At 45.4% G+C, this 259,710-nt stretch overlaps 5 protein-coding genes across 7 annotated transcripts; all 5 read right to left on the bottom strand.

The window, feature by feature from the left end:
- Positions 1 to 50,174: 50,174 nt before the first annotated feature.
- On the bottom strand, positions 50,175 to 63,019 carry LOC143817460 (gastrula zinc finger protein XlCGF66.1-like). Of its 3 annotated transcripts, none has more exons than XM_077298891.1 (7): positions 62,887 to 63,019; positions 56,648 to 56,781; positions 56,373 to 56,540; positions 56,166 to 56,289; positions 55,950 to 56,047; positions 55,330 to 55,387; positions 50,175 to 51,174 (listed from the first exon to the last, which is right to left on the bottom strand). In XM_077298891.1, exons 2-7 carry the CDS (start codon positions 56,723 to 56,725, stop codon positions 50,405 to 50,407), a joined length of 1,296 nt encoding a protein of 431 aa, XP_077155006.1. In that variant the 5' UTR covers positions 56,726 to 56,781; positions 62,887 to 63,019; the 3' UTR covers positions 50,175 to 50,404. The 3 variants fall into 3 exon arrangements, with proteins under 3 accessions (XP_077155006.1, XP_077155007.1, XP_077155005.1); XM_077298892.1 differs by having other exon boundaries at positions 62,856 to 63,013; XM_077298890.1 differs by having other exon boundaries at positions 62,867 to 63,013.
- A 22,856-nt stretch (positions 63,020 to 85,875) lies between these two features.
- Positions 85,876 to 200,714, bottom strand: LOC143817845 (uncharacterized). The gene is made up of 16 exons (XM_077299309.1): positions 200,569 to 200,714; positions 183,289 to 183,354; positions 182,110 to 182,220; positions 181,835 to 182,002; positions 181,630 to 181,753; positions 181,413 to 181,510; positions 119,605 to 119,662; positions 113,023 to 114,121; positions 109,186 to 109,307; positions 101,822 to 102,003; positions 91,648 to 91,758; positions 91,377 to 91,544; positions 91,170 to 91,293; positions 90,952 to 91,049; positions 90,503 to 90,560; positions 85,876 to 87,766 (listed from the first exon to the last, which is right to left on the bottom strand). Exons 3-16 carry the CDS (start codon positions 182,218 to 182,220, stop codon positions 86,742 to 86,744), a joined length of 3,546 nt encoding a protein of 1,181 aa, XP_077155424.1. The 5' UTR covers positions 183,289 to 183,354; positions 200,569 to 200,714; the 3' UTR covers positions 85,876 to 86,741.
- LOC143817589 (gastrula zinc finger protein XlCGF66.1-like) lies at positions 120,002 to 134,294 on the bottom strand. The gene is made up of 5 exons (XM_077299081.1): positions 134,118 to 134,294; positions 120,710 to 120,820; positions 120,451 to 120,618; positions 120,246 to 120,369; positions 120,002 to 120,126 (listed from the first exon to the last, which is right to left on the bottom strand). Exons 2-5 carry the CDS (start codon positions 120,785 to 120,787, stop codon positions 120,002 to 120,004), a joined length of 495 nt encoding a protein of 164 aa, XP_077155196.1. The 5' UTR covers positions 120,788 to 120,820; positions 134,118 to 134,294.
- Positions 200,715 to 209,133: 8,419 nt separating the features above from the next.
- LOC143817465 (uncharacterized) lies at positions 209,134 to 259,472 on the bottom strand. Its single transcript, XM_077298897.1, has 7 exons — positions 259,093 to 259,472; positions 258,818 to 258,985; positions 258,611 to 258,734; positions 258,396 to 258,493; positions 257,882 to 257,942; positions 255,527 to 256,964; positions 209,134 to 210,776 (listed from the first exon to the last, which is right to left on the bottom strand). The coding sequence occupies exons 1-7, from the start codon at positions 259,168 to 259,170 to the stop codon at positions 209,897 to 209,899; spliced, it is 2,847 nt and encodes a 948-aa protein (XP_077155012.1). The 5' UTR covers positions 259,171 to 259,472; the 3' UTR covers positions 209,134 to 209,896.
- LOC143817464 (uncharacterized) lies at positions 234,953 to 250,550 on the bottom strand. The gene is made up of 5 exons (XM_077298896.1): positions 250,415 to 250,550; positions 238,215 to 238,325; positions 237,940 to 238,107; positions 235,366 to 235,463; positions 234,953 to 234,982 (listed from the first exon to the last, which is right to left on the bottom strand). The coding sequence occupies exons 2-5, from the start codon at positions 238,302 to 238,304 to the stop codon at positions 234,964 to 234,966; spliced, it is 375 nt and encodes a 124-aa protein (XP_077155011.1). The 5' UTR covers positions 238,305 to 238,325; positions 250,415 to 250,550; the 3' UTR covers positions 234,953 to 234,963.
- Positions 259,473 to 259,710: the final 238 nt, after the last annotated feature.

The following is a 259,710-nucleotide window of genomic DNA, read 5'->3' as shown; positions in this document are numbered from 1 at the left end:
CATTCTTAGGAACGGAAGATGCCAATTACTACCAGGGCGCGTCAGAGGGTGAGTATATCAATATTTTTTATTTTAATTCTTTATTTTACACTTAAATATGGATCCCAGGGCCTGAAGGAGAGTTTCCTCTCCTTCAGACCCTGGGAACCATAGTATCCCATTGCACTGCATTGGGTTTCGTGTTTCGGCCGACCCCGACCCCAACTTTTTTATAGGATCGGCCGATTTCACTCGACCCGACTTCTGAGAAAGTCGGGTTTCGTGAAACCCGACCCGATCCTATAAAAATAAAAGTCGCTCAACCCTAGCGAATACATTGGGCACTATCAGTTACTAGCACAAATAATACGCTCTTCAGGCTATTCGTTACTCAGCGAGTAATTTGGTATTCGCCTCGGTATATTCCAGTGACCCGCTCAGCATGTTTGGCGCTTTATTTGCAGCCAATGAGCATGCTGGGCTTGCTTGCCGATAACCGTTATGCTGGCGCCATCTTTGGTGTGGCATTACTGTGATTGGCTGCCCGAACACCAGGTGTTTGTCGTGCTGTCATGTGCCTGACAGCGCGGCAAACACCGCTTCTGATCAGCAGTAAAATAATCCCCGCAGGTCAGAGAGACGCGGTTCCCACGCTGTCAAAAACATCATGAGCGTGCACCTGTGATCAGAGGTATAAAGTTTACCTCCGGTCACTAGCGTCAGCGGGTGGGACTACAGCTCCCATCAGCTGCCGCTGCTGCCGCTAATATCAGGGAGAGCAGGAGCGGTGGATGGGAGTATTCATCAGCCGCTCCTGTGCTGTAAATAGTTAAAAAAAAACCTGCGTGGGTTCCGCTGTATTTTTGATAACCAGCCAGGCAAGACTCACAGCTGGGAACTGCAACTCACAGCTGTCAGCTTCAGCAAGGCTGGTTATCAAGAATAGAGGGGTCCCTGTTATGGACCTGGTGGTTAGGAGCACCCGGAAAGACCTGATGGTTAAACTATAACACAGAATAAGCTCTGGGAAGTGGGAGCTCTGCTGACCACAACCCCTAATCCTATCAACACACACTAGAAATAGCCGTGGAGCGTACCTAACTCTGCCTAGACGCCTCTTCACAGCCTAAGAGCTAACTACCCCTAAAGATAGGAAATAAAGCCTACCTTGCCTCAGAGAAATTCCCCAAAGGAAAAGGCAGCCCCCCACAAATATTGACTGTGAGTTAAGATGAAAGTCACAAACACAGGAATGAAACAGGTTTCAGCAAAGGAGGCCAGACTTCACTAAACAGACTGAGGATAGAAAAGGTATCTTTGCGGTCAGCACAAAAAACTACAAAAAAACACGCAGAGTGTGCAAAAGAGACCCCCGCACCGACTCACGGTGCGGAGGTGCCACTCTGCATCCCAGAGCTTCCAGCTAGCAAGGCAATATCATGATAGCAAGCTGGACAAGAAAACAATGATAAACAAATAAACTAGCAGGGACTTAGCTTCTGCTGGAGTAGACAGGTCGTCAGAAAGATCCAAGAGAGATCTGAACCAGTACTAGGACATTGACAGCTGGCATGAAGTAACGATCTGAGTGGAGTTAAATAGAGGAGCCAGCCTAGGACTAAACGAGGTCAGCTGAGGAAGGAACCTCAGAACCAGCAGCTCCACTCACAGCCACCAGAGGGAGTCCATGGACAGAACTCGCCGAAGTACCATTCATGACCACAGGAGGGAGTTCGAAAACAGAATTCACAACAGTACCCCCCCTTGAGGAGGGGTCACCAAACCCTCACCAGAGCCCCCAGGCTGATCAGGACGAGCCAAATGAAAGGCACGAACTAGATCGGCAGCATGAACATCAGAGGCAACAACCCAGGAATTATCTTCCTGACCATAACCCTTCCACTTGACCAGGTACTGAAGTTTCCATCTCGAAATATGAGAATCTAAAATCTTCTCCACCAAATACTCCAACTCCCCCTCGACCAACACCGGGGCAGGAGGGTCAACGGAGGGAACCATAGGCGCCACATATCTCCGCAATAACGACCTATGGAACACATTATGGATGGCAAAAGAAGCTGGAAGGGCCAAACGAAATGACACAGGATTGAGAATTTCAGAAATCTTATAAGGACCAATGAAACGAGGCTTAAACTTAGGAGAAGAAACCTTCATAGGAACATAACGAGACGACAACCAAACCAAATCCCCAACACGAAGTCGGGGACCAACACAGCGACGGCGGTTAGCGAAACGTTGAGCCTTCTCCTGGGACAATGTCAAATTGTCCACTACGTGAGTCCAAATTTGCTGCAACCTGTCCACCACAGAATCTACACCAGGACAGTCCGAAGGCTCAACCTGCCCTGAAGAAAAACGAGGATGGAAACCAGAATTACAGAAAAAAGGCGAAACCAAAGTAGCCGAGCTGGCCCGATTATTAAGGGCGAACTCAGCCAAAGGCAAGGAGGACACCCAATCATCCTGATCAGCAGAAACAAAGCATCTCAGATATGTTTCCAAAGTCTGATTGGTTCGTTCGGTTTGGCCATTTGTCTGAGGATGGAAAGCTGAAGAAAAAGACAAATCAATGCCCATCTTAGCCCAAAATGACCACCAAAACCTTGAAACAAACTGGGAACCTCTGTCCGACACGATGTTCTCCGGAATGCCATGCAAACGAACCACATGCTGGAAAAATAATGGAACCAAATCGGAGGAGGAAGGCAATTTAGGCAAGGTGTTGTGAATTCCGTCTGGGCTCCCTCTGGTGGCCTTTAGCGATACTGCGGGTCTGGAGCTGGGCTCAGCTGCCTCATTTCCTGCTATGCTGGTTCCTATTTATCTCCACCTGGACCTTTACTTGTTGCCTGCTGTCGTTGTATTCAGTACTGGTTCTGACCTCTCCTGGATTTCCTTGGTGACCTGTCTCTTTCTGAGAAGCTAAGTCTTGCTAGTTCTTTTTGCTCATTGTTTCCTTGAAAATGTTTCTCAGTATATGGTTTGTTCAGTCCAGCTTGCTTATATGTGATTTTTCGCTTGCTGGTAGCTCTGGGGTGCAGAGTGCGCCCCTCACATCGTGAGTCGGTGTGGGGGTTCTTGTACTTTCTGCGTGGATAGTTTTTGATAGTTTTTGTACCGACCGCACAGATCCCTTGCTATTTTCTGTCTATTTAGTGTTAGCGGGCCTCATTTGCTTAAACCTGTTTTTCATTCCTACGTTTGTATTTTCCCCTTAACTCACCGTTATTATTTGTGGGGGGCTGTCTAAACTTTGGGGTTATTTCTCTGAGGCAATTGAGGCTTTGCTTTCTCTCTAGGGGTAGCCAGTTTCTCGGGCTGTGAAGAGGCGTCTAGGTTTTTAGGTAACGCTCCACGGCTGCCTTTAGTGTGTGTGGATAGGATCAGGATTGCGGTCGGTATAGTTCCCACATCCCCGGAGCTTGTCCTACTATTCAGGTTTACCTATCAGGTCAGTTTGGTGATCCTACCACCGGATCATAACAGTACAGCAGGCCAATAAAGAGTTAATGCATCGCAAAAGAGGGATAAGAGAAATCCTGAGTTCTTTTTTTTTTTCCTCTGCAGTGTGTCTAGCCTCTCTCCTCCCCTTAATCTCTGGTGGTTCAGAATTCAGCTGCAGCTATGGACCTTCAGAGTCTGTCTTCTAGTGTGGATCATCTCACTGCTAGGGTACAAGGCATTCAGGATTATGTAGTTCACAGTCCTATGTCAGAGCCTAAGATACCTATTCCTGAGCTGTTCTCCGGAGAAAGATCTAGGTTTTTGAACTTTAAACATAATTGCAAATTATTCCTTTCTCTGAGACCTCGTTCCTCTGGTGATCCGGTTCAGCAAGTTAAAATTATTATTTCTTTGTTGCGTGGTGACCCTCAAGATTGGGCATTCTCTCTGGCGCCAGGAGATCCTGCATTGCAAAATGTGGATGCGTTTTTTCTGGCGCTTGGAGTGCTTTATGAGGAACCTAATCTGGTAGACCAAGCAGAAAAGGTTTTGCTGGCTCTCTCCCAGGGTCGGGATGAAGCAGAGGTTTACTGTCAGAAGTTTAGGAAATGGTCTGTGCTCACTCAATGGAATGTGTGCCCTGGCAGCGATTTTCAGAAAGGGTCTTTCTGAAGCCATTAAGGATGTTATGGTGGGGTTCCCCATGCCTGCGGGTCTGAATGAGTCAATGTCTTTGGCCATTCAGATTGATCGGCGTTTGCAATGTGACAGGATTCTGACCAGAATTGAACGGCAAAATCACAGATGTCAGAATGGGTTGTGCTTTTACCGTGGTGATTCTGCTCATGTTATCTCAGATTGTTCTAAGCGCACAAAAAACTTCGCTAAGTCTGTCACCATTGGTACTGTACAGCCTAAATTCATTTTGTCTGTTACTTTGATTTGCTCTGTCATCCTACTCAGTTATGGCTTTTGTGGATTCAGGTGCTGATGGATTTGTCTTTTGCCAGGCGCTGTGGTTTTATCTTGGAGCCTTTGCAATTCCCTATTCCACTAAAGGGAATTGATGCCACGCCATTGGCCAAGAATAAACCTCAGTACTGGGCTCAAATTACCATGTGCATGACTCCTGCACATCAGGAGGTGATTCGCTTTCTGGTGTTACATAATTTGCATGATGTTGTCGTGTTGGGTCTGCCATGGCTGCAGGTTCATAATCCAGTCCTGGATTGGAAAGCAATGTCTGTGTCAAGTTGGGGTTGCCAGGGGATTCATGGCGATGCTCCTTTGGTGTCAATTGCTTCTTCTACTCCTTCTGAAGTCCCTGAATTTTTGTCGGACTACCAGGATGTATTTGATGAGCCCAAGTCCAGTGCCCTACCTCCTCATAGGGATTGTGATTGCGCCATAAATTTGATTCCTGGTAGTAAGTTCCCTAAGGGACGACTTTTTAATTTGTCTGTACCAGAACATGCCGCTATGCGGAGTTATATCAAGGAGTCTTTGGAGAAGGGGCATATTCGCCCGTCCTTGTCCCCTTTGGGTGCGGGGTTCTTTTTTGTGGCCAAGGAGGATGGTTCTCTGAGACCCTGTATAGATTATCGCCTTCTAAATAACATCACGGTCAAATTTCAGAATCCTTTGCCACTGTTGTCCGATCTGTTTGCTCGGATTAGGGGGGCCAGTTGGTTCACCAAGATAGATCTTCGTGGAGCGTATAATCTTGTGCGTATAAAGCAGGGCGATGAATGGAAAACAGCATTTAATACGCCCGAAGGCCATTTTGAGTACTTGGTGATGCCTTTTGGGCTTTCTAATGCCCCTTCTGTGTTCCAGTCCTTCATGCACGACATCTTCCGAGAGTATCTGGATAGGTTTAGGATTGTGTACCTGGATGATATTTTGGTCTTTTCTGATGATTGGGAATCTCATGTGAAGCAGGTCAGGATGGTATTTCAGGTCCTGCGAGCCAATGCCTTGTTTGTGAAGGGCTCTAAATGTCTCTTCGGAGTCCAGAAGGTTTCCTTTTTGGGCTTTATTTTTTCTCCTTCTACCATTGAGATGGATCCAGTCAAGGTCCAGGCTATTCATGACTGGACTCAACCTACATCGGTAAAGAGTCTTCAGAAGTTCTTGGGTTTTGCTAATTTTTACCATCGCTTCATCACTAATTTTTCCAGTGTGGTTAAGCCTTTGACGGATTTGACCAAGAAGGGTTCTGATGTGACGAATTGGTCTCCTGCGGCCGTGGAGGCCTTTCAGGAGCTCAAACGTCGGTTCTCTTCGGCTCCTGTCTTGTGTCAGCCGGATGTCTCTCTGCCCTTCCAGGTCGAGGTTGATGCTTCTGAGATTGGAGCAGGGGCTGTCTTGTCACAGAGAAGCTCTGATGGCTCTGTGATGAGGCCATGTGCTTTCTTTTCAAGAAAGTTTTCGCCTGCCGAGCAGAATTATGATGTTGGTAATCGGGAGTTGTTGGCAATGAAGTGGGCATTTGAGGAGTGGCGACATTGGCTTGAGGGAGCCAAACATCGTGTGGTGGTCTTGACGGATCACAAGAATTTGACTTATCTCGAGTCTGCTAAACGGCTAAATCCTAGACAGGCTCGATGGTCGCTGTTTTTCTCCCGTTTCGATTTCATGGTTTCATACCTTCCGGGTTCGAAGAACGTGAAGGCTGATGCTCTTTCTAGGAGCTTTGTGCCTGACTCTCCGGGAGTTTCTGAACTGGCTGGTGTCCTCAGAGAAGGGGTGATTATGTCTGCCATCTCCCCTGATTTACGACGGGTACTGCAGGAATTTCAGGCCAATAGACCTGATCGTTGTCCACCGGAGAGACTGTTTGTCCCGGATAGATGGACCAGTAGAGTCATTTCCGAGGTTCATTCTTCGGTGTTGGCGGGTCACCCTGGGATTTTTGGTACCAGGGATTTGGTGGCTAGGTCCTTTTGGTGGCCTTCCTTGTCACGGGATGTGCGTTCCTTTGTGCAGTCCTGTGGGATTTGTGCTCGGGCCAAGCCTTGCTGTTCTCGTGCCAGTGGTTTGCTTTTGCCTTTGCCTGTCCCGAAGAGGCCCTGGATGCATATTTCCATGGATTTTATTTCGGATCTTCCAGTCTCTCAGAAGATGTCTGTTATCTGGGTGGTTTGTGATCGTTTTTCTAAAATGGTCCATTTGGTGCCCTTGCCTAAGCTGCCTTCCTCCTCCGATTTGGTTCCACTGTTTTTTCAGAATGTGGTTCGTTTGCATGGTATTCCTGAGAATATTGTGTCTGACAGAGGATCCCAGTTTGTGTCCAGATTTTGGCGGTCCTTTTGTGCTAAGATGGGCATGGAATTATCTTTTTCATCGGCCTTCCATCCTCAGACGAATGGCCAAACCGAACGAACTAATCAGACCTTGGAGACTTATCTGAGATGTTTTGTTTCTGCTGATCAGGATGATTGGGTGACTTTTTTGCCATTGGCTGAGTTCGCCCTCAATAATCGGGCTAGTTCTGCTACTTTGGTTTCGCCTTTTTTTTGCAATTCTGGTTTTCATCCTCGTTTTTCCTCAGGTCAGGTTGAGCCTTCTGACTGTCCTGGGGTGGATTCTGTGGTGGATAGGTTGCAGCAGATTTGGAACCACGTGGTGGACAATTTGACATTGTCACAAGAGAAGGCTCAGAGCTTTGCTAACCGCCGTCGCTGTGTGGGTCCCCGACTTCGTGTGGGGGATTTGGTATGGTTGTCTTCTCGCTATGTTCCGATGCAGGTTTCCTCTCCTAAGTTCAAGCCTCGTTTCATCGGTCCTTATAAGATTTTGGAAATCCTCAACCCTGTGTCATTTCGTTTGGACCTCCCAGCATCATTTGCCATTCACAATGTGTTCCATAGGTCATTGTTGCGGAGATATGTGGTGCCTGTGGTTCCTTCTGTTGATCCTCCTGCTCCGGTCTTGGTCGAGGGAGAATTGGAGTATGTGGTGGAGAAGATCTTGGATTCTCGTGTTTCGAGACGAAAGCTTCAGTACTTAGTTAAATGGAAGGGCTATGGTCAGGAGGATAATTCCTGGGTTGTCGCCTCTGATGTCCATGCGGCCGATTTGGTTTGTGCCTTTCATTCGGCTCGTCCTGATCGGCCTGGGGGCTCTGGTGAGGGTTCGGTGACCCCTCCTCAAGGGGGGGGTACTGTTGTGAATTCCGTCTGGGCTCCCTCTGGTGGCCTTTAGCGATACTGCGGGTCTGGAGCTGGGCTCAGCTGCCTCATTTCCTGCTATGCTGGTTCCTATTTATCTCCACCTGGACCTTTACTTGTTGCCTGCTGTCGTTGTATTCAGTACTGGTTCTGACCTCTCCTGGATTTCCTTGGTGACCTGTCTCTTTCTGAGAAGCTAAGTCTTGCTAGTTCTTTTTGCTCATTGTTTCCTTGAAAATGTTTCTCAGTATATGATTTGTTCAGTCCAGCTTGCTTATATGTGATTTTTCGCTTGCTGGTAGCTCTGGGGTGCAGAGTGCGCCCCTCACATCATGAGTCTTTGTGGGGGTTCTTGTACTTTCTGCGTGGATAGTTTTTGATAGTTTTTGTACCGACCACACAGATCCCTTGCTATTTTCTGTCTATTTAGTGTTAGCGGGCCTCATTTGCTTAAACCTGTTTTTCATTCCTACGTTTGTATTTTCCCCTTAACTCACCGTTATTATTTGTGGGGGGCTGTCTAAACTTTGGGGTTATTTCTCTGAGGCAAGTGAGGCTTTGCTTTCTCTCTAGGGGTAGCCAGTTTCTCAGGCTGTGAAGAGGCGTCTAGGTTTTTACGTAACGCTCCACGGCTGCCTTTAGTGTGTGTGGATAGGATCAGGATTGCGGTCGGTATAGTTCCCACATCCCCGGAGCTTGTCCTACTATTCAGGTTTACCTATCAGGTCAGTTTGGTGATCCTACCACCGGATCATAACAGCAAGGGTACCAAATGGACCATCTTAGAGAAGCGATCACAAACCACCCAGATGACCGACATCCTTTGAGAGACAGGGAGATCTGAAATAAAATCCATGGAAATATGCATCCAGGGCCTTTTCGGGACCGGCAAGGGCAAAAGCAACCCACTGGCACGAGAACAGCAGAGCTTAGCCCGAGCACAAGTCCCACAGGACTGCACAAAAGAACGCACATCCCGTGACAAGGAAGGCCACCAAAAGGATCTAGCCACCAAATCTCTGGTACCAAAAATTCCAGGATGACCAGCCAACACCGAACAATGAACCTCAGAGATAACTCTACTAGTCCATCTATCAGGGACAAACAGTTTCTCTGCTGGACAACGGTCAGGTCTATCAGCCTGAAACTCCTGCAGCACCCGCCGCAAATCAGGGGAGATGGCAGACAAAATTGCCCCCTCTTTGAGAATACCAGCCGGCTCAGGAACTCCTGGAGAATCAGGCACAAAACTCATTGAAAGGGCATCAGCCTTCACATTCTTAGAACCCGGAAGGTATGAAACCACAAAATCGAAACGGGAGAAAAACAGCGACCATCGAGCCTGTCTAGGATTCAACCGCTTGGCAGACTCGAGATAAGTCAGATTCTTGTGATCCGTCAAGACGACCACGCGATGCTTGGCTCCTTCAAGCCAATGTCGCCACTCCTCGAATGCCCACTTCATAGCCAACAACTCTTGATTGCCCACATCATAATTGCGCTCAGCAGGTGAAAACTTTCTAGAAAAGAAAGCACATGGTTTCATCACCGAGCCATCAGAACTTCTTTGAGATAAAACAGCCCCTGCTCCAATCTCAGAAGCATCCACCTCGACCTGAAACGGGAGCGAAACATCTGGCTGACACAACACAGGGGCAGAAGAAAAACGACGCTTCAACTCCTGAAAAGCCTCAACGGCCGCAGAGGACCAATTAACCACATCCGCACCTTTCTTGGTCAAATCAGTCAATGGTTTAACAACACTAGAAAAATTAGCGATGAAGCGACGGTAAAAATTAGCAAAGCCCAGGAATTTCTGAAGGCTCTTCACAGAAGTAGGCTGAGTCCAATCATAAATGGCCTGAACTTTAACAGGGTCCATCTCGATAGTAGAAGGGGAAAAAATGAAGCCCAAAAATGAAACCTTCTGAACTCCAAAGACACATTTAGACCCCTTCACAAACAAGGAATTAGCACGAAGGACCTGGAACACCATTCTGACCTGCTTCACATGAGACTCCCAATCATCCGAAAAGACCAAAATATCATCCAAATATACAATCATGAATCTATCCAGGTACTTTCGGAAGATGTCATGCATAAAGGACTGAAACACAGATGGAGCATTAGAAAGCCCGAATGGCATCACCAGGTACTCAAAATGGCCCTCGGGCGTATTAAATGCTGTTTTCCATTCATCGCCCTGTTTAATACGCACAAGATTATACGCCCCTCGAAGATCTATCTTGGTGAACCAACTAGCCCCCTTAATCCGAGCAAACAAATCAGACAGTAGCGGCAAAGGGTACTGAAATTTGACCGTGATTTTATTGAGAAGGCGGTAATCTATACAAGGTCTCAGAGAACCATCCTTCTTGGCCACAAAAAAGAACCCTGCTCCCAACGGTGACGACGACGGGCGAATATGCCCTTTCTCCAAGGACTCCTTTATATAACTCCGCATAGCGGCATGTTCTGGCACAAATTGAACAGTCGGCCCTTAGGAAACTTACTACCAGGAATCAAATTAATAGCACAATCGCAATCCCTATGAGGAGGTAGGGCACTGGACTTGGGCTCATCAAATACATCCCGGTAATCCGACAAAAACTCAGGGACTTCAGAAGGATTGGAAGACGAAATTGACAACAATGGAACATCACCATGTACCCCTTGACAACCCCAACTGGACACAGACATTGATTTCCAATCCAATACTGGATTATGGACCTGTTGCCATGGCAAACCCAAAACGACCACATCATGCAGATTATGCAACACCAAAAAGCGAATATCCTCCTGATGTGCAGGAGCCATGCACATGGTCAATTGAGTCCAGTACTGAGGCTTATTCTTGGCCAAAGCCGTAGCATCAATTCCTCTCAATGGAATAGGATACTGCAAGGGCTCCAAGAAAAAACCACAGCGCCTGGCAAACTCCAAGTCCATCAAATTCAGGGCAGCGCCTGAATCCACAAATGCCATAACAGAATAGGACGACAAAGAGCAAATCAGAGTAACAGACAAAAGAAATTTAGGCTGTACCGTACCAATGGTGGCAAACCTAGCGAACCGCTTAGTGCACTTAGGACAATCAGAGACAGCATGAGTGGAGTCACCACAGTAAAAACACAGCCCATTCTGACGTCTGTGTTCTTGCCGTTCAGCTCTGGTCAAGGTCCTATCACATTGCATAGGCTCAGGCCTCTGCTCAGAAGATACCGCCAAATGGTGCACATTTTTACGCTCACGCAAGCGTCGATCGATCTGAATGGCCAAGGACATAGACTCATTCAGACCAGCAGGCGTGGGGAATCCCACCATAACATCCTTAAGGCTTCAGAAAGACCCTTTCTGAAAATTGCCGCCAGGGCACACTCATTCCACTGAGTAAGCACAGACCATTTTCTAAACTTCTGACAATATATCTCCGCTTCATCCTGACCCTGACACAAAGCCAGCAAGATTTTCTCTGCCTGATCCACTGAATTTGGTTCATCATAAAGCAATCCAAGCGCCAGAAAAAACGCATCTACATTACGCAATGCAGGATCTCCTGGCGCAAGGGAAAATGCCCAGTCTTGAGGGTCGCCGCGTAACGAAGAAATAACGATTTTTACTTGCTGAATGGGGTCACCAGAGGAGCGGGGTTTCAAAGCAAGAAACAGTCTACAATTATTTTTGAAATTCAGGAACTTAGATCTATCCCCAGAAAACAAATCAGGAATTGGAATTCTAGGTTCTAGCATCGGATTCTGAACTACATAATCTTGAATGCCTTGTACCCTTGCAGTGAGTTGATCCACACAAGAGGACAGACCTTGAATGTCCATATCTACACCTGTGTCCTGAACCACCCAGAGATTTAGGGGAAAAGAAAGACAAAACACACTGCAGAGAAAAAAAATGGTCTCAGAACTTCTCTTATACCTCTATTGAGATGCATTAACACTTTATGGGCCAGCTGTACTGTTATGGACCTGGTGGTTAGGAGCACCCGGAAAGACCTGATGGTTAAACTATAACACAGAACAAGCTCTGGGAAGTGGGAGCTCTGCTGACCACAACCCCTAATCCTATCAACACACACTAGAAATAGCCGTGGAGCGTACCTAACTCTGCCTAGACGCCTCTTCACAGCCTAAGAGCTAACTACCCCTAAAGATAGGAAATAAAGCCTACCTTGCCTCAGAGAAATTCCCCAAAGGAAAAGGCAGCCCCCCACAAATATTGACTGTGAGTTAAGATGAAAGTCACAAACACAGGAATGAAACAGGTTTCAGCAAAGGAGGCCAGACTTCACTAAACAGACTGAGGATAGAAAAGGTATTTTTGCGGTCAGCACAAAAAACTACAAAAAAACCACACAGAGTGTGCAAAAGAGACCCCCGCAGCGACTCACGGTGCGGAGGTGCCACTCTGCATCCCAGAGCTTCCAGCTAGCAAGGCAATATCATGATAGCAAGCTGGACAAGAAAACAATGATAAATAAACTAGCAGGGACTTAGCTTCTGCTGGAGTAGACAGGTCGTCAGAAAGATCCAAAAGAGATCTGAACCAGTACTAGGACATTGACAGCTGGCATGAAGTAACGATCTGAGTGGAGTTAAATAGAGGAGCCAGCCTAGGACTAAACGAGGTCAGCTGAGGAAGGAACCTCAGAACCAGCAGCTCCACTCACAGCCACCAGAGGGAGTCCATGGACAGAACTCGCCGAAGTACCATTCATGACCACAGGAGGGAGTTCGAAAACGGAATTCACAACATGTCCCCATGCTGTATTTTTAAAATAAATAATTTAAAAAAACTTTTTGGGGTCCCCCCCATTTTTGACAAAGCAGACAACTGGGGGCTGGTATTCTCAGACTGGTAAGGGGCCATTGATATTGCCCTCAGCCTAAAAATAGCAGCCCGCAGCCGCCCAGAAAAGGCAGATCTATTAGATGCACCAATTCTGGGGCTTTGCCGGCCTCTTCCCACTTGCCCTGTAGCTGTGGCAAGTGGGGTTCATATTTGTGGGGTTGATGTCACTTTTGTATTGTCTGTCAACATCAAGCCCACAGCTTAGTAATGGAGAGGCGTCTATAAGTCACCTATCCTTTACTAATCCTATAGTTACATGGCAAATAAAGACACGGCCAGAATAAAGTCTTTTATTAGAAATAAAACATAACACAGTTTTCCAGTTTTATTTAAAAATAACAAACACCTATACTCACCTAACGCCTAATTCCACTGAATCCCTCGTCTCCTGTAAGAAAACAACAACAAAAAACAACCATATCCCACACCTGTCCGATGTTCTGTCCCATGCCGTAATCCATGTCTGGAGGATAACCAGTTTTCAAACTGGAAGGTGTCAAGATGCGACCGTCCCGGCTGAGAACCCCTGGTGAATGAGCTGCTGCGAGCGCAGCGTCAGTGACCGGCGGTGACGTCATCGAGGTTACCTCCGGTCAGCCAATCACAGTAATGCCACACCAAAGATGGTGCCGGCAATACTGTGATTGGCAAACAAGCCCAGTATGTTCATTGACTGCAAATAAAGCGCCAAACATGCTGAGCCGGTCACTCGAATATACAGTTGCGTATACCAAATTACTCGCCGAGTAATGAATAGCCCGAATACCGTACTATTTGTACTATTTGTGAGAGTAACGAATAGTGCTGAATATATTTGGAGCGCCCCCAGACGCAGGGCAGCGGGGTACTCGGTACCGGGCCTCTCTGTCTCGGTCCTGGGTTTGTCACGGTGGCTAGACCCGGTCTGTGACCCTGCTAAGGGGTGTCCAATGAAAGGTGTGATGATGGTGCATGGTGCAAGGCGCGATGAATAACGAGGACACATTGTTGCAGTCTCTTTACCTTTTACTGAAGGCTTCGGCATCCGCAATCCAGAGCACTGTTAACAGGGCTGGCTGAGGCCGGTCCGAAGGCATATCCAGAGTTCCCTTTGCAGGTGGAAATCAGTGCCTACCTACTAGCGCCTGTGTGTTGTAGTACCTCCCTGCTGAGCACCACAGGATAGTCCTCACAACTGTTGTGTCTGTTTCTGATGTTCTTTCTCCGTCCCCCAGATGATTTGGCTAGGACGCACCCGTATGATGGGGTAGGCCTGGAGTTATTTTATAGGGACCCTAGAGACGCCCCTCTCCCACAATTGCCTCCTATGTCTGCTTAGGTGAGACAGCCAACCTAAAGTCAACTGCCCTGCCGCTGTTTGAAGTAATGTGTGGAGCCCAATATTTCCTCGGCGTTCCGGCCACCGGCTACGCGCCTCAGAAGGATGTTGCCGATCTCGGGGCACGACTCCTACTGGCTCTATTCTCCTTTGTGCTGTGATCTCGTTTCTCACTTCTCCACAATAAACCTCGCTTCTTATCCTTTCTTAAGATACCGCCACAATGAAGTGCAGGCGCGGTTCCGTAACGATCTGTCCCTTTCGGTAGGCCTCTGTCAGGATCCCACCCCTGACAGGGACCCCCCTGAATCTTCCCAAGCAACCTCTTCTCTCACTAGGTGTTGCCTGGGCAAAACCCAGTCAGCTTCTCTCTAACTTCCTATCCAGCCCCCAGTTTTACCAGAGTGTGAGGAGTGGCCTAATACATAGAACCCTTTGCTCCCCCTGGTGGCTGGAGTGTGAAGTGTAATGTGTGACTGTGAAACCTGGTCAGGTGAACTCCTTAAGTGCCATCAGACGTACCATCACTCGCCTTAGCGGCGGAGCGTCAGTACTGCAATGACCAGGACTCTGGGGCGCTGCACTTTTGTTCATCACTAGCATGGATGTCTGACATTTGAGTGGTTCTCCAAGATTTTGAGGTCTCCAAAGATGGAGAGCGGCAATGACACCATAGTTAGTGCAACTATCCCGCTTCTGTGCCTACTTAGACAGTTGCTGCTCACAATTAAATATGAAGCATTGCATGCAGTGCAGGTGGGGATGCAGGAAGTCATGACACAGAGAGATTGTAGCCAGTCCAGCCAGTCTCATTTGCTCAGTGCGGATTGGGTATCAATAAGGAGGTGGACACTGAGGAGAAAGAAGAGGAGGGACAGGAGCTGGTGGCTAGCACAACCAAGGCTAATAGCCACACAACGTTCAGCCTGTCTCTCCTATGTGGATGGGCTGAGGATGGGAATAAGGAGGACGAGAGGGAGTAGGAGGAGATGGAGAGTCGTCATGATGGTGGAGACAGGGAAGTGTTGACTGTATGGAGCTTGGCACATATGGCCAACTTTATGTACGGCTACCTTTCCCTTGAACCTTGCGTTACATTCAACTTGGCCAAAAAAAAGAGTACTGGTTGTTCATCCTGCTAGACCCATGCTACAAGATTGAGAGGTCCTCTACAATGGTGCTATACCAGAAGGCCATTGTGGAAAATATGTTGAAAAAATTCCCATCAGCCAATGCTAGCGCAGGTGGCGAGCTTCCTTGCCCAACCAAGGAGGAGAGGTTATGAAAACACACATCAGAGGCAGGTGTACACTGTCAAAGGCGTGGGCCAATTTCATTTCACCAGCCCAGTGCCATGGGCCTGTTGACCGGGTATTTTTGACAAGAAGGGAAACATTTTTAAAGATGGTCAAGAAATTCCTGGCCGACCATACCAGCGTGCTCCCTAATTATTTTGTGACTTTAAACTATCGGGTCTCAAAGCTGGACACCTGGCATAAGCTGTCCTTCTATGCCTTGGAGGTGTTGTGCTGCCTGTTGTGATCCGCTTTTTGGCTCCCCTGGTGGTGGCTGGTGGTACTGGAGACTTGTGTGTGCTTTTCTGCCTCAGCTCACCTGCTTCTATCAGTTTTGGGAGTTCCCTATTTAGCCTTGCTCTCCAGTCACTTCCTTGCCGGTCATCATTGTAACCTGAGTCTTTCAGTTGCATGTTCCTGCTACTAGTCTGCTGATCAGCTAAGTGGACTCTTGTCCTTATTGTTTTGTTTTTCTTGTCCAGTTTACAGTTTTGTCATTTCCTGTTACTGGAAGCTCTTGTGGACTGAAATTGCCACTCCTGTGTCATGAGTTGACACAGGAGTCTTAAAGTAATTTCAGGATGGGTTTTTGAAAGGGTTTTTCAGCTGACCGTGAATTCCTCTTTTGTATCCTTCCTCTATCTAGTAAGTGGACCTCGCTTTGCTAAATCTACCTTCATACTGTGTATGTCTTTTCCTCTGAACTCACCGTCAATATACGTGGGGGCTACTATCATCTTTGGGGATTTCTCTAGAGGTAAGCCAGGCCTGTTCCTTCCTCTTCCAGGCGTAGTTAGTTCTCCGGCTGGCGCATGGCATCTAGGCAGCCGTAGGAATGCTTCCTGGCTACTGTTAGTTGTGTGGTAGATTTAGGTCACGGTCAGCTTGAGTTTCCATCACCCGAGAGCTAGTCTGTTATTTTTGTGTTTCTGATGTTCCCATGCCATTGGGGAATCATGACAGTATGACCGGCCAACAAAGTGTTAATTGTTTGGGCTGAAGCTGGAGAAAAAGAAGTGTTGAAGGAAATTTTTTTTTTTTTTTTTTTCCTTTCCCTCAGAGTTTTGCTGCCTAGCCCTTAATTGCTGTCTAGCTGCTTCTTACCTCCTCTTAACCCTTGAATGGCTCTGACCTTAGCTGTTTAACATGGATGTCCAGAGTTTGGCTGCAGGTTTAAATAATCTTGCTACGAAGGTTCAGAATTTACAAGATTATGTTATACGTACTCCTATTTCTGAACCTAAGATTCCTACACCAGAGGTATTTTCCGGAGATAGATCTCGGTTTCTGAATTTCAAATGTAATTGTAAATTATTCCTGTCTCTCAGACCTCACTCCTCTGGAGATCCTGTTCAGCAGGTTAAGATTGTGATTTCTTTGCTGCGAGGTGACCCTCAAAATTGGGCATTTTCATTGACACCAGGGGATCCTGTGTTGCTCAATGTGGATGCGTTTTTTCTGGCTTTAGGGTTGCTGTATGAGGAACCTAATTTGGAGATTCAAGCTGAAAAAGCTTTAATAGCCCTGGCTCAAGGGCAAGATGAAGCTGAGATATACTGCCAAAAATTTCGTAAATGGTCTGTGCTTACTCAGTGGAATGAGTGTGCCCTAGCGGCAAATTTCAGAGAGGGCCTTTCTGATGCCGTTAAGGATGTCATGGTGGGGTTTCCTACGCCCACAGGTCTGAATGAGTCCATGACAATGGCGATTCAGATTGATCGGCGTTTGCGGGAGCGCAAACCCGTGCACCATTTGGCGGTATCTTCTGAAGGGACGCCAGAGAAAATGCAATGTGACAGAATTCTGTCAAGAAGCGAGCGGCAGAATTATAGGCACAAAAATGGCTTGTGCTTCTACTGTGGTGATTCCGCGCATGTTATATCAGCATGCTCTAAACGTACTAGGAAGGTTGACAAGTCTGTTTCTATCGGCACTTTACAGTCTAAATTTCTTCTGTCTGTAACTCTGATTTGTTCATTATCAGTTATTACCGTGGATGCCTATGTGGACTCTGGCGCCGCTCTGAGTCTCATGGATTGGTCCTTCGCCAGGCGCTGTGGGTTTGATTTGGAGCCTCTGGAAGTCCCTATACCTCTGAAGGGTATTGATTCTACACCTCTGGCTTGTAATAGACCACAGTTCTGGACGCAAGTGACTATGCGTATGACTCCAGACCATCAGGAGATGATTCGCTTCCTCGTGTTGTATAATTTACATGATGTTTTAGTGCTTGGATTACCATGGTTACAATCTCATAACCCAGTACTGGACTGGAAAACTATGTCTGTGTTAAGCTGGGGATGTCGGGGGGCTTATGGGGACATACCTTTGGTTCCTATCTCGTCATCTATTCCCTCTGAGATTCCTGCATTTTTGTCGGATTTTGGGGATATTTTTGTAGAGCCTAAAATTGGTTCTCTCCCTCCCCACAGAGAGTGTGATTGCGCCATAGATCTGATTCCAGGCAGTAAATTTCCAAAGGGTCGTTTGTTTAACCTATCTGTACCTGAGCATGCTGCCATGCGAGAGTATGTTAAGGAGTCCTGTTGTGAAATTGGATTCTGGGCTCCCCCGGTGGCCACTGGTGGAATTGAACTTGTGTGCATCATCCTCTCTGTTCACCTGTTCCCATCAGGATGTGGGAGTCTCTATATAACCTTGCTCCTCTGTCAGTTTCATGCCGGTCAACAATGTAATCAGAAGCCTTTCTTTGCATGTTCCTGCTACTAGACAACTCCCAGCTAAGTTGGACTTTCGTCCTTGTTTGTTTTTGCATTTTGTTCCAGTTCACAGCTGCTGTTTCGTTACTGTGTCTGGAAAGCTCTTGTGATCTGAAATTGCCACTCTGGTGTTATGAGTTAATACTAGAGTCTTAAAGTAATTTCTGGATGGTGTTTTGATAGGGTTTTCAGCTGACCATGAAAGTGCCCTTTCTGTCTTCCTGCTATCTAGTAAGCGGACCTCGATTTTGCTAAACCTGTTTTCATACTACGTTTGTCATTTCATCTAAAATCACCGCCAATATATGTGGGGGCCTCTGTCTGCCTTTTGGGGAAATTTCTCTAGAGGTGAGCCAGGACTGTATTTTCCTCTGCTAGGATTAGTTAGTCCTCCGGCTGGCGCTGGGCGTCTAGGGATAAAACGTAGGCACGCTACCCGGCCACTGTTAATTGTGCGGCAGGTTTAGTTCATGGTCAGTTTAGATTCCATCTTCCAAGAGCTAGTTCTTATATATGCTGGGCTATGTTCTCTCGCCATTGAGAATCATGACAGTTTGACCGGACCAAAAGGGTTAAATTATTGGCTGAGAAAGGAGAGAAAAAAGAAGTCTGCTGAAAATTTTTTTTTTTTTTTTTCTCTAGTTCTGAGTGTGCTCATAATTGAATCACTTGCTAGTCTGCCTATACTGCAGCCTTCCTCTCTTTCTCTCCTTCTAATCCTTGAATGGCTCTGTGTTCACCTGTTTGAAATGGATCTTCAGAGTGTAGCTACAGGTTTGAATAATCTCGCCACGAAGGTACAAAATTTGCAAGATTTTGTTGTTCATGCACCTATGTCTGAACCTAGAATTCCTTTGCCTGAATTTTTTTCAGGGAATAGATCTTGCTTTCAAAATTTTAAAAATAATTGCAAATTGTTTTTGTCCCTGAAGTCTCGCTCTGCCGGAGATCCTGCACAGCAGGTCAGGATTGTAATTTCCTTGCTCCGGGGCGACCCTCAAGATTGGGCTTTTGCATTGACACCAGGGGATCCTGCGTTGCTCAATGTGGATGCGTTTTTTCTGGCCTTGGGGTTGCTTTATGAGGAACCTCATTTAGAGCTTCAGGCGGAAAAAGCTTTGATGTCCCTATCTCAGGGGCAAGATGAAGCTGAAATATACTGCCAAAAATTCCGTAAATGGTCTGTGCTTACTCAGTGGAATGAGTGCGCCCTGGCGGCGATTTTCAGAGAAGGTCTCTCTGATGCCATTAAGGATGTTATGGTGGGGTTCCCTGTGCCTGCGGGTCTGAATGAGTCCATGACAATGGCTATTCAGATCGATAGGCGTCTGCGGGAGCGCAAACCTGTGCACCATTTGGCGGTGTCTACTGAGAAGATGCCAGAAAATATGCAATGTGATAGAATTCTGTCCAGAAGCGAGCGGCAGAATTTTAGACGAAAAAATGGGTTGTGCTTCTATTGTGGTGATTCAACTCATGTTATATCAGCATGCTCTAAGCGTACTAAGAAGCTTGACAAGTCTGTTTCAATTAGCACTTTACAGTCTAAGTTTATTCTATCTGTGACCCTGATTTGTTCTTTATCGTCTATTACCGCGGACGCCTATGTCGACTCTGGCGCCGCTTTGAGTCTTATGGATTGGTCCTTTGCCAAACGCTGTGGGTATGATTTGGAGCCTTTGGAAGCTCCTATACCTCTGAAGGGGATTGACTCCACCCCATTGGCTAGTAATAAACCACAATACTGGACACAAGTAACTATGCGTATTAATCCGGATCACCAGGAGATTATTCGCTTTCTGGTGCTGTATAATCTACATGATGTTTTGGTGCTAGGATTGCCATGGCTGCAATCTCATAACCCAGTCCTCGACTGGAAAGCTATGTCTGTGTTAAGCTGGGGATGTAAAGGGACTCATGGGGACGTACCTTTGGTTTCCATTTCATCATCTATTCCCTCTGAGATTCCTGAATTCTTGTCTGACTATCGTGACGTTTTTGAAGAACCCAAGCTTGGTTCACTACCTCCGCACCGGGAGTGCGATTGTGCCATAGATTTGATCCCGGGTAGTAAATACCCTAAGGGTCGTTTATTTAATCTGTCTGTGCCTGAACACGCTGCTATGCGAGAATATATAAAGGAGTCCTTGGAAAAGGGACATATTCGTCCTTCGTCATCTCCCTTAGGAGCCGGTTTTTTCTTTGTGTCTAAGAAAGATGGCTCTTTGAGGCCGTGTATTGATTATCGGCTTTTGAATAAAATCACGGTTAAATATCAATATCCGTTACCACTGCTGACTGATTTGTTTGCTCGTATAAAGGGGGCCAAGTGGTTCTCTAAGATTGATCTCCGTGGGGCGTATAATTTGGTGCGAATCAAGCAGGGGGATGAGTGGAAAACCGCATTTAATACGCCCGAGGGCCACTTTGAGTATTTGGTGATGCCTTTTGGTCTTTCAAATGCCCCTTCAGTCTTCCAGTCCTTTATGCATGACATTTTCCGCGATTATTTGGATAAATTTATGATTGTGTATCTGGATGATATTCTGATTTTTTCTGATGACTGTGACTCTCATGTCCAGCAGGTCAGGAGGGTTTTTCAGGTTTTGCGGTCTAATTCCTTGTGTGTGAAGGGTTCTAAGTGCGTTTTTGGGGTTCAAAAGATTTCCTTCTTGGGATACATTTTTTCCCCCTCTTCCATCGAGATGGATCCTGTCAAGGTTCAGGCTATTTGTGATTGGACGCAACCCTCTTCTCTTAAGAGTCTTCAGAAATTTTTGGGCTTTGCTAACTTTTATCGTCGATTTATTGCTGGTTTTTCTGATGTTGTTAAACCATTGAGTGATTTGACTAAGAAGGGTGCTGATGTTGCTGATTGGTCCCCTGATGCTGTGGAGGCCTTTCGGGAGCTTAAGCGCCGCTTTTCTTCCGCCCCTGTGTTGCGTCAGCCTGATGTTGCTCTTCCTTTTCAGGTTGAGGTCGACGCTTCTGAAATCGGAGCTGGGGCGGTGTTGTCGCAGAGAAGTTCCGACTGCCCCGTGATGAGACCTTGTGCCTTTTTTTCCCGTAAATTTTCGCCCGCCGAGCGGAATTATGATATTGGGAATCGGGAGCTTTTGGCCATGAAGTGGGCTTTTGAGGAGTGGCGTCACTGGCTTGAGGGGGCCAGACATCAGGTGGTGGTATTGACTGACCACAAAAATTTAATTTACCTTGAGTCTGCCAGGCGCCTGAATCCTAGACAGGCGCGCTGGTCGTTGTTTTTCTCTCGGTTTAATTTTGTGGTGTCATACCTACCGGGTTCTAAGAATGTTAAGGCGGATGCCCTTTCTAGGAGTTTTGAGCCTGACTCCCCTGGTAATTCTGAGCCCACAGGTATCCTTAAGGATGGAGTGATATTGTCTGCCGTTTCTCCAGACCTGCGGCGGGCCTTGCAGGAGTTTCAGGCGGATAGACCGGATCGTTGCCCACCTGGTAGACTGTTTGTTCCTGATGATTGGACCAGTAGAGTCATCTCTGAGGTTCATTCTTCTGCGTTGGCAGGTCATCCTGGAATCTTTGGTACCAGGGATTTGGTGGCAAGGTCCTTCTGGTGGCCTTCCCTGTCACGAGATGTGCGAGGCTTTGTGCAGTCTTGTGACGTTTGTGCTCGGGCCAAGCCTTGTTGTTCTCGGGCTAGTGGATTGTTGTTGCCCTTGCCTATTCCGAAGAGGCCTTGGACGCACATCTCGATGGATTTTATTTCGGATCTGCCTGTTTCTCAGAAGATGTCTGTCATCTGGGTGGTGTGTGACCGTTTCTCTAAGATGGTCCATTTGGTTCCCTTGCCTAAGTTGCCTTCTTCTTCCGAGTTGGTTCCTCTGTTTTTTCAAAATGTTTTTCAAAATGTTGTTCGTTTGCATGGTATTCCGGAGAATATCGTTTCTGACAGAGGGACCCAATTCGTGTCTAGATTTTGGCGGGCATTCTGTGCTAGGATGGGCATAGATTTGTCTTTTTCGTCTGCTTTCCATCCTCAGACTAATGGCCAGACCGAGCGGACTAATCAGACCTTGGAGACATATTTGAGGTGTTTTGTGTCTGCGGATCAGGATGATTGGGTTGCTTTTTTGCCATTGGCGGAGTTCGCCCTCAATAATCGGGCCAGCTCTGCCACCCGTTTTTCTGTAATTCGGGGTTTCATCCTCGATTTTCCTCCGGTCAGGTGGAATCTTCGGATTGTCCTGGAGTGGATGCTGTGGTGGAGAGGTTGCATCAGATTTGGGGGCAGGTAGTGGACAATTTGAAGTTGTCCCAGGAGAAGACTCAGCTTTTTGCCAACCGCCGTCGTCGTGTTGGTCCTCGGCTTTGTGTTGGGGACTTGGTGTGGTTGTCTTCTCGTTTTGTCCCTATGAGGGTTTCTTCTCCTAAGTTTAAGCCTCGGTTCATCGGCCCGTACAAGATATTGGAGATTCTTAACCCTGTGTCCTTCCGTTTGGACCTCCCTGCATCTTTTTCTATTCATAATGTTTTTCATCGGTCATTATTGCGCAGGTATGAGGTACCGGTTGTGCCTTCCGTTGAGCCTCCTGCTCCGGTGTTGGTTGAGGGTGAGTTGGTGTACGTTGTGGAAAAGATCTTAGACTCCCGTGTTTCCAGACGGAAACTCCAGTATCTGGTCAAATGGAAGGGATACGGTCAGGAGGATAATTCTTGGGTGACTGCCTCTGATGTTCATGCCTCCGATCTTGTCCGTGCCTTTCATAGGGCTCATCCTGATCGCCCTGGTGGTTCTGGTGAGGGTTCGGTGCCCCCTCCTTGAGGGGGGGGTACTGTTGTGAAATTGGATTCTGGGCTCCCCCGGTGGCCACTGGTGGAATTGAACTTGTGTGCATCATCCTCTCTGTTCACCTGTTCCCATCAGGATGTGGGAGTCTCTATATAACCTTGCTCCTCTGTCAGTTTCATGCCGGTCAACAATGTAATCAGAAGCCTTTCTTTGCATGTTCCTGCTACTAGACAACTCCCAGCTAAGTTGGACTCCTTGTTTGTTTTTGCATTTTGTTCCAGTTCACAGCTGCTGTTTCGTTACTGTGTCTGGAAAGCTCTTGTGATCTGAAATTGCCACTCTGGTGTTATGAGTTAATACTAGAGTCTTAAAGTAATTTCTGGATGGTGTTTTGATAGGGTTTTCAGCTGACCATGAAAGTGCCCTTTCTGTCTTCCTGCTATCTAGTAAGCGGACCTCGATTTTGCTAAACCTGTTTTCATACTACGTTTGTCATTTCATCTAAAATCACCGCCAATATATGTGGGGGCCTCTGTCTGCCTTTTGGGGAAATTTCTCTAGAGGTGAGCCAGGACTGTATTTTCCTCTGCTAGGATTAGTTAGTCCTCCGGCTGGCGCTGGGCGTCTAGGGATAAAACGTAGGCACGCTACCCAGCCACTGTTAATTGTGCGGCAGGTTTAGTTCATGGTCAGTTTAGATTCCATCTTCCAAGAGCTAGTTCTTATATATGCTGGGCTATGTTCTCTCGCCATTGAGAATCATGACAGTCCCTGGAAAAGGGACATATTCGTCCTTCTTCATCACCTTTAGGAGCTGGGTTTTTCTTTGTCTCTAAAAAGGATGGCTCGCTGAGACCTTGTATTGATTATCGACTCCTGAATAAAATTACTGTCAAATATCAGTATCCGTTGCCGCTGCTTACTGATTTGTTTGCTCGCATAAGGGGGGCTAAGTGGTTCTCCAAGATTGATCTCCGTGGGGCGTATAATTTGGTGCGAATTAAGCAGGGGGATGAGTGGAAAACCGCATTTAATACGCCTGAGGGCCACTTTGAGTATTTAGTAATGCCTTTCGGCCTTTCTAATGCGCCTTCAGTTTTTCAGTCCTTTATGCATGATGTTTTCCGTGAATATCTGGATAAATTTATGATTGTGTATTTGGACGATATTTTGATTTTTTCTGAGGACTGGGAGTCTCATGTTCAGCAGGTCAGGAGGGTTTTTCAGGTCTTGCGGGAGAATTCTCTGTGTGTAAAGGGTTCTAAGTGTGTTTTTGGGGTTCAAAAGATTTCCTTTTTGGGGTACATTTTTTCCCCTTCTTCTGTTGAGATGGACCCTGCCAAGGTTCGGGCTATTTGTGACTGGACGCAGCCTACTTCTCTAAAGGGTCTTCAGAAGTTCTTGGGCTTTGCTAATTTTTATCGTCGATTTATAACAGGTTTTTCTGGTGTTGCTAAGCCTCTTACGGATTTGACTAAGAAGGGTGCTGATGTTGCCAATTGGTCCTCTGTCGCTGTGGAGGCCTTTCGGGAACTTAAGCGCCGCTTTTCGTCTGCCCCTGTGTTGCGCCAGCCCGATGTCTCTCTCCCCTTTTAGGTTGAGGTCGATGCTTCCGAGATCGGAGCGGGGGCGGTTTTGTCGCAGAAAAGTTCCGATTGCTCAGTGATGAGACCTTGTGCGTTCTTTTCTCGAAAATTTTCTGCCGCCGAAAGAAATTATGATGTCGGTAATCGGGAGCTTTTGGCCATGAAGTGGGCATTTGAGGAGTGGCGTCATTGGCTTGAGGGTGCTAGACATCAGGTGGTGGTTTTGACTGATCACAAGAATCTGATTTATCTTGAGTCTGCCAGGCGCCTGAATCCTAGACAGGCGCGCTGGTCGTTGTTTTTCTCTCGGTTTAATTTTGTGGTCTCATATCTACCAGGTTCTAAGAATGTGAAGGCGGATGCCCTTTCTAGGAGTTTTGAGCCTGATTCCCCTGGTGATTCGGAACCTACAGGTATCCTTAAGGATGGGGTGATATTGTCCGCTATTTCCCCAGATCTGCGACGTGCTTTGCAAGAGTTTCAGGCGGATAGACCTGATCGCTGTCCACCTGGTAGACTGTTTGTTCCTGATGATTGGACCAGTAGAGTCATCTCGGAGGTTCATTCTTCTACGCTGGCGGGTCATCCTGGAATTTTTGGTACCAGGGATTTGGTGGCTAGATCCTTCTGGTGGCCATCTCTGTCTCGTGATGTGCGTGTTTTTGTGCAGTCTTGTGATGTGTGTGCTCGGGCCAAGCCTTGTTGTTCTAGGGCTAGCGGGTTGTTGTTGCTCTTGCCTATTCCGAAGAGGCCTTGGACGCACATCTCGATGGACTTTATTTCTGATCTTCCTGTCTCTCAGAGGATGTCTGTTAACTGGGTGGTGTGTGACCGTTTTTCTAAGATGGTTCATTTGGTGCCATTGCCGAAGTTGCCTTCCTCGTCTGAGTTGGTTCCTTTGTTTTTTCAAAATGTGGTTCGCTTGCATGGTATTCCTGAAAATATCGTTTCTGATAGGGGTACCCAGTTCGTTTCTAGATTTTGGCGGGCATTCTGTGCCAGGTTGGGCATTGATTTGTCTTTTTCGTCTGCCTTCCATCCTCAGACTAATGGCCAGACGGAGCGAACTAATCAAACTTTGGAGACGTATTTGAGGTGTTTTGTGTCTGCGGATCAGGATGATTGGGTTGCCTTTTTGCCGTTGGCGGAGTTTGCTCTTAATAATCGGGCCAGTTCTGCCACTTTGGTTTCCCCTTTCTTTTGCAATTCGGGGTTTCTTCCCCGTTTTTCTTCTGGTCAGGTGGAGTCTTCGGACTGTCCTGGAGTAGATGCTGTGGTGGATCGGTTGTATCGGATTTGGGAACAAGTGGTGGACAATTTGAATTTGTCCCAGGAGAGGACTCAGCGGTTTGCTAACCGCCAGCGTCGGGTTGGTCCTCGCCTTCGTGTTGGGGACTTGGTGTGGTTGTCTTCCCATTTTGTCCCAATGAGGGTTTCTTCTCCTAAATTTAAGCCTCGGTTCATCGGTCCCTATAGGATTTTGGAGATTATTAACCCTGTTTCCTTTCGTTTGGACCTTCCGGCATCTTTCGCTATCCATAATGTGTTCCATCGGTCGTTGTTGCGGAGATACGAGGTGCCGGTGGTTCCTTCTGCTGGGCCTCCTGCTCCTGTGCTGGTTGAGGGTGAATTGGAGTAAGTTATAGAGAAGATCTTGGACTCCCGTATTTCCAGGCGGAGACTCCAGTACCTGGTTAAATGGAAGGGCTATGGTCAGGAAGATAATTCTTGGGTAACTGCCTCTGATGTTCATGCCTCGGATTTGGTTCGTGCCTTTCATAGGGCTCATCCAGGTCGCCCTGGCGGTTCTTGTGAGGGTTCGGTGCCCCCTCCTTAAGGGGGGGTACTGTTGTGATCCGCTTTTTGGCTCCCCTGGTGGTGGCTGGTGGTACTGGAGACTTGTGTGTGCTTTTCTGCCTCAGCTCACCTGCTTCTATCAGTTTTGGGAGTTCCCTATTTATCCTTGCTCTCCAGTCACTTCCTTGCCGGTCATCATTGTAACCTGAGTCTTTCAGTTGCATGTTCCTGCTACTAGTCTGCTGATCAGCTAAGTGGACTCTTGTCCTTATTGTTTTGTTTTTCTTGTCCAGTTTACAGTTTTGTCATTTCCTGTTACTGGAAGCTCTTGTGGACTGAAATTGCCACTCCTGCGTCATGAGTTGACACAGGAGTCTTAAAGTAATTTCAGGATGGGTTTTTGAAAGGGTTTTTCAGCTGACCGTGAAGTCCTCTTTTGTATCCTTCCTCTATCTAGTAAGTGGACCTCGCTTTGCTAAATCTACCTTCATACTGTGTATGTCTTTTCCTCTGAACTCACCGTCAACATACGTGGGGGCTACTATCATCTTTGGGGATTTCTCTAGAGGTAAGCCAGGCCTGTTCCTTCCTCTTCCAGGCGTAGTTAGTTCTCCGGCTGGCGCATGGCATCTAGGCAGCCGTAGGAATGCTTCCTGGCTACTGTTAGTTGTGTGGTAGATTTAGGTCACGGTCAGCTTGAGTTTCCATCACCCGAGAGCTAGTCTGTTATTTTTGTGTTTCTGATGTTCCCATGCCATTGGGGAATCATGACAGCTGCCCTGCTGCTTGCATCTTGTCTGAGCGGGTTTTTAGTGCTGCTGGGGGGATCATAGCAGACAGGTGCTTTCGCCTGTCAATAGACAGTGCAGACAGGCTAACTCTCCTAAAAATGAACAAAGCCTGGATTAGCCCACACTTTTCCACACATCACATGACAGCAGCACATAAAGTGTTTGTAATGTTCAATATTTTAATGAGGTCCGTCAGTTGTTGCCTTTCAGGGGTCTATGGATGACCCTCCTCATAATTTCTGTCTCGCTTTGCACTTTCTGCAAAGTCTTTATGACTGTATAAGTACATCAACTACACTTTCAAAATATTTTCATTTAAAAAATGTTAATGATTCAATGAGTCATCCATACAGTTTAACATGTTTATTATTGCATTACAGTGGCATGTAAAACTTACAAAAAGCATAGAGAAATAGTTTAGGATTAGATTACTCTTCCATAGAATGAGAGGTGTAGCTAGGGTTGTGGTTCAAGGGGGGAAAAACTGAGTGGGCCGCTAAGCAGGTAACCTTGATTGCAACTCGGTGACATACCCTAATAGTGGAGGAGAACCTCAGCAGATGACCGCACTGTTGCTGAAAATAATCTCTGTACAAAGACCAACATTGATATTACCGCCATATGGTCAGTGGTTGATACCAGCCCTACAGAACATATAAGAGATCACAGCACAGTTACAGATGGTGACTTACCGCTGACGTTCTTTCTGATGGAACCGTTCACTTTTCCTGTCTTTTCCATCTGGCCCAGACCGACACAACTTCTTCCAGCCAGGACTCGGCTGCAGAAATTATAACAAAGACACGTTTCACTTCTCACACTCAGACCATTGTTAATCTATGGGGCAGCTCACATCACCATCTTTTTTCTCAGGCGTATTCTGCACGAGGGAGAAATCGCAGCATGTTGCGATTTTACACGTACATCGGCCGAGTCTCACCAATGCAAGTCTATGGGTGCAAGAAAAATTTTTACACCACACAGACCATCAGTGTAACTTGCGAGAACTACGCACACGTATTCCTCATTTCAGCCTACTGAGCCATTAAATTCAATGGTGAAAATTAGTGAGAAATGTAAAGCCGTATGCATGTTATACGGATACATAGATGCGAGAAAAATCGCATCATCGCATTGCAAACGATGACGGATGACCATACAGAGAACACTCCTGCGACTCTCGGCAGGGAGACTCGGACCGATTTTCCATACGTTAAGTGTGACCCCGGCCGAACAATAAGTGTCCACTTTATATTTAATGGGAACCTGTGACCCCATTTTTTCGATATGAGATAAAAATATGGTTAAATAGTGCCTGAGCTCTGCTTTACAGCAGTACCTTTCATATCCCCCAATTCCCTACCTTTGCTGAGAAAATACATTAGTAATCTCTCCGTTTTTGTATGTAAATTACCTCAGTTGGGTCTGATGGGCGGGGCCTAATCACCGTCTCTGCCCCCGCTCCTCAGCATGCTTGACGTAATGAAATCTGTGAATAGCACAGATCCCGTTTAGTTTCTGCGCGTGCGCATTGAAATGGCCTCTAGCGCCTGCGCAGTATGCACAGAACGTCAAGGAAAATGCCGGTACATGCGCAATAATGAGTTACATGCTTTGCCCACTGTTGGGCAAAACATACTGTGCACGTGCAAGACGCCATTTCAATGCGCAGGCGCAGAAAAACAACGCCAACGCAGGACAGAAGATAAATTAATGTGTAGAGCAAGGTAGGAGGTGGGGAGAAATGGCAAATAGGCCCCACCCATCAGACGAGGTAATTTACATACGAAAACGGAGAGATTACTAAGGTATTGTCTCAGCAAAGGTGGGGAATCGGGGGACATGAAAGGTATTGCTGTAAAGCAGAGCTCAGGCACTATTGAACCATATTTTTATCTCATATCAAAAAAAAGGGGTGACAGGTTCTCTTTAATAATGTCCCGAGTCTTCCCCCTGTACAACTCCCCTATACACAGTATGATGCTCTCTTATATGCAGTATAATGCCCCCTTGCTGTATAGTACCACCCACATGGTATACTGACCCCTTAGTATCCCCCAAACTGTTTGATGGCTTCAACACTATGATGGCCCCCTCACTGTAATCTCCACACTGTATGATGGCCCCCTAGATAGCCTCCATATAGTATAATGCACTCCCCATAGGCAGACTCTATAGTATAAGGCAGCCCCCATAGGCAGACTCTGTATAGTATAAGGCAGCCCCCCATAGGCAAACTCTATATAGTATAATGCACTCCCCATATGCCTCCATATACCATAATGTACTCCACATAGGCAGACTCTATAGTATAATGTACTCTACATAGGCAGACTCTATAGTATAATGTACTCCGCATAGGCAGACTCTATAGTATAATGTAATCCCCATAGGCAGACTCTATAGTATAAGCAGCCCCCATAGGCAGACTCAGTATAGTATAAGGCAGCCCCCCACAGGCAGACTCTGTATAGTATAAGGCAGCCCCCCATAGGCATATTCTATATAGTATAATGCACTCCCCATATGCCTCCATATACCATAATGTACTCCACATAGGCAGACTCTATAGTATAATGTACTCCACATAGGCAGACTCTATAGTATAATGTACTCCGCATAGGCAGACTCTATAGTATAATGTACTCCCCATAGGCAGACTCTATAGTATAATGCACCCCCCATAGGAAGACTCTATAGTATAATGCACCTTCATACCCAGACTCTATAGTATAAGGCAGCCCCCATAGGCAGATGCTATAGTATAATGCTGCCCCCCATAGATATTGCAGGCGGCCACATACTCCCAGACATCCTGATGAACTCCTGGCCACCAAAAATGCTGAGTATGCAGATCAGCAGTGGCTTTACTCCCAGGGTGTCTAGCCAAAAATCTTGATGTTTACTGAGGACTCTAAGATGGAAATTGACTGGATTGAACAGGTTACTAAGTGGACAGGCAGCAGGGGCGTCCCCTTGAGCGTCAACAACCTCTCTTTCCAGATTGGAGCATATAGACGCCACCACTACCCCTCCTTGAAGAATAGGAATTGGTTTGCCCTTATCTCCTTCCCCAGGAAAGCAACTGGACAAGGCATCTGCCTTAATGATTTTGTTCCCGGCCTAAATGTAACAAAAAGGTTAAACCTGGTAAAGAACAATGCCTATCTTGCCTGACGAGGTGTAAGACGTTTCGCCAATTCCAAGTATACCAGATTTTTATGATCCGTGATAACCATCACTGGGTGAACTGCTCCTTCCAAAAATGACAACACTCCTCAAAAGCCCATTTGATGGCTAAGAGTTCCCTGTTACCAATGTCATTATATTTCACAGCTGGTGACAGTTTTTTTTTTAAAATAAGCACACTGTTGCCATTTACAAGGAGACGCATCCTGCGACAATACAGCCCCCACTCCCACCTAAGACACATCGACCTCAACGATAAAATGCTGAGAGACGTCAGGCTGTACAAGGATAGGCACAGAAGTGAAACCTTTTCAGTATGTCAAGTGCCTCCCTGGCAGGACTGGACCACTTGGAGAAGTCCGTCCCCTTCTTGGTCATATCTGTAAGAGGTTTGGCTACTACCGAAAAGTTCTTTATGAATTTATGGTAGTAGTTGGCGAAACTCAAAAATCTTTGTAACACCTTCAAATCTTCAGAACGATCCGACTCCAATACCGCCCGGACTTTCGCTGAATCCATGCAAAAACTGGTGGCAGACAATACATATCAAAGGAAAGGGATCTCCTCAACCGAGATACATACACTTTTCAGGCTTGACATATAATTTATTGTCTTGGAGTATGTGTAAGACCTGCCTGACATGTACCTGGTGTGATGCAAGGTCAGGTGAATAAATTAGTATGCATCCAGATAGGTAACAACAAACCTGCCTACCAGGTGACTAAAGATGTCATTTATAAAGTGTTGAATAGTGTTGAGCGATACCTTCCGATATTCAAAAGTATCGGTATCGGATTGGATCGGCCGATATCCAAAAAATATCGGATATCGCCGATACCGATACCCGATACCAATACAAGTCAATGGGACACAAATATCGGAAGCTATCCTGGATGGTTCCCAGGGTCTGAAGGAGAGGAAACTCTCCTTCAGGCCCTGGGATCCATATTCATGTAAAAAATAAAGAATAAAAATAAAAAATATGGATATACTCACCCCTCCGACGGACCCTGGCTCTCACCGATGCAAGCGTCTGCCTCCGTTCCTAAGAATGCAGTGAGTGAAGGACCTTCGATGATGTTGCAGTCACATGAGCGGTCACGCGACCAATCACAAGACCGCGACGTCATCGTGTGAGGAGCGGCCTAATACATAGAACCTTTTGCTCCCCCTGGTGGCCGGAGTGTGAAGTGTAGTGTGTGACTGTGATACCTGGTCAGGTGAACTCCTTTAGTGCCATCAGACGTACCATCACTCCCCCTGGTGGAAGACAGTACTGCAACGACCAGGACTCTGGGGCGCTGCATATCCACCTCAGCCAACCGGATACCCAAGCAGTGTCTTTAATAATAATCTTTATTTTTATATAGCGCTAACATATTCCGCAGCACTTTACAGTTTGCACACATTGTCGTCGCTGTCCCCGATGGGGCTCACAATCTAGAATCCCTGTCAGTATGTCTTTGGAATGTGGGAGGAAACAGGAGAACCCAGAGAAAACCCACGTAAACACGGAGATAACATATAAACTGTTTGCAGATGTTGTCCTTGGTGGGATTTGAACCCAGGACCCCAGCGCTGCAAGGCTGCAGTGCTAACCACTGAGCCATCGTGCTGCCCTTGTCCTTGACAGTATGTACTCCATTTAACCACTTCCTGTGTCTGCCAATCAATTACTGGATTGTACAGAGTGAGCCAAGGAAGTCCCAGTACCACAGGTGAGGGCAGGCCCTCAAGCACATAACAGTGTAACACCTCCGTGTGTATGGCCTCCACCTGTAGCCGCGCGTCACGGACCACCTGCTTAAAGTGCCCCTGTCTTAGGGGGGCAGAGTCAATAGCAATAATAGGTATGGGTCTGGACAATGTATATGGGATGAGGCCTTGGTCCCGGACGAACCTAGCGTCAACCAAATTAAAACCCACCCCACTGTCCAGGAAGGCATAAATGTCCACCTTCCTTCCACCCATGTGTAATGTAGCTGGTAAGAATAATTGTGTCCTACCCACTGAGGTAATAAGTACACCCGGGTTGCCAACCTCCCCGCAACCCAGGCCCACTAGTTTTCCAGTGGTTTGTTTAAATAGAGGTCAGGAAGGACATGTGTTCACAAAATGGCCCTTTTCACCACAACAGAAGCATACAGACCCCGGACAACAGACAATTTGCCAGAATGAGACACTGCACCCACCTGCATGGGTTCCTCAGTTGGCTCAGCACTGACCACCCTTGACCCCGAGACCTCCCGCCCCCAGAGGTGAATCCCTATGTCTCTGGCGTAGAAGACAATCAACTCGGATCACCAGAGACATGGCTGCGTCAAGGGAGTCAGGAGTCTCATAGAGAGCTAAAGCATATTTTACTCTCACTGTGAGCCCCTCACAGAACTGACTACGGAGTGCGCGGTCATTCCACTTGGTATCTGTGGCCCACCTCCGGAACTCAGAGAAATATTCCTCCGCTAGCCGGCCTCCTTGCTTAAGTTGGAGTAGAGAGGACTAAGCCAAAGAGACACCATCAGGATCATCATACACAAGGCTCAGAGCCTGAAAAAATTCCTTTACTGTCTGGAGTGACTGTGAGTCAGCCGGAAATTGAGTCAGAGAAAACACTTTCCTCTGTACCTGAGGATACCAGACGCAACCTGAAATAAAGTTTACAGGCCTCACGGACCACAACAAACTTGTCACGCCCTCCTGTCCGGTAATGCGACCTTGGGCTCCACAATGGTTTGCCTGAAGGGCGAGATCCCCACCCCAGATGTATTAGGGTGCTGCAAAACCACCGTGCGTAAATCTGCCACCTCCAAACTGCGCTGCTGCAATTGCCCTGTCAGAGCAGAGATTGGATTGATCACGGATCAGAACAAATGATTGCAGTCAGAGACACAGTCATGACACAGCTGTCGAGTGACCTGGGACCAGGGGCTCCTATCCTGGCGCTAACACTAGGGGGCACTCTAGCTCGCCCTGTTCCCCAGGATTCTTCAGATGGCAAAGATGCCGGGGCCTCCACCGTTGCCTTATCTCCTAAGTTAGCGCTTCGTCTGTCCCTTTTCCCCATCCAGGGATGTCGGGGCGCTACTGTGCTCCACAGTACACCAACCAGACAAACAGGGCAACAAAGACAAGGGGAAACTGAAAACTACAGACACACAAAATATTCACTCACATATAACATAGCAATCCACCAGGGTGTGCAGGAATGGGAAGAAAGCAAAACAGGGAAGGATAAGGGATTGATTATCAAGCATACAAACCAAACAACAGTCACTAATATCTGCTCCAGCTCTCCTTCTCATACCAACGTTTCTCCCTCCTTTTGTCATGCAGCAAGAGCTAACTCTCACAAGGATTAGTAATAGAGCCCAGATTATATAGGGAAAAGGAGTGGCTAACCGAGCACAGCTGAACAAAGGGATTTTCAACTTGGCTGATTAACCCCTGTCCTGCTGGAAGAAATAAACACATTTAATAAACCGGAGAAGTGCTTCTACTCAGCGGTGGAGTCGTATGGCTCCTCCCTGCTGTGGCAACCCCGTTACATGGGATTACCATAGCTATTAATATTTGCTAAATGCCAGAATAATGAGAGAGAATGTTTAAGGCATTTTTATTACTTACTGCAAATTAGTAGTAGTATTTGGTACCACTGCCCTTAAACTGAATGACTTGGGTTAGACGTTTGGGATCTCCTTCCACAAGCTTCTCACAATAGTTGGTCGGAATATGGGCCCGTTCCTCCTGACAACACTGGTGTAACAGGTCCCGGTCTGTAGGATGCCTTGCATGCACCGGCCTTGATACTATTTTGGCAGTATACTTCGGGTCTATTTGAAAGACCCATTTTCTGCCTAAGCTGTAACTTCCTGGCTGGTGTCTTGAGATGTTGCTTCAGTATTGCCACATAATCTTCTTTTCTCATGGTGCCATCTATTTTGTGAAATGCTCAAGTCCCTCTTGCAGCAAAACAACCACATAACATGATGCTGCAACCATCGTGTTTCACAGTGGGGATGGTATTCTTTAGCTTCTAAGCTTCTCCCTTTTCCCTCAGAATATAACGATGGCCATTATGCTCAAAAAGTTCAATTTTAGTTTCAATTCAGACCACAGGACGTCTCCAAAAATTAAGGTCTTTGTTCCTGTGTGCATTTACAAACATTAATCTGGCTTTTTTATGTTTCTTTTGGAGTAATGGCTTCTTCCTGGCAGAGTGGCCTTTCAGCCCATGTTGATACAGTGCTCGATTCACTGTGGAAATTGACACAATATTACCAGCTTCCACCATCATCTTCACAAGGTCTTATGCTTTTGTCCTTGGGTTGATGTGCACATGTCAGATCAAAGCATGTTCATCTCTGGGACACAGAACCCATCTCCTTCCTGAGCGGTATGATGGCTGGACATTCCCATATTGTTTGTACTTGCGTATAATTGTTTGTACAGATGAACAAGGCATCCTCAGGTATCTGGAAATTGTACCCAAGGATGAGCCAGACTTGTGCAAGTCCACAATTCTCTTTCTAATATCTTGACTGATTTCTTGAGACTTTCCCATGATGCTACACAAAGAAGCAGTGTGTGTGTTTCAGGTGTGCATTAAAATACATTCCCAAGTGTGTCTCTAATTAACTCAGATGTTGCCAAAAACTATCAGAAGCTCATCATGTGGGCAGTCCAGAATTGTTTAAAGGCAGCGTAATCTTAGTGTAGGTACACTGTTATGGTTCTCAATGGCAAGAGAACATAGCCCAGCAAACATAAGAACTAGCTCTTGGAAGGATGGAAACTAAACTGACCATGAACTAAACCTGCCGCACAACTAACAGTAGCCGGGTAGCGTAGCCTGCGTTTTATCCCTAGACGCCCAGCGCCGGCCGGAGGACTAACTAATCCTGGCAGAGGAAAATATAGTCCTGGCTCACCTCTAGAGAAATTTTCCCGAAAGGCAGACAGAGGCCCCCACAAATATTGGCGGTGATTTTAGATGAAATGACAAACGTAGTATGAAAATAGGTTTAGCAAAATTGAGGTCCGCTTACTAGATAGCAGGAAGACAGAAAGGGCACTTTCATGGTCAGCTGAAAACCCTATCAAAACACCATCCTGAAATTACTTTAAGACTCTAGTATTAACTCATAACATCAGAGTGGCAATTTCAGATCACAAGAGCTTTCCAGACACAGAAACGAAACTACAGCTGTGAACTGGAACAAAATGCAAAAACAAACAAGGACTAAAGTCCAACTTAGCTGGGAGTTGTCTAGCAGCAGGAACATGCACAGAAAGGCTTCTGATTACAATGTTGACCGGCATGGAAGTGACAGAGGAGCAAGGTTAAATAGCGACTCCCACATCCTGATGGAAACAGGTGAACAGAGAGGATGATGCACACCAGTTCAATTCCACCAGTGGCCACAGGGGGAGCCCAAAATCCAATTTCACAACAGTACACTTTTTACTTTGCAGTAAGTAATAAAAATGCCTTAAAACACTCTCTCTCTCTCTCTCTCATTATTCTGGCATTTGACATATATTAATAATTATGGTAATCCTAATTGTCCTAAAACGGGAAAATAATCTGCTGCATGTATTTTTCACCATTGAATTCACTCAAATCAATCAAAAATGCGGCAAAAACTCAGAAAAGACTCACGTTTTTGCAGATGCGTTTTTCCTGCTAAGAGATGCAGAAATAGTGCAGACATTTTCCTCCACGTGTGCACATCCCCTTATCAGTATTATATTGCTCCCCCATAGACTATCCCGGGGTCTGGAGGACATCTCCTCGGTATATGACCCTCCTTGGTGCATGGTGTTTATGAGTCCAGGAGACCAATACGTGATGATGTGACCAGAATGTGTATGAGGCTCCTCTATGTCTAATACAGGGGGTACCCGAGCCCTCCGAGGGCCTAATTTTCAGCAGTTCTTGCTTCCTTCAGAAATTACAGTGACATTGCCTTTTTTTAATTAAATAAATCAGTTTTGGATACTGAAATATATTTTTTAATCATTTTTAAATTTTCCTTATATACAAGTTAGTATACAGGAGGGAATGTTTCCTATCATTTTTTTTCCTGTAAACCAATTTCTCGTGGGTTTGGAAGGTTTTATTGTCAGTCCTTACAGTGGAGTAAACGTGTGACCCCATTGTTCTCAGCAGTGATCTGGCGCTCAGAGATGATTCCAGGGGTCTTCCTCATGCTCATCTCCTTCCATTCAGCACTTTTCTCATCTATTTGACCATTTTGGCTGCCCCCCCAGACCTCTTTCTAGGGTCTGCAAGAAATATACCTCAGCTTTCCTATTGACTCCCATTATACTCGTTACTCCAAACCAGCATGCGAGTATTAGGCATTGTCCGCTCCGAGCACCAGAGCGTTTTACTGCTCGCTCATCTCTATCTGCCATGTTTAACTGAAAACACTTTGACAATTCTGGCGCCTCGATAAATATTGCACAAATGGCTCCCTGGACGAGCATCTTCCTCGGACTATGGTCTAAATTTATAGAGAAGTATCTGCTTAAAACCAGGTCTCATTTAATTTGTGAAATAATTAATCAAATGACTTAAAGGCAATCAGTCCCCCCTTACATGACCTAAGCTATTAGCATGGGCATACAGGTACAAGAATACTTCAGATGGTCCTCCCTGTCTGCCTCATCTCTGCCGTCCTGTTCTTCAGAAATCCTCTTTTGTTTAGTCCTTTATGTTAATCCAGCCTTGAAGGCTCCAGGACGTGCGTTGCCTGGAAGGAAACTCAGCCCCCGGTCTTCATTTTTGTCGGTTGCCTCCTATCAGCGTCACAGGACCCTGTGACATCTCGTGGTTGTCCTGTGCCTGCCCTCCTATGCGCATCGGCTTCTTGTTTCTTCTGCCAGGTTCTGCCTTAAGCTTGAATGGTGGGTCCATACACTGAGATGCTTTATTGTAGAATTACATTATTGGACCATACACCGAGATGCTCTCCCACACACTTACATGATCAGTCTGAACACTGACATGTCCCACCTTAGATTTCCATGATGGTCCCGTTCACTTAGATGGTCCACGTTAGATCTGTACATTGGGGTGCCCCACTGGCGCCTCGAGTCTCAATGTATCCTATGTGGTGTATATACAGCGGTTTCAGTGTCTCCCATATAGTATATATAGTATATATACACCATGTGGTCAATGAATTGGCTTTTTTTTCCTGTCTTGAACTGGGTTTTGCGATTCAGGGTAAAACATCTTTAATTGATAGACTCCGCCCACAATGTGGTATAAAAAAATACAGTCAGGCAATGGTGAATCGGGTCATAGAGCTAAATTTACTACGAAATAAAATAACCAGATCTTGCCAACCGAGGACATCTTGTGGCCAAATGTTATCATTACCTGATCTGGCCAACCGAGGACATCTTGTGGCCAAATGTTGTAATCACCTTATTTGAAGTAAAAAAACCACTGACACAAAAAGGAATAAAATCCTCAAAAATTAAAGAATCACTGAAAAAAGGCAGAGGCGCTTACCTGCCTAGGCCAAGTAATTAAGGCAACAACACAGGTGCAGCAATATCAATATAACAATCACTCTCAGCCTACCAAACCATGGATGGGGTGATTGTTTAGAATACTAGTGCACACTGAAAAATCTCCAATCTGTATGCAGCATCTCTGCCTTTTTTCAGTGATTCTTTCATTTTTCATTTTTGAGGATTTTAGTCCTTTTTGTGTCAGTGAGTTTTTTTTATGTTTAGTGGTAGGACTCGCAAGTGTGAGGACCCGTGATGTTGCTTGCAAGCTTACGTATTGTGGCCATAATATTAACTAATATCTGACATATATTGATTTTTTTTTGCACTTTATCTGTTTTTCAGGGTGCAGTTGGGCCCAGATGGCTCTGTAATTGTGGCCTCTGTTCACACGGGATGCATTTGGGAGGCACATGTTGTTGCCATAATTACTATTATGCACTGCACCCTGACAGTGCCTTTGTTTTGAGCACTAGGCAGGTAAGCATCTCTGCCTTTTTTCAGTGATTCATTACGTGATCTGGCCAACCGAGGACATCTAGTGGCCAAATGTTATCATTACCTGATCTGGCCAACCGAGTACATCTAGTGGCCAAATGTTGTCATTACCTGATGTGGCCAACCGAGGACATCTAGTGGCCAAATGTTGTCATTACCTGATGTGGCCAACCGAGGACATCTAGTGGCCAAATGTTGTCATTACCTGATGTGGCCAACCGAGGACATCTAGTGGCCAAATGTTATCATTACCTGATCTGGCCAACCGAGGACATCTAGTGGTCAAATGTTGTCATTACCTGATGTGGCCAACCGAGGACATCTAGTGGCCAAATGTTGTCATTACCTGATGTGGCCAACCGAAGACATCTAGTGGCCAAATGTTGTCATTACCTGATGTGGCCAACCGAGGACATCTAGTGGCCAAATGTTGTCATTACCTGATGTGGCCAACCGAGGACATCTAGTGGCCAAATGTTATCATTACCTGATCTGGCCAACCGAGTACATCTAGTGGCCAAATGTTGTCATTACCTGATGTGGCCAACCGAGGACATCTAGTGGCCAAATGTTATCATTACCTGATCTGGCCAACCGAGGACATCTAGTGGCCAAATGTTGTCATTACCTGATGTGGCCAACCGAGGACATCTAGTGGCCAAATGTTGCCATTACCTGATCTGGCCAACCGAGGACATCTAGTGGCCAAATGTTGCCATTACCTGATGTGGCCAACCGAGGACATCTAGTGGCCAAATGTTATCATTACCTGATCTGGCCAACCGAGTACATCTAGTGGCCAAATGTTGTCATTACCTGATGTGGCCAACCGAGGACATCTAGTGGCCAAATGTTATCATTACCTGATCTGGCCAACCGAGGACATCTAGTGGCCAAATGTTGTCATTACCTGATGTGGCCAACCGAGGACATCTAGTGGCCAAATGTTGCCATTACCTGATCTGGCCAACCGAGGACATCTAGTGGCCAAATGTTGTCATTACCTGATGTGGCCAACCGAGGACATCTAGTGGCCAAATGCTATCATTACCTGATGTGGCCAACCGAGGACATCTAGTGGCCAAATGTTATCATTACCTGATCTGGCCAACCGAGTACATCTAGTGGCCAAATGTTATCATTACCTGATCTGGCCAACCGAGGACATCTAGTGGCCAAATGTTGTCATTACCTGATGTGGCCAACCGAGGACATCTAGTGGCCAAATGTTATCATTACCTGATCTGGCCAACCGAGTACATCTAGTGGCCAAATGTTATCATTACCTGATCTGGCCAACCGAGGACATCTAGTGGCCAAATGTTGTCATTACCTGATGTGGCCAACCGAGGACATCTAGTGGCCAAATGTTGCCATTACCTGATCTGGCCAACCGAGGACATCTAGTGGTCAAATGTTGTCATTACCTGATGTGGCCAACTGAGGACATCTAGTGGCCAAATGTTATCATTACCTCATCTGGCCAACCGAGGACATCTAGTGGCCAAATGTTGTCATTACCTGATGTGGCCAACTGAGGACATCTAGTGGCCAAATGTTATCATTACCTGATGTGGCCAACCGAGGACATCTAGTGGCCAGATGTTGTCATTGCCTGATGTGGCCAACTGAGGACATCTAGTGGCCAAATGTTGTCATTACCTGATCTGGCCAACCGAGGACATCTAGTGGCCAAATATTGTCATTACCTGATGAGGCCAACCGAGGACATCTAGTGGCCAAATGTTGTCATTACCTGATCTGGCCAACTGAGGACATCTAGTGGCCAAATATTGTCATTACCTGATGTGGCCAACCGAGGACATCTAGTGGCCAAATCTTGTCATTACCTGATGTGGCCAACCGAGGACATCTAGTGGCCAAATGTTATCATTACCTGATCTGGCCAACCGAGTACATCTAGTGGCCAAATCTTGTCATTACCTGATGTGGCCAACCGAGTACATCTAGTGGCCAAATGTTTCATTACCTGATGTGGCCAACCGAGGACATCTAGTGGCCAAATGTTGCCATTACCTGATCTGGCCAACCGAGGACATCTAGTGGCCAAATGCTATCATTACCTGATGTGGCCAACCGAGGACATCTAGTGGCCAAATGTTATCATTACCTGATCTGGCCAACCGAGGACATCTAGTGGCCAAATGTTGTCATTACCTGATCTGGCCAACCGAGGACATCTAGTGGCCAAATGTTGTCATTACCTGATTTGGCCAACCGAGGACATCTAGTGGCCAAATGTTGTCATTACCTGATCTGGCCAACCGAGGACATCTAGTGGCCAAATGTTGTCATTACCTGATGTGGCCAACTGAGGACATCTAGTGGCCAAATGCTATCATTACCTGATGTGGCCAACCGAGGACATCTAGTGGCCAGATGTTGTCATTGCCTGATGTGGCCAACTGAGGACATCTAGTGGCCAAATGTTGTCATTACCTGATCTGGCCAACCGAGGACATCTAGTGGCCAAATGTTGTCATTACCTGATCTGGCCAACTGAGGACATCTAGTGGCCAAATATTGTCATTACCTGATGTGGCCAACCGAGGACATCTAGTGGCCAGATGTTGTCATTGCCTGATGTGGCCAACCGAGGGCATCTAGTGGCCAAATGTTATCATTACCTGATGTGGCCAACCGAGGACATCTAGTAGCCAAATGTTGTCATTATCTGATCTGGCCAACCGAGGACATCTAGTGGCCAAATGTTCAGTATTTGGTCAGTATTTTACATCAGTATTTGTAAGGGAAAACCAGGAGTGGGTGATAAAAACGAGTCACCACTTCTGTATTTATTAGACTTTTCCTCTGATTGTTCCGCTCCTGATTTTGACTACAAATACTGACTGTGTGAGCGTGGCCTAAATATGAGCATTTGCAACTTATTTCTCAACCTATTACTAAAGGACAGTGCGCCCCAACCCTACATATTTTCCATATTTTCCTACCATAGTGCTGTGTGACATAATACTGACATGGCGGTTCTGAATTTTGGGAAGTGAAGCCGGTCGGCCTCGGAAATCTGCCAAAAGCAGTTTTAGATTTGAAGAAGTCACAGAGCGGGATTGGTCCCAACTGCCCTGCAGGATCCGAGGACCTGTGTAAGCCGGTCACCCGCTGGGGCTGGCATCTTGGATAGATCTGTTCCATCCTGCCGGTATTCTAACTCCCAACACGTTCTGTGTGGAATAAATACCTTGGGGCTTGTTAGGATGAAGATTTTCTTCTACAAGTTTAAGACTGTAGAGGATTGAATGAGCCTGAACCACTGGAATACCGGCTGTTCGAGTCCCCAGGATGGAAATCTCCTTTCTTACAGGTATGTGAGGCTTGGAAATGAGGTGTTTTGGATATTATATTCAGCGAGAAAAGATTTAATGAGTTTGGAGTTCAGCAGGAACCCAGGAACATCTGACGATGAAGAGGGGCCAGATGGGATTTCTGGAAGTTTATCATCCAGACAGGATTTCTAACCCGCTCTACTTGGGCTTGATATTTCTCTTCACTTGGAGCCACCATCAATAAATCACTCAAGTAAGGCTTCACATGTCCAGTAGCGATCCATTAGAACAGATCCTGCAGAAAAAGCTTTTTTTTTACCGATCTGTTGGATATAGACAACAACGGATGCTGCATTAACGAATCTGTAGCCCTTTGACGTCAATGTTAAAAAAAAAAAAGGATCCGGCAGCAGAACTGATTTCCTAACATTTCTGCTGGATCCGTTCTAATGGATCATTACTGGACATGTGAACATCTCCTAAGGAATTACATTTCTCCTTTGATTACTGTCGCTACTTTCAGGAAATGTAAGTTTTTGTGAATCAGTCCGTGATACTATCTGTCTTTTAGGTCTAGTATCTCTGAAACGTAAGCTGACTTTGTAATAATATCAATTTTAAATTTTTTAGTAAAATAGGTCTCAGTTCACACGTACAACCATTTTAACTCCCCACTTGGCTTTTTTAGCAAAAATAAGGGGGAACATTAACCCGGTGAGGAACGAGGCACCAAACCTGTTTTTCTAAGAGAACCAATTAACCTTTTTAGAATATGGAGATTGATTCCAACCTGGCAGTTTGGTCCTGAGGAATCTTTTGGAAGAGAAAGGATCTGAACTCCAGTTTTACACCTTCACACAGGGAGTTTAGAATCCAAGACTTTGCCAAGATCTTTTCCCAAGCTTGGAGAGAAAAACCTTCGCCTACCCTGATTGCTCTTTTGACGTCGTCACTGTCCACCCTTATGAGTCTCGCTGCCGATTTCCAAACAAGAGACCCCTATTTCTTCCTTTAGAAAATTTCCATCTCGTTTCCTTCTGTCCTCTTACATCTTCCATGAAAGGACCTATGCGATTTATGGGGGAGAGAGAAGGGAAAGCCTTTCTTTTTATGGGAGGCCTGAGACAGATTATCATGTAGGAAGAAACTGAATAATGTGCTCCTTCACAGCGAATAGATGGACAAGATGAATCATTTCCCCACCAATCTTTTAGCCACAAGGCTCTATGGACTGAATTAACGAGGGATTAGATCTGGCCACCAAACTGATTGCATCCGCAGAGGCCTCAGCTTTCTGGATGACAGGGAGCATGGATAAAATCGAGACGTTCTCACTCTTAACCGGGCATCCAAGTGTTCAAGCCATAAGATCCAGCTGTACATGAATGAGCTACAGCCAAGCTCCAGGCTCTCCTCAGAAAACCCTCAGCGTTCCTATCCATAGAGTCTTGGAGAACATGTCATCAAACAGTTTTTCACAACAGATCAATGTCTTCAGTTGAAAAAAAAAGTTTCAGCCCTTCCCATCATCCAAAGAGCTCTAATTCTGTGTCCCCACTTTCAGCCAACGTTAACTCATTCTCCAAGCTCGGAACGTTAATGGTGCCTCCACCATGGGGAGGGCCTTGGAGAAGATTTTTTTCTTCAGAACAGAACGGACTTTACTCTTTATGAAACGTTTTATATATTTGAACACAGAAGGAGATTCAGGCACCACAGTGAGGGGAACAGAGTAAGACGAGGGCGGCTTAGCTTTATACACCGCACGTTTCTTAGTCTTCATTTTTTCAGTAGCTATGCTGGGTCTATCCTGTAAATTAACGAAAGAATAGAAGGCTAGAATTAACCAGGTGGGAAGAAATTGTCTGGAAGGTATCTCCATCCCTCCTCCTCAGATTAGCAGAGGAGTGAGTGCTTTCTAATAGCGGTAGCATCATGAAACCCAACATGCTCTGGCCACATAACCCACAACTAGTAGCCACTGCCACACTTTCGGTGACGCATATATGCTGCCCATACCGTCACCACTGATTGCGCCACATTTCCTGTGACGTCATTCATCCGCTAAGTGGCATCAGCCCTCGCTATTTTCCTCTTCACAAATGAGGGAAGAATTGAGACATTACTCCCACTCCTCAGTAGGAACTGCAGCCATCAACTCCGGAATATCAACAGGAAAACCATCCATGCCGGCTCCAGGACTCACAGGTTTCTGCCAAATATGACAGTAAACCACCCATAGAAAATGGAAGGATCCACCTTTTTATATTTACAGTATGAGTCTCCAGTTCTGGATAGCGGATCATGTCTCATGGTGACGTCATAAACAATTGGGGAAAAAAAAAAAAATTTTTTCAACAGTTTATTTAGTAAAAGTAGTAAAACTCCATAAACAAATTTAGTGTTGTCATAGAGAAAAATTGTAAAATCCATACAGACATCTCCAGAGAGGAGATTTATCACCCTCACATTGAACATATGAAGTGAGCTGACCCTTTAACCTCCAATGAAGTAGGACCTCCTGCCAAGAACAGGTCATTACAACAGGAGATATACTGAGAACCAGCTACCAAGTGTAGGATTTATATACTCAGAGGCAGAGACGTACAGGGGCTTCATCTGGTCAAAGGAATTATCTCACTGTGGAGCCAGTGATGAACATTGGGGTTTGCATCCATCAAATAATTATGGGAGATATATCTTTGGCATTGTAGCGAAGGGAAGAACATAATAAATTCACTCACATCACCATAAGGCTGGCCGAACACCTCCAACTTAATATTGCTCAGATGGATGATGCTATCCATGCCATGTTTCATCTCTACAGAAAGGTAAATTTGTGATAGGAAACAGAACAATAGTATCTCCAACCTGGGACTTCCAGGGGCGAATATATCCTTAAAATTGAGGATCTTATAATCTTCTAAAGACCTAGCACATCCCACGACCAGCCCCAATAGGAGCTCACCAAGGTGACGTATGTGGGTGTAACCTCGATCTAACAATAATCAGACTTTGGGGTTTTGTCATTTGTCAGTCTTGGAACATACAGCTTGCTGTGGTCCTGTCCATTTCCCTTAAAGGAGTTTAACCCTCCGTTAACCTCTGAGACAGTACCGTGACGCTGGTTTAGGACTTTTCTCTTATTATCCCTTTTATCTCATGCCGTTGCCTATGCCGTATTTTGTTCCCATTCTGTAGCATCTTGTACATTTTTTGGATAAACACTGCCTACTTTTCCAGATTAAATATATAAAATGTAATAGCTCTGTCCGTCTTTCTCTGATAACCGCACCCCTAAAGCCATACGCTACCTGTGACGGGCGTCCAATCGGCCCGTATAGATGACTGGTGGTGGAAGCTAGTTCCTTTAGTTATTGTGACCGTACCCGGGAACATATTCGATGTATTGGAATCGGAGGTGTATATACCATACCCCTCCTTGAGTTCCCCAATATCTGGCCTATCAGTGGAAGCAGCCGCGGCCTCGTCCATCACTCATCAGTCAATTGCGTAATTGTCCTTATGATTGGAGGCAGCAGAGTTGTGTCCCCTAACAAGTGTCAATATAAATGATCAAGAGAATAACGTTAAGGTTCTACCACACAGTAATCACCATATCAATAAAAGAAAAAATATGGCCTTTTTTTCTTACTTTTTTTGCAATAAAAGTATTTTTTTCTGCTTTGCAACACATAGCTAAAGAACTATAATGTATGAAATGTAGGACAGTTGTTAAGGATAGCCCATCAATAGCAGATTGGGGACTGACTCTTAGTAATCCCTCTATACTCTTGGCAGACCCATTTATGCGAATAATATGGAGTAAAAATGGAAACAAATTTTTCAAAACATCTGGAGAACTCCATTCCAGCCTCAGGTCTCCATCTGAAGACAATGTGCCGTAAAGAGACTTTTAAAAGGGAAACTCACACTGGTAACTTTCAGGATTATGGTATAGGGTGACATAAGGTACGGCAGCCATACCGGCAGCGTTACGTGGACTTGGTGGTGGAACCAGTGATGCGGCCATTTCTCCAAACTGTCCCAGGAGCTGTTTTTACACATAACAACACCCGACCACATGTTCCTCATACTACTGTAAGTGTGCATGACCTCAATATGTTCCAATGGCTGCAGCAGATCCAGACTTGTCTCCATACAGCACATTGAGGACGTCATTTGTTTGTGATTACACAGGAGCTGTCAGCAGCGGTTCCTGATGATTTGGACATTCAGCGGCAGAACCTTCATCAGACGATCATTAATAACCTCAGTGACAGCAGTAGAGGCTGGAAATTTCTTGATTTCTGCAAGTGACTCGTACTCCATATTAGAAAAAATGAGAATTTGGAAAATTATGTTTTTGTTTTCTCATCATATGCATATGATTAAAATGTCTCCACTCTATTGTTTCCACCATTTCATGTTGTGAATTCTGCTCTTGGGCTCCCTCCGGTGGTTATAAGTGGTAGCGCTGCTGTCTTTGGATCGCTGCATTCATCAGGTGTGTCCACTTATAGCAATTCTGACTGGGCTATTTAGTCTTGCTTGACCCTTTAGTCAGTGCCAGTTGTCCATTGTTCCTGGAGGATTCACATCCCTGCTTGGTCTCTCCTGCTTTGCTGTTCATTTCAACAAAGATAAGTTCTGGCTTTGTTTTTTGCAGTCCACATGCTGTGGGCCTTATTGTTCAGTTCTTTTCTATGTTTTGTCTTGTCCAGCTTGGTCTGTATAAGGATTTGTTCATCCAAGCTGGTATCTCTGGAGATGCAGATATACCCTCTATATCTTTAGTTAGATGTGGAGATTTTGTATTTTCTGTGGTGGATATTTTCTAGTGTTTTAATACTGACCGCATAGTACTCTGTCTTATCCTTTCTATTTAGCTAGAGCGGCCTCCTTTGCTAAATCCTGATTTCAGTCTGCGTATGTTATTTCCCTCTCCTCTCACAGTCAATATTTGTGGGGGGCTGTCTATCCTTTGGGGATTTTCTCTGAGGCAAGATAGTTTTCCCTTTTCTATCTCTAGGGGTATTTAGTCCTCCGGCTGTGTCGAGATGTCTAGGGAGTGTTAGGTACATTCCACGGCTACTTCTAGTTGCGGTGTTAGGTTCAGGGTCTGCGGTCAGTACAGGTACCACCTTCTCCAGAGTACGTCTCATGCTGCTCCTAGGCCACCAGATCATAACAATTTCACTACTTTTCAATCTTGGTCTTACAATTTCAATGCTGGGGAGAACCAGCTCACAGCAGCATCTGAGCCCGTCAAGTGACTCAGAAGAGAAAATGAGGGATGATGTATGATGAGGAAGAAGGCAATCGTTATGTATTTTAATGCACCTACACTACAACAAATACATATTTATAAAGGATCATGGGATAAAAATTTTGGTAGGAGTACTTAAAGTAATGTAGAGGAAGGCTTTCTGAGACAGTAAATCTTATACTAATATTACTAATTATAATTATAGCGCCATTTATTCCATACTGCTTTACATGTGAGGAGGGGTATACATAATAAAAACAAGTACAATAATCTTAAACAATACAAGTCACAGCTGGTACAGGAGGAGTAAGGACCCTGCCCGTGAGGGCTCACAATCTACAAGGGATGGGTGAGAATACAGTTGGTGAGGATAGAGCTGGTCATGCAGCGGTTTGGTCGATCGGTGGTTACTGCAGGTTGTAGGCTTGTCGGAAGAGGTGGGTCTTCAGGCTCTTTTTGAAGGTTTCGATGGTAGGCGAGAGTCTGATGTGTTGTGGTAGAGGGTTCCAGAGTAGGGGTGATACGCGAGAGAAATCTTGTATGCTGTTGTGGGAAGAGGAGATGAGAGGGGAGTAGAGAAGGAGATCTTGTGAGGATCGGAGGTTGCGTGCAGGAAAGTACCGGGAGATGAGGTCACAGATGTATGGAGGAGACAGGTTGTGGATGGCTTTGTACGTCATGGTTAGGGTTTTGTACTGGAGTTTCAGGGAAATGGGGAGCCAGTGAAGGGATTGACAGAGTGGGGGGGGATTGGGGAATAGCGGGGGGACAGGTGGATTAGTCGGACAGCAGAGTTTAGAATAGATTGGAGGGGTGCGAGAGTGTTAGAGGGGAGGCCACAGAGCAGGAGGTTGCAGTAGTCGAGGCGGGAGATGATGAGAGCATGGACTAGGGTTTTTGCAGATTCTTGGTTGAGGAATGTACGGATCCAGGAAATATTTTAGAGTTGAAGTCGGCAGGAAGTGGAAAGGGCTTGGATATGTGGTTTGAAGGAGAGATCAGCATCAAGGATTACCCCGAGGCAGCGAAGCTTGTGGGACTGGGGAAAGTGGGCAGCCATTTACATTTAGCGTGAGATGGGGGAAAGATGATGAATTCTGTTTGGTCCATGTTAAGTTTCAGAAATCTAGCGGAGAAGAAGGATGAAATAGTGGACAGACATTGAGGGATTCTGGTTAGTAGGGAGGTGATATCTGGTCCAGAGATGTAGATCTGTGTGTCATCAGCATAGAGATGATACTGAAAGCCGTGAGATTCTATGAGCTGTTCCAGGCCAAAAGTGTAAATGGAGAAGAGCAGGGGCCCTAGGACTGAACCTTGCGGGACTCCAACAGATAGGGGGCGAGGTGAGGAGGTGGTGTGTGAGTGGGAGATGCTGAATGTTCGGTCTGTTAGGTACGACAAAATCCAAGATAGGGCCAAGTCTGTGAAGCCAAGGGATCAGAGGGTCTGTAGTAATAGGGAATGGTCCACTGTGTAAAAGGCAGAGGACAGGTCCAGGAGGAGGAGGATAGAGTAGTGTCGCTTACTCTTGGCGGTTAATAGGTAATTGGTGATTTTAGTTAGGGCAGTTTCAGTGGAGTGATGAGGTCGGAAGCCAGATTGAAAGCGGTCAAAGAAAGAGGGAGCAGGAAGAGATGAGGGAGGACAGTTCAAGATGGAGGTGTTGTTCCAGTAGCTTTGAGGCATAGGGAAAAGTGATATGGGGTGACAGCTAGATACAGAGGATGGGTCAAGAGAGGGCTTTTTGAGGATAGGTGTGATTGAGGCATGTTTAAAGCTTGAGGGGAAAACACCAGTTGTTAGTGATAGATTGAAGAGATGGGTTAGGGTTGGGATGAAGATTGTGGCGAGGTTTGGGATGAAATGGGATGGGATCGGGTCAAGTGAACAGGTGTTGAGATGTGATCTTGAGAGTAGAGTGGAGAGTTGATCTTCTGTAATGGTGGAGAAGTTGGTTTTGGAGGAGGAGGGCTGGGCAGTTAGGAGGAAGGGCTCTGGGGGTTGTCTACCAAAACTGTCTCTGATGTTATCAATCTTCTGTTTGAAAAACGAGGTAAAGTCTTCTGCCAAGATGAGTGGAGTGGGAGGAGGTGCTGGGGGACATAGGAGAGAGTTGAAAGTGTTGAATAACTGTTTAGGGTTGAGAGACAAGGGAGGATATGAGAGATGAGAAGTAGGTTTGTTTAGCTGTGGCGAATGTTGTCTTGAAAGTAGTGAGGGACTGTTTGAATGCGATGAAGTGCTCGTTGGAGTGGGATCTTTTCCATCTCCGCTCAGCAACCTTGGTAGCCCATCTCAGTTCTTTAGTCAGGCTGGTGTGCCAGGGGTGTCTGTTGATTTTGCGAGCTTTGGTATGTGTGAGAGGGGCAACTGATTCCAAAGCCACAGCTATTGTGGTGTTATATAGAGCGGCAGCGTCATCCGCATTGTGTAGGAAACTTATGTCTGTAAGAGGGAGGAGGGATTCAGAGAGTGAGTGTAGATCAAGGTGTTTAAGATTTCTGAAAGGTTGCGTGAGTTTGTGGAGTGGGGACTGTGGACAAGGAGTGGAGAGGGAAGAGAATGTGAGTAGGTTGTGGTCAGAAAGAGGAAGAGGTGAGTTAGAGAGGTTAGATAGGGAGCAGAGGTCCAATGTGTGGCCATCTCTGTGAGTGGCTGCAGAATACCATTGAGCGAGGCCGAAGGAGGGAGTGAGAGATAGAAGGTTAGTGGCAGCTGAGAGGGAAGTGTCAATGGGGATGTTGAAGTCGCCAATGATGATAGTGGGGATGTCTGAGGAAAGGAAAAGAAGTAGCCAGGTGGTGAAGTGGTCAAAGAAGGTGGTGGCTGGCCCTGAGGGGGCAGTAAATGACAGCCAGTTGGAGGGGGAATAGATGTGCACAGAGTGCACCTCAAAGGAAGGGAGGGTAACAGTGGGTGGCAGTGGGATTGGGGTGAAGGAGCAGTTATCTGACATGAGAAAACCAACTCCTCCACCATGCTTGCTGCTGTAGCGGGGTGTGTGGGAAAGGTGGAATCCGCCATATGAGAGTGCAGCAGGAGAGGCTGTGTCCGAGAGGGTGAGCCAGGTTTCGGTGATAGCGAGGAGGAAAGTTTGTGAGTAATGAAAAGATCATGGATGTAGGAAAGTTTGTTGCAGACGGAGTGAGCGTTCCATAGTGCTCCTGTTAGTGGGACTGGGGAAGCCGGGGCTGGGCGAATGGGTATAAGGTTGGAAAGGTTACGGAAAGTTGTGATAGATTGTGGATGGGAAGTAGAAATGACTGTGGGAATGTGGTGAGGAGGACCAGGATTTGGAGAAATATCACCGGCAATGAAGAGGAGCAGGGAAAGTGTTAGCAGGTAGGAGCAGGAGAGTGTATGAGGAGACTGTCTGTGTTTGGAGACAGAGGATTGTATGTTGATCAGTTCAGAGGAGGAGGTGAGATGGATAGGGAGGATTGAAGAAAAAATAACCAGTTCATTACTAGGTGTAGGGATAAGGGGTTAAGGGGATAGAAAGTGAAGGATTGTAAGGATGAGAGTGAAAACAAACAGAAACATTGTTTGCAGCAACTTTATCCAGTTACACTGGATCTCTACACCTGCCACACTTCCAAAAATGTGAACAATAAGATGTCTTCTCTCAGGTGTGATTTCTGATGTTTAATAAAATGTGATTTACGGCTAAAATATCTCCCACATTTTGAACATGGAAAAAGCTTCTCCCCAGTGTGAATTGTTCGACATTTGTTAAAGTGTAATTTCTGACCAAAACCTTTAATTCATGAAAATGGCTTCTCCTCTGCATGAGTTCTCTGAGTAACTGTATCTGAAAAGTTTCTTTATGCATGAATCATTTTTCTCATGTCATATGTGAAAATTAATTTTCCCCGGTATGGCTTTTCTGATGTTTGTTAAGCTGACTTTTAGCCATAAAGCCAACCCCACATTCAGAGCATAAGAACGGCTTCTCCCCTGTGTGAGTTCTTAGATGGTATATAAGATTTGACTTCTGCATGAAACCTTTCCCACATTCAGAACATGAATATGGCTTCTCTCCAGTGTGACTTCTTTGATGTTTAAAAAGTTTTGCTTTACAGATGAAGCCTTTTCCACAGTCCGAGCACAAAAACGGCTTCTCCCCTGTGTGAATTTTCAAATGGTCTATAATATTCGATCTGTGAGCAAAACACTTTCCACATTTAGGACAAGAAAACGGTTTCACCCCTGTGTGAATTCTCTGATGCCCAACAAGATCTGATTTCTGGTTAAAACATTTCCCACATTCGGAACAGAAAAATGGCTTCTCCCCTGTGTGAATTCTCTGATGTACAACAAGATCTGATTTCTGCGTGAAGCATTTCTTACATTCTGAGCACGAATACGGCTTCTCTCCTGTGTGACTTCTCTGATGTACAACAAGATTTGATTTATATTTAAAACACCTCCCACACTCTGTGCAAGAATTCGGCCTTTCATCTTTGTGAAGATTACATTTCTTTTTCAAATGTCTTTCATATTCAGAACATGCCAACATTGCATCCAGTCTATGTCCTGTGGTACTTTTCTCAATCTGTGATTGATTATTATCTATGTCATAATTGGGAGATGAAAAGAGAGTTTCATGGCAACTTCTCTTCCAGCATTCACCTGAAAAAAGGAAAAAAAATCTATGTATTAATATTTTACATTTTTCATGTAAAAAACTACAGATTGAGCAAAAGATTTACCAGAATACCAGCAGCCTCCATATACAGTACGCTTTATCACAGCAGTCATTGATTTATATGGTCTGATATATAATATTACAGTCAGTAATGGCATTCAGGGCCGAGAGAGTCGTCTCAATGCTTATACTCCTGCCGCTGTATGTAATTTGTGCTAGTATTAGACTATAGCCAGAAAACATTTGTGCTCATATGCTTGCCTCTATAGTGTTTATACAGTGGGGCACATAAGTATTTGATACACTGCCAATTTTGCAAGTTTTCCCACCTACAAAGAATGGAGAGATCTGTAATTTTTAGCGTAGGTACACTTCACCTGTGAGAGACAGAATCTAAAAAAAAAAAAGACTGAGGAAGATTGACCCTCATCTTGTGCTTCTTCCATTTTCTAACAATTGTGTCAACAGTTGTTGCCTTCTCACCAAGCTGCCTGCCTATTGTCCTGCAGCCCATCCCAGCCTTGTGCAGGTCTACAATTTTGTCCCTGGTATCCTTAGACAACTCTTTGGTCTTGGCTATGGTGGAGAGGTTGGAGTGTGATTGTGTGTGGACAGGTGTCTTTTATACAGGCAATAAGATGAAATAGATGCAATTAATACCGGTAATGAGTGCAGAGTAGGAGGCTTCTTACAGAAACACTGACAGGTCTGTGAGAGCAGAATTCCTGCTGGTTGGTTGGTGATCAAATACTTATTTCATGCAATAAAATGCAAATTAATTATGTAAAAATTATACAATGTGATTTTCTGGTTTTTATTTTTAGATTCTGTCTCTCACAGGTGAACTGTACCTACAATAAGAATTACAGACCTCTCCATTCTTTGTAGGTGGGAAAACTTGCAAAATTGGCAGAGTATCAAATATGTATTTTCCCCCACTGTATTTGCTGCTACTGTTAAAGTATAGTCTGAATCTAAAACACAACAGAGCTGTTAAAATAGCACTCATACTAGGTGACAGATCTGCACGTAGGTCCTACTTCAGTTTTTAGGTGTGTACATTTTGTAGCGTAGCGCCTACTACGTGTCTTGGGGGACACTCGCTTGGCATGGGATTAACGCATTCGGGCATGGTTTTATATCAAAACAGAAGCTTTTAGGTTTATTTCTCACAACATAAACCACATCCACAGGAACTTAGTAACAGTTTGAACACCATCTGGACATATTCAACTTCACCACAGTTCGTCTCTGACCCCGGTCAGCATACGACACGGACCTCGTCCGTTACCTGCTGGGGACGTTCACAGGTTCCTGGACACCTCTTGGCCTCAGAGGTGCCCCATACACAATGTATCTCTCTTCTAACCCCGGTTAGCATAACACAGATCCCTTTCCGTTACCTGTCGGTGCCGCACAGGTTTCTCGGATACCTCTCCTCCACAGAGGTATCCTTCAGACGTTTCTCACTCTGACCCCGGTCAGTACAACACGGATCTCCATCCGTTCCACACATTGGCATGTGCTAGGTCCAGAGCCCTGCCATCTGCTCTTCAGGAATCCTATTTTCCAGAACTTCCAACACAGGCTTCCAGGACCTTCTGGCATAGACCATTCAGGTCCACACTCCAAGACCATGTGACCAGACCTCAGTCACATTATATAGTACTAACCACTCCCACAGGTGGGAGTGTGGATGTGTGGCTAGTCTGTCCCGCCCATCTCACACAACTAGCCTAGTAAGTCTCCCTTACAACTACACCATAGATATACACACTCTTGAGGGACTACAGGTCCCAGAACAACAACATTGCATCAGACTTACCACGCAGACTCCCTCTGCGACACATATCTGCCATTCACAACACTGCCAGTCACTGTTTCACCACGATTATAATGACAAATATGCCTCCATGCACATCCCAAGGAGCACACACAGGGCCCCCTAGCTGCCACAGGGGTCACTACACCACAATTTTAACAAAGGATGGTAGGCTAGGATTAAATACTAGCACTATAGGTCTTTATTAGATGCACCTGCTTGCGTCAACTAAGAACCAGGGCCTGTGTTCACTAGGTGTGGAAGTCTGCTGGATGTTGATCAGAGTCCAGTGTGCTGCTGGTCAGTAACCAGACAAAATGTAAGCTATAGCTGGGAGAAAGACATGCCAGGGTCTCTTTCTGAATGGAGACTGCACGGGTCAGCTAGTAAAGCTGAGCAGTCTGTGTGTTGCAGCTGCAGAGAACCGCGTGGAAGCTGCAGCCTGTTTAGCGTGAACTGAACAGGAGTTGAACACTTCTGCTTGGCACTGGAAGCTGCTGAAATTCGGGCTGAAAGTGACACCGAGACTGGTGAGATTGTGCTTCTTATGTGTATCGTGCCACAATCTGCAGTCAGGATGTAGTTTCCTAAAATGCCACAATTGGTGTCACAATGGATGCTACATTGCTCCCACAGTTATATGTCAGTGGAGCAACTCATGTCAACAATTCATTGCAATTCTGATTCAGTGCTAGGTGGGGCCAAGTATGTTTTTAGTGTAATCCCTGTAGATCGATGTAAACCTTTGAATTTTTACAAATATTTCCCTCTCCAGAACAGTTTGTATTAAATAGTATTGTGAGGTGACTACCGGACACATAGTTAATGGGAGATATGTATTACGGAGGTGGTTGTCCTCTGCTGTAAACCTGAAGTAATGCTCTAGTGCACATAGTACTAAGAGGCTTGCTTAGTGCATCTGGGTCAGGTTTACGGACAGCATGAGAGATGCGCGGGTCTGGCTGCCCACATACACCACCCCAGGTTGTGGCTCACATGATAAAATGGAGTCTGTTTGTTTAACACAATGTCACGTCTCTGTTGTCGGGTGTCTTGGAACGAGGGGCTCCTTCCCCCTGTCCTTTGTCTTTAATGCTAGGGGCACCCTAGCTCGCCCTGTTGCTCATATTACTTCTGATGGTGAAGATGCCAGGGCCACATACCTTCCCTTATCTCCTGAATCTGACCTCAGTCTGTATCCTTCCCCCACACAGGGAAGAGGGAAGTAGCAGTATATCGTAATACACTAACCAGACTAACAAGGTAATATAAACAGGGGTAACGAAAAATACCAAATATACTCAGACATAAGAATGCATCGGGGAGTGGAGGATGGGGTTCAACCAATGTAGGAGAAGAAAAGGAATTATCACACACTCAAAACCTAGCAACAGTAATAGATTAACCCACCAAACGTCGTCTCCAATAACCGCCAACAACCTCCAGCCATGCAGCAAAAGCTAGCTCTGGCAATGACTGCTAGCCAGGGCCCAGATTATATAGGAGATGGGAGTGGCTAACAGTGCACAGCTGAGAGCCTACACCTCCAGGAGCTCTCCACTGAGCAGATTAACCCCTGCACTGCTAAAAGAAACTTGCAACCTTTAATATGAAGGTGAAGTGCTTCTCATCAGTGCAGGAGTAGGAGAAATCAGACACTGCTGTCTTCTGGCTCCTCTCTGTCGCGGTAAACCTGTGACACACATGGTCTGTGTGTGGAGGTGAGAAGACCTCCTGTGTGATGTCTCCAGACTGAGCCGGTATGCTGGATGCTATCCAGCCTGTGTGTACTGGACTGTCTCTAGAGTGACTTTGTTGGAACATTTTACTTAGTTTTGCCTGCCCTGAAAGGCTGTTTATTTTCCTTTGCTTGTGGCATGGTTGTTGACATGGGTTAGCCGTATAAAGTTTTTTTAATTTATATATCTCAAGTTTGACTCTTCCTGATGCTGATCCCTAAAACGAAAATAGTTTTTTTTTCTCCAGATCTTATATATGAAAAAGATACACACATCAATAAGGTCCAGATGTCTCACAAATTCAGATAAACAATTCTCTGGGTCCGAACCACAAAACCAATACGTCATATATATGAGTCACCTATAAGATAATGGAGGAGGTCGAGAATTCAGAACTGTCCGTGATGACGACCCAATTCTCTGACCAGGTCAGATATTAATTTACATAGCCTGGCATACAGGGACTGCCCATGGCAATCACCGAGAGGTGGCGGAAAGTAGTAAAACATTTTAGGAGGTGAATATATGCTGCAATGTATAAAGGTAGAACAAAAACAAGATTAATGAAAGGCTCTTACCATTCACCACCACTGATAAGGGTTTTTCAAGTTCATTAATCTTGTGTCCATGAACTTCCTGCAAGAAGTTAGAAAAAAAAAATATCAATGTATCTTATACAGGTCCTTCTCAAAAAATTAGCATATAGTGTTAAATTTCATTATTTACCATAATGTAATGATTACAATTAAACTTTCTGTATGAGGTAGAGGTGTAAAAAAAAAAGTCATGAATAATTCCTCATGTGACGATCAGACAGAATCAAATTCAACCAAATATTTTACATATCGTCCTGAATGTTTCTCTTATTTTCCTTAGTGATGTGATCTTGTAATAAACAGCTCAGCTCAGTAACATCAGTTCATAGATTATTCAGCTTTTACAGTAAAGAAGCCTTAGAAACAGATGATTGGCATTGTGCAGTCATTTTCTTCGTCAAGGCAGAACCATACATTTATTATCACTGATTTCCAAACTGAAGGAAACTTATCACATGCATCTATGAAAGCAGAAACTATTCATAGTAGTTCCTGACCCCAGCCGAAATGGCGCCTACTCTCCATCACTGCTGGAGAAGGTCAGTAGAAAGCTTCATTACATCAGTCTGTAGATGATTTCCAGATATCTCAGCTCCATCTACCTGATGATCCAGGAGGACATTCTGCTTCTCCTCTGGACGATCCTGGGAATACAGAGGACTGGGACTTCTCTCTGGTGGATTTCTCGGACTGGACCCATCTATAGGAAATATATAAAGTGACTGAATACATCGTCTACATGTGATGATCAGATGATGGGGAGTCTAGGTGACCTCAGACCCGACCTCTCCTCTATAATCAGAATGGTCTCCTCTTACCTGGAGATATGAGGGGCTGGTGATTCTCCATCATGACGTCCTTGTACAGATCCTTGTGTCCTTCTAAATACTCCCACTCATCCATGGAGAAATAGACGGTGACATCCTGACACCTTATAGGAACCTGACACACACAATGACCCGTCATTAGCAGACCCCTCCCCCGGCGTTATTATATAATGTCCCAGCATTCCCGGCAGCGCTCACCTCTCCGCTCAGCAGCTCAGTGATCCTGTGGGTCAGTTCTAGGATCTTCTGCTCATGTATCAGTGGATGAGGTGGAGGCTCGGTGATGTCACTCGGGGTCCTGCTCCGTCCTCCTGACACACGGGAGGTCACACACCCACCAGACGACGTCTTCACTACTTTGTGACCCTGTGTATGAGGAGACGCCGATCACTACATCTATTCTAAGGATCCTTCACCTTTCCCGTCATTTCCCTGCTTTACTCCTAGAGATCAGAGTGATGTGAAGGTCTCACCTCTCCAGTGATCCAGTAGATTATCTCCAGGGTGAGGTCTAATACCCGAGCAGCCATGTGGCTTCTGTCCTTCTCCATCCTCGGAGGGTCATCAATGAATAAGGGTCATTGTATTTTAAAGAAAACTTTCTAAACTGAAGGAATTAAAAGAAAAACAAGAATTTGTGGATGCTAAATGCTATTTGGAAGGAGATCTTAATGATATAATGTGTCTAAAAAATTAGGAGCTATAAGGGCTACCAATAACTAATGATGTAGGAAACTTCAAGTTATAAGATTACTGATCATAAAATAATACAGTATAAAGTGCATCAAATAGTAAATCTGTCCAAACAAAACTCAGACACTCGCAGTTTCCTTGCATTCTCCAGACATAGGATGTGCAGTGAGTTGTCCTACGTCCAGCTTCACTGCTGTTCTTCACATGTAAAAATCTACTTCTTATAATCCCTCAAAAAATGATGTCTGCACAGTACAGAAATGGAAATCTGCACAGTACTTAGTACACTGTACATGTCTTGGGACTGGTAGACATCAGCCAATGCTCAGGATCTGGAAAAGGCAAGTAGTGATGTGTAGTGATCATCTGATATGGAAATCTGCATTAGCAAAGATCTGATCTTCATAGATGATTTGAATACAAAATTGTATTTAGAAGAGTTATATTAAACAGATATTTAAAAACAGGACGACCAACCAAACTTTATCAGTCTTACAAAGTCCTCCCAGATGTCTCCAACTTTCCTCTCCTTTTCCTGATCCATACACAACCCTCTCCAAGATTCCCCCCTTGTTTTCCCAATATTCTGGAACTTGCTACCTCAACTGGTCAGACTCTTACAAACTTCAAAATGAACATGATCAGCCTCCTCTTCAGAAAAGCATATAAGTTACAATAACCCTGTAGCCAACACACAGCCATATGTTCTGATTCCCACATACTGACTCCTATCTCATTCCCTTGTAGATTGTAAGCCATCACCAGGGTAGAGTCCACTGTAGAAGTCTGTCACTCATTTATTTCAGGTTTATTGCAATTGTATATTATTTATATTATTGTAACTCTGTGGGGGGGATGTACCATACCTCCCAACTTTAGGGGAAGGGAAAGAGGGACAAAGTCAGCGGCGCGCGTAGCGCGCCGTGGCAAATTTTAGGCCACACCCATTTCACAACTAGCCACGCCCCAACCACACCCATTTAGCACTTCTGATCACAATGTTTCGTTAACAATAATTATGAACAAAAAAATATGGCCACACACGACGCTCCATACTGTACAATGGCCATTGGCCACATTATGCTCCATACTGTATAATGGCCCCACATGATGCTGCGTACAGTATACTTGCCCCACGTGATGGTCCATACAGTATAATGGCGCCACATGATGCTTTGTACAGTATAATGGCCCCACACGATGCTGGGTATAGTATAATGGCCACACAATGCTGGGTACAGTATAATGGCCCCACACAATGCTGGGTGCAGTATAATGGCCACACATGGTTACCCCACCCCCATCATTGCCTTCTCCATCAGTACACACAAACACCTTTCACCGCGCTCCCTCGCAGCAGCCGGCAGCTTCCACTCCCACGGCGCTGAATGGTGTCATCCAGCTGCGCCGCTGACTGCTGTATCCAGCATTACAGCTCAGTCCCCATAGAATGTAATACAGCACAGCCCCATAGAATATAATGCTGCACAGCCCCCATAGAATGTAACGCAGGCAGGTGGCAGCCCCCATAGAATGTAACGCAGGCAGGTGGCAGCCCCCATAGAATGTAACGCAGGCAGGTGGCAGCCCCCATAGAATGTAACGCAGGCAGGTGGCAGCCCCCATAGAATGTAACGCAGGCAGGTGGCAGCCCCCATAGAATGTAAGGGGTGCTGCACCAGGTTGGTGGAGAATCCGATGGATGGGTACCAGGGGGAGAGTGGGAGCGGGGTGCGCGCACCATGGGGAGACAAAGTTTAGTTTGTCAGTCCTCCTATGCTGTCAGAGTCTCTGCTGTAACCGCAGCAGGGCAGCGCTGCATGGAGAGGGGGAGAGACACATACATTCACTTACAGTCTGGAGATCCGCTCGCTGCTCCCGCGGTCACACAGACACGGAGTGTCTCACAACTCTGCCCCCGTGCCAGAAACCAGTCCGGGTGCTGCCGCTCTGTCCTCAGAGTCCGCCCACGTCTATAGTTGAGGAGGAAGCCGGAGGCGGGCGGTGAGGCAACTCAAGGGGGCGTGGCTACAACGCAGTCCCAGGGAACGGAACGAACAGCGGGTACTAATCGGGCTCTCTCTACGTCCCGGAAGTGGGCGGGGCTTCACCGGCGGCCGCAAATTCGGGATTTTAAATGCCCGAAGCGGGACAGCGGGACCCCGGTGCCAAAGCGGGACTGTCACGCTGAAATCGGGACGGTTGGGAGGTATGGATGTACTGTGGGGACATCATACTGTGTGTGGGGGGGATGTACTGTGGAAACATCATACTGTGTGTAGGGGAATGTACTGTGGGGACATCATACTGTGTGGGGGGAATATACTGTGGGGACATCATACTGTGTGTGGGGGAATGTACTGTGGGGACATCATACTGTGTGTGGGGGAATGTACTGTGGGGACATCATACTGTATGTGGGAGGAATGTACTGTGGAGACATCATACTGTGTGTGAGGAATGTACTGTGGGGACATCATACTGTGTGTGGGGGGAATATACTGTGGGGACATCATACTGTGTGTGGAGGAATGTACTGTGGGGACATCATACTGTGTGTGGGGAATATACTGTGGGGACATCATACTGTGTGTGGGGGAATGTGCTGTGGGGACATCATACTGTGTGTGGGGGAATGTGCTGTGGGGACATCATACTGTGTGTGGGGGAATGTACTGTGGGTGCATCATACTGTGTGTGGGGGGAATATACTGTGGGGACATCATACTGTGTGTGGAGGAATGTACTGTGGGGACATCATACTGTGCGTGAGGAATGTACTGTGGGGACATCATACTGTGTGTGGGGAATGTACTGTGTGGACATCATACTGTGTGGGGGGGAATGTACTGTGGGGACATCATACTGTGTGGGGGGGAATGTACTGTGGAGACATCATAATGTGTGTGGGGGAATGTACTGTGTGGACATCATACTGTGTGTGGGGAAATGTACTGTGGGGAAATCATACTGTGTGTGGAGGAATGTACTGTGGGGACATCATACTGTGTGTGGAGGAATGTACTGTGGGTGCATCATACTGTGTGTGGGGGGAATATACTGTGGGGACATCATACTGTGTGGGGAGAATGTACTGTGGGGACATCATACTGTGTGTGGGGGAATATACAGTAGGGACATCATACTGTGTGTGGGGGGAATATACTGTGGGAACATCATACTGTGTGTGGAGGAATGTACTGTGGGGACATCATGCTGTGTGTGGAGGAATGTACTGTGGGGACATCATACTGTGTGGGGGGAATATACTGTGGGGACATCATACTGTGTGTGGAGGAATGTACTGTGGGGACATCATACTGTGTGTGGGGAATATACTGTGGGGACATCATACTGTGTGTGGGGGAATATACTGTGGGGACATCATACTGTGTGTGGGGGAATGTGCTGTGGGGACATCATACTGTGTGTGGGGAATATACTGTGGGGACATCATACTGTGTGTGGGGGAATATACTGTGGGGACATCATACTGTGTGTGGGGAATATACTGTGGGGACATCATACTGTGTGTGGGGGAATATACTGTGGGGACATCATACTGTGCGTGAGGAATGTACTGTGGGGACATCATACTGTGTGTGGGGAATGTACAGTGTGGACATCATACTGTGTGTGGGGGAATGTACTGTGGGGACATCATACTGTATGTGGGGGAATGTACTGTGGGGACATCATACTGTATGTGGGAGGAATGTACTGTGGGGACATCATACTGTGTGTGGGGGAATGTACTGTGGGGACATCATACTGTGTGGGAGGAATGTACTGTGAAGACATCATAATGTGTGTGGGGGAATGTACTGTGTGGACATCATACTGTGTGGGGGGGAATGTACTGTGGGGACATCGTACTGTGTGGGGAATGTACTGTGTGGACATCATACTGTGTGTGGGGGAATGTACTGAGGACATCATACTGTGTGTGGTGGAATGTACTGTGGGGACATCATACTGTATGTGGGGGAATGTACTGTGGGGACATCATACTGTATGTGGGAGGAATGTACTGTGGGGACATCATACTGTGTGTGGGGGAATGTACTGTGGGGACATCATACTGTGTGGGAGGAATATACTGTGGGGGCATCATACTGTGTGTAGGGGAATGTACTGTGTGGACATCATACTGTGTGTGGGGGAATGTACTGTGGGGACATCATACTGTGTGTGGGGAGAATGTACTGTGGGGACATCATATTGTGTGTGAGGAATGTACTGTGGGGACATCATACTGTGTGGGGGAATGTACTGTGAGGACATCATACTGTGTGTGGGGGAATGTACTGTGGAGACATCATACTGTGTGGAGGATAATGAAGGGAATCATTCTGTTTGTGGTGGACATGTTATGGGGCATAAAAGTGGTTCCATATTGTGTGGGAACACTAATGGGCTTCACTAGAATATTTTTGCATGGACACGTCTGTGTGCTGTTAGGGAAGTTGCTTAACATAAAACAGAAATTTTGCCAGTGCACTATGATGATATACGGTATGTAATAACTATTAATTATAATAATAAATACATTGTGTAGGATGACAAAGGAGAGATCACACAGAATCCCATCGTTGCCACCACATGTGATGAATAGGAACCTCGCCACCCAACCTGACGTCACTATTACGACAGAGGGATCACGCAGTAAGGTCTGCTCATTTGCACCAATGTGACGTGCTGCACCCCCTGGGAACACGTAAGGTCAACTTGGCACATTTTTACACAGACTCCCCCTGTCCACACAGGCCCAGGTAGGAACAGGGAGTGAGAGAAGGTGGCCCATTACCAGCCATTGACGTGGCACCACACTCGCTCACAAACTTGACAGGCTGAGAAGCCCTTTTCACTAGCACCAGTGAAAAAGGTCGCTGCAAGTCCAGTAGGAGTGCCACCAGTGCCGCATTAGATATAAGCCTGCTTTGTTAACGGGAATACATTGGACCAGAAACCAGCTCGGTAGCATGTGAAGTTAAAACCGAGAACATTACTGTGTGAGTTCATGGATCGAGATAAAGAGCGGCCCAAGATTAAATTATATATTTAATCACCTTAAAGGGCACACTAGACAATATGCTATATACACAATGGTTATACATATACATTGCTCAGATATGCAAATACAGGTGAAGTATAAGAGATATAAGCAAAAGAATCAAGTCAACTGCCAGATTTATGTTCAACCATGTGTACTGGGAAGCACGGGGGAATGGGCGGCCAGGTGGTTGCCGTTCCTCCCAACAGGTTACTCAATGTGGCCCCTTAGAAGGTACCTACCCGTTTAGAACTGAACAGCAAGCATGACAAAGAGAGAGCAAGCACATGGCCTTACACAAGCCTTTATCCACTTGGCTGGTCACACCCATTTCTGCCCCTGGAATTGTCCTTACCCCCTCCCCTGGGGTTTGTAGCTAAATCTTCCAAAAACTGAAAGATCATAATTTCCCAACGGAAGGCCATAGGGCAGTCGTTCTGGCTCCATCAGATCAAGCTGGAGCCCCGTTACACTTGTAGACCAAACACTGCTTTGTTACCTGGTCTCTACTAGCTGTTCTGTGTATCTCTCCACCCTGTGGTATTAGAACAGATCGAGACCCTGGAAGGCGTTCAACCTGCTCCAGAGATTTCGAAAATATAACCGGTGCGGGACAAGGATGTACAATAGCTCCATATTTTCCTTGAATCTCTTTATGAAATCCTATCTGTCTGGAGAGAGTTTGAATGAAGCAGTCACACAGCATGGGCTCCACAGCTGGTCATCCTGTATGAGCCTGGATACTAGCTGGTGGGGCTGAACCACCTGCTGAGCCAAGTGTCCCATTACAGCTACATATGCCAAGGGATGATTGTAAGATGCCGCTAAATTCCCCATATTCTGCACACATAGAAATAAAAATTTTCTGAATGAGTACAACCCCAGCAATGCTAAATTGGGCTTCACTATTTCCATAAAACAACATTTTAGAGAACCTTATGTGGACCTGGGCTGCAGGTTGTGCACCTCTTCTCTAGAGGATTGTCCGCTTCTTCCCAACCTCTGCGGACTGTGAGCGGACAGGAGGGCGAGGAGGAAACACAAATCTCCTGGAGCTGTGGCCACCGAGTCTTCTCTGGGGAGGTTTCTTGGTTCTCTGCTCTCCAGCATGAGAGGCAGGAAGTGTAGCAGGAAGGGGCGGGGTTTAGGCTGCAGACTTCCTGTCCCTGCAGTGAGCGCCGCCATCTTGTTGGTGGAGTCTCCTAGTGCCCAGGACTCTCAGTATTACACATGGTGGCAGCAGGCGGCTGCTCCTCCTGAGCTCAGGGCAGAGTAGATGGGGTATTAGTGGTAGATGGGGTATTAGTGGTAGATGGGGTATTAGTGGCAGAAGCATAGGAGTTGGATGTATAGTTAGTGCGTCGTATTCTTATGCTATGTACGAATGATGTAGAATTCTGTGTGTACTGGGCTGCGGCACAGTACACGGTTTGTTATCTTATTTTTGGAATGCATGATAATAAAAGAATTCATTCAATCAAAAAAATTAGTGTCAGAAGCCGTCGTTCTGACGACTCGTACAATATACCACTATCCCAACACTATATAGACACACTTCTCATCGGTTACACAGCACATGGCGGCACCCAGCTTTCCGGAGACTCTGAGAGACATACAGGTAGGTCCAGAAATATTTGGACAGTGACAGAGATTGTGGTAATTTAGCCGTTAACCAAAAACATATACAAAATACAGTTACAATGGCGAAAATAAGTATTTGATACTCTTACAATGGTGAAAATAAGTATTTGACACTCTACCGATTTTGCCAGTTTTCCCACCTACAACGAACCGCACTGCGGATTACCTGCAGAATTACCACGGATTTAATGCATTTTTTTGCGGATTTTGCGGATTCCTATTATGGAGCAGGTGTAAACCGCTGCAGAATCCACACAAAGAATTGACATGCTGCGGAATAAACAACGCTACGTTTCCATGTGTTTTTTTCCGCAGCATGTGCACTGCTGATTTTATTTTCCATAGGTTTACATGGTACTGTAAACGCATGGAAAACTACTGCGAATCCGCAGCGGCCAATCCGCTGTGAATCCGCAGCAAAATCCGCAGTGTGTGCACATACCCTTAGTGTTTCTGTACTCTGCACTCATTACCTGTATTAATTACACCTGTTTGATCTCGTTACCTGTATAAAAGACACCTGTCCAAACACACTCACACTCCAACCTTTCCACCATGGCCAAAACCAAAGAGCTATCTATGGTCACCAGGGACAAAATTGTAAACCTGCACAAGGCTGGGATGGGCTACAGGACAATAGGCAGGCAGCTTGGTGAGAAGTCAACCACTGTTGGCACAATTATTAGACAAAGGAATAAACACAAGATGACTGTCAATCTTCTTCAGTCTGGGCTCCATGCAAGATCTCACCTCGTGGGGTAAGGATGATTCTGAGAAAGGTTAGGAATCAACCCAGAACTACACGGGAGGACCTGGTCAATGACTTGAAGAGAGCTGGGACCACAGTCTCAAACATTACCATTAGTAACACACTACGCCGTCATGGATTAAAATCCTGTAAGGCACGCAGGGTCCCCCTGCTCACACCAGCACATGTCCAGACCTACTTGAAGTTCGCCAATGACCATCTGGATAATCCAGAGGAGACATGGGAAAAGGTCTTGTGGTCAGATGAGACCAAAATAGAACTTTTTGGTATCAGCTCCACTCACTGTGTTTGGAGGAAGAAGGATGAGTAGAACACCATCCCAACCATGAAGCATAGTAGAGGAAACATCATACTTTAGGGGTGCTTTTCTGCAAAGGGGACAGGACAACTGCACTGTTTTGACAGGAAGATGGGTGGGGTCATGTATCACAAGATTTTGGCCAAACAAAGCAAACAACCTCCTCCTCAGTAAGAGCACTGAAGATGGGTCGTGTCTGGGTCTTCCAGCATGACAATGACCCGAAACACACAGCCAAGGCAACTAAGGAGCGGCTCTGTAAGAAGCATTTCAAGGTCCTGAAGTGGCCTAGCCAGTCTCCATACCTGAACCAAATAGAAAATCTTTGAAGGAGCTGAAACTCACTGTTGTCCAGCAACAGCTCTGAAACCTGAGAGACCTGGAGAAGATCTGTATGGAGGAGGGGGCCAAAATCCCTGCTGCAGTGTGTGCAAACCTGGTCAAGAACTACAGGAAATGTTCTGTTTTTCTATTGCATCAAATACTTATTTAATGCAAGAAAATGCTAATTAATTATGAAAAATCATACAATGTGATTTTTCAGATTCTGTCTCTAAAAATTAACCACCGCTCCATTCTTTGTAGAACATCAAAGTAGAGCAACAAAGCTAAATGCCATAAAAAGTACAATTTGTATTGATAAAAGAGTTACTATTTTTTAATATATTATATAAAATCCAATAAAAGGGGGAACAACAGTGCAAAAATAGCAACCATGCAATAAGGTACAGTAATATAGTACAACAAAGTGTCACACACCTCCCCTGGAAAAAGCTAACGCGAAACGCGCGTCGGGGTGTCAGGACCATCCTTGAAGGTACAATACCCACTGACCACTTATGACTATTCTAACATTGCATTATCATACTGTTATGACTTTTTTTTAGGAGTAATCCTCTTACCCTTTAGGATACATCTATATGACACTTCAGCCCTTTACTCAAATTTATGCACTTTTGCACTTTATCACAATCTGAACATGATATAACCATCAAACTTTTATTTAGTGGCATAGCAAAAAAATATTTTGAAGCAGATTTCTGCTCATTACAGTTACGGCTCACTAAGTTTTTGCTCCTTCTTTCTTATAGTGGTCAGGATAACACATTTTTCATTGTGATTACTTTGTGGTACTATATTACTGTACCTTATTGTATGGTTGCTATTTTTGTACTGTTGTTCCCCCTTTTTATTGGATTTTATATAAAAAAAATTACTATTTTTTAATATATTATCAATCAAAATTGTACTTTTTATGGCATTTAGCTTCTTTGTTGCTCTGCTTTGATGTTCTAATTACTTTTGGAAGCGCCAATTAGGCATTATTTATTTTTTTGATGACCATTCTTTGTAGGTGGGAAAACTTGCAAAATTGGCAATTCATCAAATACTTATTTTCCCCACTGTATCTAATCAATAGGGGCTTAAAGGGATCCTGTCAGCAGGATTGTGCACAGTAACCTACAGACAGTATACAGACAGTATCAGGTTGGTGCCGTTATACTGAGTACACTGATACCTGGTGATGAAATCCGTCTTGTGGTTGTTGTGGAATCTTTATGTTCAGTTAATTATATACTCGTGCTCCGGGGCAGCCAGTGGGGGGTCTTCATGTGGTGCTTTGATTAGGTATTCACCAGTATGGATTCTGACAGGTCCCTGATCCCTCACTAACCTTCCCCCTAGTTTACATAATTAATATTATATCTATATACTGAAGAAAAAAAATTCTGCGCTGCAGCATAATCGCATATGTCCTGTGTTTATAAGTAATGTGCTTAAGGTTATCCTGACATTAAAAAAAAAAACATTTGAAAATGGCGCCAGCTGCACCTGCGCAGTAGCAGCTATCGGTGTATATAGTGGTGATTTGATAGCTGCTTTTAGCTGCTTTTGCTCAGGCGCCACCATCTTGGTAGGGGAAATAATACATTTCATCCTTCACGAGGTCGCAGCCGCTAGTGGCAGGCTGTGACGAGAGCAGCTTCTAGTGGCAGGCTGTGACGTGAGCAGCCTCTAGTGGCAGGCCGTGATGTGAGCAGCCTCTAGTGGCAGGCCGTGATGTGAGCAGCCTCTAGTGGCAGGGTGTGACGTGAGCAGCCTCTAGTGGCAGGCCGTGACGTGAGCAGCCTCTAGTGGCAAGCCGTGACGTGAGCATCCTGTAGTGGCAAGCAGTGATGTGAGCAGCTTCTAGTGGCAGGCCGTGACGTGAGCAGCCTGTAGTGGCCTGCCGTGACGTGAGCTGCCTGTAGTGGCAGGCTGTGATGTAAGCAGCCTCTAGTGGCAGGCCGTGACGTGAGCAGCCTCTAGTGGCAGGCCGTGATGTGAGCAGTCTCTAGTGGCTGGCTGTGACGTGAGCAGCCTCTAGTGGCAGGCCGTGAGGTGAGCAGCCCCTAATGACAGGCCGTGATGTGAGCAGCCTCTAGTGGCAGGGTGTGACGTGAGCAGCCTCTAATGGCAGGCCGTGACGTGAGCAGCCTCTAGTGGCAGGCCGTGATGTGAGCAGCCTCTAGGGTTAGGCTGTGACGTGAGTAGCCTCTAATGACATGCCGTGACGTGAGCAGCCTCTAGTGGCAGGGTGTGACGTGAGCAGCCTCTAGTGGCAAGCCGTGACGTGAGCAGCCTCCAGTGGCAGGCCCTGATGTGAGCAGCCTCTAATGGCAGTCCATGATGTGAGCAACCTCTAGTGGCAGGCCGTGACGTGAGCAACCTCTAGTGGCAGGCCGTGATGTGAGCAACCTCTAGTGGCAGGGTGTGACGTGAGCAGCCTCTAGTGGCAGGCCATGATGAGAGCAACCTTTAGTGGCAGGGTGTGACGTGAGCAGCCTCTACTGGCAGGCCGTGACGTAAGCAGCCTCTAGTGGCAGGCTGCGATGTGAGCAGCCTCTAGTGGCAGGGTGTGACGTGAGCAGCCTCTAGTGGCAAGCCGTGACGTGAGCAGCCTCTAGTGGCAGGCCGTGATGTGAGCAGCCTCTAGTGGCAGGCCGTGATGTGAGCAGCCTCTAGTGGCAGGCCGTGACGTGAGCAGCCTCTAGTGGCAGGCTGTGATGTGAGCAGCCTCTAGTGGCAGGCCGTGACGTGAGCAGCCTCTAGTGGCAGGCCGTGACGTGAGCAGCCTCTAATGGCAGGCCGAGACGTGAGCAGCCTCTAATGGCAGGCAGTGTTGTGAGCAGCCTCAAAAGGCAGGCCGTGATGTGAGGAGCCTCTAGTGGCAGGCTGTGATGTGAGCAGCCTCTAATGGAAGGCCGTGATGTGAGCTGCCTCTAGTGGCAGGCCGTGATGTGAGCAGCCTCTAGTGGCAGGCTGTGACATGAGCAGCCTCTAGTGACAGGCCGTGACGTGAGCATCCTCTAGTGGCAGGGTGTAATGTGATCAGCCTCTAATGCCAGACTGTGACATGAGTAGCCTCTAGTGGCAGACCGTGACGTGACCAGCCTCTAATGGCAGGCCGAGACGTGAGCAGCCTCTAATGGCAGGCAGTGTTGTGAGCAGCCTCAAAAGGCAGGCCGCGATGTGAGGAGCCTCTAGTGTCAGGCTGTGACGTGAGCAGCCTCTAATGGCAGTCCATGATGTGAGCAACCTCTAGTGGCAGGCCGTGACATGAGCAACCTCTAGTGGCAGGCCGTGATGTGAGCAACCTCTAGTGGCAGGGTGTGACGTGAGCAGCCTCTAGTGGCAGGCCATGATGAGAGCAACCTTTAGTGGCAGGGTGTGACGTGAGCAGCCTCTACTGGCAGGCCGTGACGTAAGCAGCCTCTAGTGGCAGGCTGCGATGTGAGCAGCCTCTAGTGGCAGGGTGTGACGTGAGCAGCCTCTAGTGGCAAGCCGTGACGTGAGCAGCCTCTAATGGCAGGCAGTGATGTGAGCAGCCTCAAAAGGCAGGCCGTGATGTGAGCAGCCTCTAGTGGCAGGCTGTGATGTGAGCAGCCTCTAGTGGCAGGCCGTGACATGAGCAGCCTCTAGTGGCAGGCAGTGACGTGAGCAGCCTCTAGTGGCAGGGTGTAATGTGATCAGCCTCTAATGCCAGACTGTGACATGAGTAGCCTCTAGTGGCAGACCGTGACGTGACCAGCCTCTAATGGCAGGCCGAGACGTGAGCAGCCTCTAATGGCAGGCAGTGTTGTGAGCAGCCTCAAAAGGCAGGCCGTGATGTGAGGAGCCTCTAGTGGCAGGCTGTGATGTGAGCAGCCTCTAATGGAAGGCCGTGATGTGAGCTGCCTCTAGTGGCAGGCCGTGATGTGAGCAGCCTCTAGTGGCAGGCTGTGACATGAGCAGCCTCTAGTGGCAGGCCGTGACGTGAGCATCCTCTAATGGCAGGCCGTGAGGTGAGCAGCCTCTAGTGGCAGGCAGTGATGTGAGCAGCCTCTAGTGGCAGGCTGTGAAGTGAGCAACCTCTAGTGGCAGGCAGTGACGTGAGCAGCCTCCAGTGGCAGGGTGTGACGTGATAAGCCTCTATTGCCAGGCTGTGATGTGAGTAGCCTCTAGTGGCAGGCCATGACGTGAGCAGCCTCTAGTGGCAGGCCGTGACGTGAGCTGTTATGATCCGGTGACCCTGGAGCCGCATGAGACTATCTCTGGAGTAGGTGGTACCTGTACTGACCGCAATCCTAAACTGACACCGCAACTAGAAGTAGCCGTGGGGTGTTCCTAACACGGCCTAGACACCTCGACACAGCCGGAGGACTAGATACCCCTAAAGATAGAAAAGGGAATTCTATCTTGCCTCAGAGCAGAACCCCAAAGGATAGGCAGCCCCCCACAAATATTGACTGTGAGTTAAGAGGAAATACGTACACAGGCAGAAATACAGGATTTAGCAAAAGAGGCACTTCTAGCTAAATAGAAAAGGATAGGACAGAATTCTAAGCGGTCAGTATTAAAACACTAAAAATATCCACAGCAGGAAATACTAATATTCTACATCTAACTAAAGACATAAAATGTATACCTGCTTCTCCAGAGAAACCAGCAAGACAGAAAAATCCAAACAAAGTCTAAGCTGGACAAAAACACAATAAATTGCACTGAACAGAAAAGCACACTGCATGCGTGCTACAGAGAAAAACCCAGAGACTTATCTGAGCTGAATTGACAGCAGGGCATGAGGTGAGGAGCCAGACAGAGATGTAATCCCTCCATGAACAATGAACAACTGTCAGGGAATGCTGGATCCTACACACCTAAATACCTAATAGAGCTGCAATCAGCAGAAACACCTGCCCTGGACTCCAATCCGGAGACAACTGCACTACCACTAACAACCACCGCAGGGAGCCCAAGAGCAGAATTCACAACAGTACCCCCCCTTGAAGAGGGGTCACCGAACCCTCACCAGAGCCCCCAGGCCGATCAGGACGAGCCAGATGAAAGGCACGGACCAAATCAGCAGCATGGACATCAGAGGCAAAAACCCAAGAATTATCCTCCTGGCCATAACCCTTCCATTTGACAAGGTACTGAAGCTTCCGTCTCGAAAAACAAGAATCCAAAATCTTCTCAACCACATACTCCAACTCCCCATCAACCAACACAGGGGCAGGAGGATCAACAGAGGGAAGAACAGCCGCCACATATTTCCGCAATAAAGATCTATGGAAAACATTATGAATGGCAAAAGAGGTCGGAAGGGCCAAACAGAAAGACACCGGATTGATAATCTCAGAAATCCTATAAGGACCAATAAACCGAGGCTTGAACTTAGGGGAAGAAACCTTCATAGGAACATGACGGGAAGACAACCAGACCAAATCCCCAACCCGAAGCCGGGAACCAACACACCGACGACGGTTAGCAAAACGCTGAGCCTCCTCCTGAGACAACACCAAATTGTCCACCACATGAGCCCAAATTTGCTGCAGCCTGTCAACCACAGAATCCACACCAGGACAATCAGAAGGCACAACCTGCCCTGAAGAAAAACGAGGATGAAAACCAAAATTACAAAAGAAGGGCGAAACCAAGGTAGCCGAACTAGCCCGATTATTAAGGGCAAACTCGGCCAATGGCAAGAAAGCCACCCAATCATCCTGATCAGCAGACACAAAGCATCTCAAATAAGTTTCCAAAGTCTGATTAGTTCACTCGGTTTGGCCATTTGTCTGAGGATGAAATGCGGAAGAAAAAGACAAATCAATGCCCAGCCTAGCACAAAAGGCCCGCCAAAATCTAGAAACAAACTGGGAACCTCTGTCGGACACAATATTCTCCGGAATACCATGCAAAAGAACCACATGCTGAAAAAACAACGGAACCAAATAAGAAGAGGAAGGCAATTTAGGCAAAGGCACCAAATGGACCATCTTAGAAAACCGGTCACAAACGACCCAGATAACTGACATCCTCTGGGAAACCGGAAGATCTGAAATAAAATCCATTAGAAATATGCGTCCAAGGCCTCTCAGGGACCGGCAAAGGCAAAAGCAACCCACTAGCGCTGGAACAACAAGGCTTGGCCTGCGCACAAGTCCCACAGGACTGCACAAAAGAACGCACATCCCGCGACAAAGAAGGCCACCAAAAAGACCTACCAACCAAATCTCTGGTACCAAAAATACCAGGATGGCCAGCCAACACAGAACAATGAACCTCAGAAATCACTCTACTAGTCCATCTATCAGGAACAAACAGTTTCCCCACTGGACAGCGGTCAGGTTTGTCAGCCTGAAATTCTTGAAGAACCCGTCGTAAATCAGGGGAGATGGCAGAAAGAACCACCCCTTCCTTCAGAATGCCGACCGGTTCAAGGACCTCAGGAGAATCAGGCAAAAAGCTCCTAGAGCGGGCATCAGCCTTAATATTCTTAGAACCCGGAAGATACGAGACCACGAAATCAAAACAGGAGAAAAACAGGGACCATCGAGCCTGTCTAGGATTCAGCCATTTGGCAGACTCTGGGTAAATCAGATTTTTATGATCGGTCAAGACCACAATACGGTGCTTGGCTCCCTCAAGCCAATGTCGCCATTCCTCGAACGCCCACTTCATAGCCAACAACTCCCAATTGCTGACATCATAATTGCGTTCAGCAGGCGAAAACTTTCGGGAAAAGAAGGCACATGGTTTCATCAAGGAACCGTCAGAATTCCTCTGAGATAAAACGGCCCCTGCCCCAATCTCAGAAGCGTCAACCTCAACCTGAAATGGAAGAGAAATATCCGGCTGACGCAACACCGGGGCAGAAGTAAATCGGCGTTTAAGCTCCTGAAAGGCAGCGACAGCCGCAGAGGACCAATTCGTCACATCAGCGCCTTTTTTCATCAAATCGGTCAGGGGTTTAACCACACTGGAAAAGTTAGCGATGAAACGGCGATAAAAATTAGCAAAGCCCAAAAATTTCTGAAGGTTCTTCACGGATGTGGGCTGAATCCAATCATGAATGGCCTGAACCTTAACGGGATCCATCTCTATAGATGAGGGAGAAAAAATGAAGCCCAAAAAAGAAACCTTCTGCACTCCAAAGAGACACTTAGACCCCTTCACAAATAAAGGATTATCACGAAGGATCTGAAATACCATCCTGACCTGTTTCACATGAGACTCCCAATCATCAGAAAAAAGCAAAATGTCATCCAAATATACAATCATGAATTTATCAAGATAATTCCGGAAGATATCATGCATGAAGGACTGAAAAACAGATGGAGCATTAGAGAGCCCGAATGGCATCACAAGGTATTCAAAATGGCCTTCGGGCGTATTAAACACAGTTTTCCATTCGTCACCCTACTTAATACGAACAAGATTATATGCCCCTCGAAGGTCATCTTAATAAACCAACTAGCCCCCTTAATCCTAGCAAACAAATCAGAAAGCAAAGGCAAAGGGTATTGAAATTTGACCGTGATCTTATTCAAGAGGCGCTAATCAATACAGGGTCTCAAGGAACCATCCTTCTTGGCAACAAAAAAAAATCCCGCTCCCAATGGTGAAGAAGATGGCCGAATATGCCCTTTCTCCAAAGACTCCTTAACATAACTCCGCATGGCGGTATGTTCAGGCACAGACAGGTTGAAAAGTCAGCCCTTAGGAAACTTACAGCCTGGAATCAAGTCAATAGCACAATCACAGTCCCTATGCGGTGAAAGGGAACTGGACTTGGGCTCATCTAATACATCCTGAAAATCAGACATAAACTCTGGAATTTCAGAAGAGGGGGAAGAGGAGATTGACATCAAAGGAACGTCATTATGAACCCCCTGACAACCCCAACTAGTCACAGACATAGATTTCCAATCCAACACCGGATTATGTACCTGCAACCATGGAAAACCCAGCACAATAGCATCATGCAAATTATGCAACACCAGAAAACGACAATCCTCCTGATGGGCTGGCGCCATGCACATGGTCACCTGTGTCCAAAACTGGGGTTTACTTTTAGCCAAAGGTGTAGCATCAATGCCCCTTAAAGGAATAGGATTCTGCAAAGGCTGCAAGGGAAAACCACAACGCCTGGCAAACTCAAGGTCCATTAAGTTCAAAGCGGCGCCTGAATCCACAAACGCCATGACAGAATATGACGACAGGGAGCAGATCAAGGTCACAGATAACAGAAATTTAGGTTGTACAGTACTGATGGTAACTGAACTAGCGATACTCTTTGTACGCTTAGGGCAAACCGAAATGACATGAGAAGCATCGCCACAGTAAAAACAAAACCCATTCTGACGTCTGAATCCCCGTTGTTCCGCTCTAGACAGAATCCTATCACACTGCATAGGCTCAGGCATCAGCTCTGAAGACAATGCCACGGCGTGCACAGTTCTGCGCTCACGCAAGCGCCGATCAATCTGAATGGCCAGAGACATAGAATCACTCAGACCAACAGGCGTGGGAAACCCCACCATAACATCTTTAACCGATTCAGAAAGACCCTTTCTGAAAATGGCCGCCAAAGCATCCTCATTCCATCTAGTCAGCACAGACCATTTTCTAAATTTCTGACAATACAATTCTGCTGCTTCTTGACCCTGAAACAGGGCCAACAAGGTCTTCTCAGCATGATCCACAGAATTTGGTTCATCATATAATAACCCCAGAGCCTGAAAAAAGGCGTCTACATTAAGCAAGGCCGGATTCCCAGATTCCAGGGAAAATGCCCAATCCTGAGGATCGCCACGCAGCAGGGAGATGACAATTTTAACCTGCTGAATGGGATCACCAGAGGAACGAGGTTTCAGAGCAAAAAACAGTTTACAGTTATTTTTAAAACTCAAAAATTTGGACCTGTCCCCAAAAAACAAATCAGGAGTAGGAATCCAAGGTTCTAAAACCGGAGTCTGAACAATATAATCAGAAATACCCTGTACCCTAGCAGCAAGTTGGTCTACACAAGAAGCTAGTCCCTGAACATCCATGCCTGCACAAAACTCCTCAGTCACCCAGAGGAAAAGAGGGAAGAAAAGACAAAACAGACTACAGAAAAAAAATGGGTCAGCACTTTTCTTCCCTTCTTCTGAGATGCATTTAACTCATTGTTGGCCAGTTGTACTGATATGATCCGGTGACCCTGGAGCCGCATGAGACTATCTCTGGAGTAGGTGGTACCTGTACTGACCGCAATCCTAAACTGACACCGCAACTAGAAGTAGCCGTGGGGTGTTCCTAACACGGCCTAGACACCTCGACACAGCCGGAGGACTAAATACCCCTAAAGATAGAAAAGGGAATTCTATCTTGCCTCAGAGCAGAACCTCAAAGGATAGGCAGCCCCCCACAAATATTGACTGTGAGTTAAAAGGAAATACGTACACAGGCAGAAATACAGGATTTAGCAAAAGAGGCACTTCTAGCTAAATAGAAAAGGATAGGACAGAATTCTAAGCGGTCAGTATTAAAACACTAAAAATATCCACAGCAGGAAATACTAATATTCTACATCTAACTAAAGACATAGAATGTATACCTGCTTCTCCAGAGAAACCAGCAAGACGGAAAAATCCAAAGTCTAAGCTGGACAAAAACACAATAAATTGCACTGAACAGAAAAGCACACTGCATGCGTGCTACAGAGAAAAACCCAGAGACTTATCTTAGCTGAATTGACAGCAGGGCATGAGGAGCCAGACAGAGATGTAATCCCTCCATGAACAATGAACAACTGGCAGGGAATGCTGGATCCTACACACCTAAATACCTAATAGAGCTGCAATCAGCAGAAACACCTGCCCTGGACTCCAATCCAGAGACAACTGCACTACCACTAACAACCACCGGAGGAAGCCCAAGAGCAGAATTCACAACAGTGAGCATCCTGTAGTGGCCAGCAATGACGTGAGCAGCCTCTAGTGGCAGGCCGTGATGTGAGCAGCCTGTAGTGGCAGGCCGTGACGTGAGCAGCCTCTATTGGCAGGCAGTGACGTAAGCAGCCTCTAGTGGCAGGTTGTGACGTGAGCAGCCTCTAGTGGCAGGCCGTGACGTGAGCATCCTGTAGTGGCCAGAAGTGACCTGAGCAGCCTGTAGTGGCAGGCCGTGACGTGAGCAGCCTCTATTGGCAGGGAGTGACGTAAGCAGCCTCTAGTGGCAGGCTGTGACGTGAGCAGCCTCTAGTGGCAGGTTGTGACGTGAGCAGCCTCTAATGGCAGGCCGTGACGTGAGCATCCTCTAGTGGCAGGCAGTGAAATGAGCAGCCTCTTAGTGGCAGGCAGTGACATGAGCAGCCTCTAGTGGCAGGCCGTGACGTGAGCAGCCTCTAGTGGCAGGCAGTGATGTGAGCAGCCTCTTAGTGGCAGGCAGTGATGTGAACAGCCTCTAATGGCAGGCCGTGACGTGAGCAGCCTCTAGTGGCAGGTTGTGATGTGAGCAGCCTCTAGTCGTAGGTTGTGACATGAGTGAAACGCCTGCCAGGGCTGAGGGATACTCAGTACCAGGTCCGATACTTAAAGGGATGTGTCAAGGCGGCGGCAACCAGGTCCATGACCCTGGACACCCATTAAAAGGAGGTTTGAATAAAGTTTGTGTTCGTGACGCCATCTGTGGTATTCGGTCAGAGGGGACCGACGCTGTTTAAAGTGGTCTTCTGGGGTGATGATGTGGCAGCAGGGATGGTTTGGCTTTCCTCAGGTGAAGCTGGGTCCCCAGGGCTCCCGGTGTGTGGATGGAGATGGTGGGTAGTGTAGAAAGAAACGGAGGACACAGGTTTGCAGTCTCTTTACCTGGTTTACTGAAGACTTCAGGCAGCCACAGTCCAGGGCACCAGATCACAGGATAGACAGGGTCCGGCCAGCTTGGAAGAGAGCTCAGAGTCCCCTTTACCAGGTGGAGTTAGAAGCCTTCCTACTAGCAGTGTGGTGTAGTTCCTTGCTGCCTGTGGCTTCTGTCATGGTCCTCATTGTTCTCTCTGTCCTCCTTAAAGGTGGGACACTAACCCCTTATGACAGGTGGCTCGAGTCTTTTTACAGGGTCTCTATCATGACCCGGGCTCTATGCGCCACTGTGTCTCCAGGTGTTAGGGTGGACAGGTGACGTGTAGTCCAGCTGTCCTGCCGGTATCTGCTGTGAGTCTTGGAGTCCCTCACAACCTCGGTCTTCCGGCTACCGGTGTCTGCGCTCTGCAAGAGGTAGCTCAGTCGCAGCTATTCTCCCCAGTTCTTTACTCTACTTTGCTCCACTTCTCTTACACGCTCACTACAATGCATTCATCTTTCTGTTTCGCTTTTCCAGGAGCTGCAGCACCCTCGTGGCTGCGCGGCCTCTTCAGTCCTTCCGACGCTCACTGTCTGACTGCTCTCTCCTCTGTCTCTCTGACAGACTAACTGAACTCACTTTCCCTCCAGACCAGAATATATATATAGGGGAGCCACCCACAAACTGGATCAGGGCTCCTCCTTTTGGCCTGGAGTGTGAACATATTGTATGCTTGTGGTTACCTGATAAAGATCTTCCCTCGCTTCCAAGCGTGACATCACTCTCCCAGTGAGGAAAGCAATGCCAGTGTGACAACCAGGACCCTGGGGTGTCACATGAGCAGCCTCTAGTGGCAGGCTGTGACATGAGCAGCCTCTAGTGACTGGCCATGACGTGAGCAGCCTCCTTTGGCAGACGGCTGGTGTGAGGCCTTCTCTGGATCCCTGTGATCGGTCTATGTCCCAGGAGCTTTAATTTGCTTACCATGATGGTGTTATGGACCTGGTGGTTAGGAGCACCCGGAAAGACCTGATGGTTAAACTACACGACAAGCTCTGGGAAGTGGGAGCTCTGATGACCGCAACCCCTAATCCTATCAACACACACTAGAAATAGCCGTGGAACGTACCTAACTCTGCCTAGACGCCTCTTCACAGACTAAGAGCTAACTACCCCTAAAGATAGAAGATAAGCCTACCTTGCCTCAGAGAAATTCCCCAAAGGAAAAGGCAGCCCCCCACAAATATTGACTGTGAGTTAAGATGAAAAGTCACAAACACAGGAATGAAACAGGTTTCAGCAAAGGAGGCCAGACTTCACTAAACAGACTGAGGATAGAAAAGGAATCTTTGCGGTCAGCACAAAAACCTACAAAAAACCACGCAGAGTGTGCAAAAGAGACCCCCGCACCGACTCACGGTGCGGAGGTGCCACTCTGCATCCCAGAGCTTCCAGCTAGCAAGGCAATATCATGATAGCAAGCTGGACAAGAAAACACTGATAAACAAATAAACTAGCAGGGACTTAGCTTCTGCTGGAGTAGACAGGTCCTCAGAAAGATCCAAGAGAGATCTGAACCAGTACTAGGACATTGACAGCTGGCATCAAGTAACGATCTGAGTGGAGATAAATAGAGCAGCCAGCCTAGGACTAAACGAGGTCAGCTGAGGAAAGAACCTCAGAACCAGCAGCTCCACTCACAGCCACCAGAGGGAGTCCATGGACAGAACTCGCCGAAGTACCATTCATGACCACAGGAGGGAGTTCGAGAACAGAATTCACAACAGTACCCCTGTCGGGGCCGTAATAACGACAATTAATCCTCATTCACCAGTCATTCCAAATTGTAATGTGAGCGCAGAACTTCTGGTACCGGAAAAAGAAATGATTCAGACACGTAGCTGATTCAATCTTTGCTGATGCTCTTGCGATCACCTCAGTGAGGAGCTGAGCAGCAACTGTGCTTTATTCTTCAATACATAGTACTAAAAAGGGAATGCAATGGGTGGGGTTTAAGCAGCATACATCTAGTGCTCAGTCTCTCTGATTCGTCGAACGTCTCCTGGTGAATTCCTCCTCTTCTTATCATTCCTTTAGTTTCGTTTCCAAAGAAATGATTCATCCCTCCAGACACAAACCAGAAACGAAACTGCCTGGCAGCCATTTTAAATCATTAACTAACAGATAGGAAAAACTTATTGTTTCACAGTATAAAAGTATAGCAGTACAAAGAGAGTATAAAGATTTATATAAAAGTACAAAGGTATATAAGAAAATACATTTTCACCTTGACAATCCCCCCTAAACACTAAGTTTTTCCCTTAAAGAAAGATCCTTCGAGACTGTCCATGTGATGGGAAAAGGGGAGGTGGATTTCTTCATCCAGACACCTCAGAAGCTCTCCCCTAGTGAGAGGCCTCCAGGCAGCTGAACCCTTCACTAACCTCACATGGAGTTCTCCCACTGTCCCTAAACTAGATCTCTTGGCATCATCTGAGAATGGGGGATTTTGTCTACTCTCTTGAGAAAAAAATATACTTCGGGATCTCCCCTAGATCAGTACCATTGTACTCTGGTGGGTCTTCTTCTTGATTGAGGAAGGTGCCAGTCGGAGTTGCTTGGGCAATAACCTTTTTGTACAAAGAATAACACAACAGAGAATTATCGATCCAATTATAAGGAGAGCAATTAGTACTAAACAAACTTATTGAAGGAATCCCTTGATCCCACCTAACCAACTGGAGAAGAAAGATGTGTCTACTCCAGCATACATGACACGTCGTCTTATTGTCCTAATTTGTTCAACTTCTTTAGAAACCTTCAGGTCTTTTGGATCTACATTTCGCCATTCAGGTCTGGCTGTCTATATTTCGTCTCGTAAGTCTTTGGTCATACCGTCAATGAATGTATTTACCAATACTTTAACATCAAGTGGGTTTATGGGACTGTACCTCATGTCTTCCCATTTCAGCTGTAACCGTCCAAAGTATAGCTCTACACTCTCTCCTTTTGTCACATCTGCAAAAAATCTTAACTTGCGTCCTAGCACGTCACCTGTTTTTGTGCTCACTAACTACCTAGGCCTGCCCAGGTGCACTTAATACGTCCATCATATTGTCATTATTTGTCTGTAAAATGAGAAAGGTTGGTTCTCAGGGTCAGGCAAATGTTTTTGCGTAGCTAGCTAGTCAGAAGGCCTCCAGGGATAATACTCCTTTATCTGTCTTACCCTACCTGATGTGGTTGGTTCTCTGGTGGTGGGGGCGACATGACATGCTGGTCTACAGCTCCTTCCCAAAAGGATTACTGTCAGCCTACTATGTCCCCACTATCCACCAACCACAATCCTGTGTCAGCTTCTTATATCACTACATGTGATCTTGTCTGGACAGGATTCAGTGTAATTCTCTTAGGTCGGGTTGCAGCACGGGTCATACAAGTGTTAGGGCCCAAATCCTCAACTATATCCTGAAAGGCATCACAGCTATAATTAACAAATCTTTGTTCATTGTAATATATATATTTGATCCATTCAACATTTTTATTAATCTGCATCTGTGGGATTATAGAAGCAATGCCGGCATAAATCTGGTTCTGGGCTTTAAACTGGTCAGGCACCCCCCTTGGCACTCCAATGGCATCAATATATACTAGTGGATCTTCTTCATAACTCATGTGGAGCTGATCAAGGCTTCTCCTCTTTCTGGTAGGTTCATCAGGTATCTTTGGTGTATATATATTGTGTATGTTTAATTAGCAAATCAGTATCTAGAGAACTGTTCTCTTTGCAGAAACTTGTCTTGAAGATCCCTACTGGTGTACCTGTGGTGTCGTGGGAATTATAGCAGGTGTAATTGTCAGCTAATACGGTTACTTCTCCTGGGACCTTTAGTTTGGGTCTCTCATGAATTAGTGGGACATAGTCTGGGCAATCAGTAGGCTTCAAACCTTTCAACAGATTCATAACACAGGCAGTAGTGTTGTCATCAGGAAAAAGCAATGCATATGTGTAGAGATGTGTATTCGCAGCAGAACAAGCAATACATCCTACAGAGATATAATGGACTCTTACATTGTATCTCACCCATTCTAACCACAGGTTTTTCCTTGGGGCTGTTTGTGTTTCTATGGAGAAAACCTCTTGCCAACTGAGAGCTGGAATGGGTATCACTTCATTAACTACATTTTGCAAACGCTCACCTGGGCCTGTTTTAGGTGTACTGGTAACGGGGGCTTTGGTTGGTCTGAAACTAATATCCTGGAGCTGTATATGGCCTAAATACGCATAGGGTCCAGCACTAAATACATAATTATAATTCCTTCCCAGTACAAATGTCTGCAGATCAGCAGATTGGGCGTTTTCAAGATTCAGGAGGAGGGGGTGACAACTTTTACCCCATTTACAGCCCCTAAGTGGTTGCAGAAGGGCTGTTAGATGCATTCTCTCACGAAGACTTCTACCCGTCCCATCCTTGGGAACATGGCTTCACTAGGTTTATATCCCCAATCGTCTCCCGTATTCCAGGCAGCATCTGCCCAATAATAACAATTATTCCCCCCCTCACCAGAGCCCCCAGGCCGATCAGGACAAGCCAAATGAAAGGCACGAACTAGATCGGCAGCATGAACATCAGAGGCAACAACCCAGGAATTATCTTCCTGACCATAACCCTTCCACTTGACCAGGTACTGAAGTTTCCGTCTCGAAATACGAGAATCTAAAATCTTCTCCACCACATACTCCAACTCCCCCTCAACCAACACCGGGGCAGGAGGGTCAACGGAGGGAACCATAGGCGCCACATATCTCCGCAATAACGACCTATGGAACACATTATGGATGGCAAAAGAAGCTGGAAGGGCCAAACGAAATGACACAGGATTGAGAATTTCAGAAATCTTATAAGGACCAATGAAACGAGGCTTAAACTTAGGAGAAGAAACCTTCATAGGAACATAACGAGATGACAACCAAACCAAATCCCCAACAAGAAGTCGGGGACCAACACAGCGACGGCGGTTAGCGAAACGTTGAGCCTTCTCCTGGGACAATGTAAAATTGTCCACCATGTGAGTCCAAATTTGCTGCAACCTGTCCACCACAGAATCTACACCAGGACAGTCCGAAGGCTCAACCTGCCCTGAAGAAAAACAAGGATGGAAACCAGAATTACAGAAAAAAGGCAAAACCAAAGTAGCCGAGCTGGCCCGATTATTAACGGCGAACTCAGCCAAAGGCAAGAAGGACACCCAATCATCCTGATCAGCAGAAACAAAGCATCTCAGATAGGTTTCCAAGGTCTGGTTGGTTCGTTCGGTTTGGCCATTTGTCTGAGGATGGAAAGCTGAAGAAAAAGACAAATCAATGGCCATCTTAGCACAAAAGGACCGCCAAAACCTTGAAACAAACTGGGAACCTCTGTCCGACACGATGTTCTCCGGAATGCCATGCAAACGAACCACATGCTGGAAAAATAATGGAACCAAATCAGAGGAGGAAGGCAATTTAGGCAAGGGTACCAAATGGACCATCTTAGAGAAGCGATCACAAACCACCCAGATGACAGACATCCTTTGAGAGACAGGGAGATCTGAAATAAAATCCATGGAAATATGCGTCCAGGGCCTTTTCGGGACCGGCAAGGGCAAAAGCAACCCACTGGCATGAGAACAGCAGGGCTTAGCCCGAGCACAAGTCCCACAGGACTGCACAAAAGAACGCACATCCCGTGACAAGGAAGGCCACCAAAAGGATCTAGCCACCAAATCTCTGGTACCAAAGATTCCAGGATGACCAGCCAACACCGAACAATGAACCTCAGAGATAACTCTACTAGTCCATCTATCAGGGACAAACAGTTTCTCCACTGGACAACGGTCAGGTCTATCAGTCTGAAACTCCTGCAGCATCCGCCGCAAATCAGGGGAGATGGCGGACAAAATTACCCCCTCTTTGAGAATACCAGCCGGCTCAGGAACTCCCGGAGAATCAGGCACAAAACTCCTTGAAAGGGCATCAGCCTTCACATTCTTAGAACCTGGAAGGTATGCAACCACAAAATCGAAACGGGAGAAAAACAGCGACCATCGAGCCTGTCTAGGATTCAACCGCTTGGCAGACTCGAGATAAGTCAGATTCTTGTGATCCGTCAAGACCACCACGCGATGCTTGGCTCCTTCAAGCCAATGTCGCCACTCCTCGAATGCCCACTTCATAGCCAACAACTCTCGATTGCCCACATCATAGCCAACAACTCTCGATTGCCCACATCATAATTGCGCTCAGCAGGCGAAAACTTTCTAGAAAAGAAAGCACATGGTTTCATCACCGAGCCATCAGAACTTCTTTGAGATAAAACAGCCCCTGCTCCAATCTCAGAAGCATCCACCTCGACCTGAAACGGGAGCGAAACATCTGGCTGACACAACACAGGGGCAGAAGAAAAACGACGCTTCAACTCCTGAAAAGCCTCAACGGCCGCAGAGGACCAATTGACCACATCCGCACCTTTCTTGGTCAAATCAGTCAATGGTTTAACAACACTAGAAAAATTAGCGATGAAGCGACGGTAAAAATTAGCAAAGTCCAGGAATTTCTGAAGGCTCTTCACAGAAGTAGGCTGAGTCCAATCATAAATGGCCTGAACTTTAACAGGGTCCATCTCGATAGTAGAAGGGGAAAAAATGAAGCCCAAAAAAGAAACCTTCTGAACTCCAAAGAGACATTTAGACCCCTTCACAAACAAGGAATTAGCACGAAGGACCTGGAACACCATTCTGACCTGCTTCACATGAGACTCCCAATCGTCCGAAAAGACCAAAATATCATCCAAATATACAATCATGAATCTATCCAGGTACTTTCGGAAGATGTCATGAATAAAGGACTGAAACACAGATGGAGCATTAGAAAGCCCGAATGGCATCACCAGGTACTCAAAATGGCCCTCGGGCGTATTAAATGCTGTTTTCCATTCATCGCCCTGTTTAATACGCACAAGATTATACGCCCCTTGAAGATCTATCTTGGTGAACCAACTAGCCCCCTTAATCCGAGCAAACAAATCAGACAGTAACGGCAAAGGGTACTGAAATTTGACCGTGATTTTATTGAGAAGGCGGTAATCAATACAAGGTCTCAGAGAACCATCCTTCTTGGCCACAAAAAAGAACCCTGCTCCTATCGGTGACGACGACGGGCGAATATGCCCTTTCTCCAAGGACTCCTTTATATAACTCTGCATAGCGGCATGTTCTGGCACAGACAAATTGAACAGTCGGCCCTTCGGAAACTTACTACCAGGAATTAAATTAATAGCGCAATCGCAATCCCTATGAGGAGGTAGGGCACTGGATTTGGGCTCATCAAATACATCCCGGTAATCCGACAAAAACTCAGGGAGTTCAGAAGGATGGGAAGACGAAATTGACAACAATGGAACATCACCATGTACCCCTTGACAACCCCAACTGGATACAGACATTGATTTCCAATCCAATACTGGATTATGGACCTGTAGCCATGGCAAACCCAAAACAACCACATCATGCAGATTATGCAACACCAAAAAGCGAATATCCTCCTGATGTGCAGGAGCCATGCACATGGTCAATTGAGTCCAGTACTGAGGCTTATTCTTGGCCAAAGGCGTAGCATCAATTCCTCTCAATGGAATAGGATACTGCAAGGGCTCCAAGAAAAAACCACAGCGCCTGGCAAACTCCAAGTCCATCAAATTCAGGGCAGCGCCTGAATCCACAAATGCCATAACAGAATAGGACGACAAAGAGCAAATCAGAGTAACGGACAAAAGAAATTTAGGCTGTACCGTACCAATGGTGGCAGACCTAGCGAACCGCTTAGTGCGCTTAGGACAATCAGAGATAGCATGAGTGGAGTCACCACAGTAAAAACACAGCCCATTCTGACGTCTGTGTTCTTGCCGTTCAGCTCTCGTCAAGGTCCTATCACATTGCATAGGCTCAGGCCTCTGCTCAGAAGATACCGCCAAATGGTGCACAGTTTTGCGCTCACGCAAGCGTCGATCGATCTGAATGGCCAAGGACATAGACTCATTCAGACCAGCAGGCGTGGGGAATCCCACCATAACATCCTTAAGGGCTTCAGAAAGACCCTTTCTGAAAATTGCCGCCAGGGCACACTCATTCCACTGAGTAAGCACAGACCACTTTCTAAACTTCTGACAATATACCTCCGCTTCATCCTGACCCTGACACAAAGCCAGCAAGATTTTCTCTGCCTGATCCAATGAATTTGGTTCATCATAAAGCAATCCAAGCGCCAGAAAAAATGCATCTACATTACGCAATGCAGGATCTCCTGGCGCAAGGGAAAATGCCCAGTCCTGAGGGTCGCCACGTAACAAAGAAATAATGATTTTTTCTTGCTGAATGGGGTCACCAGAGGAGCGGGATTTCAAAGCAAGAAACAGTCTACAATTATTTTTGAAATTCAGGAACCTAGATCTATCCCCAGAAAACAAATCAGGAATTGGAATTCTAGGTTCTAACATCGGATTCTGAACTACATAATCTTGAATGCCTTGTACCCTTGCAGTAAGTTGATCCACACAAGAGGACAGACCTTGAATGTCCATATCTACACCTGTGTCCTGAACCACCCAGAGATTTAGGGGAAAAGAAAGACAAAACACACTGCAGAGAAAAAAAAAATGGTCTCAGAACTTCTCTTATCCCTCTATTGAGATGCATTAACACTTTGTTGGCCAGCTGTACTGTTATGGACCTGGTGGTTAGGAGCACCCGGAAAGACCTGATGGTTAAACTACACGACAAGCTCTGGGAAGTGGGAGCTCTGCTGACCGCAACCCCTAATCCTATCAACACACACTAGAAATAGCCGTGGAGCGTACTTAACTCTGCCTAGACGCCTCTTCACAGCCTAAGAGCTAACTACCCCTAAAGATAGAAAATAAAGCCTACCTTGCCTCAGAGAAATTCCCCAAAGGAAAAGGCAGCCCCCCACAAATATTGACTGTGAGTTAAGATGAAAAGTCACAAACACAGGAATGAAACAGGTTTCAGCAAAGGAGACCAGACTTCACTAAACAGACTGAGGATAGAAAAGGAATCTTTGCGGTCAGCACAAAAACCTACAAAAAACCACGCAGAGTGTGCAAAAGAGACCCTCGCACCGACTCACGGTGCGGAGGTGCCACTCTGCATCCCAGAGCTTCCAGCTAGCAAGGCAATATCATGATAGCAAGCTGGACAAGAAAACACTGATAAACAAATAAACTAGCAGGGACTTAGCTTCTGCTGGAGTAGACAGGTCCTCAGAAAGATCCAAGAGAGATCTGAACCAGTACTAGGACATTGACAGCTGGCATCAAGTAACGATCTGAGTGGAGTTAAATAGAGCAGCCAGCCTAGGACTAAACGAGGTCAGCTGAGGAAGGAACCTCAGAACCAGCAGCTCCACTCACAGCCACCAGAGGGAGTCCATGGACAGAACTCGCCGAAGTACCATTCATGACCACAGGAGGGAGTTCGAGAACAGAAATCACAACAGATGGATACTGTTTTGCGGCGAATAAGCTTGAGGAGGTGTGTTACACGGGGAAGCGGTAATCCAGCCCTATTGGAGGTTACTGAATACCTGTAGGGATTAGACAGGGATTATGATTGGAGGTTGCTGCAGCAAAATCTATTGGTGATACAATTACTTCCTGTGGGGAGGGGGGTTCGATCCGCCAGCCGGTTTGGCCGCCGAATGTGGCTACCAATCTTGCCGATAGGATATCCCATGCTTATCAGTATTACAGTGACACACTGCCGGCCCCTGATGAATCAAGGCAGTAAACTATGTGTGATGAAATGCGTAAGGCTGTCTCATCAGTCGTGAGGCTGTCTCTACAGTCGTGGGGCTGTCTCTACAGTTATGGGGCTGTCTCAACAGTCATGGGGCTATGATCCTGTGAAAGTGTACATCAAATCAGCAATGGTGGTTACATGTCAAACAATTAGTCGGACACCCATTTTATGGTCAAGTTATTGATTGAGATAATATTGATTACAGTGAACAGTTATTATCACATTCAATAAGCTGATACCATAATTTAGTATAGTGTATTCTAGTTGTTAATTGGTGATGTAGGGTATCCTAATGTGTATACGTGGTCATGGTTTACCAGTGTTATTGAGGACAGAACATTAACATAGTAACCATTTAATATATTCAGGCCCAAATAATACTCTTTTTTTACAGTAATATGATCATTCATCGTCTCTGTACTAAGAGAATTTCTGTACTTTTGTATATTTGTATTGTTGTTGTATCTGAAAATTATATTTTTTAAAGTTAGGTTTTATAATTCTACATTTTACGCCAATTGGATTAGACAGAGATGGAAAAAAACCCTCTAAAGGTTGAAATTGACTTTGAGGATTACACGGAATAAGTGGCACAAGAGTTCTAGTCCATTCTCACTGAAGAAGGTATTTCGTTTTACCACTCACAGCAGCTCAGTCTCCTTTAAGTGGTGAACAATGAATGATGTGGCACACACTAGGTACCTCGGCCCATCGATCAGCTGATTGTCAGGGGTATTGAGCGTTAGACAACTTGTCATTTATCACATGTGCTAGGGCCAGGTACCTTGTAGACCCATAAATCCTCTTAATTTAAAAGAACTTATCAAAGGTAGCTCGCTAGTAAAGCTAATTATGTCAGTAAGGTTCCCCTCCCAATATTACCAAGTTGGCAAGTAGTAATATTGCAGGGAAACATTTTTTTTTTTTGTCATTGTTGACCTGCCTAAATTCCGACAAATTGGAAGCGTTATCAACGATGACTTGGGCCATTAAAACACAACGGGTATCACCGAGATTAAACAAAAACTTAGTAGCAATACATTTTCTGCATTGTAGTATGACATTTAAGTTATACATAAAAAAGCACCCTTAGACAACAGGTCCTACAACGGAGCCATACACCGGACAAATTTCCTACAAGGTTAAAGTCTTTTCTCTCCTGTGTAACTTCTGATGATTAACAAGATGTGATTTATGTTTAAAAGATTTCCCACATTCTGGGCATGAAAACGGCCTTTCACCTGTGTGAATTCTCAGATGTTGGAGAAGAATAGCCTTATGACTGAAACATTTTCCGCATTCTGAGCATGAAAATGGCTTCTCACCTATGTGAGTTTTTACATGTTCATTAAAACATGATTTCTGACTAAAGCATTTATGACATTCAGGACATGAATACGGCTTCTCCCCTGTGTGAACTCTCTGATGTATTTTAAGAGCTTCTTTACGCATATAGCATTTTCCACATGTCACACATGAAAATGACTTCTCCCCGGTGTGGCTTATCTGATGTCTCTTAAGCCGATCTTTAGCAAAAAAGCATTTCCCACATTCATGGCAAGAAAATGGCTTCTCCCCTGTGTGAATTCTTAGATGGTTTATAAGAGTTATCTTTTGCACAAAACCTTTTCCACATTCAGGACATGAATATGGCCTCTCCCCTGTGTGTGTTCTTTTATGTTTATCAAGATCTGATTTACTCTTGAAACATTTTTTACATTCTGAACATGAAAACGGCTTCTCACCTGTGTGAGTCCTCAGATGTTCTGAAATATGTGATCTAGATGTAAAACACTTCCCACATTTAGGACATGAAAATGGCTTCTCCCCTGTGTGAATTCTCTGATGATTAACAAGATCTGATTTCTGGATAAAGCATTTTCCACATTCTGAACATGAATACGGCTTCTCCCCTGTGTGAATTCTCTGATGTACAACAAAAGCTGATTTCTTTTTAAAACATCTCCCACACTCTGAACAAGAATACGGCCTTTCATCTATGTGATGATTAGATTTCTTTTTCCCACATTCAGAAAATACCGATTTGTTTTCAAGTCTATTTTCAGTGCTACTTTCTACAATCTGTGATTGATTATCTGCCACTTCATTATAGGGAGATGAAAGGAGATTTATATAGGAACTTCTCATCCAGTCTTCACCTGAAAAAGGAAAAATACTTCACTCAATTTTTATTTAGAAATTTCAATGTGAAAAAAACATACAGTATACAGCTAGAGATTTATCAGAACACAGTCTGTATCCATATGCCTTCTGATAAACATCAATATATAATGTAATACATATTGATATAATTGATAGCTGTCATAATGACGGCTCCAGTATGTTACATTGCGGTTACTTCTGGTGTAAGGTGCTCAGTGCTGAGAGCCATCTGGAAAGCTGTCCCAGAACTCATACTCCTGCAGCTCTATGTAACCTGTGCTGGTATTAGCGGCAACCCGCATACACTTGCACTTTGATGTCAGCAGCTCTATACATAATTGGCCCAAAGAGTTAAACTAAAAAGAAATTATCTGTTAGTCCTATTGTAAAGGAGTTTAGAAGCTGTCGACACCCTCGCTAGAAGATCTTACAGCTATATAATGCATTGCTATGTTTTAAATGTTGTTTTATCTATTTTGTAGCCGGCAAAAGTTGGTTAACTACAATCAGGGTTAACTATTAGAGCCAGCCCATTGTGGGAGGAACTAAGCGGGCAAAAGGAACTTGATTTCTGTTGTACTTGTTTGGCAGATAGGGAAAAGTATTGAGAAGGAAAAGGAGCAATGGTCCTGCTGGTGTTTATGTGCGAAGTAAGGAGACCATCATCGGATAGCATGTTCTGAAGGAAACAAAGACAAACTGGCAGAAGGATTTCTTATCTCAGGCAAGGGGGCCTAAAGTAAGCTCTAAAGGTACCTTCACACGAAACGACATTATAACGATATCGCTAGCAATCCGTGACGTTGCAGCGTCCTCGCTAAGCGATATCGTTTCGTTTGACACGCAGCAGCGATCAGGATCCTGCTGTGATGTCGCTGGTCGCTGAATAAAGTCCAGAACTTTATTTGGTCGTCCGATCGCTGTGTATCGTTGTGTTTGAAAGCAAAAGCAACGATACCAGCGATATTTTACACTGGTAACCAGGGTAAACATCGGGTTACTAAGCGCAGGGCCGCGCTTAGTTACCCGATGTTTACCCTGGTTACTAGCGTAAAATGTAAAAAAAACAAACAGCACATACTCACATTGCGTCCCCTGCAGTCTGCTTCCTCCTCTGACTCAGCGCCGCAAAGTGAAAGTGAAAGCAGCACAGCGGTGACGTCACCGCTCTGCTCTCACTGTACGGCGCTCAGTCAGTCAGGAAGTGGACGCAGGGGGACGTGAATGTAAGTATGTGCTGTTTGTTTTTTTTAGATTTTACGCTGGTAACCAGGGTAAACATCGGGTTACTAAGCGCGGCCCTGCGCTTAGTTACCCGATGTTTACCCTGGTTACCAGGGGACCTCGGCATAGTTGATCGCTGGAGAGCGGTCTGTGTGACAGCTCTCCAGCGACCAAACAGCGACGCTGCAGCGATCGACATCGTTGTCGCTATCGCTGCAGCGTCGCTTCGTGTGAAGGTACCTTAAGTGGAAGTAGTTCATTATCTTAGGAAAGTGGAGCTAAAGAAAACTTTATACTAGATAAAAAAACTAGAGAGTGTAGCCAGACCTGAGGGTCACAAAGCAGAAGATGGCAAGGCTGGGACCCGAGTTCTCCAACAGGGAACTGAAGATGCAGTGGCACACCAAGGAGTGTGTGGCTCTCATCAAATGACCGTTGAGAACAGTAGCGAGGAGTCATAGTGACACACCTCGGCCAGTGAGGTCCTCACAAATCAATTGGAAGTTGAGACTAGTTGTGATGGGCCGTAGTGTCACAGCTCACCCTGTGTGGTCCTCACAGGGGCAGATAGGAATTCCCAAAGTAGTTTACTGGACTGAGGTCACATGCAATGTACCACCATGTGTAACCATGAAGTTCCTGCCTCTGAATTATGCGGAAGATATATTCTTAAAGTGTTGTGCCTGCTGTCTGATTTATATACTTCTCATCAAGTTGTTGAGTAAGGAAAAGTTTATTTTTGGACTCTCCCTCATTCACATTTACCTCATAGGTACCTGGCCTGTCATATCGAGGGGCAGCATGCAGTCTGCAGAGGCATATCATCACGATAACAGCAGCACACAGCCAGCCATGATCCTCATATTCCTGCAGCGTGGCGGGGCACAGATGCGAACCTCGACCACAGCTGCCTCGCCTGTTGCACTGATCAGTAACATAATTGAGTGCCATATTAACTCTTTTACGGCTGTAGTCTTCGGAAGAGTCTGTAGGCAACAGGTTCACGCATACGTCCCACTTCAGTCGTTATATCCATATGTGTACGGGCAGAAAGCCTGCTCTGCTGGATACCACCAATAGGTTGTAATCAGCATATGGGTACTAAAATCATGGAGGGCGGCATGATGTAATATGCCAGGGGTCAATGGGGCTGAATGTTATTTACCGGGGAAGGGGGGTAATGGGGCCAGACGTAAAACACCGGGTTCAATGAATCTGAATTAAAAACCTGAATTTTTGCCACATGGGTTTTTTTTGCCTTCCTCTGGATCCACATGTTAGGGCATGTTAGGTTAGGCTATGGGTTGAACAAGATGGACTTAAAGTCTTCCTTCAACCTTAATAACTATGTTACTATCTTATTGTTACTAATAATTAAGTCATGTGTCCAATACGTCTCTCCATACAGTCTACATCTCCTCCATTGGGCATTATGGAGGAAGTTTTAGATAAACTCAGGCTGTAAATTATACAGGAGAAACAAAACATAGTTTATGAAAGGATCTTACCATTCACCAACATAGATAAGGGATTTTCGTGTAAACTTATCGTTCCATCGTGACTTTCCTAAAAGGAAATGCAAGAGTTTACAATATAAAAACCTAACAGCAGTTTATGTCACATTAGTGATGTGACAGTAAGAACCACCAGAAGTCATGAGCCAAATTGACCTAAAAGAAGAATCTCCTAAAGTGACGATCAGTCAGCATTCACCCACGGCATTGTGCTGTCATTTCCATCTACAAGGCAGAACTGTATATTCACCATCACTAAATATTATTTGCAAAGTGAGAATCCAAAGTTTTAGAACCTTAACTTTTTATGAAAGCAGAAACCATTTGTAGCCACTACTGACCCCAGCAGACACAGCTATATTCCACTGCTGCTGGAGGTTAGTAGAAAGCTTCATTATTACATCAATATATAGATGATTTCCCGATATCTCAGCTCCATCTACCTCATGATCCAGGAGGACATTCGGCTTCTCCTCTGGACATTCCTGGTAATACAAAGGACTGGGACTTCTCTCTGGTGGATTTTTCGCACTGGACCCATCTATAAGAAATATACACAATGACTGAATACATCGTCTACATGTGATGATCAAATGGCGGGGGGAGTCTAGGTGGCCTCAGACCCTGTCTTTCATGTATAATTAGGAAGGTCTCCTCTTACCTGTAGATGTGAGGAGCAGATGACTCTCCATCATGACGTCCTTGTACAGATCCTTGTGTCCTTCTAAATAATCCCACTCCTCCATGGAGAAATAGACGGTGATGTCCTGAAACCTTATAGGAACCTGACACACACAATGATCGGTCATTAGCAGGCCCTTACCCCGACGTTATTATGTAATGTCCCAGCATTCCCGGCAGCGCTCACTTCTCCGCTCAGCAGCTCAGTGATCCTGTGGGTCAGTTCTAGAATCTTCTGCTCATGGATCAGTGAATGAGGTGGAGGCTCGGTGATGTCACTCGGGGTCCTGCTCTGCCCTCTTGACACACGGGGGGTCACACACTCGCCAGACGACGTCTTCACCACTGTGTGATCCTGTGGGGAGACGCCGATCACTACATCTGTTCTAAGGATCCTTCACCTTTCCCATCATTTCCCTGCTTTATTCCTAGAGATCAGAATTATGTGAAGCTCTCACCTCTCCAGTGATCCAGTAGATTATTTCCAGGGTGAGGTCTAATATCCGGGCAGCCATGTGGCTTCTGTCCTGCTCCATCCTCGGGGAAACACTGAAGGAAAGGTTCACCTTCTATCAAAGAAAACTTTAGCGTCAAGATACTGAAGGAATGATGAGGACTGATTTTGAAAAGCTGTAAGGATATCTTAGATGTTATGTAAAGTGCCTTGGAACATTATTTCATCTTCCTCCTTCTAGACCTGTCCTCTGCCTTTGACACATTTGACTACTCTTTCCTATTACAATCTTCTCATCTCTTAGAATCACAGGTTTGGACGTCTCCTTGGTCTCCTCATACGTTCGTAAATGATCATTTTGTGTCACGATTCAACTGACGCGTGACCTGGGACCAGGGGGCACCTTTCCTTGCCCTAACACTAAGGGGCACCCTAGCTCACCCTGTTCCCTGGGATACTTCATATGGTGAAGATGCTGGGGTCTCCGCCCTTGCCTTATCTCCTAGAACAGTCCTTTGTCTGTCCCCTTACCCCCACCCGAGGGAGTGGGGCTACTGTGTACCGCAGTACACCAATCCGACAGACAGGGTAACAAAGACGAGGGTAAACTGAAAGCTCCACACACACAAATTATACACTCACATATAACAGAGGTATTCACCAGGGTGTGTAGGGAGGGGGAAGAAAGTAAAACAGGGAAAGGTAAGGAGTTTCCAAGTGTACAAACCAGTCAACAGTTGCTACTAAACTCCTCCAGCTCTCCTTCACAAAACCAACTTCTCTCCCTCCAAGATCATGTAGCAAGTGCTAACTCTGACGATGACTTGGTATTTAAGCCCAGATTTTGTAGGGAAAAGGAGAGGCTAACCGAGCACAGTTGAATGTAGGAGTATTCCAATATGGCCGATTAACCCCTGTTCTGCTGGAAGAAATAAACACGTTTAATACACTGGAGAAGTGCTTCTTCTCAGCGTAGAAAGAGCAACCAGTCACTGCAGTCTTCTAGCTCCGCTCCGTTGCGGTAACCCCCATGACATTTTGTCTCCATTTCCACATCTTGTCCTCTTTCACTTATAGTAGTTTAAAACTTTTTGGGGACCTCAACTCCTTTCTATATTTACCTTTGTCCTGGGACATCTCATTAAATCGCAGGACTTTCATTACAACGTTTTAAGCTGATGAAACTCACAATCACCTCTCCGCCTGGATGTCCGTCTGAGTTGAAATGAATTTCTGCATGCACAAAGACCAGTTGATTTCCTGCACTGCATATACGTTGCTGGACAGTCAGATGCTGGCAACTGATTTCAGAGTGTAAGTCATTGGGGGTGCATGGCAGTGAAGTCATGCGCTGCCTAAAGCTTGCATGCTAAAGTCAGCTGCCGGCTTCTACGACAGCGATGGAAGGGGACCCCACACATTGTGGGAGCAGGTGAAAGTGCGAAGAATCTTTCATTCTTTTGTTATATTTGTTGGAGAAGAGCCACAGAACAAATTCATTTTATTACTGGAATAAGCCCTGGATGGGGGCCATCATATCAGGAAAGGGGCACAGCATGGGGGACATTGTTACATGAGGGGCAAACATTTAAGTATTCCCAGAATCTGGAGTGATACAAGAGCTATACATCTGAGAAACAAGCAGGAGGAGCCCAGGTCCAAATTTTGCACAGGGGTCCATCGGCCACTAAATGTAAGCCTGTGGAGTGTCATTCTGGCACTCTATAGACTTAGATTGTAAAAGCCACTAAAAAGACTGCAGAGAGGTGACGTCACTGACAAGAGAAGCAGAGGGGAACAGGATATCGGAGAAGGTTATTAAGATACACATACACTTCATACACACAGGGCTGTGATGTCGGTGTCCATTTTGGTGGAGTTGGAGTCGGTATAAAATGGACCGACTCCTAAAATATATAATACATTGGGTTCAGTAGTACAAGGCAGGATGAGATGTAAATGCTTTCATAAGAATTAGGGAAAGTTATAAAATGTCCTATAACTGTTCTGTTCCTGATCTAAGGATCTCGGCTTTTAGTTGAGATGAATCTCCTGCACTTTATGTCCACGTCATTAGTGACCGGTGCTGGGGAGTCGGGAGTCAGAGGTTTGGATTGCCGATTCCACAGCTTTGCATACACATATACATATACACAGTTTTAAGTGAAAAAAAGTTCAAGGGAGGGAATTTTAACCCCTTTCCATCATCGTGCGTACATCGGGGCTCCAGCGATGAGCCCACATCTTTCTGGGGACATATCGGCTGTTTTGAACATCTGACACATGCCCGCAATAGCCGCAGGTGGAATCGTGATCCACCCGAGGCTATTATCCAGTTAAATGCCGCTGTCAAACTCTGACAGCGGAATTTAAATCGCGCTTCCTGAAATACGCACACCGCTGACCCCGTCACGTGATCGTGGGTCAACGGTGTGCTGGTATGGCAACCTGAGGTCTCCTGGAGACCTCTATGGTTGTCAGTGCCGCCTTGCTGTGAGCGCCACCCAGTGGTCGGCGCTCATAGCAAGTGAGTAAATCTGCTATATAGAGGCGATCTGAACATCGCCTCTATGTAGCAGAGCCGATAGGGTTGTGGCAGCTTCTTTAAAAGTTCAAATCACCCCCCTTTCACCCCATTCAAAATAAAACAATAAAAATAAAATCAAACCTACACATATTTGGTATCGACGCATTCAGAATCGCCCAATCTATCAATAAAATAAAGGATTAACCTGATCGCTAAATGGCGTAACGATAAAAAAGTCAAACTTACGCTTTTTTGGTCACTGCTACATTGCATTAAAATGCAATAACGAGTGATCAAAAGGTCATATCTGCACGAAAATGGTCTCGTGAAAAACGTGATCGGCACGCAAACAATAAGCCCTCACCAACCTGAGATCACGAAAAATGGAGATGCTATGGGTATCGGAAAATGGCCCAATTTTTTTTTTTTGTACAAAGTTTGGAATTTTTTTCCACCACTTAGATAAAAGAGAACCTAGACATGTTTGGTGTCTATGAACTTGTAATTACCTGGAGAATCATAATGGCAGGTCAGTTTTAGCATTTAGTGAACTTATTAAAAAAGCCAAACAAAAACGAAGTGTGGGATTGCACTTTTTTGCAATTTCACGGCACTTGGATTTTTTTCCTGTTTTCTAGTTCACAACATGTTAAAACCAATGGTGTCGTTAAAGTACAACTTGTCTCACAAAACACAAGTCCTCACATGGCCATATCGATGGAAAAATGAAAAGTTATGGCTCTGGGAAGAAGGGGAGCGAAAAATGAAAACACAAAACTGAAAAAAAAACTCCCTTCACCCCTCCCCAAGCCTTTCACTTTCATGAACAGGCCAAATTGTAACTTTATGTGGTAATAAGTTTGGAACGCTTCATCAGATCCCACTTATTCTGAGACTGTTTATTCATGACATATTGTACTTCATGATAGTAGTAACGTGTTCTCTATAACTGACGTTTAATGCGGGAAAAAAATTGTATATTTGCCAAAATTTGTAAATTTTTGCAATTTGTATGCCCTTAAACCAGAGAGTTATGTCACACAAAATAGTTAATAACTAACATTTCGCACATATTTTCTTCATGAAAGCACAGTTTTTTAACTCCTTCATGAGTGGAGGTATTTTCGTTTTTGCATTTTCTTTTTTGCTACCCTGTTTCCCAGATCCATAACTTTTTTATTTTTCCGACAATATGGCCATATGAGGACTTGTTTTTTGCAGGATGAGTTGTACTTTTGAACAGCACCATATTTCATTGAACATATCATGTACTGAAAAATGGGAAAAATTTCAAAGAGCAGTGAAATTGCAAAAAAAAGTGCAAATCCACAGTTGTACTATTACGCCCGATGTCGGAAAGGGGTTAAACAATTTTTTTGTTAGAAGGGTTAAAAGTTGACCAGCGATTTCTCATGTTACCAACAAAAAGTACAAAACTATTTTTTTTTACGGACCACCTCACATTTGAAGTGACTTTGAGGGCCTACATAACAGAAAATACCCAAAAGTGACACCGTTCTAAAAACTGTACACCTCAAGGTGCTCAAAACCACATTCCAGAGGTTTATTAACCCTTCAGGTGCTTCACATAAATTAATGGAATGTGGAAGGAAAGAATGAATATTTTATTTTAGACTCAATTTCTTTTATTTTCACAAGGGTAACAGGAGAAAATGGACCTAAAAATTTGTTGTGAAATTTCTCTTAAGCACACCGATATCCTATATGTGGGGAAAAACTACTATTTGGGCGCACGGCAGGGCTTGAAAGGGAAGGAGCGCCATTTGACTTTTTGAACGCAAAATTTGATGTAATCATTAGCAGACACCATGTTGCATTTGGAGAGCCCCTGACGTGCCTAAACAGTGGAAACTCCCCATAAGTGACCCCATTTTAGAAACTAGATCCCTCAAGGAATGTATATAGATGTGTAGTGAGCATCCTGAGGTGCTTCACAGAAGTTTATAACGTTCAAGGAAAAAAATAATTAAATTTTTCCCACAAAAACTTTTTTTAGCCTCATTTTTTTTTATTTTCACAAGAGTAACATATATTTTTCAGGCACAGTGCGAAGCTCAGAAGGCAAGGAGCGCCAGATTTTACTGTTATGGTTTGGACGTGCCATGACCCCCTGGGAGAGCCCATGAGGAGCCAGAACAGCAGAACCCCCATAAATGACCCCATTTTATAAACTACACCTCTCAATGAATTCATCTAGGTAAGTAGTGATCATATTAACACCACGAGTATGTCACAGAATTTTATACCATTGGGCAGTGAAGAAAAAATAATTACATTTTTATCACCAAAATGTTGTGGTAGCCCCAGATTTTACATTTTCAAAAGGGAAAATAGAAAAATGTTGTGAAGGGGTTAATGGCTGGGTATTAGTTTCATTTTATTTATTTTTTTGCCCCTTTACTTTTCAAAAGCCATGAAGTTTTTATTTTTTCACTGACATGGCTGATTGAGGATTCTTTTTATGCAGGGAAGATGTATGACTTTTTTGCATCTGTAGGCCTTTTCTTGCTGTCACTTATAGGAAACAACAAGTGACGATGATCAGAGAATTCTCCTGGTTATTTCAGTCATATACAGAGCCTTGCGAAAGTATTCAGCCCCCTGAAACTTTTCAGCCTTTTCCCACATATCACGCTTCAAACATAAAGATTCCAAATGTAAATTTTTGGTGAAGAATCAACAACAAGTGGAACACAATTGTGAAGTTGAAAGAAATATATTGGTTATTTTAAATTTTTGTGGAAAATCAAAAACTGAAAAGTGGGGCGTGCAATATTATTCGGCCCCTTTACCTTAATACTTTGTTGTGCCCCCTTTTGCTGTGATTACAAGTCTTTCTTGGGGAATGTCTATATAAATTTTGTACATCGAGAGACTGAAGTTCTCCCCCATTCTTCCTTGGCAAACAGCTCGAGCTCAGTGAGGTTTGATGGAGATATTTTGTGAACAGCAGTTTTCAGCTCTTTCCACAGATTCTCCATTGGATTGAGGTCTGGACTCTGACTTGGCCATTCTAACACCTGGATACGTTTATTTGTGAACCATTCCATTGTAGATTTTGCTTCATGTTTGGGATCATTGTCTTGTTGGAAGACAAATCTCCGTCCCAGTCTCAGGTCTTTTGCAGACTCCAACAGGTTTCTTCAAGAATGGTCCTGTATTTGGCTGCCACCACCATGTTTGACAGTGGGGATGGTGTGTTCAGGGTGATGAGCTGTGTTGCCTTTACGCCAAACATATCGTTTGGCATTGTTGTCAGAAAGTTAAATTTTGGTTTCATCTGACCAGAGCACCTTCTTCCACATGTTTGGTGTCTCCCAGGTGGCTTGTTGCAAACTTTAAACAACACTTTTTATGGATATCTTTGAGAAATGGCTTTCTTCTTGCCACTCTTCCATAAAGGCCAGATTTGTGCAGTGTACGACTGATTGTTGTCCTATGGACAGACTGTCCCACCTCAGCTGTAGACCTCTGCAGTTCATCCAGAGTGATCATGGGCCTCTTGGCTGCATCTCTGATCAGTCTTCTCCTTGTTTGAGATGAAAGTTTAGAGGGACGGCCGGGTCTTGGTAGATTTGCAGTGGTATGATACTCCTTCCATTTCAATATGATCGCTTGCACAGTGCTCCTTGGGATGTTTAACCCCTTTCTGTCATTGGACGTACTATTCCGTCCATGTGGGGTGGGCCCTACTTCCCAAGGACGGAATAGTACGACCAGCGCGATCAGCCACGCTCACGGGGGGAGCGCGGCCGATCGCGGCCGGGTGTCAGCTGCCTATCGCAGCTGACATCCGGCGCTATGTGCCAGGAGCGGTCACAGACCGCCCCCGGCACATTAACCCCCGGCACACCGCGATCAAACATGATCGCGGTGTGCCGGCGGTATAGGGAAGCATCGCGCAGGGAGGGGGCTCCCTGCGGGCTTCCCTGAGACCCCCGCAGCAACACGATGTGATCGCGTTGCTCTGAGGGTCTCCTACCTCCTTCCTCGCTGCAGGTCCCGGATCCAAGATGGCCGCTGCATCCGGGTCCTGCAGGGAGGGAGGTGGCTTACCAAGTGCCTGCTCAGAGCAGGCGCTGGTAAGCCTGCAGTGCTCTAAGTCAGCTCGGTGATCTGACAGAGTGCTGTGCAAACTGTCAGATCACCGATCTGTGATGTCCCCCCTGGGACAAAGTAAAAAAGTTTTAAAAAAAATTTCCACATGTGTAAAAAAAAAAAATAATTCCTAAATAAAGAAAAAAATATATATATTATTCCCATAAATACATTTCTTTATCTAAATAAAAAATACAAACAGTAAAAGTATACATATTTAGTATCACCGCGTCCGTAATGACCCAACCTATAAAACTGTCCCACTAGTTAACCCCTTCAGTAAACACTGTAAGGAAAAAAAAAAAACGAGGCAAAAAACAACGCTTTATTATCATACCGCCGAATAAAAAGTGGAAGAAAACGCGATCAAAAAGACAGAAATAAATAACCATGGTACCGCTGAAAGCGTCATTTTGTCCCGCAAAAAAAGAGCCGCCATACAGCATCATCAGCAAAAAAATAAAAAGTTATAGTCCTCAGAATAAAGCGATGCCAAAATAATTATTTTTTCTATAAAATAGTTTTTATCGTATAAAAGTGCCAAAACATTAAAAAATGATATAAATGAGATATCGCTGTAATCGTACTGACCCGAAGAATAAAACTGCTTTATCAATTTTACCAAACGCGGAACGGTATAAACGCCTCCCCCAAAAGAAATTCATGAATAGCTGGTTTTTGGTCATTCTGCCTCACAAAAATCAGAATAAAAAGAGATCAAAAAATGTCACGTGCCCGAAAATGGTACCAATAAAAACATCAACTCGTCCCGCAAAAAACAAGACCTCACATGACTCTGTGGTCTCAAATATGGAAAAATTATAGCTCTCAAAATGTGGTAACGCAAAAAATATTTTTTGCAATAAAAAGCGTCTTTCAGTGTGTGACGGCTGCCAATCATAAAAATCCGCTAAAAAACCCACTATAAAAGTAAATCAAACCCCCCTTCATCACCCCCTTAGTTAGCGAAAAATTGAAAAATTACGAAAACGTATTTATTTCCATTTTCCCATTAGGGTAAGGATTAGGGTTAGGGCTAGGGTTAGGGCTAGGGTTAGGGCTAGGGTTAGGGTTGGGGCTAGGGTTAGGGCTAGGGTTAGGATTAGGGCTAGGGTTAGGGTTGGGGCTAGGGTTAAGGCTACAGGTAGGGTTGGGGCTAAAGTTAGGTTTGGGGCTAAAGGGTTGGGATTAGGGTTAGGGGTGTGTCTGGGTTAGAGGTGTGGTTAGGGTTACCGTTGGGATTAGGGTTAGGGGTGTGTTTGCATTAGGGTTTCAGTTATAATTGGGGGGTTTCCACTGATTAGGCACATCAGTGGCTCTCCAAACGCAACATGGCGTCCCATTTCAATTCCTGTCAATTTTGCATTGAAAAGTCAAACGGCGCTCCTTCCCTCCCGAGCGCTGCCATGCGCCCAAACAGTGGTTTACCCCCACATATGGGGTATCGGCGTACTCAGGACAAATTGTACAACAACGTTTGGGGTCCATTTTCTCCTGTTACCCTTGGTAAAATAAAACAAATTGGAGCTGAATAAATTTTTTGTGAAAAAAAGTTAAATGTTCATTTTTATTTAAACATTCCAAAAATTCCTGTGAAGCACCTGAAGGGTTAATAAACTTCTTGAATGTGGTTTTGAGCACCTTGAGGGGTGCAGTTTTTAGAATGGTGTCACACTTGGGTATTTTCTATCATATAGACCCCTCAAAATGACTTCAAATGAGATGTGGTCCCTAAAAAAATGGTGTTGTAAAAATGAGAAATTGCTGGTCAACTTTTAAACCTTATAACTCCCTAACAAAAAAAATGTTGGTTCCAAAATTGTGCTGATGTAAAGTAGACATGTGGGAAATGTTACTTATTAAGTATTTTGTGTGACATATCTCTGTGATTTAATTGCATAAAAATTCAAAGTTGGAAAATTGCAAAATTTTCAAAATTTTCGCCAAATTTCCGTTTTTTTCATAAACACAGGTAATATCAAAGAAATTTTACCACTACCATGAAGTACAATATGTCACGAGAAAACAATGTCAGAATCACTGGGATCCGTTGAAGCGTTCCAGAGTTATAACCTCATAAAGGGACAGTGGTCAGAATTGTAAAAATTGGCCCGGTCCATAACGTGCAAACCACCCTTGGGGGTAAAGGGGTTAAAGTTTTGGAAATCATTTTGTATCCAAATCCGGCTTTAAACTTCCCCACAACAGTATCACGGACCTGCCTGTTGTGTTCCTTGGTCTTCATGATGCTCTCGGTGCTTCACACAGAACCCTGAGACTATCACAGAGCAGGTGCATTTATACGGAGACCTGATTACACACAGGTGGATTCTATTTATCATCATTAGGCATTTAGGACACATTGGATCATTCAGAGATCCACAATGAACTTCTGCACCGAAAGTAAAGGGGCCGAATAATATTGCACACCCCACTTTTCAGTTTTTGAATTTCCACAAAAATGTAAAATAACCAATAAATTTCGTTCAACTTCACAATTGTGTTCCACTTGTTGCTGATTTTTCTCCAAAAATTTACATTTGGTATCTTTATGTTTGAAACATGATATGTGGGAAAAGGTTGGAAAGTTCCAGGGGGCCGAATACTTTCGCAAGGCACTGTAGATACCTAATATGTGTGGGGGTTTTGCTTTGTGGTACAAGTACGCAATAATATTGTATTGCAAAGGGTTAATTTAAGGTCTTCAGTCTGATTTTACCCCTCTAAGGCTACATATCCACAATCAGGAAAACTGCTGTGTTTTGGCTGCAGCGTATTGTCGCTGTGTTCAGTCACGCAGTTAAATCCGCATCCAATACATTGTACTGTGGAAATTCCTGTTGGGCGGTTGAGTTTACGCTGCGTCACATAGAAGCACAGTGAGCACGGGATTTCTAGAAATCTATCCAGTGTGCTTGTAATCTAGGTGAGCTGGCTCCTAAACGCTGCTATTCCTGATCGAGGGCATGTACCCTGATATTTTTAAGACCCCCCATACTCAGACCAATTCTGCAAACTTGTCAATATTCATGAGCTCAGCCAACAGTCTAATGTTTATGAGGACCCCAACAGATGATTGTCGGGTGAGCTAAGCATACTGCTGTGCCTTTTAAAAGGTTCGCTGTGAGGGCCATCACACCATGCGCAAGGGGTGGGAGGCTGTGAGGGCCATCACACCATGCGCAAGGAGTAGGGGAGGATGATGAGAGTCGTCTTCAGCACCCGGTCCCGGGGAACCGTGCTAACTGTACTGCTGCTTCTCAGGCGCCTGTACATGTCACATGTATGACATCCCTGTGTCATCAGTGTGCATGTGTGCAGGACGTTTTACTGGCCGTGATGCTGATAAAAGAAAACGGACATGTCAGCATATTTTGCCCACGGACACGGGGCTTGGAAACACACTGACAGGTGCACAGAACGGCTTCGTGAGTCGCCACGTGTGGCCTCCGGACCATCGGTCATACACCCATGAAGATCTCCAGACTATGAGCAGCGAGGAGGGTGAGGAATAAAGACAAACAAGAAATACCGGAGCTGCGGTCACTGCGTCTTCTCCGATCTCCGGGGGACGTTTTCCTGGTTTTGTGATGAGACTTGTCGCCTCCATTCTCCTCAGTCCTGGAGCAGCATTTCCTGTCCCCTGTAAACTACAACTCCCAGCATCTTCTGTGGCTTCTCTTCTCCCAGTGTATGATACAGTGGGTTCCCTCCCTCAGTGCAGCAGTCACCGCCGCCTAGCACTCCTGAGATCTCCTTCTGCTCTCCAGCATGTGAGGCAGGAAGTGTAACAGGAAGGGGCGGGGTTTAGGCTGCAGACTTCCTGTCCCTGCAGTGAGCGCGGCCATCTTGTTGGTGGAGTCTCCTAGTTCCCAGGACTCGCAGTATTACACATGGTGGCAGCAGGCGGCTGCTCCTCCTGAGCTCAGGGGCAGAGTAGATGGGGTATTAGTGGCAGAAGACATCGTCCTGACGGCTCGTACAACATACCACTATCCCAGTGCTATATATACACACATCTTATCAGAGCGGCGGATACACAGCACATGGCGGCACCCAGCTTTACGGAAACTCTGAGAGACATAAATGCATGTTTATGGCAGGATCATTCCTAGAGGTGTCGTCCTTAGATTACAGCAGCATCTAATTCGCTGAACTCTACATCTGCAAAGATTGGATTTCAAAAGTATTTAGAATTGAGAGTCCTCAGTGGTTGATACCTTTTAATGGCTAACTGAAAAGATGTAACAAATTGCAGCTTTAGAGACTACTCAGGTCTCTTCATCAGGGAAATACTAATACAACATCTGAAGAATCACATATTTATACACAACATAGCACAGAAATAATGCCATAGATAAGACAGGTGACGTGAAGCAGAACTGTCATTATGGGAGAGTGATAAACAGTTATGTCCATAAATATTGGAACAGTTCTTAGATAAGCAGTGAATGTTTTATTGTCCTCTGATTGGGGTCTGGTTCTGTTGTGATGCCCCCACGTGGTCTGAGGAGCAAATTCCTTAATTGATGTAAAAAGACATAAATCCATGTGACACATTCATTCCTGCACTGAGTGTGTCAAAGATCATCAACAGTTTATACTCCCAGACTCTTCTGTCTCTCTGAGATTTGAAGCCACCTTTAATATCAGTAATCTCATGTCCATGATGCTGTGATCAGGGAGACAGAAATGTATTGCCACAGGTAGATCCATTCTTTTTTCTCTTATTGTGTGGCTGTGAGCGTTCATCCTTGTTCTCAGATTTTGCCCTGTCTCCCCCACATACAGACCCCCAGTTGGACATTTAGTACATATAATTAGGTACACCACATTAGAAGTGACGCAGCTGAATGTACCTGGTATCTTGTAGTCCTGATGTGAGTTGGGGATCTTTATCTTGTCCGTGGTCATTATAAATGGAAGGTTTTACATTTTCTCTGGTTGCAAGGAAAGGATCCTGCAGCTGTTGGAGAGGACAGGGATCTTCTGACAATGATGCTTCTTAGATTTGGGGGCTGCCTAAAGCACAGCAGTGGGGGGTCTGGAAATATGGATTGTAAGCGGACATCTTTTTGTAGTAAAGGTTGTAATTTCCGTGCAGCTCCCCTTAGCGCCTCCAGATTTGGATTGTAGATGACTACTAGAGGCACCCGGTTATTTTCTTCTTCTGGTGGCTCTTGTAATCTGGTTTTGAATTGTTCTTGGATGGTCGCCCTGATTCAAAAAGGTCTATCTGAGGCGACCAAGGCGTTCATCCCCATCCATGGGGTTGGAACATATACGATTGTATCTGATTTCTTGGCTGTAGACAATGGAGTTTTTTATGTGTTTTGGATGGAAACTGTCCCATTTAAGGTATGTTGGACGGTCGATTGGCTTCTGATACTCATGTCTCTATTTTATTGTTCTGCAGCTTAATGATGGTGTCCACAAAGTTAATTTCAGTACAGGAGTAGTTGAGTGTCAAGTTGATGGTGGGATGAAATTGATTAAACTGTTCATGGAACGTCTTTAGCTGTGGCTCAGACTCCGTCCAGATGATTAAAATGTCATCAATGTAGCGGGTAGTACGCCAGAGGCCTGATGGGACATGAGGACAGAAAGTCACTTTCAAGCTTCGCCATGAAAAGATTTGCACACTATGGGGCCATTTTACTTCCCATCGCTGTGCCAGTCTCCTGTAGATGTATATTGTTGTCAAATTCAAAGTAATTGTGGGTGAGGATGAATTTTATAAGTTTCACCACAGAATTTGCATCAGTCCCTGTGTTTTCCAGGAAGAATTTGCAGCCATTTAATCCATCCTGGTGTGGGATATCGGAGTACAAAAATTCCACATCCATGGTGGTCAGGATGGTTCCTTCTGGTAGAGGACCTATTGCTGATAGTTTATTCAGTAGGTCAGTTGTGTCCTGAATGAAGCTGGGTGTATCCTTTACCAGTGGTTTAAGAATACCCTCTACTAGTGTTGAGCGATACCTTCCGATACTTGAAAGTATCGGTATCGGATAGTATCGGCCGATACCCGAAAAATATCAGATATCGCCGATACCGATACCCGATACCAATACAAGTCAATGGGACTCAAGTATCGGAAGGTATCCTGGATGGTTCCCAGGGTCTGAAGGAGAGGAAACTCTCCTTCAGGCCCTGGGATCCATATTAATGTAAAAAATAAAGAATTAAAATAATAAATATGGATATACTCACCCCTCCGGCGGCCCCTGGACCTTACCGCTGTTAACCGGCAGCCTCTGTTCCTAAGAATGAGGAGTTTAGGACCTTCGATGACGTCGCAGCTGACGTCGCGGCTTGTGATTGGCCGCTCATGTGACCGCTCACGCGACCAATCACAAGCCGCGACGTCATCACAGGTCCTAAACTCCTCATTCTTAGGAACGGAGGCTGCCGGTTACTACCAGGGCGCGTCAGAGGGTGAGTATATCCATATTTTTTATTTTAATTCTTTATTTTTTACATAAATATGGATCCCAGGGCCTGAAGGAGAGTCTCCTCCCCTCCAGACCCTGGGAACCATACACTGGGAACTTCCGATTCCGATTTCACAAAAATATCGGAACTCGGTATCGGAATTCCGATACCGCAAGTATCGGCCGATACCCGATACTTGCGGTATCGAAATGCTCAACACTACCCTCTACCCATCCAGATACCTGCTCAGTAAGGTGCCCACACATTAAATAATTGGTCTTCCTGGGTTTCCAGATTTGTGGATTTTGGGAAGCATGTAGAATGTCCCTGTTCTTGGACTTTCTGGTATCAGGTCATTGGCTCTTATGGATTCGTCGGGCAGACAAGATACCAACTTGTTTAGTTCCTTGTAATAGTCCTGTGTAGGATCCGACTCCAACTTTTTGTATTAGCGTGTGTCCATAAGTTGTCTGTTTGCTTCCTTCATATAGTCTGATGTGTTCATCATGACTATTGCACCTCCCTTGTCAGCAGGTTTGATGATGATTTCTTTGTTGGTTTTCAGAGACTGCATGGCCTTTCTCCTGGGTACTGATGTTGGATGCTTGTCTCCTGTTAGTATCTATGATGGAGGATTTTATCAAATGTCTGAAGGAGTCTATATATTTATCCAAATGAGGGTTGCGTCCAGGTGGAGGTGTCCAGTCTGACCTCTTCTTTGTTGTTAGGCTAGGTTCACATTGCGTTAGTGGGTGCCGCTAACGGACAGCGTTGCACAGCGAAAATGTCGCAATTAACGCCGTGCAACGGGTCCGTTAGCACACCCATTGACAGCAATGTAAATTTCGCCAGCAGCGCATCACTAGCGCGTGCCTTTTTCGGCTCGCGCTAGTGATGTGCCGTTCTTCTGTGACGCGCCTCGGACGCTGCATGCAGCGTCCGCGGCGCGCCCGAGGTCCGTTCCCCGCTCGGGGATCTGCGAGAGCGGGGACGTTAACGCGACCCCCAAACGCGATCCCTAAAAATACATTGCGTTAGCGCAATCCGCTAGCGCTAGCGCTAAACGGATTGCCCTAACGCAATGTGAACCTAGCCTTAGGATCCCTGTTCCTTCAGTCCGAGTGTTTTCTGAATCTTCTGTATCTTTAAAATATTCCCTCAGGTGCAGTCTCCTGTTCCATATCACTGCAGAGTTCAGTTTTATCTGTGGCCTTAGTAGGAGAAAATGAGAGTCCTCTAGAAAGCACGGCCAGCTCCACTTTGTTGGGTTAATAATCTGAGAGAATGATGGCACAGTTAGATGCTTTTGTGTCAGGAATGGAGTGGTGTCCAAGTTGTCAGGTTTTGGCTTTGTTTTGTATCTGTTTGTATAGATTCCTGAATTGAGGCGCGATCTGTGCAGTTTCTTTTCCTTGTTATGAATCAGAAAGGTCCGTAGTTTGTTGTAGTATTGTTGTAATCTATGAGTTTTCTGTGTTTTCCTCAGAGTTTCAACTTGCCCTCACACTCATAGGTGGACCAGGGTCACCATTGCTCCGTGGAGAACGTCTACACCATCATCTCACTCTGCAGGTCCTTCACTGTAAGAGGTACAGTGCGCGAAAACCAGAGAGGCATACCTAGGTCGCTAATGGGAAGACTGCCCAGAAAGGGTGAGAGCAGAGGCTAGTGTAGATACAACCTGCTGATAGACCAGACGGAGGCACAGACTGCGGTCGCCATTTTGCCATGGCCCTAACTACACCTATTTACAATTTCTTTCTATATTCAGGATGGTTAGGACCTAAGGATTTGTTTTTCTCATTCATAGTTTTCAAAATAGGTCTTCAAGGCCGTGTTGACATGTGGCATAAATGGTGCATTTTTTCTGCTGCTTTATCTCTGTATCTGCACCACACAACGCAATAAGTCTTCTCTTTGTGGGAAATCAGGATCCTGAGAAACTGAATCATACCAGACACATCTATGAGTAAATCCCAGAAAACGGTTGCTTGCTTCTTGGCATAAAGTCTTCTCTTTTCAGGGGTGTACCCGAACCCCGACCGTATTTCAGTAAGGCAGAATCTCTTGCTGGACACTATGAGTGTGCGCCGCCGCCTCTTGATTCTCTGATCTGGTTCACCACAACACCTCTATTCCTGCCTTAAACATCAAATCTTCTCCTAATGCATTTTTGCTGCATTTTCTCCTAGTTTGATGCGTTTTTGGTGCAGATGTGAAGCCGCATTTTTAAAGCTATGTCATATGCAACAAAAATGAATGTCAAAAACACGAGTACTGTATTTTGCGGACTATAAGACACATAGTACCACCCAAAATTTTGAGGAGGAAAACATGAAATATGTTTAATCTGTCAAATAGGAGTCCCTATTATAAATTTAGCTTACTGGGTGAGGCAGCAGTGGAGCGGGGTCACACAGGAGGCAGGCGACAGCTGGAGCGGGGCGATGCTAAGGGCCATGGACTAGCAGGAGAAGATTATTGTGTGGTGCAGACATCGGCAGAAATGTCCACATAAAAAACAGCAGGAAATATGCTGCATCTCTGCTACATGTGAACACGGCCTCAGCATTACAGTTTTATATTTGTATAGGCTTAATGGAGGAAAAAATCAATAACAACATTTTTTATATCATGCCATTTACTGTTCACTATAATAATCTGTTCACTGTATTGAGAACTAAATGTATATGTTATTTGCCGATTTGTGATATTTTTTTTTAATTGCATTAAAAATGACAGAATTTTAATTGTTTTTCACAGGTTTTTTTTAGTAATTTTACAGAAAAAAAAATTCCGATTTTAGTTTTACCCTCTAGAGTACGGGTAGATAAAGATACATTTGTTTGTTTGTTTTTTTTCATCGGTACAATGTGCCTGTAAAGCAGAATACAATGCATATTCAAGTAGAGAGAATTCTCCTCTACTGTGTATTGCAGCCTATGACTCATAGCTATTGCTGCTGCTTCCCATGCTACAGGCTGGGAGTTCAACTCCTGGGGAAGACCAGACTTAAGGTACCGTCACACTCAGCAACCTTTCAACGAGAACGACAACAATCCGTGACGTTGCAGCGTCCTGGATAGCGATCTCGTTGTGTTTGACACGCAGCAGCGATCTGGATCCCGCTGTGATATCGCTGGTCGTTGAACAAAGTTCAGAACTTTATTTGGTCGTCAGGTCGGCGTGTATCGTCGTGTTTGACATCAAAAGCAACGATGCCAGCAATGTTTGACATGGAGCTAACGACCTGTGAGAACGATAAGTGTGTCGCCGTTACGTCACAGAATCGCTCCTGCATCGTTCTGGAGCTGCTGTGTTTGACGTCTCCACTTGTTGTCTATATCGCTGCAGCGTCGCTGAGTGTGACGGTACCTTTTAAGAAAAGAATGAATGAGTTAATTCAATGTTAGTATGTACAGAGCAGACAGGCCACGGCTCATCCCCCAGAGGCAGAGGAGGAGGCGCTACTGGTAAGAGAATGGAGAGCCATAATATACTGAACTGCCATGTTGGCTCTAGCAGCCATCTTGTGCAAAGTCAGAAACCAACTGATTCTGCCGCTAAGAAGCTAATAATATGCACTGAAAGCCCTAGACAGACTGGAGACACAAGCTGAGATCACAGCCACTAGCAGGTGTAGTTGCATATACACAGGTTAATTGGATCAGCTGCAGAGCAATGAGATAACAGATAGATGGCAATATATGGTAATAAATGAGTGTGTTTGTTGTAGTGATACTGGAAAACAGACCAATATAGTTGTCAATGTAGTGGGAATGATGGGACAGGGCTAAGAGCTGTGATGTGATTAATGACAGTAGCTAAGAGGAACATGGAGATTTACGAGATCTAATGAAGTTTTGGGTAAAAAGCCTTAAAGTCATTACATTTAACCATTGTATGCTTTGTTCTCGAATATATGTGTATAGGTCCTTTTGCTGCAAGATGTAGCTTTTTTTTGTCTAAACTATGTGTAAAAAGCCCGTTACTGTTGTTCAGGGCCACAACATCGCCAGTCCGCTGCCAGGCCACACCATCGCCAGCCCATTTCCAGATATTCCAGCGTTACTTTGTCTGTCTGGACACCTGATCGTGCCTGCATGCTTTGTCTCACTGACTTTCAGGGTATGTGCACACGTTCAGGAATTTTCGCCTTTTTTCGCAATAAAAACGTTATAAAAACGCATTAAAAACGCATAGATATGCATCCTATCATTTAGAATGCATTCCGCATTTTTTGTGCACATGATGCGTTTTTTTCTGAAAAAAAAAACGCATTGCGGGAAAAGAAGCATCATGTTTATTATTTTTGCGGATTTCCCATTGTTTTGGAGTGTCAGAAAAAATCCGCACAAAATCCGCGCAAAGAACGCGAAAAAAATGCATGCAGAATTCCTGCGGAAAACCTCAGGTTTATCTCAGGAAAATTCTGCATGCATTCCGGACATGTGCACATACCCTCAATGAACTGTTCTGCTGCGTATCTTCGAATAAACTTCAGTCTCAGCTGCATATTTTTCCCAGCTCTCAGTAAGGACTTTCTTCCACTATTGAGTAATGAGCTCAGTAATACAGAGTCACTGCACGACAGGAGACGAGACATCTCACATAGCGAGAGAAAGTCAGAATGCAGCCCTGACCTCCTGGGACCCCCCAAATTAGGACTGTCCCACTGGAGCTGTGACGGGTGGGGTGTAGTATAAAACTTTGGGTTTTTTGCTGTTCTGGCACCATGGCATCCACAGACCTTTTTAGCCGGAGGCATATATACAAATCATGGGGCACCAGAAGTCCTAATTTGGCCCAACCCACTACCCTAAAAAAATATTCAGCAGAGAAGGTGGTGACACAGCAGGATATATTTCTCATCTTTTAAAGACAGCAATTTTGCCTCTATTGAAGCCACTTTGTCTTATTATCCACTTTGATTCCCTTTCATGGTCCCCCATAAACTATGATAACAACAGAAAATAATGCAGAGTATAATACCCCACCCCCACAGTTAATTTCTCAACAGTAGCCTTAGCACTCACATTATGGTGATGCCACACTACAGACAGCAAAGAAGCCGCTGCAGTGCCCCCAACACATCCCGATGCCCCCATAGTACCCCCACATAGTATTATGTCCTCACAGTTCCCTCACATTGTGAGGCGCCCAGTGAATACAACATACTATGATGCACCCACAGCTTTCCACACAGTATGATGACCCCACATACAGTATGATTACCACCCAGTCCACTTTCACAGTATGATGCTTTCACAATTCCACCTTTCTGTGTGTCTGGAGGCAGAAAATTAGTGTAAGTCCAATCTAGAGCAGGGGGATGAGGAGCTGTTAGTACAGTATGTGATGGACAGCTCCGCTGCCCAATCAGATGCTGGAGTGTTCTGTGCTGTCAGTGTCTGGAATGACAGTTTAGCCGACCAATTGGAGTTAGGATGTTGCCTGAGCTTCATCCATGTGTCTCCGGATAATGACATGAATATTAAGCTCTCTACCTCAGACTAGTGCCAATTGTAGCTTCTTGCTCACAGGTGTATGTTTGCCTTGTTTCTCTGTGCTATGTTCCTGGTATTTTGACCCCTGGAGCATGACCTATTATTTTGTCTCACCCCTCTGTCTATGACGTACCCTCCTGGCTTCTGACATCAGACCTATTGATTACCCAGCATCGCAGCGTTTTCATGAGTATTGACTAGTGCCTGCCCCCACAGTCATACTATACAAAATGATGGCCTTCTCCATAGTATGATGGCCCCACGTAAAGTATGAGGGGCCTCATGGTCCCGTCATACAGTCATCACACAGTATGATGCCTGTTGTGAATTCTGCTTTTGGGTTCCCTCCGGTGGTGGTAGGTGGTAATGCAGTTGTCCCTGAGTTGCAGTCCTGGTCAGGTGTTTCTGCTGATTGCAGTTCTGACTGGGGTATTTAGGTGTGCAGGATTCATTAGTCCTTGCCAGTTGTCAATTGTTGTTGGGAGGTGTTGGACCTCTGCCTGGTTCCTCCTGCCTTTCTGCCAAATCAGCAAAGATAAGTGTCTGGTTTTTTTGCTGTGGCACACATGCTGTGTGCTTCACAATTCAGTGCTATTCTTTGTGTTTTCTTGTCCAGCTTAGATTGTGTCAGTATTTTCTCAGTCTTGTTGGATTCTCTGGGGTTGCAGATATTCATTCCACGTCTTTAGTTAGATTGTGGATTTTTTTGTATTATCTGCTGTGGATATTTTTTGAAGGGTTTTAATACTGACCGCCTAGTATTCTGTCCTATCCTTTCCTATTTAGCTAGAGTGGCCTCTTTTGCTAAATCTTGTTTTCTGCCTGCGTGTGTCTTTTCTTCTCCTACTCACAGTCAATATTCGTGGGGGCTGCCTATCCTTTGGGGTTCTGCTCTGAGGCAAGGTAGTATTCCTATTTCCATCTATAGGGGTATTTAGTCCTCCGGCTGTGTCGAGGTGTCTAGGGTTTGTTAGGCACACTCCTCGGCTACTTCTAGTTGCGGTATTAGTTCAGGATCTGCGGTCAGTATAGTTTCCACCTACTCCAGAGAAAGTTTAATGCGGCTCCAAGGTCACCGGATCATAACAGATGCCCCCACAGTTGCTTCACACAGTATGATAGCCCTGACATAGCATGATCACCCTCACAGAACCCTCCCTATAGACACAGCATAATGCACTCAGTATAATCACCCCCACAGTCCCCCACACATTATAGCACCCACAGATTTTCCACACGATTTAATCACCCCACGTTTCTCCCACAAACAGTTAATGGTCCCACAGCTCCCCATACTTTATGATGTCCCACATCCTCCCACACACTACGATGACTTCCACAGTACATCCCCACAAATAGAATGACAGCCCCATACAAGAATAAGATTATGGGGGTGCCTCACCGCTATGTGGTGCTCAGGAGAAAATAGAATCCAAGTAATAGAAAAACTCCGGCACTCAAGAAAAATATAATAACTGAAAAATGTATTACAATAAACTATTCCAACGTTCAGACTCCAGTAAGGAGTTCACCGCCGATGTGTCTCCTTTGACCCCGCAGCCTTTTACCACTTGGGCACTCTCCCTTTACATTTTGGCTAAGTTTACCAGAGTGACTTATTGTTTCTCCTCAAACGGAGTAAAATCAAATAACAGACATTTCTTGAAAAAGGCTAAATAGCCGAAACGTTGAACTTAATATGTGTCTGTAAGAATCTCCAAAATATTTTTTCTTTCCTAACTGGAGTCTGAACTTTGGAATCGTTTATTGTAATACATTTTTCAGTTATTATATTTTTCCTGAGTGCCAGAGGTTTTCTATTACTTGAGCCCCATACAAGCACTCATTCATAAAAATTAAAAAGACACAAAAAAACAAACACTTAAGGTACCTTCACACGAAACGACATTATAACGATATCGCTAGCAATCCGTGACGTTGCAGCGTCCTCGCTAGCGATATCGTTTCGTTTGACACGCAGCAGCGATCAGGATCCTGCTGTGATGTCGCTGGTCGCTGAATAAAGTCCAGAACTTTATTTGGTCGTCCGATCGCTGTGTATCGTTGTGTTTGAAAGCAAAAGCAACGATACCAGCGATATTTTACACTGGTAACCAGGGTAAACATCGGGTTACTAAGCGCAGGGCCGCGCTTAGTTACCCGATGTTTACCCTGGTTACTAGCGTAAAATGTAAAAAAAACAAACAGCACATACTCACATTGCGTCCCCTGCAGTCTGCTTCCTCCTCTGACTCAGCGCCGCAAAGTGAAAGTGAAAGCAGCACAGCGGTGACGTCACCGCTCTGCTCTCACTGTACGGCGCTCAGTCAGTCAGGAAGTGGACGCAGGGGGACGTGAATGTAAGTATGTGCTGTTTGTTTTTTTTAGATTTTACGCTGGTAACCAGGGTAAACATCGGGTTACTAAGCGCGGCCCTGCGCTTAGTTACCCGATGTTTACCCTGGTTACCAGGGGACCTCGGCATAGTTGATCGCTGGAGAGCGGTCTGTGTGACAGCTCTCCAGCGACCAAACAGCGACGCTGCAGCGATCGACATCGTTGTCGCTATCGCTGCAGCGTCGCTTCGTGTGAAGGTACCTTAAGACTCCGACAGGGTTAAGTTATCAATGATGACTTGGGACATTAACACACAACAGGTATCTCTGAAATCAAAGAAAAACTTAGTGATGATATTTTTCTGTATTGCAGCATGACATTTAAGTTCTACATCAGAAAGCTTCCTGAAACAGCAGGTCCTACAACGGAGCCATACACCTGCCAAATTTCCTACAAGGTTAAAATGTTTTCTCTCTTGTGCAACTTTTCATGTGAAACAAGATGTGGTTTATGTTGAAAACATTTCCCACATTCTGGACATGAACATTGTTTTTCCTTTTTGTGAATTTGGAGATGTTGATAAAGCATAGCTTTCTGACCAAAACATTTCTTACATTCTGCACATGAAAATGGCTTTTCCCTTGTGTGAATTCTCAGATGTTGAAGAAGAATGGCTTTATGACTAAAACTTTTTCCACATTCTGAGCATGAAAACGGTTTCTCCCCTGTGTGAATTTTTACATGTTCATTAAGACATGATTTCTGACTAAAATACTTATCACATTCAGGACATGAATATGGCTTCTCCCCTGTGTGAACTCTCTGATGTATCTCAAGAGCTTCTTTACGCATATAGCATTTTCCACATATTACACATGAAAATGACTTCTCCCCAATGTGACTTTTCTCGTGTCTCGTAAGCCGATCTTTAACAAAAAAGCTTTTCCCACATTCAGAGCAAGAAAATGGCTTCTCCCCTGTGTGAATTCTTTGATGGTTTGTAAGACTTGTTTTCTGTACAAAAGTTTTTCCACATTCAAGACATGAATAAGGCCTCTCACCTGTGTGTGTCCTCTGATGTTTATCAAGATCTGATTTACTCTTGAAACATTTTTCACATTCTGAACATGAAAATGGCTTCTTCCTTGTGTGAGTTCTCAAATGTTCTGAAACTTGTGATCTATAAGCAAAACACTTCCCACATGTAATGCAACAAAATGGCTTCTCTGCTTTGTGAATTCTCTGATGTCCAACAAGATCTGATTTCCGGATAAAGCATTTCCCACATTCTGAACATGAAAATGGCTTCTCCCCTGTGTGTCTTCTCAAGTGTACAATGAGAATGGATTTCTTTTTAAAACACCTCTCACATTCTGTACAAGAATAGGGACCGTCATCTTTGTAATGATTAGATTTCTCTTCCCCACATTCAGACAATGCCAATTTGTTTTCAAGTCTAAGTGCAGTGTAACTGTTTCCAATCTGTGAATCTGCTACTTCATTATAGGGAAATGAAAGGAGATTTTTATGGGACATTCTCATACTGTCTTCACCTGAAAAAAAGAAGAAAAAATCTCATTTATAATTATTTTAATATACTTATCTATTATATAATTAATATATGTATCTCAATTATATCAGTGACATGTTACATTATGGTTGCTCCTAGTGTAAGATGCCCAGTGTCGAGAGCCAGCTGTAAAGCTGTCCAAGTACTCATACTCAGTGGCGTAACTTGAGTCCAATGTGCTCAAGTGCAAAATTTGGACCTGCCCCCTCCTGCATGTTTGTCATATGCATGGGCCCTTGTGGCATTCTAACTCCTATAGGAATATACATGTTGCCCCCATTATGTAGTAATATCCCCACCCTGGCACATATGTCACTGTTCTTTAACAGATTAAAAAAAAAACTATTCTACTCACCTTCCCCGCTGCGCAGCATCCTCTTCTGTAACTGGTGCGGAAGGCAGCAGCTGACATCAATGTGCAAGCAACAGGCAGCACATGATATCACTGCCAGGTGCTGTCAATAACCAGCATGCCTTATCAGCTGCCGGCCTCTAATTGGCCAGCAGTGAGTATTGTGGTGCAGGGACCTGACGGGTCTCTGTGCTGCAATGAATATCAGCTGGATGTACGTTCACATCCTGTCAATCCATGAAATCTGTGCTTGTGCTCGCCTCTCCTATTGTCTCTCCTGGAGTATTGCTTCCACTAGCTCATCATGTGCCAAGGTATCACATATCTATGATGATGATAATATTACTTTATGCACTCCATTTGCGACATGATGCCTCTTATTAGATCATAAAATCCTAGCATGTTAACAGTTGGAAGGAACCTCTAGGATCATTGTGTCCAACCCCCTGCTCAATGCTGATGTCCAGCCTCTGTGTGAAGACTTCCAATGCAGGAGAACTCACCACCTCTCGTGGCCGCCTGTCTCCCTCATTGATCACCATTATAGTCAAAAAGCGTTTTCAAATATCTAATCTATATCTTCTCAATTTCCGTTTCATTCCATTGCTTCTCGTGTTTCCATGTGTAAATAATAGGATGATCCCTCTACACTGTGGCAACCCCTCAGATATTTGTAGACAGCTATTAAGTCTTCTCTTAGCCTTCTTTTTTGCAAGCTAAACATTCCCAGATCCTTTATCTGTTCCTCGTAGGACATAGTTTGCAGTCTGCTCACAATTGTGGTAGCTCTTCTCTGAACTTGCTGTGTCCTATATGTATTAACAACACCTAGGATTTAATTCAGTTTGTAGGTGCCAGGTTGCATTTACCTTAACACATTTGTAGGTGTTAATTATAGATTTATTCAATCCATACTCCTTGAGACATTCTATGTATATAGCTTCATATGTCATTTATCTTACCTGTCACTTGTACAGTTCTTATTGTCAGGCCCTAATTATGTGCATATATATATATATTGGGGGAGCATTGTTCCTTTGGGGGATACGGTGTCTCTCTTATCAGGAATTTATTGATTCTGCTATGGATGATTTTCCATAATCTTCTTGATATATGTTCATCTTTTACAAATCTCTCAACACTTATGTAATATGTTTTATAGCTATTCAATAAGCTTGATATTACTGTTTCACTATTATTGGTTGCTCTTATGTCTTTTTCGATTGGATATATTATTTGTTCTTACTCCATTAAATAGACAATTTTTTTTTGGTTTTCTATTCGTGTCATAGACAACATTAAAATCAAGAACACATCCCCAGGGAGGGGGCACTCACCGCCCTCCTCTCTCACACAGAATCTCTCAAAGAGACAGAGCTTGCAATCTAAGAGCCTCCTTGAAGTAGAACCACCTGTTAACACAGGGAAGTGAGGCAATTACGTAAGGCTGGGAAGTGAGAAAACTAATTAAAACTCCTTTTAGAAACCCAGACTCCTTGGTGTGGACAGGTAATTAAGACTAGTATATTTGCTGGGAATGGACATTAAGGGAGGTTCAGTGGGCTTTTCTGCATGATGAGCTGCTAGGATGAAAGTACTCACTCCAGACTTTGAGTCTCCAATGTACAGTTACAAATATTTGAGTTTGTATAGATCTGATATTGATGGGACACCGCTTGCTGCCCCTTTTCAGCTGTATTCTTGATTTTTTGGAGGATTTTAGTCCTCTTTTGTGGCTTTGCTACTAGTCTAGACATGCGAGGCTTGACCCAATGAAAATGAATTGAGCAAGGCCGGACACGTCTAGTCGGAATGTGGCCAGAAGTCAGGGCCGGCCCCAGGTTTTCGTGGGTCCCTTTAACACATACCACAATTCATAATACACAGATACGGCACAGAAGTATAGATATAGTACAAAAGATTTCACTTTTTGCATTACATGAGTAATATCTATTGTTCAAAGTACTTGTTCTCCCCCACAAAGCTCTCCACAGTGCGGCACCCCCTTACATCTCCTCCCTCATTTCTGTCTATCGGCCTAACCGACCACTACGCTCTGCAAATGACTTTCGACTAACCTCTGCACTAATCCGTACCTCCCACTCCCGACTCCAAGACTTCTCCCGTGCTGCGCCAATCCTCTGGAATGCTCTACCCCAAGATATTAGGACCATCCATAACTTGCATAGTTTTAGGCGCTCTCTCAAAACACATTTGTTCAGAGCGGCCTATCAAGTTCCCTAATCAAAGACATTTTATGTTTGTGTGTAGCCCATTCACTATCCCCATCCATCCCCCACCCCCTGAAGATGGCTGGACCATCATTGTAAAGACATCACTGTAAATACACACCTGTACTTTGTATCTCCCCACCTCATTGTAGATTGTAAGATCTCATGAGCAGGGGCGGCTTATTGTGCTTTATTACTGTATTGTTAACGTTGTTACCTATGACTGCTGTGTTTGAAACTGTTAAACTGTAAAGCGCTGCGGAATATGTTGGCGCTATATAAATAAATATTATTATTATTATTATTGTAAATTCTACAATAGCTCAGAAACCAGACAGTATAGTTCTCCATACAGTATTATGGGCACCACATAGTGCTCCATACAGAATAATGAGCCCCATATATTGCTCCATACAGTATAATGAGCCCCATATAATGCTCCATACAGTATAATGAGCCCCATATATTGCTGCATACAGTATAATCAGCCCCATATATTGCTACATACAGTATAATGAGCTCCATATATTGCTCCATACAGTATAATGAGCCCCATATAATGCTCCATACAGTATGAGCCCCATATATTGCTGCAAGCAGTATAATCAGCCCCATATATTGCTCCATACAGAATAATGAGCCCCATATATTGCTCCATACAGTATAATGAGCCCCATATAATGCTCCATACAGTATGAGCCCCATATATTGCTGCATACAGTATAATCAGCCCCATATATTGCTCCATACAGTATAATGAGCCCCATATATTGCTCCATACAGTATAATGAGCCACATATATTGCTCTATACTGTATAATTAGCCCCATATATCACTCTATACAGAATAATGAGCCCCATATAATGCTCCATACAGTATAATGAGCCCCATATATTGTTCCATACAGTATAATGAGCCCCATATATTGCTCCATACAGTATTATGAGCCACATATATTGCTCCATACAGTATTATGAGCCATATATAATGCTCAATACAGTATACTGAGCCACATATAATGCTCCAAACAGTATAATGAGCCCCATATATTGCTCCATACAGTATTATGGACACCACAGTGCTCCATATAGACTAATGAGCCCCATATTTTACTCCATACAGAATAATGAGCCACATATATTGCTCCATACAGTATAATGGGCCCCATATAATGATCCATACAGTATAATGAGCCCCATATATTGCTCCATACAGTATAATGAGCCCCATATAATGTTCCATACAGTATATGATGGGCCCCATATATTGCTCCAAACAAAATGGGCCCCATAAGATGCTCCATATATAATTATTATTATTATTATTTATTATAGCGCCATTTATTCCATAGCGCTTTACATGTGAGAAAGGGTATACATAATAAAAAACAAGTACAGTAATCTTACACAATACAAGTCACGACTGGTACATGAGCAGAGAGTACCCTGCCTGCGAGGGTTCACAATCTATAAGGGATGGGTGAGGATACAGTAGGTGAGGGTAGAGCTGGTCGTGCAGTGGTTTGGTCTATCGGTGGTTACTGCAGGTTGTAGGCTTGTCGGAAGAGGTAGGTCTTCAGGTTCTTTTTGAAGGTTTCCACGGTAGGCGAGAGTCTTATATGTTGCGGTAGAGGGTTCCAGAGTAGGGGGGATACGCGAGAGAAATCTTGTATACGATTGTGTGAAGATGAGATAAGAGGGGAGTAGAGAAGGAGATCTTGTGAGGATCGGAGGTTGCGTGCAGGTAAGTGCCGGGAGACGAGGTCACAGATGTAAGGAGGAGACAGGTTGTGGATGGCTTTGTGTGTCATGGTTAGGGTTTTGAACTGGAGTCCCTGGGTAATGGGGAGCCAGTGCAAGGATTGACAGAGGGGAGAGGCCGGGGAATAACGGGGGTCCCATATGATGCTTCACCAAGATTATATTGGCTCTGGTTACACACATAGTGCGACTCAATACACATCCCAACTGCTCCTGCCATCTAATGTGCCCAATCAGCACTGGTCATTTTGCATGGACAACGCTCAGGATGGAGCCTCCAAACCGGCCACATTAGATATTACACCAAATGTCGCAGTCTCCCCACAGTGATCTGTCAGTAGAGCAGCTGCTACATCAACAATTTACTGTGATTCTGTCATCCATTTTGGGATCAATATAATACTGAAAGTAGCTAGCATTATCCTAATCCACCATCTGTACAGTAGAAACAATGCAGTCAGGGGGGAGTGTTCTCCTGGAATCACCAAACCCAGACTCCTCTTATCAGATGCAAATCGAGAAGTGTGATCCTTCACTGCCGAGAACATTTCCTCCAGAGTCAAGTGGTGGCGGCTTTTAACTCGCTCACTCTCGGCATTGTGCTTGGTGATTGAAGGCAGCATTCAGTTGCTCGGCCATGAAGTTCCCTGTGGAGGAGCAGTGATTCTGCTAGTGTTAATGCCAGAGGAGGTCTGGATTCTGCATCCATGGGGTCAGCAGATTGATGGTGATTTTTCTGCCCTCTGCTCCTCAGCATTTGGCCCTCCATTCTGTAGCGCTACAGGGTCTCCACCTTGTGGCTGAATTGCTGCAGTTCCTTCCACTTCTTAAAAATATCACTCACAGGTGATGGGGAAAGAATCAGGAGGAAGAAATGTCATAAACTTGTTACACCTGTGGCTCCTACCACAGGACCACGCTGGAATCAGTGAGCTGGGAACCACCGGCCGTTCTGTCACATGTTAGTAAAGGCAGATGGCATATGGGGAGGTGAAGGATAAACACGGGGGGGTTGAGGGGCTAGATGTTATATAATGAGGGGGGGTAATAAGACTGGACGTTATACATTCAGTCAGTAAATTAAGCAGATAAAACAAACACAGAGTTTATAAAAGGTTCTTACCATTCACTGACTTGGATACGGGTTTTTCGTGTCCACTCGTCGTTCCACCGTGACTTTCCTTCAAAGATCCCAAATAAAACGAGAAAAAAAAAGAAAAACTAACTCCAGTTTAGCTCATACTAGCTGACAATAAAAACCAGTAGAACTAAGGAACCAATTTGGCCTAAAAGACACGATGATCAGACAATCAACATTCACCCATTGTGCTGTTATTTCCATCTACGCGGCAGAACTGTACATTCATCTTCACAGATTATTATTGGCCAAGCAACTGTCCAACATTTTAGAAACTCAACAATCTTTTATGAAACCAGAAACTATTTGTAGCTGCTACTGACCTCCAGCAGACACTTCACTGCTGCTGGAGAAGGTTGGTAGAAAGCTTCATTACATCGGTCTATAGAAGATTTGAAGAAACCTCAGCTCCATCTACCTGGTGATCCAGGAGGACATTAGGCTTCTCCTCTTGGGAATACAGAGGACTGGGACTTCTCTCTGGTGGAATTCCTGGACTGGATCCATCTATAGAAAATATACACAGTGACTTAATACATTGTCTACATGTGATGATCAGATAATGGGGGAGTCTAGGTGACCTCAGACCCGACCTCTCCTCTATAATCAGTATGGTCTCCTCTTACCTGGAGATGTGAGGGGCTGGTGATCCTCCATCATGACGTCCTTGTACAGATCCTTGTGTCCTTCTAAATACTCCCACTCCTCCATGGAGAAATAGACGGCGACGTCCTGACACCTTATAGGAACCTGACACACAATGACCCGTCATTAGCAGACCCCTCCCCCGGCATTATTGTATAATGTCCCAGCATTCCCGGCAGTGCTCACCTCTCCGCTCAGCAGCTCAGTGATCCTGTGGGTCAGTTCTAGGATCTTCTGCTCATGTATCAGTGAATGAGGTGGAGGCTCGGTGATGTCACTCAGGGTCCTGCTCCGCCCTCCTGACACACGGGGGGTCACACACCCACCAGACGACGTCTTCACCACTGTGTGAACCTGGGTATGAGGAGTATGATCACTAAATCTATTCTAAGGATCCTTCACATTTCCCTGCTTTATTCCTAGTGATGTGCTGTGAAGTGCTCACCTCTCCAGTGATCCAGTAGATTATCTCCAGGGTGAGGTCTAATATCCGAGCAGCCATGTGGCTTCTATCCTGCTCCATCCTTTGAGGGTCATCAATGGAAACGTTCAACTTCTATTAAAAAAAAAAACTTTAGCCGTCAAAGAACTGGAGGATTGACGAGGAGGACTGAGTGAGAAAGGCTGGAAGGACATCTTAAATGTTGTCTAAAGTGGCTTAGAATTTGGGAAGATGGTTCAAAACATGACTCCATCTTTCTCCTAGACGTGTCCTCTGCCATTGCCACAGTAGACCACTCTTTCCTAATACAATGTTTTCATCTACTGTATTATTGTCATAGACTCATCCGTCTCATACTGTACACTGCTAAATGAATAATTTGTGTCTCCAATTAAAACACCATCTCCTCATTTTACCCTTTCTGTTGGAGTCTTAAGGCTTTCCTGGGACCCTATTCCATGTTTTCCAGTATATAACCTGTCATCTCCATACATCTCTGCCCTAATCTCCTGATTCCTCCCCACACATAATCTCCAGTATATAACCTGTCCTCTCCATACATCTCTGCCCTAATCTCCTGATACCTCCCACACATAATCTCCAGTATATAACCTGTCCTCTCCATACATCTCTGCCCTAATCTCCTGATACCACCACACATAATCTCCAGTATATAACCTGTCCTCTCCATATATCTCTGCCCTAATCTCCTGATACCACCACACATAATCTCCAGTATATAACCTGTCCTCTCCATACATCTCTGCCCTAATCTCCTGATACCACCACACATAATCTCCAGTATATAACCTGTCCTCTCCATACATCTCTGTCCTAATCTCCTGATACCTCCCACACATAATCTCCAGTATATAACATGTCCTCTCCATACATCTCTGCCCTAATCTCCTGATACCTCCCACACATAATCTCCAGTATATAACCTGTCCTCTCCATACATCTCTGCCCTAATCTCCTGATACCTCCTACACATAATCTCCAGTATATAACCTGTCCTCTCCATACATCTCTGCCCTAATATCCTGATATCTCCCCACACATCATCTCCAGTATATAACCTGTCCTCTCCATACATCTCTGTCCTAATCTCCTGATACCTCCACACATAATCTCCAGTATATAACATGTCCTCTCCATACATCTCTGCCCTAATCTCCTGATACCTCCACACATATAATCTCCAGTACATAACCTGTCCTCTCCATACATCTCTGCCCTAATCTCCTGATACCTCCCCACACATAATCTCCAGTATATAACATGTCCTCTCCATACATCTCTGTCCTAATCTCCTGATACCTCCACACATAATCTCCAGTATATAACATGTCCTCTCCATACATTTCTGCCCTAATCTCCTGATACCTCCCACACATAATCTCCAGTATATAACCTGTCCTCTCCATACATCTCTGCCCTAATCTCCTGATACCTCCCCACACATAATCTCCAGTATATAACATGTCCTCTCCATACATCTCTGTCCTAATCTCCTGATACCTCCTCACATATAATCTCCAGTATATAACCTGTCCTCTCCATACATCTCTGCCCTAATCTCCTGATACCTCCCACACATAATCTCCAGTATATAACCTGTCCTCTCCATACATCTCTGCCCTAATCTCCTGATACCTCCCACACATAATCTCCAGTATATAACCTGTCCTCTCCATACATCTCTGCCCTAATCTCCTGATACCTCCTACACATAATCTCCAGTGTATAACCTGTCCTCTCCATACATCTCTGCCCTAATCTCCTGATACCTCCACACATGATCTCCAGTATTTAGCCTGTCCTCTCCATACATCTCTACCCTAATCTCCTGATACCTCCTCACATATAATCTCCAGTATATAACCTGTCCTCTCCATACATCTCTCTCCTAATCCCGATACCTCCCACACATAATCTCCAGCATATAACCTGTCCTCTCCATACATCTCTACCCTAATCTCCTGATACCTCCTCACATATAATCTCCAGTATATAACCTGTCCTCTCCATACATCTCTCTCCTAATCCCGATACCTCCTCACACATAATCTCCAGTATATAACCTGTCCTCTCCATACATCTCTACCCTAATCTCCTGATATCTCCCCACATATAATCTCCAGTATATAACCTGTCCTCTCCATACATCTCTGCCCTAATCTCCTGATATCTCCCCACACATCATCTCCAGTATATAACCTGTCCTCTCCATACATCTCTGTCCTAATCTCCTGATACCTCCCACACATAATCTCCAGTATATAACCTGTCCTCTCCATACATCTCTACCCTAATCTCCTGATATCTCCCCACATATAATCTCCAGTATATAACCTGTCCTCTCCATACATCTCTGCCCTAATCTCCTGATATCTCCCCACACACAATCTCCAGTATATAACCTGTACTCTCCATACATCTCTGCCCTAATCTCCTGATACCTCCCACACATAATCTCCAGTATATAACCTGTCCTCTCCATACATCTCTGCCCTAATCTCCTGATACCTCCCCACACATAATCTCCAGTATATAACCTGTCCTCTCCATACATCTCTGCCCTAATCTCCTGATACCTCCTACACATAATCGCCAGTATATAACCTGTCCTCTCCATACAGCTCTGTCCTAATCTCCTGATACCTCCCACACATAATCTCCAGTATATAACCTGTCCTCTCCATACATCTCTGCCCTAATATCCTGATATCTCCCCACACATCATCTCCAGTATATAACCTGTCCTCTCCATACATCTCTGTCCTAATCTCCTGATACCTCCACACATAATCTCCAGTATATAACCTGTCTGCTCCATACATCTCTGTCCTAATCTCCTGATACCTCCCACACATCATCTCCAGTATATAACCTGTCCTCTCCATACATCTCTGCCCTAATCTCCTGATACCTCCCACACATAATCTCCAGTATATAACCTGTCCTCTCCATACATCTCTGTCCTAATCTCCTGATACCTCCCACACATAATCTCCAGTATATAACATGTCCTCTCCATACATCTCTGCCCTAATCTCCTGATACCTCCACACACATAATCTCCAGTACATAACCTGTCCTCTCCATACATTTCTGCCCTAATCTCCTGATACCTCCCACACATAATCTCCAGTATATAACCTGTCCTCTCCATACATCTCTGCCCTAATCTCCTGATACCTCCCCACACATAATCTCCAGTATATAACCTGTCCTCTCCATACATCTCTGTCCTAATCTCCTGATACCTCCTCACATATAATCTCCAGTATATAACCTGTCCTCTCCATACATCTCTGCCCTAATCTCCTGATACCTCCTCACACATAATCTCCAGTATATAACCTGTCCTCTCCATACATCTCTGTCCTAATCTCCTGATACCTCCCACACATCATCTCCAGTATATAACCTGTCCTCTCCATACATCTCTGTCATGATTCCCCAATGGCATGGGAACATCAGAAACACAAAATAACAGACTAGCCCTCAGGTGATGGAAACTCAAGCTGACCGTGACCTAAATCTACCACACAACTAACAGTAGCCAGGAAGCATTCCTACGGCTGCCTAGATGCCATGCGCCAGCCGGAGAACTAACTACGCCTGGAAGAGGAAGGAACAGACCTGGCTTACCTCTAGTGAAATTCCCCAAAGATGATAGTAGCCCCCACATATATTAACGGTGAGTTCAGAGGAAAAGACATACACAGTATGAAGGTAGATCTAGCAAAGCGAGGTCCACTTACTAGATAGAGGAAGGATACAAAAGAGGACTTCACGGTCAGCTGAAAAACCCTTTCAAAAACCCATCCTGAAATTACTTTAAGACTCCTGTGTCAACTCATGACACAGGAGTGGCAATTTCAGTCCACAAGAGCTTCCAGTAACAGGAAATGACAAACTGTAAACTGGACAAAAAATACAAAACAAAAAGGACAAGAGTCCACTTAGCTGATCAGCAGACTGGTAGCAGGAACATGCAACTGAAAGACTCAGGTTACAATGATGACCGGCAAGGAAGTGACTGGAGAGCAAGGCTAAATAGGGAACTCCCAAAACTGATGGAAGCAGGTGAGCTGAGGCAGAAAAGAACACACAAGTCTCCAGTACCACCAGCCACCACTAGGGGAGCCCAAAAAGCGGATCACAACAGTACCCCCCCTTAAGGAGGGGGCACCGAACCCTCACAAGAACCGCCAGGGCGACCTGGATGAGCCCTATGAAAGGCACGAACCAAATCCGAGGCATGAACATCAGAGGCAGTTACCCAAGAATTATCTTCCTGACCATAGCCCTTCCATTTAACCAGATACTGGAGTCTCCGCCTGGAAATACGGGAGTCCAAGATCTTCTCTATAACGTACTCCAATTCACCCTCAACCAGCACAGGAGCAGGAGGCTCAGCAGAAGGAAACACCGGCACCTCGTATCTCCGCAACAACGACCGATGGAACACATTATGGATAGCGAAAGATGCCGGGAGGTCCAAACGAAAGGAAACAGGGTTAATAATCTCCAAAATCCTATAGGGACCGATGAACCGAGGCTTAAATTTAGGGGAAGAAACCCTCATTGGGACAAAACGGGAAGACAACCACACCAAGTCCCCAACATGAAGGCGAGGACCAACCCGACGCTGGCGGTTAGCAAACCGCTGAGTCCTCTCCTGGGACAAATTCAAATTGTCCACCACTTGTTCCCAAATCCGATACAACCGATCCACCACAGCATCTACTCCAGGACAATCCGAAGACTCCGCCTGACCAGAAGAAAAACGGGGATGAAACCCCGAATTGCAAAAGAAAGGGGAAACCAAAGTGGCCGAACTAGCCCGATTATTAAGAGCAAACTCCGCCAACGGCAAAAAGGCAACCCAATCATCCTGATCCGCAGACACAAAACACCTCAAATACGTCTCCAAAGTCTGATTAGTTTGCTCCGTCTGGCCATTAGTCTGAGGATGGAAGGCAGACGAAAAAGACAAATCAATGCCCAACCTGGCACAGAATGCCCGCCAAAATCTAGAAACGAACTGGGTACCCCTATCAGAAACGATATTTTCAGGAATACCATGCAAGCGAACCACATCTTGAAAAAACAAAGGAACCAACTCAGACGAGGAAGGCAACTTCGGCAATGGCACCAAATGAACCATCTTAGAAAAACGGTCACACACCACCCAGATAACAGACATCCTCTGAGAGACAGGAAGATCAGAAATAAAGTCCATCGAGATGTGCGTCCAAGGCCTCTTCGGAATAGGCAAGGGCAACAACAACCCGCTAGCCCTAGAACAACAAGGCTTGGCCCGAGCACACACATCACAAGACTGCACAAAAACACGCACATCTCGAGACAGAGATGGCCACCAGAAGGATCTAGCCACCAAATCCCTGGTACCAAAAATTCCAGGATGACCCGCCAGCGTAGAAGAATGAACCTCCGAGATGACTCTACTGGTCCAATCATCAGGAACAAACAGTCTACCAGGTGGACAGCGATCAGGTCTATCCGCCTGAAACTCTTGCAAAGCACGTCGCAGATCTGGGGAAATAGCGGATAATATCACCCCATCCTTAAGGATACCTGTAGGTTCCGAATCACCAGGGGAATCAGGCTCAAAACTCCTAGAAAGGGCATCTGCCTTCACATTCTTAGAACCTGGTAGATATGAGACCACAAAATTAAACCGAGAGAAAAACAACGACCAGCGTGCCTGTCTAGGATTCAGGCGCCTGGCAGACTCAAGATAAATCAGATTCTTGTGATCAGTCAAAACCACCACCTGATGTCTAGCACCCTCAAGCCAATGACGCCACTCCTCAAATGCCCACTTCATGGCCAAAAGCTCCCGATTACCGACATCATAATTTCTTTCGGCGGCAGAAAATTTTCGAGAAAAGAACGCACAAGGTCTCATCACTGAGCAATCGGAACTTTTCTGCGACAAAACCGCCCCCGCTCCGATCTCGGAAGCATCGACCTCAACCTGAAAGGGGAGAGAGACATCAGGCTGGCGCAACACAGGGGCAGACGAAAAGCGGCGCTTAAGTTCCCGAAAGGCCTCCACAGCGGCAGAGGACCAATTGGCAACATCAGCACCCTTCTTAGTCAAATCCGTAAGAGGCTTAGCAACACCAGAAAAACCAGTTATAAATCGACGATAAAAATTAGCAAAGCCCAAGAACTTCTGAAGACCCTTTAGAGAAGTAGGCTGCGTCCAGTCACAAATAGCCCGAACCTTGACAGGGTCCATCTCAACAGAAGAAGGGGAAAAAATGTACCCCAAAAAGGAAATCTTTTGAACCCCAAAAACACACTTAGAACCCTTTACACACAGAGAATTCTCCCGCAAGACCTGAAAAACCCTCCTGACCTGCTGAACATGAGACTCCCAGTCCTCAGAAAAAATCAAAATATCGTCCAAATACACAATCATAAATTTATCCAGATATTCACGGAAAATATCATGCATAAAGGACTGAAAAACTGAAGGTGCATTAGAAAGGCCGAAAGGCATTACTAAATACTCAAAGTGGCCCTCAGGCGTATTAAATGCGGTTTTCCACTCATCCCCTTGCTTAATACGCACCAAATTATACGCCCCACGGAGATCAATCTTGGAGAACCACTTAGCCCCCCTTATGCGAGCAAACAAATCAGTAAGCAGCGGCAACGGATACTGATATTTGACAGTAATTTTATTCAGGAGTCGATAATCAATACAAGGCCTCAGCAAGCCATCCTTTTTAGAGACAAAGAAAAACCCAGCTCCTAAAGGTGATGAAGAAGGACGAATATGTCCCTTTTCCAGGGACTCCTTAAGGCCCCGTCTCACATAGCGAGATCGCTAGCGAGATCGCTGCTGAGTCACAAGTTTTGTGACGCAACAGCTACCTCCATAGCGATCTCGCTATGTGTGACACGTACCAGCGATCAGGCCCCTGCTGTGAGATCGCTGGTCGTGTCGGAATGGCCTGGACCTTTTTTTGGTCGTTGAGGCCCCGCTGACATCGCTGAATCGGTGTGTGTGACACCGATCCAGCGATGTCTTCACTGGTAACCAGGGTAAACATCGGGTTACTAAGCGCAGGGCCGCGCTTAGTAACCCGATGTTTACCCTGGTTACCAGCGTAAATGTAAAAAAAAACAAACAGTACATACTCGCCTTCTGATGTCCGTCAGGTCCCTTGCCGTCTGCTTCCTGCTCTCACTGACTCCCGGCCGTACAGTGAGAAGTGAGAGCACAGCAGTGACGTCACCGCTGCGCTCTGCTCTCACTGTACGGCGGCTCAGTCAGAGCAGGAAGCAGACGGCAAGGGACCTGGACACCGAAAGGCGAGTATGTAGTGTTTGTTTTTTTTGGTAACCCGGGTGCTGCAGGGGGACTTCGGCATCGTTGAAGACAGTTTCAACGATGCCGAAGTCGTTCCCCTGATCGTTGGTCGCTGGAGAGAGCTGTCTGTGTGACAGCTCCCCAGCGACCACACAGCGACTTACCAACGATCACGGCCAGGTCATATCGCTGGTCGTGATCGTTGGTAAATCGCTTAGTGAGACGGGGCCTTTAACATACTCTCGCATGGCAGCATGCTCAGGTACAGATAGGTTAAACAAACGACCCTTTGGAAATTTACTGCCTGGAATCAGATCTATGGCGCAATCACACTCTCTGTGGGGAGGGAGAGAACCAATTTTAGGCTCTTCAAAAATATCCCCAAAATCCGACAAAAATGCCGGAACCTCAGAGGGAATAGATGACGAGATAGAAACCAAAGGTATGTCCCCATGAGCCCCCCCCCGACATCCCCAGCTTAACACAGACATAGTTTTCCAGTCCAGTACTGGGTTATGAGATTGCAACCATGGTAATCCAAGCACTAACACATCATGTAAATTATGCAACACGAGGAAGCGAATCATCTCCTGATGGTCTGGAGTCATACGCATAGTCACTTGTGTCCAGAACTGTGGTCTATTACAAGCCAGAGGTGTAGAATCAATACCCTTCAGAGGTATAGGAACTTCCAGAGGCTCCAAATCAAACCCACAGCGCCTGGCGAAGGACCAATCCATGAGACTCAGAGCGGCGCCAGAGTCCACATAGACATCCACGGTAATAACTGATAATGAACAAATCAGAGTTACAGACAGAAGAAATTTAGACTGTAAAGTGCCAATAGAAACAGACTTGTCAACCTTCCTAGTACGTTTAGAGCATGCTGATATAACATGCGCGGAATCACCACAGTAGAAGCACAAGCCATTTTTGCGCCTATAATTCTGCCGCTCGCTTCTTGACAGAATTCTGTCACATTGCATTTTCTCTGGCGTCCCTTCAGAAGATACCGCCAAATGGTGCACGGGTTTGCGCTCCCGCAAACGCCGATCAATCTGAATCGCCATTGTGATGGACTCATTCAGACCTGTGGGCGTAGGAAACCCCACCATGACATCCTTAACGGCATCAGAAAGGCCTTCTCTGAAAATTGCCGCTAGGGCACACTCATTCCACTGAGTAAGCACAGACCATCTACGAAATTTTTGGCAGTATATCTCAGCTTCATCTTGCCCCTGAGACAGGGCTATCAAAGCTTTTTCAGCTTGAATCTCCAAATTAGGTTCCTCATACAGCAACCCTAAAGCCAGAAAAAACGCATCCACACTGAGCAACGCAGGATCCCCTGGTGTCAATGAAAATGCCCAATTTTGAGGGTCACCTCGCAGCAAAGAAATCACAATCTTAACCTGCTGAACAGGATCTCCAGAGGAGTGAGGTCTGAGAGAAAGGAATAATTTACAATTACATTTGAAATTCAGAAACCGAGATCTATCTCCGGAAAATACCTCTGGTGTAGGAATCTTAGGTTCAGAAATAGGAGTACGTATAACATAATCTTGTAAATTCTGAACCTTCGTAGCAAGATTATTTAAACCTGCAGCCAAACTCTGAGAGTCCATCCTTAAACCGGAGAGATCAGAGCCATTCAAGGATTAGAAGGAGAGAAAGGCAAGGCTGTAAATAGAGCAGAAATACAACTGAGCCAACTAAGTAGCAAACATGTGAGGAAAAAAAAAAAAAAAATCTACAGACTTCTTTTACTCTCCTTTCTTCTGCCAATTACTTTAACAGTGTCCGGTCATACTGTCATGATTCCCCAATGGCATGGGAACATCAGAAACACAAAATAACAGACTAGCCCTCGGATGATGGAAACTCAAGCTGACCGTGACCTAAATCTACCACACAACTAACAGTAGCCAGGAAGCATTCCTACGGCTGCCTAGATGCCATGCGCCAGCCGGAGAACTAACTATGCCTGGAAGAGGAAGGAACAGACCTGGCTTACCTCTAGTGAAATTCCCCAAAGATGATAGTAGCCCCCACATATATTAACGGTGAGTTCAGAGGAAAAGACATACACAGTATGAAGGTAGATTTAGCAAAGCGAGGTCCACTTACTAGATAGAGGAAGGATACAAAAGAGGACTTCACGGTCAGCTGAAAAACCCTTTCAAAAACCCATCCTGAAATTACTTTAAGACTCCTGTGTCAACTCATGACACAGGAGTGGCAATTTCAGTCCACAAGAGCTTCCAGTAACAGGAAATGACAAACTGTAAACTGGACAAAAAATACAAAACAAAAAGGACAAGAGTCCACTTAGCTGATCAGCAGACTAGTAGCAGGAACATGCAACTGAATGACTCAGGTTACAATGATGACCGGCAAGGAAGTGACTGGAGAGCAAGGCTAAATAGGGAACTCCCAAAACTGATGGAAGCAGGTGAGCTGAGGCAGAAAAGAACACACAAGTCTCCAGTACCACCAGCCACCACTAGGGGAGCCCAAAAAGCGGATCACAACACATCTCTGTCCTAATCTCCTGATACCTCCCACACATAATCTCCAGTATATAACCTGTCCTCTCCATACATCTCTGCCCTAATCTCCTGATACCTCCACACACATAATCTCCAGTATATATCCTGTCCGCTCCATACATCTCTGTCCTAATCTCCTGATACCTCCTCACACATCATCTCCAGTATATAACCTGTCCTCTCCATACATCTCTGCCCTAATCTCCTGATACCTCCCCACACATAATCTCCAGTATATAACCTGTCCGCTCCATACATCTCTGTCCTAATCTCCTGATACCTCCCACACATAATCTCCAGTATATAACCTGTCTTCTCCATACATCTCTGCCCTAATCTCCTGATACCTCCTACACATAATCTCCAGTATATAACCTGTCCTCTCCATACATCTCTGCCCTAATCTCCTGATACCTCCCCACACATAATCTCCAGTATATAACCTGTCTTCTCCATACATCTCTGTCCTAATCTCCTGATACCTCCTCACACATAATCTCCAGTATATAACCTGTCCTCTCCATACATCTCTGCCCTAATCTCCTGATACCTCCCACACATAATCTCCAGTATATAACCTGTCCTCTCCATACATCTCTGCCCTAATCTCCTGATACCTCCCCACACATAATCTCCAGTATATAACCTGTCCTCTCCATACATCTCTACCCTAATCTCCTGATACCTCCTCACACATAATCTCCAGTATATAACCTGTCTTCTCCATACATCTCTGTCCTAATCTCCTGATACCTCCCACACATAATCTCCAGTATATATCCTGTCCTCTCCATACATCTCTGCCCTAATCTCCTGATACCTCCTCACACATAATCTCCAGTATATAACCTATCCTCTCCATACATCTCTGCCCTAATCTCCTGATACCTCCCACACATAATCTCCAGTATATAACCTGTCCTCTCCATACATCTCTGTCCTAATCTCCTGATACCTCCCCACACATAATCTCCAGTATATAACCTGTCCTCTCCATACATCTCTGCCCTAATCTCCTGATACCTCCCCACACATAATCTCCAGTATATAACCTGTCCTCTCCATACATCTCTGCCCTAATATCCTGATACCTCCCCACACATAATCTCCAGTATATAACCTGTCCTCTCCATACATCTCTGCCCTAATCTCCTGATACCTCCCCACACATAATCTCCAGTATATAACCTGTCCTCTCCATACATCTCTGCCCTAATCTCCTGATACCCCCACACATAATCTCCAGTATATAACCTGTCCTCTCCATACATCTCTGCCCTAATCTCCTGATACCTCCCACATAATCTCCAGTATATAACCTGTCCTCTCCATACATCTCTGTCCTAATCTCCTGATACCTCCCCACACATAATCTCCAGTATATAACCTGTCCTCTCCATACATCTCTGCCCTAATCTCCTGATACCTCCTCACACATAATCTCCAGTATATAACCTGTCCTCTCCATACATCTCTGCCCTAATCTCCTGATACCCCCACACATAATCTCCAGTATATAACCTGTCCTCTCCATACATCTCTGCCCTAATCTCCTGATACCTCCCCACACACAATCTCCAGTATATAACCTGTCCTCTCCATACATCTCTGCTCTAATCTCCTGATACCTCCCCACACACAATCTCCAGTGTATAACCTGTCCTCTCCATACATCTCTGCCCTAATCTCCTGATACCTCCTCATACATAATCTCCAGTATATAACCTGTCCTCTCCATACATCTCTGTCCTAATCTCCTGATACCTCCCACACATAATCTCCAGTATATAACCTGTCCTCTCCATACATCTCTGCCCTAATCTCCTGATACCCCCACACATAATCTCCAGTATATAACCTGTCCTCTCCATACATCTCTGCCCTAATCTCCTGATACCTCCCCACACATAATCTCCAGTATATAACCTGTCCTCTCCATACATCTCTGCCCTAATCTCCTGATACCTCCCACACATCATCTCCAGTATATAACCTGTCCTCTCCATACATCTCTGTCCTAATCTCCTGATACCTCCTCACATATAATCTCCAGTATATAACCTGTCCTCTCCATACATCTCTGCCCTAATCTCCTGATACCTCCCCACACATAATCTCCAGTATATAACCTGTCCCCTCCATACATCTCTGCCCTAATCTCCTGATACCTCCCACACATAATCTCCAGTATATAACCTGTCATTTCCATACATCTCTGCCCTAATCTCCTGATACCTCCACACACATAATCTCCAGTATATAACCTGTCCTCTCCATACATCTCTGCTCTAATCTCCTGATACCTCCTCACATAATCTCCAGTATATAACCTGTCCTCTCCATACATCTCTGCCCTAATCTCCTGATATCTCCCCACATATAATCTCCAGTATATAACCTGTCCTCTCCATACATCTCTGCCCTAATCTCCTGATACCTCCCCACACATAATCTCCAGTATATAACCTGTCCTCTCCATACATCTCTGCCCTAATCTCCTGATACCTCCCCACACATAATCTCCAGTATATAACCTGTCCGCTCCATACATCTCTGCCCTAATCTCCTGATACCTCCCACACATAATCTCCAGTATATAACCTGTCCTCTCCATACATCTCGGCTCTAATCTCCTGATACCCCCACACATAATCTCCAGTATATAACCTGTCCTCTCCATACATCTCTGTCCTAATCTCCTGATACCTCCCACACATAATCTCCAGTATATAACCTGTCCTCTCCATACATCTCTGCCCTAATCTCCTGATACCTCCCCACACATCATCTCCAGTATATAACCTGTCCTCTCCATACATCTCTGCCCTAATCTCCTGATACCTCCCCACACATAATCTCCAGTATATAACCTGTCCGCTCCATACATCTCTGCCCTAATCTCCTGATACCTCCCACACATAATCTCCAGTATATAACCTGTCCTCTCCATACATCTCGGCTCTAATCTCCTGATACCCCCACACATCATCTCTAGTATATAACCTGTCCTCTCCATACATCTCTGTCCTAATCTCCTTATACCTCCCCACACATAATCTCCAGTATATAACCTGTCCTCTCCATACATCTCTGCCCTAATCTCCTGATACCTCTCCTCACCTTCCCGTGTGGATTGTCAGCCCTCTGTGTCCTGTCTACCGGCCGTCGCTCATTTCCTTCATGGTTTTTATCTTATGTTACATGTTAGTTTGTGCCTTCTGTACAGCAGAATAATAACTAATAATGATAAACCCATAAATCTCTGCGGCCCGTAGTCCTATAATAGTTATAAACCCCACCACGGACAACATCTGCAAGGAGTTTGTATGTTCTCCCCGTGTTTGCGTGGGTTTCCTCCGGGTTCTCCGGTTTCCTCCCACATTCCAAAGACTGATAGGGAATTTAGATTGTGAGCCCCATCGGGGACAGCGATGATAATGTCTGTAAAGCTGTGGAATTAATGGTGCTATATAAGTGAGTAAAATAAATAAGTAAAGCATACCGCACATTACACAGGAGCCTCAGTGCCGCAGACCCCGGCCGCTTCTTCCCGTCCTCTGCGGACTGTGGGCGGACAGGAGGGCGAGGAGGAAACACAAATATCCTGCAGCCGCGGTCACCGCGTCTTCTCCAATCTCCAGGGAGGTTTTCTAGGATGTTTTCTGCTTCTCTGCTCTCCAGCATGTGAGGCAGGAAGTGTAGCAGGAGGGGGCGGGGTTTAGGCTGCAGACTTCCTGTCCCTGCAGTGAGCGCCGCCATCTTGTTGGTGGAGTCTCCTAGTTCCCAGGACTCGCAGTATTACACCTGGTGGCAGCAGGCGGCTGCTCCTCCTGAGCTCAGGGGCAGAGTAGATGGGGTATTAGTGGCAGAAGCCATCGTCCTGACAATATACCGCTATCCCAGTACTATATATACACATCGGTTACACAGCACTGGCGGCACCCAGCTTTCTGGAGACCCTGAGATGTAATATTAGAGCACGACATGAGCTGTTACGCAGCTTCTCCTGGACTCTGATCTGGTGCTGGTGTCTGCACCACAGGATGCAATAACAATCTGGTCTCATTATTGTGTTTTTGTTGCATTTTTTCTGGCTTTTCCCTTGTATTTAATGCGTTTTTGGTGCAGATACTGTATATCTATAATAATAATGATATTCGGGCTCCAATGACCCAAAGACCCTCATTTCTGTGCTTAACAGCTTAGCTGCCCCTGGATGACATTACCATTATCACATCCTCCAAAGTTCGGCCTATTCACCACCGTTGTGTAACTGCTTCTATCAATCACAATGAGTCCACCATAACTTTCTGCCACTTGCACCCGACTCCCCCACCGCCACACGATAGGACCTGGTTACCCGGGGACTTCGGCATCATTGGTCGCTGGAGAGCTGTCTGTGTGACAGCTCTCCAGCGACCACACAACGACGAAACAGCGACGCTGCAGCGATCGGCATCGTTGTCTATATCGCTGCAGCGTCGCTTAATGTGACGGTACCTTAAAATACCAAAAGCACATTCCACAACTCTTCGTGCTCTGGTTAAGCGGTAATTAAAAATTTTCTTCCTCTGGGTCAGTCCACTACTTTCAAAGGGTTTAAGCAAGTGTGGGGAAAGCTGGAAGGCATCATCTCCAACGCAAACAAATGGTAATGGTGGACCGGTGGTTCCAGGGAGAGGTCTAGGCGGCGGAAAGTCAAATGTCTCTCCATACAAACGACGCCCCATTGGTGAACTTTTAAAAATCTGGGAGTCATTTGCCCGTCCATACGCACCGATATCCACAGCGATAAACTTGCAGTGTGCGTCGGCTATGGCCATCAATACAATAGAGAAGTACTTCTTATAGTTGTAAAATTCTGATCCAGAGCCAGAAGGTTTGACGATCCTTATGTGCTTCCCATCGACTGCTCCGACACAATTTGGGAACTGGCATATTTCTTGAAAATTTTGTGCAATCTCCAGCCACCTCTCCTGTGATGGCTCTGGAATATATTCTGCTTGTAAGCACTCCCACAATGCCCTGCAGGTATCTCTGATGATCCCGGAGATGGTGGATATCCCAAGCCTGAACTGGAAATGTAGGGATGAGAACGACTCTCCAGTTGCAAGGAATCTGTTAACAAAAGGAAAAGACAATAATTAATAAAAACTTAAAAAAACAACATTAGATTTATAAGTCTGATGAATGAGAATCATTTAAAAAAAAAAATAACTTACCGAATAGTCACCATGAGACGCTCCGCTGGTGATATGGAGAAGCGCATCTGGGTGTCTCGTCTCCGTATAGAGTCTTCCACATGGCCCAATAAAATTTTGAAATTTTCGTCTTTCATTCTCACATAGTTGAAAAATTTCTGAGGGTTTTCCCTCAATTCAATGTAAAGTGTTGAATAAACACCACGGGTCATGCGTTGGGCTGTGATGGGATGGATCCACAGCCTTCTTTTCCGCCGCTGCCGCAGGATGCGCATTCTTTCTTCCTCCTTGTCTCGAACGATGACTGCCAACCGATTTGCCTCAAAAGTAAAATCCGCACAGATCTTTACAATGTTCGCATGTACTCCTTCCATCTTTGCCACTTTCTCTACAACCTTTCAAAGATGTGGTGTAAATACACAGTATATATAGTTTTCCAGTAGTTTCCAGTAGCCAATCACATTGAGATCCTCCCTTTTAAAAAAAAACGGATCCGTCAAAAAACGGTTCCAACGGATGTAAAAATGGTCGCAACGGTTCCAACGGATCCGTTTTTGTGACGGATCAGTATAACTGATCCGTCAGAAAAAACGGATCCGTTGGAACAGTTTTTTCAACAATTGCGACGGATCCGTCGATCCGTCACGATGTCGGAGCTGACAGACGCCAAACAACTGAAGTGTGAAAGAAGCCTTAGGGCAAATTTTAAACAGCACTAGTCAGTGAAGTTTTGGTTTGGCAATAGATATGGTATATAGAAACTGACTATGGCAAATTTTAACATTTTTCCTTTAGAAGTTTAATTAAAAGTTATAGTTTAGGTCTTGAGATAGGGATTATTTCCCTTTTGGCAATTTGTGATTCAAATAATGGAGGAGCACACAATGTCCGAGGTAAAAGTTTCCTGTATGTGAGTGAGATGACACTACACTAGTACATGAGGTGATAATGGAGGAGCACACAATGTGTGAGGCAAAAGTTTCCTGTATGTGAGTGAGATGACACTACACCAGTACATGAGGTGATAATGGAGGAGTACACAATGTCTGAGGTAAAACTTTCCTGTATGTGAGTGAGATGACACTACACCAGTACATGAGGTGATAATGGAGGAGCACACAATGTGTGGGGTAAAACTTTCCTGTATGTGAGTGAGATGACACTACACCAGTACATGAGGTGATAATGGAGGAGCACACAATGTGTGAGGTAAAACTTTCCTGTATGTGAGTGAGATGACACTATACTAGTACATGAGGTGATAATGGAGGAGCACACAATGTGTGAGGTAAAACTTTCCTGTATGTGAGATGACACTACACCAGTACATGAGGTGATAATGGAGGAGCACACAATGTGTGAGGTAAAACTTTCCTGTATGTGAGTGAGATGACACTACACCAGTACATGAGGTGATAATGGAGGAGTACACAATGTCTGAGGTAAAACTTTCCTGTATGTGAGTGAGATGACACTACACCAGTACATGAGGTGATAATGGAGGAGCACACAATGTGTGGGGTAAAACTTTCCTGTATGTGAGTGAGATGACACTACACCAGTACATGAGGTGATAATGGAGGAGCACACAATGTGTGAGGTAAAACTTTCCTGTATGTGAGTGAGATGACACTATACTAGTACATGAGGTGATAATGGAGGAGCACACAATGTGTGAGGTAAAACTTTCCTGTATGTGAGTGAGATGACACTATACCAGTACATGAGGTGATAATGGAGGAGCACACAATGTGTGAGGTAAAACTTTCCTGTATGTGAGTGAGATGACACTACACCAGTACATGAGGTGATAATGGAGGAGTACACAATGTCTGAGGTAAAACTTTCCTGTATGTGAGTGAGATGACACTACACCAGTACATGAGGTGATAATGGAGGAGCACACAATGTGTGGGGTAAAACTTTCCTGTATGTGAGTGAGATGACACTACACCAGTACATGAGGTGATAATGGAGGAGCACACAATGTGTGGGGTAAAACTTTCCTGTATGTGAGTGAGATGACACTATACCAGTACATGAGGTGATAATGGAGGAGCACACAATGTGTGAGGTAAAACTTTCCTGTATGTGAGTGAGATGACACTATACCAGTACATGAGGTGATAATGGAGGAGCACACAATGTGTGAGGTAAAACTTTCCTGTATGTGAGTGAGATGACACTACACCAGTACATGAGGTGATAATGGAGGAGCACACAATGTGTGAGGTAAAACTTTCCTGTATGTGAGTGAGATGACACTACACTAGTAAATGATGTGTGAAGTGAAAGTGCTCTGATTGGTGAGGTAATAGTGATGAGCGAGTGTACTCATTGCTCGGGTTTTCCAGAGCACGCTCGGGTGATCTCCGAGTATTTATGCACACCTCCCAACCATCCCGGATCTGGCATGGCAGTCCCGATTTTGGCAGTCTGCCCTGCGGTCACAGGCGGGACAGCAGTTTTCCCACACTAAATCTCAGCCTCATCGGGACTGCCCCGCTGGATCCGGGACGGTTGGGAGGTCTGCAAGTCATCCCACCACCCGCAGAGCAGCACACCATAAATATATCTGCTCTGTGTGCACAGGACCTATGATGAGGTTACAGAAGGGGAGGAGTCAGGGTCACATGATCAGGACCTCCATGTATACATGCAGGACTGCTGGTTGTCATGGTGCTGGATGAGGGTAAGTTTATGTGTGGGGTCAGGAGAGGTTTACAGTGTGGATGTAGCAGAGCCGTGTGTGTACGAGGTGTGTACGAGGTGTGCATGGCACAGAGCCATGTGTGTATGAGGTGTACGGAGCAGAGCCGTGTGTGAGCAAGGGGTACGGAGCGGAGCCCTGTGTGTACGAGGTGTATGGCGCAGAACCGCGTGTGTTCGAGGTGTACGGAGCACAGCCGCGTGTGTACGGAGCGGAGCCGCATGTGTACGAGGTGTACGGAGCGGAGCCGCGTGTGTACGAGGTGTACGGAGCGGAGCCGCGTGTGTATGAGGTGTACGGAGATGTTACAATAGGACAATTGTGCATGGGGTGATGCTTTTAAATACAAGCCAATTAAATCAAATTAAGATTTTTGTTACAAATGGAGGTGGTGGAAGTGATAGCTTAGAGATCTAGAGTCAGTCTGGTGGAGGTGTGAACTGTGTCCATCTAGTAAGTCAAAAGTATTTATATCCTTTTTTCTGTCTAACACAGTGCCACAATATAATCTTTTATTGTACATCAGTGGTAAACAATGAATGTGATATGGCACATGCTGGGGCACCTCGGGCCCTTCAGTTAGCTGATTGGTGGCCAGCTACAGTTCAATACTCCTGCCAATCTGCTGTTTATCACATATCTTAAGGCCATCAATTTTGTAGTCCCATTAATCCTTTTAATATAAAAGATATAATTAAAAGTCACTCATTATTGTGTTACTAACGAGAACCTGTCAGCAGGATTTTGCTCATTAAACTACAGACACTGTCAGGCTGGCGATGTTAGGTCTCATTCCCACTTGCAAAAAAAGAGGAAAAGTTCCAGCTTTTACCAGAAGCTGGAACTTTTCCTCTTTTTTGCACCTGCCAACACGAGTGGTCGGCTCGTGGTTCCATGCATGCTGGACTTCTAAGTACTTCAACGGTGAGCTGGCATTACATTTTTTCCATTTCCTGAATCATTCCAACTTGCAATGCAATAGGACGAGTGCAATTCTATAAAAATCAGATTGCATTTGCCCCAGAAGGTACCTATTCAGGTGAATGGAGGGCCCGAACATCCGACGTTTGCCATTCTGTCATCTGCATGATAGCGTGGCAAACACGAGCTCTGAATGACAGTAAGTCCATTTTGGCATCGGTTGATGAAAGAGTACTACTCTCATCAGCCTACGCCTCCTGATATCAGCGAGAGCATGTGCCGCTGATGGGAATATTCATCAGCCGGCACCTGTGCTATCTAATATATAAAGCTGAATGTGTGTATGTATGTGTGTGTGTATGTCCGGGATTGGCATCTGAACCGTCGCAGCTACAGCCACAAAATTTTGCACAGTCACACGTCTGGACCCCGAGAGCGTCATAGGCTATGTTGTGAGGTGAAATTTTAACCCCGCGCTTTCCAATTCACCAAACAATTTTGCCCCTATCTACATAATGGGGAAAAAGTGAAAGGAAAAGTGTTGGAGGCGTCGCAGCTACAGGCACAAAATTTTGCACAGTCACACGTCTGGACCCTGAGAGCATCAAAGCTATGTTGTGAGGTGAAATTTTAACCCCGCGCTTTCCAATTCACCAAACAATTTTGCCCCTATCTACATAATGGGGAAAAAATGAAAGGAAAAGTGTTGGAGGCAAATGAACAGCTGCCAGATGTGAACAAGGGGGACTTAAAAAATGAGAGCGATGGCGCCAAAGAGTATATACTGTACAGTTGCTAAGGTGGGGCCCCGACATGGGATAATCACCACACCACCACGGGGATATGAACACACACACAAAATGCGCCACACACTACCACGTGCTCAAACACATATACCACCCTCATCGCACATTTCACCACACATACACCAACCTCGCCACATAAAAGTTGAAACACAAAAGTCGCCGCTCAAAACTCGCCACACGCAAAACTCTCCACATGCAAAACTCGCCACATGTGCAAAACTCACCTCATGGAAAACTCGCCACACGCAAAACTTGCACACGCGGAAAAATTGCCACATGCACAAAAGTTGCAACACATGCAAAAGTTGCCTCACACAAAACTTGCACATACTCAAAAGGCACCACACATAAAACTCGCCATGCGCAAAACTTGCTGCACACAACTTGCTACACTAACCTGTCACATGCATGTCGCCACACAAAAAGTTGCTACACGCATGTCGCCACACAAAACTCATCTCACAAAAGTCGCTACATGCATGTCGCCACACGCAACTCAACACACACAACTTGACACACGAAACTCGCCCTAAAACACACACAAGTCTGGTATTATCCTTCAAAAATAAAAATCTGATTAATAAGCTGAAAAACTACAAGAGCAACAAATGTACCATATAGGATTCCGGCAGCTGTCAGTCACATGACCAGTCTATTATGTGTATGTGTGAGCTAATATATACTGCCAGGGGGTGGGCTTACTGTTGGCTGGGGATTTATCAGGCTGCCAATTTAGCTTACAAATACTGAGGTAAAAATACTGACCAAATAACGTGTGAACGAGGTCTAATACAGGAGATGACATACAGATATATACTATATACAGGAGGAGATGACACACAGGTATATACTATTTACAGGGGAGATGACACACAGGTATATACTATATGCAGGAGGAGATGACACACAGATATATACTATATACAGGAGAGATGACACACAGGTATATACTATATAGAGGAGGAGATGACATACAGGTATATACTACATACAGCAGGAGATGACATACAGGTATATACTATATACAGAAGGAGATGACACACAGGTATATACTATACACAGGAGCAGATTACCTACAGGTATATAGTATATACAGGAGGAGATGACATACAGGTATATGCTATGTATAGGAGGAGATGACATACAGGTATATACTATATACAGGAGGAGATGACACACAGATATATACTATATATAGGTGAGATGACACACAGGTATATACTATATACAGGAGGAGATTACATACAGGTATATACTATATATAGGAGGAGATGACATACAGGTATATACTATATACAGGGGAGATGACACACAGCAGGTATATACTATATACAGGGGAGATTGTTGTGAACTCTGTTTTCAGGCTCCCTCTCGTGGTCACTGGTGGTATGGTGTGACTTTTGCTTTGGGCTCCCCCTGGTGGCTTTGTTTGTTATTCTGCTGGTCTCTGGCTATCAGCTGGTTCGTTATCCTCTGGGAGGTTCCTATATAGCTCTGTTTCACTTCCACTTGTTGCCGGCTGTCGATGTAATCAGTGCTACTCAGATTCCTTCTGACTACCTTGCTCCCAGTCCATCCAGGACAAGCTAAGTTTTGTTTGCTCATTTTTTTGATCAGCAGTGTTTATCATGTTTTCTTGTCCAGCTTGCTAAAATGTGATTCCCTCGTTTGCTGGTTGCTCTAGTGGACTGAGTTTCTCCCCACACACCGTTAGTTGGTGCGTGGGTTCTTGAAATCTCAGGATGGATATTTTGTAAGGGTTTTTTATTGATCGCATAGACCCCTGCTCTATTTTCTGCTTTCTAGTACTAGTGGGCCTCTTTTGCTGAATCTGATTTCATCTCTATGTATGTGCCTTCTTCTTACTTCACCGTTAATATATGTTGGGGGCTTCTATATCTTTGGGGATTATTTCTCTGGAGGCAAGCGAGGTCTTTCTTTCTCTTTAGGGGTAGCTAGTTCCTCAGGCTGGCTCGAGACGTCTAGGAATTTTTTAGGCACGTTCACCGGCTACCCCTAGTTGTGTTGGATAGGTTCAGATTTACGATCAGTCCAGTTACCATCTCCCTAGAGCTTGTCCTAAGTTTATTCACTTGCTGGTCTATTTGTGATCCTCAGCCACTAAGGATCATAACAGTACAGCCGGCCACAAAGTGTTAATTGCATGGCAGAAGCAGGAGAAAAGAAGCCTTGAGAAAAAATTTTTTTCCTTTTTTTTTTGTTGTTGCTGTGTGTCTAGCTGCTGTGGCTAGCTTCTCTCCTCCTCTTAATCTTGGTGTGGCTCTGAGTTTAGCTGCTGACATGGATGTCCAGAGCTTGGCTTCCAGTCTGGATCATCTTGCTGCTAGGGTTCAAAGTATTCAGGATTTTGTTGTTCACAGTCCTATGTCAGAGCCTAGAATACCTATTCCGGAGTTGTTTTCTGGAGATAGATCTAGGTTCCTGAATTTTAAGAACAATTGTAAGTTGTTTCTTTCTTTGAAACCTCGTTCCTCTGGTGATGCCATTCAGCAAGTTAAGATTGTCATTTCTTTTTTGCGTGGTGACCCTCAAGATTGGGCCTTCGCATTGGCGCCAGGGGATCCTGCATTGCTTAGTGTAGATGCGTTTTTTCTGGCCCTTGGATTGCTCTATGAGGAACCTAATCTTGAGAACCAGGCTGAAAAAGCGTTATTGGCCCTCTCGCAGGGGCAAGATGAAGCAGAGGTGTACTGCCAGAAATTTCGGAAATGGTCGGTGCTTACTCAATGGAATGAGTGTGCCCTGGCTGCAAATTTCAGAGAAGGTCTTTCTGAAGCCATTAAGAATGTCATGGTGGGGTTCCCTACGCCTGCAGGTCTGAATGAGTCAATGACTCTGGCCATTCAGATTGATCGGCGTTTGCGGGAGCGCAAACCTGTGCACCATTTGGCGGTGTCTTCTGAACAGACACCTGAATCTATGCAATGTGACAGAATTCTGACCAGAAGTGAACGGCAAAATTATAGACGGCAAAATGGGTTGTGCTTTTACTGTGGTGACTCAGCTCATGTTATCTCAGCATGCTCTAAGCGCAAAAAAAAGGTTGATAAATCTGTCACCATTGGTACTTTACAGCCTAAGTTCATTTTGTCTGTTACCCTGATTTGTTCCCTGTCATCTTACCCGGTTAATGCTTTTGTAGATTCAGGTGCTGCCCTGAGTCTGATGGATTGGTCATTTGCCAGGCGCTGTGGTTTTGATTTGGAGCCTTTAAAATTCCCTATTCCACTAAGGGAAATTGATTCTACACCATTGGCTACGAATAGACCTCAGTACTGGACACAGGTGACCATGTGCATGACTCCTGTTCATCAGGAGGTGATTCGCTTTCTTGTATTGCATAATTTGCATGATGTAGTCGTGTTGGGTCTACCATGGTTGCAGACTCATAATCCAGTCCTGGATTGGAAAGCTATGTCTGTGTCAAGTTGAGGTTGTCAGGGAATTCATGGTGACGCTCCAGTGGTGTCAATTGCTTCGTCCACTCCTTCTGAAGTCCCTACCTTTTTGTCAGACTACCAGGATGCATTTGAGGAGCCCAAACTCAATTCTCTACCTCCTCATAGGGACTGTGATTGTGCTATAAATTTGATTCCTGGTAGTAAGTTTCCTAAGGGACGACTTTTCAATTTATCTGTGCCGGAGCATGCTGCCATGCGGAGTTATATAAAGGAGTCTTTGGAGAAGGGACATATTCGCCCGTCCTCATCCCCTCTTGGTGCAGGATTCTTTTTTGTGGCTAAGAAGGATGGTTCCCTGAGACCTTGTATTGATTATCGCCTTTTGAATAAAATCACGGTCAAATTTCAGTATCCTTTGCCATTGTTAACTGATTTGTTTGCTCGCATTAGGGGGTCTAGTTGGTTCACCAAGATAGATCTTCGTGGTGCGTATAACCTTGTGCGTATAAAACAGGGTGATGAATGGAAAACTGCATTTAATACGCCTGAAGGCCATTTTGAGTACTTGGTGATGCCTTTTGGACTTTCGAATGCTCCTTCAGTCTTTCAGTCCTTTATGCACGACATCTTCCGTGAATATCTGGATAAGTTTATGATTGTGTATCTGGATGATATTCTGGTTTTTTCGGAGGATTGGGAGTCTCATGTTAAGCAGGTCAGGATGGTCTTTCAGGTCCTGCGTGACAATGCTTTATTTGTGAAGGGCTCAAAATGTCTTTTTGGAGTCCAGAAGATTTCTTTTTTGGGTTTCATTTTTTCTCCTTCTACTATTGAGATGGACCCAGTCAAGGTTCAGGCTATTCATGACTGGACGCAGCCTACATCTGTTAAGAGTCTTCAGAAGTTCTTGGGTTTTGCTAATTTTTACCGTTGCTTCATAGCTAATTTTTCTGGTGTTGTTAAGCCTTTGACGGATTTGACCAAGAAAGGTTCTGATGTGACTAATTGGTCTTCTGCGGCTGTGGAGGCCTTACGGGAGCTGAAGCGTCGGTTTTCTTCGGCTCCGGTCTTATGTCAGCCAGATGTCTCACTTCCCTTCCAGGTGGAGGTTGATGCTTCCGAGATTGGAGCGGGGGCTGTTTTGTCGCAGAGAAGCTCCGATGGCTCTGTGATGAAGCCATGTGCTTTCTTTTCAAGAAAGTTTTCGCCTGCCGAGCGGAATTATGATGTCGGTAATCGGGAGCTGTTGGCTATGAAGTGGGCATTTGAGGAGTGGCGACATTGGCTCGAGGGAGCTAAGCATCGTGTGGTGGTCTTGACTGACCACAAGAATTTGATTTATCTTGAGTCGGCCAAGCGGCTGAATCCCAGACAGGCTCGTTGGTCGTTGTTTTTCTCTCGTTTTGATTTCGTGGTCTCGTACCTGCCTGGTTCGAAGAATGTGAAGGCTGATGCTCTTTCTAGGAGTTTTGTGCCTGACTCTCCTGGAGATTCAGAGCCGGCTGGTATCCTTAGAGAAGGGGTGATTTTGTCTGCCATCTCCCCAGATTTGAGACGTGTGCTGCAAGAGTTTCAGGCGGATAGACCTGACCGCTGTCCACCGGAGAGACTGTTTGTCCCGGATAGATGGACCAACAGAGTCATCTCCGAGGTTCATTCTTCGGTGTTGGCGGGCCATCCTGGAATATTTGGTACCAGAGACTTGGTGGCCAGGTCTTTTTGGTGGCCTTCCTTGTCGCGGAATGTGCGTTCCTTTGTGCAGTCTTGTGGAATTTGTGCTCAGTCTAAGCCTTGCTGTTCTCGTGCCAGTGGTTTGCTGTTACCTTTGCCTGTCCCGAAGAGGCCTTGGACGCACATTTCCATGGATTTTATTTCAGATCTCCCTGTCTCTCAGGGAATGTCTGTTATTTGGGTGGTGTGTGATCGTTTTTCTAAGATGGTCCATTTGGTGCCCTTGCCTAAGTTGCCTTCCTCCTCCGAGTTGGTTCCACTGTTTTTTCAAAATGTGGTTCGTTTGCACGGGATTCCTGAGAACATTGTTTCTGACAGAGGATCCCAGTTTGTGTCTAGATTTTGGCGGACCTTTTGTGCTAAGTTGGGCATTGATTTGTCTTTTTCGTCGGCCTTCCATCCTCAGACGAATGGCCAAACCGAGCGAACTAATCAGACCTTGGAGACTTATTTAAGATGTTTTGTTTCTGCTGATCAGGACGACTGGGTTACTTTTTTGCCGTTGGCCGAGTTTGCCCTTAATAATCGGGCTAGTTCTGCTACTTTGGTTTCTCCTTTTTTTTGTAATTCGGGGTTTCATCCTCGTTTTTCCTCGGGTCAGGTGGAGCCTTCTGACTGTCCTGGAGTGGATGTGGTGGTGGATAGGTTGCATCAGATTTGGAATCATGTGGTGGACAATTTGAAGTTGTCACAAGAGAAGGCTCAGCTCTTTGCCAACCGCCGTCACTGTGTGGGTCCCCGACTTCGCGTTGGGGACTTGGTGTGGTTGTCTTCTCGCTTCGTTCCTATGAAGGTCTCCTCTCCTAAGTTCAAGCCTCGGTTTATCGGTCCTTATAAGATTCTGGAAGTCCTTGGCCCTGTGTCATTTCGTCTGGACCTCCCGGCATCATTTGCTATTCATAATGTGTTCCATCGCTCGTTGTTGCGGAGGTATGTGGTACCTGTGGTTCCTCCGGTTGAGCCTCCTGCCCCGGTGCTGGTTGAGGGAGAATTGGAATACGTGGTGGAGAAGATCTTGGATTCTCGTATTTCTAGACGGAGGCTCCAGTATTTGGTTAAGTGGAAGGGCTATGGTCAGGAGGAAAATTCTTGGGTTGTCGCCTCTGATGTTCATGCGGCCGATTTGGTTCGTGCCTTCCATGTGGCTCATCCTGATCGCCCTGGGGGTTTTCATGAGGGTTCGGTGACCCCTCCTCAAGGGGGGGGTACTGTTGTGAACTCTGTTTTCAGGCTCCCTCTTGTGGTCACTGGTGGTATGGTGTGACTTTTGCTTTGGGCTCCCCCTGGTGGCTTTGTTTGTTATCCTGCTGGTCTCTGGCTATCAGCTGGTTCGTTATCCTCTGGGAGGTTCCTATATAGCTCTGTTTCACTTCCACTTGTTGCCGGCTGTCGATGTAATCAGTGCTACTCAGATTCCTTCTGACTACCTTGCTCCCAGTCCATCCAGGACAAGCTAAGTTTTGTTTGCTCATTTTTTTGATCAGCAGTGTTTATCATGTTTTCTTGTCCAGCTTGCTAAAATGTGATTCCCTCGTTTGCTGGTTGCTCTAGTGGACTGAGTTTCTCCCCACACACCGTTAGTTGGTGCGTGGGTTCTTGAAATCTCAGGATGGATATTTTGTAAGGGTTTTTTATTGATCGCATAGACCCCTGCTCTATTTTCTGCTTTCTAGTACTAGTGGGCCTCTTTTGCTGAATCTGATTTCATCTCTATGTATGTGCCTTCTTCTTACTTCACCGTTAATATATGTTGGGGGCTTCTATATCTTTGGGGATTATTTCTCTGGAGGCAAGCGAGGTCTTTCTTTCTCTTTAGGGGTAGCTAGTTCCTCAGGCTGTCTCGAGACGTCTAGGAATTTTTTAGGCACGTTCACCGGCTACCTCTAGTTGTGTTGGATAGGTTCAGATTTGCGATCAGTCCAGTTACCATCTCCCTAGAGCTTGTCCTAAGTTTATTCACTTGCTGGTCTGTTGTGAAATTGGATTTTGGGCTCCCCCGGTGGCCACTGGTGGAATTGAACTTGTGTGCATCATCCCCTCTGTTCACCTGTTCCCATCAGGATGTGGGAGTCGCTATTTAACCTTGCTCCTCTGTCACTTCCATGCCGGTCAACATTGTAATCAGAAGCCTTTCTGTGCATGTTCCTGCTACCAGACAACTTCCAGCTAAGTCGGACTTTTGTCCTTGTTTGTTTTTTGCATTTTGTTCCAGTTCACAGCTGCAGTTTCGTTTCTGTGTCTGGAAAGCTCTTGTGATCTGAAATTGCCACTCTGATGTTATGAGTTAATACTAGAGTCTTAAAGTAATTTCAGGATGGTGTATTGATAGGGTTTTCAGCTGACCATGAAAGTACCCTTTCTGTCTTCCTGCTATCTAGTAAGCGGACCTCGATTTTGCTAAACCTATTTTCATACTACGTTTGTCATTTTCATCTTAAATCACCGCCAATATATGTGGGGGCCTCTGTCTGCCTTTCGGGGAAATTTCTCTAGAGGTGAGCCAGGACTATATTTTCCTCTGCCAGGATTAGTTAGTCCTCCGGCCGGCGCTGGGCGTCTAGGGATAAAACGCAGGCTACGCTACCCGGCTACTGTTAGTTGTGCGGCAGGTTTAGTTCATGGTCAGTTTAAGTTTCCATCCTTCCAAGAGCTAGTTCCTATGTATGCTGGGCTATGTTCTCTTGCCATTGAGAACCATAACAGTTTGACCGGCCCACAAAGGGTTAAATTAATTGGCAGAGAAAGGAGAGAAAAAAGAAGTCTGCTGAAATTTTTTTTTTTTTTTTTCCTTCAGTTCTGAGTGTGCTTTCAATTGAATCACTTGCAAGTCTGCCTATATTGCAGCCTTCCTCTCTCTCTCTCCTTCTAATCCTGGAATGGCTCTGTGTTCACCTGTTTAAAATGGATATTCAGAGTTTAGCTGCAGGTTTGAATAATCTCACCACGAAAGTTCAAAATTTACAAGATTTTGTTGTTCATGTTCCTATATCTGAACCTAGAATTCCTTTGCCTGAATTTTTCTCGGGGAATAGATCTTGCTTTCAAAATTTCAAAAATAATTGCAAGTTGTTTTTGTCCCTGAAATCTCGCTCTGCTGGAGATCCTGCTCAGCAGGTCAGGATTGTGATTTCCTTGCTCCGGGGCGACCCTCAAGATTGGGCTTTTGCATTGGCTCCAGGGGATCCTGCGTTGCTCAATGTGGATGCGTTTTTTCTGGTGGTTCTCTAAGATAGATTTTTTTTCAAGTGGTTCTCTAAGATAGATCTCCGTGGGGCGTATAATTTGGTGCGAATTAAGCAGGGGGATGAGTGGAAAACCGCATTTAATACGCCCGAGGGCCACTTTGAGTATTTGGTGATGCCTTTTGGCCTTTCAAATGCCCCTTCAGTCTTTCAGTCCTTTATGCATGACATTTTCCGTGATTATTTGGATAAATTTATGATCGTGTATCTGGATGATATTCTGATTTTTTCGGATGACTGGGACTCTCATGTCCAGCAGGTCAGGAGGGTTTTTCAGGTTTTGCGGTCTAATTCCTTGTGTGTGAAGGGTTCTAAGTGCGTTTTTGGGGTTCAAAAGATTTCCTTCTTGGGATACATTTTTTCCCCCTCTTCCATCGAGATGGATCCTGTCAAGGTTCGGGCTATTTGTGATTGGACGCAACCCTCTTCTCTTAAGAGTCTTCAGAAATTTTTGGGCTTTGCTAACTTTTATCGTCGATTTATTGCTGGTTTTTCTGATGTTGTTAAACCATTGACTGATTTGACTAAGAAGGGTGCTGATGTTGCTGATTGGTCCCCTGCTGCTGTGGAGGCCTTTCGGGAGCTTAAGCGCCGCTTTTCTTCCGCCCCTGTGTTGCGTCAGCCTGATGTTGCTCTTCCTTTTCAGGTTGAGGTCGACGCTTCTGAAATCGGAGCTGGGGCGGTTTTGTCGCAAAGAAGTTCCGACTGCTCCGTGATGAAACCTTGTGCTTTTTTTTCTCGTAAATTTTCGCCCGCCGAGCGGAATTATGATATTGGGAATCGGGAGCTTTTGGCCATGAAGTGGGCTTTTGAGGAGTGGCGTCATTGGCTTGAGGGGGCTAGACATCAGGTGGTGGTATTGACCGACCACAAAAATTTAATTTATCTTGAGTCCGCCAGACGCCTGAATCCTAGACAGGCGCGCTGGTCGTTGTTTTTCTCTCGGTTTAATTTTGTGGTGTCATACCTACCGGGTTCTAAGAATGTTAAGGCGGATGCCCTTTCTAGGAGTTTTGAGCCTGACTCCCCTGGTAATTCTGAACCTACAGGTATCCTTAAGGATGGAGTGATATTGTCTGCCGTTTCTCCAGACCTGCGGCGGGCCTTGCAGGATTTTCAGGCGGATAGACCTGATCGTTGCCCACCTGGTAGACTGTTTGTTCCTGATGATTGGACCAGTAAAGTCATTTCTGAGGTTCATTCTTCTGCGTTGGCAGGTCATCCTGGAATCTTTGGTACCAGGGATTTGGTGGCAAGGTCCTTCTGGTGGCCTTCCCTGTCACGAGATGTACGAGGCTTTGTGCAGTCTTGTGACGTTTGTGCTCGGGCCAAGCCTTGTTGTTCTCGGGCTAGTGGATTGTTGTTGCCCTTGCCTATCCCGAAGAGGCCTTGGACGCACATCTCGATGGATTTTATTTCGGATCTTCCTGTTTCTCAGAAGATGTCTGTCATCTGGGTGGTGTGTGACCGTTTCTCGAAGATGGTCCATTTGGTTCCCCTGCCTAAGTTGCCTTCTTCTTCCGAGTTGGTTCCTCTGTTTTTTCAAAATGTGGTTCGTTTGCATGGTATTCCGGAGAATATCGTTTCTGACAGAGGAACCCAATTCGTGTCTAGATTTTGGCGGGCATTCTGTGCTAGGATGGGCATAGATTTGTCTTTCTCGTCTGCTTTCCATCCTCAGACTAATGGCCAGACCGAGCGGACGAATCAGACTTTGGAGACATATTTGAGGTGTTTTGTGTCTGCAGATCAGGATGATTGGGTTGCTTTTTTGCCTTTAGCGGAGTTTGCCCTCAATAATCGGGCCAGCTCTGCCACCTTGGTGTCTCCTTTTTTCTGTAATTCGGGGTTTCATCCTCGATTTTCCTCCGGTCAGGTGGAATCTTCGGATTGTCCTGGAGTGGATGCTGTGGTGGAGAGGTTGCATCAGATTTGGGGGCAGGTGGTGGACAATTTGAAGTTGTCCCAGGAGAAGACTCAGCTTTTTGCCAACCGCCGGCGTCGGGTTGGTCCTCGGCTTTGTGTCGGGGACTTGGTGTGGTTGTCTTCTCGTTTTGTCCCTATGAGGGTTTCTTCTCCTAAGTTTAAGCCTCGGTTCATCGGCCCGTACAAGATATTGGAGATTCTTAACCCTGTGTCCTTCCGTTTGGACCTCCCTGCATCTTTTTCTATTCATAATGTTTTTCATCGGTCATTGTTGCGCAGGTATGAGGTACCGGTTGTGCCTTCCGTTGAGCCTCCTGCTCCGGTGTTGGTTGAGGGCGAGTTGGAGTACGTTGTGGAAAAAATCTTGGACTCCCGTGTTTCCAGACGGAAACTCCAGTATCTGGTCAAATGGAAGGGATACGGTCAGGAGGATAATTCTTGGGTGACTGCCTCTGATGTTCATGCCTCCGATCTGGTCCGTGCCTTTCATAGGGCTCATCCTGATCGCCCTGGTGGTTCTGGTGAGGGTTCGGTGCCCCCTCCTTGAGGGGGGGGTACTGTTGTGAAATTGGATTTTGGGCTCCCCCGGTGGCCACTGGTGGAATTGAACTTGTGTGCATCATCCCCTCTGTTCACCTGTTCCCATCAGGATGTGGGAGTCGCTATTTAACCTTGCTCCTCTGTCACTTCCATGCCGGTCAACATTGTAATCAGAAGCCTTTCTGTGCATGTTCCTGCTACCAGACAACTTCCAGCTAAGTCGGACTTTTGTCCTTGTTTGTTTTTTGCATTTTGTTCCAGTTCACAGCTGCAGTTTCGTTTCTGTGTCTGGAAAGCTCTTGTGATCTGAAATTGCCACTCTGATGTTATGAGTTAATACTAGAGTCTTAAAGTAATTTCAGGATGGTGTATTGATAGGGTTTTCAGCTGACCATGAAAGTACCCTTTCTGTCTTCCTGCTATCTAGTAAGCGGACCTCGATTTTGCTAAACCTATTTTCATACTACGTTTGTCATTTTCATCTTAAATCACCGCCAATATATGTGGGGGCCTCTGTCTGCCTTTCGGGGAAATTTCTCTAGAGGTGAGCCAGGACTATATTTTCCTCTGCCAGGATTAGTTAGTCCTCCGGCCGGCGCTGGGCGTCTAGGGATAAAACGCAGGCTACGCTACCCGGCTACTGTTAGTTGTGCGGCAGGTTTAGTTCATGGTCAGTTTAAGTTTCCATCCTTCCAAGAGCTAGTTCCTATGTATGCTGGGCTATGTTCTCTTGCCATTGAGAACCATAACACTGGTCTATTTGTGATCCTCAGCCACTAAGGATCATAACAGGAGATGACATACAGGTATATACTATATACAGGAGATGACATACAGGTGTATACTATATATAAGGGAGATGACAAACATGTATATACTGAGGTGAAAATGAGAGGTGTGAGGTGAAAATGAAAAGGTGTGAGTGCAAAATGAGAGGAGTGAGGGAAAATAGTGGAGTGATCGGAAAATGACAGATGTGAGGTCGAAATGACAAGTGTTAGGGGGAATGAGAGGAGTGAGGGGGAAAATAAGAGGAGTGAGGGGGAAAATGAGAGGTGTGAGGGAGAAAATGAGAGATGTGAGGGGGAAAATGAAAGATGTGATGGGGAAAATGAGAGGCGTGATGGGAAAATAAGAGTAGTGAGGTGCTATAACTAACCACAGATATTTACTATGCCCAGGCAACGCCGGGCTCTTCAGCTAGCTTAGATTTACAATCTCCATGCTTTTCTCATGGTCAACTTTATGTGGCCTGTTCAAGAGTTGGAACAGCCAAAAATCTGTTTGTCTTTGCACCTGAAGGAAAAACTAAGAATGTCGTTTATCAAAAGGCTCTCGAATAAGTAGTAGAAGATTACTTCACATTACTTGGCCAATTTAGTTAAATCTGTGTGGAATATCTCTGGTGTTGAAATATATGTTGTAAAATGCTTCTATTAGCTTAGTTTTTGCCTTTTAATAATTACATTTCTATCTATTTGTTTTGTGGTTTTTTTGTGCAGAATAAATTTTTGTTAACACATTCTATTTTGCTAACAGCAGTTATTACCCCGGGCGAAGCCGGGTAGTACAGCTAGTAAATAAATAAAAAATGATGTGGGGGTCTCTTCTATTTTCAATGACCAGTGCAGGCAAAACTGACTGTTACAGGCTGCAACCCCCAGCTCTCAGCTTTATCATGGCTGGTTATCAAGAATAAAAGGGTCCCACGCTGTTTTTTTTAAAAAATTATTTAAATAAATGATTTAAAAAACTCTCATGGGGTCCCTCCCCATTTCTGACAACCAGCCTTATTAAAGCAAACAACCAGGGGCTGGTATTCTCAGACTGGTAAGAGGCCTTAGATATTGCCCATCCCCAGCCTACAAATAGCAGCCAGCAGCAGCCCCAGAAAGGCACATCTATTAGATGCCCTAATTCTGGCACTTTGCCCGGCTCTTACCACTGACCCTGGTGTGGTGGCAAGTGGGGTAATGGTTGTGGGGTTGATGTCAGCTGCTTTATGGCCGCTGACATCAGGCACATGAGTTAGCAATGAAGAGGCATCTATAAGTGGGAAACACTCGATGCTCAAGGTGCCTAACCCATACAGTAACTTGGACTTCCTGAATAAGTTCATGTTCGGGGTCCATGCATGAATACTATGTGTTCGGTACAGACCCCGAACTTTACTGTTTGGGTTCGCTCATCTCCAATTGGAAGGTGTGAAGAATATTGGAGATATAATTCCATGTCAATCACCTGTATTCTATTGGGCTTGGAATTGTAAAAACTCTTTCAGAATGTGCTGTGATAACATGACATCTAGCCAGCCTCAAAGAAAAGGATTCCCACCCTCTCTAGATCTGGTATGCAACCTTCTACAGGAAGACCTCCTGTGGATCCAAGCCATGTGGCCTGAGTCCTTTGTTCAGCTAGTTAGGAATTCATAAACGAGTTATGGAAATACTATATGTCCTACCTGTACATCATATATATTCCCGAGATCCCCAAACCAGGGCAAAAGTCTGTCTGGGTCTCGAGTCATTCTAACACGCACGGGAAGGAAGATAGAACAGCCAGTAGCAGCTAGGTAGCAGAATTGTGTTTAGTCTCTTTGAGTAGCAGGGGCCTGTTGGGATCCGATGGCACCAGAACCGCTGCCCTAGGACCGCCCAGGAAGGAATAGGTTTTGGGAGATTTATCTCCAAACCTCCAGGAGAGGAGATTTAGTTTCAACCCAGAGGGCAGGAGTGGGAGTGACCCACAGGGTTAAATGCTTGTTTGCAGCATTTCCCCTGGCTAATCTGGGAGATCATGAGGACATCCTGTGAGGACAAGTCACACACTGAGGGGAACAAAGCCATATGCTTTGTATTTCTGTGTGAACATGCCACATACAGATCATTTTTGCACAGGTGTGCCAGGCGGCCAAATCCTGATTGTAGGCTGGCTTGCAGTATTGGTATTATTGCACCTGTGCATCTGTCATCCACCATCTTAACTTGGGTCCGCTGCAGGGCCGGACTGGCCATCGGGCAGTTCTGGCAAATGCCAGAAGGGCCGATAGCAGTAGTGGGCCGCTCGAGTGTGCCGCTGTCGGCGCACTCCCCCCGCTGTCGGCACATTCTCCCCGCTGTCGGCGCACTCCCGGCCCCGCATTCAACTATACCGGCGTCATAGACGCCGGTACAGTTGAATGCAATGATGGAGGAGAGAGCGTCTGCTGACGCCCCCTCTCCCATCATTCCCCGCTCTGCCTGCCGCTGACACTGCGGGTACGCGATAACGTCATATCATCGCGCACCTGCTGTGTGACCGGGCAGGCAGATTGCGACTGCTGAGACCGGAGCCAGAGCAGCGCGGGGCAGGAGGAAAGGTGAGAAGAGTGTTTTTTTTTTGTTTTGTTTTTTTATCAATGAGTGATGACTGGATTGTGGAGCTATGGGGGGGGGGGGGGGTGCTGTGCTGCATTCCATTCTGTGGCCTGTACTGCATTCCATTCTATGGGCCTGTGCTGCATTATATTCTATGGGCCTGTGCTGCATTATATTCTATGGGGCTGTGCTGCATTCCATTCTATGGGCCTGTGCTGCATTATATTCTATGGGGCTGTGCTGCATTATATTCTATGGGGCTGTGCTGCATTCCATTCTATGGGCCTGTGCTGCATTATATTCTATGGGGCTGGCTGCATTCCATTCTATGGGCCTGTGTTGCATTCCATTCTATGGACCTGTGCTGCATTATATTCTATGGGCCTGTGCTGCATTATATTCTATGAGGCTGTGCTGCATTCCATTCTATGGGCCTGTGGTGCATTATATTCTATGGGGCTGTGCTGCATTATATTCTATGGGGCTGTGCTGCATTCCATTCTATGGGCCTGTGCTGCATTATATTCTATGGGCCTGTGCTGCATTCCATTTTATGGGCCTGTGCTGCATTCCATTCTATGGGCCTGTGCTGCATTATATTCTATGGGCCTGTGCTGCATTCCATTCTATGGGCCTGTGCTGCATTATATTCTATGGGCCTGTGCTGCATTCCATTCTATGGGCCTGTGCTGCATTATATTCTATGGGGCTGTGCTGCATTCCATTCTATGGGCCTGTGCTGCATTATATTCTATGGGGCTGTGCTGCATTATATTCTATGGGCCTGTGCTGCATTATATTCTATGGGCCTGTGCTGCATTCAATTCTATGGGCCTGTGCTGCATTCAATTCTATGGGCCTGTGCTGCATTATATTCTATGGGCCTGTGCTGCATTCCATTCTATGGGCCTGTGCTGCATTACATTCTATGGGGCTGTGCTGCATTACATTCTATGGGAGCTGTGCTGCATTATATTGTATGGTGGCTGGCTGCATTACATTCTATGGGGGCTGTGCAGCATTATATTCTATGGGGCTGTGCTGCATTACATTCTATGGGGCTGTGCTGCATTACATTCTATGGGGGCTGTGCAGCATTACATTCTATGGGGGCTGTGCAGCATTACATTCTATGGGGCTGTGCTGTATTATAGTCTATGGGGGCTGTGCTGTATTACATTCTATGGGGGCTGAGCTGTAATGCTGGATACAGCTGTAATTATATGTTATATAGTCGTGTTACACTCCCCTCACTTCTTGTAGCCTACAAGTGTACAAAGATATTATACAGTCACCATGTGACAAGTGGGCCTGTGTGACTTCAAATGCCAGGGCTGAATTTTAGTCCCAGTCCGGCCCTGGTCCGCTGCACTTTGGTTAGTGTAATTGGTTGGAGGCCTCAGACAGGTAAGCATCTCTGCCTGTGTAATGGTTTTTCTGTCTTGATTTTTTTTTTTTTTTGTCCTCTTATGGGTTTTTTTTCTTGTTGGGAACCGAAGCCTCCCATGTGGCACTCCTTCCCCTGCAAGCCAGGCCTTTTATCTAACTATATGTTCTATTTATACACTTTGTCCTTCCACTACTGTATTTGCATATCGGATCATTTTATGTGTATAATCATTGTGTATATGTAGTGTATTGTCTAGTGTGCCCTTAGGCTGCCGTCACACTATCAGTATTTGGTCAGTATTTTACATCAGTATTTCTAAGCCAAAACCAGGAGTGGGTGATAAATACAGAAGTGGTGCAGATGTTTCTATTATACTTTTCCTCTGATTGTTCCACTCCTGGTTTTGGCTACAAATACTGACCACATACTGCTAGTGTGACAGCAGCCTTAAGGCGATTAAATATATAGTTTAACCTTGGGCTGCTTTTATCTCGATCCACGAATCCACATGTCTGTTTCTCAGCCTAACCACATACTACTGGGGCTGGTTTCTGGTCCGATATAACCCTGGTTACAGACCAGGCGTATATCAAACTGGTTGCAGTCTTACCGGGCAGATAAGGTTCTGTTTCACTGGGACTAGTGCCAGGGCTGTGAGTGTGGTGCCAGGTCAGTGACTGCGCAGACCACCTTCTCTCACTCCCCGTACCTCCCTGGGCCCATGTGTACAGGAGGGCTTTGTGTAAAACTGTGCCAAGCTGACCTTACATGTCCCTAAGGGGTGTGGAATGTCACGTTGGGACAAGTGGGGAGACCTTGCCATGTGATCCCACTTACGTAATATTAACGTCAAACAGGGTGGCGAGGTGTGGCTCCTTCAGACGTTTCTTCACAGAAGGGTTACGTTATCAATGATGATTTAGATCATTAACACACAACGGTTATCGCTGAGATCAAACAAGAAGTTCATATAAATTATTTTCTGTATTGTAGCATGACATTTACATCACAAAGCATCCTGAGAGAATAGGTCCTACAACGGAGCCATATACCTTCCGAATTTCCTACGTTTTTATATTTTCTCTTTTGTGTTTCTTTTGATGTGAAGACCGATGTGATCTATCTTTAAAACATTTCCCACATATTGAGCATAAAAATGGCTTTTCCCCTGTGTGAATTCTCAGGTGTTGAATAAGAATGGCTTTATGACTAAAACATTTTCCACATTCTGAGCATGAAAAGGGTTTCTCCCCTGTGTGAGTTTTTACATGTTCGTTAAGACATGATTTCTGACTAAAACACTTATCACATTCAGGACATGAATATGGCTTCTCCCCTGTGTGAACTCTCTGATGTATCTCAAGAGCTTCTTTACGCATATAGCATTTTCCACATATCACACATGAAAAAGATTTCTCTCCGGTGTGGCTTTTCTGATGTCTCCTAAGTCGAGCTTTAACAATAAAAGATTTCCCACATTCTGAGCAAGAAAACGGATTCTCCCCTGTGTGAGTTCTTAGATGGTTTATAAGACTTGACTTGTGCGCAAAACTTTTTCCACATTCAGGACACGAATATGGCCTTTCTCCTGAATGTGTTCTCTGATGATTAGCAAGATCTGATTTATACTTGAAACATCTCACGCATTCTGAACATGAGTACGGCTTCTCCCCTGTGTGCCTCCTCTGATGTCCAACAAGAGCTGATTTATTTTTAAAACACCTCCCACACTCTGTGCAAGAATACGGCCTTTCATCTAGGTGCTGATTAGATTTCTCTTTCCCATATTCAGAAAATACTAATATGTCATCAAGTCTATTTCCAGTGTTATTTTCCATAATCGGTGATTGATTATCTGCTACTTCATAATAGGAAGATGAAAGGAGATTATTTTGGAAACTTCGCATCCAGTTTTCACCTGAAAAAGAGAAAAAAAACATCTCATTCACAGTAATTGATATTTTAAATTTTATATTAGGAAAAACTTATACTGCGAGCAAGAGATTTATCAGAACAGTCTGTATCCAAATGCTTTCTGATAATTGGATATATACATGGCCAGCCTTAGCTATGTGCAACCTGTGCGATCGCACAGGGTGTCGGCCAACAGACTACAGTGGCAACTTCCCTCCTCCCTCTAAGCTTCCCGCACACTCTCCTGACAGATCACAATAAGGCCGGGATCACACATATGCGAGATACGGCTGAGTCTCGCAGGTGAAAACCCAGCTCTGGCACCGAAACTCCGGAGCGGAGCATGCAGCTCCATGCATTGCTGTGCGGCTGCACGCTCCGCTCCAGAGTGCCGGCGCCAGAGCTGGGTTTTCACCTGAGAGACTCGGCCATATCTCGCGTATGTGTGATCCCGGCCTTAGAAAGAGAGGGGGTGAGGCCGGCACAACCTTGAGAAGTCTCTCGCTCCTCTTATCTGGTCCCAGCCCACTTATTCAGGGAAAGGAGACAAAAATGAAGCTAGCACTGATTAGCCGAACTAAAGGAGATAAAAATGAAGCTAGCACTGATTGGCCGAATGAAAGGAGATCAAAATAAAGCTAGCACTGATTGGCCGAACATTGGTACTGTGTGTACCCGCAAAGCCACACCCATTTCCACTATGCTCCACCCATTTTCCTCGTCTGAGGTTCTCCCCAATCTATAGCTGGTAGAGGGGCAGGTATTTAGCTATGGATTGGGGAGTACACTCCCTGAATGAGGCTCTCTCCATTTGTAAAGTGGCTGCTGGAAGCCTCAACTAGCAGAGCTCAAGGACTACAGCAGAAAGAAAGGCTGGCACTCCGCAACTGCCAACATCCAGTCACCGTTGGCACTGAGAACGCTGATTGGTGGGGATGCCAGGTGTCCGAACCCCACTGATCTGATATTATTAGGATAGATTATCAATGTAAAAATAGTGGAGCAACTCCATAATGAATTAGGCACATCATCACACTCCAGTGCTTTATTCATTAAAGGGATTGTCCACTACTCTGCTAGCCCCTTCCCAATTGCTATATTCCCCCATGTAAAACACAAACAGCCTGTACTCTCCTCGCAGGCTGTTCTTATGCCACGTGAGCCTTGCAATGAGCAGCTGCGTCACTCTCACTCCCTTTGGACAAAACTGACGCCTGGAAGAAGTGGGAGCTGCTGCTGCTCTAACCTAATGTGAATGGCAGTTTCGTCCTAAAGAAGCGAGAGCGAAGTGGCTGCAAGGGTCACGTGGCATAAGAACATCATGCGAGCCCCAGGAGAGCAAATGCCACCATTGCTCCCGGAGGGAGAGTAAAGGCTGATTTTATCTTATAAGAGAAGATATAGCAAGTGAGGAGTTGTCTAAGTAGTGGACAACCCCCTGAAAACTGGCGTACAAAATGTGCAAATAGGGGATTATGTGTAACTTTTTTAGGGTATAAAAGACATGCAGGTGTCCTGGGCAAATTGAGTAGAATAAGCAGTGGGGCGAGGGGGGGGGGGTATTAAAGGCAAATTTGGTACCATTTGGCCTAAGGCCGGCCCTGTATATAAATGACATGTATTAATATATCTTGATTATATCAATGACAGCTACAGTATGTTACATTACAGTCGCTTCTGCTGTAAGGTGCTCAGGGCAGAGAGCCATAGAATGATTGAAAGGTAGAGTTGGAAGGGACCTCCAGGGTCATCATGTCCAACCCCCTGCTCAAAGCAGGAGTCACTAAATCATCCCAGACACGTCTGTCCAACCTATGTGTGAAGACTTCCATTGAAGGAGAACTCACCACCTCTTGTGGCAGCCTGTTCCACTCATTGATCACCCTAAGGCTATTGTGCACATGTTCAGAATTGCCGCAAAAATGTCTGCGGCAATTCCGCAACTCCCTGCCGTGGGTAAAAAGCATGCGGAATTGGCATGCGCTTTCCCGCTAAACACTAGGGTTTTACAAGCGTAATTAGCTTGCAGAATACTAGCGTTTTCCAAGCAATCTGTAGCATTGCTTGGAAAACTGATTGACAGGTTCGTGACACTTGTCAAACATAGTGTTTAACAAGTGTGACCAAGTTTTTACTATTGATGCTGCCTATGCAGCATCAATACTAAAAGGATATAATGTTAAGAATAATTAAAAAAATAAAAAATCGTGATATACTCACCTTCCGACGGCCCCTGCAGCCTTCCGGCTCCTCGCAATGCTTCCGTTCCCAGTAATGCCTCGCGGCAATGACTGTTGTGAACTCTATTTCTGGGCTCCCTCTAGTGGTCACAAGCGGTACTGTGTAGTGTTGTCCTTCTGCAGGTTGGCTTCATCAGCTGGTTCGTTATCCTTGGTTGGTTTTCTATTTAGCCCACCTGGATACTCAGTTCCTTGCCTGCTATCAATGTATTCAGTGCTCTTCAGATTCCGTGTGTCTACCTTGCTCCCAGTCTCTCCAAGACAAGCTAAGTTTTTGTTTGATCATTTTTTGATTATCAGTGTTCATTATGTTTTTAGTCCAGCTCGCTAAAATGTGATTTCTTCGCTTGCTGGTTGCTCTAGGGGACTGAGTTTCTCCCCCCACACCGTTAGTTGGTGTGGGGGTTCTTGAAATCTCAGAGTGGATATTTTGTAAGGGTTTTTTACTGACCGCATAGATTCCCTTTTCTATTTTCTGCTATCTAGTATTAGTGGGCCTCATTTGCTGAATCTGCTTTCACCCCTGTGTATGTGCCTTCCTCTTACCTCACCGTTATTATTTGTTGGGGGCTTCTATATCTTTGGGGATTATTTCTCTGGAGGCAAGAGAGGTCTTTCTTTCTCTCTAGGGGTAGTTAGTTCCTTAGGCTGGCTCGAGACGTCTAGGAATTCAGGCACGTTCACCGGCTACTTCTAGTGTGTTTGGTTAGGTTCAGATTTGCGGTCAGTCCAGCTTGCCACCTCCCTAGAGCTTGTCCTATGTTTGTTACTTAGCTGGAGTAATTTGTGATCCTCAACCACTAAGGATCATAACAGTATAGCAGGCCAAAAAGTGTTTAATGCATCGCAGAAGTGGGATAAAAAGAAGACCTGAGTACATTTTTTTTTTCCCTCCCGCTTTTCCTTTGCTGCAGTCTGTTTAGCTTCTTTCATCCCCTTGAACTCTGGGTGGTTTTGAGCTCAGCTGCAGACATGAATATTCAGACTCTGACTTCTAGTGTGGATCATCTTGCTGCACGGGTGCAAAGTATTCAGGATTTTGTTATTCATAGCCCTATGTCAGAACCAAAGATACCCATTCCTGAGTTGTTTTCTGGAGATAGATCTAGGTTTCAGAATTTTAAGAATAATTGTAAGTTATTTCTATCTCTGAGACCTCGTTCCTCTGGTGATTCCGCTCGGCAAGTAAAGATTGTTATCTCCTTGTTACGTGGCGACCCTCAGGATTGGGCCTTCTCTCTGGCGCCAGGAGATCCTGCATTGCTTAATGTGGATGCGTTTTTTCTGGCTCTTGGACTGCTTTATGAGGAGCCTAATCTTGAGAATCAGGCAGAAAAAGCGTTGCTGGCCCTTTCTCAAGGGCAGGATGAAGCAGAGGTGTATTGTCAAAAATTTCGGAAATGGTCAGTGCTTACTCAATGGAATGAGTGTGCCCTGGCTGCAAATTTCAGAGAAGGTCTTTCTGAAGCCATTAAGGATGTTATGGTGGGGTTCCCCACCCCTACAAGTCTGAGTGATTCTATGGCTTTAGCCATTCAGGTTGATCGGCGTTTGCGGGAGCGCAGATCTGCTCATCCTTTGGCGGTATTTTCTGAACAGAGACCTGAGTCTATGCAATGTGATCGAACTCTGACCAGAATTGAGCGACAAAGTCATAGACGTCAAAATGGGTTGTGCTTTTACTGTGGTGATTCTGCTCATGTTATCTCAGCATGCTCTAAACGCTTAAAAAAGGTCGCTAAACCTGTCACCATTGGTACGATACAGCCTAAGTTTATTTTGTCTGTTACTTTGATTTGTTCTTTGTCGTCCTACTCGGTTATGGCCTTTGTGGATTCGGGTGCTGCCCTGAATCTGATGGATTTGTCATTTGCCAGGCGCTGTGGTTTTGTCCTGGAGCCTTTGGAATTTCCTATTCCTCTGAGGGGAATTGATGCTACGCCATTGGCTGAGAATAAACCTCAGTATTGGACGCAAATGACCATGTGCATGACTCCCGTTCATCAGGAGGTGATTCGCTTTCTTGTTCTGCATAATTTACATGATGTTGTCGTTTTGGGTCTGCCATGGTTGCAGGCTCATAATCCAGTTTTAGATTGGAAAGCTATGTCTGTGTTTAGTTGGGGTTGTCAGGGAATTCATGGCGATACTCCATTGGTGTCTATTGCTTCTTCCACTCCTTCTGAGGTCCCTGAGTTTTTGTCTGACTACCAGGATGTATTTGATGAGCCCAGGTCCAGTGCCCTGCCCCCTCATAGGGATTGTGACTGTGCTATAAATTTAATTCCTGGTAGTAAATTCCCTAAGGGACGACTTTTTAATTTGTCTATACCAGAGCATGCCGCGATGCGGAGTTATATAAAGGAGTCTTTGGAGAAGGGACATATTCGCCCATCCTCTTCCCCTCTTGGTGCAGGATTCTTTTTTGTGGCCAAGAAGGACGGTTCTTTGAGACCGTGTATAGATTATCGCCTTCTGAATAAAATGACGTCAAATTTCAGTATCCTTTGCCACTATTATCTGATTTGTTTGCTCGGATTAAGGGTGCCAGTTGGTTCACCAAGATAGATCTCCGTGGTGCGTATAATCTTGTGCGCATTAAGCAGGGAGATGAATGGAAAACAGCATTTAATACGCCCGAAGGCCATTTTGAGTACTTGGTGATGCCTTTTGGACTCTCTAATGCTCCTTCTGTGTTTCAGTCCTTCATGCATGACATTTTCCGTGAATATCTGGATAAATTTATGATTGTTTATCTGGATGACATTTTGGTCTTTTCTGATGATTGGGAGTCCTGTTGTGAAATTGGATTTTGGGCTCCCCCGGTGGCCACTGGTGGAATTGAACTGGTGTGCATCATCCCCTCTGTTCACCTGTTTCCATCAGGATGTGGGAGTCGCTATTTAACCTTGCTCCTCTGTCACTTCCATGCCGGTCAACATTGTAATCAGAAGCCTTTCTGTGCATGTTCCTGCTACTAGACAACTCCCAGCTAAGTTGGACTTTAGTCCTCGTTTGTTTTTGCATTTTGTTCCAGTTCACAGCTGTAGTTTCGTTTCTGTGTCTGGAAAGCTCTTGTGATCTGAAATTGCCACTCTGATGTTATGAGTTAATACTAGAGTCTTAAAGTAATTTCAGGATGGTATTTTGATAGGGTTTTCAGCTGACCATGAAAGTGCCCTTTCTGTCTTCCTGCTATCTAGTAAGCGGACCTCAATTTTGCTAAACCTATTTTCATACTACGTTTGTCATTTCATCTAAAATCACCGCCAATATATGTGGGGGCCTCTGTCTGCCTATCGGGGAAATTTCTCTAGAGGTGAGCCAGGACTATATTTTCCTCTGCCAGGATTAGTTAGTCCTCCGGCCGGCGCTGGGCGTCTAGGGATAAAAAACGTAGGCAACGCTACCCGGCTACTGTTAGTTGTGCGGCAGGTTTAGTTCATGGTCAGTTTAGTTTCCATCCTTCCAAGAGCTAGTACTTATGTTTGCGGGGCTATGTTCTCTTGCCATTGAGAACCATAACAGTTTGACCGGCCAAAAAGGGTTAAATTAATTGACAGAGAAAGGAGAGAAAAGAGAAGTCTGCTGAAGATTTTTTTTTTTTTTTTCCCCTTCCCTTCAGTTCTGAGTGTGCTTGTAATTGAATCTCTTGCAAGTCTGCCTATATTGCAGCCTTTCTCTCTCTCTCTCTCCTTCTAATCCTGGAATGGCTCTGTGTTCACCTGTTTAAAATGAATATTCAGAGTTTAGCTGCAGGTTTGAATAATCTCACCACGAAAGTTCAAAATTTACAAGATTTTGTTGTTCATGTTCCTATATCTGAACCTAGAATTCCTTTGCCTGAATTTTTCTCGGGGAATAGATCTTGCTTTCAAAATTTTAAAAATAATTGCAAGTTGTTTTTGTCCCTGAAATCTCGCTCTGCTGGAGATCCTGCTCAGCAGGTCAGGATTGTGATTTCCTTGCTCCGGGGCGACCCTCAGGATTGGGCTTTTGCATTGGCTCCAGGGGATCCTGCGTTGCTCAATGTGGATGCGTTTTTTCTGGCCTTGGGGTTGCTTTATGAGGAACCTCAGTTTGAGCTTCAGGCGGAAAAGGCCTTGATGTCCCTATCTCAGGGGCAAGACGAAGCTGAAATATACTGCCAGAAATTCCGTAAATGGGCTGTGCTTACTCAGTGGAATGAGTGCGCCCTGGCGGCGAATTTCAGAGAGGGTCTCTCTGATGCCATTAAGGATGTTATGGTGGGGTTCCCTGTGCCTGCGGGTCTGAATGAGTCCATGACAATGGCTATCCAGATCGATAGGCGTCTGCGGGAGCGCAAACCTGTGCACCATTTGGCGGTGTCTACTGAGAAGACGCCAGAGAATATGCAATGTGATAGAATTCTGTCCAGAAGTGAACGGCAGAATTTAAGACGAAAAAATGGGTTGTGCTTCTATTGCGGTGATTCAACTCATGTTATATCAGCATGCTCTAAGCGTACTAAGAAGCTTGATAAGTCTGTTTCAATTGGCACTTTACAGTCTAAGTTTATTCTATCTGTGACCCTGATTTGTTCTTTATCATCTATTACCACAGATGCCTATGTCGACTCTGGCGCCGCTTTGAGTCTTATGGATTGGTCCTTTGCCAAACGCTGTGGGTATGATTTGGAGCCTCTTGAAACTCCTATACCCCTGAAGGGGATTGACTCCACCCCATTGGCTAGTAATAAACCACAATACTGGACACAAGTAACTATGCGGATTAATCCGGATCATCAGGAGATTATTCGCTTTCTTGTGCTGTATAACCTACATGATGTGTTGGTGCTCCGATTGCCATGGCTGCAATCTCATAACCCAGTCCTTGACTGGAAAGCTATGTCTGTGTTAAGCTGGGGATGTAAGGGGACGCATGGGGACGTACCTGTGGTTTCCATTTCATCATCTATTCCCTCTGAGATTCCTGAATTCTTGACTGAATTTCGTGACGTTTTTGAAGAACCTAAGCTTGGTTCGTTACCTCCGCACCGGGAGTGCGATTGTGCCATAGATTTGATTCCGGGTAGTAAATACCCTAAGGGTCGTTTATTTAATCTGTCTGTGCCTGAACATGCTGCTATGCGAGAATATATAAAGGAGTCCTTGGAAAAGGGACATATTCGTCCTTCGTCATCTCCCTTAGGAGCCGGTTTTTTCTTTGTGGCTAAGAAAGATGGCTCTTTGAGACCGTGTATTGATTATCGGCTTTTGAATAAAATCACGGTTAAATATCAATACCCATTGCCGTTGCTGACTGATTTGTTTGCTCGCATAAAGGGGGCCAAGTGGTTCTCTAAGATAGATCTCCGTGGGGCGTATAATTTGGTGCGAATTAAGCAGGGGGATGAGTGGAAGACCGCATTTAATACGCCCGAGGGCCACTTTGAGTATTTGGTGATGCCTTTTGGTCTTTCAAATGCCCCTTCAGTCTTTCAGTCCTTTATGCATGACATTTTCCGTGATTATTTGGATAAATTTATGATTGTGTATCTGGATGATATTTTGATTTTTTCGGATGACTGGGACTCTCATGTCCAGCAGGTCAGGAGGGTTTTTCAGGTTTTGCGGTCTAATTCCTTGTGTGTGAAGGGTTCTAAGTGCGTTTTTGGGGTTCAAAAGATTTCCTTTTTGGGATATATTTTTTCCCCCTCTTCCATCGAGATGGATCCTGTCAAGGTTCAGGCTATTTGTGATTGGACGCAACCCTCTTCTCTTAAGAGTCTTCAGAAATTTTTGGGCTTTGCTAACTTTTATCGTCGATTTATTGCTGTTTTTTCTGATGTTGTTAAACCATTGACTGATTTGACTAAGAAGGGTGCTGATGTTGCTGATTGGTCCCCTGCTGCTGTGGAGGCCTTTCGGGAGCTTAAGCGCCGCTTTTCTTCCGCCCCTGTGTTGCGTCAGCCTGATGTTGCTCTTCCTTTTCAGGTTGAGGTCGACGCTTCTGAAATCGGAGCTGGGGCAGTTTTGTCGCAGAGAAGTTCCGATTGTTCCGTGATGAGACCTTGTGCCTTTTTCTCGCGTAAATTTTCGCCCGCCGAGCGGAATTATGATGTTGGGAATCGGGAGCTTTTGGCCATGAAGTGGGCTTTTGAGGAGTGGCGTCATTGGCTTGAGGGGGCTAGACATCAGGTGGTGGTATTGACTGACCACAAAAATCTAATTTATCTTGAGTCCGCCAGACGCCTGAATCCTAGACAGGCGCGCTGGTCGTTGTTTTTCTCTCGGTTTAATTTTGTGGTGTCCTACCTGCCGGGTTCTAAGAATGTTAAGGCGGATGCCCTTTCTAGGAGTTTTGAGCCTGACTCCCCTGGTAACTCTGAACCTACAGGTATCCTTAAGGATGGAGTGATATTGTCTGCCGTTTCTCCAGTCCTGCGGCGGGCCTTGCAGGAGTTTCAGGCGGATAGACCTGATCGTTGCCCACCTGGTAGACTGTTTGTTCCTGATGATTGGACCAGTAAAGTCATTTCTGAGGTTCATTCTTCTGCGTTGACAGGTCATCCTGGAATCTTTGGTACCAGGGATTTGGTGGCAAGGTCCTTCTGGTGGCCTTCCCTGTCTCGAGATGTGCGAGGCTTTGTGCAGTCTTGTGACGTTTGTGCTCGGGCCAAGCCTTGTTGTTCTCGGGCTAGTGGATTGTTGTTGCCCTTGCCTATCCCGAAGAGGCCCTGGACGCACATCTCGATGGATTTTATTTCGGATCTTCCTGTTTCTCAGAAGATGTCTGTCATCTGGGTGGTGTGTGACCGTTTCTCTAAGATGGTCCATTTGGTTCCCCTGCCTAAGTTGCCTTCTTCTTCCGAGTTGGTTCCTCTGTTTTTTCAAAATGTGGTCCGTTTGCATGGTATTCCGGAGAATATCGTTTCTGACAGAGGAACCCAGTTCGTGTCTAGATTTTGGCGAGCATTCTGTGCTAGGATGGGCATAGATTTGTCTTTCTCGTCTGCTTTCCATCCTCAGACTAATGGCCAGACCGAGCGGACGAATCAGACCTTGGAGACATATTTGAGGTGTTTTGTGTCTGCAGATCAGGATGATTGGGTTGCTTTTTTGCCTTTAGCGGAGTTTGCCCTCAATAATCGGGCCAGCTCTGCCACCTTGGTGTCTCCTTTTTTCTGTAATTCGGGGTTTCATCCTCGATTTTCTTCTGGTCAGGTGGAATCTTCGGATTGTCCTGGAGTGGATGCTGTGGTGGAGAGGTTGCATCAGATTTGGGGGCAGGTAGTGGACAATTTGAAGTTGTCCCAGGAGAAGACTCAGCTTTTTGCCAACCGCCGGCGTCGGGTTGGTCCTCGGCTTTGTGTTGGGGACTTGGTGTGGTTGTCTTCTCGTTTTGTCCCTATGAGGGTTTCTTCTCCTAAGTTTAAGCCTCGGTTCATCGGCCCGTACAAGATATTGGAGATTCTTAACCCTGTGTCCTTCCGTTTGGACCTCCCTGCATCTTTTTCTATTCATAATGTTTTTCATCGGTCATTGTTGCGCAGGTATGAGGTACCGGTTGTGCCTTCCGTTGAGCCTCCTGCTCCGGTGTTGGTTGAGGGCGAGTTGGAGTACGTTGTGGAAAAAATCTTGGACTCCCGTGTTTCCAGACGGAAACTCCAGTATCTGGTCAAATGGAAGGGATACGGTCAGGAGGATAATTCTTGGGTGACTGCCTCTGATGTTCATGCCTCCGATCTGGTCCGTGCCTTTCATAGGGCTCATCCTGATCGCCCTGGTGGTTCTGGTGAGGGTTCGGTGCCCCCTCCTTGAGGGGGGGGGTACTGTTGTGAAATTGGATTTTGGGCTCCCCCGGTGACCACTGGTGGAATTGAACTGGTGTGCATCATCCCCTCTGTTCACCTGTTTCCATCAGGATGTGGGAGTCGCTATTTAACCTTGCTCCTCTGTCACTTCCATGCCGGTCAACATTGTAATCAGAAGCCTTTCTGTGCATGTTCCTGCTACTAGACAACTCCCAGCTAAGTTGGACTTTAGTCCTCGTTTGTTTTTGCATTTTGTTCCAGTTCACAGCTGTAGTTTCGTTTCTGTGTCTGGAAAGCTCTTGTGATCTGAAATTGCCACTCTGATGTTATGAGTTAATACTAGAGTCTTAAAGTAATTTCAGGATGGTATTTTGATAGGGTTTTCAGCTGACCATGAAAGTGCCCTTTCTGTCTTCCTGCTATCTAGTAAGCGGACCTCAATTTTGCTAAACCTATTTTCATACTACGTTTGTCATTTCATCTAAAATCACCGCCAATATATGTGGGGGCCTCTGTCTGCCTATCGGGGAAATTTCTCTAGAGGTGAGCCAGGACTATATTTTCCTCTGCCAGGATTAGTTAGTCCTCCGGCCGGCGCTGGGCGTCTAGGGATAAAAAACGTAGGCAACGCTACCCGGCTACTGTTAGTTGTGCGGCAGGTTTAGTTCATGGTCAGTTTAGTTTCCATCCTTCCAAGAGCTAGTACTTATGTTTGCGGGGCTATGTTCTCTTGCCATTGAGAACCATAACAGAGTCCCATGTGAAGCAGGTCAGGATGGTGTTTCAGGTCCTTCGTGCCAATGCTTTATTTGTGAAGGGCTCAAAATGCCTCTTCAGAGTACAGAAGGTCTCCTTTTTGGGTTTTATTTTTTCTCCTTCTGCTGTGGAGATGGACCCAGTCAAGGTCCAGGCTATTCATGACTGGACTCAGCCCACGTCTGTTAAGAGTCTTCAGAAGTTCTTGGGTTTTGCTAATTTTTACCGTCGTTTCATCGCTAATTTTTCTAGCGTGGTTAAACCTTTGACGGATTTGACCAGGAAGGGCTCTGATGTGACTAATTGGTCTCCTGCGGCCGTGGAGGCCTTTCGGGAGCTTAAGCACCGGTTTTCTTCAGCTCCAGTCTTATGTCAGCCAGATGTCTCTCTCCCCTTTCAGGTCGAGGTTGATGCTTCCGAGATTGGAGCAGGGGCTGTTTTGTCACAGAGAAGTTCTGAGGGCTCTGTGATGAAGCCGTGTGCTTTCTTTTCAAGAAAGTTTTCGCCTGCCGAGCGAAATTATGATGTTGGTAATCAGGAGTTGTTGGCTATGAAGTTGGCATTTGAGGAGTGGCGTCATTGGCTCGAGGGAGCTAGACATCGTGTGGTGGTCCTGACTGATCACAAAAATCTGATTTACCTCGAGTCGGCCAAGCGCCTTAATCCTAGACAGGCTCGTTGGTCGTTGTTTTTCTCCCGTTTCAACTTCGTGGTCTCATACCTGCCTGGTTCGAAGAACGTGAAAGCTGATGCCCTTTCTAGGAGCTTTGTGCCTGACTCTCCGGGAGTTTCTGAGCAGGCTGGTATTCTTAGAGAGGGAGTGATTTTGTCTGCCATTTCTCCAGATTTGCGACGAGTGCTGCAGAAATTTCAGGCGGATAGACCTGACCGTTGTCCACCAGAGAGACTGTTTGTCCCGGATAGATGGACCAGCAGAGTTATTTCCGAGGTTCATTCTTCGGTGTTGGTGGGTCATCCTGGGATTTTTGGTACCAGAGATTTGGTGGCTAGGTCCTTCTGGTGGCCCTTGTCGCGGGATGTGCGTTCCTTTGTGCAGTCTTGTGGGATTTGTGCTCGGGCTAAGCCTTGCTGTTCTCGTGCCAGCGGGTTGATTTTGCCTTTGCCTGTCCCGAAAAGGCCTTGGACGCACATCTCCATGGATTTTATTTCGGATCTGCCAGTATCTCAGAGAATGTCTGTCATCTGGGTGGTGTGTGATCGTTTTTCCAAGATGGTCCATTTGGTGCCCTTGCCTAAGCTGCCTTCCTCCTCCGATTTGGTTCCTCTATTTTTTCAGAATGTGGTTCGCTTGCACGGCATTCCTGAAAATATTGTGTCTGATAGAGGATCCCAGTTTGTGTCCAGGTTTTGGCGAACTTTTTGTGCTAAGATGGGCATTGATTTGTCTTTTTCGTCGGCCTTCCATCCTCAGACTAATGGCCAAACCGAGCGAACTAATCAGACGATGGAGACTTATTTGAGATGTTTTGTTTCTGCTGATCAGGATGATTGGGTGACTTTTTTGCCATTGGCCGAGTTTGCCCTTAATAATCGGGCTAGTTCTGTTACCTTGGTTTCGCCTTTTTTCTGCAATTCTGGTTTCCATCCTCGTTTTTCCTCAGGTCAGGTTGAGTCTTCTGACTGTCCTGGGGTGGATTCTGTGGTGGATAGGTTGCAGCAGATTTGGAGCCATGTGGTGGACAATTTGAAATTGTCACAGGAGAGGGCTCAGCGCTTTGCCAACCGCCGCCGCGGTGTGGGTCCCCGACTTCGTGTTGGGGATTTGGTGTGGCTGTCTTCTCGGTATGTTCCTATGAAGGTCTCGTCTCCTAAGTTTAAGCCTCGCTTCATCGGTCCTTATAAGATCTTGGAAATCCTTAACCCGGTGTCTTTTCGTTTGGATCTCCCGGCATCGTTTGCCATCCATAATGTGTTCCATAGGTCTTTGTTGCGGAGGTATGTGGTACCTGTGGTTCCTTCTGTTGAGCCTCCTGCTCCGGTGCTGGTTGAGGGCAAATTGGAGTACGTGGTGGAGAAGATTTTGGATTCTCGTATCTCTAGACGGAGACTTCAGTATCTGGTTAAGTGGAAGGGCTATGGTCAGGAGGATAATTCCTGGGTTGTCGCCTCTGATGTTCATGCGGCCGATTTGGTTCACGCCTTCCACGCAGCTCGTCCTGATCGCCCTGGGGGTCTTGATGAGGGTTCGGTGACCCCTCCTCAAGGGGGGGGGTACTGTTGTGAACTCTATTTCTGGGCTCCCTCTAGTGGTCACAAGCGGTACTGTGTAGTGTTGTCCTTCTGCAGGTTGGCTTCATCAGCTGGTTCGTTATCCTTGGTTGGTTTTCTATTTAGCCCACCTGGATACTCAGTTCCTTGCCTGCTATCAATGTATTCAGTGCTCTTCAGATTCCGTGTGTCTACCTTGCTCCCAGTCTCTCCAAGACAAGCTAAGTTTTTGTTTGATCATTTTTTGATTATCAGTGTTCATTATGTTTTTAGTCCAGCTCGCTAAAATGTGATTTCTTCGCTTGCTGGTTGCTCTAGGGGACTGAGTTTCTCCCCCCACACCGTTAGTTGGTGTGGGGGTTCTTGAAATCTCAGAGTGGATATTTTGTAAGGGTTTTTTACTGACCGCATAGATTCCCTTTTCTATTTTCTGCTATCTAGTATTAGTGGGCCTCATTTGCTGAATTTGCTTTCACCCCTGTGTATGTGCCTTCCTCTTACCTCACCGTTCTTATTTGTTGGGGGCTTCTATATCTTTGGGGATTATTTCTCTGTAGGCAAGAGAGGTCTTTCTTTCTCTCTAGGGGTAGTTAGTTCCTTAGGCTGGCTCGAGACGTCTAGGAATTCAGGCACGTTCACCGGCTACTTCCAGTGTGTTTGGTTAGGTTCAGATTTGCGGTCAGTCCAGCTTGCCACCTCCCTAGAGCTTGTCCTATGTTTGTTACTTAGCTGGAGTAATTTGTGATCCTCAACCACTAAGGATCATAACAAATGACCCCAGATGACATAGCATCACGCGAGACCGCTATGTCATCACAGGTCATTGCAGCGAGGCATTACTGGGAACGGAAGAATCGCGAGGAGCGAGAAGGCTGTGGGGGCCGCCGGAAGGTGAGAATATCACGATTTTTTATTTTAATTCTTTTTTTTTTTTTTTTAACAGGTACAGTGCCTTGCGAAAGTATTCTGCCCCTTGGAACTTTTCAACCTTTTCCCACATATCACGCTTCAAACATAAAGATACCAAATGTAAATTTTTGGTGAAGAATCAACAACAAGTGGAACACAATTGTGAAGTTGAACTAAATTTATTGGTTATTTTACATTTTTGTGGAAATTCAAAAACTGAAAAGTGGGGCGTGCAATATTATTCGGCCCCTTTACTTTCAGTGCAGCAAACTCCCTCCAGAAGTTCATTGTGGATCTCTGAATGATCCAATGTTGTTCTAAATGCCTAATGATGATAACTATAATCCACCTGTGTGTAATCCAGTCTCGGTATAAATGCACCTGCTCTGTGATAGTCTCAGGGTTCTGTGTGAAGCACAGAGAGCATCATGAAGACCAAGGAACACAACAGGCAGGTCCGTGATATTGTTGTGGAGAAGTTTAAAGCCGGATTTGGATACAAAATGATTTCCAAAACTTTAAACATCCCAAGGAGCACTGTGCAAGGATCATATTGAAATGAAGGAGTATCATACCACTGCAAATCTACCAAGACCCGGCCGTCCCTCTAAACTTTAATCTCAAACAAGGAGAAGACTGATCAGAGATGCAGCCAAGAGGCCCATGATCACTCCGGATGAACTGCAGAGATCTACAGCTGAGGTGGGACAGTCTGTCCATAGGACAACAATCAGTCGTACACTGCACAAATCTGGCCTTTATGGAAGAGTGGCATGAAGAAAGCCATTTCTTACAGATATCCATAAAAAGTGTTGTTTACAGTCTGCAATAAACCACCTGGGAGACACACCAAACATGTGGAAGACAGTGCTCTGGTCAGATGAAACCAAAATCAAACTTTTTGGCAACACAGCTCATCACCCTGAACACACCATCCCCACTGTCAAACATGGTGGTGGCAGCAGCATGGTTTGGGCCTGCTTTTCTTCAGCAGGGACAGGGAAGATGGTTAAAATTGATGGGAATATGGATGGAGCCAAATACAGGACCATTATTGAAGAAAACCTGTTGGAGTCTGCAAAAGACCTGAGACTGGGACGGAGATTTGTCTTCCAACAAGACAATGCTCCCAAACATAAAGCAAAATCTACAATGAAATGGTTCACAAATAAACGTGTCCAGGTGTTAGAATGGCCAAGTCAGAGTCCAGACCTCAATCCAATCGAGAATCTGTGGAAAGAGCTGAAAACTGCTGTTCACAAACGATCTCCATCAAACCTCACTGAGCTCGAGCTGTTTGCCAAGAATGGGCGAGAATTTCAGTCTCTCCATGTACAAAACTGATAGAGACAGACCCCAAGAGACTTGTAATCGCAGCAAAGAATTAAGTTACAGGGGCCGAATAATATTGCACGCCCCACTTTTCAGTCTTTGAATTTCCACAAAAATTTAAAATAACCAATAAACTTCGTTCAACTTCACAATTTTGTTCCATGTGTTGTTGATTCTTCACCAAAAATTTACATTTGGAATCTTTATGTTTGAAGCATGATATGGGGGAAAAGGTTGAAAAGTTCCAGTGGGCGAATACTTTCGCAAGGCACTCCGGGTACCAACCGCACATGGTCGGCTTACTTCCCGCATGGTGGGCATAGCCACATGCGAAAAGTAAGCAGATCAATGCATTCCTATGTGGGCGGAATCGCCGCGATTCCGTACAAAGAATGAACATGTTGCGTTTTTTTCCGGAATGCGATTCTGCCGCGGAAAAAAATGCAGCATGTGCACAAAATTTTTTTTCGGAATGCATTCTAATAATAGGATGCTTAATGTAAGCGTTTTTTTAGCGGTTTTATTGCGTTTTTATAGCGGAAAAGCACCGAAAAAATGTGAAAAATCCTGAACGTGTGCACACAGTCTAACTGTCAAAAAGTTTTTCCATCTGTAAGGGTATGTGCACACGTCAGGATTTCTTCAGGATTTTTTGCGGGTTTTTTTGTGGATTTCCCCAATAAAAACGCTATAATACCGCATAAAAAACACATACATTATGCATCCTATCATTTTGAGTACATTCCGCATTTTTTGTGCACATGTTGCGTTTTTTCCCGCAAAAAAACGCATTCCGGAAAAAGAAGCAACATGTTCATTATTTTTGCGGATTTTTTGCGGATTTCCCATGAAATTGGAGTGTTTGGAAAAAAACGCAAAAAATCCGCATAAAATCCGCAAAAAAACGCACATAAACTGCAAAAAAAAAAACGCATGCAGATCTCTGGCAGAAATGTCCGGATTTTGTCAGGAAAATTTCTGCAAGAAATCCTGACGTGTGCACATACCCTTAGTCCTGCCTCAGTCTTCATATCCCTATGTGTATGGGCAGAAAGTCTGCACTGCTAGATACTCCCGATAGGATGAAGTCAGAATATTCAGTAACTTGCGTAAGTATTCACCCCTTTGGCTTTTTACCTATTTTGTTACATTATACCAGTGTATAAATATTTTTCTAATCTGATTTTTTTTTTGTGATGCATCAGCACTAAATAGTCTAAGTTGGTGAAGTGAAGTGAGAAAAAAATAGGCATAAATTCAATTTACGTGGTCAAATAACTATAAATTGGTGTGTGCATACGTATTCATCCCTTTTGCAATGGAGCCCCTAAAAATTTCTGGTGCAATCAATTCCCTTCATAAGTCACATTAGTGAAAGGTGGGAAATCATGTCAAATGTCACATATCTGTCAGCTGCAACACTATTAACAAGAGGCACCACTAACCAAACAACACCATGGAGACCGAGGAGATCTCCAAACACGTCAGGGACAAAGTTGTTGAGAAGAACAAGGCAGAGTTGGGTTATAAAATACAATTTCCCAATCTCTGACGATCCACCAGAGCACAATCAAAGGCATCATCATCAAATGGCAAGAACATGGTACACAACAAACCTGCCAAGAGAGGGACGCCCACCAAAACTCTGAGCTCGGGCTAGGCTGGCATTAATCAGAGGTGCAGCACAGAGACCAAAGGTAACTCTGAAGGAGCTGCAAGGCTGGGCCCCAGTGCTTCAAGGCTGCAGTGCTAACCACTGAGCCACCGTGCTGCCCAATAAAAAGAAAACCAAATGTTCACAGTTGTGCACATGTTCTTGACATGAACTGATGCAAACCCTAAAACAAAACAGTGAAATTCCAGGTTGTGAGGTAGCAAAACGCAAAAAATGCCAAGGGGGTGAAGGCTTTCGCAGGCCACTGAAGATACAAAAGACAAGTCTATTAGGCAATAAGCTTGATTCCCTGTCCCGCATGTTTAGAGGGTCTAGACAGCCAATAAACACATGCCATGCATGGTAATGCTGGTAGCCAAGTTGGCTAATGGAAAACCTATAATTAGCCAACCGGCTCGTTTCATCAGTTCTTATATAAGACCCTGTGATGCGATGCTCGACACACTTTCCTCTAGAAGCAGTTTAGGGACAGTTGTTCCAGGATTGAGAGCGTAGGTTAGAGCAAGCATAAAGGCATTGTTTATTAATTGCCATTATTGCAGTACTTGTATACCACTGCTGCACCATTAAAACCATTTTCAGGGCTACATACTGTCCTTTGTGTAGTAAAATCGCTGTTACCTGCATTCAGTGTTGGGATAGCTGGTGGAGGAGGAATAGCTTTGTATTAGAGGGGTTTATTCATTGTTATTTAAGCAGTACTTGTATACCGCTGCTGTACCATTAAACAACAGTCCTTTTCAGGGCTACATGTTTTTGTTTCCCTGCAGTAGCACAATAAACACAGACATCGAAGAGACTTAGATTCCTGTCCCACTTTGCACGGGGCACGGAACACCACTCCTGAAGCCAGAACAGTACGAACAGGTGTTCGGTTAGATGGCTGAACCTACCACCAGGCATGGTTGTGTGTGATTGGAGCACCCCCACTGCCGCAGGGCCGAGGGGCACGCGGTACCGGGCCTCTGCGTCTCAGTCCTGGGGTTGTCACGGTGGCTAGGCCCGGTCCGTGACCCTGCTGAGGGGCGTCCAATGAAGGTGGAGAGTGATGCTGTTGTGGTGTGGTGTCGGTCGCGGTAAATAACGAGGACACCAGGTTGCAGTCTCTTTACATCTTTACTGAAGGCTTCAGGATCCTCAGTCCGAAATACGGTTAACAGGGCTACCTGAGTCCGGCCAGTCCGATGGCACCTCCAGAGTTCCCTTTGCAGGTGGAAATCTGTGCCTACCTTCTAGCGCTTGTGTGTTGTAGTCCTTCCCTGCTGTGCTTACGGGATAGTCCTCACAACTGTTGTGTCTGTTTCTGAAGTTCCCTCACAACTCGATTATGATGTTCTTCTTCGTCCCCCCAGATGATATGGCTAGGACGCACCCGTATGACGGGTAGGCTCGGAGGTCTTCCGGGACCCTAGAGTCGCCCCTCTCCAAATGTTGCCCCCTATGTCTGCTTAGGTGATTTTGGGTGAGACAGCCCGCCTAGAACTGATTGTCCTGCCGTAGGTTTGAAGTAAGGCCTGGAGCTCAATACTTCCTCGGCGTTCCGGCCACCGGCTGCGCGCCTCAGTAGAATGTTGCCTCGTCTTACAGCACGACTCCTACTGGTGTTTCTCCTTGTTGCGTTGATCTCGTTTCTCACTCAGCACAATAAACCTCGCTTCTTGTCCTTTCTTGGGGTACCGCCGCAATGAAGTGCAGGCGCGGTCCCGTAACGTTCTTTCTGTTCGCTAGGCCTCTGTCAGGATCCCACCCCTGACAGGGACCCCCCTGAATCTTCCCCTGCAACACCCTCTGCCACAGGATGTTGCCTGGTTCCAACCGAGTCAGCTTCTGTCTAACTTCCTATCTAACCCCCAGTTTTACCAGATTGTGAGGAGTGGCCTAATACATAGCACCCTTAGCTCCCCCTGGATGCCAGACTGTGAAGTGTATTGGTGTCTGTGATACCTGGTCAGGTGAACTCCTTCAGTGCCATCAGACGTACCATAGCCCCCCTTAGCGGCGGAGCATCAGTACTGCAACGACCAGGACTCTGGGGCGCTGCACGATAATGGCCATAACCTGGTGACAGCTCTGAAGGTTGGCAAGCTCACACATGTGCCATGCCTGATCCATCTGCTCAATTTAGTGGTTTCTGAAAATCTACCCAGATTTGCCTGAGTTACTTGTGACGGTAAACAACATGTGCGGCCATTTCTGCAAGTTGGGCATCTGTCAGTGCTGCAGCAGCGCTTGCAAGTACCCGCTCACCAACTGGTGTGCGACGTGATCACGTGCTGGAACGTCATGATCACATCCACATTACACTTGTTGGCAAGGCTTTGTGAGCAACACAGGGCTATAGTTGAATACCAGCTACAACATGCCCATCGGTATTCAGGTCAGCCTCCGCACATAATAGTCGACGAGTGGGCATGGATGTCTGACATCTGTGAGGTTCTACAAAACGTTTAAGACTCAACCAAGATGGTGAAAGGCAATGATGCCATACTCAGCATCACCATTCTGCTTCTGTGTCTATTCAAATGCTTGCTGCTCACAATTAAATAGGAAGCTTTGCATGTGGACCAGGTAGAGATGAAGACAGAAAGTACACAGGGTGATACAACCCAGCCCAGCCCCATCTCATTGTCTCAGGGTTATGGATGATGACGATGAGGAGGAGGATGAACAGCCTGCACTACGGAGGGTACTGCCAACATTGGCTTCATTCAGTCTGCTCAGTGAGGATGGGCTGAAGAGGAGGAGGAGATTGAGAGTCATCCTTATGGTGGGGACAGTGAAGTCTTGCCTGTTGGGGTCTGGGACACATGGCTGACTATGTCCCTCTGACTTTTCCATGACCCTCTCATTATACTTATTTTGGCTGACAGTGATTACTGGTTGTTCATCCTTCTTGAGCCACACACCGAGAACTTTCCATCTCTCTTTCCTGTGGCAGAGAGGACTATTAAAATCGTGCAATACCAGAATTTCCTAGTTGAACAATTAGTACAAAAATTCCAATCTGCCAATTCTGGTGGCAGAGGTTCCTTGGGCACCCAATGAGGATAGATGAAGAAGACACAACCAGGTTCAACAGAAACAGAGGAACACTATCAAAGGTCTGGGAAAATTTCATTTGACTCTTCCAGCACCCAAACTCTGATGCGCGGGTAGCCTGACAAGGAGGGAAAAGTTTTGGAAGATGGTATTAAGGAGTACCTTGCCGACCGTACCAATGTTCTCCATGATTCTGTGCTGTAGAACTATTTGGTATCCAAGCTGGACATGTGTCATGAACTGTCCTTCTACGACTTGGAGGTGCTTGCCTGGCCTGCATCTAGCATTTCATCAGAGTGGGTTTTTAGTGGGTGGTGACAGGTTGACCTTTATCAAAATGAATAAGGCCTGGACTGGCCCAAATTTCTCAACCCCAGTGGATGACAGCAGCAGAACATAAAGCCAATTCAATTCATCCTTTTTTTCTGGTCTATTCCCGCGCACTACATCCCACCCAAAAAAGGGTATATGGTACATGGTTTCTTCTTGTTGTCCTCCTCCACCATATCAACAGGGTCATCATGTGGCACTTGTTCCAAATTTTTAGAGGGTCATCAGGCGGGACTCGCTACAATTTTTAGAGGGTCATCATGCAGCCCTCGCAACAAATTTTTAGAGGGTCTGTATAATGCCCTCCTTCATAATTTTTACAGGATGTGTATGAGGCTTACCTCTACAATTATCTTACACATTCAGGTGCTTCTCACAAAATTAGAATATCATCAGTTCTTCAATGCAAAAAGTGAAACTCATATATTCTATAGAGTCATTACACACAGAGTGATCTATTTCACGTGTTTATTTCTGTTAATGTTGATGATTATGGCTTACAGCCAATGAAAACCCAAAAGTCATTATCTCAGTAAATTAGAATACTTTATAATACCAGCTTGAAAATAATTTTAAAATCTGAAATGTTGGAATACTGAAATGTCTGTTCAGTAAATGCACTCAATACTTGGTCGCGGCTCCTTTTGTATCAAGTACTCCATCACTGCGGCGTGGCATGGAGGCGATCAGCCTGTGGCACTGCTGAGGGGTTATGGAAGCCCAGGTTGCTTTGATAGCAGCCTTCAGCTCGTCAGCATTATTGGGTCTGGTGTCTCATCTTCCTCTTGACAATACCACATATATTGTCTATGGAGTTAAGGTCAGGCAAGTTTGCTGGTCAACCAAGCACAGTGATACTGTTGTTTCTAAACCAGGTATTGGTACTTTTGGCAGTGTGGACTGGTGCCAAGTCCTGCTGGAGATTGACATTTCCATCTCCAAAATGCTAGTCAGCAGAGGGAAGCATGAAGTGCTCTAAAAAGTCCTGGTAGACAGCTGTTCTGACTTTTGGTCTTGATAAAACACAGTGGACCTACACCAGCAGATGACATGACTCCCCAAACCATCACTGATTGTGGAGACTTCATACTAGACCTCCAGCAGCTTGGATTGTGGCCTCCAGACTCTGGGACCTTAATTTCCAAATGAAATGCAAAATTTACTTTCATCTGAAGACACCTTGGACCACTGACAACAGTCCGGTTCTTTTTATCCTTGGCCCAGGTAAGGCGCTTCTGGCGTTGTCTATTGGTCATGAGTGGCTGACACAAGGACTGTGCCACTTGTAGCCCATGTCCTGGACAAGTCTGTGTGTGGTGAAGCAATGACTCCAGCAGCAGTCCGCTCCTTGTGAATCTCCCCCACATTATTGAATGGCCTTTTCTTATTTCCTCCTTTACTATGTCATGTACTGCAGTCATAGGTGACGGGGAAAGACTGTGAGAGATCTCCAGGCTATTAAGGCATGGAGGAGGCGTTTCTTTTTTATCTTTTTAATTTTTCCTTGCATACACGTCATTATACAGGATAGAATGTTTCCGAACATTTTTTCCTGCAAAATCCATTTTAACTTTGGTTTTGTATGTTTTATTGTCAGACCGTAAAAGTGGCGTAATTCTCTTATAAATTTTTTTCCAGCAGAGACTTCGGAGTCATGGATGCGTCCAGGCGTCTTCCTCATGCTGTACCCATTCCATTTGAGTGCAGTTTCCATCCATTTTAGCGATTTTCCTGCTTCCGCCCCAGCCCTCTGGGTAGGGTCTTCCCATTGACTTGCATTATACTCGTGTCTCGAGTTGAGCTCATCCGATTGTCCGAGCACTAGAGCATTTTATTGCTCGATCATCACTAGTAACAATGTTTTGAATTTTTCACTTTCAGGCTCCATATCTCACCATCCACTGCTGCTTTGAACGTGAGACCACCATCACTTTATAGACAATCATCTTGGCTATCACATATATATAAATTTGATTTGCAGCTATTAAGCATATGATTAGTTATGCAGATTCTCGTCATGTCACTGCAGTGTTACTGCTTTGCTCCTGGTGGTGGAACCTTTCTTCCTGTATACTACAAATTACAACCTGATTATTACCCAATCAGCGATAAGATCGTCATATATAATGTTAGAGTCATTGATTTTCTGACCTTGGCAAACAAAAGCATGATGCGCTTGTCCCAGCCTTCGGCCTTACATTCCACCACCGCGGCGTGAAAAGTCATTTACCTTGAGAACATACAGAGACCGTATGCGCCGAAAGTGCCAATGATTGGGTGGCCCACCTTTATAATCCCTGACACTCCCTCACCCCAACAGACCCCGAAAGAAGCGCGATGAAAAGAGGGTCAGAGTGGGGGGAGGTGGTGCCTGACAATCTCTGCTGTAATATTACCAACAGTAATGGATTTTTCTGTGGGCAGCTATTCTGTAACATATGTGTGTAGAGTAATTTGAGTATTTGTTGCCTAGCGAGCAATACCATTTCCATGAGCCACATCAGTATATTCATATTCTCTTGTATTTTAATTATCGGGCCTTTACCGCTTCCCTGTTCAATGAGGCGCCTTTGTTTTTAATGTTTCTACCTATAGATATATTTTCAAACATGTTATATTTGGATTTGGTTATTCACTTTTTTGTTTCTAGGATATTCAGGATCTTCCTAGAACTGTAAGTCATATTCTATGTTTAGTGTTATCCACTACAAACCTTCGTATCAAAGGGACATTTATGGAATCGACTTCTCTCCATACAGCCCACAATCCCAACCCGAAAATATTTCTCTGAGACTTGTCATAAAAGAACATGTTAATAACAACTGACGCAACTGACTAGTCAATGCATTCAGTAAGATCAGCAGATTTTATGTCAAGTATGGAGTTTATCAAAGTTCTTACCATTCACTGACATGGATAAGGGTTTTTCAGGTCCACTCATCGTACCACAATGACTTTCCTGCAAGGATCCCACATAAAATATGAGACAAAAAAATAAAATCTAACAGCAGTTTATCTCATATAAGCTGACTGTGAAAAACACTAGAAGTCATGAGCCAATTTAACCTAAAGGAAGGATCAACTAAAGTGAATATCAGACGGAATCAGCATTGTGCGGTTATTTCCATCTACACGGCAGAACTGTACATTCATCCTCACTAAATATTATTGGCCAAGTGAGTGTTCACATTTTTGGAAACTTAATATAACCTTTTATGAAACCAGAAACCATTTGTAGCCGCTACTGACCCCAGCGGACACGGCGCCTACACTCCACCGCTGCTGGAGGTTAGTAGAAGGCTTCATTACACTAAAATGTAGAGGATTTCCAGAAACCTCAGCTCCATCTACCTGATGATCCAGGAGGACATTCTGCTTCTCCTCTGGACGATCCTGGGAATATAGAGGACTGGGACTTCTCTCTGGTGGATTTCTCGGACTGGACCCAGCTATAAGAAATATACACAGTGACTGAATACATCGTCTACATGTGATGATCAGATGATGGGGGAGTCTAGGTGACCTCAGACCCGACCTCTCCTCTATAGTCAGTACGGTCTCCTCTTACCCGGAGATGTGAGGGGCTGGTGATCCTCCATCATGACGTCCTTGTACAGATCCTTGTGTCCTTCTATATACTCCCACTCCTCCATAGAGAAGTAGACAGTGACATCCTGACACCTTATAGGAACCTGACACACAATGACCCGTCATTAGCAGACCCCTCCCCCAGCGTTATTATATAATGTCCCAGCATTCCCGGCAGCGCTCACCTCCCCGCTCAGCAGCTCAGTGATCCTGTGGGTCAGTTCTAGGATCTTCTGCTCATGTATCAGTGAATGAGGTGGAGGCTCGGTGATGTCACTCGGGGTCCTGCTCCGCCCTCCTGACACACGGGGGGTCACACACTCCCCAGACGACGTCTTCACCACTGTGTGATCCTGTGTATGAGGAGACGCCGATCACTACATCTATTCTAAGGATCCTTCACCTTTCCCGTCATTTCCCTGCTTTATTCCTAGAGATCAGAGTGATATGAAGCTCTCACCTCTCCAGTGATCCAGTAGATTATCTCCAGGGTGAGGTCTAATATCCGAGCAGTCACGTGGCTTCTGTCCTGCTCCATCCTTGCAGGGTCATCAATTGAAAGATTCAACATCTATCAAAAAAAAAACTTTAGCAGTAAAGGAACTCAGAACATGACTCCATCTTTCTCCTTCTAGACCTCTCCTCTGCCTTTGATACCTTCGACCACTCTTTCCTATTACAAAGTTCTGATCTCGTAGTATCACAGGCTCAGCTGCCTCCTGGGTCTCCTCATACGTTAGAAAATTAACATTTTGTGTCTCCCATTTAAATTCCATCTCTATATCTTGTCCTTTTTCTGTTGGAGTCCCTTAAGGTTTTCCTTGCACCCCTTACTCTTTTCCATCTTTACCTTTGTCCTGGAACAGCCCATTAGACCTTATGGCTTTCATTACCACGTTTTAAGCTGATGAGACTCAGAATAACCTCTCTGACCCAGATGTCCCAGGATCTATCAGATGTTTCCTTCTCCATCTTTGTGAAATTCAATTATTTTTTTTTCACTGATATGATTGTTGGGGGAGATTAGGATCGGGCATGTTCGACTTTCATACGGCCAATATTTTTTACTTTGAGAGATAACCCGTTGCCAGAAGAGAGGTATAGTGAACCCTCCTGTATATGGAGAGTAGGGCGAGGTAACTGCCGGCCATTGTTTGACCATCAGCCATATAAAGTGTATGGGAGGGGACTTAATTTTAAAGTTTTTTAAGAAGGAAGATACCAGGCACAGTATGGTACACAGACACTTCTATGACAAAGATGTTCCAAAGATTAGACAGAGGCAGCAACAACACGATGTGGAATGTTAATCTTTCAAGAATATAAAAACTCAAGTTTCCCAAACAACAGTGGAGTCCAAATTAAACTGCAGGATAGAAAAATTATCCTCATCAATCTGATCACACTTTATTTGGATGGGAGGGCTGAAGGCTTCCCGTCATTGCCACTCTTCGTTTATTTTTATTATCTTAGTGACAATATTTTTTATACATATAAAGTGATTGCCCCCCCAAACATAAATAAACGGTGGGTGGTTTATCACATCTTTGGGAAGCTGAGTTGAAATTCCCTAGCCACACTCAGGCCTGATTACTGCCACACCTGTTCTAATTCAAGAAACCACTTAAATATGACCTACCTGACAAAGTGAAGTAGACCAAAAGAACCTCAAAAGCTAGATATCATGCCGCGGTCCAAAGAAATTCTGGAACAAATGATAAACAAAGCAATTGAGGCCTATCAGTCTTGAAAAACCTCTGAATGGCTTAAGGAAAACAAAATTAGGACTTTGGAGTGGCCTAGTCAAAGTCCTGATTGAGATGCTGTGGCATGATCTTAAAAAGGTGGTTCATGCTCGGGACCCTTCAATGTGGCTGAATTACAACAATGCTGCAAAGAGCAGAATTAGAGCAACTAAAATTTCTCCAGAGTGTTGTAAAAGACTCATTGCCAGTTATCGCAAAAGCTTGATTGCAGTTGTTGCTGCTTAGGGCCCAGCCAGTTGTTAGGTTTAAGAGGCAGTCACATTTTCACACAGGGCCCTGTAGGTTTGGATTTAGTTTTCCCTTAATAATAAAGACCTTCATTTATAAACAGCATTTTGTGATTACTTGTGTTATGTTTGTCTAATATTTACATTTGCCTGGTGATCAGAAACATTTAAGTGTGACAAACATGCAAAAGAATAAGAAAAAGGAGGGGAACATAAACTTGCATATTTTAAACCAATCCAAAATAAGAATGTATTTTTCTGCATGAAAAAAACAACAACTATGTAATCATCAGGTCCTACAGAAGTTCTCATTACGAGCAATGCAACGAGGGAAGCTACTAAAGTCGGTGATAGGACCTGCTGCTTCTGTTTGACTGTGGGATCTGTAACTACTATCCTGTGACGTAATTTCCCAATGATGTGTGATTACAGCCACAATCAATCATTGTAAACATATGGTGCTTGGTCGTAATCGTGTTGAGTTGCTTCCTGCAGCCCTCAATTCAAAAACTTTACTCAGTTCTGCTCCTTCCTAAACTGTCAACTGTTCTCCTTCGACGTCTCCTTCACCTCCCCTCTCCATACATCTCTGTCCTAATCTCCTGATACCTCTCCACACATAATCTCCAGTATATAACCTGTCCTCTCCATACATCTCTGCCCTAATCTCCTGATATCTCACACACATTATCTCCAGTATATAACCTGTCCTCTCCATACATCTCTGCCCTAATCTCCTGATACCTCCCCACACATAATCTCCAGTATATAACCTGTCCTCTCCATACATCTCTGCCCTAATCTCCTGATATCTCACACACATTATCTCCAGTATATAACCTGTCCTCTCCATACATCTCTGCCCTAATCTCCGGATATCTCACACACATTATCTCCAGTATATAACCTGTCCTCTCCATACATCTCTGCCCTAATCTCCTGATACCTCCCCACACATAATCTCCAGTATATAACCTGTCCTCTCCATACATCTCTGCTCTAATCTCCTGATACCTCCCCACACATAATCTGCAGTATATAATCTGTCCTCTCCATACATCTCTGCCCTAATCTCCTGATACCTCCACACACATAATCTCCAGTATATAACCTGTCCTCTCCATACATCTCTGATCTAATCTCCTGATATCTCCCCTGTTGTGAATTTACTTTTTGGCTCCCTCTAGTGGCTACTAGTGATTTGACTCTGGGTTTTTCAGTCATTCCTTTTATGCTCACCTGGGTCGTTAGGTCAGGGGTGTTGCTATATAAGCTCCCTGGACCTTCAGTTCAATGCCTGGCAACGTTGATATCAGAGCTAATCTGTAGTGCTCTTGTCTACTGATCCTGGTTCCTGCTTGATTAAGCTAAGTCTGCTTTTTTGCTTTTTGCAATTCGTTATTGTTTGCATTTTTTGTCCAGCTTGTATATTATCTGTATCCTGACCTTGCTGGAAGCTCTAGGGCGGCTGGTGTTCTCCCCCCGGGCCGTTAGACGGTTCGGGGGTTCTTGAATCTCCAGCGTGGATTTTTGATAGGGTTTTTGTTGACCATATAAGTTATCTTACTATATTCTGCTATTAGTAAGTGGGCCTCTCTGTGCTAAACCTAGTTCATCTGTGTTTGTCATTTCCTCTTACCTCACCGTTATTATTTGTGGGGGGCTTGTATCCTACTTTTGGGGTCCTTTCTCTGGAGGCAAGAGAGGTCTTTGTTTTCCTCTTCTAGGGGTAGTTAGCTCTCCGGCTGGCGCGAGACATCTAGCGACCAACGTAGGCATGTTCCCCGGCTACTTCTAGGGTTGGCGTTAGGAGTAGATATATGGTCAACCCAGTTACCACTGCCCTATGAGCTGGATTTTTGTACTTTGCAGACTTGCTGATATCTCTGAGACCCTCGCCATTGGGGTCATAATAGTTTGCCAGGCCAGTACTAAATGTTAAATGCATTGCAGAAGTGGGATTATAAGAAAGAAAGTTCTGAGTTTTTTTTTTTCTCTCTCTCATTTTTTTTTTTTTTTTTCTTTTCCCCTTTACCTTTGAGTGGCTTGTGATTGCTGCAGACATGAATGTCCAGACCTTGATTACAAGTGTGGACCAGCTTGCTGCTCGTGTGCAGGGCATACAAGATTATGTTACCAGAAATCCTATGTCAGAACCTAAGATACCGATTCCTGAACTGTTTTCCGGAGACCGATTTAAGTTTAGAAATTTCAGGAATAATTGTAAATTGTTTTTGTCCTTGAGACCCTGTTCCTCTGGAGACTCCGCTCAGCAAGTAAAATTGTTATTTCTTTTTTACGGGGCGACCCTCAGGATTGGGCTTTCTCGCTGGCGCCAGGAGATCCGGCATTGGCTGATATTGATGCGTTTTTTCTGGCGCTCGGTTTGCTTTATGAGGAACCCAATCTTGAGAGTCAGGCAGAAAAAGCCTTGCTGGCTATGTCTCAGGGCCAGGACGAGGCTGAGGTGTATTGCCAAAAATTTCGGAAATGGTCCGTGCTGACCCAGTGGAACGAGTGTGCATTGGCTGCAAATTTTAGAAATGGCCTTTCTGAAGCCATTAAGAATGTGATGGTGGGTTTTCCCATTCCCACAGGTCTGAATGATTCTATGGCCCTGGCGATTCAAATTGACCGGCGGTTGCGGGAGCGCAAAACCGCAAATTCCCTCATGGTGTTATCTGAACAGGCACCTGATTTAATGCAATGTGATAGAATCCTGACTAGAAATGAGCGGAAAATTCATAGACGCCAGAATGGCTTGTGTTACTACTGTGGTGATTCTGCACATGTTATCTCAGCATGCTCTAAGCGTCTTACTAAGGTTGTTAGTCCTGTCGCCATTGGTAATTTGCAACCTAAGTTCATTCTATCTGTAACTTTGATTTGCTCACTGTCATCGTATCCTGTCGTGGCGTTTGTAGATTCAGGTGCTGCCCTGAGTCTTATGGATCTGTCATTTGCCAAGCGTTGCGGTTTTGTTCTTGAGCCATTAGAAAATCCTATCCCTCTTAGGGGTATTGACGCTACGCCATTGGCAGAAAATAAGCCGCAGTTTTGGACACAGGTTACCATGTGCATGACTCCTGAACATCGGGAGGTGATACGTTTTCTTGTTCTGCATAAGATGCATGATTTGGTTGTTTTGGGGTTGCCATGGTTACAGACCCATAATCCAGTCTTGGACTGGAAGGCAATGTCAGTGTCAAGTTGGGGCTGTCATGGAATTCATGGAGATTCCCTGCCCGTGTCTATTGCTACTTCTACGCCTTCGGAAGTTCCGGCGTATTTGTCTGATTATCAGGATGTCTTCAGCGAGTCTAGGTCAAGTGCATTGCCTCCTCATAGGGAATGTGACTGTGCAATAGATTTGATTCCAGGCAGTAAGTTTCCTAAGGGAAGACTGTTTAATCTGTCGGTACCTGAACATACCGCGATGCGTTCATATATCAAGGAGTCTCTGGAGAAGGGGCATATCCGTCCTTCTTCTTCCCCTCTTGGTGCGGGATTCTTTTTTGTGGCTAAAAAGGACGGATCTTTGAGGCCTTGTATTGACTATCGGCTTTTGAATAAGATCACTGTCAAATTTCAGTATCCTTTGCCGTTGTTGTCAGACTTGTTTGCCCGGATTAAAGGTGCCAAGTGGTTCACCAAGATAGACCTTCGTGGTGCGTACAACCTTGTGCGCATTAAGCAAGGAGATGAATGGAAAACCGCATTCAATACGCCCGAAGGTCATTTTGAGTACTTGGTGATGCCATTTGGGCTCTCTAATGCACCTTCAGTTTTTCAGTCCTTCATGCATGACATTTTCCGGAAGTATCTGGATAAATTTTTGATTGTTTATCTGGATGATATTCTGGTTTTTTCTGATGATTGGGACTCGCATGTGGAACAGGTCAGGATGGTTTTCAAGATTTTGCGTGAAAATTCTTTGTTTGTTAAAGGCTCAAAGTGTCTCTTTGGTGTACAGAAGGTTCCCTTTTTAGGGTTCATTTTTTCCCCTTCTGCTGTGGAGATGGACCCAGTCAAGGTTCGAGCTATTCATGATTGGACTCAACCCTCGTCAGTTAAGAGTCTTCAGAAGTTCTTGGGTTTTGCTAACTTCTACCGTCGTTTTATCGCTAATTTTTCTAGCGTTGTTAAACCGTTGACGGATATGACCAAGAAAGGCTCTGATGTGGCTAACTGGGCTCCTGCTGCCGTGGAGGCTTTCCAGGAGTTGAAGCGCCGGTTTACTTCAGCGCCTGTTTTGTGCCAGCCTGATGTCTCACTTCCCTTTCAGGTTGAAGTGGATGCTTCGGAGATTGGGGCAGGGGCCGTTTTGTCGCAGAGAGGCCCTGGTTGCTCTACTATGAGACCTTGTGCCTTTTTCTCTAGGAAGTTTTCGCCGGCAGAGCGAAATTATGATGTGGGCAATCGGGAGTTGTTGGCCATGAAGTGGGCATTTGAGGAGTGGCGTCATTGGCTCGAGGGTGCTAAGCATCGTGTGGTGGTCCTGACTGATCACAAAAATCTGATGTACCTCGAGTCTGCTAAACGCCTGAATCCTAGACAGGCCCGCTGGTCATTGTTTTTCTCCCGTTTTGACTTTGTGGTTTCGTATTTACCAGGTTCTAAGAATGTGAAGGCCGATGCTCTGTCTAGGAGCTTTGTGCCTGATGCTCCTGGAGTCGCTGAACCTGTGGGTATTCTTAAGGAAGGAGTTATCCTGTCAGCTATTTCTCCAGATCTGCGACGTGTGTTGCAGAGATTTCAGGCTGGTAGGCCTGACTCTTGTCCACCTGACAGATTGTTTGTGCCTGCTAAATGGACCAGCAGAGTCATTTCCGAGGTTCATTCCTCAGTGTTGGCAGGGCACCCGGGAATTTTTGGCACCAGAGATCTGGTGGCCAGGTCCTTTTGGTGGCCTTCCTTGTCAAGAGATGTGCGGTCATTTGTGCAGTCCTGTGGTACTTGTGCTTGAGCTAAGCCTTGCTGTTCTCGTGCCAGCGGGTTGCTCTTGCCCTTGCCTGTCCCGAAGAGACCTTGGACACACATCTCTATGGATTTCATTTCGGATCTTCCGGTGTCTCAGGGCATGTCTGTCATCTGGGTGATATGTGATCGTTTCTCCAAGATGGTCCATCTGGTTCCTTTGCCCAAACTGCCTTCCTCTTCTGATCTGGTTCCTGTGTTCTTCCAGAACGTGGTTCGTTTGCACGGCATTCCTGAGAATATTGTGTCGGACAGAGGATCCCAGTTTGTTTCCAGGTTCTGGCGATCCTTTTGTGGTAGGATGGGCATAGATTTGTCATTTTCGTCCGCTTTTCATCCACAGACTAACGGACAAACGGAACGAACTAATCAGACTCTGGAGGCGTATTTGAGGTCTTTTGTCTCTTCTGATCAGGATGATTGGGTGACCTTCTTGCCGTTGGCTGAATTTGCCCTTAATAATCGGGCTAGTTCTGCCACCTTGGTTTCGCCATTTTTCTGCAACTCTGGTTTCCACCCTCGTTTTTCCTCGGGACATGTGGAGCCTTCTGACTGTCCTGGGGTGGATTCTGTGGTGGATAGGTTGCAGCGGATCTGGAATCATGTGGTGGACAACTTGAAGTTGTCACAGGAGAAGGCTCAGTGTTTTGCCAACCGCCGCCGCGGTGTGGGTCCCCGACTTCGTGTTGGGGATTTGGTATGGCTGTCTTCTCGATTTGTTCCTATGAAGGTCTCCTCTCCCAAATTTAAGCCTCGATTCATTGGTCCTTACAAGATATTGGAGATCCTTAATCCTGTATCCTTTCGCCTGGATCTTCCGGTGTCGTTTGCCATTCACAACGTATTTCATAGGTCCTTGTTGCGGCGGTACGTTGTGCCTGTGGTTCCTTCTGCTGAGCCTCCTGCTCCGGTGTTGGTTGAGGGCGAGTTGGAGTACGTGGTGGAGAAGATCTTAGATTCTCGTCTCTCCAGGCGGAGGCTTCAGTACCTGGTCAAGTGGAAGGGCTATGGTCAGGAGGATAATTCCTGGGTGGTCGCCTCTGATGTGCATGCGGCCAATTTAGTTCGTGCCTTTCACGCCGCTCATCCTGATCGCCCTGGTGGTCTTGGTGAGGGTTCGGTGACCCCTCACTAAGGGGGGGGTACTGTTGTGAATTTACTTTTTGGCTCCCTCTAGTGGCTACTAGTGATTTGACTCTGGGTTTTTCAGTCATTCCTTTTATGCTCACCTGGATCGTTAGGTCAGGGGTGTTGCTATATAAGCTCCCTGGACCTTCAGTTCAATGCCTGGCAACGTTGATATCAGAGCTAATCTGTAGTGCTCTTGTCTACTGATCCTGGTTCCTGCTTGATTAAGCTAAGTCTGCTTTTTTGCTTTTTGCAATTCGTTATTGTTTGCATTTTTTGTCCAGCTTGTATATTATCTGTATCCTGACCTTGCTGGAAGCTCTAGGGCGGCTGGTGTTCTCCCCCCGGGCCGTTAGACGGTTCGGGGGTTCTTGAATCTCCAGCGTGGATTTTTGATAGGGTTTTTGTTGACCATATAAGTTATCTTACTATATTCTGCTATTAGTAAGTGGGCCTCTCTGTGCTAAACCTAGTTCATCTCTGTGTTTGTCATTTCCTCTTACCTCACCGTTATTATTTGTGGGGGGCTTGTATCCTACTTTTGGGGTCCTTTCTCTGGAGGCAAGAGAGGTCTTTGTTTTCCTCTTCTAGGGGTAGTTAGCTCTCCGGCTGGCGCGAGACATCTAGCGACCAACGTAGGCATGTTCCCCGGCTACTTCTAGGGTTGGCGTTAGGAGTAGATATATGGTCAACCCAGTCACCACTGCCCTATGAGCTGGATTTTTGTACTTTGCAGACTTGCTGATATCTCTGAGACCCTCGCCATTGGGGTCATAACACTCCCCACACATAATCTCCAGTATATAACCTGTCCTCTCCATACATCTCTGCCCTAATCTCCTGATACCTCCCACACATAATCTCCAGTATATAACCTGTCCTCTCCATACATCTCTGCCCTAATCTCCTGATACCTCCCCACACATAATCTCCAGTATATAACCTGTCCTCTCCATACATCTCTGCTCTAATCTCCTGATACCTCCCCACACATAATCTCCAGTGTATAACCTGTCCTCTCCATACATCTCTGATCTAATCTCCTGATATCTCCCCACACATAATCTCCAGTATATAGCCTGTCCTCTCCATACATCTCTGCCCTAATCTCCTGATACCTCCCCACACATCTCCAGTATATAACCTGTCCTCTCCATACATCTCTGCCCTAATCTCCTGATACTACCTCACACACAATCTCCAGAATATAACCTGTCCTCTCCATACATCTCTGCCCTAATCTCCTGATATCTCCCCACACTGTTATGGCTGGACCTGGTGGTTAGGAGCACCGGGAATGACCTGATAGTCAAAACTGCAAAATAGAGCGAGCTCTGGGAAGTGGGAGCTCTGCTGACCGCAGCCCTAATCTATTATCACACACACTAGAATTAGCCGTGGATCGTACCTGACTCTGCCTAGACGACTCTTCACAGCCTGAGAGGTAACTACCCCTAAAGAGAAATATAGCCTCTTCTTGCCTCAGAGAAATTCCCCAAAGGAAAAGAGCAGCCCCCCACATATATTGACTGTGAGTTAAGAGGAAGGCACAAACATAGGAATGAGACAGGTTTCAACAAAGGAGGCCCGACTTACTAAATAGACAGAAGATAGATAAAGGGATCTTTGCGGTCAGCACAAAAACTACAAAAAGCCACGCAGAGTGAGCAAGAAACCCCCCGCGCCGACTCACGGCGCGGTAGGTGCCACTCTGCAACCCAGAGCTTCCAACTAGCGAGACAATATCATGATAGCCAGCTGGACAAAACTTAGCAGGTACTCAGAAATATATTCAGCACACAAAAGAACAACAAATGAGCTTAACAGGGACTTAGCTTCTGCTGAAGTAGACAGGTCATCAGGAGATCCAAGTGAGATCTGAACCAGTACAGATACATTGACAACTGGCATCAGGTAACGATCTGAGCAGAGTTAAATAGAGGAACCAGCCCAGTCTTAAACGATGCAGCTGAGGAAGCCACCTCCAGACCAGCAGCTCCACTTTCAGCCACCAGAGGGAACCCACGGACAGAACTCACAGAAATACCATTCCTGACCACAGGAGGGAGTTCGAGAACAGAGTTCACAACAGTACCCCCCCCTTGAGGAGGGGTCACCGAACCCTCACCAGAACCCCCCGGCCGATTAGGACGAGCCAAATGAAAGGCACGAACCAAATCGGCAGCATGGACATCGGAGGCAAGAACCCAGGAATTATCTTCTTGACCATAGCCCTTCCATTTGACCAGATACTGAAGTTTCCGTCTCGAGATACGAGAATCTAAAATCTTCTCCACCACATACTCCAATTCTCCCTCGACCAACACCGGAGCAGGAGGGTCAACGGAAGGAACCATAGGCGCCACATATCTCTGCAACAACGACCTATGGAACACATTATGGATGGCAAAAGAAGCTGGAAGGTCCAAACGAAATGACACAGGATTGAGGATTTCAGAAATCTTATAAGGCCCAATAAAACGAGGCTTAAACTTAGGAGAAGAAACCTTCATAGGAACATAACGAGATGACAGCCAAACCAGATCCCCAACACGAAGTCGAGGACCAACACGGCGACGGCGGTTAGCGAAACGTTGAGCCTTCTCCTGTGACAATGTCAAATTGTCCACTACATGAGTCCAAATTTGCTGCAACCTGTCCACCACAGAATCCACACCAGGACAGTCCGAAGGCTCAACCTGCCCTGAAGAGAAACGAGGATGGAAACCAGAATTACAATAAAAAGGTGAAACCAAAGTAGCCGAACTGGCCCGATTATTAAGGGCGAACTCAGCCAATGGCAAGAAGGTCACCCAATCATCCTGATCAGCAGAAACAAAGCATCTCAGATAGGTCTCCAAAGTCTGATTGGTTCGCTCAGTTTGGCCATTTGTCTGAGGATGGAAAGCAGAAGAAAAAGACAAATCAATGCCCATCTTAGCACAAAAGGCCCGCCAAAACCTCGAAACAAACTGGGAACCTCTGTCCGACACAATGTTCTCCGGAATGCCATGCAAACGAACCACATGCTGGAAAAACAACGGAACTAAATCAGAGGATGAAGGCAACTTAGGCAAGGGTACCAAATGGACCATCTAAGGCTACGTTCACATTTGCGGTCAGCGCCGCAGCGTCGGGCGCTGCAGCGGCGCCGCATGCGTCATGCGCCCCTATATTTAACATGGGGGCGCATGGACATGCGTTGTGCTGCGTTTTGCGCCGCATGGCCGCAAGCGTTGGACGCAAGAAACGCATCAAGTTGCATTTTTTTTGCGTCCAACTTTCGGCCAAAAACGACGCATGCGGCGCAAAACGCAGCGTTTTAGCGTGCGTTTTGCCGCGTTTTTGTTTGCGTTGTGCGCTGCGGCGCCGACGCTGCGGCGCACAACGCAAATGTGAACGTAGCCTTAGAGAAGCGATCACAAACCACCCAGATGACCGACATCCTTTGAGAGACAGGGAGATCTGAAATAAAATCCATGGAAACATGCATCCAGGGCCTCTTCGGGACCGGCAAGGGCAAAAGTAACCCACTGGCACGAGAACAGCAGGGCTACCTCCCACACATAATCTCCAGTATATAACCTGTCCTCTCCATACATCTCCGCTCTAACCTCCTGATACCTCCTCACACACAATCTCCAGAATATAACCTGTCCTCTCCATACATCTCTGCTCTAATCTCCTGCTACCTCCTCACACATAATCTCCAGTATATAACCTGTCCTCTCTATACATCACTGATCTAATCTCCTGATATCTCCCACACATAATCTCCAGTATATAACCTGTCCTCTCCATACATCTCTGCCCTAATCTCCTGATACCTGCCACACATAATCTTCAGTATATAACCTGTCCTCTCCATACATCTCTGCTCTACTCTCCTGATACCTCCTCACACATAAAATCCAGTATACAACCTGTCCTCTCCATACATCTCTGCCCTAATCTCCTGATACCTGGCACACATAATCTCCAGTATATAACCTGTCCTCTCCATACATCTCTGCTCTAATCTCCTGATACCTCCTCACACACAATCTCCAGAATATAACCTGTCTTTTCCATACATCTCTGCTCTAATCTCCTGCTACCTCCTCACACATAATCTCCAGTATATAACCTGTCCTCTCTATACATCTCTGCCCTAATCTACTGATATCTCCCCACACATAATCTCCAGTATATAACCTGTCCTCTCCATACATCTCTGTCCTAATTTACTGATATCTCCCCACACATAATCTCCAGTATATAACCTGTCCTCTCTATACATCTCTGTCCTAATCTGATATCTCCCCACACATAATCTCCAGTATATAACCTGTCCTCTCCATACATCTCTGTCCTAATCTACTGATATCTCCCCACACATAATCTCCAGTATATAACCTGTCCTCTCCATACATCTCTGTCCTAATCTCCTGATACCTCCACACATAATCTCCAGTATATAACCTGTCCTCTCCATACATCTCTGTCCTAATCTCCTGATACCTCCTCACACATAATCTCCAGTATATAACCTGTCCTCTCCATACATCTCTGTCCTAATCTCCTGATACCTCCACACATAATCTCCAGTATATAACCTGTCCTCTCCTACATCTCTACCCTAATCTCCTGATACCTCCCCACACATAATCTCCAGTATATAACCTGTCCTCTCCATACATCTCTGCCCTAATCTCCTGATACCTCCCCACACATAATCTCCAGTATATAACCTGTCTTTTCCATACATCTCTGCTCTAATCTCCTGCTACCTCCTCACACATAATCTCCAGTATATAACCTGTCCTCTCTATACATCTCTGCCCTAATCTACTGATATCTCCCCACACATAATCTCCAGTATATAACCTGTCCTCTCCATACATCTCTGTCCTAATTTACTGATATCTCCCCACACATAATCTCCAGTATATAACCTGTCCTCTCTATACATCTCTGTCCTAATCTGATATCTCCCCACACATAATCTCCAGTATATAACCTGTCCTCTCCATACATCTCTGTCCTAATCTACTGATATCTCCCCACACATAATCTCCAGTATATAACCTGTCCTCTCCATACATCTCTGTCCTAATCTCCTGATACCTCCACACATAATCTCCAGTATATAACCTGTCCTCTCCATACATCTCTGTCCTAATCTCCTGATACCTCCTCACACATAATCTCCAGTATATAACCTGTCCTCTCCATACATCTCTGTCCTAATCTCCTGATACCTCCACACATAATCTCCAGTATATAACCTGTCCTCTCCTACATCTCTACCCTAATCTCCTGATACCTCCCCACACATAATCTCCAGTATATAACCTGTCCTCTCCATACATCTCTGCCCTAATCTCCTGATACCTCCCCACACATAATCTCCAGTATATAACCTGTCTTTTCCATACATCTCTGCTCTAATCTCCTGATACCCCCACACATAATCTCCAGTGTATAACCTGTCCTCTCCATACATCTCTGCCCTAATCTCCTGATACCTCCCCACACATAATCTCCAGTGTATAACCTGTCCTCTCCATACATCTCTGCCCTAATCTCCTGATACTTCCCCACACATAATCTCCAGTATATAACCTGTCCTCTCCATACATCTCTGCCCTAATCTCCTGATACCTCCCCACACATAATCTCCAGTATATAACCTGTCTTTTCCATACATCTCTGCTCTAATCTCCTGATACCCCCACATATAATCTCCAGTATATAACCTGTCCTCCCCATACATCTCTGTCCTTATCTCCTGATACCTCCACATATAATCTCCAGTATATAACCTGTCCTCTCCATACATCTCTGCCCTAATCTCCTGATATCTCCCCACATATAATCTCCAGTATATAACCTGTCCTCTCCATACATCTCTGCCCTAATCTCCTGATACCTCCCCACACATAATCTCCAGTATATAACCTGTCCTCTCCATACATCTCTGCCCTAATCTCCTGATACCTCCCACACATAATCTCCAGTATATAACCTGTCCTCTCCATACATCTCTGCCCTAATCTCCTGATACCTCCAACACATAATCTCCAGTATATAACCTGTCCTCTCCATACATCTCTGCCCTAATCTCCTGATACCTCCCCACACATAATCTCCAGTATATAACCTGTCCTCTCCATACATCTCTGCCCTAATCTCCTGATACCTCACACACATAATCTCCAGTATATAACCTGTCCTCTCCATACATCTCTGCCCTAATCTCCTGATACCTCCCCACACATAATCTCCAGTATATAACCTGTCCTCTCCATACATCTCTGCCCTAATCTCCTGATACCTCCCACACATAATCTCCAGTATATAACCTGTCCTCTCCATACATCTCTGCCCTAATCTCCTGATACCTCCTCACACATAATCTCCAGTATATAACCTGTCCTCTCCATACATCTCTGCCCTAATCTCCTGATACCTCCCCACACATAATCTCCAGTATATAACCTGTCCTCTCCATACATCTCTGCCCTAATCTCCTGATACCTCCCACACATAATCTCCAGTATATAACCTGTCCTCTCCATACATCTCTGCCCTAATCTCCTGATACCTCCAACACATAATCTCCAGTATATAACCTGTCCTCTCCATACATTTCTGCTCTAATCTCCTGATACCCCCCCACACATTATCTCCAGTATATAACCTGTCCTCTCCATACACCTCTGCCCTAATCTCCTGATATCTCCCCACATATAATCTCCAGTATATAACCTGTCCTCTCCATACATCTCTGCCCTAATCTCCTGATACCTCCAACACATAATCTCCAGTATATAACCTGTCCTCTCCATACATTTCTGCTCTAATCTCCTGATACCCCCCCACACATAATCTCCAGTATATAACCTGTCCTCTCCATACACCTCTGCCCTAATCTCCTGATATCTCCCCACATATAATCTCCAGTATATAACCTGTCCTCTCCATACATCTCTGCCCTAATCTCCTGATACCTCCAACACATAATCTCCAGTATATAACCTGTCCTCTCCATACATTTCTGCTCTAATCTCCTGATACCCCCCCACACATAATCTCCAGTATATAACCTGTCCTCTCCATACACCTCTGCCCTAATCTCCTGATATCTCCCCACATATAATCTCCAGTATATAACCTGTCCTCCCCATACATTTCTGCTCTAATCTCCTGATACCCCCACATATAATCTCCAGTATATAACCTGTCCTCTCCATACACCTCTGCCCTAATCTCCTGATATCTCCCCACATATAATCTCCAGTATATAACCTGTCCTCCCCATACATTTCTGCTCTAATCTCCTGATACCCCCACATATAATCTCCAGTATATAACCTGTCCTCTCCATACATCTCTGCCCTAATCTCCTGATACCTCCACATATAATCTCCAGTATATAACCTGTCCTCTCCATACATCTCTGTCCTAATCTCCTGATACCTCCCACACATAATCTCCAGTATATAACCTGTCCTCTCTATACATCTCTGCCCTAATCTCCTGATACCTCCCACACATAATCTCCAGTATATAACCTGTCCTCTCCATACATCTCTGTCCTAATCTCCTGATACCTCCCACACATCATCTCCAGTATATAACCTGTCCTCTCCATACATCTCTGCCCTAATCTCCTGATACCCCCACACATAATCTCCAGTATATAACCTGTCCTCTCCATACATCTCTGCCCTAATCTCCTGATACCTCCCCACACATAATCTCTAGTATATAACCTGCTCTCTCCATACATCTCTGCCCTAATCTCCAGATACCACCACACATAATCTCCAGTATATAACCTGTCCTCTCCATACATCTCTGCCCTAATCTGATACCTCCCACACATAATCTCCAGTATATAACCTGTCCTCTCCATACATCTCTGCCCTAATCTCCTGATATCTCCCCACACATAATCTCCAGTATATAACCTGTCCTCTCCATACATCTCTGCCCTAATCTCCTGATATCTCCCCACACATAATCTCCAGTATATAACCTGTCCTCTCCATACACCTCTGCCCTAATCTCCTGATATCTCCCCACACATAATCTCCAGTATATAACCTGTCCTCTCCATACATCTCTGCCCTAATCTCCTGATACCCCCACACATAATCTCCAGTATATAACCTGTCCTCTCCATACATCTTTGTCCTAATCTCCTGATACCTCTCCACACATTATCTCCCGTATATAACCTGTCCTCTCCATACATCTCTGCCCTAATCTCCTGATATCTCCCCACACATAATCTCCAGTATATAACCTGTCCTCTCCATACATCTCTGCCCTAATCTCCTGATACCTCCCACACATAATCTCCAGTATATAACCGGTCCTCTCCATACATCTCTGCTCTAATCTCCTGATACCTCTCCACACATTATCTCCCGTATATAACCTGTCCTCTCCATACATCTCTGCCCTAATCTCCTGATACCTCCCCACACATAATCTCCAGTATATAACCTGTCCTGTCCATACATCTCTGCCCTAATCTCCTGATATCTCCCCACACATAATCTCCAGTATATAACCTGTCCTCTCCATACATCTCTGCCCTAATCTCCTGATATCTCCCCACACATAATCTCCAGTATATAACCTGTCCTCTCCATACACCTCTGCCCTAATCTCCTGATACCTCCCCACACATAATCTCCGGTATATAACCTGTCCTCTCCATACATCTCTGCCCTTATCTCCTCATACCTCCCCACACATAATCTCCAGTATATAACCTGTCCTCTCCATACATCTCTGCCCTAATCTCCTGATACCTCCCCACACATAATCTCCAGTATATAACCTGTCCTCTCCATACATCTCTGTCCTAATCTCCTGATACCTCCACACATAATCTCCAGTATATAACCTGTCCTCTCCATACATCTCTGCCCTAATCTCCTGATACCTCCCCACACAATCTCCAGTATATAACCTGTCCTCTCCATACATCTCTGCCCTAATCTCCTGATACCTCCCACACATAATCTCCAGTATATAACCTGTCCTCTCCATACATCTCTGCCCTAATCTCCTGATACCTCCAACACATAATCTCCAGTATATAACCTGTCCTCTCCATACATCTCTGTCCTAATGTCCTGATACCTCCACACACATAATCTCCAGTATATAACCTGTCCTCTCCATACATCTCTGTCCTAATCTCCTGATACCTCACACACATAATCTCCAGTATATAACCTGTCCTCTCCATACATCTCTGCCCTAATCTCCTGATACCTCCCCACACAATCTCCAGTATATAACCTGTCCTCTCCATACATCTCTGCCCTAATCTCCTGATACCTCCCACACATAATCTCCAGTATATAACCTGTCCTCTCCATACATCTCTGCCCTAATCTCCTGATACCTCCAACACATAATCTCCAGTATATAACCTGTCCTCTCCATACATCTCTGTCCTAATCTCCTGATACCTCCCCACACATAATCTCCAGTATATAACCTGTCCTCTCCATACATCTCTGCCCTAATCTCCTGATACCTCCCCACACATAATCTCCAGTATATAACCTGTCCCCTCCATACATCTCTGTCCTAATCTCCTGATATCTCCCCACACATAATCTCCAGTGTATAACCTGTCCTCTCCATACATCTCTGCCCTAATCTCCTGATACCTCCCACATAATCTCCAGTATATAACCTGTCCTCTCCATACATCTCTGTCCTAATCTCCTGATACCTCCCCACACATAATCTCCAGTATATAACCTGTCCTCTCCATACATCTCTGTCCTAATCTCCTTATACCTCCCCACACATAATCTCCAGTATATAACCTGTCCTCTCCATACATCTCTGTCCTAATCTCCTGATACCTCCTACACATAATCGCCAGTATATAACCTGTCCTCTCCATACATCTCTGCCCTAATCTCCTGATACCTCCCCACATAATCTCCAGTATATAACCTGTCCTCTCCATACATCTCTGCCCTAATCTCCTGATACCTCCCACACATAATCTCCAGTATATAACCTGTCCTCTCCATACATCTCTGCCCTAATCTCCTGATACCTCCAACACACAATCTCCAGTATATAACCTGTCCTCTCCATACATCTCTGCCCTAATCTCCTGATACCTCCCACACATAATCTCCAGTATATAACCTGTCCTCTCCATACATCTCTGTCCTAATCTCCTGATACCTCACACACATAATCTCCAGTATATAACCTGTCCTCTCCATACATCTCTGCCCTAATCTCCTGATACCTCCCACACATAATCTCCAGTATATAACCTGTCCTCTCCATACATCTCTGCCCTAATCTCCTGATACCTCCCACACATAATCTCCAGTATATAACCTGTCCTCTCCATACATCTCTGCCCTAATCTCCTGATACCTCCTCACACATAATCTCCAGTATATAACCTGTCCTCTCCATACATCTCTGCCCTAATCTCCTGATTCCTCCCCACATATAATCTCCAGTATATAATCTGTCCTCTCCATACATCTCTGCCCTAATCTCCTGATATCTCCACACACATAATCTCCAGTATATAACCTGTCCTCTCCATACATCTCTGCCCTAATCTCCTGATACCTCCTCACACATAATCTCCAGTATATAACTGTCCTCTCCATACATCTCTGCCCTAATCTCCTGATACCTCCCACACATAATCTCCAGTATATAACCTGTCCTCTCCATACATCTCTGCCCTAATCTCCTGATACCTCCCACACATAATCTCCAGTATATAACCTGTCCTCTCCATACATCTCTGCCCTAATCTCCTGATACCTCTCCGGACTGTGAGCGGACAGGAGGGTGACAAGGATACACAAGTCTCTGCAGTCACTGCGTCTTCTCCGATCTCCGGGGAGGTTTTTTGTGATGTTGTCTGTTTCTGTGTTCTCCAGCATGTGAGGCAGGAAGTGTAGCACGAGGGGGCGGGGTTTAGGCTGCAGACTTCCTGCCCCTGCAGTGAGCGCCGCCATCTTGTTGGTGGAGTCTCCTAGTTTCCAGGACTCTCAGTATTACATATGGTGGCAGCAGGCGGCTGCTCCTCCTGAGCTCAGGGGCAGAGTAGATGGGGTATTAGTGGTAGATGGGGTATTAGTGGCAGAAGACATCGTCCTGACGGCTCGTACAACATACTGCTATTCCAGTACTATATATATACATCTCATCAGTTACACAGCACATGGCGGCACCCAGCTTTCTGGAGACCCTGAGAGGTAATATTGCTTCTCGGCCTTTTGACTAAGATCAATTGTAGCAATTTTTGAGAAGGTGGCCTACTCCTACCACCCTAGTACATTGATACACAATACACAGTGGGTTGTGGTACTTGCTAGTATGCCAGGTGGCTCATGCAGTCATCTGGTGGAAGCCATGGCCCCCCAGGATCGAAGTCACGGGGCTGGGTAAGTGTGAGTGCTTACGGTGCAATGTGGCCCAGGAGTGGTCACCCTGGTGGGGTCTGAGCTTACATGGAGTGAGATCCCAGGTAAATCTTGGACTCCGTACCATGCCTCACCTGGCCTTTCATATTTTCTTGAGCAACCCCCCTTATTCCTGGACTTCGGGTCAGGATGGGGAATTATTATAAACCCGGTCGAAGATCCAGTCAGCTTTGGGCTGAGAAACCAACATAAAACAGGGCTCCCAGCTCCACCAGGGTGAGAGTCTGGTTGGACTCTGGGAGCACGAAAATGGTTCTCCCCCGGCGTCGGCTAGGGAGAGCATCAAAGAACCCTGGCCCTTGCTGTGGCCTTCTGGCTCGGAGGTATGAGGATGGTTTATTGAGGGCCCTCTCCTCCGAGAAGGGTCCACATGAATCCTCGCCTTGTGCGCTGTTTTGGTGTGACTTCGGTCACATTTTTCAGAGCCTTCGATGTTGCTTCAGTCAAAAAATTAGTGGCAGAGGCCATCGTACTGATGTCTCGTACAATATACCGCTATCCCAGTGCTATATATACACTCGTCTCATCGGTTACACAGCACATGGCGGCACCCAGCTTTCCAGAGACCCTGAGAGGTAATATTAGAGGATTACATGATCTGTTACGCAGCTTCTCCCGGATTCTGAGCTGGTGCCGTGTCCTCACCACAGGATGCTACAACGATCTGCTCTGGTTATTGGATTTTCTGCTTTTCTCCTTATCTGATGTGTTTTTGGTGCAGATGTGAAGCTGTGTTATAACTTATTAATGCTTTTTTTTATAATACACATTTTATAACACAGTTCTGCACCGCCTTATATCTCCTCTCTCATCTCTGTCTATCGCCCTACTCGTGCCCTCCGTTCTACAAACGACCTAAGGCTAACATCCCCCGTAATCCGAACCTCGCACCTCCGTCTCCAAGACTTCTCTCGTGCTGCGCCAGCTCTCTGGAATGCACTTCCCCAGACGATCAGACGGATACCTAGCCCCGACCTATTCAAGCGCGCTCTAAAAACCCATCTCTTCAAACAAGCCTACCACATCAACTACTCAGTAAACTAACTTTGCCCTGTTCCCTCCTTCCAAATATTACTCTGAATCTGCACCCTACTGTTCATCTGTCTCCACACCCTCCATGCACACGATAACTGCACCTGATACTTGACTATTGCACTTAAACACACGGGCTGATGACCGGATCATGCAGCTTTGTATGAAAATCCCTATTTATTATAATTGCCAGACCTGAAATAACAAGCACTTTTCACCTATTGTGTCCCCCCATTTCCTTGTAGATTGTAACCTTGTGAGCAGGGACCTCACTCCTAATGTCACTGTTTAAATTGTCTTAACTTGTATTGAATTTGTCTGTATATGTCCCCGCTTAATTGTAAAGTGCTGCGGAATATGTTGGCGCTATATAAATAAAGATTATTATTATTATAATACAGAAAGGTTTTGATTCTGCACTGAAAGATGCAACTGTGTTTTTTTCCGGCTCCACATAGAATCTTATAGAGAGAAAAAAAAGCACCAGAACTGCAGAGTTCAGCAGCATCTTCAGACGCACGGACTAACGTCTGCCCCCCACATCCCCAGCACCGGTAACACCACTCCCTCACAGGCATTGTCACTCTGTGACTGCAGACCTCGCTGTGAGGATTCTCCGGTGCCGGGAGCGGCGAGCGCGTGGCCATAAGTTTGCAATTTGCAGACATGCAGTCATGGGCCGACTAGACGTGTGCAGCCTCGCTCAACGCAAGTGAATTAATGGAGAGTGGCGGGAGTATGCAAATCACAAATGCAGTCACATGACCACCCAACCATGCGCTCGGAGGACTCACAGAAAGTAGCCAAAGTCTTGACAACTCCTTGAAAGGGAGCTAGTCACCCCCATAATGCATAGTAAGCTCGCTGTACTATGATATAATGAGAAGCCTACTAACATTGTACATGGTCGGAGGCCTGAGAGAATTGGTTTCAATGCAAATGTGTGGTCTCATACAGGTATGGGCTCTTATATAGTCGGTAATGCACTGTGATCATTGGGGACAGTACTGATAATCAGCTATTAAGTGATCAGATGAGATCAGGAGCCGCACAGATAATAGTTCTCCTCCGCCTGCTCCACCTCTCTGGTAATGGCGACTGAGCCCTCAGCCACACCAAGGGTGCACCAAAGCCCCCTCATTTGCATTTTAAGTAAAGACTAAAATGTACAATACTAGTGTGATTTTACAGGGGCTAAGTCCCCAATATCACTGTACAACTAATTTAAGGGAAATCTGATACATCTACACTGTGTGCAGAATTAGGCAAGTTGTATTTTAGAGAATTATTTTTATTATTGATCAACAACTATGTTCTCAATCAACCCAAAAGACTCATAAATATCAAAGCTTAATATTTTTGGAAGTTGGAGTGTTTTTTTTTAGATTTGGCTATCTTAGTAGGATATCTGTTTGTGCAGGTAACTATTACCGTGCAGAATTATTAGGCAACTTAATAAAAACCAAATATATTCCCATCTCACTTGTTTATTTTCACCAGGTAAACCAATATAACTGCACAAAATTTAGAAATAAATATTTCTGACATGCAAAAACAAAACCCCAAAAAATGAGTGCCCAATATAGCCCCCTTTCTTTATGATGACACTCGGCAGCCTCCATCCATAGATTCTGTCAGTTGTTGATCTGTTTACGACCAACATTGCGTGCAGCAGCCACCACAGCCTCCAGACACTGCTCCGAGAGGTGGACTGTTTTCCCTCCCTGTAGATCTCACATTTTATGAGGCACCACAGGTTCTCTATGGAGTTCAGATCAGGTGAACAAGGGGGCCAAGTCATTATTTTTTCTTCTCTGAGACCTTTACTGGCCAGCCACGCTGTGGAGTAGTTGGAGGCATCTGATGGAGCATTGTCCTGAAGGAAAATTATGTTTTTATTGAACGATACCGACTTCTTCCTGTACCACTGCTTGAAGAAGTTGTCTTCCAGAAACTGGCAGTAGGTCTGGGAGTTGAGCTTCACTCCATCCTCAACCCGAAAAGGTCCCACAAGTTCATCTTTGATGATGCCAGCCCATACCAGTCCCCCACCTCCACCTTGCTGGCGTCTGAGTCGGAGTGGAGCTCTCTGCCCTTTACTGATCCAGCCTCTGGCCCATCCATCTGGCCCGTCAAGAGTCACTCTCATTTCATCAGTCCATAAAACCTTTGAGAAGTCAGTCTTCAGATATTTCTTGGCCCAGTCTTGACGTTTTATCTTATGTTTCTTGTACACAGGTGGTCGTTTTTCAGCCTTCCTTCCTTGGCCATGTCCCTGAGTATCGCACACCTTGTGCTTTTTGTTACTCCAGTAACGTTGCAGCTCTGAAATATGGCAAAACTGGTGGCAAATGGCATCTTGGCAGCTTCACGCTTGATTTTCCTCAATTCATGGGCAGATATTTTGCGCCTTTTTTGCCCAGCACTCTTCTTGCGACCCTGTTGGCTATTTGCCATGAAACGCTTGATTGTTCGGTGATCACGCTTCAAAAGTTTGGCAATTTCAAGACTGCTGCATCCCTCTGCAAGACATCTCACAATTGTGGACTTTTCAGAGCCGTCAAATCTCTCTTCTGACCCATTTTGCCAAAGGAAAGGAAGTTGCCTAATATTTAAGCACACCTTATATAGGGTTCTGATGTCATTAGACAACACCCCTCCTCATTATAGAGATGCACATCACCTGATTTACTGAATTGGTAGTTGGCTCTCAGGCCTGAACAGCTTGGAGTAGGACAACATGTATAAAAAGGATCATGTGATCAAAATACAACTTGCCTAATAATTCTGCACACACTGTATATAGGTAAGTTGGTCATAGGAAGCTGAATAAAATTATACATCACTATCTTATTTCAGAGAAAACAATGTTTTTCTTATATGTAAATAAACCGTTAAGATTTATGGGTGGGGCATAGATCTTTGTCAGTTTCAGAAGACTTATGGTCAGGACCAACTACACATTTGTATTGCCAAAGTAAGTGTAGAGTAGGGAATGTTGATATGGACTGTAGGAACAATGGATGGGGCACATCCAGGTTGGTAGGAATAAAAGTCCATGGCATAACATATTTGTCTTTCTCTCAGCCCATGACACTTCGTCACATACTGTGCTGCTATCTCCATTATGCTCTCGTCCTCCCCCTTCAGAATCTATACTTTCTCTTATCTCCTGTGGAGTTGAAGTCCAGGAAGAGACCAGAGAGTTTCCCGAGTTGAGTGTCCCTCACTGCTGTGCATTTGGTGCAGTGTAGCAAGAGGTGGGTCTCATCTGTCAGGGCCTCCAGGGCACAGTGTGGGCACAGTTTCTCCACCCATGGCTTGTAGCTCTGTCTGTGCCGGCCGACCTCAATGGCCAGATTGTGGAGTCAGTCTTCGGTACACAATCAGTTTCTGTGAGGTGATGATATTGTTTCTCCACACACAGATGTACCTCTGCTGGCCCTCGTCTACCATCTTCCTGATGCCATCTTTTGTCATAGTGTGGTGGATGGTGTCCTGGTTTGAATGGGCTGTTCAGGGGGGCCTGGCCACCTACAGGTACCAGGGTTTCATGGTGATGGGGCCATGGATTGGAGGCTATGTAGCTGAATCCAGAATGACAGCGCCCTCTTCAGGACTGTGAAGTTTAGAGGGAATTTGCCCCACTCGGTGGCACTATTGGAGGAGCTGCGATGAACCTTGAGAACTGGTTTACAGAATTCCAGTTAGGTCTACTGCAAAACCGAAGAAATGGGCCGACACACGTTAATATGAGTGTAATATGTAGGTGCACATTCACACTGTGGCCGTTAAGTAGATAGATAGTAATCGCACATATAGATAACACAGGGAATTAGCTGACACTAGTTTGATACAAAAAGGTCCCACCACGACAAGGTGTGCTCAATAAGGAGGGTCCCTAACTCTAATAGTTCACCTCACTACGTGTCAGCAGACCCCAAATAGATGGGGGCAGAACGGCACCCAGACCTGACGGTTTCATGCACTTTTGATCAAAATGGTGTCAACTAAGTCCCCTGTGCTATGTACAATTACGGTTTAGTAACTCACTGCAGGCGATTTCCTCATTCGTTTTTATCCTAGGTTTGGTCTGTTAGTGGCCACAGTGTGGATGTGCACCTCCTCGCTGCGCTTATGCCAACATGTGTGTCGCTCTGTTTCTTCGATTTACGCTGCACGCCTCTACTTATATTAATCGTATTTGCACTATGCATTTCTCTCCAATGATAAGACTGTTCGAGTGCTTTCACATTGCATTTTGTCACGTTAGTTGGTGCCAGCGGGACATCTGAACCCCCACCCCCGCACAAAACAGGATTCGGGCCATTGTGCCCCCAGGGCCATAGACTATCATGGTTCTGACAGAGTGAACGTGTGCTCTGTCAGACATCATTTTTGGGCCTATAACTGGAGACGGACACCCAGACACGGTCTACTACATCTGAGGGTCCATCTCCAATAGGTGCCCCCCACCCCCGCGAAAATGATCCACATCAGGGCGCACATTCAGTCTGTCCGCCCCAATATATTCTATGGCCCCATAGGCACATACGCTTTACATGGAGGAGCTAAATAGAAATATGCACTTTATCTCATATATATTAATCTCATATATACAGTGGCATGTAAAAGTTTGGGCACCCTGGACAAAATTACTGTTATTGTGAAAATTGTGAACAGTTTCGCAAGTTGAAGATTAACCCCTTCACCCCCGGAGCTTTTTCCGTTTTTCCGTTTTCGTTTTTCGCTACCCTCCTTCCCAGAGCCATAACTTTTTTATTTTTCCGTCAATTTGGCCATGTGAGGGCTTATTTTTTGCGGGACGAGTTGTACTTTTGAACGACATCATTGGTTTTAGCATGTCGTGTACTAGAAAACGGGAAAAAAATTCCAAGTGCAGTGAAATTGCAAAAAAAGTGCAATCCCACACTTGTTTTTTGCTTGCCTATTTTGCTAGGTTCACTAAATGCTAAAACTGACCTGCCATTATGATTCTCCAGATCACTACGAGTTCATAGACACCTAACATGACTAGGTTATTTTTCACCTAAGTGGTGAAAAAAAATTCCAAACTTTGCAAAAAACAAAACAAAACAAAATTGCGCCATTTTCCGATACTCGTAGCGTCTCCATTTTTCGTGATCTGGGGTCAGGTGAGGGCTTATTTTTTGCGTGCCGAGCTGGCGTTTTTAATGATAGCATTTTGGTGTAGATACGTTCTTTTGATCGCCCGTTATTGCATTTTAATGCAATGTCGTGGCGACCAAAAAAACGTAAATCTGGCGTTTCGAATTTTTTTCTCATTACGCCATTTAGCGATCAGGTTAATGCTTTTTTTTTATTGATAGATCGGGCGATTCTGAACGCGGCGATACCAAATATGTGTAGGTTGGGGTTTTTTTAATTGATTTATTTTGATTGGGGCGAAAGGGGGGTGATTTAAACTTTTATGTTTTTTTTATTTTTTTCACATTTTTAAAAACTTTTTTTTTTTACTTTTGCCATGCTTCTATAGCCTCCATGGGAGGCTAGAAGCAGGCACAGCCCGATCGGCTCTGCTATGCAGCAGTGATCATAAGATCGCTGCTACACAGCAGATTTGCAGGTGTGCTGTGAGCGCCGACCACAGGGGGGCGCTCACAGCCACCGGCAATCAGTAACCATAGAGGTCTCAAGGACCTCTATGGTTACAATGGAGGAGCATCGCCGACCCCCGATCATGTGACGGGGGTCGGCGATGCGCTCATATCCGGCCGCACGGCCGGATGCGGTAGTTAAATGCCGCTGTCTGCGTTTGACAGCGGCATTTAACTAGTTAATAGCGGCGGGTGATCTCGATTTCACCCGCCGCTATTGCGCGCACATGTCAGCTGTAAAAAACAGCTGACATGTCGCGACTTTGATGTGCGCTCACCGCCGGAGAGCACATCAAAGCGGGGGTCCCGACATGTGACGTACTATACCGTCACATGTCGGGAAGGGGTTAAATGACCTCTGAAAGGCCTAAAAGTTGCAGCTCACATATTTCCTTTGTATTTTAGGCAAAGAAATATATATATTGTTTTTTTTACATTGCAAAAATCCCGAAACAGATAATGGGCCGATGCAAAAGTTTGTGCTCCCTTGGAGATTTGTGTGCTCAGATAACGTGACCAAAGTTTCAGACCTTAATTAGCCTGTTAGGGTTATGGTCAGGTGATGCAAATTTCCCAGCTTTATAAAAACCCAGTCTTCTCTAACCTTGTGCCAAAAATACAGTATGGGGCGCTATGTGGGGGCCATTATACTGTCTGGAGGACTGTGTGGGGATTACAGTTGGGGAATCATACTGTGTTGGGGTCATACTTTGGCGTGTGGGGGGATTACACTAGGGTCATCATACCGTGAATGTGGAGAGCTGTTCCTGGGACAACCCCTTTAAGTCTATTTCCATATGAAAAGGTTCATCGTTATATTTGATGATAAGCAAAAACGTCCTCAATTGTAGACTTTTTTTAATAAATATCAAGGTTGCCCACGACTTTATGATTTGTGCTTGACATTCCTGGTCTAGACCTGATGAAACCTTTTGTTGCCAAGTTCCCCTTTAGTATCATATGTGTAGAGCCGAGTCTTCCGTAAAATATAATGAAAACCATTATTCCTTGGTGATTTTATTATCGTGGAGTCACACACACTAACCTTAGATGATGAATTTAGTTGTTAGAAATCTAGGAAATATTGTTCTTATTTCTATTTTTGACACATCTGGCCCATGTGGGAAAATGCATTAAGACTTATTTCCATGTGATAACCACTCGTATACAGAGAAAAAACAACCCCCTGAGCTCAGGATAAACCATGAAAATCAAACAAGAGAATATAGTATAAAATATATATCTTTATTTAATAGAAACAGTTATACTTAAAATGAATCGTGTGCATGTATCAGGACATTTTATACAAACATTGTATATAAAAAAAAATATTAAAAAGTATTAAAAAACAAGTGTAGTAAATAGTGGACCCATAGGATGGAAATAAGTGGCCTCCTAATAAGGATATTCGGGATCTCCACAATTAAGGTGAAAAAAACAATAAAAAATGTCATAAACACAATAGTTCAAATATTGAATCTCATTCACAAAAAGGTGGAGAAAAATAGATATTCTTGGCAAAAGCCAAGGTGCAGCCGTGTCACAAAATAAACAGCCAAACCTCCAAGTGGTATTCAAAGTGCATAGTGCATAATGTGAAGAAAAAAATAGGATAATGGAGATCTGTACCTTATGGTGCCACTAGGTCCTGGAGATGCGCACACCCCAACGCGCGTTTCGGAACTGAGATTCCTTCGCGTTTAAGAAGTGCTTGAAGTAACCTCCGTTAAAATAAAGGAGTTGCATTGTTTTTGATATCCGTGTTTCTTACATGAGTACCAGGAAAAAATGTTCTTATTATAACAATATAAACTTCTGATGTTCACCATATTAAAGTTCTCTGCTCCCGGGACAGTTATTGATGATGATTTAGGCCAATAACGAGCAATAGATATAACTGAGATCAATTCAAAAATCTGAGCAGTAATGGTTTTCTGTCAGTCATCCTGAAGCAACCGCTCCTATAACGGAGCCATACATCTGCCAAATTTCCTACAATGTGAACATCAATACATCTTCTCCCTTGTGTGACTTCTGATGTGTAACAAGATGTGCTTTACGTTTAAAATATTTCCCACATTGTGAGCATGAAAATGGCTTCTCCCCTGTGTGCGTTCTCAGATGTTGAAGAAGAATGGCTTTATGGGTAAAACATTTCCCACATTCTGAGCACGAATACGGCTTCTCCCCTTTGTGACTTCTTAGATGTTCATTAAAATGTGATTTCTGACTAAAACACTTTTGACATTTAGGGCATGAAAATGGCTTCTCCCCTGTGTGAACTCTCTGATGTATCTCAAGAGCTTCCTTACGCATATAGCTTTTTCCACATGTCACACATGAAAACCGCCTCTCCCCAGCATGGCTTTTCTGATGTCTCTCAAGATGGTATTTTGCCAAAAAGCATTTCCCACATATAAAGCAAGAAAATGACTTCTCCCCAGTGTGACTTTTCTGATGTCTTTCAAGATGACCTTTTGCCAAAAAGCATTTCCCACATTCAGAGCAAGAAAATGGCTTCTCCCCTGTGTGAATTCCTAGATGGTTTATAAGATTTGACTTTTGAACAAATCCCTTTCCACATTCAGGACATGAATATGGCCTCTCTCCTGTGTGACACCTCTGATGTTTTGCAAGATGTGATTTACTAATGAAACTTTTGTCACATTCTGAACATGAAAACGGCTTCTCCCCTGTGTGAGTTCTCAAATGTTCTATAATATTTGATCTGTGAGCAAAATATTTTCCACATTTAGGACATGAAAATGGCTTCTCCCCTGTGTGAATTCTCTGATGTCCAACAAGATCTGATTTCTGGGTAAAACATTTCCCACATTCTGAACATGAAAATGGCTTCTCTCCTGTGTGAATTCTCCGATGTGCAACAAGACTTGATTTGTGGGTAAAACACCTCCCGCATTCTGAACAAGAATACTGCCTTTCATCATTGTGATGATTAGATTTTTTTTTTCCACATTCAGAAGATGATAACATTTTTTCAAGTCTATGTCCAGTGATACTATTAATCTGTGAATGATTGTCTGCTACTTCATAATAAGGGGATGAAGTGAGATTTGTGTGGAACCTTCTCATCCAGTCTTCACCTGAAAAAGAAAATGGTATGGCATCATAATATTTTTTAAAAAAAGTTAAGAGATCCCAGAATACAGTCAGTCTTTATACAGTGGGTACAGAAAGTATTCAGGCCCATTTAACTTTTTTACTCTTTGTTTCATTGCAGCCATTTGGTGAATTCAAAAAAGTTAATTTTTTCTCATTAATGTGCACTCTGCACCCCATCTTGACTGAAAAAAAAAACAAATGTAGTAACTTTTGCAAATTTAATAAAAAAGAAAAACTGAAATATCACATGGTCATAAGTATTGAGACCCTTTGCTCAGACACTCATATGTAAGTGACATGCTGTCCATTTCCTTGTGATCCTCCTTGAGATGGTTCTACTCCTTAATTGGAGTCCAGCTGTGTTTAATTAGCTGATAGGACTAAAGGCCCCGTCTCACATAGCAAGATCGCTAGCGAGATCGCTGCTGAGTCACAAGTTTTGTGACGCAACAGCGACCTCAGTAGCGATCTCGCTATGTTTGACACGTACCAGCGACCAGGCCCCTGCTGTGAGATCGCTGGTCGTGTCGGAATGGCCTGGACCTTTTTTTGGTCGTTGAGGTCCCGCTGACATCGCTGAATCGGTGTGTGTGACACCGATCCAGCGATGTCTTCACTGGTAACCAGGGTAAACATCAGGTTACTAAGCGCAGGGCCGCGCTTAGTAACCCGATGTTTACCCTGGTTACCATCGTAAATGTAAAAAAAAAAAAACAGTACATACTCACATTCCGGTGTCCGTCAGGTCCCTTGCCGTCCGCTTCCTGCACTGACTGACTGCCGGCCGTAAAGTGCTGTACGCACAGCGGTGACGTCACCGCTCTGCTGTTAGGGCCGGCTCTCAGTCAGTGCAGGAAGCGGACGCCGGGGGACGCGAAGGTGAGTATGTAGTGTTTGTTATTTTACATTTTACACTGGTAACCAGGGTAAACATCGGGTTACTAAGCGCGGCCCTGCGCTTAGCAACCCGATGTTTACCCTGGTTACCCGGGGATCTCGGCATCGTTGGTCGCTGGAGAGCTGTCTGTGTGACAGCTCTCCAGCGACCACACAGCGACTAAACAGCGACGCTGCAGCGATCGGCATCGTTGTCTGTATCGCTGCAGCGTCGCTATGTGTGACGGGGCCTTTAGTTTGAAAAGGCACACACCTGTCTATATAAGACCTCACAGCTCACAGTGCATGTCAGACCAAATGAGAATCATGAGGTCAAAGGAACTGGCCAAGGAGCTCAGAGACAGAATTGTGGCAAGGCACAGATCTGGCCAAGGTTACAACAGAATTTCTGCAGGACTCAAGGTTCCTAAGAGCACAGTGGCCTCCATAATCCTTAAATGGAAGAAGTTTCGGACCACCATAAGTCTTCCTAGACCTGGCCATCCAGCCAAACTGAGCAATCGTGGGAGAAGAGCCTTGGTGAGAGAGGTAAAGAAGAATCCCAAGATCACTGTGGCTGAGCTCCAGAAAGGCAGTAGGGAGATGGGAGAAAGTTCCACAAAGTCACCTATCACTGCAGCCTCCACCCGTTGGGCCTTAATGGCAGAGTGGCCCGACAGAAGCCTCTCCTCAGTGCAAGACATGAAAGCCGCATAGAGTTTACTATAAAACACATGAAGGACTCCCAGACTATGAGAAATAAGATTCTCTGGTCTGATGAGATGAAGATAGACCTTTTTGGTGATAATTCTAAGCGGTGTATGTGGAGAAAACCAGGCACTGCTCATCACCTGCCCAATACAATCCCAACAGTGAAACATGGTGGTAGCAGCATCATGCTATGGGGGTGTTTTTCAGCTGCAGGGACAGGACGACTGGTCGTTATTGAAGGAAACATGAAAGCAGCTAAGTACAGAGATGAAAACCTCTTCTAGAGTGCTCTGGACCTCAGAAGGTTCACCTTCCAACAAGACAATGACTCTAAGCACACAGCTAAAATAACAAAGGAGCGGCTTCAGAACAACTCTGTGACCATTCTTGACCGGCCCAGCCAGAGCCCTGACCTGAACCCAACGGAGCATCTCTGGAGAGACCTGAAAGTGGCGTCCACCAACGTTCACCATCCAACCTGACGGAACTGGAGAGGATCTGCAAGGAAGAATGGCCGAGGATCCCCAAATCCAGGGGGGAAAAACTTATATCATTCCCAAGAAGACTCATGGCTGTACTAGCTCAAAATATGATTCTACTCAATACTGAGCAAAGGGTCTGAAGACTTATGACCATGTGATATTTCAGTTTTTTTTTTTTTATAAATTTGCAAAAATTTCTACATTTCTGTTTTTTTTTCAGTCAAGATGGGGTGCAGAGTGAACATTAATGAGAAAAAATGAACTTTTTTTTAATTTACCAAATGGCTGCAATGAAACAAAGAGTGTAAAACTTAAAGGGGTCTGAATACTTTCCGTACCCACTGTTTACCCTCTGATAGCTATTAATAGGTTACAGTCAGCCTATAAGTACAAAAGTCAAGCTTATAGGCAAAAGGTAAGCTGCAGTCACATACCTTATTGTCTACTAAGTTAATATTACCAACTCAGCTCTACTTTTTCTGCTGCTCTCTGCACCCTCCATTCTGCTGTTTAGAGGTACCTGTCAACCCACTTGTCTCAGCTACTCCTGGTGCAGTAAACACCATCAGCTCTGCTGAATCTGTATGTACCTGCAAGCTCATGCGTATCTGCTATTCCAAAGTGCTGTCTGCACCCTCAACTTTCCAGAATCAATGTGCCTCATTGCCTACTCAGTTCTGCTGTTCCTGTGTACTATGTGCACTCCTGCAGCAAAGTGCCTGATTATCTTCTCGACTCTGCTGTTCCTCTAAGAATTCTTTCTACATAAATGCTGATGTTCTGCAAGAAGCCACAATAGGGTAAGTCCCTTCAGTTGGGAGCAGTCCTTAGGCATTTTAGGAGATTGTAAAATGTTGGGATTTTCTACATTAACAATTACCGTATTTTTCGGACTACAAGACGCACTTTTTTCCCCAAAAATATTAGGGGAAAATGGGGCTGCGTCTTGTAGTCGCAATATACTTACAAATCATGCGGCAGCGGTCCCGATGCAGCCTCCCTTCCCATGCTGGTGCGGCTGTGGCTGTGCTGCGGGCACGGGCTGTGCTGCGGGCAGTGGCTGTGCTGCGGGCAGTGGCTGTGCTGCGAGGCTGTGGCAGCGTCTCTCTGGGCTCAGTGGGGGCTCCGACGGCATTTCGTCAAAGCCCGGAGGCCCTCCGCTCATCCGTTAATGGCATGTTGCGGTGGCCTCCGAGAACATGGGCGCTGGGAAAATGGCCGCCGGGCCGGCGCACGCTCAGATTCAAATCTCGTCAACGAGATCTCGTCTCCCGAGATCTTGGGGCGAGATCTCGGCAACAAAATCTGAAGCCCGGCGGCCATTTTCCCAGCACCCATGTTCTCGGAGGCCACCGCAACATGCCATTAACGGATGAGCGGGGGGGGCCTCCGGGCTTTGGCGAAATGCCGTCGGAGCCCCCACTGAGCCCAGAGAGCTGCTGCCACAGCCCCGCTGCACAGCCCCTGCCCGCAGCACAGCCCCTGCCCCTCAGCACAGCCACTGCCCACAGCCCCTGCGCCAGAGCCCAGCCACTGCCCCGGAGCCCAGCCACTGCCCCGGAGCACAGCCACTGCCCCGGAGCCCAGCCACTATTCCAGACCACAGCCCCTGCCCCGGAGCACAGTCACTGTTCTGGAGCGGAGCACAGCCCCTGCCCCGGAGCACAGCCACTACCCCGGATCACAGAGCCTCCACCCCTGCCCAAGCACAGAGCCACCAGCCTGGGATGGGATTTCCTGGAGGCCAACGCACCAGCCTGGAACACCGAAAGACCCCTGTGACCACTTCTCCACCTGTGCCAATCCCTTCACTGGTAAGCTGAATTCGGACTGTAAGATGTACCCCCATTTGAAACATTTTTTTTTTTCCCTTATTTTTATTCTGAAAATTTGGGGTGCGTCTTATGGTCCGGTGCGTCTTATAGTCCGAAAAATACGGTAAAACTCCTCCTTTCTGATAAGTTTCTGTTTTGGCCTCTGTCAATCTTTCCATCAGTTCCTCGGTAATGTCCTGTAGGGGATTGTATCTCAACCTCCTGTAACACTCTTAGTCTTTAAAAAATATACAAGCACATCTCCCTCCATCAGTCACAGTCCAATATTACAAGTTTCCCCTCTTCGTAGGTTCATTTAGACTTTGAAGGTCAAGGTACAGAGGACCAGGGAAAGATCTGCTGACGAGTTGCCCTGCTATTGTATTCCACCAGAAAGTCTCTCGAGATCATCTAAGTTCTAGTACTAGACACAAGTAAAATGTACAGTGTCTCGCATTGGGGGCGTTTCTACAATTTTTTTCTGCTAAGGTTTGTAAATGGACCCTTTCCTTCCACCTTTCTTAAATAGCTCCACAAGTCAGAGGAATTCGAGGAAGTCATTTTCCTGCATGGCCAAATCCCTATAATAATGATGATTTTCCTTTTTGTAAATGTTTTCCTATTTGTGTTATGGTCAGCATTTAGTATCTATAGGCCTCGATAATGCTATGAGGGTATCCAGATGATCGAACCTTTTACCCAAATATATATCTAACAGAGATGGGGATATGATATGGCGGGAAAAGGCCCCTACACGCATATCTGAGGAGGAGAGGGGGATGGGAGCTAATCTATCGCTCTATAACGGTATACCACGCACAGTTTCATCTACAAATACTGACGTTCTAATAAATACATAAAAAAGCTGTATCCTGCTTGTAAGTGGACCCCCTCCATAATGCTGGCCCTGCGCTGTCCCACTTGTAAATGTGACCAAATCTGAAATCATTTCATTAATTATGACCCCTCTTTTCTATCATAATCAAACACAACCTATCCTCCCCAACCCTCATGTTTCTGTTCCTTATCCTATAGATTTCACAATGTTTTCCACTGTTCATAAGACAAACACCATCTACCCTCCGACATGACATCAATGCACCACCATTCTGTAACACACTGTGTCAGCGCCAGAGAACATGATAGAATAGCACTCGATTAAAAATTAACAAAAATACTAATAAATAAAGACCAGCAAGAAGATATTTCCTGCAAGTCATATAAAACATTACAGCATAATGAGAAAAGTATGTGCCCCCTTGAGATCCAGCCTAAAGAACCCCCCATTCACCATCCGCAGGCTTGTTATGGCATTGGTGCCCCATGCGCATGTGTGTAAAACAACTCTTGCTTTTCTGGAAAGATTCTAAAGCATTTTGGAGGTGTCTGTTCCTTCATCCACAACAGCCTTCGTGAGGTGAGATCCTGATGTTGTGCAGAGGCCGGGCTCACAATCTCCATTTTAGTTCATCCCAAAGGTGCTGGGGTCCGGACTCTCCAGTCATGTTCTGCCAGCAAATCGACTCCACTTTTGTCCTTATGCACTGAGCAGAGTCATGGGGAACAGAAAAGAGTCTTCCCCAAACTGTTCCCACCACAAAGTTGGAAGCTACAATTCTTCACAGTGTCTTCTGCTGAAGCATTAAGATTAGAGTTGAGCGAATTTCTTCGGGTCCCTGCTTATTCGGCAAACTACAGAGCTTGCCGAATAAGCTGCAGAGGGAACCCGGATACATGGAGCGCGCCGGTTGATGAGTTGTCCGGCACCGCAGCTGCAGTGTCGCAGCTGTGTCACAGCACATGCATGGAGAGCCCAACACACAGGCAGCTGCGGCGTCGATCAGCTGGTCATCGGGAGCCCTCCAGGAAGCCGGGTTTCCTCTGCAGCTTATTCGGCAAGCGCTATAGCTATAAGCAGGGACCTGAAGAAATTCGCTGAACTCTTTTTCCCTTCACTTGAACTAAGGGGCTGTGGCTGATCCCTGAAAAACAAGCCTCCACCAAACTGTACAGTGGGCACAATGCAGTCAGGTGGGTAACTGTTGTGAATTTGGATTCTGGGCTCCCCCGGTGGCTACTGGTGGAATTGAACTTGTGACATCATCTTCCCTGTTCACCTGTTCTGATTAGATCTGGGTGTCGCTATATAACCTGGCTTCTCTGTTAGATGCTTGCCGGTCAACAATGTTATCAGAAGCCTCTCTGTGCTTGTTCCTGCTCCCAGACATCTACTAGATAAGTTGGACATTCGTCCATGTTTTGTTTTTGTATTTTGGTTCCAGTTCACAGCTGCAGTTTCGTTACTGTGTCTGGAAAGCTCTTGTTGATCAGGAATTGCCACTCTGGTATTATGAGTTAATGCCAGAGTCCTAAAGTAATTTCTGGATGTGTTTTGTTAGGGTTTTCTACTGACCATGAAAGTATGCTTTCTGTCTTCTGCTATCTAGAAAGCGGACCTCAAATTTGCTAAAACTATTTTCCTGCTGCGTTTGTTGTTTCATCTCATATCACCGCCAATATATGTGGGGGGCTTCTGTCTCCTTTTTTTTTGGGCATTTCTCTAGAGGTGAGTCAGGTCTTATATTTCCCTCTGCTAGCATTATTTAGTTCTCCGGCCGGTGCTGGGCATATAGGGATAAAAAGTAGGACATGCTACCTGGCTACTTCTAGATGATGCGGTAGGTTTAGTTCATGGTCAGTACAGTTACATCTTCCAAGAGCTTGTTCCTATAGAGGCTTATGCTAGTTCTCTGGCCATGGAGATCATGACAGTTTGACCGGCCCACGTAAGGGTTAAAATCCTTGGCTGAGAAAGGAGAGAAATAAGAAGTCTGCTGAGAGTTTTTTTTTTTTTTTTTTTTCCTCTGTGCTCTTAATTGGATCACTTGCCAGTCTGTCTATGCTGCAGTCTTTCTTTTTTTTCTCTCTCCTTATAATCTTTGAATGGCTTTGTGTTCACCTGTTAATAATGGATCTTCAGAGTGTAACTGCAGGTTTGAATAATCTCACCACGAAAGTACAAAATTTGCAAGATTTTATTATTCATGCTCCGGTATCTGAGCCGAGAATTCCTTTGCCGGAATTCTTCTCAGGGAATAGATCTAGCTTTCAGAATTTTAGAAATAATTGTAAGCTATTTTTGTCCCTGAAATCTCGTTCTGCTGGAGACCCTGCACAGCAGGTTGGGATTGTGATTTCCTTGCTCCGCGGCGACCCTCAAGACTGGGCTTTTGCATTGGCACCAGGGGATCCTGCGTTGCGCAATGTGGATGCGTTTTTTTTGGCCTTGGGCTTGCTGTATGAGGAACCTCATTTGGAACTTCAGGCAGAAAAAACTTTGATGTCCCTATCGCAGGGGCAAGATGAAGCTGAAATTTACTGCCAAAGATTCCGTAAATGGTCTGTGCTTACTCAGTGGAATGAGTGTGCCTTGGCGGCTACTTTCAGAGAGGGTCTCTCTGATGCCATTAAGGATGTTATGGTGGGGTTCCCTGTGCCTGCGGGTCTGAATGAGTCCATGACAATGGCCATTCAGATCGATAGGCGTCTGCGGGAGCGCAAACCAGTGCACCATCTGGCGGTGTCCACTGAGAAGACGCCAGAAAGCATGCAGTGTGATAGAATTCTGTCCAGAAGCGAGCGGCAGAATTTTAGACGGAAAAATGGGTTGTGTTTCTATTGTGTGGGATTCTACTCATGTTATATCAGCATGCTCTAAACGTACTAAAAAGCTTGATAAATCTGTTTCCATTGGCACTTTACAGTCTAAATTTATTTTGTCTGTGACCCTGATTTGCTCTTTGTCATCTATTACTACTGACGCCTATATCGACTCTGGCGCCGCTTTGAGTCTTATGGATTGGTCCTTTGCCAATCGTTGTGGGTATGATTTAGAGCCTTTGGAAACTCTTATTCCTCTGAAGGGGATTGACTCCACCCCATTGGCTAATAATAAACCACAATACTGGACACAAGTGACTATGTGTATTAATCCGGATCACCAGGAGACTATTCGTTTTCTAGTGCTGTATAATCTACATGAGGATTTGGTGCTGGGATTGCCATGGCTGCAGTCTCACAACCCAGTCCTTGACTGGAGAGCTATGTCTGTGTTGAGCTGGGGATGTAAGGGGACTCATGGGGACGTACCTTTGGTGTCCATTTCATCATCTATCCCCTCTGAAATCCCTGAGTTCCTGTCTGACTATCGTGACGTCTTTGAAGAACCCAAGCTTGGTTCACTACCTCCGCACCGTGAGTGCGATTGTGCTATAGATTTAATTCCGGGTAGTAAATACCCAAAGGGTCGTTTATTTAATCTGTCTGTGCCTGAACATACTGCTATGCGAGAATATATAAAGGAGTCCTTGGAAAAGGGACATATTCGTCCATCGTCATCTCCCTTAGGAGCCGGTTTTTTCTTTGTGTCAAAAAAAGACGGCTCTTTGAGACCATGTATTGATTATCGGCTTTTGAATAAAATCACGGTTAAATATCAATACCCATTGCCGTTGCTGACTGATTTGTTTGCTCGCATAAAGGGGGCCAAGTGGTTCTCTAAGATTGATCTCCGTGGGGCGTATAATTTGGTGCGGATCAGGCAGGGGGATGAGTGGAAAACCGCATTTAATACGCCCGAGGGCCACTTTGAGTATTTGGTGATGCCTTTTGGTCTTTCTAATGCCCCTTCAGTCTTCCAGTCCTTTATGCATGATATTTTCCGCGATTTTTTGGATAAATTTATGATAGTGTATCTGGATGATATTCTGATTTTTTCGGATGACTGGGACTCTCATGTCCGGCAAGTTAAGAGGGTTTTTCAGGTTTTGCGGTCTAATTCTCTGTGTGTCAAGGGTTCTAAGTGCGTTTTTGGGGTTCAGAGAATTTCCTTTTTGGGATATATTTTTTCTCCCTCTTCCATTGAGATGGATCCTGTCAAGGTTCAAGCTATTTGTGATTGGACGCAGCCCTCTTCTCTTAAAAGTCTTCAGAAATTTTTGGGCTTTGCCAACTTTTATCGTCGATTTATTTCTGGTTTTTCGGATGTCGTTAAGCCATTGACCGATTTGACTAGACAGGGTGCTGATGTTGCTAATTGGTCCCCTGATGCTGTGGAGGCCTTTCAGGAGCTTAAGCGCTGTTTTTCTTCTGCCCCTGTGTTGCGTCAGCCTGATGTGACTCTTCCTTTTCAGGTTGAGGTCGACGCTTCTGAGATCGGAGCTGGGGCAGTGTTGTCGCAGAAAAGTTCTGACTGCGCCGTGATGAGGCCTTGTGCCTTCTTTTCCCGTAAATTTTCGCCCGCCGAGCGGAATTATGATGTTGGGAATCGGGAGCTTTTGGCCATGAAGTGGGCGTTTGAGGAGTGGCGCCATTGGCTCGAGGGGGCCAGACATCAGGTGGTGGTATTGACTGACCACAAAAATTTGATTTATCTTGAGACCGCCAGGCGCCTGAATCCTAGACAGGCGCGCTGGTCATTATTTTTTTCTCGGTTTAATTTTGTGGTATCGTACCTACCAGGTTCTAAGAATGTTAAGGCGGATGCCCTTTCTAGGAGTTTTGAGCCTGATTCACCTGGCAACTCTGACCCCACAGGTATTCTTAAGGAGGGAGTTATCTTGTCAGCCGTTTCTCCAGACCTGCGGCGGGCCTTGCAGGAGTTTCATAATCAAAAAGAACCTAGCACTCAACTTGATGCCTTTAGCGTGAGTTTTATTTGTAGTGGTACAAAATAAACGTTTCGGTCCAACACCTGGACCTTCGTCAGTAACTACATGTGAAACATAACAAAATGTGACAATGAAAATCATAACAAAATTAGAAATATTTAACAAAGAAAGTATATACATAATGCTGAGGATAATATTTTGGCATAATTCACAAAAATGGTCAAATGTGTACTGGAGATATATGCTAGAGGGACGTCCTGAGTATCCAGGTTAGAGTGCTTCCATAGTTATAGGACAATTTTTGGGAAGTGTTGGTGCCCCAAACAAGTAAGAGAGGTGAGATACGTACCGTACTGCTGTAATAGCAAGTGAGACAAAAGGGATGGTAGACACACAGTAACGGCGTCTGTGGGCATGTAAACAGAATCCCAAGCGGAAACATGTGAGAAATGCTTAATAGTAGGTGGGTATAGAGAGTTAAAGGGTATATGGTGGACCATACCTTAAAGCTGTAATATACAGGGTCGGTACTATGGGTATACAGAGAGGGAGAGACACGCAGTGGTGGGTTAGGAAAACCTCCTATTTGTGAACCAGGAAGAAGCACTATATGCTGCTGTGAAGAATTACCTTATAGAGACCGTGGCTGGATTAGGTGGGAGCAGACGCGGATTCCACCGCTGGTCTGCCGGTGTGCGGTAGTATCGCCCTTACATAGAGATCAGGGCGGGACAAACAGTGCTGGAAAGCCAATCGGCGTCGGCGCCGCAGACCGGAAGTGACGTCGCGCTAGACTTAGCCGCTCGATGCAGCTATTAGCAGGGCTGTATGACATGGTGAGCGGATGTGACGTCCGGTTGCCTGGGTAACCGGTAAACACAGTCAGTGATAGCTGGTAATAGCGGTGTTGCAGCGCTTAGGAGTAGTGCTTGGAGTCCAGTGGTGAGAGGTCGCTGTAGAAAGGTCACTAGTAACATGCAAAAGCAGAGCACTTAAGAGAATGATAAGATGGATGCACCTAGAAGAAAAGTGCCCACATGGATATTTGTAGTGGATAGATGAATTCCTTGTTGGTGGTGATCCTAGGGGATATCCTTGTGACACGTGAGATGGTAGACCGATGTGGGTGGAAGGACGGTCCAATACAACAAGCAGAAATGAAATATATCTCAATATAAACGGTTCTAGTGGCAAAAGAGGAAAACAGAATTAGGCAACAATAAATACATATTGCGATAGTACATAGGCCATGCAATGGCTGAAGTCCGTACACATCAGTTCACAACCCCGCATAATGGGACCGTCAGTAGGCAGCATGATTCCATTGTTAGATAAAAGAGGCTAAATCGTAGTCTCTATTGAGTCCCAATGGGTGAAGTGTATCTAGGGTATGGATCCAAAATGCCTCCCGTCTCTTTAAACGGGCAACCCGATCCCCACCCCTCCTGAATGGGGGGACATGCTCAATAACCTGGTATCGTAGTTGTGTGACAGTGTGGTCCTGGTTATGGAAGTGAAGGGGAAGGGGTAACAACAGGTTCTTGCGGCGGATCGTAGATTTGTGTTTAGAAACACGGTCTCTTATTGGTTGTGTAGTTTCCCCTACATACAGGAGTCCGCAGGGGCACTTGATTAGATATATCACCCATGATGAGGCACACGTGAAGAAATCTGGAATGTGGAATGCTTTACCGGACCGAGGGTGGTGGAAAGATGAGCCTTTGAGAACATTGTTACATTGGGCACAGTTAAGGCATGGGAAGGTCCCCATGCGTGGATTCTGTAAGAACCGCTGGCGAGGTATGGAAGAGTTTGTACCCAGGTCTGCCCTGACCAGAGAATCCCTGAGATTAGGTGGACGTTTGAAGCAGGGAAGAAACGGGTTCTGAAATTCGGGTACTTTTGGATATCCTTTTGATAGCAGGTGCCAGTGTTGGCGTATTGACCTATGTAGTATATATGAGAATGGATGGTATGCATGGATGAACGGAATACGGTTGAGGGCTCTATTGGGTCGTGGGGTGGGAGGGGCTGTAGCCTTTGCCAGTACCGAGGGTGGATAACCCCGTTGGGAGAATTTGGTGGCCATCTCTCGGAGGCGTACTGGTTTGAGTTCCACGTCTGACACAATCCTGGAAACTCTCTGGAATTGTGATTTTGGGACTGAATTTTTGGTGGCCGGAGGATGGAAGCTCGTGAAATGCAACAGGCTGTTGCGGTCCGTGCTTTTTGTATATAGGTCAGTGGTTATCGTGCCATTCGGTTGTAAGATGACCAGGGTATCCAGAAAGTTAATCTGTGTGGTACTATGTGACATGGTGAAGGAGATACCCGGCCAAGCTGTATTGAGCCAATCGAAGAACACCGCGAGGGCTTCCAACGAGCCCCCCCATATGCAGAATACATCATCAATGTAACGTTTCCACATGATGACGTTGTCTCGGAACAGCGGGTGAGGGTAAATCAGACTCTCCTCAAAATCCGCCATGTAGCAATTTGCATATGGGGGCGCTACGTTAGAGCCCATCGCGGTACCACGGATCTGTAAGTAAAAATCATCCTGGAACAGGAAATAATTACGGGTGAGGATAATAGTAAGTAGATCGGTACATAGCTGTATTTGGTCTGGTGAGAGACCGGATTGGATCAGGAGCTTGTAAACGGAGTTGATACCCTCGGTATGAGGGATGGATGTATATAGATCTTTTACATCCATGGTTACCAGTATAGAATGTGCCGGGATGGGACACACATCCTTCAGTGTCTGGAGGAATGAACCCGTATCCAGAATGAAGGATTTGGATGACCTGATCATTGGGGTAAGTATCTTTTCCAGGTAAATGGCCAAAGGAGAAAGAATAGAGTCGGTGGATGCGACTATAGGCCTCCCCGGTGGTTTCTCTAGGTTTTTGTGGATCTTGGGGATAGTGTAGAATACTGGTGTGATAGGGTGTAATTTCGTAAGGAAATCCCGTGTTTTTAGGTCCAAGACCCCTAGTTCAAAATATTTGGCCAGTGTGTCCGAGATGATTTGCCGGGTGGCAGATTGGGGATCTTGTTGTAGCCTCGTGTAGACGGTAGAGTTATTAAGCTGGCGTCTTATTTCTAGAAGATAATCGGATTTATTCATTATGACGAGGGCACCCCCTTTGTCTGCTGGTTTGAAAATAAGATTACTGTCGCTCTGTAGGCCTTTTAGGGCTTGTCGTTCAATGGAGGAAAGATTAGAGGGAAAAAACAGTTTCCCCTTTCTAATGTCCTCACATAGTGTTTTAAATGACTCCTTGACGAAGCCTATAAAAGACTCCATGGCGTGTGAGCCCTGTGGTGGTCTGAAATGGCTCTTGGTGTAAAGGCCTAGACTACGAGATGATAGGGGACTATCAGATGGGGCTGTAGGGGGCTGGATGGGGGGAAAATCCGGGGAGGTAGAGAAGAATGCCTTCAACCTAAGGGACCTAAAGAACCTCTGAAGGTCCATCTCCAGGTCAAATGTGTGACATTGGTAAGAGGGGCAAAAGGACAGGCCTTTTTGCAAGATGTTGTATTCAGCCACCCCCAAGAGTCTGTCTGAGATGTTGATCACCAATGGAGTGTTCGTACCTGTGACCTCGTCGTGATCCTCCCTTGAGGAGGGTCTCCTCCTATGTCCGTGGCCGCGCCTCGTGGCCTTCTTCTCGGGAAACGATGTCGTTGGCCTAAAAAACGTGGCGGAATGGTAGCTGAGGCCCCGGACTCCTGTTCTGAGCCAGATGTCGAACAGTCGAGGGAGGTGCGTGGGCCTTGGCGTGGTACATTTCGTCGGCCTGAGAAGGATTCCTGCCATCGGTATACCTGTTGGCGCTCGTAGTCCTCTGTGTCCCTGTTGAACTTACTACGTTTCCTGTCCTGTGTCTCTCGCCGGTGTTTGTCGATGTTCCTTGTTATCTGGTCCTTAAGGCTGGAGAGTTCCTCCGGAGTCCCAGACGCGGACAGTTGGGCCTCGATGGTTTTTATAGTCTCGGAGCTGGTTGAGATCGCCTTCTGTAGATGCTCGATCGTGAGCGTAATAATATCAAAGGAACATTTGTTTAATATCTGTTCATATTTAACACAATATTCAGGAGAGTCCCGAAACAGTGTGGGACGTAGTGAGACCCGTAGACCCCTAGGGATTCGTTGTGCTCGAAGGTATTCGGAAAGTGTAGCACAGTGGAGTTCAATGTTGGTAAAGTGACGAAGCTCCCGTTCTAGATCACGGCCTCTTGCCTCTCTAGGGGGGATTTTCAGAAAATCGCTATTGAAAGTGGAGCGTGCCAAGATACTGGACGTCTCCTCAGCATTATAGGAGAATGTGGACATGACCAGTCAGTGTGCACAACGTAAGGGAGTAACTATCATACAAAATACCGTGTGCACTACTGAAAAGGGTGGTGCTTAGGTTAGGTTCCCAAACCTTCATAGACCATAATCAAAAAGAACCTAGCACTCAACTTGATGCCTTTAGCGTGAGTTTTATTTGTAGTGGTACAAAATAAACGTTTCGGTCCAACACCTGGACCTTCGTCAGTAACTACATGTGAAACATAACAAAATGTGACAATGAAAATCATAACAAAATTAGAAATATTTAACAAAGAAAGTATATACATAATGCTGAGGATAATATTTTGGCATAATTCACAAAAATGGTCAAATGTGTACTGGAGATATATGCTAGAGGGACGTCCTGAGTATCCAGGTTAGAGTGCTTCCATAGTTATAGGACAATTTTTGGGAAGTGTTGGTGCCCCAAACAAGTAAGAGAGGTGAGATACGTACCGTACTGCTGTAATAGCAAGTGAGACAAAAGGGATGGTAGACACACAGTAACGGCGTCTGTGGGCATGTAAACAGAATCCCAAGCGGAAACATGTGAGAAATGCTTAATAGTAGGTGGGTATAGAGAGTTAAAGGGTATATGGTGGACCATACCTTAAAGCTGTAATATACAGGGTCGGTACTATGGGTATACAGAGAGGGAGAGACACGCAGTGGTGGGTTAGGAAAACCTCCTATTTGTGAACCAGGAAGAAGCACTATATGCTGCTGTGAAGAATTACCTTATAGAGACCGTGGCTGGATTAGGTGGGAGCAGACGCGGATTCCACCGCTGGTCTGCCGGTGTGCGGTAGTATCGCCCTTACATAGAGATCAGGGCGGGACAAACAGTGCTGGAAAGCCAATCGGCGTCGGCGCCGCAGACCGGAAGTGACGTCGCGCTAGACTTAGCCGCTCGATGCAGCTATTAGCAGGGCTGTATGACATGGTGAGCGGATGTGACGTCCGGTTGCCTGGGTAACCGGTAAACACAGTCAGTGATAGCTGGTAATAGCGGTGTTGCAGCGCTTAGGAGTAGTGCTTGGAGTCCAGTGGTGAGAGGTCGCTGTAGAAAGGTCACTAGTAACATGCAAAAGCAGAGCACTTAAGAGAATGATAAGATGGATGCACCTAGAAGAAAAGTGCCCACATGGATATTTGTAGTGGATAGATGAATTCCTTGTTGGTGGTGATCCTAGGGGATATCCTTGTGACACGTGAGATGGTAGACCGATGTGGGTGGAAGGACGGTCCAATACAACAAGCAGAAATGAAATATATCTCAATATAAACGGTTCTAGTGGCAAAAGAGGAAAACAGAATTAGGCAACAATAAATACATATTGCGATAGTACATAGGCCATGCAATGGCTGAAGTCCGTACACATCAGTTCACAACCCCGCATAATGGGACCGTCAGTAGGCAGCATGATTCCATTGTTAGATAAAAGAGGCTAAATCGTAGTCTCTATTGAGTCCCAATGGGTGAAGTGTATCTAGGGTATGGATCCAAAATGCCTCCCGTCTCTTTAAACGGGCAACCCGATCCCCACCCCTCCTGAATGGGGGGACATGCTCAATAACCTGGTATCGTAGTTGTGTGACAGTGTGGTCCTGGTTATGGAAGTGAAGGGGAAGGGGTAACAACAGGTTCTTGCGGCGGATCGTAGATTTGTGTTTAGAAACACGGTCTCTTATTGGTTGTGTAGTTTCCCCTACATACAGGAGTCCGCAGGGGCACTTGATTAGATATATCACCCATGATGAGGCACACGTGAAGAAATCTGGAATGTGGAATGCTTTACCGGACCGAGGGTGGTGGAAAGATGAGCCTTTGAGAACATTGTTACATTGGGCACAGTTAAGGCATGGGAAGGTCCCCATGCGTGGATTCTGTAAGAACCGCTGGCGAGGTATGGAAGAGTTTGTACCCAGGTCTGCCCTGACCAGAGAATCCCTGAGATTAGGTGGACGTTTGAAGCAGGGAAGAAACGGGTTCTGAAATTCGGGTACTTTTGGATATCCTTTTGATAGCAGGTGCCAGTGTTGGCGTATTGACCTATGTAGTATATATGAGAATGGATGGTATGCATGGATGAACGGAATACGGTTGAGGGCTCTATTGGGTCGTGGGGTGGGAGGGGCTGTAGCCTTTGCCAGTACCGAGGGTGGATAACCCCCTCAGCAGCAGCATATAGTGCTTCTTCCTGGTTCACAAATAGGAGGTTTTCCTAACCCACCACTGCGTGTCTCTCCCTCTCTGTATACCCATAGTACCGACCCTGTATATTACAGCTTTAAGGTATGGTCCACCATATACCCTTTAACTCTCTATACCCACCTACTATTAAGCATTTCTCACATGTTTCCGCTTGGGATTCTGTTTACATGCCCACAGACGCCGTTACTGTGTGTCTACCATCCCTTTTGTCTCACTTGCTATTACAGCAGTACGGTACGTATCTCACCTCTCTTACTTGTTTGGGGCACCAACACTTCCCAAAAATTGTCCTATAACTATGGAAGCACTCTAACCTGGATACTCAGGACGTCCCTCTAGCATATATCTCCAGTACACATTTGACCATTTTTGTGAATTATGCCAAAATATTATCCTCAGCATTATGTATATACTTTCTTTGTTAAATATTTCTAATTTTGTTATGATTTTCATTGTCACATTTTGTTATGTTTCACATGTAGTTACTGACGAAGGTCCAGGTGTTGGACCGAAACGTTTATTTTGTACCACTACAAATAAAACTCACGCTAAAGGCATCAAGTTGAGTGCTAGGTTCTTTTTGATTATGGTCTATGAAGGTTTGGGAACCTAACCTAAGCACCACCCTTTTCAGTAGTGCACACGGTATTTTGTATGATAGTTACTCCCTTACGTTGTGCACACTGACTGGTCATGTCCACATTCTCCTATAATGCTGAGGAGACGTCCAGTATCTTGGCACGCTCCACTTTCAATAGCGATTTTCTGAAAATCCCCCCTAGAGAGGCAAGAGGCCGTGATCTAGAACGGGAGCTTCGTCACTTTACCAACATTGAACTCCACTGTGCTACACTTTCCGAATACCTTCGAGCACAACGAATCCCTAGGGGTCTACGGGTCTCACTACGTCCCACACTGTTTCGGGACTCTCCTGAATATTGTGTTAAATATGAACAGATATTAAACAAATGTTCCTTTGATATTATTACGCTCACGATCGAGCATCTACAGAAGGCGATCTCAACCAGCTCCGAGACTATAAAAACCATCGAGGCCCAACTGTCCGCGTCTGGGACTCCGGAGGAACTCTCCAGCCTTAAGGACCAGATAACAAGGAACATCGACAAACACCGGCGAGAGACACAGGACAGGAAACGTAGTAAGTTCAACAGGGACACAGAGGACTACGAGCGCCAACAGGTATACCGATGGCAGGAATCCTTCTCAGGCCGACGAAATGTACCACGCCAAGGCCCACGCACCTCCCTCGACTGTTCGACATCTGGCTCAGAACAGGAGTCCGGGGCCTCAGCTACCATTCCGCCACGTTTTTTAGGCCAACGACATCGTTTCCCGAGAAGAAGGCCACGAGGCGCGGCCACGGACATAGGAGGAGACCCTCCTCAAGGGAGGATCACGACGAGGTCACAGGTACGAACACTCCATTGGTGATCAACATCTCAGACAGACTCTTGGGGGTGGCTGAATACAACATCTTGCAAAAAGGCCTGTCCTTTTGCCCCTCTTACCAATGTCACACATTTGACCTGGAGATGGACCTTCAGAGGTTCTTTAGGTCCCTTAGGTTGAAGGCATTCTTCTCTACCTCCCCGGATTTTCCCCCCATCCAGCCCCCTACAGCCCCATCTGATAGTCCCCTATCATCTCGTAGTCTAGGCCTTTACACCAAGAGCCATTTCAGACCACCACAGGGCTCACACGCCATGGAGTCTTTTATAGGCTTCGTCAAGGAGTCATTTAAAACACTATGTGAGGACATTAGAAAGGGGAAACTGTTTTTTCCCTCTAATCTTTCCTCCATTGAACGACAAGCCCTAAAAGGCCTACAGAGCGACAGTAATCTTATTTTCAAACCAGCAGACAAAGGGGGTGCCCTCGTCATAATGAATAAATCCGATTATCTTCTAGAAATAAGACGCCAGCTTAATAACTCTACCGTCTACACGAGGCTACAACAAGATCCCCAATCTGCCACCCGGCAAATCATCTCGGACACACTGGCCAAATATTTTGAACTAGGGGTCTTGGACCTAAAAACACGGGATTTCCTTACGAAATTACACCCTATCACACCAGTATTCTACACTATCCCCAAGATCCACAAAAACCTAGAGAAACCACCGGGGAGGCCTATAGTCGCATCCACCGACTCTATTCTTTCTCCTTTGGCCATTTACCTGGAAAAGATACTTACCCCAATGATCAGGTCATCCAAATCCTTCATTCTGGATACGGGTTCATTCCTCCAGACACTGAAGGATGTGTGTCCCATCCCGGCACATTCTATACTGGTAACCATGGATGTAAAAGATCTATATACATCCATCCCTCATACCGAGGGTATCAACTCCGTTTACAAGCTCCTGATCCAATCCGGTCTCTCACCAGACCAAATACAGCTATGTACCGATCTACTTACTATTATCCTCACCCGTAATTATTTCCTGTTCCAGGATGATTTTTACTTACAGATCCGTGGTACCGCGATGGGCTCTAACGTAGCGCCCCCATATGCAAATTGCTACATGGCGGATTTTGAGGAGAGTCTGATTTACCCTCACCCGCTGTTCCGAGACAACGTCATCATGTGGAAACGTTACATTGATGATGTATTCTGCATATGGGGGGGCTCGTTGGAAGCCCTCGCGGTGTTCTTCGATTGGCTCAATACAGCTTGGCCGGGTATCTCCTTCACCATGTCACATAGTACCACACAGATTAACTTTCTGGATACCCTGGTCATCTTACAACCGAATGGCACGATAACCACTGACCTATATACAAAAAGCACGGACCGCAACAGCCTGTTGCATTTCACGAGCTTCCATCCTCCGGCCACCAAAAATTCAGTCCCAAAATCACAATTCCAGAGAGTTTCCAGGATTGTGTCAGACGTGGAACTCAAACCAGTACGCCTCCGAGAGATGGCCACCAAATTCTCCCAACGGGGTTATCCACCCTCGGTACTGGCAAAGGCTACAGCCCCTCCCACCCCACGACCCAATAGAGCCCTCAACCGTATTCCGTTCATCCATGCATACCATCCATTCTCATATATACTACATAGGTCAATACGCCAACACTGGCACCTGCTATCAAAAGGATATCCAAAAGTACCCGAATTTCAGAACCCGTTTCTTCCCTGCTTCAAACGTCCACCTAATCTCAGGGATTCTCTGGTCAGGGCAGACCTGGGTACAAACTCTTCCATACCTCGCCAGCGGTTCTTACAGAATCCACGCATGGGGACCTTCCCATGCCTTAACTGTGCCCAATGTAACAATGTTCTCAAAGGCTCATCTTTCCACCACCCTCGGTCCGGTAAAGCATTCCACATTCCAGATTTCTTCACGTGTGCCTCATCATGGGTGATATATCTAATCAAGTGCCCCTGCGGACTCCTGTATGTAGGGGAAACTACACAACCAATAAGAGACCGTGTTTCTAAACACAAATCTACGATCCGCCGCAAGAACCTGTTGTTACCCCTTCCCCTTCACTTCCATAACCAGGACCACACTGTCACACAACTACGATACCAGGTTATTGAGCATGTCCCCCCATTCAGGAGGGGTGGGGATCGGGTTGCCCGTTTAAAGAGACGGGAGGCATTTTGGATCCATACCCTAGATACACTTCACCCATTGGGACTCAATAGAGACTACGATTTAGCCTCTTTTATCTAACAATGGAATCATGCTGCCTACTGACGGTCCCATTATGCGGGGTTGTGAACTGATGTGTACGGACTTCAGCCATTGCATGGCCTATGTACTATCGCAATATGTATTTATTGTTGCCTAATTCTGTTTTCCTCTTTTGCCACTAGAACCGTTTATATTGAGATATATTTCATTTCTGCTTGTTGTATTGGACCGTCCTTCCACCCACATCGGTCTACCATCTCACGTGTCACAAGGATATCCCCTAGGATCACCACCAACAAGGAATTCATCTATCCACTACAAATATCCATGTGGGCACTTTTCTTCTAGGTGCATCCATCTTATCATTCTCTTAAGTGCTCTGCTTTTGCATGTTACTAGTGACCTTTCTACAGCGACCTCTCACCACTGGACTCCAAGCACTATTCCTAAGCGCTGCAACACCGCTATTACCAGCTATCACTGACTGTGTTTACCGGTTACCCAGGCAACCGGACGTCACATCCGCTCACCATGTCATACAGCCCTGCTAATAGCTGCATCGAGCGGCTAAGTCTAGCGCGACGTCACTTCCGGTCTGCGGCGCCGACGCCGATTGGCTTTCCAGCACTGTTTGTCCCGCCCTGATCTCTATGTAAGGGCGATACTACCGCACACCGGCAGACCAGCGGTGGAATCCGCGTCTGCTCCCACCTAATCCAGCCACGGTCTCTATAAGGTAATTCTTCACAGCAGCATATAGTGCTTCTTCCTGGTTCACAAATAGGAGGTTTTCCTAACCCACCACTGCGTGTCTCTCCCTCTCTGTATACCCATAGTACCGACCCTGTATATTACAGCTTTAAGGTATGGTCCACCATATACCCTTTAACTCTCTATACCCACCTACTATTAAGCATTTCTCACATGTTTCCGCTTGGGATTCTGTTTACATGCCCACAGACGCCGTTACTGTGTGTCTACCATCCCTTTTGTCTCACTTGCTATTACAGCAGTACGGTACGTATCTCACCTCTCTTACTTGTTTGGGGCACCAACACTTCCCAAAAATTGTCCTATAACTATGGAAGCACTCTAACCTGGATACTCAGGACGTCCCTCTAGCATATATCTCCAGTACACATTTGACCATTTTTGTGAATTATGCCAAAATATTATCCTCAGCATTATGTATATACTTTCTTTGTTAAATATTTCTAATTTTGTTATGATTTTCATTGTCACATTTTGTTATGTTTCACATGTAGTTACTGACGAAGGTCCAGGTGTTGGACCGAAACGTTTATTTTGTACCACTACAAATAAAACTCACGCTAAAGGCATCAAGTTGAGTGCTAGGTTCTTTTTGATTATGGTCTATGAAGGTTTGGGAACCTAACCTAAGCACCACCCTTTTCAGTAGTGCACACGGTATTTTGTATGAGAGTATTGCAGGAGTTTCAGGCGGATAGACCGGATCGTTGTCCGCCTGATAGGCTGTTTGTTCCTGATGATTGGACCAGTAAAGTCATCTCTGAGGTGCATTCTTCTGCGTTGGCAGGTCATCCTGGAATTTTTGGTACCAGGGATTTGGTGGCAAGATCCTTCTGGTGGCCTTCCCTGTCACGAGATGTGCGAGGCTTTGTGCAGTCTTGTGACGTTTGTGCTCGGGCCAAGCCTTGTTGTTCTCGGGCTAGTGGATTATTGTTGCCCTTGCCTATTCCTAAGAGGCCTTGGACACACATCTCGATGGATTTTATTTCAGATCTGCCTGTTTCTCAGAAGATGTCTGTCATCTGGGTGGTGTGTGACCGTTTTTCTAAGATGGTTCATTTGGTTCCCCTGCCCAAATTGCCTTCTTCTTCCGAGTTGGTGCCCCTGTTTTTTCAAAATGTTGTTCGTTTGCATGGTATTCCTGAGAATATCGTTTCTGACAGAGGAACCCAATTTGTGTCTAGATTTTGGCGGGCATTTTGTGCTAGGATGGGCATAGATTTGTCTTTTTCGTCTGCTTTTCACCCTCAGACTAATGGCCAGACCGAGCGGACTAATCAGACCCTGGAGACATATCTGAGGTGTTTTGTGTCTGCTGACCAGGATGATTGGGTTGCTTTTTTGCCATTGGCGGAGTTCGCCCTCAATAATCGGGCCAGCTCTGCCACCTTGGTTTCCCCGTTTTTCTGTAATTCGGGGTTCCATCCTCGATTTTCCTCCGGTCAGATGGAATCCTCGGATTGTCCTGGAGTGGATGCGGTGGTGGAGAGATTGCATCATATCTGGGGGCAGGTGATGGACAATTTAAAGTTGTCCCAGGAGAAGACTCAGCTTTTTGCCAACCGTCACCGTCGTGTTGGTCCTCGGCTTTGTGTTGGAGATTTGGTGTGGTTGTCTTCTCGTTTTGTCCCTATGAGGGTCTCATCTCCTAAGTTTAAGCCTCGGTTCATCGGTCCGTATAAAATATTGGAGATTCTTAACCCTGTTTCCTTCCGTTTGGACCTCCCTGCATCCTTTTCTATTCATAACGTTTTTCATCGGTCGTTATTGCGCAGGTATGAGGCACCGGTTGTGCCTTCCGTTGAGCCTCCTGCTCCGGTGTTGGTTGAGGGTGAGTTGGAGTACGTTGTGGAAAAAATCCTGGACTCCCGTGTTTCCAGACGGAGACTCCAGTATCTGGTCAAGTGGAAGGGATATGGCCAGGAGGATAATTCTTGGGTCACTGCATCTGATGTTCATGCCTCTGATCTGGTTCGTGCCTTTCATAGGGCCCATCCTGATCGCCCTGGTGGTTCTGGTGAGGGTTCGGTGCCCCCTCCTTGAGGGGGGGGTACTGTTGTGAATTTGGATTCTGGGCTCCCCCGGTGGCTACTGGTGGAATTGAACTTGTGACATCATCTTCCCTGTTCACCTGTTCTGATTAGATCTGGGTGTCGCTATATAACCTGGCTTCTCTGTTAGTTGCTTGCCGGTCAACAATGTTATCAGAAGCCTCTCTGTGCTTGTTCCTGCTCCCAGACATCTACTAGATAAGTTGGACATTCGTCCATGTTTTGTTTTTGTATTTTGGTTCCAGTTCACAGCTGCAGTTTCGTTACTGTGTCTGGAAAGCTCTTGTTGATCAGGAATTGCCACTCTGGTATTATGAGTTAATGCCAGAGTCCTAAAGTAATTTCTGGATGTGTTTTGTTAGGGTTTTCTACTGACCATGAAAGTATGCTTTCTGTCTTCTGCTATCTAGAAAGCGGACCTCAAATTTGCTAAAACTATTTTCCTGCTGCGTTTGTTGTTTCATCTCATATCACCGCCAATATATGTGGGGGGCTTCTGTCTCCTTTTTTTTTGGGCATTTCTCTAGAGGTGAGTCAGGTCTTATATTTCCCTCTGCTAGCATTATTTAGTTCTCCGGCCGGCGCTGGGCATATAGGGATAAAAAGTAGGACATGCTACCTGGCTACTTCTAGATGATGCGGTAGGTTTAGTTCATGGTCAGTATAGTTACATCTTCCAAGAGCTTGTTCCTATAGAGGCTTATGCTAGTTCTCTGGCCATGGAGATCATGACAGGTAACACTTTCCGGACTTTCACCAAACCCAAACTCATCCATCAGACGCCAGATAGAAGAGTATGATCCGTCACTTCACAAAAAATGTTTCCTCCAGAGTCCAATGGCGGTGATGTAAAGCAAGATTCAGGAGGAAGAAATGTCATGAATGGACTTGTTACAGTGGTGGTGCCTTTTAAAGGATGTCGCTAGTAATCAGTGTATGTCAAACAGAAATCAGTCCCAGGAGCGCTGAAGGAAACTCAGACAACATATGTAGTTTACCACAACGCGTTTCGACAGTAAACACCGTCTTCTTCAGGTGGGAGTTCCCCAAATCCCCAAATTCAATTAAGACGTGTGTACTTATCTCTCCATACAGTCTACATCCCCAGCCTGAAATATCAGATATTTCTCCGAGCTTTGTAGTAAAAGAATATGTTAATACATTGGACTAGAAATTCAGTAAGATCAGCAGGTTTTATGTCATTTCCTCCATCGGATATCAGTGGGGATGTTTTTGGTTAATTCAGTCTGTAATATACAGGATGAACAAAGCATGGAGTTTATGAAAGACTCTTACCATTCACCAACATGGAAAAGTGTTTTTCCGGTCCACTCGTCACACCGCAATGACTTTCCTGCAATGATCCGACATAATTGATGAAAAATAAAGCAGCAGCAGCTTATCTCACATTAGTGGACAGTAAGAACCACTAGAAGTCATGAGCCAACTTGACCTAAAAGAAGGATCTCCTAAAGTGACGATCAGACAGAATCAACATTCACCCACGGCATTGTGCTGGTATTTCCATCTACAGAGCAGAACCGTACATTCATCCTAACTGAATAGCCCATCGAGTGTCCACATTTTTGGATACTTAACCTTTCATGAAAACAAACCATTTATTGCTGCTATCAGTCCAGCGGACACAGCACCTACACTCCTCTGCTGCTGGAGGTCAGTAAAAAGCTTCGTTATATCATTCTTTGGAGGATTTACATAATTTCCAGCTTCATCTACCTGATGATCCAGGAGGACATTCTGCTTCTCCTCTGGATGATCCTGGGAATATAGAGGACTGGGACTTCTCTCTGGTGGATTTCTAAGTCTGGTCCCATCTATAGGAAAAATACACAGCGACTGAATACATCGTCTACATGTGATGATCAGATGACGGGGCGTCTAGGTGACTTTTAAGCAATGGGTATAGCTGTGAAGATTCACTATTTAGTAAACTTTAAGCAAAGGTGCAATAACTGTGCATTAATTAAAATATAACTTTTAATATATATAAAGTGGGGAAAAAAGTATTTAGTCAGCGACCAATAGTGCAAGTTCTCCTACTTAAAAAGATGAGAGCGGCCTGTAATTGACATCACAGGTAGATCACAACTATGAAAGTCAAAATGAGAAAACAAATCCAGAAAATCACCTTGTCTGATTTTGCAAGATTAATTTTGCAAAATAAGTATTTGGTCACCTAAAAACATGCAAGATTTCTGGCTCTCACAGACCTGTAGCTTCTTCTTTAAGAGGCTCCTCTGTCCTCCACTCATTACCTGTAGTAATGGCTCCTGTGTGAACTTGTTATCAGTATAAAAGACACCTGTCCGCAACCTCAAACAGTCACACTCCAAACTCCTCTATGGTGAAGACCAAAGAGCTGTTGAAGGACACCAGAAACAACATTGTAGCCCTGCACCAGGCTGGGAAGACTGAATCTGCAATAGGCAAGCAGCTTGGTGTGATGAAATCAACTGTGGGAGCAATAATAGAAAAATGGAAGACATACAAGACCACTGATAATCTCCCTCGATCTGGGGCTCCACGCAAGATCTCACCCCATGGGGTCAAAATGATCACAAGAACGGTGAGCAAAAATCCCAGAACCACACGGGGGGGACCTAGTGAATGACCTGCACAGAGCTGGGACCATCGTAATAAAAGCTACCATCAGTAACACACTACGCCGCCAGGGACTCAGATCCTGCAGTGCCAGACGTGTCCCCCTACTTAAGCCAGTACATGTCCGGGCCCATCTGAAGTTTGTTGGAGAGCATTTTGATTATCCAGAAGAGTATTGGGAGAATGTCATATGGTCTGATGAAACCGAAGTAGAACTGTTTGGTAGAAACAAAACACGTCGTGTTTGGAGGAGACAGAATGCTGAGTTGCATCAAAGAACACCATACCTACTGTGAAGCATGGGGGTGGCAACATCATGCTTTGGGGCTGTTTCTCTGCAAAGGGACCAGGATGACTGATCAGTGTAAATGAAAGAATGAATGGGGCCACATATCGTGAGATTTTGAGTGCAAACTTCCTTACATCAGTAAAGGCATTGAAGATGAAACGTGGATGGGTCTTTCAGCATGATAATGATCCCAAGCACACCGACAGGGCAATGAAGGAGTGGCTTCATAAGAAGCATTTCAAGGTCCTGGAGTGGCCTAGCCAGTCTCCAGATCTCAACCCCATAGAAAACCTTTGGAGGGAGTTGAAAGTCCGTGTTGCCAGCGACAGGTCCAAAACATCACTGCCCTAGAGGAGATCTGCATGGAGGAATGGGCCAACATACCACCAACAGTGCGTGCCAACCTTGTGAAGAATTACAGAAAACGTCTGACCTCTGTCATTTCCAACAAAGGATATATAACAAAATATTGAGATGAACTATTGTTAATAATGAAATACGTATTTTGTACCATAATTTGCCAAATAAATCTTACCACATCAGAAAAGGTGATTTTCTGTAATTGTTTTCTCATTTTGACTCTCATAGTTGTGATCTACCTATGATGTCAATTACAGGCCTCTCATCTTTATAAGTGGGAGAACTTGCACAATTGGGGGCTGACTAAATACTTTTTCCCCACTGTACTTTAAAATTCTGAAAAATATGAGCATAAAAACCCTAGGGACATAAATGTACGAACAAGGCAAACCAAGTTAACAACAATACCCGAGACACGATAAATGTACTAAGCCCCACCCAATCTTATCAGGCGACCATAATTGCAATACACTATATCTGAGTCAGGGCAATTTATCTGGAACACACAATTTAAAAAAAAAATTATCATTCAGCAAATGGACATCATGTATGGGGCAACACATGACATGTGCTACTTGGTAACGTTCAGAAGTTCCTATTGGAACGATCTCACCAAGTGTAGTTCAAGCGATCTGGGGCCCCCTTAGTCCTAGTGGCATGGAAGGTCCATTTTAGCTAACACTCCTGTCCATGCCCGAGTCCCGATGCATTTCCTCTCATTAGATTCTTCAGGGGAGACTGTGAAGGTTGTGTAGATTCATACTATCATGCACATCCTATCTTTTGCTTCTAAAAAAGACATGGCCTCTCCTCTATAATAAGTACAGTCTCCTCTTACCCGGAGATGAGAGGGGCTGGTGATTCTCCATGACGTCCTTGTATAGATCCTTGTGTCCTTCTATATACTCCCACTCCTCCATGGAGAAATAGACGGTGACGTCCTGACATCTTATAGGAACCTGACACACAATTACCTGTCATTAGGAGACCCCTCCCCCGGCGTTATTATATAATGTCCCAGCATTCCCGGCAGCGCTCACCTCTCCGCTCAGCAGCTCAGTGATCCTGTGGGTCAGTTCTAGGATCTTCTGCTCATGTATCAGTGAATGAGGTGGAGGCTCGGTGGTGTCACTCGGGGTCCTGCTCCATCCTCCTGACACCCGTGAGGTCACACACTCCGCAGATGACATCTTCACTACTTTGTGCTCCTGTGTATTAGGAGACGCCGATCACTACATCTATTCTAAGCGTCCTTCACCTTTCCCGTCATTTCCCTGCTTTGTTCCTAGAGATCAGAGTGATGTGAAGCTCTCACCTCTCCAGTGATCCAGTAGATTATGTCCAGGGTGAGATCTAATATCCGAGCAGCCATGTGGCTTCTATCGTCCATCTTCGGAAGGTCCATCAATGGAAAAGTTCAAAGGAACTGAAGGAATGACAAAGAGGACTGAGTGCAAAAAGCCAGAAGGACATCTTAGATGTTATGTAAAGTGCTTCAGAACTTGGGAAAATATTTAGATTTGAGAGTCCTCAGTGATTGATACCTTTTAATGGCTAACTTTTCAGTTAGCCATTAAAATATATCAACCAGTGAGGACTCTCAAATCTAAATATTTTTCTATCTACTGGCTAACACGGTACAAAGATATATATCTTTTCCGTATCAGAACTTCGGAAAATGCCGCACAACATTACTTAATGTTTCTCCTTCTAGACCTGTCCTCTACCTTTGACATAGTCAAGTACCCTATCCTATTACAAACTTCCCATCTCTTAATATCACAGACTCAGATGCCTCCTGGATCTCCTCAAGCAATAGTAAATTAATATTTTGTGCCTCCCATTCAGACTCCATCTCCATGTTTTGCCCTCTTTCTGTTGGAATCCCTTAAAGGGAACCTGTCACCCCCAAAATCGAAGGTGAGCTAAGCCCACCAGCATCAGGGGCTTATCTACAGCATGGGGGTATATGGGGTATCTAGATAGAGGTAGCACCTCTGGTGGAGTGCTTGCTGTGTCCTTTCTGGACAGCTCTTCCATCTTTGGTCCGGAGAAAATGTAATCCATTATTTGTCCATCATCTCACTCAACTCCACCTTCCCATCAGACTTATCGATCATTGTTAGTAACTCAACACATCTCAGATTAAAAATTCCACAGTGTTACAATCCACTTACTGACTGGGCATAATTTATTGAGTTTTTTGCCTCTCCGTGGTTTAACTGCCTTGAACTTTTTAGTTTTTTACTGACATGACTGCATATGGATTTTTTTTTAATTCAGAAAAAAATTGATGACTTTTTTTACATTATTTAGTAGTACATATAAATTATTGTGTAATCGACAAAATCGTAGATTATCAGAGTTTCATCAGTTTTTTCGAATGAAAAAACAAACAAACAAAAAAACTTATGGACGTCTGTAGACGCTTCATAGATGCCTGTGCAGCTTGTTTTTCACTTTAACTAATAATGTCTAATGCACACTACTACGCGTAAGACTTCTTCACGCAAGGCACCAGCTAGTATGTAAATCAGGCGGCTGATGTCCTGTAAATGCTCTCACCTCAAGAGGTTAATTGCACTTGTCAAAAATGCTAGGATGAATATTGTTTCCCTCCTGTAAAATATGTATTTCTACCTCTGGATGGCGCTGTATCAAGCTCTCCTATCAGTCTGTGACAAACAGCAGCAAACACATGGCATCCAAGTGCTGTCCGATTTTTTTCAAAGACCCATTGATTTGCATTGACAAGTTTGATCCCACGTCTTTATACTTTTGTGCAGGCCACTCAGTGTGAAGGAAAAAATCTTACATGTGAACTAACCCATAGACTATCGTAGATATAAGTGCTATCCATGAAAAACTTAGATGGCGGTCATACAAGAAAAAAGGACTCCTGAAAAGCCCTTATTCCAGACATGGAAAAACAGTGGCCTGCTAACTTCATCCGGCTCTTTGGCTGTTTCTGTTTCCTGGTCTTGTTTCAACGGTATTGGCATCCTCAGAATGCAGACATTAGTGAATATAATTTTGGAGGAGGGGGCCAGTTGTTCCTTTTTTGTAAAATATAGCCTTTGAGACTCGGTCAACAGATGGGATGAAGTCACTACATCGTGTCTGTTGTGCGGAGCCTCAGTGCACACAGCAAAAGGCCAGAGCCCGTCACCGGCAAAACAGTCTCATCATTTTCCAATTATTTACAAAATATAAATCTAAAATTTGTGCCGTGCATTTGCATTCAACCCCCTATAGTCTGATGCCCCTAAATAAAAACCTTAGTGACCAATTGCCTCCAGAAGTCACATAATTATTAAATTGAGTCCACTTCTGTGTGATTTATTCTCAGTATAACAACAGCTGTTCAGTGAAGGCCTCAAAGGTTTGTGTGAGAACATTAGGGATCAAACCGCATCAAGAAAACCAAGTAGCCGGCCAGACAGGTCAGGGATAACGTTGTGGGAAATGGTAAAGCAGGGTTAGGGTATAAAAAATAGCCCAAGCTCTGAAACTGTCATGGAGCATCAATCCATCATCCAAAAATGGAAGGCACATGGCACAACTGCAAACCTACCAAGACATGGCCCACCACCTAAACTGGCATAACAAGCAAAGAGAGCACTAATTAGTAAAGTAACCAAGAGATCCGTGGTCACTCTGGAGGAGCAACAGAGATCCACAGCTCAGGGGGGAGAATGCTCCAGTCCGAGTGCCAGTGGCAGTGCCAGGTATTGATGTGAGAGACTCATGTTTGCAGCTTGCAAAAAAACATGTAGGTGACACATCGAGCAGGTGGAGGAAGGGGCTCTGGTCAGGTGAGACCAACCTAGAACTTTTTGGGCTAAATACAAAAGCTATGTGTGATGGAAAATTAATACTACACATCACCCTGAAAAAAAAATTCCCCCATCCACTGACCACTAGAGATGAGTGAACGTTTCAAGGTTCGATTTGGTTAGGATTCACCAAACGGACCTCTGTTCGCCGAACGGTTCGATGAATGTATACGAACCTTATTAGATTCAATGAGAGGCAAAATCAAACACATAGACAACACCTTAAGGGGTGACAAAAAAGCTTCCCAAACAGCTAAAATTAAGGGCAGACACCATGAAAAGTGGCATCAATTGACCCACAGTAGAAATTTACAAATGGCACAGAAGAAGTCAGCAAGGTTTGAGGGTCTGGTCCAGCATTTACAGCTTGTAACAGAAGTTTCAACGAGGACTTAGTGGTCAAGGGAACGGTGTAAGCCTTCTTTGCTGGGAGACCTCACACCTCATACAACATCTCCAATTTTTTTTTTTTTCATTCCAGCCACACGTTTGGCACAAACATCAGTTTCATACAGTAAAATTGGTTGAAAACTGTAAGGAGAGTAAAACAGGTAGTTGACTGAAAGTAAGTACAGACATGCCTGTCTGGGAGACCTACTTACACGAGCAACCTACCAGACGGAGAACCAACTTGGAGTCTCCACATTTAAAAAAAATAATTGTCACACAGCACAAAAGTGGCATCAATTTCCACAGAGTAGAAAGAGTACAATAGGTCTCTGACACAGCATCAGTTTCATAAAGTAATATTGGCAGAAAAATGTAAGGAAAGTAACACAGGTAGTTGACTGAAAGTGCAGGCTTGCCTATCTGGGAGACCTACTTACACGGGCAACCAAACAGATGGAGACCCACATTTCAAACATTTTTTGTAACATCAGCAGCAGTAGCAACAGCAGGCACAGAAGACACCACATAGATGGCACAGACTGCAATAACGTGAGATCATAACATGACACTAAAGAAGATACCATCGCCTAGTCTGCCCAATCTGCGACTATTGTGCAAAAGTCATCGGAGATCAATTTCTTGTTCATTTTAATTAAAGTTAGGCGGTCTACACTTTGAGGGGACAGCCGAAAGCGCTTTTCCCCAAGGCTCAGTTCTAGGACCCCTACTCTTCTCCATCTACACCTTCGGCCTGGGACAGCTCACAGAATCCCATGGTTTGCAGTATCATCTCTACGCCTATAACATGCACATCTACTTACCTGGACCTGACCTCACCTCCTTACTGACCAAAATCCCACAATGTCTATCTGCGATTTCAGATTTCTTTTCTGCTCACTTTCTAAAACTGAACATGGACAAAACAGAATTCATCATCTTTCCCCCATCTCAGGCTACCCCTCCACCAGACCTATCCATCAATGCCTGCTCACTTTCCCAAGTCCTGCATGCTTGGTGCCTCGGGGTGATCCTCGACTCTGACCTCTCTTTCAAGCCACATATCCAAGTCCTTGCCTCCTCCTGCCATGTCAAACTCAAATATATTTCGAGGATCCGTACATTCCTTGACCATAAAACCACAAAAACACTAGTGCACGCCCTCATCATCTCCCACCTCGACTACTGCAACCTCCTACTCTCTGGCCTCCCCTCTAGCACTCTGGCACCACTCCAATCCATCCTACACTCTGCTGCCCGACTAATCCACCTACCTACCCGCTATTCCCCAGCCTCTCCCCTACGCCAATCCCTTCATTGGCTTCCTATTGTCCAGAGGCTCCAGTTCAAAACCCTATGACATACAAAGCCATTCACAACATGTCTCCTCCATACATCTGTGGCCTCATCTCCCGGTACTTACCTACACGCAATCTTCGATCCTCTCAAGATCTCCTTCTCTACTCCCCTTATCTCTTCTTCCCACAACCGCATCCAAGACATCTCCCGTGCTTCCCCCATACTCTGGAATTCTCTACCCCAACACATCAGACTCTTGCCTATCACTGAAACCTTCAAAAAGAACCTGAAGACCCACCTCTTCCGACAAGCCTACAAACTGCAGTGATCCTCAGTTTGCTGAACCTCCACATGACCAACTCTACCCTCTCCTAGAGTATCCTCACCGATCCCCTGTAGACTGTGAGCCCTCGCGGGAAGGGTCCTCTCTCCTTCTGTACCTGTTAGTGCCTTGTATTGCTCATATTAATTGCACATGTCTATATTTGCCCCTTTCACATGTAAAGCGCCATGGAATAAATGGCGCTATATAAAATGTATAATAATAACAATCTTTGGGGCCCGTAGTCCTATAAGTTATATACCGTCTGCCCAGTGTATCACATAAGTGTATCATAGAAGTGTAATGCTCAGAATTAATTCCAGAATGATGTATAGAGATTGTACCCTGCCATCTGACATTGTCGCATTCTAATCAGCTGTATATTTACATCCTCCCACCTCTCTCCTTGCTCCCTCTTCGACCGCTTACAATCTTGCTTCCGGTCACACCACTCCACTGAAACTGCCCTAACTAAGGTCACCAATGACCTATTAACAAGGCCAAGCGACACTACTCTGTCCTCCTCCTCCTGGACCTGTCCTCTGCCTTTGACAGTGGACAATTCCCTATTATTATAGACCCTCTCATCCCTTGGCATCACAGACTTGGCCCTATCCTGGATCTAATCATACCTAACAGACCGGACATTCAGCATCTCCCACTCACACACCACCTCCTCACCTCGCCCCCTATATGTCGGAGTCCCACAAGGTTCAGTCCTAGGGCCCCTGCCCTTCTCCATTTACACCTTCGGCCTGGGACAGCTCATAGAATCTCACGATTTTCAGTATCATCTCTATGCTGATGACACACAGATCTACATCTCTGGACCAGATATCACCTCCCTACTAACCAGAATCCCACAATGTTTGTCCGCTATTTCATCCTTCTTCTCCACTAGATTTCTAAAACTTAACATGGACAAAACAGAATTCATCATCTTTCCCCCATCTCACTCGACTCCCACAACAAACCTATCCATTACAGTAAACGGCTGCCCACTCTCCTGTTATGATCTGGTGACCTTGGAGCCGCATGAAAACTTTCTCTGGAGTCGGTGGAACCTGTACTGACCGCAAATCCTGAACTAACACCGCAACTAGAAGTAGCCGTGGGGTGTGCCTAACATACCCTAGACACCTCGACACAGCCGGAGGACTAAATACCCCTATAGATGGAAATAGAAATGCTATCTTGCCTCAGAGCAGACCCCCAAAGGATAGGCAGCCCCCCCCCACGAATAATGACTGTGAGTAGGAGAAGAATATTCACACGCAGGTAGAAAACAGGATTTAGCAAAAGAGGCCACTCTAGCTAAATAGGAAAGGATAGGACAGATTACTAGGTGGTCAGTATTAAAACCCTTCCAAAAATATCCACAACAGATAATACAAAAAGTTCCACAATCTAACTAAAGACATGGAATGTATATCTGCCACTCCAGAGAATCCAACAAGACTGAGAAAATACTGACACAATCTATGCTGGACAAAAAAACACAAAGACTAGCACTGAATTGTGAAGCACACAGCATGTGTGCCACAGGAAAAAAAACAGACACTTATCTTTGCTGATTTGGCAGAAAGGCAGGAGGAACCAGGCAGAGGTCCTACACCTCCCAACAACAATTGACAACTGGCAAGGATTAATGAATCCTGCACACCTAAATACCCCAGTCAGGACTGCAATCAGCAGACACACCTGACCAGGACTGCAACCCAGGGACAACTGCATTACCACCTACTACCACCGGAGGGAACCCAAAAGCAGAATTCACAACAGTACCCTCCCCTTGAGGAGGGGTCACCGAACCCTCACCAGCGCCCCCAGGCCGATCAGGACGAGCCAGATGAAAGGCACGGACCAGATCAGCAGCATGGACATCAGAAGCAAAAACCCAAGAATTATCCTCCTGGCCATAACCCTTCCATTTGACAAGGTACTGAAGCCTCCGCCTCGAAAAACGAGAATCCAAAATCTTCTCAACCACATACTCCAACTCCCCATCAACCAAAACAGGGGCCGGAGGATCAACAGAGGGAACAACGGGCACCACATATTTCCGCAATAAAGATCTATGGAAGACATTATGGATAGCAAAAGAGGCCGGAAGCACCAATCGAAAAGACACCAGATTAATAATCTCAGAAATCCTATAAGGACCAATAAACCGAGGCTTAAACTTAGGGGAAGAGACCTTCATAGGAACATGACGGGAAGACAACCAAACCAAATCCCCAACCCGAAGCCGGGAACCAACACACCAACGACGGTTAGCAAAACGTTGAGCCTCCTCCTGAGACAACACCAAATTGTCCACCACATGAGCCCAAATCTGCTGCAACCTGTCAACCACAGAATCCACACCAGGACAGTCAGAAGGCTCAACCTGCCCAGAAGAAAAACGAGGATGAAAACCAAAATTACAAAAAAAAGGCAAAACCAAAGTAGCCGAACTAGCCCGATTATTAAGGGCAAACTCGGCCAATGGCAAAAAGGCCACCCAATCATCCTGATCGGCAGACACAAAGCATCTCAAATAAGTCTCCAAAGTCTGATTAGTTCGCTCGGTCTGGCCATTTGTCTGAGGATGAAATGCAGAAGAAAAAGACAAATCAATGCCCAGCCTAGCACAAAAGGCCCGCCAAAACCTAGAAACAAACTGGGAACCTCTGTCGCACACAATATTCTTCGGAACACCATGCAAACGAACCACATGCTGAAAAAACAACGGAACCAACTCTGAAGAGGAAGGCAATTTAGGCAAAGGCACCAAATGAACCATCTCAGAAAACCGGTCACAAACAACCCAGATAACCGACATCCTCTGGGAAACCGGAAGATCAGAAATAAAATCCATAGAAATATGCGTCCAGGGCCTCTCAGGGACCAGCAATGGCAAAAGTAACCCACTAGCACGGGAACAACAAGGCTTGGCCCGCGCACAAGTCCCACAGGACTGCACAAAAGAACGGACATCACGTGACAACGAAGGCCACCAAAAGGACCTACCAACCAAATCTCTGGTACCAAAAATACCAGGATGACCAGCCAACACAGAACAGTGAACCTCAGAAATCACTCTACTAATCCATCTGTCAGGAACAAACAATTTCCCCACAGGACAGCGATCAGATCTATCAGCCTGAAATTCCTGAAGAACCCGCCGTAAATCAGGGGAAATGGCAGAAAGGACCACCCCTTCTTTCAGAATGCCGACCGGTTCAAGGACCTCAGGAGAATCAGGCAAAAAACTTCTAGAAAGGGCATCAGCCTTAATATTCTTAGAACCCGGAAAATAGGAAACCACAAAATCAAAACGGGAAAAAAACAAGGACCATCGAGCCTGTCTAGGATTCAGCCGTTTGGGAGACTCGAGGTAAATCAAATTCTTATGATCGGTCAGGACCACTATACGGTGCTTAGCACCCTCAAGCCAATGTCGCCACTCCTCAAACGCCCACTTCATAGCCAACAACTCCCGATTGCCGACATCATAATTGCGTTCAGCAGGCGAAAACTTGCGGGAGAAGAAAGCACACGGTTTCATCAAAGAACCAACAGAATCCCTCTGAGACAAAACGGCCCCTGCCCCAATCTCAGAAGCATCAATCTCAACCTGAAACGGAAGAGAAACATCTGGTTGGCGCACCACCGGAGCAGAAGTAAATCGGCGTTTAAGCTCCTGAAAGGCAGAGACAGCCGCAGAGGACCAATTCGCCACATCAGTGCCTTTTTTCGTCAAATCAGTCAAGGGTTTAACCACGCTGGAGAAGTTAGCAATGAACCAGCGATAAAAATTTGCAAAACCCAAAAATTTCTGAAGGCTCTTCGCGGATGTGGGTTGAATCCAATCATGAATGGCCTGAACCTTAACCGGATCCATCTCCATAGATGAGGGAGAAAAAATAAAGCCCAAAAAAGAAACCTTCTGCACCCCAAAGAGACACTTAGACCCCTTCACAAACAAAGCATTGTCACGAAGGATCTGAAATACCATCCTGACCTGTTCCACATGAGACTTCCAATCATCGGAAAAAATCAAAATATCGTCCAAATATACAATCAAAAATTTATCAATATAAGTCCGGAAGATATCATGCATGAAGGATTGAAAAACAGATGGAGCGTTAGTGAGCCAGAATGGCATCACAAGGTATTCAAAATGGCCTTCGGGCGTATTAAACGCAGTTTTCCATTCATCACCCTGCTTAATACGAACAAGAGTATATGCCCCTCGAAGGTCAATCTTAGTAAACCAACTAGCCCCCTTAATCCTAGCAAACAAATCGGAAAGCAAAGGTAAAGGGTATTGAAACTTGACCGTGATCTTATTCAAGAGGCGATAATCAATACAAGGTCTCAAGGAGCCATCCTTCTTAGCAACAAAAAAAAAACCTGCTCCCAATGGTGAAGAAGATGGCCGAATATGCCCTTTCTCCAAAGACTCCTTAACATAACTCCGCATGGCGGTATGTTCAAGCACAGACAGGTTGAAAAGTCGGCATTTAGGAAACTTACTGCCTGGAATCAAGTCAATCGCACAATCACAGTCCCTGTGCGATGGAAGGGAACTGGATTTGGGCTCATCGAATACATCCTGAAAATCAGACAAAAACTCTGGAATTTCAGAAGAGGAAGAAGAGGAGATTGACATCAAAGGAACATCATTATGAACCCCCTGACAACCCCAACTAGTCACAGACATAGATTTCCAATCCAACACAGGATTATGTACCTGCAACCATGGGAAACCCAGCATGATAACATCATGCAAATTATGCAACACCAGAAATCGTCAATCTTCCTGATGGGCTGGCGCCATGTGCATGGTCACCTGTGTCCAAAACTGGGGCTTATTTTTAGCCAAAGGTGTAGCATCAATCCCCCTTAAAGGAATAGGGTTCTGCAAAGGCTGCAAGGGAAAACCACAACGCCTGGCAAACTCAAAATCCATTAAGTTCAAGGCGGCGCCTGAATCCACAAACGCCATGACAGAAAATGATGACAATGAGCAGATCAAGGACACCGATAACAGAAATTTAGGTTGTACAGTACTGATAGTAAATGAACTAGCGATCCTATTTGTCCGCTTAGGGCAGACTGAAATGACATGAGAAGCGTCGCCACAATAATAACACAACCTATTCTGACGTCTGAATCCTTGTCGTTCCGTTCTAGACAAAATCCTATCACACTGCATTGGCTCAGGACTTTGCTCTAAGGGCGACGCCACAGCGCGCACAGTTTGACGCTCCCGCAAGCGCCGATCAATCTGAATGGCCAGAGACATAGAATCACTCAGACCGGAAGGCGTGGGAAACCCCACCATAACATCTTTAACGGATTCAGAAAGACCCTTTCTGAAAATTGCCGCCAAAGCATCATCATTCCATTTAGTCAACACAGACCATTTTCTAAATTTCTGACAATACAATTCTGCCGCCTCTTGACCCTGAGACAGGGCCAACAAGGTTTTCTCTGCTTGATCCACAGAATAGGTTCATCATATAATAATCCTAAAGCCTGAAAAAAGGAATCTACATTAAGCAAGGCCGGATTCCCAGATTCCAGGGAAAATGCCCAATCCTGTGGATCGCCACGCAGCAGGGAGATGACAATTTTAACCTGCTGAATGGAATCACCGGAGGATCGCGGTCTCAGAGCCAAAAACAGTTTACAATTGTTTTTAAAACCAAAAAAATTTGGACCTATCACCAAAAAACAAATCAGGAGTAGGAATCTTCGGCTCTAAAGCAGGAGTCTGAACAATATAATCAGAAATACCCTGTACCCTAGCAGCAAGCTGGTCTACACGAGAAGCTAATTCCTGAACATCCATGCTGGCACAAGACTCCTCAGCCACCCATAAATAAAGAGGGAAGAAAAGACAGAACAGACTGCAGAAAAAAAAATGACTCAACACCTTTCTTCCCTTCTTCTGAGATGCATTTAACTCATTATGGGCCAGTTGTACTGTTATGATCTGGTGACCTTGGAGCCGCATGAAAACTTTCTCTGGAGTCGGTGGAACCTGTACTGACCGCAAATCCTGAACTAACACCGCAACTAGAAGTAGCCGTGAGGTGTGCCTAACATACCCTAGACACCTCGACACAGCCGGAGGACTAAATACCCCTATAGATGGAAATAGGAATGCTATCTTGCCTCAGAGCAGACCCCCAAAGGATAGGCAGCCCCCCACGAATAATGACTGTGAGTAGGAGAAGAATAGACACATGCAGGTAGAAAACAGGATTTAGCAAAAGAGGCCACTCTAGCTAAATAGGAAAGGATAAGACAGATTACTAGGCGGTCAGTATTAAAACCCTTCCAAAAATATCCACAACAGATAATACAAAAAGTTCCACAATCTAACTAAAGACATGGAATGTATATCTGCCACTCCAGAGAATCCAACAAGACTGAGAAAATACTGACACAATCTAAGCTGAACAAAAAAACACAAAGAATAGCACTGAATTGTGAAGCACACAGCATGTGTGCCACAGAAACAAAACCAGACACTTATCTTTGCTGATTTGGCAGAAAGGCAGGAGGAACCAGGCAGAGGTCCTACACCTCCCAACAACAATTGACAACTGGCAAGGACTAATGAATCCTGCACACCTAAATACCCCAGTCAGAACTGCAATCAGCAGACACACCTGACCAGGACTGCAACCCAGGGACAACTGCATTACCACCTACTACCACAGGAGGGAACCCAAAAGCAGAATTCACAACACTCTCCCCAGTCCCACAAGCACGCTGCCTCGGGATAATCCTTGACGCTGATCTCTCCTTCAAACCACATATCCATGCCCTTTCCACTTCCTGCCGACTTCAACTCAAAAATATTTCACGGATCCGTACATTCCTCAACCAAGAATCTGCAAAAACCCTAGTCCATGCCCTCATCATCTTCTGTCTTGATTACTGCAACCTCCTGCTCTGTGGCCTCCCCTCTAACACTCTCGCACCCCTCCAATCTATTCTAAACTCTGCTGCCCGACTAATCCACCTGTCCCCCCACTATTCCCCAGCCTCTCCACTCTGTCAATCCCTTCACTGGCTCCCCATTGCCCAGAGATTCCAGTACAAAACCCTAACCATGACATACAAAGCCATCCACAACCTGTCTCCTCCATACATCTGTGACCTCGTCTCCCGGTACTTACCTACACGCAACCTCCGATCCTCACAAGATCTCCTTCTCGACTCCCCTCTTATCTCCTCTTCCCACAATCGTGTACAAGATTTCTCTCGCGTATCACCCCTACTCTGGAACTCTCTACCACAACACATCAGACTCTCGCCCACCATCGAAACCTTCAAAAAGAACCTGAAGACCCACCTCTTCCGACAAGCCTACAACCTGCAGTAACCACCGATCAACCAGACCGCTGCACGACCAGCTCTACCCTCACCTACTGTATCCTCACCCATCCCTTGTAGATTGTGAGCCCTCGCGGGCAGGGTCCTCTCTCCTCCTGTACCAGTTATGACTTGTATTGTTCAAGATTATTGTACTTGTTATTATTATGTATACCCCTCCTCACATGTAAAGCGCCATGGAATAAATGGCGCTATAATAATAAATAATAATAATACCGCACATTACACAGGAGCCTTAGTGCCGCAGAACTTGGGGCATACATAATTTCTTACTGGACTGTGAGCGGACAGGAGGGCGAGGAGGAAACACAAATATCCCGGAGCTGCGGTCACTGCGTCTTCTCCGGGGATATTTCCTGGTTCTCTGCTCTCCAGCATGTGAGGCAGGAAGTGTATCAGGAAGGGGCGGGGTTTAGGCTGCAGACTTCCTGTCCCTGTAGTGAGCGCCGCCATCTTGTTGGTGGAGTCTCCTAGTTCCCAGGACTCGCAGTATTACACATGGTGGCAGCAGGCGGCTGCTCCTCTTGGGATCGGGGCAGAGTAGATGGGGTATTAGTGGCAGAAGCCATCGTCCTAACAATATACCGCTATCCCAGTACTATATATACACACATCTCATCGGTTACACAGCACATGGCGGCACCCAGCTTTCAGGAGACCCTGAGAGGCAATATTGGAGCACGACATGAGGTGTTACGCAGCTTCTCCCGGACTCTGATCTGATGCCGGTGTCCGCACCACAGGATGCAGTAACAATCTGCTCTGATTATTGGATCTTTCTGCTTTTCCCCCTTATCTGATGCGTTTTTGGTGCAGATGTGAAGCCGCGTTATTAAAGCTTTTGTTATAGTACAGAAAAGCTTTGATTCTGCACTGAAAGATACAACTGCAGCTTTTTTTTTCTTGAGGTTTTTCCACAGACCAAATCTCACCCGCATCCCCAAAAATAGGAACAATAATAAGGGACATGGCTGCTATGGGAATCCTGCCGGCTCCACACATTATAATGGTCAGGGGCCTAGATGCGTTAATGGAAACACAGGCATCTGGGGGCACCGCTATATATATCGGGGGTCTCATATGGTCGCTAAACCACTGGTCATTGGGGGCAGAGCTGATAATCATCTGTTTAGTAATCAGATGAGGACATATAATACATCTCCGCGCATTGGTGACTGAGCCCTCGGCCACACCAAAGGTGCACCAAAGCCCCCTCATTATAATTTTTAATTGCACGTCATTTTCCAGGCGCCATACCACTATAATGTACGGGGCTAGTGTGATTCTACAGCAGCTGAGTCCCCTATATCACTGTATAACCAGATTAATATTCATGTTGGGGGTGATCGACTCCCTTTAAATATATAAACCCCAAGAACAAAGGAAGTCTTTCTGGAATACGTCGAGATTACCCCACTTGGGACATTTTTGGCACATTGAAAGGACAAGTCATATAACTTATGTCCGATAAATGCAGGTGCTGAATGGAAAGAATGGGGTCCAGCGGTGTCTCACATGTGCGGCCTCTATAGTCATTTCTATAGGAACTCTGAAAATATCAGAATGACCCTGGTGGGACCTGTATGTACTGGACACAGATGATAGAGCTCATCAATGTGCCATAAATGTCCCCGCTGGGACAAACTGCTTACAAGGAAAGATTTACACGTTAGTCAGTGTCAAGGATGATAGCAGGGTGGTGGGGGTTGTCACGCAGATCCCACCGCCACCACCAGTTTGTCAGGGGACAGAACTCCGCTGCCTCCAATCGTCAGGGCAAATACACAATTGACTGATGAGTGATGGACGAGGCCACGGCTGCTCCCACTACTAAGCAGGTTATTGGGGAACTCACAGTGACCGTATGGTATATACACCTCCGATTCCAACACATGGAATATATATATACCTCGATACGATCACTGCCACAATAACAAAAAAAAGGAACCACTACTAGCTGTCACCACCAATCATTTATACTGTGGAGCACTGTATGGGGCCATTATACTGTGGTGTACTATATGGGGCCATTATACTGTGGAGCACTCTATGGAGCCATTATAATGTGGTGTACTATATGGGGTGCATTATATTGTGCAGCACTATGTGAGGCCATTATACTGTGGTGCACTACACTATGTTCCAAATTATTATGCAAATTATATTTTTCTCGGATTTTCCTAAATGGTTGGTGCAGATGACAGTCAGTCTAATAAAAGTAATCACCCGTTAGATTATACATCGAATTTTATTGAAGAAACCTCCCAATGATAACAGTATAATCTCCAAAATGAATAAAACCCCACAATGCACTGTTCCAAATTATTAGGCACAGTAGAATTTCTAAACATTTGATATAAAGAACTGAAAATGCTCATTTGTGGAATTAGCAGCATTAGGAGGTCACATTCACTGAACAGAAAAGCTATTTACCTCCAAAACCTCCCAACAGCCAAGTTACATGTTAACATAGGACCCTTCTGTGATATCACCTTCACAATTCTTGCCTCCATTGAACTTATGAGTTTTTGGAGAGTTTCTGCTTGTATTTCTTCCCTCCCAGAGCTGCTGTTTGGATGTGAACTGCCTCCCACACTCCTAGATCTTTTGCTTGATGATACTCCAAAGGTTCTCTATAGGGTTGAGGTCAGGGGAAGATGGTGGCCACACCATGAGTTTATCTCCTTTTAAGCCCATAGCAGCCAATGACTCAGAGGTTTTCTTTGCAGCATGAGATGGGGCATTGTCAGCATGAAGATGATTTTGCTCCTGAAGGCACGTTTCTGCTTTTTACACCATGGAGGAAAGTTGTCAGTCAGAAACTCTATATACTTTGCAGAGGTCATTTTCACACCTTCAGGAACCTTAAAGGGCCCTACCAGCTGTTTCCCATGATTCTGGCCCAAAACATGACTCCTCCACCTCCTTGCTGACGTTGCAGCCTTGTTGGGACATGGTGGCCATCCACCAACCATCCACTACTCCATCCATCTGGACCATCCAGGGTTGCTCAACGCTTATCAGTAAACAAGACTGTTTGGAAATTAGTCTTCATGTATGTGTGGGCCCACTGCAACCATTTCTACTTGTGAACACTGTTTAATGGTGGCCGAATAGTAGGTTTATGCACCACAGCAAGCCTTTGAAGGAGCCTACACCTTGAGGTTCGAGGGACTCACTCCAGAGGCACCAGCAGCTTCAAATATCTGTTTGCTGCTTTGTAATGGCTTTTTAGCAGCTGCTCTCTTAATCCGACGAACTTGCCTGGCAGAAATCTTCATCATTATGCCTTTATCAGCATAAACACATCTGTGCTCAGATACAGCCACAAATCTCTTAACACTACGATGATCACACTTAAGTTTTCGGGAAATTTCTAATGTTTTCATCCCTTGACCAAGGCATTGCACTATTTGATGCTTTTCAGCAGCAGAGAGATCCTTTTTCTTTCCCATGTTACTTGAAAACTGTGACCTGCTTAATAATGTGGAACATAATTTTTAAGTAGTTTTCCTTTAATTAGAATCATCTGGAAAACGAATTATCCCATGTGTTTAAGATTGATTTCAGTGATACATTGAGCCCTGAGACACAATACCATCCACGAGTTTATTTGAAAAACAAAACAATTAAATCTTTATCACACTTAAATCCAATTTGCATAATAATTTGGAACACAGTGTATATGGAGCCATTATACTGTGGTGTACTATATGGGGCCATTATACTGTGGAGCACTCTATGGAGCCATTATACTGTGGTGTACTATATGGGGTTCATTATATTGTGCAGCACTATGTGAGGCCATTATACTGTGGTGCACTATATGGGGCCATTATACTGTGGAGCACTTTGTGGGGCCATTATACTGTGGTGTACTATATGGGGCCATTATACTGTGGAGCACTTTGTGGGGCCATTATACTGTGGTGTACTATATGGGGCCATTATACTGTGGAGCACTCTATGGAGCCATTATACTGTGGTGTACTATATGGGGTGCATTATATTGTGCAGCACTGTGGGGCCATTATACTGTGGTGCACTATATGGGGCCATTAACTGTGGTGCACTATATGGGGCCATTATACTGTGGAGCATTATTTGGGGCCATGATACCGTGGAGCACTATATGGGTCTCCATCCACTATAATTAGTGATGAGCGAGTATACTCGTTGCTCGGTTTTATCGAGCACGCTCGGGTGGTCTCCAAGTATTTGTGACTGCTCGGAGATTTAGTTTTTGTTGATGCAACTGCATGACTTACAGCTGCTAGGCAGCTTGTATACATGTGGGGATTCCCTAGCAACCAGGCAAACCCCACATGTACTCAGGCTGGCTAGCAGCCATAAATCATGCAGCTGCGTCAACAAAAACTAAATCTCCGAGCATTCACAAATACTCGGAGACCACCCGAGCATGCTCGGGGACACCTGAGCAACGAGTATACTCGCTCATCTCTAACTATAATGGAAGCAGTGGTGTAATGCATGACCTAATTCCATCTACTTTTATGAGAGCAGTGGTGTAATGCGTGACCCCCGTTCCATCTACTTCTATGGGAGCAGTGGTGTAATGCATGACCTCATTCCATCTACTTTTATGAGAGCAGTGGTGTAATGCGTGACCCCATTCCATCTACTTCTATGGGAGCAGTGGTGTAATGCATGACCTCATTCCATCTACTTTTATGAGAGCCGTGGTGTAATGCATGACACCGCTTCTTTCACTTCTATGGGAGCAATAGTGTAATGGGTGACCCCCCGCTCTGTCCACTTTCATGGGAGCAGTGGTGTAATGTGTGACACCCTCTCTTCCCACTTCTATGGGAGCAGTGGTGTAATGCGTGACACCGCTCTGTCCACTTATATGGGAGCAATGGTATAATCTGTGACCCCGGCTCCATCCACTTGTATGGGAGCACTTATGTAATGCATGACACGGCTCCATCCACTTCTATGGGAGCAGCTGTGTAATGTGTGACCCCACTCCGTCTACTTCAATGGGAGCAATGTAAAATCGATTTCATTTAAAAAGATATGACCAAATGTAATTTGTCATTAAAGCCAAATGTGTCATATTATGACACCATTGAGTCCCATAGTTATTGAGAACTTTATTTATTGCATAAATTCTGTAATAAATAGTTCTCTATCCGCTCGAGTAAACCTCAGATATTCCCAATACAGGAATTTTCTGTTCCAAATCAGCTATAGATGAGGATTTAGGTGAATAACACACACCAGCCATTATTGAGATCAAGCTAAACATTGCTGAGTTAGCAGTAATTGTTTTCTACATAATAGTTACGTTACAAACTATGAGGCATCCCGAGGAAACAAATCCTACATTAATAACATTAAATGTCTTCTCTTTTGTGTGACTTCTGATGTTTAACAAGAACAGATTTACGGTTGAAAGATTTCCCACATTCTGAGCAAGAAAATGGCTTCTCCCCCGTGTGCGTTCTCAGATGTTCAAGAAGACTGATTTTATGGTTGAAACATTTTCCACATTCTAAGCACAAAAAAGGCTTCTCCCCTGTGTGACTTTTTAAATGTTCCATAAGATTTGATCTGTGACTAAAACACTTCTCACATTCAGGGCATGAAAATGGCTTCTCCCCTGTGTGAATTCTTCTATGTCCAACAAGATCTGACTTCTGGGTAAAACATCTGCCACATTCTGAACATGAAAATGGCTTCTCCCCTGTGTGAGTTTTTAGATGTTCCATAAGATGTGATTTCTGACTAAAACGTTTCTCACATTCTGAACATGAAAATGGCTTCTCTCCTGTATGACTTCTCTGATGTCTTCCAAGATGACTTTTAACCCTAAAACATTTTCCACATTCTGAACAGGAGTATGGTTTCTCCCCTGTGTGGATTCTCTCATGTGTAACAAGACTTGACTTTTGAGTGAAACATTTTCCACATTCATGACATAGAAATGGTTTTTCTTCTGTGTGAGTGCTCATATAATTAACAAGAACTGCTTTAATGGTAAAACATTTCCCACATTCAAGACGTGGAAATGACTTCTCACCTGTATGGGTTTTCTGATGTTTCTCAAGATGTTCTTTAACTATGAAACATTTCCCACATTCAAAACATGAAAAAGGCTTATCCTGTGTGTGAGTTCTTAGATGTTTTATAAGATTTGACTTCTGAATAAAAGATTTCCCACACTCTGGACATGAAATTTGCTTTGCGCTGGTGGGAATTATTTGATGTTTAATTGCGTCTGCTTTATGAATGAAGCATTTTCCACATTCTGAGCACGAAAACGGCTTTTCTCCTGTGTGAGTTCTCAGATGTTCCATAAGATTTGATCTGTGACTAAAACATTTCCCACATTTTGGACATAAAAATGGCTTCTCCCCTGTGTGAGTTCTCTGATGTCCAACAAGATTTGATTTCTGGGTAAAACATTTTTCACATTCTGAACATGAATACGGCTTCTCCCCTGTGTGAGTTTTTAGATGTTCCAAAACATGTGATTTCTGACTAAAACATTTATCACATTCTGAACGAGGATATGGCTTCTCTCCTGTGTGAATTCTCTGATGTGCAACAAAAATTGATTTCCTATTAAAACGCTTTCCACATTCAGAACATGAAAATGGCCTTCCATCCTTGTGACTCCTCTTGTGCGTGGTAAGATTTGATTTCGTTTTAAAATGTTTCCCACAATCTGAACATGTGGAACCATTACCAAGTTTATGTCCAGTGCTACTTTTGCCAGTCTGTAATTGATTCTCATCAGCTTCATGAATCGAAGGTAAGAGTAGATGTCCATGGGAGCAACTCATCCAGTCTTCACCTGAAAAAAAAAAAATTCTATTCCTGTTGGGTGATATTTTATAATTTTTATGTGAAAAATCTACACAAGCAAGAAATATCAAAAAACAGATCAGAATGTGACATAGTACATTTACATTATACGTATGTCCTGCAAGGATAAATGTCACTTTTTGGTATTGGTGCTGGAACAACCTCATCTGAGCACATAAGTAAAAATAAAAATGTGATAAAATATAATAATGATGATAATGCACAATTACAAATATGAATATTCGATGTGAATACTTTTAATATCCCTTAAATGTTTTGCCTTTTTCTTATTAATTTATTTGTAATCCTGCCTGAAGAAGGAGCCGCTGTGCTCTGAAAGCTGCAAACATATAATACTTTCTGGTCAGCCAATAAAAGTATCACTCCGAGAATACTTTAGTCATCATTGGGCAGAAAAGTATTCACATGGATTTTTCTGGCTAACACGGTACCACAATATCATTTGTTATTGTACGTCAAGATACGAATATTACAATTCTGTAAGTCTGCTACAAGGTCAATAATAAACATACAAATGTTTGGGGACACAATGCAGTCCGTGAATAACCACCTTCTGGTTTTTATTATTCAGACAGTTTTAAATCTTAATTCCACATATTTTCCACCAGATCCATCATTCTCCATCCTTTATTGTTGCATATTATCTAATGCCTTTCATAAAGCATATCTCCATTACCAACGCTGTCCTCATAGCTGTGCTGACATCCTGTGGCTGATATTACCCCGCTAATAAGTAGAGTCCCCAACACTGACCCCGAGTTACCCCACTGGTCACTGTGACCACATCTAAGGGTGTTCAAGTTAATATTCACCATATTGTCCATTAAGAAAAATACAGACAATAAACCAATGGAACAAAAATCAAGATTTCTGAAAGGCTCTTACCATTCACCGTCTCTGATAAGGGTTTGTCAAGTCCAGTTGTTGTGTCACCATGATCTTCCTGCTAAAATCGAACATTAGACATAAGAAAAAAAGACAAAACAGCAGTTTATCTTATATAAGGAGAAGATGAAAAACCAATATGACAAAAGAATGACCCCTTCATGTGGTGATCAGACTAGGTCAACAATCCACCAAGTGTTTTACATATCGACATAAATCGTTCTCTAATTTTCCTGCATGAAATGTTCTGCAGTATAGAGCTGTGTTCATGGACAGAATTAGAAGCAGCTGATTGGCATTGTGCAGATATTTCCATCTACACGGCAGACTCTACATTTATCCTCACTGAATATCAATGGCCAAGTGGATTCCCAAACTGGTGGAAATGAATATCAGCATTTATGAAACCAAAACTATCTGTAGCCGGCACTGACCCCCGATGACATGGAACCTACAGTCTGGAGGTCAGTAGAAAGCTTAATTACGTCAGTCTAGGAACCTCAGCTCCATCTACCTGATGATCCAGGAGGACATTCTGCTTCTCCTCTGGACGATCCTGGGAATATAGAGGACTGGGACTTCTCTCTGGTGGATTTCTCGGACTGGACCCATCTATAGGAAATATACATAGGACTGAATACATCGTCTACATGTGATGATCAGATGATGGGGAGACTAGGTGACCTCAGACCCGGCCTCTCCTCTATAATCAGGAAGGTCTCCTCTTACCCAGAGATGTGAGGGGCTGGTGATCCTCCATCATGACGTCCTTGTATAGATCCTTGTGTCCTTCTATATACTCCCACTCCTCCATGGAGAAATAGACGGTGACATCCTGACACCTTATAGGAACCTGACACATATAATGACCCGTCATTAGCAGACCCCTCCCCCGGCGTTATTATACAATGTCCCAGCATTCCCGGCAGCGCTCACCTCTCCGCTCAGCAGCTCAGTGATCCTGTGGGTCAGCTCTAGGATCTTCTGCTCATGTATCAGTGAATGAGGTGGAGGCTCGGTGATGTCACTCGGGGTCCTGCTCCGCCCTCCTGACACACGGGGGGTCACACACTCTCCAGACGACGTCTTCACCACTGTGCGATCCTGTGTATGAGGAGACGCCGATCACTACATCTATTCTAAGGATCCTTCACCTTTCCCTTCATTTCCCTGCTTTACTCCTAGAGATCAGAGTGATGTGAAGATCTCACCTCTCCAGTGATCCAGTAGATTATCTCCAGGGTGAGGTCTAATATTTGAGCAGCCGTGTGGCTTCTGTCCTGCTCCATCCTCAGAAGGTCATCGATGGAAAGGCCCAGAAAATATTAGCTGCCCTTCACCCTAAAGGGAACCTGAAAAAAAGAGGATTGAGAATTAATGGAAGAATATCTTTTGGGGTCCTTAGATCTGTCCTCTCCATTTCACACAGTTGACTATTCCCTCCTGTCACAGACTTTCATCCATTGATACCACCGAGCTGGTCGCCTCCTGGATCTCCTCATTCTTTATCAACTGAACATTTTGTGTCTCCAGTTTAGGAGAACTCATATACCGGAGCTGCGGTCACTGCGTCTTCTCCGATCTCTGGCAGGTCTCCTGGTTCTCTGCTCTCCAGCATGTGAGGCAGGAAGTGTAGTAGGAGGGGGCGGGGTTTAGGCTGCAGACTTCCTGTCCCTGCAGTGAGCGCCGCCATCTTGTTGGTGGAGTCTCCTAGTTCCCAGGACTCGCAGTATTACACATGGTGGCAGCAGGCGGCTGCTCCAGAGCTCAGGGGCAGAGTAGATGGGGTATTAGTGGTAGATGGGGTATTAGTGGCAGAAGCCATCGTA

This window comes from Ranitomeya variabilis, chromosome 3, assembly GCF_051348905.1.
Source record: "Ranitomeya variabilis isolate aRanVar5 chromosome 3, aRanVar5.hap1, whole genome shotgun sequence".
In the NCBI taxonomy this organism is placed as follows: Eukaryota; Metazoa; Chordata; class Amphibia; order Anura; family Dendrobatidae; genus Ranitomeya; species Ranitomeya variabilis.
The sequence above is the reverse complement of the archived record's forward strand: the minus strand, read 5'-3'. Positions and strand labels throughout refer to the sequence as shown.

Coding starts and splice junctions, on each gene's coding strand:
- LOC143817464 (XM_077298896.1), bottom strand. CDS start 238,304: ATGGACCTTCCGAAGATGGACGATAGAAGCCACATGGCTGCTCGGATA. Junction 238,108..238,214: donor TCTACTGGATCACTGGAGAG/GTGAGAGCTTCA, acceptor CCTAATACACAG/GAGCACAAAGTAGTGAAGAT. Junction 235,464..237,939: donor CTGAGCTGCTGAGCGGAGAG/GTGAGCGCTGCC, acceptor TTTTTCCTATAG/ATGGGACCAGACTTAGAAAT.
- LOC143817845 (XM_077299309.1), bottom strand. CDS start 182,220: ATGTTGAATCTTTCAATTGATGACCCTGCAAGGATGGAGCAGGACAGA. Junction 181,754..181,834: donor CTGAGCTGCTGAGCGGGGAG/GTGAGCGCTGCC, acceptor ATTGTGTGTCAG/GTTCCTATAAGGTGTCAGGA. Junction 90,561..90,951: donor ATGTCCTCCTGGATCATGAG/GTAGATGGAGCT, acceptor ATTTCCTTTTAG/GAAAGTCACGATGGAACGAT.
- LOC143817460 (XM_077298891.1), bottom strand. CDS start 56,725: ATGGAGAAGGACAGAAGCCACATGGCTGCTCGGGTATTAGACCTCACC. Junction 56,048..56,165: donor CCAGCCCCTCATATCTCCAG/GTAAGAGGAGAC, acceptor TATTTCCTATAG/ATGGGTCCAGTCCGAGAAAT. Junction 51,175..55,329: donor CTTATCAGTGGTGGTGAATG/GTAAGAGCCTTT, acceptor TCCTTTTTTCAG/GTGAATGCTGGAAGAGAAGT.
- LOC143817589 (XM_077299081.1), bottom strand. CDS start 120,787: ATGGAGCAGGATAGAAGCCACATGGCTGCTCGGATATTAGACCTCACC. Junction 120,619..120,709: donor TCTACTGGATCACTGGAGAG/GTGAGCACTTCA, acceptor CCTCATACCCAG/GTTCACACAGTGGTGAAGAC. Junction 120,370..120,450: donor CTGAGCTGCTGAGCGGAGAG/GTGAGCACTGCC, acceptor ATTGTGTGTCAG/GTTCCTATAAGGTGTCAGGA.
- LOC143817465 (XM_077298897.1), bottom strand. CDS start 259,170: ATGGAGCAGGACAGAAGCCACACGGCTGCTCAAATATTAGACCTCACC. Junction 258,494..258,610: donor CCAGCCCCTCACATCTCTGG/GTAAGAGGAGAC, acceptor TATTTCCTATAG/ATGGGTCCAGTCCGAGAAAT. Junction 210,777..255,526: donor GTTCTTGTTAAACATCAGAA/GTCACACAAAAG, acceptor TGCACATCGGAG/AATTCACACAGGAGAGAAGC.